General features: G+C 36.4%; 7 protein-coding genes and 2 long non-coding RNA genes across 15 annotated transcripts in view; 1 reads left to right on the forward strand and 8 right to left on the reverse strand.

Moving 5' to 3' along the window:
- Window positions 1-58586: 58586 nt before the first annotated feature.
- On the reverse strand, window positions 58587-184887 carry LOC109098739 (ephrin-A2-like). Its single transcript, XM_042734482.1, has 4 exons — window positions 183957-184887; window positions 70980-71272; window positions 64668-64733; window positions 58587-61609 (listed from the first exon to the last, which is right to left on the reverse strand). Exons 1-4 carry the CDS (start codon window positions 184094-184096, stop codon window positions 61491-61493), a joined length of 618 nt encoding a protein of 205 aa, XP_042590416.1. The 5' UTR covers window positions 184097-184887; the 3' UTR covers window positions 58587-61490.
- On the forward strand, window positions 84774-85766 carry LOC122138934. Its single transcript, XR_006155920.1, has 2 exons — window positions 84774-85296; window positions 85489-85766. It is a non-coding gene; the product is annotated as an uncharacterized LOC122138934 (long non-coding RNA).
- Window positions 184888-198027: 13140 nt separating the features above from the next.
- LOC122138935 lies at window positions 198028-223675 on the reverse strand. Its single transcript, XR_006155921.1, has 3 exons — window positions 222936-223675; window positions 199523-199712; window positions 198028-198291 (listed from the first exon to the last, which is right to left on the reverse strand). It is a non-coding gene; the product is annotated as an uncharacterized LOC122138935 (long non-coding RNA).
- Window positions 223676-227442: 3767 nt separating this feature from the next.
- LOC109085131 (protein FAM174C-like) lies at window positions 227443-231209 on the reverse strand. Of its 2 annotated transcripts, XM_019099781.2 has the most exons (4): window positions 230984-231209; window positions 229905-230285; window positions 228897-229025; window positions 227443-228728 (listed from the first exon to the last, which is right to left on the reverse strand). In XM_019099781.2, the coding sequence occupies exons 2-4, from the start codon at window positions 230174-230176 to the stop codon at window positions 228725-228727; spliced, it is 405 nt and encodes a 134-aa protein (XP_018955326.1). In that variant the 5' UTR covers window positions 230177-230285; window positions 230984-231209; the 3' UTR covers window positions 227443-228724. The 2 variants fall into 2 exon arrangements, with proteins under 2 accessions (XP_018955326.1, XP_042590419.1); XM_042734485.1 differs by lacking the exon at window positions 227443-228728 and having other exon boundaries at window positions 228893-229025.
- Window positions 231210-231348: 139 nt separating this feature from the next.
- Window positions 231349-251034, reverse strand: LOC109103685 (polypyrimidine tract-binding protein 1-like). Of its 2 annotated transcripts, XM_042734483.1 has the most exons (16): window positions 250926-251034; window positions 250366-250416; window positions 249024-249054; window positions 242868-242928; window positions 242602-242774; window positions 241390-241536; window positions 240687-240842; window positions 239792-239902; window positions 238998-239175; window positions 238819-238899; window positions 238574-238719; window positions 236000-236033; window positions 235140-235232; window positions 234189-234405; window positions 234028-234105; window positions 231349-233328 (listed from the first exon to the last, which is right to left on the reverse strand). In XM_042734483.1, the coding sequence occupies exons 1-16, from the start codon at window positions 250931-250933 to the stop codon at window positions 233196-233198; spliced, it is 1698 nt and encodes a 565-aa protein (XP_042590417.1). In that variant the 5' UTR covers window positions 250934-251034; the 3' UTR covers window positions 231349-233195. The 2 variants fall into 2 exon arrangements, with proteins under 2 accessions (XP_042590417.1, XP_042590418.1); XM_042734484.1 differs by lacking the exon at window positions 250366-250416 and having other exon boundaries at window positions 250926-250948.
- A 1365-nt stretch (window positions 251035-252399) lies between these two features.
- On the reverse strand, window positions 252400-256090 carry LOC109103116. Its single transcript, XM_019116456.2, has 3 exons — window positions 255374-256090; window positions 254135-254261; window positions 252400-253966 (listed from the first exon to the last, which is right to left on the reverse strand). The coding sequence occupies exons 1-3, from the start codon at window positions 255931-255933 to the stop codon at window positions 253226-253228; spliced, it is 1428 nt and encodes a 475-aa protein (XP_018972001.1). The 5' UTR covers window positions 255934-256090; the 3' UTR covers window positions 252400-253225.
- Window positions 256091-257192: 1102 nt separating this feature from the next.
- On the reverse strand, window positions 257193-261896 carry LOC109103505 (thymic stromal cotransporter homolog). Its single transcript, XM_042734490.1, has 5 exons — window positions 261581-261896; window positions 259422-260413; window positions 258682-258765; window positions 258400-258556; window positions 257193-258303 (listed from the first exon to the last, which is right to left on the reverse strand). Exons 1-5 carry the CDS (start codon window positions 261733-261735, stop codon window positions 258264-258266), a joined length of 1428 nt encoding a protein of 475 aa, XP_042590424.1. The 5' UTR covers window positions 261736-261896; the 3' UTR covers window positions 257193-258263.
- Window positions 261897-262041: 145 nt separating this feature from the next.
- On the reverse strand, window positions 262042-270632 carry LOC109103504 (A-kinase anchor protein 2-like). Of its 3 annotated transcripts, XM_042734486.1 has the most exons (6): window positions 270509-270632; window positions 270157-270290; window positions 264376-266752; window positions 263541-263782; window positions 263245-263283; window positions 262042-263153 (listed from the first exon to the last, which is right to left on the reverse strand). In XM_042734486.1, the coding sequence occupies exons 2-6, from the start codon at window positions 270214-270216 to the stop codon at window positions 263067-263069; spliced, it is 2805 nt and encodes a 934-aa protein (XP_042590420.1). In that variant the 5' UTR covers window positions 270217-270290; window positions 270509-270632; the 3' UTR covers window positions 262042-263066. The 3 variants fall into 3 exon arrangements, with proteins under 3 accessions (XP_042590420.1, XP_042590422.1, XP_042590423.1); XM_042734488.1 differs by lacking the exons at window positions 270157-270290; window positions 270509-270632 and adding an exon at window positions 268595-268752; XM_042734489.1 differs by lacking the exons at window positions 270157-270290; window positions 270509-270632 and adding an exon at window positions 267657-268562.
- Window positions 270633-275702: 5070 nt separating this feature from the next.
- The window catches only part of palm1a (paralemmin 1a), a 29273-nt gene continuing 16617 nt past the window's right edge, over window positions 275703-288358 (reverse strand). Inside the window, exons 4-9 of one of the 3 annotated variants that reach the window (XM_042734491.1) lie at window positions 286070-286197; window positions 284739-284847; window positions 283300-283333; window positions 282933-282998; window positions 280249-280380; window positions 275703-276873 (exon numbers count right to left, since the gene is read on the reverse strand). In XM_042734491.1, the coding sequence (XP_042590425.1) occupies window positions 276308-276873; window positions 280249-280380; window positions 282933-282998; window positions 283300-283333; window positions 284739-284847; window positions 286070-286197 (1035 nt within the window). In that variant the 3' untranslated portion in view covers window positions 275703-276307. The remainder of the gene's footprint in view (window positions 276874-280248; window positions 280381-282932; window positions 282999-283299; window positions 283334-284738; window positions 284848-286069; window positions 286198-288358) is intronic. The other 2 variants (XM_042734492.1, XM_042734493.1) reach the window with 2 other exon arrangements.

Consider the following 288358-nt stretch of genomic DNA (forward strand, 5'->3'; position numbering starts at 1 on the left):
GTTCATTTCAGCACCGCGGACAGTTCCATTTTTCAGTTTCGTCCTAGCTGTATGACGGCTTGCTAGTGTTATAAACCAAATCAGTGGAACGAATTATTGAATTTAACGCAGATGAAAACGAGGCTGTGAGGTATAGACAATAGCACGCACTGTATAAAGGTCCCATATCACGTCATTTTTATCTCACAACTTTTACAACTGTTTTTTTTAGTTTTTTTTTTTTTTTTAAGTCCAAGTTTAAATGTGTTTTTGTTGCCTGTTGTATATATACAGTTGCCAAATATGGTTCACAGGTGCAGTCACCCATAGGATTAAATTAAGCTAAATCCAGAGAAGCCATAGAATGGACAGCATGCACACCACAGAAGGTGCACCAAGAGACACTGTTGTTATGAGAGACAGAAGGCACACTTAATAGCATATCAACATATTTAGATTTACATTTATTCATTTAGCAGATGCTTTTATCCAAAGCGACTTATAAATGAGGAATACAACAAGCGATTCATCATACAGAGACAGATAAACACAAAAAAATGCTTGTAATACAAAGTTTCAGAAATTGTTTAGGTTTGAGATTCAACATTTTTGATAGGGGTGGGAAGATCATTCCACCAGCAAGGAGCAGTGAATGAAAGTGGTTTTGTGCCTCTCTGTGATGGCAACACAAGACATCGCTCACTTACCAATCTTAAGTGAGTGGAGTGAGTGGAGGTAGGAGGGTGCTGCTGAGCCTGTGACTAATCTGTAAGCAAGCATCAACGTCTTGAAGCTGATGTGACCCACAACTGTTAGCTTAGTATAGGGTGATAAAGAGAGGTGTGACGTGGGCCCTTTTGGGCTTGTTGAAGACCAGTCATGCTGCTGCATTCTGAATAATTTGTAGACGTTTGATTGTGCATGATGAGCATTGCATTAATCCAGCCAAAAAATGACAAGAGCCTGGACACGAAGTTATGCAGCATGCTCTGTTAGGAAGGGCCTGATCTTTCTGATATTGTGCAGTGCAAACCTGCATGATCAAGCTGTCTTTGTAATGTGGTCTTTGAAGGTCAGATGGTCATCAAACATTTGGATGGTGATATAGTGAACAGCTGGATGGTGATATTGTGTATATGGAGAAGAGGAGAGGTCCAAGAACTGATCCCTGAGGAACCCCTTTACCAGTTGATGTGCTTTGAATACCTCCCCATATGCAATGTAAACAGCATGAGAGACAGGCCAAGGAAAAGGTGCATATGATTAAATGAGTCTAATTTCACAGCTTTAGTAAAGCAAAACTCACTGCTGCCCTCTAATGTTCATTTAGTGCTCTATTACAGGGATTCCCAGACTGGATTGTCAACATAAGCCTTTGACCTAAAGTATTTAAAAGTACCCTCTAGGATTTGAAGTGATTTTAAGTTTAATATGTCAATAATGTAACAGTACAGGCACATATTCACGGTTCTCTTAGTTCAGGGGTCTCCAACTGCAGTCTATCTATCTATCTATCTATCTATCTATCTATCTATCTATCTATCTATCTATCTATCTATCTATCTATCGTTCGTATATCTCCTGTTTGCTGCTGGAAGGAGTTTTAATTTGGAATTATTAGTCACATGGGATTTGTGATTTGGCTCATAAATAAATACACAAATATCCATGAAGCAAGTGTGCCAACATCCAAGTTGTGTACATCTGGGACTTCATGGCGCATGTGTCAGCCGAGCAACTGCTTTTGAGGAAATGGAAATAGTTACGTATACGGGCATTTGGGTACATTAAAACTCATTTGTTCAGTTGAAACCTGACAGAAACAATAATTATTTTCAAGAAATGAAATATTATTAAAAGCTAATTTTATTTACATTCCTTTTGACTATATCATAGCCCATATGACTACATCACATGGATTTTTACCTTTTTTTTTCTTGTCCTCTCTGCTCTGACCATGTCTAGAATAGTCCAAATATTGTATATAAAATAAATTCATACTGTTTATGTAGACAGAGGTTTGAGACGAATGTCAAAAGAAAGGAAATTAGGAAAGGAAATTAATTGTGTCAGTAAGCAGATCAAATGCTTATCTGAATTATGAATGAAAATGTCATTTATTTATTTATTTGTGTGTGAGTTGAGTTATGTTTGTTGTTTGCTGTTTCTGAAAAAAAAAAACATACAAAAATAAATAAATAATAATAATAAAAATGTAATAAAAATAGAATGACTTCAAGGGATAGTTCACCCAAAATAAAATCATGCAAATAAATTTTGTCAAATTCTATCATTTACTCATCCTCAAATTGAGTTTCTTTATTGTGCAGTCAATGGATACCAGCAAATGTTTGGTTACCAGAAGTCTTCAAAATATATTCTTTTATGTTAAACAGAAGAATGAATTTCATACAGGTTTGGAACAACATGAGGATGAGTAAACGATGATAAAGTTTAAATTTTTGGGTCAACTATCCCTTTCAGTGTTTATTGCCTCCATGTTTCTTTAACCTTATGTGCAATTTATGCTTCAACCACTAGATGGAAGCAAACACCAAGAAACGGAGAATGCTTTTAAGCTCCCCTTCAGGTCCAGCTTCTGGAGAGCTGTGTAAAATGCTCGTGTGTGCTTAAAGCCACATGCAGGGGATTTTATGTGTTTATGAGGCGCCATAAATCATAAAGCAAAAAAGCCACAAGTTACATCATCTCTTGAACTCACCAAACCACTGACCCTCTTACAGCTGAAACCTGAAATGTATACAGCTATGTTTGGTACAGACAGAAGCCTATAAAATCCTCCCATTAAGTGGCAGCTGCTGAGGATCTTGCCGTAAACTGCGTGACTGTTGCACGCGGAGCGGGAAAGAGAACGAAACATGGCCTTAATTATGACACAGACTCCTCCTGTGCTTCCAAATATGCTTTGCTTAACAGGATTGTTGTTTCCTGAAGCCAGACTGGAAATACAAAGACCTTTAAATGACTGCAGTGTGTTATTAAAGACATTACCCACTGTAAGTTCACTGGCTTTAAAGGCCTATCACCCTTGGTGATTCATCTGTTTGGGATTCGGCGAAGTAAATGACCACATTTTCAGACCACTGTAAGTGCCTCAAATTGCGTAGACTAATTTGATGCAGAAAATCCCCCCAGAGGTTTTACAAGCTTTGTAAATGAGTGTGAGGTCCATTAGAGGAGATTCATGTGTGCTTTGAGGAGAGCCGTGGCTGTTTTTGGAGCTTTTAAATTGGGACTGTTTTGATGTCAGCCTGTTTGCCATGATGGAACTGGAATGGCAGAATAAAGTATGATTAAACAAAAAGCACAAAGCACAATAGGATTTTGCTTAAATTAGGGACTATATCCAAGTATACAAAATATTTCACACATTTTAGCAGCACAGACTGTAATGGCTAAAACACTGCCACCTAACTGCTCACATGGAAGGACTCATGGCACCTGTAAATGGGACTAGGTTTTAATGTTTGATAGGTTTTAATGTTTGTTGGTGGTGGAGATTCACAGAGCAGATTAAAGGCAACCGGGACTGTTGCCCAGAATCACTTTTAGATAGCATGTCAAAGAGAGTGACCTGGTTAACAACAGTGATTTAACTGACATCACGATGAGATATTCAAGGCTGAAAGCTTGATCCAAGATAAACATACACAATAGTTCAAATTCACTGCTAATACAAAACGTATCCCCAAAACGCATTTGGACACTTACAAAATACTATAATAATGTAATAGTATGATGTTAATAAATTATAATTATTTATAATATGATGTATTGTTCATTATAATCAACAAATATTTATAAAATAGAATATTTATTTACTATAATAACATTATTGTGCATTATTGCTGTTGTTATTACTGTTATTACTATAACTATATATATATATATATATATATATATATATATATTATATATATATACACACACACACACTTTTTAATAATATATTTATTATTCATAAATATTTATAGTAATATATTATTATTCATATTAATATTGATAATAATACTGTTATATTAATTATTAATGATCTTGCAAAATATATTTGTACATGTAATATTTATACATGTACATATAATATATGTATTATTACGTATTGCTCAATCTAAAAGTAATAATAATATAAACAACACATGCATATTATTAGAGTAAATTAGTAAACAAATAAATAAATAAATATAAAGTAATAACATTATATATATGAATTATATGAATATATATATATATATATATATATATATATATATATATATATATATATATATATATATATATATATATATATATATATATATATATATATATAATTTTGTTCTATAAATTATTTTATATATAAAATGGATTTTAAGTGCATGAAGTGATTAGATACTTTTGGGAGCAATGTATAAAGCCTAGTCAAAACAAAACGTGTCAAAGCAAACTGTGCTCAAATGACCAATGCCAATTTGAATGTATTTGTTTTTATTGTTATCAGTTATGTGCATCTTTCCAGACTTTTGCAGTACCACAGAAATAATTGTAAATTTCAAACAATTAACCTTGATTATGTTCTCTGAGGTCATTGTCTTACATTACACATCACTGTGCCAGTGACGCCACCAAGTTCAGATCAGTCTCCTCTCCTCTCCTCTCCTCTCCTCTCCTCTCCTCTCCTCTCCTCTCCTCTCCTCTCCTCTCCTCTCCTCTCCTCTCCTCTCCTCTCCTCTCCTCTCCTCTCGAATGGTCTGTCACTTTGTACAGGAAGGTAAGTGCAAAGAGAGCTAATTAAACTCCACAAGTGTTTCATGTTTTATTTCAGCACATTTAGACTCATTGGCTGGTGAATAATGAACAGTGCAAAGCAAGGAAATCAATTTTCCAGCTATGGGAGCAGAATAAATAGATACAGAGTGGTAAACTAAATTAAACACTGGCACCTGAGGCTGACTGCAAACAGATGCTGGGGCTGTAATAGAAATGCCTTGCCATTTCCCACCACCAAAGGAGATGCATATGAGGAGATGTATTTCATTGAAAAACAAGTACCAACAGATGCATAAAACATCGACTGAAATATTCAGTCACAATGTGTTTATATTTAGAGCTATATTTACGTTTTATGTTATTTATAGCTCTGTTTATTCCACTTCATTTTAGGAGGCTTTTCTAGCTAATGGTCAAATAAGTTACAGTCTGCCCCCCAGAGGAAGATGTGTGTAACGCCAAGCGTTTTACCAATACTAACAGGATCTTTTTAGCTCTTTTATTTAATAAACAAGTTAATTCATGAAGGGCTTAGACAATTTTCTTGCAGTTTGGACTAATTCTTCAAAGTACAATATAATATTGAAATTTGTTTCTCTACTGAGAACTAAAATATCAGACTTTTCTTGTATTGGAAAAGTAGCTGACTGCCATTTAAAAGTAGAAGGAAATTAAATAATAAAAGAATCAATTTGGTTGTTCAAATTGTTCACGAATCTCAGTGCGACAGTCAGGCAGACTGAAAGGTGATGTTCAGGGAGAGGAAACACCCATCAGGCCCTGCGCCCATTTGCATTTATATAGTTTCAGCATCAAAATCACACAACACATTTTTATTTTCAATTGGACACTAATATGGATGTGCCATCAGTGCATATCTTGAATATGAAAACATTCGCACTCAAATGGCTCCCTAGATTGTGTGTTCAGCGGTGCTCTTGTAACTTTAATGAGCAAAATAGGTTTGCAAAACTTTTCTGTACATCTAAACCATCCTTCTCCATTAGACTTACAGAAACCAGGGCCGGAAATTAACAGGGGATTTAGGCAAAAACATCACCAAAATGAACAAAAAATGCCCCTGCACTATTATCCTCCATCTATTACGGCTGTTTCGATTAAAATGAAATGTGAAATGAATGAAAATGCCGATTGTGGCATTGCATTTACAGCAGATTTGCCCACTTTACAACACACTTCTCACTACTCAAAGTTTGCGGCATTGACCATTACAACCAATCACACACATTTCTGTTGAGCTTAGGAACGCAACTCCAATCAGAGACGTTTTGTTGAGTGATTCACTGACTGAATTCTGAATCTGCATTCGCAAATTCTATCATCATCATAAACAACAAAGTGCAGAAAAGGTGTAAGTAAGAGGTTAATTTTGTAGTTTAGACTGCTTCGGTGATTATAACGGGAGTTTTTGCGAAAGTAACGTTATAACTCACATGAAGACACGGACCGAGTTAAGTGTTCCATTTAGTTTGTCATGCTACCGAAATAACATGTCAAGTCTTGATTTTCTAATCCATAAAAAGCAATAAACACATTATTAAATGGTTTTTACCTTTTTTTCTGTAGTCAGAACTCTGCATACTTTTCCCCCCAAAAAACAAACAAATTTATTTATTTTTAATTATTAAGCAACATTAAAATCATTACTACAATATCAAGAGGAGTAGCCTAATTAACAATAATAATTTGTCATGATATTGCAGCGTCACCTCTAATTTGTGCAATTTTGTGTAAGACAAGAACAGCATTAAACAGTTTGTGTAAAATAAACATAAATGCAGCTTCTGTTCCACCTAAAGGGGACTTTGTTTATGTTTAAAAAAAAATTGATTGGTAACAGTCCAGTATTGTGATTTATTGATTGATGGTTAAATTTAAGCATTTGATATAAAATCAACACGAATACATTTAGAAGTCAGTGATTAGGTGATTTGGTTGATTTAAAAAAAAAAAAATTATGCTGGTTGAAAGTCTCTTTATATATCAATCACTAAGTTAAGTGGTCTAAATGTATTTATATGTATCATCTGTGGAAAGCGTAGGATCATGAAATGTTTGTCCAATCACATCCCTCAGTCCAAAGGTTACCATAGGCTGTCTCACCTCTCCAAAATCACCTACCCTACCTTAAACAGAATTAATAAAAAATGACCCTTACAAAGATTTATAAAAAAGCCCCTGGAAATCAGTTCCAGAGGGCCCCTTAATGGAAAAGTTAATTTCTGTCCCTAACACAAACCATTTGAGTTAAGGAGATTATTTTATTTGTGCATTAATTTATTTAGACTATTCTTCATCTGGAACAATTAGTGTTAATCATGTGGGTCCTGCAACATCTGTTCGCCAATGAACCACAAACCTTCAACAAGTACATTTCAAATAGCCAGGGTGCTTGGCTGCACTTAAAAGCCTTTCATAATTACTGTATCCTAAAATTAGTAACAGTGAGAAACTCCCTGGGAACTGTTTGTATAAATTCCTTCGGTGCTGCGCTCATGTGGAGACCATAGGTCTGTCATACAGCCAGCTGCTGTACAGGTGCTAGACACATTTCCCTGTATATGAATAACAATGTTGTAACAGATTTTATTTGCGTGATATGTCACTTTGGATAAAAGTGCCCATTAAATGATGTGACAGATAAAAAAGAACAACTTCTTATATATTGGAGCTGTTTGACTTTTTACAGAAATCACATCTGAGAAATATTCAGATGTGTATCAAAATAAAGAGCTTTTCCCGAAGGCAAAACAAGTAAGCAGGCACATATAGATGAAACAATAAAAATGTAATCTTACTATATTGAAAAGTTGGCCATCATCATCTGGCTGTGAGAATTTTATCAGCACCCAGGTCTGGAATACTAATTCAGCGAGGACACATAAGTGCATACGCAGCTCTCTTTGAGGGCCTCTTGGTATTTTTTTGACAGCTCCTGTATCTCATTGTCTTGCCCCCAGAGGCCCACCACAGGCCAGAACTGCACTAATAGTTTTGGCAGCACAGAGTCAGGAAAAACAGTTACAGAGGCCTATTTTGATTCAACACCTCTCCGACCACAACTATAAATAATATAAATCATATAAATATGCCAAGTTTTGTCTGAAAGAAATAGTGGATACCTTCTTAGTACAATAAAATTCAACTGTATAGGGCTGCTTAATTTTTATGAAACGGATAGTTCAGATACAGTGTTCCAGTCATGCTAAAATGCACAATATGGTTACAGCTATGATGTGAAACATATGTTCACTATATGAAGGCCAAATGTTAACGTTGCACAAGATGTCAGGGGCTTTATCTTCCAGTGGAAGATTCACACTTGAAATTGATATTAAAATATAAATTTAATGAGAATTTGTGTCCTTTTAATTATAGTGTCCATTTTATAAAAGCAATAAAGCACTTGATGCTGCATTGTGAATGCATCAATGAAATTCTTACAATAAATTGATAGTTTTTTTTATTATTATTTTGTGAAAATTTTTGTCTGGATTTGTTTATTCAAAAACATATTAAAATGCATATATATATATATATATATATATATATATATATATATATTATATATATATATATATATTTATATATATATATATATATATATATATATATATATGATATATATATATATATATATATAGATATACTGTATGTTTATATGTATGTGTGTGTGTGTGTGTGTGGTATATATATATATATATATATATATATATATATATAATGATCTGATACCTCTTTTATGATTAACATTTTCTGAATTAAAATTCTTCTTCTTATTATTATTATTTGTATAATTTCCAAAATATCAGGCAGTTCAAGTGATATCATAATGGAAAAAGGCCATTAAAAAGATGAAATAGTTTGGTATGATGAATTAGTATTATTTTATTATTTAAATAAAAAGAAGTATTTTTTTTTTTTTATTACAAATTATTTAAAATATTTTGACATTTACATATGCATTTAATACACACACACACACACACACACACACACACACACATATAAAAAACACCACATTGCAGAGATTCAGAGTCATTTCATTTAAAGTTTCTCTTCATTAATTGTTATTTATATATATAATACAATATATATATATATATATATATATATATATATATATATATATATATATATATATATATATATATATATATATATATATATATATTATGATATATACAATTTAACAATTTATATAACGTCATGTCTGGTATTTATTTATTTATTTTTTTGTTAGAGGGATACAATAGTAAAGTATAGAAATAATCTTAATTACAGTAATATTCAATATCTGAAAATAATCATCCAAACATAATTCACAGCTTTTATTACACATATGTCCATATATAGGAGATTTGATGAAGTTGCCTATTGACTTTCATTAACTCTATCTGATGGCCGTGGTGATCTGACACTGTCAATAGCACATCAAGCTCTGTTGCAGGTAAAAATGGATTGATTTGAACCCTGTGCCTCTTACAGCACACACATACTCAAGAGCATAAGCAGGATCATGTGTTTCTGACCATCACTGCTCAGGTGATACTAGGAGCTCTGAGTTGTTACTGACCTTTTCGACAGCCATATGAAGCTTTTGACAATTTACCTGCATGTTAATTTATTAGTTCTGTATGCGCCATCTCATCTGCCACTGTGTAATGGGTTCTACTTTCCTTCATGTGTAGACAGTAGCTCAATTAATGAACACTGCAGTCATTGTTCGATGTATATTCCAGATTCTATGTAATTTGTTTCGGGTTAAATGGTCTGCCAAACTTAGATGATACTCAATTTTGACATTCTGCAACCAGGTATCATCACAAATAACAGAAGCTTGGCAAGAACCTCTGCCTTGATGAACGCCCATCATCGGAAGCTGAAGTTATCGAGTCGTTATTCATCCCAGCCAAAAACCACCTTCTCATTTCAATAAACAACTCAAATATCTCACCCACACAGAAAGAACCACAAGAACTTTTGTGTCACGCTGGACAACGACTTGTTGTTTGCGACCTCTGACATATTAACTGCAATCAAGACTTCTTCTGCAAAACCTTTTCTTACCAGAGAAACTACTCAAAATCTGGTGCGAGCTCTGGTCTGCTCTCACTTTAACTACAGCAATTCAGTCCTGGTGTATGCAATCAGACCTCCACGACTCATCCGGAATACTTCTCGAGCTTCCCAAACAAAATCGATTCAACATTTCCAAGTACTCCCACGTCACACCTCTGCTACGCTTCCTCTGCTGTCCTAATGTACAGGGCAGTTCCTGCATCCAGTCCAAGAAACCATCTGCAGCAACTCAAGTTACTTTAAACCAACAGCCAAACAAGATTTCTAAACAATGTCTCTTCTGTCATGAAGTTTAAATAGTGCATGCAAACTTCTCTGACTTTCATCAAGAAATGGTAAACTGAGGCCTTTCACATATAATTGGCGAAGTAACATGACTTTCTTGTTTTCTGGACATGTTTTACAGCAAGTTGACATTTTATATAAATTTAAATCATTTGGATAATTTTTTTTTTTGTAGCAAAAAAAAAAAAAGTAATTAAAAAAAAGTAATAATTTTTTTTCAGCAAGGACGCATTAAATTGATTAAAAGAGACAGTGAAGAAATGCATTATGTTACATAATACATAATACATAATACATTATGTTATAAAAAAGTTGGAAATAGCTGTTTTTACTTAAATTAATTATTCAATATATATATATACATTTTTTTTTTTTTTTGACCAAACAGATTCGGCTTTGGGTGAGCATAAGAGCACTTATATCATAAACATTCAAAATTCGACCCCAAACTTGTGTATATACAGAATAATTTTATTTGTTTAAGAAAGTATTACATTAATATTTACTATTAATTATATCATATAATAATAATAATCATTTAACTTGAACATATACATCATGATATTCAAGATGAAAAATTCACAATACTGTTATTCTAAACAAAAAAATTATTTACAATTACATTTCTTAATTTAGCAGATGTAAAATGAAAAAAATGTTTATTGAAAAAATGTGTGTATAAAATATACTTTCTACTTTACAGCTTTACATTGAGCCATTTATTCCAAACAATTGTTATGGATGAAAAAAAAAAGAAAAAAAAATCCTTTTCAAAGAAATCATGCACATCTTGCCATTGACCCAAATAAAATATCCCCCTGCCTGATTCTCTCCAACTGTTGGCCCAAAAAAAAAAAAAAAAACCACAAGCGATATTCTCAACAGAAAAGGTTGGAGGTCATTTACCTCTCCAGCTGAAGAATTTATGAGGAGCAGTGAGAAGATTGTTTTGGTACACATTAAGTCAGATGTGCTTTTGTAATGCAATCAGCAGACATATAATCATTCCTGCTCAGCATGAGCACTTTTGGGAAAACAGTGAATCAAAGGAAGAGCTCTGGACTATAGAGCAGTTAGGTCACGTTCCTCTTTTCTCTCTCTCTCTCTCTCTCTCTCTCTCTCTCTCTCTCTCTCTCTCTTCATGTATAGCGCTGTATTGATTGCTGCATTTAGCTGAGTTTTAGCATGCCTTTAAAATCACTCCAACTCTCAGGCCCTAGAGATGCTTTGCTCTTCTGAACACGTCACACTTATTCCTACCACATCCGTCTGTATTTACAGGCATACCGATTTTTAAGGAAGACTCATAATGGAAGGAGCATTTTGACTAGAAGGATTCTTTTTCCACTGAATCGATTAACGGGAACTGAAGCGTCTTCTGCGTGTTTGCTAAATGTGAGTGATCTACATTATTTCCTTTTGTTTAAAGGAATATAGTTGATTAAATTGCAGCAAAATGGATTTAGCTTGTTCTCTTTGTAGCCCTGAAGAGGAAGACAGGACGAGACTGTCCGGCTGACATATAAAGCAACCAACCACAGTTCAGGTCATATGAAACACACACTGCATTTACAGCACACTGTACAAAGTATTTTAATTTTGACAGGAAAACTGTAAAAATACTACAGTAAAAACTTTCAGTTACTTTACCATATATGGTGAGAAGCTGTAAATGGTTTAACATTGCTTTATTGTAAAATACTGTCAAATTTGTGTTTCATTTTATGTTATGTTTTTTAGTTAATTATATTTGTTTATTTTTAGTTAACCATATGCAACTATAAGTACTGGACATATTATGGACAGGCCACAAGGAACTCTGATTCATCATGTGTTTTTTATTTATTTATTTATTTTGTATTATACTATTACGGCATTTAAAGTTATAGTTCAGATAGATAGATGTATTATATCACTTAATGAAATATACAATTATAAATTGTATATTGTAAATTGTAAAATATAAGCTATAAAATATAACACTATATTGTAATGCCTGAAATGCCCGAAACATTTTTACATTTTACAGAATTTAACTCATAACATTAGTGTTGCTAGTGCATGCAATACTGTTTAGTCATTTTTAAAGCCAAAAGCAGCCAAAGCCAAGAAGAAGAAAAGCTTAAAAAAAGTAAATTCAACAGTCCTTTTCTGCTGAAGTAGTAAGGCCATGCTGCTACTGAAATCCATTTTGTACCATTATACTGACCCTAAAAAAAATAAATAAAAATAAAAAAAATACAACAACTATTAAAAACACTATTATTAATCGAAATGCCATTAAATGTAAGCAGTCACAGGGAATTCTGGGAATGACAAGTTGTGTTTTTTTTTCACTGCAGATGATATGATGACTTGTTCTTTCCAAAAAATGGTACATTTAACAGTATTTTACAGTAAATTTTTATGTTAGATCTATTACAGTTTTTTACCATATATAGTAAAGAATTTTTTTGTACAGTTCAAATTACATTTTTTTTAAAGTGCAGGAATGCAAACAACATAATGAAATAAAGAGTAAACCCTCAAAAAGGACCCAAAATATTTAATAACTTCAAGGATCTGAGGAAAAGTAAAACTTAACGGTATAGTTCACCCGAAAACAAAATTAAAATTAAACTCTGTCATCATTTACTCACCCTCAAGTTTTTCCAAACCTACAACAACATTAAAAAGAAACCTGTACAGCATTGAAATATTTTGAATGTTAGTAAATGATGACAGAACGTTAATTTTTGGGTGAACTGTCTCTTGAATGAAAATTCCAATTTTTTTGAATTCTGATGCATGTGTACAGATTCCATGTGGGCCTGGCAAAGATGGTGAATATCTAATGATCTCATCACCAATCAGGACGGACGTTCTCTGTTGCTGTTTTTTTTTTTTTTTATTCTTCCCAAAACTTTATTTACAACATCTGTTGTATAGGTGTTTTCTCGGAAAAAACTGTGCATTGTTGCTGGGCAGTGTCTCAGCTAAATTACCTCTAATTACCTGAGCTGGAGCCAGGACATTATCATCACCTTAACAATCAAGACAAATGGTACTAAAAGAGGAGGAGAAAAGAAAAAAAAACTATCTGGCTGTGGCTTCAGCTAATGTGGGAAAATGGCCTCTGGAATGTCTCCAAATAGGCTTGGCAGTAAAATATATTGTAAAAGCACGGCTTCCTCTTAATGCCTTTGAAGGGGTCTTATGCATTCATTAGACAGTCTGCCATCCCGGGATGATCTAAGCCAAGTGAATAAAGGAAAGTGGAACGCGGAATCTGTTATGGCGAGGGTAAGGTGACTTAGAACAAGAGCAGAAAGATGTTCCGGCATCTGCTTTCAGTCATTTGCTGTCACTTGTGCACAGAGGGAATCTGCTGTCAGAGCGAGAGCGCAGCAGGACACTAGGACACGTACTTTGAGGATCAATGAATGCATGGCATGGTGACAACCGATCCTCGGGTTTCTTGAAAACATTCTGAAATGTCAAACAAGTGTCTTTGTGTTACAACAATATCAATGTAAATCATTACACACAGCTAAATGGGCATACTGAACCAGAGGAGGATTTTATTGCTCAGAAAGTGCTCTTTCATTGTACTGGAAATGTTTAGGATCAACCTTGTCTAATATGTTCCCCTAATATAGAGACACTGAAACAAATGAGAACATTTGACATAAACAGTAAGAGTATAGAGCTATGAAACAAATGAAAGTTTTTTTTTTTTTTTTTTTTTTTTTAATTCATATTGATATGACAGTTTTGTACACTGAGAGTTTTGTTTCTTTGCATATATAATTGTAAATTTTTTAATTTATCAATACTGGTCAGGCTTTAAAAACATTAATGATTTAATAATACAGTCAAATGTAATCATTAGAAATTCACAAAATAAATATTCATTTTTCATACTGTACATTATAATATTGTGATGCCTAAATTCACTTGTAGCATTTCAAACATCTGGTTTTAGTTTTTAATGTTTTTTTTCAAAATAGTTTAGTTCAGTGTTATTTCATCATCACTGACATACTATTTTAGTTTTTGTTAATATCTGAAACTGTAGATTTTAATTTTATATTATCTGCTTTCATGTTTATTTTAGCTTAAGTGTTAGTAATTTTTATTAGTTTTAAATGCCTATATAGTTTTTTTTTTCAGATTTATTTTTAGTTATTTTACTTTAACTAAATGAAAATTAAGAAAGTCACCCTTTTTTTGGATTTACCTTTAGTTAACTATAATAACAACTTTAAATATTGGTCATTTATCAGTTATCATCCACAATTTTAATGGTCCCACACTACACACATTACAGCAAGTTGAATTTACTGAATTACAATGAATTGCAACAGAACAATGTCTGCCCACTTTTTCAGTGGCCTTGGTTCTAGAAGTATTTTTCCATTCATTTTCCATATAGGGATTAAAAAATAATTTTTGTTGAAGAGTTATAAGCCATGAACCAACCAAATATGAGCTAATGATATATCACACACACACACACACACACACACACACACACACACACACACACACACACACACACACACACACACACACACACACACAGGAAGTGTTCCCATAAACCATGTTTACGTTGTAGTTACCCCCCCCCCACCACACACACACACAAATATTAAAGTAGTTTGAGAATGTTAACATCGTCATTGCTCAAAGAACAACTACTTTTAAAAGTTTTAAAGTTATCATTAAAAATAAATTCTCTTATGGAGAAAAATAATTGAATTTTAACTTCCAGAACTCGACTTTTGCACACTATTCAAAGAAATTCAAAAGGTAAGGGCATTCTGGGAAATGACGTGTTATTCCACTCTGGTTCAATAATTTGTTAAAAGTTAGAAGAATTCACTGCAAATAAATTAACCACATTTATTATGAGTGAAGTATCAAACATGACATCTCTGCTGTCTGTATGTGGGTTTTAGTGGTGAGAATGTGCATTTCTACACATGGTGAGATGAGGTGAGTGAGTTTTTCCACAGAATTCCAGTCTAAAGCCTGAGCTTACATGAGATACAGTACGTGGCAAAGACGATCGTTAAACAAAGCAGAGGTTTCGATTGCAAGACCATTCCATTAGCTGCTAAAGGGCAGAGTTGCAGATGTGTTGCAGGTTGTGGTTCGACTTTCTCCTCCTGACACCTTGAGGGTTACTGTTTATCCTCATGCTGTTAACCAATGTCTGTAGCGCATGACATTGCAGGCAATCTCTGCATCGGCAAAGCTTTATGGGCTGTATGAGAAAAAATGACTTCTCTCCACACATAATTTCTTTGAACTTTGCTGCCAGGCACCCGACACATTTATGAGGTTCTGCTTTTGTTTGAGTAACTTTTTCACCTCTGTTCTAGCTGCTGCCGTCCATCTGATATCCTCCTCCAATAACAACATGCTGCAGATTAAAAAAGCTTCTCATAAAAATGTGTAAAAGTGCAGATTCTCTTTCAGTTCTTTATGTTCTCAACTTGTTTTTCAGAGCATGGGAGGATGTTAACTGTGAACTAGTGCAGTGGTTCTCAAGTAGTTTTGCTCGAGGACACAATATCAAAACTGTTTAGTAACAAAATGGACAATGGAATTTTTTAATATTGCCATGAACTAATTTTCAACAGGTTTTGAAATGTCTCTTGAGTTTCAATGATTTTATGGTCTCATCGGCCAGTAATTTACCACACAAAACACACTGTAGTCAACTCAACTGGAAAAAGTCAACTGGAAAAATGTTCTTTAGATAATTGAAATGTTCTTCACACTAAGAAATAAATGGTTCTTATAAGAACTGGTCTCTGAAAGGTCATTTGGGGAAAAAAACTGATCTTCTTTGGCATCAAAGCAAAAACACCTTTTTGGAAACTTTTAACTTTTTCAGAAATTTTTAAGAGTGTAAATTTGCTAATAGTTTTCAAAGTTTTGAAATTTAGTAAAATAATAAATTAATAAAAAAAAAATTAAACTGATATTTCATACAATTTCAGAATGTTTGTTAAATTTAATGATATAACTGTTTTTTTTTTTTTTTTTTTAGAAGCAATAATAAAATGCATTTTAAAAAAAGCAAAAAACATACAAACAACAGTTGCTTTTCGCAGTCTATTTGCCAAATGCTTTTCTTTATACTAACATTTCCTTTATAGTATCTTTGCAATTTTCTTATTAATTTGCAACTACCTGCCAACTAACTCTCACGTCTAGTCAACAGAATGTCGTTTTGGGACTGTGAAAATAAAAAGGGTCTACTAATACGTAATGATTGCTAGTTGACATGTGGGTGCAAAGTTATTTACAATTAATCAAACGTCAAAAGTGGAGTCAAAATAAAGCGTTAACAAAAAGGCCATTGGACCGTTCACATGTAGAGAACAATGACCCTTTAACTGGATTTTTCATATCTCGGAGCCTTCTTAGCGTGACATCCAGAGGCCTATGTCACACATGGACTGTATATTTGACATCAACAACTGAAATTGTGCTAAATATTTTCAAATCTGACCATCCTATTTATTTAGCTTATGGTTGGTTAGATTTTATTATTTGCATTGAGTATTGTTTTTCTCTGTTGTTCACAACAGACCTGCAGTTCACCAGTTGAGAGTCTCGGACCCAGAGGTCCTGCTACACAAGAGAGCGACAGATTTAAATGATTGTTCCGCCCGCTCTAGCAAAGTCAGGAGAGCGTTGAATCTGAGAAACAGGATGTCACCTGCTCAGGTATCCTGTCAGAGCTCTGAAGATTCCAGCACTTCAGTTGTTCCACAGGCGTCGGCATTCTCTTCTGCCTCGGTGTCCAGGGATGCTCAGGAAATGCAGGAGCTAAAATTGTATTCCATCGTAATACATTCCATCAACCGAAACGGGACACTCGCTCGCTGGAACATATCGACCAGCAGGGCTTGTTTTTCCCCCGCAGACATCATCTTTTTTATTACATTCCGTCCCTAATGAGAGCATTGCTCTCTGCTGCCGTGTGCCATTCCTGTTCCACAATTCAATATGGCTGTATGCTTGTTCAGGTCTTAGCAGGGAGACAAATGAAGGAACTTTTCTTCATTTTTCTTCAGCTGAAGCTAAAAAAAACTTTCCTCATTTTCATATTCCTCGGGTAACTCATGCTTCGCAAAAAAAAGTGGCATCTTTTCATTTTAGAATGATGATTAATAATGTCTATGGGAGAGATACGATTCCTGGATCATGAATATATCTTTCAATCATTTGAATTTAAAGTTTGAATAGTTTTACTTTAAATGAATTGAAATAAAAAAAACTAAGATGTTTAAATTCAGTGCATTCAGTTTTAGGGTGGTATTATTTTATGAAAAGAATATCAAAGCAGCTTACCGCATTATTTTTATGATATGGTTCTCAAATGTCTTGAGACAAACAATCAGAGGTGTGAAAATTTGAGCCAAGAACTGATTCAATTTGCAGTTCTTTATTTTTCAGTTTGATTCAGAAACAATCTTCAGAACAAGTTCAGTTTTATATTCTGAACAGCTGTTTGATTCAGCAATGTTTCAATATGCAATTATATGAATCTTAATGACTTATTGAAAGCAGAGGTTTGCTTGCAATTACTGATTGGCTTCCACCACTGCTAGTGATAAAGTGGATAATTTTTTTGTTTATGTAATATATATATATATATATATATATATATATATATATATATATATATGCTAAAACTAATAAAAATGGCTAAAACACATCTAGTTAGAAATGAAAATGGAGACGGAAAATATAAATGTGAAAACAAATTCAAAATATTAATTAAATCTAAAGTATCTCAAATATAATAACACTGTTATAGATCACGGATACTTGGAATGAACGTATCAAAATATGACTTCTTTAGTTATTTTTAGATTTCCTTAAGATGACATACGCAAATGATTAGATTTATATATCTCAATATATATTTGGAAATAGTGTTTCTACTTGAAAAGAAAAATGTTTGAACTTTTATCAAGAAAATATTCCAAAATAATTCAGCTACATTGGAAGGACTTCAATGCTTTTAAATGAAAATATAAATCATTATACGCCTATAGAAAAACCTGGAGAAGCTTTGTATTTTATGCATGATCTTTGGACATTTCCTACTCTTAACACGTCTTTCATATGTGCATCTTAGACAACTGTCTTTTGAAAAAGAAAAAAAAAAAACAAGAAAAAGAAAAAAATCAATACATATGACTTAATATAGCTCTGTAAGCATCTTCAATAAATGTATATCTTAAGTTTGAAGTGAAATGCCCTATTGTAAGATAATCTATTGGATATGGAAATCGGACCCTTATGTGTTGTTATTCTGACCTTGGTCATGTCTTTATAAGGTATACATATTTGCTTTCATGATAGGCAATCAAAGCGCTGGCGTCTGCCGGAAGTGAGGGAGGGAGGGAAGGAGGGAAGGGAGATGGTCTCGTTGTCTGTCTGGGTTTGTGTGCATTTAAATGGATAGGGTCAAAGAAAGTTCATAGACAGTTCTGGGTTGGAATTAGTACTGTCTGCATGTGCGTCTGCTCCCTGTGCACTTAACATGAATTAGTGTTTGTATACCACTGGCCTTTCACTTTCCGCTGTTTTCTTACACAATCAGGATCAGAACCCGTGCAGTTTCTGTCATTGCAAATGATGGACAAGAGAATTTTTCAAAATGCATGATTTATAAAAGTCGCTGGAATGCATAACTAGGGAAATCTGAGCATGAACTCAATAACTACATTTTACAAAACACTTTGAATTTATATTTTGAATCTAACCGGCAAAGGCAACTTAGTAATTTTTTTAGTTTTTATTCCTTTTTATTTCAGTTTTAGTTTTAGTTATGTTAATACAAGTTAAACTAAATGAAAATGAGAAATGTTGTCTGGGAAACTAGCTGAAATAAAAGAAGTGTAAGTTTTATTTTAATGTAATTATTTATTTTAAGTAGTTTATTTTTAAACTGTATAGACAAAAATGAATAAAAAGAACAGAAACACAACTATAAATGACTAAACTTTTAACTAAAATTAAAATGACAACTAAATATGTAAAAGTAAAAATTAATTTAAAATATTATTAAAAACTATGGTATCACACAATGATACTAATAAGTTACAGATCACAAAAACAGCAACAGGTTTTTGCATTTTTGGATTTTATGACTATTTTGTTGGTTGTTGATATGTGGTTAAAAGATCCCACCTGCAAATCTCAATAATATTCTGGTTTCTCTTTCAATAGGTCATTTTTTTCCACCCATTTTATCATCTGCTGAGCCAAAAATCCAATCTTTTGGACTTACTTTTTAAAACAAAACAGGGTCTGTTGAAATCCCTAACTTTAAGTATGAGCAACATCAAGCAACACCAATAAAAGCTTGTATGATTTACAGTTTGGATGCATTTTAAAATGTTGAGATTTGCTCAGCAGACTGTATGATACAATAAAGCAGCCAAGGACAACAAACAAAACGATGTGAATGGAACAGAATTGCCTGGTAAATTATTGCTGTCTAGAGAAGCACTATGTCATGTGTTGAAATATTCATTTGTTCAGATTTGGTTCACAAAACCCAAGCTCTTACAGAGGAAAAAAATAAAATAAATAAATAAATAAAAAAAAATTGCACCTATAGAAATGATCTGATGGCCAGAACCGTTCCATATGCTATGCTATATCTAATGGCTGGAGTGTAAAGCTGTACAGTGGGCATAAAACCTCTCTACAGCACAATGAGCTGTACTCACTTTAGTGCTGCAAGTCTTGTCAGGTGAGGCTTCTAAACTGGGATCTAGTGCCCATTTTGGCTGTGCTGAAAACAGCCTGCCTGCCTGCCTCCAAAGCATTGCCCCAGGTCTCCCCAGAACATGTATTTTGCATTATGCATAGTCTACATTGCATCAATAATTCAGAAAGTACATCCAGATTTCCTCAAGCCTTGGGGAGCAGAGCTCCATACCTGTCTGAACATCCAAGGCTGAACTTTGTTCATTCCTTTGCAGTGTGTGTGTGTGTGTGTGTGTGTGTTTTATGAGCTGTCTGTCAACATGTATGTGTCAGCGTGTCACAGTCTGTGACGGTTTGGCTCAAAACATATTGAGAAGGGCCTTTTACAATCTCTGCGTCCGAATATGTGCACCTCCCTCCTAAACAGAACCAATAGCAGTACGTCAAACAAGAAGGCCGTCCGAAAACTCATTGTTCATGATGAACATCATAGGATGACATACTAGCTCTGATCAGAATCTGAAGCGTACAACCAGTGGACACTTTGCTTTTTAATTCATCAATTTATCTAATAGAATATTGAAATGCAATTCATAGATCCACACACTTTAATATATCTCTTCTTTAATCGGCACATTTAAAAAAAAAAAAATCTTTAAAATTCATTTCAACATTTTTGGGGGGCTTAATGTACAAAATGTGTTTAATTATTTACATATTATTATTTATTATTGAAGTATTAGCAGTAGTTGTAGTGGTAGTATATATGGGGGGGCATATATGGGGGGGCATATATTCTAAATAAAGTTATGTGGTGCGACCAACATGTAGAAAAATGACAAATTACACCAAGGTCAATGTCAAGGTCAATTAGGCTCTACAAATATCAGATCCTTTGGAATTTTTTTTGACAAAGCAAAGTTAGTATAGCCTGAAAATGTCAAATAGTTAAGCTTGTAAAATGTCAAATGGTGTGACTCCTAAAAAACTCAATGTTTTTTATGAATTAATAATTTATGATATTTCTGTAAAATACCACACACCTGCATACTAAATTATGTATTTCATAAACAGTTGAAAAGTAAGTATTTCATCATGTTTACTACATTTTATAAGTAAGTACAGGAATCGGAAAGTGTTGTTATTGTATTAGAAAACAAAAACAATTAAAAATAATTAAAAGTAAATAAAGCTGAAAACTTTAAACATAGAAATGTCACCTTGAAAATAAATGAAATTATTTAAAATTTTACATTAAATAGAAAACTGAAAAAAATAAAATGCAAAATCATACGGTGTGAACAACATGGAAGAAAAAAATACAATATGTCAATAAGTCTCTCATTTATTACAATGCAGTTAGTTTAGCATGCAACATATCAAATGGTGTGGTTTCTAAAAAACTTAATGGTATTTATGAATTAATAATTTATGATATTTGTGAAAAATACAGCACTAAATAATGTATTTCAGAAACAGTTTCATAAAGTTCAAAAAAATATAAAAATATTAAAAAACATAAAATTCAGTACATTCTATAAGAAAGTACAGAATCAGAAAGTAAAACTGCATTCTAAATCATAAGCAATTAGAAATCATTATAGCTAACTGAAAAAGCTGAAAAGTACTACAATTACTGAAACTAATAAAAATGACAAAACCAACTAAATAAAACCAAGTTACAAAAATAGTGCAACTTAAATTAAAAAGAAAATAAAAGTAAATTCAAACATTAATAAATACTGTAATAGTAAACACTGCAATCAGACACAGCCAATTAACCACAAAACCTATCAGCCAAAGCTCACGAAATGGATGAGGAATCAAGTGAATGTCATCTTGCGGTTTATCATTCTAAGGTGTCGCACTCGGCTTTGCCTTTCTGTGAGCCATGCATTTTAATAATCAGCAATGCCATAATCAAAGCTCCTATCTGGATACAGGCCTACATAAATCAGATCTTCTCCCAATTAGCGGAACAAAGAAAACAGAAGAAAACGGCTCGGTGCGATGAGATAAAATGCGAGTCCATTATAATGGCGAAGACAAACAAAAACCTTGCTATCCGCAAGAGTGCACAGACTCCAGAATGCTAATGCACTTCTGCAAACAGATAAACCAATTAAACAGAGCAGCAGACATAACGGGCTACAAAACCGATGCTTTTCTGACACCGAGGCAGGTGTAGCAGCGGAGCCATGCGGGTGGGATTAGCCATGCAGGCCCAGATGCTCTGTTCTGTTTGACCTCTGCTCAGGGGACGAGACCTGATTATCAATGAGCATAGTGCTACTCCTCCCCTGCCCTGCAGGCCTGCTCCTATGCTCAGCGCCGCGTGTCAGAGCTTGTTAGGGCAGCCGGAGACCAGAAAGCAGAGCGGGATGGGTCCGAAGAGCAGGGGGGGACGAGCGGGTTTCAATCACAGTCAGTTCCTCGAGTCCCCCCTTCCCCCCACCTCTCCCATGTGTGCGTTTACCAGCGCTGATTTTTGGGCTGCCCTGGAGCTGAGCTCTAATTGACAGGTTAATGGAGGGAGGAAACACTCTGGCAGGAAAAAAAGAGAATCATTAGTAGGTTTGTGCAGTAACTGTGCAATGCGGCAGGCCTTGGCAGTTGGCACCTGGGTTAGTGCAGAGTTAGTCTTAAAAAATACCATGTGGAGGGGGGTCGGGCGGGGGTTGCTGCCTCCGCTGACAGGGTTTATGGGGTATCAGACAACAGCGCCGGCAGGAAAATTCAGGCAGGTTTGGCACATGAGCACTCGGATACACAAAGGGATACACACCGGAGGACAAACACACTTGTGTTAAAACTTTTTGAAAAGTTTTTATCTGTATGGGTGGGAATTGCTAACACTAACAGAAAATAGCAGAGTTTTATAAATGCAGTGTAATAATTCCATAGGGTTCTTTGGGGTACTTTGGAGTTTCATATAAATACTACAGTGCATAGTATATAAGTATTCAATACTATAGTATTAGCCAGCTGACAGGGAACATTCTCAGATTTTTGGCCAATGTTTTGACAAGATTCTCACCCAGTTTATGAAAAAACATTCTTGCGGTAATATTACAGGGATAGCTCACCCAAAAATAAAAATTCTGTCATCATTTACTCACTCACCAAACCTGTACAAGTTTTATTCTTTTGCTAAATACAAAAGAAGATCTTTGAAGAATGTTGGTTACCAAATAGTTGATGGTAAACTTTGGCTTCCATCGTATTTTTTCCATACTATGGAAGTCAATGGCTACTGTCTGCTGTGTGTGTGTGTGTCAATCAACTATTCACAATTTCATCAAGTTTTAAATTGATGTAGTAAAATAATGAAAACTAAAAGTAAATACCCCCCCCCCCCCCAACAAAATTACAAGTCAGACACACACACACACACACACAATTATAGATGCATAAAAATAAATAGAAAATTTTCTCTTTAAACTGAGTTTATAAATCTAAAGTTACTCTAATAGTGGGTTTAAAATAAATATTTCCAAATAATAATTTTAGCCTTTGTTTTCAAGCAACTCTTGCATTTCTGAAAAGGGTCCCTTAAAGGGTCCATTAAAAAGGTTTGGGAAAGTTCCGATTTGTTCCATCTTATAACTTTAAAATTCTAAAAAGGTCAGAGACACTCCATTTGAGTAAGTGTTATTTTAGTATCATTGAGATACTACTATGTTATTTTTTTTTGTTAATATGTTGAATTAGATCTTTTCTGCTTCCATGTTAAAGTAGTCATTTTCAAAAAAATTCTAGTAATTTTGTTGTTTTTGTCATTTTTATTAGTTTTTGTTGTTTTGTGTTTATAAACTTGATTTTAGTTTTAGTTTTAGTCATTTTAGTACATTTACCAAGTTAAACTAAATTAAACTAAATTAAATATTCTATGCCTTGGAAAGTACAAATGTTTTTTTTTTTTTTTTTTTCTCAGTTAACACTTTTACAATTTTAGTTTCCCCTGATTTGAATACAGCTATTTTGAATATGAGCAGCTGCTTACAAATGAAGTAAAAACTAACAAAATTTAAAAGAACAGCTATTTTATTTCCAATTTCATAATTTTGACTTGTCAGTACATGTAGAGAATCTAAGAAAATGGGTGGCAAGACCTTTCACTTTAAGTCAGCTCAGAGTTTAACATGCTGAACACTTGCACAACAGATTTTTTCAAGATTTTCAGACATCCTTCAAGACACCGCCTCAAGCAGTTCAAACTAAACAACAACCAAAAGGAGAAAAAGGCAGCAGAGATGGATAACTAGCAAGGTAAGCATGAGCGAGGCAGGTGGACTTTAGAAACTTCCTTAAGTTTAGTTCTAGCGGCACATTAGTTTCTTTTGGAGAGAGTAATGCTGCAGAGAGAATGGTCGATGGTGTGCTCGGCGAGTGTGAAGACATGAAAAGCAAGAGGAGGAATACTGCATTCCAATAATGACACACACGGCTGCCTCCACCTCATGCGATCAATGGCTGCTGAGCGCTCCGCTGCTCCCTAGAGCCGTCCGAGGGCTTCCATTGTGGAGGAGAGAGTGGAGAGGTGACAGAGGCCATGAGGAGCGCTGGGATCAGACCTCACAGCTGCCCCACAGGCCGCAGATGCTGGGCTGGCCTTTATCGCCTCAGGATCTGCTTTATTTAAACCAAATCTGGACTCTTTGTTAATGCATCCTAATGATAGGTGAGAGTGGGTGTAATTGAAAGCCTCTGGAGTGTCCCGCTGAGGTAAAGTTATCCGTGTGTGTATGATAACAAATTTTCTTACACAATCCAAATGAGTTTCTGAATGAAAAGGGAACTGTGATTGACATGCTCTTGAAGGGAGCAACATTAGCATTACATACATCCAGTTTTAGCCGAATGAGTCGTACAGTAGATACAGAATATGCTGCATTAGCAACTGTTGCTAATTACCGCGGTGCATGTTGAAAAGGTCGCATAAGAGCGAAATGACAGATGCGGCCTGCAACAAGTGTCATGCCTACTTCAGCATTCTCACCTGTGAAAATGACTCAAGTCTAGGGCTCTTTTTTAAAATCTGACTATAACATCCGATCGTCTGCGAGTGATTTGGATAGACAGCACTGTACAAATACATACAGTATGTTACACAGGTATGGATAAACATATTTTTAAAAGGTAATGTTAATAGAACATTCATTCACAGTTATCTGGTCTTTAACAATGTTCTAAAACATTAGCATAAAAACGTTATTTATACATTGTTCATGGAAATTTTTTCTTCTAAAATGTTTTAGTTTGACATTTTTTTCCTAATGTTTTTTTTTGTTTGTTTGTTTTGTTTTGTTTTGTAACTACTTGCTACAGAAAGTCCAGAGGACATTTAAAAGTAATGGCATAATATTTGCAAAATAATAAAATGAAATGTTCCCTTAATATTTGTATAACAACGGAAAAGGAACATAAGTTTTTGTTTTTTTTAAACTGGACATTTTTTCAGAGAACATTCAGAAATAACATTTATATAACTTAATGGAAATATTAGCATAACAACTGGGACACAGTTGATATTTAAGGGATAGTTCACCCCAAACTTCTGTCATTAATTACTCACCCTCACCCATGTCTTTCCAAACCTGTAAGACCTTCATTCATCTTCGGAACACAAATTAAGATATTTTGGATGAAATCCGAGAGCTTTCTGACCCTGCATAGACAGCAAGAGAACTACCAATTAACTGCATTCATTTGTAATTAGGACAGATAAAATAGTCCATGTGACATCAATGGTTCAACCGTAATTTTATGAAGCTACAAGAATACTTTTTGTGCTTGAAAATAAAAAATAACAACTTTATTCAAAAAGTATTCTCGTAGCTTCATAAAATTTCAGTCAATTTCAAAGACATGAGGGTAATTAATGACTAGAATAGAATAGAGCATGATGTTAGCATGTTGCTAGCTTACTGTATGACTATATATTCTAACAAGCATAAAATTACACAGTAAACACAAATATTGGGTAAAATTGTATATTTTGAATACATAAGGGATAAGTGAAGCATGCTGTGTACCTGCTTGTTAAGTCTGACGTCACATGTCAACGTTTCCCTGGTCCAGACAGATGCTAAAAAGCAAACAAGGAACAATGCTTGCAGTGTGTTTGGGAAGTGTCTGGGAAGTTTGTGTTTATGAATTAGGAAATTGTAATTAAAATGTCAGGCGCGTTCAAGTCAGTTGGTTGGAGCAAGATGGTGATGTACCTCTACTAGAAAAAATTATGCAAGATTTTTAAACTCTACTTCTATAAAAAGATGATTAAAGAATGTCCATCAGTGTGTTTTTGCTTTTTTTTATGTTTTTATTCAATTTATGAATTATATATATATATATATATTATCATAATTGTAAAATACTATTAAGAAGAAAACATCTAAACTATACTATGAAGAAAACATAGTAAACACTAATACTACATTGTATCTAAACAAAACTATGAAGAAAACATCTAAACAAATACTTAATAAATCAAGCCAACTAATATGTGATGGATTCAGCATGGAGGCAAAGATAGAAACCAAAAGAGGGGAGTTTAATAAACTCAGCAAATAAATCTAAAAGGGCAGAAATGTTGCTGAGGAAGTAGGCAAGCTATACAGTAACAAGAATTCCATCCAACCAGACAAATTAAGCAAAAACAGTAATCCAACAATCAGTAATCCAACAAGACACAAAAAACAGTCATAACTGGAAGGAAAAGAAACAGGCAATCGAAGAACCACTTAGTAAGGCAAGGCTATTATATATAGGTGAATAAAAGGAAGTAACCATAGAAGAAGCAGTTCATGGTATTTGGCAGAGGGCTCCCTCCCTCTGGTGGTCGGCTGAATGGATACAAGCCTCATTCAATCAAATGCAATGAATAAACAAGTACTAATAGGCTCAAAACATTATAGTAGGCTATCATATCATACAAGAGTGTAAAAAGTGTCAAATGAAATAATTAAAAATTAAAAAATTAAAATTATTGAAATTATGTTTAAGGTGGCAGTGCTGCTGATGTATTAAAATGAGGTGTTTTATTTACATTACATTTATGCATTTAGCAGATACTTTTATCCAAAGTGACTTACAGTGCATTCAGGCTAACAGTTTTTTTTTTACCTAACATGTGTTCCTTGGGAATCAAACCCACAACCTTTTGCACTGCTAACGCAATGTTCTACCACTGAGACACAGGAACATTTCTATTGATATATGTGGGCTGAGGCAGTGTATTTTAGGGAGAAACAGCATTGTGGGTCCATGTTAAGTGTGTGGGCAGGTCACATGTAACATAGCCTCATAAAATGTCTTTGGTCTGAAGGATGCTGGCATACTGCTGGCATATGGCTTTTTATGCATCAGGAAATGCTTCCCTGTCAATCATTTGGAGATTTCTACACTTCCTGTGTGTGTGTGTGTGTCTACAATTGCTGTCCCCAAAGCAACAAACTTTGCATTGGCTCACAAAATCTGAGCTCAAGTCAAACCAAAACTACTTTTTATTAGTTCTCAAAGTTTTAAATAATTCTAAAGTTTTGCATTTACTTCCCTCCTTCTCTCTCAGGAAAAGTATTATTTTTAATTTATTAAAAATAATTCATCTTTTTTTTATTATTTAAAATTTTTATTAATTTGATTGTATTTATACCAAGCAGCTTTTTATGCTACAGTGGCTTTTGAAAATCTAATTTCTGAAATAATTTTATGGAGTAGCTGTTGTTAATCTCTGTGGTCATGAAAGCTGTTGTTATGTTGTAAATGTTTGTGGTTATGAAAGCTGTATTCACATTTTTAACCCACAATATCATGGATTTCACTTTTAAAAGCCTTTGAAAAAGATATTATGAATTGCGTTCATTTTTAATTAAATAAATACATGTATTTGTCATCGGACAGTCTTTCTGTTTTCAGAGAGGACACAAAAATATTGGCACATCCAAATTCCTTGCTGGCTATACAGTGCTGAAAATAAGAAGCCAATACACTGCCTTTGTTTTAACATTAGCATTAACATTAGCACTACACACAAATCCTAGGAGACAGGAAGCGACCTGTGGGGCAAAACAGACAGCTGATTGACAGCTCGAAGCATCTGAGAGCGAAGGGGCCCTACCAGCTGTCAGTCAAATTTGGGGGAGAGACAACAGTGGAGAACTGGCACATTCCACAGCCTGTTTTAATAGGATCACTTCCCAGTGCCTGAGGAACTAATATTCAGCCAGCAGAAGCCAAGCCACTGTTCACTGAACAAGCAGCATCAGTACTGTTTAAAGGACAGCAGCTGAGAGAGAATTCACCAACAGTGAGCAGACTTGTATTTAAAAAGAAAATCACCGCACACATTTATGCGCTCTGCTCTAAGCACTTGTGTTTTTATAAAAACAAACTCCATGCTTAACAAGAGAATCATGTGGATTCGTTGGCAATGTTTAGAACAGCATAGCACCAACAACTCCCAGTATGCATTACATATATTGTGCCCAGTATGCAAATGTACTGTATGCATATAATACCCAGATGACCCAAGGAGCCAAACTTCGCCAAACTAACACATACACCCCTGGAAGTATGCAACCTGCATGCAAAGTTTACCTCATGGGTACTCAGTTTATAATACGGGGAAAAAGGAAGACTGTAAATATTGATAATAATGAAAAAAAAAAAAAAATACAATAAAATAAAACAAATATATAATAAAAATAAAAAATAAAATAAAATGAATGAAAAATACATTTATAAATAGTTTTTTATAGCATACATAACTGCATTTGAACTATCAAAGGAGAAAATGCTTGTTTTCAGTTACCCAGCTTGCAACATACAAACAAACAAACAAACAAACAATTTTTTAGCATACACAGCTGAACTAAACCATCAAAGGAGAAAGCTTGAAAATAAATAAACATGGACAGACAGACAGACAGACAGACAGACAGACAGACAGATAGATAGATAGATAGATAGATAGATAGATAGATAGATAGATAGATGGACAGCTGCCATTATATTTTAGTTTACCAAGGATATAGTACATATATAGGATAATATATATATATATATATATATATATATATATATACATACATAATGCATTTTTTAAATGCTAGCATTTAACATGTTTTAAACAAAGCTTCCAAAACAAAGAATCAATTAAACTACTTGCTTCGCAAAATGATTTACTCATTTGAAGCATTCAAATGCTGGTGATGCCTGCTGGTTAAAACAATGTAAATGCAACTATCAAACACAGCACAAACCTTTTTTTGCAACTGCAACCTTTTAAAATAAAAGTGAAGCTTCTATAACCTACAAATATATAAATACCATTAAATATGAGGGCTCTGTAAAATTTGTGTTGTTTTATTGTGTAGTGCTTGCTTTGTGTGTTATTATGCCTTAACTAGATCAATTAGAATAATTCAATATCATTTTCTAGCTATTATACATGTCTTAGTATTAAAATTTATTTAAAGATTTACCTACTAAACAGAGATCATTAGACACTCGTTTATGGCTAAAGCCTAGAGTGGTAAAGAATCAAATTCTGAAAGGTTTGAAAAAAGTTTGCACCACTGAACCACTGATTCAAAACTATGAACAGATTCATAAATGTTCTGAAGCCATATGTAACATATGATTTTAAAAACATCAGGTTTTAATAACAATTCAGACAATTCAATTTTATAGGTTTTCTAATCAGGCACTAGATAGAGTACCTATTAAAAGTTACTACAAAAAATGACTTCTTAAGTTTTTAATTAGTCTCCTTTTTTACTCATTGCCCCAGTTAAAAACCCTAAAAGTTTTAGGAACAAATGCATTTAGCTATTTCAGAAGCAGCACTAAGATATTAAGCCTTGTTTTTTTAGAGAATGCATCTGCCAGTACAGCAAGACAAAATGCACTGATATTTCAGAGACTATGATCTATGAACCTATTATAGTGTTAATATCTAATGTAGTTTTGCTTCTCAAGTAAATCTGTCTTGTTTCAGAGATTTTTACATGAATTGGAAAACAAAACCAAAATACTTAATTAGTGTAGTAAGGTGTTTATTTTTTTATTAATTTTTTTTTTTGCAGTGCACTTGTTATCGTATTTACACACACACACACACACACACACACACACACACACACACACACACACACACACACACACACACACACACACACACACACACATACACACACACAGTACCATATTTTGTCCCATGTACATCTATGTATTATGAAGGACATTACTGAATATTAAATTACATACATTACAATATATAAATAAAGATATGGTCACACATTTTTCAATATATGAAAAATGGTAATTCTTTATGCATTATGAATATAGTAACAGAATATATTATTCAGTATATTTTCAATACACAGTAATAAAATATATTAATTGCTAATTTATAAAAAATAATATATTTACTTTGCATAGAGTATAACCTGCTGCATTTGTCAAAAACATTAGTAATATACAATACCGTATGTACAACACTTCATTCTTAATGACTAAGTTAAGTCATTTTTACAGAAAATGTGACAAATAAGTAACAGTTTCTAAGATGATAACTGGACACCACTCTATGAATTAACAATGTGCTCAGGCCACGCAAAACATTTATTGCTGCATAATGTGTTCTGTTTTGCATACTATTTTTTAAAAAATCCATTATTCATTAAATTAAGTTCCAAACATAGGGATTATATGCAAGCTTTGCACTTTTAGGTACAACATGACAAAATAACGGATTATTTCTACATTAGGTTGCATATTACGACCCCTGTACACCATATTAACTTCAGTAACCTAAGAAAAATAGTCTACTGAGAAAGAACATTGCTTGCTTCATCTTAAAAGAAAACTTTTGCCAACAAAGTAATCAAACTACTGTTTCAACTACCGGTACTGCTGCTTCATCAAGCCTAACCCAAGAAAAACCAACCTCGCTCCTCTGGATCACTTGATCACTCCCCTTTATCTTCATGGTTTACACCTTCTGTCTTTAATTTTTTCTTTAAACATTAAATATCCTTTTTTCCCACTGTAACACTGAGTTATTACAACACCTCTGGGAGAGCTCTCTGCACGCTTTAATATAAACACTTTCGCAGCTGGAAAGAAGAGAAAGGGGTCAAAGGAAAAAACTTGGATGAAAAGATAACATCCACAGGAGAACGCTGATCCACCCCCTTCCCGAAGCAGAAGGAGAGTCAGGGTGGAACGGTTGAAGTCGGGTCCGGTGGGAGACTCGTGGTGAGAACGGCAGTAAATACAACACGAGGCCCAGCAGAGCTAATGGACGAAACAGGCTGGCAAGAATCGCAGCGGTGGTCCTGACAAGAGTCGTCCCTTCTGAGGGAACCCAACCCGGGTGTTCTTCTCGAGCTTAGCTTTCACCTTCCCTGTAGACCCCTCAATAATTTCCAACAAAAGACCTCTCCTGAGGTATTATAAAAGCAAGAAAGCTCATTCCCAGATTAAAAATGCGGTTAAGGATGATTGAATATGACGTGTTCCAGTGAGTTTGAATTATTTCTTTCCTACTGCTGCTTTCCCTGTGAAACTAATCGTGAAAGGGGTAAGTGAGTCTCTGACTGCTTACCAGGTTGCTTGTTTGAAGAGCTGGGTCAAACGGCGCAACGTTCTAAAGCATCAACTCTGTATTCCAAAGAACGCAACTGACCTTGCTTTCAAAGCCGAGGACAGATGTGTGAAGAAAATTTGGCTTAAAAGCGAGACCGGATGAATTGAAAGACCTTGACTATGATCTTTGGAAACGTGGAGACCTCCAACTCAGAACGTCATATGAAAATGAAATGGCACCCTGTCAGGAGAAATAAGCCACTTAGACGACCACAAGAGTTGGTCTGATTTACTGGTACAGATCCTGCAACACAGATTTAAGAGACATCTTTAATACGAGTCTTTGTACTGAAGACAGAACTCCTTTAGATGGTTTTAAAAGCAATTGCAGTGGATCACACGTGCCAAAAAAGAACTATTCATGGAATAGTATGCTGTTGAATGCAGTTCAAATCATAACTTTTTATGAATACAGATCTGAATCCCACACAAATAGATCATTTCTAATGGGAGCCGCATATGGATCAACCAAGGCAAGATGTCTTCTCCATCTCAGCCCAGCACTTTAATTCAACTATCAATTATTCTCAACAATCCGGCTTGGGACATTTGGACACTCCACATGGAGTCGGGCTTGGATGTTCAGTCTCAACAAAAACGGGGCTGTGTGGGGTAAGAAATTAGTCCCAAGGGAAATGGCTTCACTCAGCACCTGGGCACCACAGGCGCGCCGGCCCACACAGTGTTGGCCGATCAAAGCACAGTCGTCACTGGAGACATAATGAAAATAAATAAATGACGCCCTCAATGAATGGGTGAGGGGGAAGTGTGGAGGTGTTTGGTTAGAGCTGAATTAAGGGGGCTGGGTGGAGTTGGTGTGGGGCGAAAGCACAAGAGAATCTTTTTCCCAGCAGTTTGGAGCTACTTTGATGTGTTGTGGAAGGCAATAGCATGCAGGAATGTGCCACAGAGCCTTGCGGTAAGGGCTCAAGGGTGTAGGAGTGCGGCCCTGGGGACGCTCATGCTCAGATGGCCAGACACAGGGTCAAGGTTGGGTTTCTGACCCAGACATGATGGGGACAGGATGGAGATGTCCAGAGAAACAGAATTTTTCTTATTGAATTTACAAAATTATAAGAAAATTATGTAATACGATGGTATAATGCCCTTTGACTATGAAGTTGCAAAACAATTATGTATATATATATATATATATATATATATATATATATATATATATATATATATATATATGTATATATAATTTTTCTAAATATGTTTAACAGTTTATTATGTTAGTGTTTCAAAATGTTAAAATTAGAAAAAAATATATATGTTAGTGTTTCAAAAGATTAACTTTAGGTGAGTTTTAGATGATAGAAAGGTTAATCTAAATGTAAAAAATAAAGTATATATATACATATATATATATATATATATATATATATATATATATATATATATATATATATATATATATATATATATATATATATATATATATATATATATACACACATATATAAATATATATTTTATACAATTTTAAAGCTTTTAATAATAAAACATGCTTTTGCTTTTAAACCCTAGAATGTCTTGCCTCATAGATTTTCATGTAATTGTGATTTTTGTTTGTCGTTGCAAACTCAGGGATGAATCGAAATTATTTTCTTTAACAGATGCTGTCCATAGAGCTTAACTTGTTTTGAACCCAGAGCATTCCTTTCATATAACTTATTAAATGAGAGTTTTGGGGAGAAATTTGATGATGTTTTAGTTAAAGAAACTGTTGAAAAGTTTATAAGAAATCATTAAAGGATTTCATTATGTTAGATGTGTTCATTTAAGTGTCAAAACATCTGAGAAAGATGGGAAACAAAATGTTTGATGATGCAATTATTTTAATTACTTTCAGAGCAGCAATTTACAGCCAAGTAAGTGACTAGCATATTTTTTTCCTGCCAACAACACTGTTTACAAAGTACACAACAGCCATATTCAAATGAAGTGAAGTCTCAAAGACAGTCTGTGATTAGTGGGCCATGTTCAGTTCACATCAGATTTATGATTGTATACGCTCTGTATTGTGAGATAAAGACATTAAGAATTAATCATTCACAGATGTGTGCCTCATAATTTGCAGAGAAACACTGAAATATTATTCATCAGATGCAGAGGTATGATTCGCTCTGTATTAAAAACTCATTTTCTGTCTTCTGACTCTTCTATTCTAATGCAGTCAGCCACCAAATCAGGAATTCTCATTATAAAGCTATTTAATTATTATTTTTTTAAATGAAAAATATTTCAAATAGTATTAGTATTAGTAAAATAGTACTTATAGTATTAGTAAAATGTATTGCAATTTGAAAATATTTTTCTATTTTAATATATTTTTAAAATGTAATTTATTCCTTTATGACCCTTTAGAAATCACTCTAATATGCTGATTTGCTGATTAAGAAGCATTTATTATTATTATTTTCATCAATGCTGAAAACAGTTGTGCTGCTGAATAATTCTGTGAAAACAATGATACAGGTATTCAAGATTCCTTGATGAATAGAAAATTCAAAAGAAAAGTGTTCAATTGAAACAGAAATTTTCTAAAATTATAAAATGCCTTTACTATCACTTTTGATCAATTTACCATCACAAGATCAATGTCACACATTTAATTAAAGACCTAAGTACTGTAGCACAGAGAAATATTTCATGACACATCATAGTGTTTCTTTGCTTCACATTATTGAAATTCCTATACAGTATAATCTTAAAAATAAAAGTTCCAAAAGGTTTTTTTTTTTTTTTTTTTTTTTTACAGCGATGCCATATATCCATTTTTAGTTCCCTAAAGAACCTTTCAGTGAACAGTTATTAAAAGAACCATTTTTTCTTAGCGTGAAGAACATTAATAATCTAAATATTAAGGGGTACGATAAACTCTTAAACATAAAGGTTTCAAAATAGTGTAAAACCATTAACAGTTCCTCAAATGACCTTTCAGTTGACAACCTTAAAAGAACCATTGTTTTTAGTATATGATAGGTTTTAGTATATGAAGACTTTTCATGGATGGTATTTCTGTACTGTGGTGTTTTTCATGAAAAACAACTCTTTTAATATTCAGTTACATAAGCCACAAACAGCAGCAAACAAAAACAAAATGTGTTTAATATGATATAAACCGCCAACTTTACACACACACACACACACACACACACACACACACACACACACACAGAAAATAGCTTGGAAAATAAAAATATACAAAACCAGACCTTCCTAGCAACCGCTGCAAAGCCAAAATGAAAACCCCCCAAAACAAATGTGCCCATATAAATATTAATCCCCTGTTAAATATTAATTTTGTAGTGAAATTTGCATTTTTCTTTGATCATATTTGTTTGACTTTTCTTTCTGGTATCTGAGCCTCTTGCACTGTGCTGCTAAAGGTAATGAAAAATGTATGTGGCGTGTCTCTCTGCAGCAGCCTGGCCCACTGCCCTTCTTTACTGGAGGATGACAGGGCTTCAGCACAGACCTGGACATCACCGCTGCTTCACCAGCACCGCTGACATGCGGCTAGGGTGGCAGACTCAGCAATTTCTCCTTAAGCCCTGCGTGTGTCTGTAGGTGGGTTGGCGAATTAACTTATATGTGCAGTGAGAGGTGCGGTATAGAGCTGTCTCTGTGAGCTTTTCTGTCCTGTCAGGATTAACTGGAGATCTGCTCAGTGCTGAGCTGTTATGACTGAGACCCAGAAAACTGGAGTAATTTCTCCCTCTGGACTCACGTTCTGTGCCACAAACCTGTCAAACCAGCAAAACCTATTCTCCGGTCATCTGACCATAAAAATGAACAAACCAGCGACTAGGGAATGCTTATTTTGTTCTGGATAATGTGCATGTCTGTCATTCAGTGGAATTTTTTTTCTCTCTCTTTGTTTTTCCTGTGTCAACTCAGATGCTCAATCAAAAAGAAGACTTTACTGATTATTTAAACCAGTTTTGCCATCTTGCTACTCTTTTGAAAAAGCAGTCAGCCACACAAGCGACTTATAAAACCTAAAGTCATGTCAATAGCTCCACAGTGATAAACAGAAAAGAGCAGAAACAATTGTGGAAGCTCAACTATGACACAGTTAAGATTCTGCTGTAAAACAGTTCTAAAGGACAAGATCTGTCATTATTATTTAACTTAAGTCAGTTCAGTGTTAGTTCAGTTCAGATAGGGCTGCACGATAAATCTGATTTTAATCATAATCACAATTTATGATTCTCTCAATTTATTAAGGGTAATCATCTGCGGTATCTGCCTGCTGGTTATTTATGCTTAAAATCATTTTAATTAGGCATTTTCATTATCTTGCATTGATAACAAGCCCCAAAATGCTTTTATGGTTGTGGTTGCCAGATGTCAAGAGTTGAAACCTTTTTAAGAGTTTAGAGCTTTTTTCTCAGAATCTATACATTTTCTGCCTACTGGTTTAATTAATCTCCCCAACCTGGCAACCAAGGTGCATACGTACTCTCTACATTACAGAAAAGGAAAAGAAGAGATGAGATGAAAATGGTGGAAGTGTTGTTTTTTTATGAAGTTCAGCCATCTCATATTCTGGTGAAATAATTGTAAATGTAATACAGCCTGTTTTCTTTCACAAGGCTTCTGTTCCGTGGACACACAAAACGATTCACTCTCATATTTAAATGCTGTTGTCACTCCTGACATTTTACAGCGTGTACGTGACCAATGTTGTCACTGATAAGTGTATAAGATTGAGATTGTTTGCATATGCAGCACTAACCACGCCTAGTAATTTTTGACAACTTGTTGCACTACACCAACTTCATTACAATCGTCCTCACATTCGCTACGCGGCCCTCCTCCTTCTGGACAACATTAAGACTGTGAGTGACAGGCCCGTTTCTCTGTGCTGTAAACCTCAATCACTCTAAGAGTGTTCAAAGACACAAGCTCTCGCTCAGAGAGAGAGGGAGGTGTTTGAATTTGATTTTCTTTGCCACCCCTGAACCCACACTAAAGCTGCACTAGCATTCATCTCTTAGTCAGAGAGGATTACGATGCCCCGCTGCTGCGCTCTCCTCCCAACATAAATTGGATATTTAGCATTTAACGTCAAGGTTAAACGACCTCGTCTTCCGAGACGTGCTGTCTCAGAAGTGGGATACCTCATTGATTTGAGCCCTTTTACTGCATTTCTAAGAACACTTTATCTGTGCACGTTTAGCATCAGATATGATCCATGAGCTCCATTTTAAAGATGTGGAAATCTGTAAAGTCTGCGCTGCTGAAACGATTGACTGCTGATAAGGAGATCACATTTAAAACTGTTAGAGAAAAGAAGCATGCCTGAAACATCGACAAGCAAGAATTATCAGGAAGAAATAAAAAGAAAAAGAAAACACTTTCTTTTTGTAATCTAATCCTGTAATTTGGTATGGTGACCAATTAGTCTGCTCAGGTTTAAATCACTCTTGTACTTGTGATCTTCAATTCAGTCAAGTTTCGGTGGCCAAGTCTTTCTTAGAATAATTTTCTTATTTATACATTTATATTACATTAATTTTTTTCCCCTCATGTACTAAATGAATTCATGGAATATGTGGGCCACTCTCATAAATTGTCACAGTTGTAGAAACGCAATTAAAAATATATATATTTTCAATTTTTTAACACTATTTTATAAAACAAAATATTGTAGCGTTGAACATGATGGATTTTGAATGTGACTGCATTTATAGGCAAATATGACTGTTTATGAGATGACAACAACTATAATGACAAGCCCAGGGCCGGCGCTAGCCATTTGGGTGCCCTAAGCACAAATGCTTGGCGGTGCCCCCCCCCTCCCCTCCCCAACCAACCACCCACCCACCAACCAAAGAAATAACTACCATTCAGAATTTCTTAGTTAGGTTCTCTTTACTTCCAAAATAACTGCTGCAAATGAATAATTGGAACTGAACAATGTAAACACAGAAAGTTAAAAGTGCAAAAAAAGTTTAGTGCAAATAACAGTATAAGTGTATGAATTTTATGAAGTATGAATTTTAAAGTGCACATTTTAAACTGCAAATAACCATGCAATTATACACAGTACACACACATATATCATGTAGACACAAACTTTTATTTTGGATGCGATTAATCGAGATTAATCTTTTCCCCAGCCCTAATAATTTGATAACTCTGTGAATATGAAAATATACAAACACTGAGATTTGTGTTTTTTTTTTCTAATTGCAGTTTTCACCAACAGATGTCGCCCTTGGCCGAACCTCTTGAAAATGACCGCATGCCATAGTACAACAACGAAAAATCTTTATCTAAGCGGTCTAATTTGGCAAAAATCTCATCACGTTCAGTTGCAGGGTTTTTCTAAAGTTCAGACTGAGGCAGATAGACATTGTATTGAAGCGAAGAAATTACAATAGGGAACGTTCTGCACTAATAGCTATATGCACACGTGACACATCTGTAACGTACCGTACGGGGAAAATTTGCTTTATTGTCATTCAAATATGACGATGAGGACCCCAACGATTGGCATTCCTTTCCTTCTCAAAACAAACTGCATCTTTTTTAGCTCAAGTTTCACAATTTCCCCGGACCCCGTTAAAATAAAAGACTCAACATGCAGGGCTAAAAGCCCCGGATCTTTTGCACTACTAGCGACGCGGACGCGCCGACGCCCCTGGACATGCATACTACACGCAAGGGCTACAAAACAAACATTTTTATTTAAAACATTGTCTTACCTGCAAGCGACGCGCGAGCATCATCCCGCTGTCTCTTCTTTTTTCCGCCCCCGACTCTTGGTGCCTTTTCGAGGCCATGTCTGAGGTCGGTGTCTGCCTAATTTGACATTGATTGAGGCATAATCGAACAGACCACTGGGAGGTGGGGAAGGGGGGGCACCAGAGGGAGACTGGCACAGAGATTCACCTTTTTCTCGACTAATTTGGTCTAGGCCTATATTACTTTTGTATTGCTTTTGTATATTAACATGCTTTTAGAAATATTTTATTTGTTATTTATACTAGTAGCCTATTGTGATGATTTTTTTCACGACCCAGATTTTTTGGTGCCCCCCCAAGCACTTCGTGCCCTACGCGCAGTGCGTGATGTGCGTGTGCGGAGCGCCGGCCCTGGACAAGCCATAATTTCCCCTTAAAATCATTATGATTTTTTCCCCCATAACAGAGTTAACCTATTGAACACATACTGTATGTGCAAACATAAAAAAACAATGAGATACATTAAAAATGTAAGAGAACTGTTATAACTCAATATATATTCATTTAAAATGTAGCAATGATAAATGGGGAAATGTACATTAGCTAATAAATTATATATTTTTTAAATATATATTTTTAAATACCGATAATGATACCGATAAATATCAATACCGATAAACCGATAATCATTTCATGTTACACAACTGATAAGTCATAAATGATATTTTTTACAAATATATACTACATTATTATAAATAAATTAAGAAAGAAAGAAAGAAATCACAATAAAACTATTATCACAAGCACAGAACAAATCACTCCAACACTCCCGCTTATAACGGAAAAGCACTCTTCGTGATCAATTTCCTTTAAATTACTGATAACCTAAATCTTAAAACAGGTGGAACCAATTAAATATACAATTTATCAAATAATGTGATGGAGTTGAGTATCAGTAGTAAATCAGAGGACAGAGAACGGCCCATATTTTCAATCTTAAATGATTCTCTCTGCAGTTAAAGAACAATGATCTATTTTTTTCTTCGTACTTAAGCTTCATCAGATATTATCTAGGGTGGCCATATGTGCCATTTATATAGGACACGTCCTGGCCATGATTTTTATATTGCTTTAAACATCCAATGTAGTTTGACCAATGACATGCAGGTATTGTACATAATCAACCAATCGTGGTGCGTCGAGCATGAAAAGGTGAGAACGATCAAAGCGATGCAAATACGCGCACGTGTTTGTTCGTTCATTTGACTTGAAGCTGCGCACCGATCATTGTATGACACCAAAGTACTGCGAGAGTGATTTGAAAGCATAAGGAGCCATCTGCTCTGCTCTCTATAGCTCTCGTAAAATAATGCCATACAATGATCGATTTGCATAGTGCAAAAAGCCAAAACCTGGATATTTTAGGCAATGTAGAAATCCTGGCAAGGGTGCATCCCGTAAAAAATGGCCCATATGGTCACCCTATCTCTCAGATATGCAAGAAAATGATTTATGTGCACATAACAGACAAATTATTTTATTGGTTGTATTGTTGATGCATGCATGGACAAGGACGATTTTACTGAAATGGACCTAATGTCCAGCAATTAAAACAGATGTAGAGTGTATGAAGGTGTGTTCATGGACTGTGTGTGTGTAGAGAAAACCAGACCCGCTCTTTAAAGAACACTATAAAAAGCTGGTTGTTGTTCCTCTGGCACATGCTGATATTTCATTCTGACATTCAAACTCTAAAAGTATTTTTTTCTGTGCATAAAAAATTGAATAATTTCGAATGCTGAATAAAAGCACAAAGAATGCATCTCAAAACTCCCTAGATGGTGTTTAATCACGACTTCAAAGTGTAATTGACCTTTTCATCTTCCCCTGTAGAGCAGGAATAATAACGAGGGAAGACAGGTCTGAAGACTAATTGGTTTTCTTTAAAGTCCTGGTTTGTCCTTGCTTAGAGCAGCTCTGTACAGCTGTGGGTCATTATTGCAGTGCATGGTTCGACTCTAGTATTTAAAACACAGCGTTGCTGTACAGGCAGGATGGCTACCCTTCTTCGTCCTCCGTCTAATGGCGTAAAGCAGGCATTATTATTTTCTTGTTTGGTTTTCTAAAGCTAATGACTTAGATCTTGACATAACAAAAGTAGTTTTTTTCAAGATCTCACTAATGTTCTCTAGATCTTGACATTTAAGGTTTTCACAAGACTTTGATGTAACAAAACTATAATTTTTTTCATAGTCACAGTTTTAAGTACAGCGCTGTCCTGTACAAAAGTAGTTTTGTACTGTAGCATTCCTTCAGCATTATCTTCAAAAATAGCAAAAGGTTCACTAACCTGAAATGTAACATGAACCCAAACATAATACTCGTTTACAAAATTGTTAAGGACACAGAAAGGACACACTTCACTTTTAAGCACTATTAATCATACATAAAAGCCTGAACCGATTCCGGTCAAATCAAAGCATATGATGAACTCATCAGCAGTAACTGTGCTGTGATTGGTTCAGATAACACTCAAGCTCATGTGCTTCTGGACTGAGTTTTGCTGCTAATCCAAAGTCATTTCTGCACCAGGTCCTTTTTTATTCCATAATCCTCCAACCTTACATCTGTTTAAACCTTCTCTCAACATCGCACACTACACACACCCACACAAACAGAAATAGAACACTTTTGGAGGAAAATGTAGCAATGTAGCCGAACCAGTTTCTATATTAGCGAGATTGCCCTTCACAGAGGTTCCCAACGTCTCTTTACATTCAGTTCATCTCTACATCACCCCGAGGCAGCCACGAGCAGGAGGGAGTGTTTATCTCCAGAGCTTTGCGTCCGTCTGTGAAACATGATGGACGTAAATGACTTCCACTGATGACCATCCGCCCCCTTTTGTTTGTGGGACGGGGCTGTTGGGGATTTCAGTTTCGCTCACCCGAACACCTGCGCAGACGGCGTGTGTGAGGGCATCGTCCCTTAACACCCTTTCAGAATTCACAATCAGAGCTGCGAGTTCTTCTTTGCCCCCTTGAAGTGACAGAAGACCCAGTAAGTTTTTGAGGAAAAAAAACTAAAAAACTTAAATACAAATGGTAACACTTTATTTTAAGGACCACTTGTCACTGTAAACTAGTTGCTTATTAGCACGCATATTACTAGCATACTGGCTGTTTATTAGTACTTATTAGGCACATATTAATGCACTCTTAGTTAACAGTGAATATGTGTTCACTAATCTAAAGGGTTACCATAAAAATAAATCAAAGCTTAAATAGAAATAATACAAATAATAATTATAATATTACAAATAATACTAAAAACGACTCACAAAAAGTGAACTGAAATTTAAGTCTTTATCCTAATGTATTTTATGGAAAGAAGCAGACTGGACATTTGACTGTAAATTTTTCCTTTTGTTTTTCATAGAAGGAAGTAACTCATACGTGTTTCAAAAGACAAGTGTATGCATTTAGCATTGTTTTTCCAATCAAAACAGACCTGCGACCCATTTTTAAGGTTGCAACCCACCAGTAGAGCAGCTCTGCTTTAGGTCACAGGAGACAAACGTCAAAACACTTGATATAAAAAGCAACTCTCTCTTGAGCCTGTAATGCATTATTAACTCAACATCCTGCTCTTGGGGGAGTTTGTTGCATTGGGGGAAAGAGAGAAGATGAGGGTAAAGGTCACCGAGTATCACTTTGCGTGTTTCAGCAAAAGACTTACCCCATCAAATTTGACCTCTTGACCCTGTTTGTTATAATAAACACTTAACTCTCACTCTGTGACTCTACTACGCAAACTACACGGAACAATTACAGGAAGAAAAAAAAAAAAACACAGAGCGAGTGCAATTACATCCACAAATTGGATTCTAAAGGGGGAAAATATGGGGCTGGCTAATGGACCATTTCTAGCAGCTGGAGAAAATGCACGGAGAGAGAATATAAGAGAGAGAGAGAAAGAAAGACAGAGAGAGAGAGCCATCAGAGTTCTGCTGAACAAGAGTAAGAATTCAGACATGAGGCAGAACAAAAGCTCATGCATGTTTCATCATTCCACATTAGCAATTAGTGAGATTACAGCGCTGCGGCTCAGGCCGCAGGTCCATTAGTAGACTCGGTTTGTGGTGGACCAGGCCACAGAGTTGCACAGAAAAACATCGCCTTAAAAAGAGCGAGCAAATGCAGCTGCGACCACGAGGATTAAGTTTTAGCCTGGTTCCAGGTGTTAATGAGCCACTAAACGACTGAAGCATTTTCAAATATAGAAATCATGCACAACATATGTATTTTATAAATCTAGTTTATGAGCCTTAGGCAGCCTGTTCATGAGCCTGTCAACTATTTATTAGGACTAAAGGGGTAATTTGGTTCCTTTAATTTTTCCATATATTAGGTGTCTTTTCATCTGATTTTAAAAAAAATAATATATTGAGAAAATACAATACATAGTTAAAAAATAAAAAGTATATAATAAATATTAAATAATATAACATAATGTTATGTTTATTATATATAAAATATTTATAAAATATTGAAATAATTCTATTTATCTATAGTTAGATCGTCACCCTTGGGGTAGTACACAAATTATTATAAATCATTAAAATATATCTTCATTATTCATCATAACCTATATGCCAGTTGAGCTGAATAATTCAATCTGAATTCACTATCAGCTGCTATATTACACAATTAGAAATATAAAAACATATGCCTGTCTATAATTCCTTGAAAAATTCAAATGTAATTAAGACGTATTTCTTTATATGGGAATATTTTATTTAATTTGTAATTTTTAAATTATTCAACCAAATTATTGGACTCCATTAGGAATTATGGACATAAATTTACGTAGAATATTTGATTTAGTGTTTTCCATTATCATTAAAAAAATATATTACCCATTATATTAAACCTTATATAAATTCAAAATTCCCTGCTTTGGAGAAACAATCTATAGATGGACGGATGGATGGGAAAAAAAATCAAGACTGTTGGCGTCTTGCCCTTAACACAACAATTTTTTCCACCTTTCATTTTTTGGGGGGGCAGTGGGTGGGCGAGGTGGGGATTTTCAATTTTGTACATATTTAAAGACAGCTTATATAAATTGGGTAGTTATTAAATTGTTGTCTTATTGGATCTCAGTATGCTGTTCATTGCTGTAAAGCACCATCTAGATGCACATTTAATAAGCAAAAAACACAAACTAAATTAGAGCATCTCCATTACCTTCCACCATCCCACAGTGTTTCCTCCAGTGTTTGTGTAATGGGGAGGTCGCTACAAAAGAACCAAAATATCACTATGCAGATTACTTGCTTTACTCACACGAGTAGACCAGCAGTTTTGGTAAAGAAAACCTAATTATCACAAAATTGGTTTTAGTCCTTTATGTTACAGAGACTGATAAACTTCTGTCAGTGTGTGGTTCTCAGAGGTGACCTTGGTTAATTACAGCTCTTAAGATGTGTGGACGGGGCCTGTGGTTCAGCTTTCAGGGACACAAGTCCTGTCCGAGCCACCCGCAGCCTACAATGGTGACCCAGTGGTATGATATAATTACGTGTCCCATGACTTTGATAGCATGGCCAGCTTGCCCTTTTCAAAAAACATAACATAATACTCTCCAAATATAATCAGATGGAAAAGGTAATTGGATTATTGCAAAAGAGGAACAGGCAATTACGGCATCTCTGGAGGACATTTCAAGTTTTTCGCCCCAGCCTGTGCTTTATGATTGAGGGTCGTGATCTTCAGCGTGTTGTGTTTACGGAACCTTCACCGCCTCCCATGGGTGCACAAAGGATGCTTTATATGCATGCTTTTTTTTTCTGCACGTGCTTTTCAGTTGTCCTTTCCTGAGATATTTTTGTATTACATATAACCATTAACGTGTCACGTAAAAAGAGCTATTCTTCTTTACAAACCCTGAAACCGATATTGGGTTGTTGGGTATTTCCCTGTGGATGGTCATAAATGCTCTTCGTGCATCTCTAAACTGAGCTCATTAACCAGTAAGCCGACGAGAAACCTCCGTGCCTGGAGTTGTGCTCCCTCCGAGAGCGTCCATTAGAATGGAAATCAGCTTATTTCCCGGCCCACTTATATCTGCAGGTTTTTGTGTATTACTGCGGTGACGGTTAGTAGGACTTTGACTTGGGCCTGATTGTTATGCTGATTTTTTTATGCCACATTTGTGGAAATATCTAATCTAAACATGTTTTTACACTGCCATTATGCATTCATCTGCTGCTCAGCATATATATCCCGCTTAAAACAATCAAAGAATGATCTGAAATTTCAAGCAGAAAGACATGATTTCTTTTAGTGACTGTGAAACACTGCACATATTGTAATACTTTTATAGAAGATTTTATTTGGTGCACTTGGTGTACAATAAAATGGACCTGTGAAAGCGTAAAAAGGTTTATATGAGGCTGGTCATTAGATTGAATAGGTTTGCAGGATAGAACTGATTATTCAGACTGTTGGATGTGCTGTTGGAACTGAAAACTCAGTACAGGTTTTTTGCATACAGTATCTCACAGAAGTGAATACACCCCTCACATCTTTGTGAATATTTTATTATATCTTTTCATGTGACAACACTGAAAAAAATGACACTTTGCTACAATGTAAAGTAGTGAGTGTACAGCTTGTATAACAGTGCAAATTTGCTGTCCTCTCAAAATAACTCAACACACAGCCATAAATGTCTAAACGGCTGGCCACAAAAGTGAGTACACCCCTAAGTAAAAATGTCCAAATTGGGCCCAAAGTGTCAATATTTTGTATGGCCACCAGTATTTTCCAGCACTGCCTTCACCCTCAGTCCTCTTCCACTCCTCCATGACAACATCACGGAGCTGGTAGATGTTAGAGACCTTGCGCTCCTCCAACTTCCATTTGAGGATGCCCCACAGATGCTCAATAGGGTTTAGGTCTGGAGACATGCTTGGCCAGTCCATCACCTTTCCCCTTAGCTTCTTTAGCATGGCAGTGGTTATCTTGGAGGTGTGTTTGGGGTCATTATCATGTTGGAATACTGCCCCGTGGCCCAGTCTCCGAAGGGCGGGGATCATGCTCTGCTTCATATGTCACAGTAAATGTTGGCATTCATGGTTCCCTCAATGAACTGTAGCTCCCCAGTGCCGGCAGCACTCATGCAGCCTCAGACCTTGACACTCCCACCACCATGCTTGACTGTAGGCAAGACACACTTGTCTTTGTACTCCTCACCTGGTTGCCGCCACACATGCTTGACACCATCTGAACCAAATAAGTTTATCTTGGTCTCATCAGACCACAGGACATGGTTCCAGTAATCTTCTTGTCTTCAGCAAACTGTTTGCGGGCTTTCTTGTGCATCATCTTTAGAAGAGGCTTCCTTCTGGCACGACAGCCATGCAGACCAATTTGATGCAGTGTGCAGCGTATGGTCTGAGCACTGACAGGCTGACCCACCCACCCCTTCAGCCTCTGCAGCAATGCTGGCAGCACTTATACGTCTATTTCCCAAACACAACCTCTGGATATGACACTGAGCACGTGCACTCAACTTCTTTGGTCAACCATGGTGAGGCCTGTTCTGAGTGGAACCTGTCCTGTTAAACCACTGCATGGTCTTAGCCACCAGGCAGCAACTCAGTTTCAGGGTCTTGGCAATCTTCTTATAGCCTACGCCATCTTTATATACAGCAACAATTCTTTTTTTTCAGATCCTCAGAGAGTTCTTTGCCATGAGGTGCCATGTTGAAATTCCAGTGGCCAGTATGAGAGAGTGAGAGCGATAACACCAAATTTAACACACCTGCTCCCCATTCACACCTGAGACCTTGTAACACTAACGAGTCACATGACACGGGGAGAGAAAATGGCTAATTGGGCCCAATTTGGACATTTTCACTTAGGGGTGTACTCACTTTTGTGGCCAGCGGTTTAGACATTAATGGCTGTGTGTTAAGTTATTTTGAGGGGACAGCAAATTTACACTGTTATACAAGCTGTACACTCACTACTTTACATTGTAGCAAAGTGTCATTTCTTCAGTGTTGTCACATGAAAAGATATAATAAAATATTTTCAAATATGTGAGGGGTGTACTCACTTCTGTGGGATACTGTTTCTCAATTTAAAAGAATCATAGTTAAGCAATAGCAAACAGATTTCTTCTTATTGACTACATGAACCGCTATGGATCTGTTTGGGTCAAACCTGAAGTTGGTTGTCTAATTAAGAGCTTGCCTTGGGTTCATTAACAATGATTAATTCCTCTACCTGCTGTACATTGATTGTATTGGTGAATGACAAATAAATTTATGTTACATCAGCTAACCATTTCCAATTGAAAACCTCAGAGAGAAAGTTGCAGAGCGGCACTAATAAAAAAGCAAATTAAAGAAGAAAAGAGAATTGGGTAACACTATATAATAGCTTAAGCCATTAACATAATGCTTAAGAGATTATAACATTTTTTACATTTAAATATGAATGCACTCAAAATACTAATCAAGTTTCCTAACATTTCTAACCATCTGAATTAGAGCTGTCAAATCGATTAATCACATCCAAAATAAAACACACACACACACACACACACACACACACACACACACACACACACACACACACACACACACACACACACACACACACACACACAAACATATATGAAATATGTAACAAATACTTATATATATTGTGACGAGTGTCCCGGCTCCACATGAGCGTTGCCCTGGAAACTCACGAGGAGCACATGCTCACAAGCACAAAGGGCTGATCGGCCACACCTGGGGCTCGTCAACCCACTGGCAGATAAGCAGCGTGCTAACCAACAAAGGGTGATAAGCAGCGTGCTCACCGATGAAGGGTGAGAAGCCTCCCTATGAGACAGAAAATTATCACTCTCTCTATTGGACATGGCCGAGAGTACCTCAGTGAGCTAGAGCATCATCACCATTCACAAAGTCACCTGCCATTTCATAAAATCACCATCCGGGGCCTTATACTAAGCTCTCCTTGTCACGTGATCCTTCCACCCCGCCACACTGGTGAAGAATGTGTGCAAGTTAGTAGAAGGAACACCAACAAGCAATCTCCTTGCGTCTCACCATTCTGTTTGTTTTTTCCCCTGTCTCCCCTCTGCCAAGTGGTCGCTCCTCCATGACATGGACGAAATCCTCCAGCGGCTTACAGAGGTCAGCATCCGCCAGGAACAAATGATGGAACATCTTGCTGCCCGACAGGGTCAGACTGAGCAGGAGCTCGACGCACGGCCACAGCGCGGTGTGTTCTGTTACCCGACCCCCGTGTACAAGTGACGCAGCTCTGGCTCAGGCTTATGATGATGTTGAAGCTTTTCTACAGATGTTTGAAAACACTGAGACCCAGGAGGGCTGTGAGAGGGAAGACTGGTCATGACTGCTGGCGCCCCTTCTCACGGGTGAGGTGCATCGAGCCTACTTCGCCCTAACATCCTCGATGTCAGACAAATACAGTGAGCTCAAGAAGGAGATCCTGGCCTGCCTGGGGATTTCTTCGGTCTGGGCGGCCCAGTACTTCCACGACTGGGAGTACAAATCCCATCTCTCCACCCGTGCCCAAGCTGCTGAATTATTCCGCCTCGCTCAACATTGGTTGTTGGATGGAGATCCCACAGCGGCCCAGGTAACGGAGCGTGTCGTCATCGACCGGTTCCTCTGGGCTCTTCCGAGGACCCACCACCAGGTGGTTGGGATGTGGAACCCCGTCACCATTGCCGAGCTCGTTGAGGCCGTGGAGCTGGCGGATGTGGCCCAACACCAGGATGCGGGGGGAGTGAGCGCCACCATTTCTCCGGAGGGTGGTCCAGGAGTGACGCGTGCCGGAGGGCACCCCGCGACCAGTAGTCAGGCCGGCGGCTCCCGTGCCGAGGGACAAGCCCATGCCAACAGAGGTACCAATACCTCCTGTACGGATGTGGCTGGCAGGCTGTATTGTGCACCATGACCTGCCCGTGGGGTGCTCCAGAAGCAGAGGTAAAAATCCATTCCCAGCTCTACTGGACTGGGGAAACCAAAGCTTCCCTCCCGATCACTTGTGTGCACGGAGACACGCGATACGTACCGGCCCAGAGAGTGACTATCTCGGCTGGCCCTGGGACTTGGCCAGTGAAAGTGGGGGTGGTGAAGGACTATGCTGTATAACAAGTATTCTGAAGGCAGATGAAGGTTTTGTCTGAGGAAAAGACCAACATTTAAAATCTGCATAAAATCAAAACTGCTATTAACCATTACTATTTGGATTGTCTTCTGTAAAAATCTTCAAATTTGGGGTGAAAAATGTGAGTAAATAATTGGGTGGACTATTGATTTATCATGATGAGTTTAAAGGAAGAAAAAATTTTCTCCTTGTCTTCCTACAGTTTTTAGACTCACCCATGATCTTTATCAGATTCAGGTCAGACCCCAAACTCCTCTGTTGAGCTCTCTTAGCTCCTTCTCAACACTCTCTCCTTTCCTCTTCTCTCCCTCTCCACTTATGTTTCGTCTTTTCCCTCTCTCTTTCTCTCCTTCACTGTGCCTCTGCACAGATGGTCCTCATTAATAAAGCAAGCCAGACTTTCACCCTCTTTTGAGTGTGTGTTTCTGAGAGGAAGAGAGAAAGAGAAGGAATCAATGAGCAGCAGATTGGCTCACTCCTGTTAATTATGCTAAAATATTGTTAAGCGCAGGAAATTAATGTGGCAAACAGGATACGATGTAACAGCTTACTGCTGGGGCTTAAGCCCTGATGGAGAGGAGATAGAAACAGGCCGGTGGAAATGATTTGGAGTTTATGTTCTTTCAAGCATATCTCGTAAAGCCTGAGAAAACAAGAACAATAAAAACTATGAAGGCAAATGGAAAGTAGTTTATTTTCCAATTGCATGAATCCACAGTGCAGTGCAACAAGAACTGGGATGGTTTGCTCCTGTAATGGAGGAGGGAATACAAATCAACTTCCAATTTAGATCGAAGAGCAGATCTCATTTCATCTCTTCACCATTCTAAATTAAAGTGTTGAGGTAATGTATTACAAGTAATGCGTTACATAATCAAATAAGGATTTTTAAATAATAGCTTTACTTGTTAAATTTACTTCATAATATCCACTTGCACTCTGGAGGAAAAGATCTCTGTGAGAAAACCAAAAGTAATTGACCTTTTCATAGAAAGTTACAAAGCAAAACGGAAGTAACTTAAGTTTTCAAAAATATTACTCATGTAATACAAAAGTAATTTAACCTTCATTAAAAAGTAACAGTGTAACACAAAGTAATTTTCAATTAAAAATTCAACAATGTAATAACCTAATTTAAAGGGATAGTTCACCCAAAAATTAAAATTTGATGTTTATCTGCTTACTCCCAGGGCATCCAAGATGTAGGTGACTTTGTTTCTTCAGTAGAACACAAACGAAGATTTTTAACTCAAACCATTGCAGTCTGTCAGTCATATAATGGAAGTGAATGGGAATCATGACTTTGAGAGTCAAAAAAACATACACAAAACCAAATTAAACCCTGTGGCTCGTAACAATACATTGATATGTAAAGACACAAAATGATCAGTCTGTGCAAGAAACTGAACAGTATTTATATTCTTTTTTACCTCTGATTTTCACCACAATGTCTGAACTGTCCTGAGCGCATTCACGTCTTCTTCTTCAGCCTGCGCATGAAGCATCTTCCTCTTCTTCTTGCTTTATGGCAGATCGCAGACTTATAAGTGCATTACCGCCACCTAACTCTCAAATGTACCATTGACATGCTATCTATAATCTCAAGTGGGAGTGTCAATGGTCCATTTGAGAGATAGGTGGCGGTAATGCACTTATAAATCTTCAGACATCTGGAGCCCCTAGGTAAAATTGATGTTGGAGGCTCACCGAATAAATAAAATACACTTGAAACAAAATTATTACTAACCGTTTTATTTGTACAACAACTTAACATTTGTATATTTTACTTGTATATGCATATTCAATCAACTTTATCCGAGGTAAACACTAAACTCTTGCGCCTCTCTCTCTTCATAGGTTAGATGGTTTTCTACACAGTTAAAAAAGTCATGAAATTTTTTCCTTTTATTTTATAATGTTAACTTAACTTTTTGACATTTTCTTTAATTAGAAATTAGTCATGAAGCCACAATGACTAAAATGTAAAGGCAGCAAGATTTTTTTTTTTTTCTTAGCAGTAATTTGTTCAGTAATTTATTTACAGTAACACATCCACCCACTATTTGGGATAACAGCTTTACCTACTCTGTGAAATGAAACAAATAAAAATACAATATTACATTGGCAACAAATAATTACAGATAAACCCTTCCTGGACACCACTTCCGTAAATGTATGAATGATACAAATGCTTTTATCATTTTTTCCTACTGTAGATGGGTATGGACATAATTTTCCCCTCCTCTAACCAATATAGTTATGCATTGCAGTGAAATAGGCTACCTTAAATATAGACTATCTGCTGGTGGAAATGACACTGATCTACTGAGCAGAAAGAACCTTTTTTTTTTTTTTTTTTTTTTTTTTCAATTATTATAAAATTGTTAAATAAATATAACAACAGTATTTATGATTTGAAAACTGAAATGAAGCGTTAAAATGAAGATATACAGGTAGTTAATGTACTTTTTGTGGAAACCTTAAAAATCCTTTGGTGTTTGCTCTTTGCAAACTCTTAATGTTATGCTAGTGAGCACTCAAACAAGTCATGGTAAGCTCTAATTTTGAACTCAGGATAAACCGGCAATGATTAATCCCGAAATTATGCTGACTGACAGAACAGGGCCCGCTTTATTTTTAGAATACACCCCCCCCCCCAAAAAAAAAAAAAAAACAACAACAACAATGTAACACAAAGTAACCCAATTTTCTATTTTAAAAAAGTTTCACACATGAAATTTTGGTAAAATACCATTTAGAGAACATGTGTGAACAGGACATTATTAAAAACACTGGTAAATAAGTTCTGTCCGTTCTTCTGGTTTTTAAACTTGTAACATTACCAGTAAATTCTAAAACTAAATGTGTTAATGGGGCCAATTTGATATAAAAGTAACTCGTTCTATAAAAAAGTAGCCTAACAATGTAAAACAAAAGTATATTAAAGGATTTTGACTCCATTAAAGCATAAACATACCATAATATGTTTGCAGATATTTAAGAAACATGCTAAGTTAACTTTTTTTTTATCTGAAAAACAATGCTATAGTCAGTTATTCTCCTTTGAAAATGTGCGTTCCGTGCCGGAACGTTGGTCTCTGTTTTGGTTTGCGAAACCCGCCCGCTTGCCATGCCAGTTTATTGCACAGCGTATTTCATTTCAGTCATGGAAGCTGGCAAACAAAAGGGGTCAGAGCAGGAAATAGAACTTTCTGCCCATCCTAAAAAGCCTCAACATCCATCCAAAAAACTTTCTGATCAGCAACGGTATAATGAAAGCAGAATAAATATTGGAGATGCATTTGAGAGATGGAGACAGCTTAAAATAGACAAAGGTTTAAAAACTCTAGGCGCTCTAGTTCCTGTTGGTGTCGTCAATCTGGCAACCTATGTGTGCATCAAGTCTGAGGAGGAGGGACCGGGTGAAAAAAAACCCTCTCCAATATTTTGAATTTGGACTAAAATATCTAGTTCAACCACCAAATCCTACATACAGCACCTTTAACATTTCATAAAAAGTATGTAACATAATTAGTTACTTTTTATAATGAGTAGCACATCCAGTAGTAACATATTACGCTGAAAAAAAAGTAGTGTTGTCCAACCATGCTAAATTGCTTTAATAAAATGAAATTCGTCAAATGGTGCTCTCGTGGCCTTTCTTGAATCAGACTTTCTTGAATCAAGAAAATCCGAGCCATTCAAATAAGAGAAAAGAACAAATGGGATGCAGTCCTCTGGGTCCTCCTTGACATTTTTCACATTAGGAATATACTCCAGGATTTCTGAATCTGGATGAAGTGTTCTTTTGTCTCTGCAGGAGTTGTTTTATGGTCATACAGATCCCGCCGGAGGGACTTTAACTAGTTTTGTTTCTTGTGTTATTTGTGCGTTAGGTCCATGCTGGGTGACACGCAGCAGGATAACTGTGTTGGCCATGAGATCGCTGGGCTTGATTTGTTAAGAGTAAGACATCTTAGTTGCCCCTTCTTTATCTTGTTAGGGGGTACCTAGGGTGCAATCTACCACCTCTATCCTGAACCAGGCATTGGCATCTCATACTGAGAGTTTGATAGGACATCGACTGTTGGGCTTTTGATTGCTAAAAGGTCAAGCTGAGCTTTGTTATCGCACAAGAGGACAGTGGAGTGGCGGCACACAGGAACGTGACAGGAACACAGTCACCGTTCACAGCAAATTTACCGGAGATGAGAGACGCTGGTGGACTCCAGAATACCAATCAGTTCATCTTGCTGAAGAGATACAGCACTCAATATGCTAATTAGCAAAGAGTGCTTTCGTTTATTGTTTTCTGGAGACTCCTCACTTTTCTGTCTGTCACACATGAGTTAGCGGGAGGTTTGGGAAATGATAGCAAAGGGCTGCTGTTTGTAATGCTGATTCCTCGTTCTGTCGCTGTGTTCACTTGGATACTTTGACTATTTTTTTAATAGTATGTGAAATGGAAAGCTAATGAACTTTCCATAAATAGTGACAATTTAACATAAACATAACCAAGCAATCCATAAAAAGTAACAATATCATTTGAAAGTAACTTGACTTTCAAAAATAAAGTAACAATGTAATTTAACATTCTCTAAAAATTAACACTGTAACACAAAAATAACCCAACTTCCTATGAAAAAAGTATCTATAGCCCTTGGAAAATCATACATGAATCCTTACTGATATTATTTGTGAACAGGACCTTTTCAAAAATACAGATAAATCAGTTCTGTCAGTTTTCCGGTAAGTTATTATAGTTAGGAAACTAAAGTGCCTCTCTTCATCCATGCATTTTGTTTTACATTTGGATTGATACCAACAATATCAGTGTACTGAAAGCTTCAGAAACCTAAAGTCTTTTATGTATTTGCCTTAGCGATGTACTGTCACGGATGACTGAGTTCTGTACTCACACACAATCCCATAGCGATGTCTTGCTTATCATTTAATGATGGAGAAAAGTTGGCCCAAAAAAAAAAGAGTTACTGGCAAATGTATTCATTAAATCATTTGCACACTTTGTGTGGATAAATTAAATTATTAAAGGAAGATTTGGCCAACTCGTGGAGAAACTAGGCTCAGTTTAAAAAAATATATGGCATGTCTTACCATTTGTATGCGGATGATGCACAGATCTATTTACCTATGAGAGTGGGAGAGAACAATGGTTCTAATTTGTTATTTGCATGTCTAGAGGAGGTTAAGTGCTGGATGACACAAAATCTGCTTCAGCTGAACCAGAGTAAAACAAGATTATGTTTTTTGGCCCTGCCAGAGTATGTTTAGATATGTCCACATATTTGGGTTCAAGGTCCGATTATTGCCATGACCAAATAAGGAATTTAGGTGTGGTGTTTGACCCAGAGCTGAAATTTGACAAGCAGATTAATGCTGTAGTAAAGAGTTATTTTTTCCAGATTAGATCTATTGCTCGACTAAAGCCAATTCTGTCAAGAAAAGACTTAAAGAAGGTTATTAAAAGCCAACTTTACCCAGGAACTAGGGACTTTGGGCTGGTACTCGGTGTGTTTCCACTGCAGGAACCAGGATCTAAATAAAGTTCTGGGTAAAAAAATGCCACTCAGAAATAGTCCCTGTTGGCGAGGTAGTACTTTTCCAAAGGTCCGGAACTTTCTGGGGCGTGACTTGAGTGCTTAGCATGCTGATTGGTTGAGTTTACGCAGCATTGTGATTTCAACCACCATTTATTCGGATCATTTTCAAAATATAACAGTTATTGTGTCATGAAATGCAGTTTTAAAAGTATTTCAGCATTATGTTGTATATTATATATTATTATGTTTAATATATTATTATGTTTAAATGAAAACGAAAGGAGGCAGTGGTATTTGATATTCTATTTCGTCTTATTGTAAATATACAGTGAGGAAAATTGCAGTAGCCGAGGCGAGCTTGACTAATGTTATCAAGTAGCTGCTGTTTGCAGAATTACCAGACTTGCGTAGTCCTGTCGAACTAACAAAGTCTGAACTACCGAGGATGCAAGTCTGAAATTTGCGTACTTTGTATTGAGAAACGCGGGCAGACCTATGTCACCAGACTACTATTTGCCTGATCTTCATGGTACTTTAGATCACAGTGGAAACGCAGAAAGCAACAGGTCTGGGGGGAAAATTGTTCCGGGTAATTTTGGTAGAAACGCGGCAAATGCCTTTGTTTTGTCTCGTCTGGACTATTGCAATGTGTTGTATGTGGAGTCATGCCAGACCACTATTTCACGCTTGCAATTAGTTCAGAAAGCAGCACCTAGGCTGCTAGTGGGTGCTAAGAAAATTCATCATATCTCTCCTATTTTAGCTTCTCTCAAGTGGCTACCAGTGAACTACAGGATAAAATATAAAAAACTCTTGTGTATGTTTTTAAAACAGTGCATGGTTTGGCCCCTGCTTACGTGTCTGAGCTCACTGCTGTTCATCAAGCACCTAGGTCTCTAAGATCCAATAATAAGTTATTGCTTACTGTCCCTTGTACTCATTTAAAGTTAAAAGGGGATCAGGCCTTTGCTGTTGCGGGGCCGAGGCTCTGGAATAGTCTTCTTCGGGAACTTAAAGATGTCACATCTTTAAATGCTTTTAAAATTGAAGTCAAAAACTACTTCTTGTCTTTAGCCTTTGAAAGAGTGGGCTAGTCTTTGTTGTTTAATAGGATGTGTCTTGTTTTAAGTTGTGTGTTTTAATGAAGTGTTTTTTTGATTGTACAGCACTTTGGTCTGCAGGTTCAGTTGTAAAGTGCTCTATAAATAAAGTGAATGAAATTAATGAATGAACGTTGTTTTGGTAATTATGTGATTTGACCTTTAGCTTAACTCTTCAGCATGGATAAATATGGTTTGATGGCACTTGTCTTCCCATGGTTACAGCTGATCATTTTATCACAGCAAATGCCAAAACAATGTCAAATATCATACCCACCATAAACAAGAGACTTTATGAAAATATGAATATATGTATTTTGAGCAGGTCTTTTGACTCATTTGAAAAAAAAAAAAAGGGTTACAGAGGTTTCGGATGATTACTCTGATGGTTGCCTTATTGAAAGATCCATTGTTAATAATATTGCTCATTAGTTATGGCTATAGGTTTTCAGACCTTTTAATGCATCTCCCACCACAGCACACATGTGCTGCAATAGCCAAACCTTATTATCTTTGAGGATGTGATGTAACCATGCAAAGATGAATGATGTCAAACTGACATTTCCCACAAAATCTGACCTGACAGCTTGAATTATAAATCATTATTGTGCATCGGGCCAAGTAGTTTGGAAATGTTTTTTATGCACTTGCAATAATGCAATAAATTATCTTTGTTCATTTTTAGTAAAAAAATAAATAAAAATTCACTATAGTGCAACTTTAAAGCCTAACATGTTTGAAATATAAATGAAACAACTGATTTTACAGTGTAATTTAGAAATCACACAACATACTGGAACTGCTGCAATATCAAAATAAATTTAAAACAAGTTAAAATGTAAAATAATTGTACAGTGAAAAATAGTGAAAATAATTAGCAAGTTAATTTCACAAACAATTATAAATATACAGAAAGTATACACTGAGTTAAAGTTGAAATTTTGAAGTAGAATACAGTATATATATATATATATATATATATATATATATATATATATATATATATATATATATATATAATAATTAAAAACTATTTACTATTTATGGTCTTCAAAAAATTATTTTTACAGTGTATACTTGGTAAACTGTGATAAATAAATGTGATGCTATTTAAAATTTATCTCCTCAAATACACTAAAATCGATTACGATGAATTGAAGGATTTTAAACATGTTATTCATATGTAAAAATATAAGATTTTACATTTGTGTATCTATCCAAACATGAACAAATTCTGTGCAAGAGCCATGCTTTATGTATAAAATCCTATGAATACTAATGAGCTCATGTAGGCGTTTTTTTTAATTCTGAGTGCTGTCCAGTTGCTGATCCTGTAAATAAAAATTTATTCTTTTTTTTTTTATCTTTGCACTCTGATAAAACAAAAAGATAAACTTGTCATAAGACTAAGGTCATGTGGAGTGCATTGCAACGTGGGATACAACATTGCTGCTCTTTTTTTTGTACAAATGTGAACTCATCCAGATATTCCATGCATAGAGAACATTCACATACTGTGCATAGTGTAAACATATGCAATGCGGGGAAGTATGCTGTTTCAAACCAATCTCACGGTGTCTCACACAGGTTTAACCTCTAACCCTTGCAAATGAAGCAGATAATTGAATTAAATAAACCAGAACTTCAGTGACTGTGGTGCGAAATGAAAAATAATTCCTTTCCTTGTAGTTTACAATTAATGTTTAAAAGACTGTGAAAATGCGGTTTCCACTTAAACAAAATAAACGAAATGTGTTCCTCGAGTTTTTCTGTTCATATAATACCAATGTAACTGTCAAATGGTTTTATGTGATGTTATTGACATTTGACTGAAACAAAATGTTTTCCATATGGTGAACTATAAGCCCTTCATATACCATATTTATTCATGTATAAATACTTCACATTTCATAATGCGATGCATTACGGGCAATATTCAAGATGTGTAATTTCCAGGAGGCCCTGGTGTCATAGAAAGAGGTATTTTCTAGAATCTTCCATCATTTCCTGTTTCAGTTGTCTGGTAGGAAACAGATAATACCAAATTGGGGGAAAATTGTCCAAATCTGTGCACAATTACCCTCATCTCTCCTCGGTAAGACTCTCCTGGCACAGTGCTTTCCATCGCTGCATGAGACCAAGCTCAGCACTCAGTCCTATCAGCCTCCATTTTCTGACCCTCTCACAAACATTACTGCAAACTACAGCCGTTCAGATGCATTTACTGCCATCCCTTCCCAAATCATAGACCCTTTGGACGCAAGGTGTCCATGCGTGTCAGTGAGAGACAAATAGAGGAAGAGAATGAGACGTTTAGAAATAGGAAATGTGTTGTCAGTGTGAAAGGAAGTTTTCAGAGTCCTGGAGGGTCACAAGACCAGCAGGGATTAAGTTATTGAATGACACGGCTAAATTGGTGGATAATCTTTCTTTTTTTTTTTTTCTTCTTTTTTTAGAAAAGTTAGAAACATAAAAACCAAAGGAAGAGCTTTCATGTTGTCTGGTCTCTGTGTGATTGATACATTACCTTATCTTTGAAGGTGTCTCTGGAGCTCATTTGGCCTGGTCTGAGATCCTTTGCTTTCATCAAAATACGAGTAACCCTGATGAAAAATGGCTATCATTTAAAAAAAAAAAATGTTGATCAGAAGCTAAGACAGATTAGTCTTGGAGGTTCTGAGATACCTCAAAGTTTTCCAAACCTCGTGAGCTGCCTGCAGAGGGAGCAATTCAAGGCATCATGCACTCCACATGAAAACTTGTATATTATTCACAGAATGCACTGCAACAACATCATACAAGGCACTTACCTTAAACTTGTATATTGTTCAGTTCTGAAAAGTAATAAAAAATTGAGTGCATCATGCTTTGGAACATGCTCAGGTTGTTGCATATGCATTTGATTTTTCTTTTCTTTTAGATTTTAATTTCTATTTAATACCATTCAAAAGGCTTTTTTTAAGGGAGTTTCTTCTCATCATGGCTGCATTTATTTGATCAAAAATACAGTAAAAAACAGTAGTATTTTGAAATATTGCAATTTAAAACAAACAATTTTTTATATTAAAAATGTATATATTAGTAATATATAAAAAAAATAATAATAATTCATGTGATGCAAAGCTAAATTTTCAGTCTTTTTACTCCAATCTGTAAGAGTCTAAATTACTCCAGTCTTCAGTGTAACTTCAGAAATAATTCTAATATGCTGGTTTCCTGCTTAAGAAACATTTCTAATCTTTATCAATGTTGAGAGTTATGATGATTGGTTATGTTGATTTTATTTTTTAAAGATTCTTCGCTGAATAAAAAGTTCAGCAGAACAGCCTTTATTTTGCAATGGAAATTTTTCTTTACTGTCACTTTTGATCATTTTAATGCACCCTAGCATTAAAAAAAATTAAATAAATAATAAATAAATAAAGAATGTCATTCCACTCAGAGTTAAAGCCTACAAACTCACATTTCCTGATGGTTAAAAAAGACTGTAAATTAAACAAAAAAGCTTTATTTCATTTTTTCCTTTTTTTCTTGTAGTTGTCCTTTGCAAGAGCATTTGAACATTTTATATGAACTCAAAATATGTTTATCCACATGATTAACAAATAAAAATAATCTCATAGTAACACTTGGAGAGAGAAAAAAAAATTCAGGACTACATGTACCAGAATGCATCGTGATACAAGCAGGAAACAACAACAACAACAACAGCAACATCTGACTCGTCTAGACTCATGTAACTGCAGAACTGGTACCATCGTTGCTCTAATAATTCAAGGGTCTACATTATAATTTCATATCACATATGAATAATTTCTGCTGCTCTTTTGAAAAGTTAAAAATAACACAGGAATAAGTAAAATATAAAAGTTCCAACAAACATTTAAAAAACATTGCTCGCTCTCTTATACGATCCATGCCGACTTGCCTTGAAATCTTCATGACATATATTTTTACAGTCACAAAACAATTCCAACGCACAAATATTCCCACATCTTTATAGTATCTCCTTTCTGTTCTTTTTTTTTTTTTCATGAAATTGTCTCAAAAGCAGAAGTGCTATGTGGATTTTGAATCCCTCATATGGAGTCTCATGTAGCGTTTCTAGTTGCAGTGCAAGGCCTCGGTCCGTCAGTCTTTACACCAAAGCCTGTGATGTCACAGCGATGTCACAGGGACCGGGCGCTCAGGGTCCTGAGGCCTCTCATTCAGCAGTCCTCCTCAGCACGGATAAAGGGAGCAAGTGCAAGTGTGGGAGATCTTTGCGTGACGGGGCGGCACATAGAACGGACCACATTCAAAAATGACAGCAAGAGAGAAACAGAGAGAGAGAGAGAGAGAGATAGAGAGAGGCAGATACAGAGAGCGACACAGGCTAGGACCAAAGTTAGAAAGCTGACCTGACAACAAACACTTTCTCGACACAGACATCCCCTCTTCCACATGGCACTGTATAGACTGCAGAAATACATTCTCTTAATCTGTATTTTTGTCTTGTGTATGTTTGCGTAAGATATTAAGACCATCATTTTCCAAAAGGGAAAATAAAATGTCACTCAGTGTAAGATTATTATTTGATAATAATTTGATTATTTATTTTTTTTCCAATTTATATCTCTTGAATTATTATTATTATTATTATTATTATTATTATTATTATTATTATTATTATTATTATTATTATTATTATTATTATTTTGGAAAAATAAATATTTTTTCTTATATGTAAACCTCACAAAATTTTGTCAGATTTATGCTTAAACAAACAAGCAAACAAAAAAGATTATTATTTGCTATGGAGCCCCTAAAGTGCCACAAAAAGCATCTACATTGTAAAAAAAAAAAAATGTTTCAAAATTGTAAAAAAAAATTATGAAAAAAAAAAAAGTATTTCATTTTTTCTACTTCAAAATCTGCTTCTCGTTTGTGACTTCTAACAGTTTCTGAGTGAAATTTGTTTCAAAGTAAATCCTACACTATTTTTTTTTCAGTGATACATGCATACAAAAAATACTTTTTCATATACACAATGAAATGAACTGACCAGATTTTTTTTGTTTGTTTTGTTTGCAATGTGCACAAGAAACTTTTGCAGGAGTAACATTTCTATGTGTTTTAAGAAAGTTTTTTGTATGTACAAAAAAATCTTGTAAACACTTATGAATATGTGTAAAACTTCTGCACAAAAACATGAACATTTTCAGTTCACTTGACATATGACTGAGAAAAACTGTTGTTCTATTGTGTGACAAAACAAGAAAATGTTTTATTCATTTTCTTGTCTTTTTTTTATTTATTCTTTTTTAACAAAGGTCACTTCAGGGGCTCCATAATTTTCTAATAGGGTAGATAAAATGTCACTCAATGTTAGACTATTATTTGAAATAATATATCTTACCCCCCCCCCCCCCCAAATAAATGAATCTTGGTTTGCAAAGGTTTTAATATCTTTACTTGAAAACAAGTCAAAAATAATAACTAAGAAAATGATCTTTTTGCAGTTCAGGACAGACAAGCTCATTTCAGATTAAGCACCAGTGAAAAAAGGCCATTTTTAGCTAAGGTTTTTTTTTTTTTTTTATCTATTACACATTCTTGTTTTCTTGTTTCTTTTTGTATGACAAAAAAAAAGATAATAATAGAAAAATCTACGTTGTCTGTCACTCCCCTCCCATGACTCTAAAAGCCTGAAATGTTCCATGGTTGCATGTAATCGCCTACCAATGCCAGTATTTCCCCACTCCTTTTATTAAAAAAGTTTATTGTAGTAGTGTCTTTGGCAGATTCACAGATATAAGTGTCTTCTTCTCTCAATGAAAAATGGAACAAGTTTTTCTAGTAATTTTGTAATTTTGTAATTTTGACTGTGACTGCTCTGTACATTTGTTCATATGCAAACATCGGCATACGCGCACCAACGAGCACAAACACAAGAGCATCAACACGAGCACACGCTCTCACAAACGTGAAAATTGAGCTCAGATGACAGTGAAGGCTCAGGTAGGTGGTTAACGCACACAAACAGAGCGATTCAGATGGCAGTCGGTTGAATCTGTCTCCTGACACGCAGATGATGGTAGGATGTTGGCAGAAAAGTAGAGCGCTCTCAAAAAAGCTGGCCAATTCACTGTCTTTTGTCAGTCAAGCAAGAGAGCTGATGCAGGAATGCCCGAATTTGGGCATTTGGGTGGGGCATAATTGTCATTGCAAATGAGGGCTGGTTAGCGGCTGTCCTGCAGGGTTGCAGGCTGGGTAAAAATCCATATCAACGTCTGTTGGTTGGACTCCAGAGCTGAAGGGGCGTGGCGTGTCAGTGTGATGCATGAAGGGGCGGGGCGGGGCGGGGTGGGGCGAAGCAGGTTGGGTGGGCGTGGTCATGCTCAGAGGGTGATAATGCTATGAGGGACACAGGAGCAGAAGCAGCGGAAGCATGAGCCACAGACTGGGCGTTAATGCCCAACCACCGCTGGAGTCATCTGTCAGGAACGGCTCTGGAGACTCATACAGAGAGTCATCTGACAAAGAAAGAAAAAGAAAAAAAGAAACGATTGTACATTAATAATTATAATCCATCATTTTTGTTACTGTTGCACCTTTGCCTCTTCCTGTCTCCGCCACATTAATTACAGTAAAAAACATCACCTAGAAAATCTAGAAAACAATCACAAAGGATTATGTTTTCTTTTCTGATCATAGGAAATATTAATTGCAGGGACAGATCATATGATTTGGTTTAAAAAAGTTTTTTTTTTTTTTTTTTTTTAATTGTAATTTGGTTATGATTTATGATCAGTAGAAATACAGAGTACTTTTGAAAAATACTTTATGCATTTTGAAAAGTGTGTGTACATATATGCATATAGGCAATATAGTTTTATAGTCTAGATTTAAAATATATTTAATATTTTTTAACATTATATACCTTCTATGTTGCATCTTTCTAATTTAACACACATTATGCTCTTTTGTTGTTTTTGATTGCTTCCATTGTCCTCATTTCGATAAAAGCGTCTGCTAAATGACTAAATGTAATGTAAATGTAAATGTAATTATGCTTCTTTACAAACAACATCTTTTATATATTTTATTATTAGTCAGAGATCTGTCACAAGAATCCCTGTCTCATCACACCTTTAACATTCTATTTTCACTCAGATTTGGACATCTTCATCTTGTCTACATGAAAAATGAGACAGAGCTTCAGTGTAAAGGCTCTGCATTCTTTACTCCCTCATTGCCGCCTCCTCTAGCCCCTGGCCCATCCTATCACTTTTTCCCAGCCTGCCTTTCATTGGGCTTTTGTCTCAGGTCCAACAATTCCCTTCCTTGATCCCTACAGACATTAAAATGGGGTCTGGGGTTTAGATTAACCCTTGTGTCCACAACAAGACTAGGATTCCACCCCGTCAGAGAGCAGGAAAATAAACAAAGACATGGAGGGGTCATGGTGGATGATAAAGCTTTTCTCTGACAGGCATCTGTTGTTCTTTTCGCTACTCTCCATCCTGGATATGCACATATAAATATTTCATGAAAACACCCCAAAGCCCACTCCCCATGAAACGATATTCGGCTTTTGCAACAACTTTCTATACCTCTGAAGCCCGACGGTGGACAAACGTTGAGAACAGTGAATTGGAATTTGAACAATCAACTAAATTTCAGTCAGTTTTTGACTCTCACACTCTCATGAGAACTAATCGCTGTGAAAGGCAGTGTACATTATCTCTGAGAAGCTGGATGGAGTCACGAGTGCTCTTGTAAACAGATAAATGATAGAGTGAGAGGTGAATCGTTATTTCAATTTGCATGTGATTGTCTGAACTGCTCTCTGGAACACTTCTGTTTGCTAACAATTACATCACGCTAATGGGCTGTCATATGAGCTGAGGCTGCTCCTCCAAACTTGCACGACCCCTAAATGATGACTCTGGAAAATAGGGGTGGGAATTGTGAGGAATTTAACAATTATAATTGTGATTAAGATTAAAATTTCTTAATGATTTCATAAACACGATGGAACCTCAAACTGCACATTTTTAGAGTTCTTAGAAATATACTCTTTGCATTTATGTTGGTCTCATATGGTTTTGAAAAAGTTTCGATTTAGAGAGATAGTTCACACAAAGTGAAAATTCTGCCATCATTTTCTTACTCTCATGTTATTCCAAAGCTGTATGACTTTCTTTCTTCTGTTAAACACAAAATAAGACATTTTTAAAAATGTGGTTAATCAAACAGCTTCTGGTGCCCATGGACTTCCACAGTATGGAAAAAAGAAGTCAATTGACCTTTTTCACATTTCCGGGTTTCTCAGCAGTGGAAGTCATCATAGTTGGGTTAACTTGAAGAGCAGTGGATGGAAGAGTACTTCAAATATATTTTTTGCATTCCCATTTGCTCAAACAGCAAAAGATAAACAAACAAACATTCAGATGTGTACACTGATATAAGTTGTAAAGGAAAATGTTACAACGTTTTATTTGGTTAAATCAATTTGAACAAGTTTATCATTTACTCTTCATTTACTTACCTTCATGTTGTTCTAAACCTGTATCAACTTCTGCTGAACATAAAAGAAGATGTTTTGAACATTTTGAAGAACCAAACAGTTGTTGGTCCCTATTGAATTCCACTGAAGGGAAAGAAATACTAAGGAAGTCAATGGGGACTATCAACTGTTTGATTACCAGCATTCTTTAAAATATCTTCTTTTGTTCAACATAGGAAAGAAAATCATACAGGTTTGGAACGACATGAGGATGAGTAAATGATGACAAAATGTCTTTAAGTGAGATTAAGTGATCCCAGTTTAGACATTTTGCTGATTACAAGTAACTTTGTAACTACATGACATCTACCAGTCATTAAGTGTTTAAAAGTGTCTCTCTCCAGCTTTTCACGTCCACCTCATGCAGCATACCCATGTTTTACTTCTGACCATTTTCCAGGGTGAAGTCCTTCTTGATGCTGAACAGGTCTAGATGAGATACATGCAAAGGCTGTATATTAAAGCCTGGCTTAGTGAACGTCGCAGTCACGAAGGAGAAAGATTTAAGCGGTGTTACTCATAGCTGGTACGTCTACCTGTGGTGAGGCCTCTGTTTAACTGCAGGCTATCCTGGTGTCGGTGGCTCGTGTGTGGGAACCCCTGCAGGTCTCTTAGCGTCCGGACCTGCTTAGCTTGATTAGTTGCAGGTCACCGTTCTTGATTGTTATCTGGCCTGTGTGAGATGAATAGCTTCCTACAGTGAGTGCCCCTGAGGGGCAACACTATCGTTCCACCGTTTCTGGTATCATGAATGATCGGCCCCATAAAACCTTCGGCCCCATAAAACAAGCTGTCTTAGTCATCAGTGAAGGTCTAGAGCGATGGGAACGAAGGCTACACAAAGCTAAGCATTTCACCCATCACTGGAGTTAATACAGGTGTCCCTAGAATTCCCAGGGTTGACCTGCTGGGTTAAATCAAGCGGGACACGAGGACTGGGACGTGAGGTTCCTGGTACTGATTTGCAAGAATGACCATAAATAACACAAATGGACAGAGAGCCGACACTGGGATATACTTACTGGTAGGCTTGACGTACACCTTCAGCTTCAAACACGGCTTCCCACCGAGGTTGGGGTGTGGTGAGGCTGTAGAGACACAGAGAAAATGACAATTACTGTTAATATTCCTTAAAGAGCGATAGATCTATGTGATATGACGTGATATATTTAGAAATGGCTTTAAAGTATAATATCCGAATGGCTGACCTAAACCACAGAGCGGCCAACTAAGCCAACCGCACAACACAAGTATTTTTTTCCCATTCATTTTCTCCATAGGGATTAAAAAAAAAAAACTTCAGTAAGGAGCTCTGAGCACAGTGTTATAAACTCTGATGAAAAGAAATTAAAATCAGACAAAAAAATAAATAAATAAATGTGTCTACTTAAATTATTTAAAGAATTATCTACAGTACTCATCACACACTGCAAATGATGTAATTGAATCAAAGAAAGTGCTACTAATTACTAAGTTTATTCTGAAATAAATTTAAATAAAAAAGTTTAGGGTCTGTTTTTTTTTAATTAATGCTTTTATTGCAGCAAGCCAAAGATTCATTAAACTGATCAAAAATGACTTTATAAAAAAAAAAAAAAAAAAAAAAAAGATTTTATATTATGTTACAAAATGTGAATGCTCTTTTGAAATAATGTACCATGGTTTAAAATATTAACTATTTTCTACATTGATAATAATAAGAAATATTTATTCCAAAACACAAATATTCAAATAGAAAACATTTATTTTAAACTGTAACAATATTTTGCAATGTTGCTGTTTTTCTTTTCTTTTTCATCAAATAATGCAGCCTTGGTGAGGATGAGACACTTCTATCAAAAAAAAAAAAAAAAAAGATTCTCATCAATCACAAGCTTTCAGTGTATATATAGGTTATTCAGGTTAGCATGGCCCAGTTAGTCCCTCCTGTTAGAGTTTTACTTTTTACTTCAGAAACCGTACCGTTGTGCTTTATAGCACTGCAAAATAGAAAAAGTCAAGACGAAGGCCATGTGTTGCTTTGATGGTAAACACACGTGAGATTCAGTCTCGTTGGTAAAGCCATGTCTGCTGACACCATGGCAACCAGGAGCAGTTGTACTCTCTGAACCAGACAAAACATCTGCCTGGAGAGCAATGAACAAATTTCCATTACTCTGCCATGTGAGTCACTCACTCGTTCTCTCTCTCATCCTCACACACACACACACACACACACACACACACGCTACACATGGATGAGAGAAAGCACTTTGAGTCAGTTCTCCATTGAAAGTGTAACTTCATTCTGGCGCTCGTTTCCCCTCATCTCCTTCAAAAGCAAACAAATGGATTTTTGGCTAATTTTTTAAGATCGCAAATGGAAAACAAATCATGATTTTTGCCATGAAACATTTTTCTGTCTGCTCTTCAGATACATAAAAATTCCTTTAGCAATTACCACAAATCACTCAGCGGCTCAGCTAATGGAGAGCTGATGTGTTCTGCACAAAAGCTTCTTTTGGGTGAATTCTGCTCTAACAGGTGTTCTTAAGTGTGTGGACGTAAAATTGGCACATGGTGTTCTCATGCTGTTAAAAAAATACCTCAAAATCTAAGCTTACATTTTAGTTTAATGGACAACAGAAATTACTTTGTAATTCAGACAATTCCTTTATACTGCATTTTATATAACAAAAAGAATACTAAACAAAAAAAGTACCAAAAAGTAGCATTGTAATACTTTTTTTTTTTTTTTTTTTTTTTTACATATACAACAGTAATACTATGGTTTTCTTTTAAGTATTTAAGTATTAAGACTACTTGTGTCACCAACTGGAATGAAAAAAAACCTATTCTTTTCAAACAGGCTTCTCAAAGACTCCTACCCCATCTTTTATTGGTCAGAGGAAACTAATAGATCTACCTCAAACTCATGAAATTGGTTGAGCCAAAATGCATTAAATTCATCAAAAATGAGAGTAAAGACATTTCTGATGTTACAAAATGTTTCTATTTGACTGCGAAGTCTGTTCATTGTTCATAACTGTTGCTATGTAGGGTTGGTTGGAATTCTCAAACAAACAGAGAAATGTTCTGAAAGTGCCTCAGAGACACAGTGTTTACACTTTTCAGGGGAACCAACCAACAAACTGTTTACCTTGGCTCACTCTGTGGGATAAAAGAAAATTTTAACATTTAAAAAATGGCACATTTCACCATTTTAGTTAAGAAATTATCAAAAAAAAAAAAAAAAAAAAACCTCATAAAATAAACTTATGCTATGATTAAGCATGTATAAAGAAAAGTGACAAAACAAAAGAGATTTTAGATGTTTTAGATAACGTTTTTTTTTTCTGTGTGTATGAACAGAGGGCTATCAGAGATCTGGCACACTGTGTGTATGTGTGTGTGTGTGTGTTGGGAGTGTCTGAAATTCCCATTTGCTGTATTCAAGCACACAGGCCTGTGAGAATGTCACAGTTGCCATTCACTCAGTCACCCTCTCCGGTGGGTCGAGGCGGGGTCGACCCAAAGGTGATGGACATCCTCTATTGTTGTGGGATAACCAAACTAAGCCTCGGTCACCCCCCCGTAACCCCGTGGCAGAGCCCTTTGCCTCATAACCCCAGGGGCCATGACAGCAACAATATTGATAGTAGCCAAACACTTCTCTGGAGGAGGAGCAGCCTCGTCTGATGAATAGCCAGACTAAGTACTTCTCAGCCCAGGCCGCTGTCTGGAACAAAAGGTGCACAATAGCGGGTCTCGCACCAAGCGATAGGCCGGACTGCATTAAAAACAGCTCAGGACAGGCATAAGAAACACCCGGCCTCGAGTGCAAACTTTGAACCCTGGGTTCTTTCTTTCCTTTCTTTTTTTCTTTGATTGACCCTCTTCTGTGTCTCCGTTTTCCCCTCGCAAAGGGGTGACAACGTCCCATGGATGGAAGGAAGGTCTGGGACGCCCCGCTGGTTTGGCGACAGTTCTGTGACGCCCACCACATTTCCTGGACAGCCATGATATTTGAAGCGATACCCACTCTGTGCCTGCTTTGGGTCAAACGAGCAGCACATTTTCAAATCACACTAAAATGAAAGGAATAGTTTACTCAAGAATGAAAATCTGTCCCTGTTTACTCACCCAAACTCTTTTCATCTTCTTCAGTGAGCTGCTCTTTTCCATTCAGTGAAAGTGTAACTGAAGCTACACTATCAAGCTTTAAAAATGAAAGTACCAAAAGTACCATAAAAGTAGGACATAGGACTTGTTCGCTATATTCAAAGTGTCCTAAAGCCACACAATAGCTTTGTGTAAAGGAAAAGACAAACATTTCTGTCTGCCACAGCTATCAAATCTCATTTTCACTTTCAGCATATTCAAACATTGATGTGATCGGTTGCAAGACATTTAAGACAATGAGGTGTTGATGAGTTAACGTCTTTTTTAGAGTAGTAAAAAAGATAATACTACTCTTTTAAGGACAGAAAGCCCTCAGATTTTCATACTTAACCTTAAAGCCTGCTCTGTATTTCTGGCCTCTAAATCTTAGGCTGTTAGATACAACAGATGGCCACGAACCATTAGAAATGAGTCTTCAGCGATTATTAGGACAAATGTGCTTTTAGCTTTCAAAAGAGCAATTTGTGTGACTATGCTTTCAGGATCAGGTGTCCCGACACACAATGGAAGGTTTATAGCCATGAGGGGAGCTACAGGTTGGGTCCCCCTGAGCCCCAAACCTCTGAACTGCCGAGCTCTGAGGGCACAGGGCCAGTTCTAAGGCAACCCGGGACACGGCAAGCATGGCGAGTGGTAGAAATCATGCTGTTCTACATAATGAGCTGCATTCATTTAAAATAAAAAGCTGCACTCTTTTATCACATGAAAACTTTGCTCTCAAAGTCCCTTCTCCCTTCTGAAAGTTGGAATAAACACACACACACATATACAGAAAAAAGCATGAGTGAGACTAAAAAAGAGGGGGAGAAAAACAAAAAAGAGGAGAAATTGCCTCATTAATGCATCCTGCGTGGTGCCCTGAGCCTTTTCCTTTTGCCTGTGCCCAGCGGGAGCCCTTTTTATCAGGCCAAAGGACACCTTTCACAAGACCATTAGTGAAACAGGGACAGATGCACCCCGGCAAATTCCTCCCTGTCATGCAAGTGAGAGCGAAAGAACAGGATAAATCAGAACCCCACTCGATTTGTCCGGCCGGGCGAAGGTCTGACCTTGAGGCGGTGGGCGGGCTGCCTCAGGAGGACGAGGTGTCAGGACTGTCGTCCAGGCACCATCCCAAGCCAAAAACTCCTCCTCCAGGTTAATGGCTTTTAGCTGTTATCTGAAAAATGGTAATGGCTGGCACCCCAGAAGCTGTGGATGCAATTACCCCCATCAGGATCCTTCTGTTAAATATGATTTGACCAATCAGCATAATTTGGACAGTTACGCATGATGGCCTTGGTAACTGGTTTTGCACTGATCTCACTCAGAGCGGCAAAGTGCATGGCTAATAGTGCACATACCATTCAACAAATTGACATTTTCATCAGGCAGAGACACCAGGACACTGCCAAACTCTGCTCCCAAGTGACTTTACTAGAACTGGACTTTCTGCTTCGACTCCTCTGATTAAAGTCCTAGACATTCAAATCGCTATAATAAACGTCTCCACCTCCAACTGCACCAAACATGACTTCAACAAATGCAATAGAGCGTGGCAGACATTTAAATGACAGTATAGTTGATTTTTAAACCATTTTTATATGTTTAAAGAGGCCAGTACTGGAAAAGAGTAGTCCTCCGGGCACGTTGCACCAAAATGCAACATAAACAACAGTTTTATAGAGACAAAGCTTCCTACTGTGCAGAAATGTGTTAACGTGGACACATGAACAATAGTTTGAGTCAAAAAGACTGGCTAGTTCTTGGTAATGCACAGTGGATTTGATATTTTCAGTGAAAATGTAACATAACTGTATTTGTAAAAATTACAATTCAGTCACTGACCCTGATCTCATTCCAAATCTGTATGACACATTATAACGCAATATTATGACACAATAATTATGGTTCTAATAATTAGTCATTTTCTTAACAGCCCTTTGTCCCCATTCACTTTCATTGTATACAGTATGAACATTCTGTTAAATTTCTCTTCCATTTTCAATTGAAGAAAGTATGTCATACAGGTTTGGAATCACAAGATGGTCATGACGAGTTTAATTTTTTGGGTGAATTATCCCTTTTAACCCTAGTGAAAAATAAATATACTAAAATGTATTTAAAATACATTTATTTAAGACAAAGTATACTACAAATACATTTACATATTTATGTGCTTAATAAAAATACACTGCAATTGTACTTTTATTATACTAAACTGATATACTTAAAGTCTGCTAAATTGGAAAAACTAATTTTGTACTTAATGTACTTTAATTGTGTGGAAGTAGTGCTGAAGTCCAACTAAAGATATACTGAAGTATATTTGATTGTGCTAAAGTGGAACTATTGCAAGTATACTTTAGATACACTTTAAATATCTTGCATTTAAAAGCAGATATTATTCAAAGATCACACAATCCTCATCAACAATGACGTTAAAACACATTTTAGGTTTAATAATAAGAAATGTGCACAAGTAGTACTCCAAATAATGGTTCATTACAACTATTAAATAAATGTATTTTAAATAAATAACTTTTTTTTTATTAGGTGGAGACCCATTCCTTCAATCTTCATCAAATCAAGAAAACAAACAGAAACAAACCCCATGGAAATAACACAAAAATCGAGAGGGAATCAAAAATTGAGTGTTAGTCTTGCAATGTCTAATCAGGGAAACTTCAGGAGATTCGTGTTAATGTTTGTTTACTCTGGTAAAACACAGCTACTGTAGATGAGCCAGCCATTTACAAACAATATCCTGCTCTATATACAAAATTGTGCATAACAGATTTATTCAACAGATGTAAATTCAAGATGTGCAACCTGTAATTTTAAGTTTCAGTTACATTTTGTGTTCGGTTCTCTAAACCATATCATTATAGCATTAACCAAAGATGGACTGGTATGTATTTTATTTGTGCATTCAGCCATAGGTCTCTAGAGACCAAATAACAGGTTTCAGCAGACAGAACTGTGTGGCACGTTATTGATCAGATGTTGTTGTGAAGTCTGGCCATCCTTATCGAGTCTTCCTTTACCCTCTACACCCCAGTTCCTGTAACCCAAGAACCATTCGTTCAATGAATGATTGCACCCTGGGGCCATACTGACACCTGGTCACAGGAAAACGCAGATGAGGGGTTCGAAGTTGAAGAATTAGAGTAAGAAGGGAGGTGGTTACTCACAGATGTAGTAGTATTCATGACCTGGGCGGAACTCGAAGCCCAGAGAGAAGGGTGTGAACAGCTGGAACTTCTCTGAGAACTTAAGGGGCCCATTCGGACTCATTGGGCGGTTGCATTCCCAGCGCTTGAATCCTTTCATGTGGTGGTTGCAGGTGGTGTAGCCGTCATAGTTGACCATGAAAAGGATGTAGCGCTCCATGCGCTCCTGAGGAAGATGGTCCTCATAGTGCGGACAGTAGATGTCCAGGTAGTCGTTGATGGCCACCTCCACTGTGTATTCACCATGCAAGAATCTGAGGAAATAAAGACAAACAACTTAGTTGAGATCGACAAAACTGTAAAAGTTCTCACAATGACAGGCCAAAGATTGAGAACATAACATCTTTTAACACAAAACTCGAAGGAGAAATTGCTAGTAGCCCCTGTCACTCATAGTGCAGATATTTTCCATGTTGTATGTGACAGGATGGGATTGGTCGAGGGGGGCTTGGCGCTAAGGGCCAAACTGACTGGAATGACCAAGTGGAAGTGGATGAGCTGAGATTGACAGGGCTTCAGAGAGAGAAAGCCACTTCATTAAGGGTTTTCACATGGTCTGGCTTCAGCCCAGCTCTTCTGAAATGAGTTTGCTGGCTGGGGCAATTTAGACACAAATTGAGCACCTGCAGGAAGGTACGACTCGAGACGCAGAAACTGCAGCTACTTCGGTGGAACTGTGACTTCATGTGCAGTCTAATGCAGAGGTACTAAAAAGCATTCGGACACTTAAAGGGATAGTTCACCTGAAAATTAAAATTCTGGCTTCATTCACTCACTCACCTCAAGTCAGTTTATTCACCCTTAAGTCACATGTATGACCATGTTTTTTTTCTGATATTGAATATTATGAAGCCTTTTTATTTACTGATACTGATATGAATCCTTGCAGTTCACAAGAAAACAGGATGTATTGTAGACACAGACACAGCAAAACACACACATGAACGTGTGTGAACTTGAGTTCTTCAGATCCTTTTTTTCTGTCCACAGTGTGAAGATTACATGAATAAGATCTAACGGCTCCAGCCGAGAGACTCTAATGGTCTGTCACCAGTGCGGTTGACACACCTGCTCCATCCTCCATCTTCCAAACCATCAAAGCAGCCCCCTTCACTACAGACACTACAGAACATAAGACAGCAAACTCAAATCAAGTGTTCACACTATGAGAAGCCATACCAGGGTGCTTCATCCAATTTAAGAGAATATCAAAGGGAAACAAAGACGAGATGAAATCAAAAGAAACACAGGGTCAACAAAAGCCTACACACAAAAGGTCTGTGCTAAAACCTGCCTACATTCATACTGGAATGGAATCTCATAAACGACAGATTTGAAATTTCCTACATACTGTAGGCAGCAACCCGTGCTTTATAAAAATACAGACGATGCTAGAATGAAACAATATATTAAAAAGTATTTCATGTAGTGTAACCATAAAGGAAAAAGTAATAATATATTTCCCTTACATCTATAGTTTTCCAAAACTGTCAAAAATAAAAATAAATTTCCACGAAAATCATGCATTATTTATTCATAAATATACACATTTTTGGGGCAACTGCACCACATGACATTTTACAACCTGAATTAACCTTGAACTGTCATAAAAAGGTTAAATTATTTCTATTTTAAGAGGCTAATTGATCCTGACACATGGGGATGCAAGGGTCAACTCGGATAGAATTTCCTGTTATATGTTTTTTTTTCCTGCTGTTTCTGTATGTAAATTGCACCGCATTACTTGGATTTTGCAGACAAATACCAGCAAACAGTGAAGCAGTTTTGTTAAAATGATTTTTAAGAGATAATAAAATATTATTCCATTAATCCATAATACTGATGCTGACTTAATAAAAATGTTGTACAAGGAAGGTTTTTGAACCAGTCTCATTTTGATAGGATCTAGTCGTAGCTATTTATACATGTGGTTTTCACCTTACAAGAAAAATTATGCATTGTAGACACATAGTAAAACACACACACACACACACACACACACACACACACACACACACACACACACACACACACACACACACACACACACACACACGTTTATGTGTGAACTTGAGTTAAAACCTTAAAAACCTTTATTTTAAAGCCTTTTTTTCTGTCCAGTGTTAAGGCTCCAGCTGAGAGACTGACACATCTGCTAAATCATTTTTGGTAAAATTATTTTTCTAAGGGATAGTAAAAGATTATACCACGACATTTTTCATTAAATTAATTTTAATTCATAATTTAATTTATACCCATTTCATTCATTTCTCTCATCCACCATTTATTTTACTCACTAAACTCACTTACTTCACAAAAAAAGTGCTGGTTTTTGAATTTGGCTTTAAAGAAGATTAGTTAGCAGGCAGCATAAAACTTCCTAGTTTTTAGAAAAGTCTTTGCATTTGGACCACGTCTATGATCTGGAGGCAGGTTTTTGGAATGAAACCAAAGACTGTGACAAACTATAAAACATCCTCCCACCAAAAATCAAATCACATGATATATAAAGAAAACTCAAAAGCTGTTTCACTTTGCCAACTGTGAGTGTTGTCTACATGAATCAGAACATCACACGACTCTGTTTTCTGGAGGTCTTTGAGGGGAGAAAGGGCAGGGCCGGGGCCAGGAGTGAGGGGGCAGTAGGCGGGGGGTTTGGGGTGAGATTTGGCATCAGATGACAGTTAATCTAGGTCTGGAATTACTGTCAAAGGGCCAAGCCAGGCCAAACACCAGCTGTAGCAGCACAAGCTAAAACTGAAGCTCCTTCAGACATCTCCTCGCCTTATCACCGAGAGCCAGGGAACAACCCCCTTCACAATGCATGACTTTATCCCTCTCTCAAAATTTTTATGTCACTTTCTTCTTTGGCCATCAGCAATACTTTAAACCTCCAAGCTTGTATGAATGATGAGCTGGGCTGCGTTTCCCAAAAGTTGATCATAGCTTCATTGGTTATAATGGGTCTATGATGTACTTAAAGGGATAGTTCACCCAAAAATTATTACATTAATTACTCAACCTTATGTCGTTCCAAACCCTTAAGACCTCTGTTCATCTTCAGAACACAAATTAAGATATTTCTGATTAATTCTGAGGGCTCTCTGACCCTCCCATAGACAGCAATGTAATTACCACAATCAAGGTCCAGAAACGTAGCAAGGACATCTGTAAAATAATCCATATGACATCGGGGGTTCAACCGTTATTTTTCGGTTAAGCTACGAGATAACTTTTTGTATGCAAAGAAAAAAATATATATATATATCTTAATTTGTTTTCTGAAGATGAACGGAGGTCTTACAGGTTTGGAAGACATGAGGGTAAGAATTTTCATTCTTGGGTGAACTATCCCTTTAAGCTTACGATGCTTTTGGGCAAACGCAGCCCTGGACTACATCACAGATGCTGTCTTAGTTCGCCTTGTATCCAACGAACTCAATAAACCATCTTGAAAAAACAACCCATGTTCATCTCATACCGCCTCAGCAAAGAGCACTTCGATATTTCTCTCCCTGGCAGGGGAAAATGCTTCGTTCTCTCCGGAGATGCGTGTACTCTGTCTTATTTTCTTGTTATGCATTTTTGTGTCATCTTGCCTCTAATCACGGCTTTCCAGTAAACGATATCGAGAGCCGAGCAAAGAGTAATGGGAGCAGATCTCCGCCATAGGACCCTCCTGATGTTTACGGAGCTCTAAATTTAATCACCCTGCCATAAAAACATGTGTTAGCGGTCCTTTAATGCAAAGTGCGTTATCATTACTACACATTCCGCGGGTCAGGCATATCTCTTTCAGATTCATACGGTGCATTACGCCTTAACAAATCAATATCAATGCCCTGTCCCCCCTTTCACTCCCAGATGTCATTAAATCTGGAGTCGGCCAAATGATCCGACACACTGAGGCAACACGTCATTCCCTTTGATTCAAAAGTATCTTGGTATAAAAAATGACCTTACAGCCGGTGGCTGGTGGCGGAGGGGGGGAGATGACAGATGGAAATATCAATAAGTGAGCCCAGAATGTTTAGAGAGAGCTAATGCATGCAGTTAGGTGAGCTCGCTTCATCAATCACACTGTAGTCACTGGTCTACTTCCACCTCGAGTCTTCCGAGCACAGGCCTGATCAGACCTCCCTGAACTCTTCCTCCACCGCTACATCAACACCTGATCTCATATCAGCTCTAAATGAGCTGTATAGCCTCCCATTCACAGTGGGATATTTTCATCATGTCTACAATCCAGTTAGAACCCAAAAAGCTTTTACATCCTGATCCCAAAAATAACCTATTTAGGTTTACAAATAACTTTTTTCTTTTATCCTTTTCTCCTAAGCAAGAAAAATCACACAGTAGATATCATAATTGTAGGATAACAATGAAGTTGAATGGAGAACAAAATAGGACTTTTGCTCGTATTCTGCTCCTCAGAACTCTACCCTAAGAATTAGACCCTTAATATCACACTTTTCATAAAAGATTTTTAAAAAAAAAAATCAAACTGGGATCACATTTGTCATGTAATAGTAATGTTATGTCTACAACTGTCCCAGTTGCTTGTTTTATTTTAGGAGAAAATTCTGAGAGAAATTAACTCCTGTAACACAAGTTCATTTGAAAGGAACCCAGAAACAGATCTGAAGAACCTATAATGTTAAAATCAATATTTATTTATTTTTTTGTTACAATTTTAACACATATTTTATACAAAAATATATTTTAACAAAATATTTTTAACTTCTAAAGAACCAAGTAGCCAACTCAAGAACACTAAAAAGCAGCTGATGTAGTAGGAAAATTGTGGAATTATGGTGAAGCAAAGAACCACTGAAGCATGCAGTATATCCATATTATAAACTTCTCTTGATGTACTTTGATTCATTAAATACGTCCTTGAAAGCTTTGTTTCATTTGTTTCATTAAATATGTCCTTGATTGCTTCTAAAATTCCTAATTAAATTTAATTGTGATGTGTGCCTTTGGTGCAAAACCTGTGCTAAGATTCTTTCTCTTCCCATCTGGAGGAATGTATGTGTGCAGAAATCTATCTCTGGAATTTGGGGCTCTTTGGGTCTTTGGTTCAGTCTTCAGCCGCTATCATCCCCACGGGACTTCAATTAATCAGACCAAACCACTCTCGTTTGGCGTGTTTAGACGGAGGGTGACTCTCGGGGTGAACTTTCCTGGCGGTGCGGTCAAAGAAGGGGTTTGAAGTGCCGTGATTTACAGCAGCGTCTGGCCAACAGAGAGCCTCAGATCCAGATTTCAGAACTTCCTTTAGCAAATGTTTGCATGTAGAAGAGTCTGTTTTCCAGGCCCATGGCAGGAAGCATCTTCAATGGAAGAAGTTAAAACCAAGCAAGCAGTTCAGGTAAGACAGAATCCATGATTTATCATGGTATTTAGAGGCTTCTGGCTGGTACAAAGAAAGTCATTTTGACCATCAGAATATTTAATGCGTCTCTCTCATGCAACGTTGCGAATTTCATAATTGGACTAATGAAGTGGAAAAGTGGTTTTGAGTGTTTTATAAATGAAACATCTTATGTATTGTGTTACACCAACCACCGAAAGTTGGGGTTGGGTGGAGGTTTACCTCAGTGCAATTGGACAGTCTAGCTGTCTGGAAGGAGAGAGAAATGAGACAATCTTATTCCTCTTTAAAAAGCCCCTCACTCTAAGCCAAGTGATTCATTATATTTTGCACCGCATTTTGCCACAGAGCAGATGCTAAAGTTTGCCCATCTCTGCCAGGTCAAACATAAATGATGAGTTTGTGAAGGTCTTGTGGAGTTTGGCCCTCGTTTAGAAGTTCTTGTTGTTGTTTTTCTGTCCTGAACTTTTAGTTGAGTTGCAGCCAAAGCAAATATGTGCGTTTATTCTGCAATTAACCAATGACCTGGCCATAATAGTTTAGGGCAAACACAGCCAGTTAATAACCTGGCACAAGACTCACACACTTCAGGGGTAATTCTGCCCCAAACACATCACCACAACGGGCATGCCGCAGGGCTATGTGCTGGGCCCACATGAGTTTTGAGATTATGATGGCAGGTTAGTTCTGGTGTCAGGGGTTTAGCGGCACATTTCATGCCGGTGTTTATACCAAACAGAGGGAGAGGGCAGGCGTTTAGCATGTGTGTGTTTGTGTGCATGTGTGTGAGAATGGTCCTTTGTGCCGACGGCTCTGGGTCTGGAACCCATTTCCAAATGCTCAGCTTGGGCTTGGTCTGTGGACCACTTCTCCCCATGTGGAACATGTTTATTGTTCTTTGTGTCAGGCAGACGCTGAGACCTCCATGGCCCCCTCCTCCCTCCACATCTCCCCGCAATCTCTCCTGTTATTCCAACCCTGCTTGAGCAATTTTTCTATCACAGCATTTATGCAAACGTTATCCCAGCTGACGTTCGGCCAGGGCTAAAAAACGCTGTCAAGGGGGGGTTGGTTGAGAAAAATAAAACAAACAAAAAAGAAGAAGAATAGGACAGAAGACCCAGGGGACAAAACACATGTGCCCTGTGTGAGAGGAAAAGTAATAGTTGTTTTGTGCTCCTTCTTTAACCCTTCTATAACATCAAACTCTAGTTATACGTTCAGGTGAGCAGGTCTGTGTGTCTGTAATTTTCCAGGTGCTGTGTGTTCTCTCGGAAGGTCCATGTTCACATCCACCTTCTCTTCACACAGCGTCCTAATTTACTCTGGACCACTGTTAGATAAAAGTACCCCGTCCTCACTGCGACACTACGCGCCCTTGTTTAATAGCACTTTTAAGCCTCGGCCTGCTTTGTAAGACCTTTCAGTCACTGAAAGTTGGTGGGAGAAAATAGAAGTGACCAGTGCAGTCCAGCAAATGAAAGGACAGCAAGCAAATCTGTGTTTTATCATAAAAAGTGTGTTTAGAGAGCAGCTGCGCTGGGATTCTGTCTGTTATTGTACCACGGCTCTAATGGGCTGCAAATGGAGGATGTTTACACACACGGCAGCTTCACTACAGCTACTCTGCATGTTTACATCCTTGTATGTATGCATATTAATATTTTTAACACAAATTTTCATATTGGCCTTTTTGCCTGTAATCAACCAGAACAGGACAGAAGCAATGGAAAATGATAAAAATTGAACAATAAGCCACGACTCCGACATCAACTCCTGAATGAGAACACAATATTATTCTGAAATAGATTCAGTGTTTTATCATCAGAGACATTCTATTTTATGATTCATATTTATATACAGTGGGGTTTAAAAAAAACTGAGACCACTATAATCATAATGTTTGATACAGATTAGTTTTACTATTTTTACAGTTGTTGAGTCTTTTGAATTATTACATGGCAAACAACTGATAAATGTTATTACAGATATATACTTTTATAATTCGCAACAACAATGTACAGTATAAAAACAGATCTCTATTTAGAAATTTGCTAAATATTACAGCTAATTTTTATTAAATTATCAGTGTTTTTAGAAATGTTAAATCAGAATGTAAAAAATAGTGAAAATTAGCAAGCACAATTACATATCAATAACAAAAATATTGAATGATAATAACAATAAAAATCTAATTTTGTTCAATAATGCATTCACAATATATTTGTAATTTTCAAAAACTAAATTCACAAACAATTATAATGCAAACAATTCATTACACTACATTTCTTTATGTACTTTTCAATCCTAAAACTTTCAGGTTTAATTCAGATTTTGAATCCCAGTGTGATCTCAGACACTTGGAAGCCACTGTATTTACATTTGTTCCTTTTAAATGATATTTTCTCTAAGTTTATGATAAATACTGTTATTAAAAGCTGAGGATGTCTGGCATTTATTTTAAATATGCGCGTTTGGATCTCTTCGTCACCATGTGCTCTAACGGCGAGTGTAATGAGGCTTCTAGGATTTAATGGCTCAGCTAAGAAACTTCTCTCTCATACCTGCAGATGCCTGTTGAGAAGCCACTCTATATCCAGTCTTTATCCCTCACCGCTCCCCCCAAAAAACACACACTGCCTAAACCAATACACACCATATCATCTTCAACAACACACACAATGCTTGAAACAACACAAACCACCCACAACACACAGACTCCCTACAACACACACACACACACACACACACACACACACACACACACACACACACACACACACACACACACACACACACACAATATCTCACCCAAAATACATGCTCCTATGAGTTAAGAAACTATTTATTTCCTCCCAAATCCCATAAAATAACAATCTATCTGGAAGGCTGTGGAAACGAAAAAGTAGCTAACACATTTGTAGGCCTGTGTGTGAGAGAGGAGTAACAGCAGTAGTGGTTATGGCAGACGAGAGAGATTAACAAGGATTTCTCAGGCACACACTCCTAGAAAACAGGAAACTGAAAATGCACCCTCATCACACAACACCTGCACAATTCAACAAAACTTTTTAAAATGATTATTATTACAAACACAATCCCTATGAGATAATATTTACTCATATAAAAGGTTATGTATATACACAAACATATTTTAATGTATACAGTAATTATACACATACCATATACTTATAATTTTAGGATATAAATTAACAATAAAATATAATATATAATGCTATTTATTAATTTATTACACTTTAGTTTTATTCACAGGAATAAATGACATTTTAAAATTGTAATAGTATTTCACACTATTATTGTTTATGTTGTATTTATGGTCAAATTACTGTCCAATCTGTTGAGCAGTAGAGACTTCTTTCTTCATTCAAATAGTATAAATAATATATACTGAAAATATCTGAACCATTGATGCATAGAATATATACAGAGAGGCAACGTTAACCCTTTTTACTTCAGTCATATGTAATCACTTTCAGGTGGTGTGAAGTGTGTATTTCATGGCATGGTACCAGATTACTGCGATTAAAGGGAATGAAATCCACTCTCTGTGCATGTTACGTCCTCTAGGGGGCTGCTGGGATCCGCACTGTGTGATTGTGAGCGCTTTTCTCCACAGTGTGATAACATGCTGTTTTTCTCATCATGGGGTGAGTAAACACCTGTCTTAGAAAATACGCCAGCGCAAACAAACAAACCAGAGTGGAGCGAGACGCTTGTGCGCACTGAAGTGTGTACACATGCATGTAAAACTAAACACATGCATACAAGCCTGTAAACGTCTTTCTCATCTTGCATATACACACACACACACTAATGTCCTCCGCCTAATTGTCACTCCCATAACAAACACACAAAAGAGCTGCTCTCGGGTTTCTGCCGCTGCGTAAAAGGGACTGGGTTTGTCAGAGGGCATCAAACAGAAAATGATGGTAATGCCATGCACTCTAAAGCTAAGTGTATCACACGTCCCACTCTCCCTGACCTGCCCTCTTTGTCTTTTTTAACACCATTAGCAAAGTGCAGTGTAATAGCGTTATAAGCCCGCCCCGGTTCGCAGGAGAAGGATTGGGTGACGGACTCTCATCCACTCGGGCCGCTCTCATCTTGTCCGGCTTCTTTTAAAAGGGCTTGATGTATTCTTTTCTTTCTAGCCATGAGTACCGCCATTTCCTCAGCGTCGTCCCACTCTGTCAAACATCTTGCGCTGGATTCTTCCCCCTAAAAGCACTAACCACTGTTCTCTGTGCTTTTCCTGAGGTTTTTAAAAAAATCCTCAACATGACGCACTAACCCAAAATGAACCTGTGGCTAACTATTTTCAGTGAGAAAAGGCCATCTAGTGTAATCTGCGGCTTCTTTGCTTAAAGGCTTTAAAAATGTCTTATTCCTTTTACAAAAGGGAGTGAGACAATCAGCAGGAAATATGATAAAAGTCTCAGTAAAAAAGGCGAAAAACTGTGACTGAGCTGACACCCCTTTGATTTTAGGTACTAATGTGTACTTTTAAATCACTTATATGTACTTTTAAAGTAAATAATGTCCAAAGAGAGAGTGTAAACATTGTGTTTTTGCAAGTCGTGTATGAGAGAGATGATTGAAAACATCTTATAAAGTAAGAAACGTAGCATATTTGTTCTATGAATGCCACAAGCAATTAGCAGTTTTTCTAACTTCTGCCATTTTGCAAACTTCAACCTGAAACCCCGGCCCCCCAAAAATCTTTCTCCATTTCAAATTAATTGTGCATTCTGACTTAACATTATATCTATTTTGCAAGGCATACATTTTCTCTTCTCTCTGTTGCCTGTGACGTTTCAGCTCAGGATAGTTGTGGGTGATTAGCGTGTTAGCATCATTGTTCAAAACTTTCCTTCAGCTGCTGAGTAGATAGTCATACGGCATTCACTGCTCAGGTGATTAGCCCAAAATACATACAACAGCTGAGTGACAGCCATTGAGATGAATGAAAAAGCTAATGGCTAGCTTTCTTTAGGTATTATAGATCTCCTTGACCCAAACGTGCACAATGATTCACAGGTGGATTTATTAGACTAGTTTTCTGATAACCTAAAAGAGATTTGTCATAGCGATATCTGTCAGGTAAAACAGACAATTTATGCTATTCTACTTTCTCACTCAGAATTTTCCCCCCACAATAGACAATGTGGGTTATCAACTGTTTGATTTGGCTACACCCTTTAATTTTATTTTATTTTTTTTATTAGTGCTGGGCAATGATTAATCGCATCCAAAATAAAAAATGTTGTATACATAATATATGTGTGTGTGCAACTTTCTTTTGCATGTAAAAATGCATAAAATGTACAAAAAAAGTAAAAGTACATTCCCAGAAGTCCCTACATGACACCTCACATTACATCAAGATGACATTTTATAAAATTATTTAGTTTGTACAAATTTTTGTTATCAGTAATATACCTTAAGTTTTTTTTTTTGGTTCCATTTTCTGTTTTATAGTTAATGTTTATTGCATTATTTTAGGTTTAGGTTAGGTTTTGGTAGTTCTGATATATGTATATTAACATTGTCACTTAATGAAATATATAGTTATAAGTTGTATGCCATTCTATAATACCTGAAACATTATTACAGTTTTTTTTTTCTAGCTTTGTAAATTTAACAGAGGGCTTTTAAACATCCACATACACAGAAAAGCTAATGGGCTGGAGAACCCGGATGCGTTCAGCATAGGCATGGCGAGCTGGGAGGTGGAGTGAAATCCACCCAAACGTTCAGGCAACATTCTTTCATAGCAATTACAGAAGGATAATTTCTAAGATAACTATCAGAACTTGCAGAGTCATCAAGACCCATGTGTTTTCCCCCCTTTCTTTAACCTGCGGCAGGTAGGCCACGCCCCCCAAAAACCCAACGGCCGAGCATGTTCGGGAGTGTGCGCAATGGGACGGCTCTCAAGCTCAGGTGGAGGTCCGCCAGCTCCGCCCGCAACCTGAGCCTTGTAATGACAAGGGCCAAGACAAAGCAGGCACTGTAGTCATCATCCAGCTCCCAGGCAAGACTCCCAGATGTGAGATAAAAGATACAAGCACGGAGACAAAGTTATCTGCGGCCTGCATCGGCCAGCGGGGAAACGGGAAACCCAAGCCTATTGAGGCGACTGGATCAGTGTGTCTGAAACGCCCACAGGAGTAGAAGACGATGGCAGTGCGGTGCAGCCCCCTGGGCGGAGAGGCCCAAAACACATGTAACCCAAGCCACGACTACCGCCCATTTCCCAGGATCCCCTTCCTCCGCACCCCCCACCATCATCCCAACAGGGTCTGCTTAGGTTTTCTTTCCCAAACACTCTTCTACAGCGATGAGATGACAGACTTGGCTAGGAGATACGTCTGTTGTCACCAGACTCATCCTCCTCTACTTGCCCTTTCATGTAGTAGTCATGCATTAGCTGTGTTTTTCTTTGTGAAAGGTGACAGAGTGAGAATGGATCCCCGTGGAGTCCCCTCGGTTTCTGTTTCCGTCAGATCACAGGGCACAACCTTTTCATGAAAAGTAATGAAGCGAGATCAGAGGTCTATCACGTCAGAAAAAAAAATGGAAAATGCATAGAAAGGATATGTAAACTATATCTAAAATATCATCCTAATGCTTCAATCTGAGCCAGAGAAAATAGGGCCTCTCTCTTTCAAGGGCTATTTTATATTTCTTACAGAACGCTGAGGCGGCCAACGCTGATGAAAAGGGCGAGTGCTTAGCCGACAGAGGTAATGCATTTTTCATGACCTTGTACATGACACGTCTACATTTACATTTATGTTCTTAGCAGATGCTTTCTTACGAACCTGGCTTACAATAAAGTGCACAAATCATGTTAATGGCTATTCCTGGGATCGGATGAGAACCCCTGCTGCACGCTAAGCTATGCCTTACAGCAAAAATGGAACATAATACAATGTAATAATTTCAAATTACTATGATTACAAACAATATCACATTACAGCTAAAATAATGGCTAAGATATTTTACACATGGGTCAATGGCATATAAGAGTTTCCATGAAAAAAAGGAGGAGGGGGTCTATTTTAAAATACACATGCCAAGTCCTTACGGCCCATTCACATGAGGCGTCGGCTTCAACACCTCTCGTTTACTTTGAATGGAGTGATGTCAAGCATTGGCGAAATTAATTGTGGGTTCGTCGTGTCATGTTGGGTCCGTTGCTTGCGGCAGAAGTTGAAAACTTCTCAACTTTTCAAGCGCCAACGCAGACGTCAGCCAATCAGATCCCCTTATGCAAATACCCTGGTGCAGACGATAGCCAATAGTAATAAAAAGTATTTTTTTAAACGTATTATGAATTAATAATTCAGAGTCACACCACATTACATTTTACCACCTAATTCACCCCTGCCCTGTTATAAAAATGTCAGATTATCTGATAATTTATGAGACATACTGTACTGACCTTGACACAGTCATAAATGTCTTCAGGGGTCCTTTCTAGGATACAAATGCCTTTCCTTTTTCCCTGCATTTCTGCATTTTGCCTATTTTGTAGGGAAAAAGATCATGGGCCAGTTTTACTAAACAGCACAATTCGTGCAAGAGCGCAGTTCCAAAACAGCATCGATGGGTGTGTAAATTTCTGGGGTGATTTACTAACAGTGTGCAAATTAAAGAACACTTATTTATTCATTTTTAAATATTCATTATTCTTCTTGCATTCCAAATAAATTACGTGTGGGGAAAAAACTGTCTGAAAGGGAAACTCCTACAAATGCACATTCAGCAAGGTCAGATGCAAAAATAACTGTCCATGCCTTTTCAGTGCTAATTCGTCACTGCGGTTCTAGTACATCCTGACAGTACTATTTTAACGCCAAAAGATGGTTTGCGCTGGCGCAAGCTGCTAGTAAAACTGGCCCCAAATGTACTCTGCGGACCCGGTACCGGGTCCAAAAATAGCATGCAAAATGTTCGTGTTTCATTTGCAAAGCCTTCCTTATATGGTATCAGCCCATATATGGGTTCATTTTAAAGTTTAGAGTGTTTTCTTTACAAAGAATACCATTAATTGTGGTTTTATGATTCATAAAGTAGTAAAATTAAGCTAAGAAATATATTTCCCCCCCACACAAATTTCCGTCTAACGATTAGGAATATTTTTTCCATAAGAATGTGTATTTAAAATATTTTTTAAAATTAACAGTCAAGTCATACATCACAAGGAAGCTCCCATTCTCAGGAATATCTGCCTATGTAGATTATTTTATTGTGTGACAATCACAGATCAAATAATCTTCAATAGAATCGCAATGTGAAATTTCTCACCTCATTGCAAATTATTATTTATCCATCTTAGCACCGCTTTCAGTCACCCGCAAACAGCCACACATACCTATATACTCGATATAATCTTTTAGATTAGAATCTCTTCTTTCAAACAAGACCATTTTTTTACGTTTCTGCGTGCTTCCATTGGTGAGATATAAAGCGTTATGTCCAGACGCGCTCAAAGAGAAAGACGCAGTTCTTTGAGACAGAAGCGCTCTTCATGTCATAAGATGTGCCTAAGCGGCTTTCTTCTGATATATCGATCGGATCTCTTTTGTGAACCACTATTTGTCCCTTCAGCTGTCAGTCTGAGCTGTGTGCTCCACTCAGAGCTGCTGAATTTGACACCTCTGCGTCAACAGCGGGGGGATGGAGTGGACAGTGATGACCACATCCTCCTCAGCCGGTGAAGCACTGGCTGATGGGATATTGAGTCCTCAAGTGTCCGTAAACAAAGATCACACGCGGAATAACTCGCGTCGCGGTGATTATCAAATGTATAATAATCATACTACAAGTTATGGATGACCACCGTCGCCGTGGAGAGGACAGGACGCGCATCTGGTGAGGCTATACGCGTGTTAGTTACTTTTATATATTTGACTCTTTATTTTGAAGCGTGTATGCTCCGCTAACAGCTGTTTATTGACAGAAAAGTACAGTATATTATGCATCTCAGTGAAAGTACAGTAAATACACATGGATTATTACAGTACTGTGTGGATGAACATATATTCGTTTGTTGACGTTCCGAAGGTCGTGTACAAGCTTCGGGTAGCGGATTATCGCTGATAATGCGTCAAAACAACAGAAGGGACACTGGAATATGAAATATTACAGATGATTGAGACAGGTAAGATCTCCCAATCATTACACCAATGCAGAATGGACATAAATGAAATGATATGAAGCTGGAGATTGTGGATTCTATTTTAGATTGTGATAGACCAGATATATTTAATAATTTAAAGCAGTTTGCTAGTTTGCAGTGTGACTTATCCTCTTTCAAAGTCTGTTCTGAAAACACACACACACAAAAAAAGCACATTGTATTGAGGTGGTTCATCATATGTGAAACAACATAAATAATACTATTTGTCACAAACAGCAGCTTTTTATGTCACTTCAAAGGGTTTTCTGTAAAAGGATATAAAGATATTGCATTTATTCCACTATAATATGGGTATGGCTAGACTTCAAATGTGGGTAGGCGGAAAATGTATACAAAAGGGGTATTATTCCTCCCTTTAGATGGAATAGAATAACTTTTGCATAGATTATGATAGAAACAAATTTCCTTTTTCCTCTATTAGCTGACATGTGCTGGAAACAAATACAATTGTTTGCAGGATGCTGGACCTCTCAGAACCTGAGCTATACAATTTCAAACTTCAGTTTATAAAAAAAAGCTGGTCAAAAAGCGCCATTCTTTTTTTCCATTTTATTATAACACAGACAACATATAAAACCATTTTTATCAATTTCAACAGTGCTTTATGTAATTTCAAAGGATTTCCTGTAAAATGATACCAAACTTTTGTATGTACACCTCTGCATGTGGGTATGGGAAGCTTTTGAATTTGGGTAGGAAAAATGCCAGGCGGAAATCCCCAAAATAGCCCTGTGCTTAAGAGGTTAAAAGATCATCATAGAGGTGGTGTATTAAAATCATTGTGAATGAATGAATTGCATTATTTTATTTATTTAGTCTGAATAATTATACAGATAGGGTGAAAGATTTTTTTCAAATGAAGTACAAAGTACTCTGTGTGAAATCTGTTGTAAATAAATACTGAAGATGTGTCTTCAGGATTCGTTGTAATGTAGCAGTGGAATAAATTTTCCTTTTATCCAGAGTTTGTTCCACCAGTGAGAACCAAGTATGGTGGTTTTGGATCAGCTCAAGGGGGATCTCTTCATGTGGAGGGAAAGAGGGATTAGAAACCTAAAGTGGCTGGGCTGGTGTGGATGGATTTATGAAAGACTGAAAGTACAGTACAGCCAGCCCGGCAACTGGTAATAGTTTTAACCAGGAAGAACGTCTTGAATTCTACCAGATATTGGCAGCCAGTGCAGACACATGAGGAAAGCTGTAGCACAAGAAAACCCTCTGAGATAAAAAACAAACCCCAGCAGCAGCGTTTCAGATGATTCTGGAGTAGCGTTGCAATGCAACAGGGTGCAACTAGTTGATTCCAGGAGAGTATTGTTGATTTTAATAGAAGCAATCTTAGTTAGAGTTTTGTTTTGCATCAGTGAGGATATTATTCCACAACCTACTCGTTGACATTAGTGGTTCCTGGTTCGACACCAGCAGGATTACAGAACCACCAAAAGGGGGAAAAGAGTGCCGGAAAAATTAATTAAAGAGTTAGTTTACTCAGAAATGAAAATTCTATCATCATTTACTTCTCAAGTTTCTTCTGTTGAACACTAAAGAAGATATTTTGAAGAATGTGGGTAACCAAACAGTTTCTGTTCCCTACTGATTTCCAAACTATACTATACTATGGAAGATAATGGGGACCAGAAACTGCTTGGTTACCCACGTTCTTCAATGTAAATGATGACAGAATTTAAATTTTTGGGTAAACTATGTCTTGAAGACCTTTCCTATTAGCAGAAAGCTACTATCAAGCACCTCTACTTGCCTGCTTTGACATCCCTTGTTTGCCAGCCTAATACTGCTCTAGAAAGGCTTTGGAATCAAAGGTGTGCCAGGATCAAAGTAAAACTCTCTAGCCATTGTGAGCAGGCGGTACAGTAAAGTGACACTGACAGAGAAGGTGGGAGTGAATGGAACGTGTTCCCAATTTATAGTCTACACTAAGGATGAGCATTGATAACTTAGTATTATTAATGATTATTCTAATTATTCTAATTAAAGCAATTCATTTCTAACTGATGAAAACATGATGAGGAAAAATAATACTAAAAATGTTTTATTAATAATGTATCAATGTTTTTGTAAAAGTAATATTTATAAGGCTGATGATTATTTCAAACAACCAAATCATAGTCGGTATGACACAATGGAAATGGGTAAACTGAAGCATTTTCTAATGGGTTAAATAGCCCTAACTAAATGCATCCTACGTGTACATGAGATATTTACAACATAAACACAATATTACATATTATATCTGCATAAAAAAAAGAACACAAATGTACAAGTGAACTTGAATGTTGCATGCTAAAATATGGGCAATTTAAGCACAGTTCAAAATGAAGTCATTGTTCATTGATAATTGTTTTCATGACTGATCAACACAGTAATTCCCATCTCTAGTCTACACTCATTCACCACAAACGAAAAGAGATTAACAGATGCAGAGGAAGAGTTCTATTGTGGCCTGAACACTCAGTGTTCTTCCTACAAATTTATACGATATTGAAAGACTTGAATATACCTGTTCTATTATAAGCATGTTTTTAATTTTTTATTAAAATTTATTTTATTAATTGATATTTGTGGCATTAAAATAACGAAATTCTTGAAAAGAAAAAGAAAGTTCAAATTTTTGTTATTTGTTAGAAAACAACTGCTTATTTATATGAAACATTTTTTTTATATTTTTCCCACCAAATCAAACTCAGGTAGTTCCAAACACACACACACAAAGATAATTTGACCTTTAAATAAAAAAAAGAATGTCAAGTGGTGTGGAATACTTAATATTTTGGAAATCTTAATTAATTATCTCTTTAAAAAATGTTTTGCACCAGATTTTTGACAGATTCTTTTTCATGGACACTCATATATGCCATTGACCTATACATCCACTGAGCAACACATTAAGAGCATTCCACATTACATTACCTTTAAGTACATTTCATCTAAAATCAAACCTTTTCACCCTTCTGAACTCCTCAGGGCTCAATATGCGGCAGCTGTCAGCTGTTATTGGTTAAGCTGAGGGTTGGATGTCAGGGAAATAAACACAGCCAGATCAGCTCCAGTGTAACAGACTACAGCTCAATGCCACATGCTACATGAAACCCAACCACCCAACCAAGTCGCATAATGTCTACATCTAGTCCAACCTTTCTGAACTCCTCCTGAACCCTTCTGGGTGGAGCAGCAACATGCTACAACAATGCACTCTATGGCTTGAACATGATACCACATGATACTGATGCCGACACACCTTTGGCATGCTGACAGCAATTGTTTGCGAGAACAAAATTGTGTTTAGCTGATTAAAAATGAGTGTTTAGTAGAAAAAAAAAGAATGGAAGAACAAGAGTTGACAGTGGAAGCCTAAAGCTAAGCAAAGCTGGGGAAGTCACTTGCTAGGGACAAATCTCTCTCTCAGAAGCCCTCGTCCAAGCTGGGGGGACCGTATCCATCAGCGAGCCAGACGGCAACCAGGCTGATGGATCGATGGGGGCCGTGACCTCCAGCTCTGCAGCCTGTGAAACCGGTTGAGAGAGTGACAATCGAGATTTTCCTCATCGATTTGCGCTGACAGAAGTAAGGAGCACATGGAAGAATGAAAGGAAGGAAGCGATACACTGTTAGTCAAGTCTCCTTTGTGAATTTCAGCTTCTGTGTTAATCATAGCAAGGTGATCCCAGTGGTGTTCTCGAGGTCTGGGGTCAGGACGCAGAGGAGCATCATTTCCCTGCTGCGTGCTTATTAGGGAGCAGTTATACTGTAATTCCCAGAGCTCCACCATCTTCCCGCAGCATCAACAACAGACAACAAATTAACGACAAGGGCTGAGGTCCTTCTGATGCTTTACAGCAAGACGTGTAGGGTTGTGCCTGAACTTGTATATATCCCAAAGGGAAGTGCTAATCACAGTCAGATAGAAGTGTCATCCTTCTCAAGCAGAGGGTCACCCCACACTGCAGCATTTAACACCTTCGCCATTCTGCGTGAATAACACGCTGTCAAAAAATGGCAGTTCTTTTTGCATGAAGCTCAGTGATCTCTCAGGCTGGCCCTTGTTTGGCTGGAACCCTGTAATCGTAAAAGGTTGGGACTGGCTGTCCGCAACAGAGAGCTGCAGCGGGACTGAAATGTGCGTTAATTGAGCCAACAGCATCCAAACCCTCCATCTGTCCATTTTCTCATCTCTAAGGAAACGTCATTCTGAGCTCACTGCAAGCTGCTCTTGGCCACAAAATACTCCCTTATAATGGAGGTACAACAGTCCATCAACACAAAGAAAATCAGTGTTGTTCTTGTTGAACACGGCTGACAACTAACTACATGTTTTTTTTTTTTAAATTGCATCCACTAAAAATCATCTTGAAGCACAATTTTTTGAAGAATCTTAGACTCTAAAGATGCTTGGTTGATTTTAGGATATCTGGTGTCCATGATGAATAAAAGAAAAATCTATTTCAAAATCTAATCCTAAATCATGTGACAAGATCTTAGAAATATGCTAGTCATATTTATGTTGTTTTAAATGTAGTTTTGAAAAAAAAAAAAAAAAAACTTTAATACAATTTTCAATAAAAATTTATTGGAAATGTAATATACAGTATGTGAGTGTACGTCTTATATCTTTCTTTTTTTTAAATCAAGGTTTATCAAGGTTTTAGGGGTCACACTAAATTACATAAACCTGAATTAATCTTGCCTTGCCATAAAACAGTCAAACTATCAGATATTTTAAGAGACTTATTGACCTTGACCCACAGTCATGAGAGTCTGTAAGGTTCCTTTTTATGATGTAATTCCCTTTTTAATTCTTGGTTGTCCCACATGACTTTGATTTGGTACCAAAAGTTTTTTTTTTTTTTCAAATATTAATAAACATTTTCAATGTTTTTCCTAAGAAATAATAATAAAACATTATGCCAAACTAGTATTAATATTTTATTTAAATATTTTTATTTTAATTAAAAATGTTGATTACAAACATGTTTACCATAGAGCCGTATTCAAGTTTTTTCTTATTCAAGGTATTTAAGAATATTTAAAATATTAATAGATCCAGAAAAAAACATGAGCATCATGTCATTAACCCATATATATAATATATATATATAATATATATATATATATATATATATATATATATATATATATATATATATATATATATATATACAGCTATGATCCCTTGTGCCTGAACCAGTTCACTCTGAGCAGTGAACTGGAAAGGGAAATCCCAGAGAGCTGGCCGACATTATGCTCTGTCCAGGTTCACACCTCTTTCCAGCATCCTGCAAAACCGTGTCTTTGACTCTCAGCGGTCATTAAGCCAACTGTAGGGCTAATTGAGCATGGTGTTGTGTGTCATCAGTGCATGGAGAGAGCCTGCTGCCCACCGTGTGCTTTCCAAGAATATGTCTCAATCTGCCCACTACAACGAGACAATTTTAGCACCACAACAAATATCAGTGCAGTGAGAAAACATGTCTTTGGAACAGTAGTTCCAGCATAAATTAGCATAAACTTTATTCTTATGATCACTTTTAATGAAATATAGGACTTAGGTCAGAAGCAAGAAGGTACCTCAAATCTGATTTAACAAACTGTCATAACCAATCCAGGCTCATTGGAAAAACATGTCTGTGGCGACATTTCAGCAAGACTATACTGCACTGTCTCTTGCATGTTTCACAACACTTTCAAAGTGAATTATCCAGTGAGTGTTCCATTTTCCCCAAAACAGCGTTTGATTAAACAGTACGTATCACAGCAGTTCAGAAATGAAATGTCCGGTAAGTGGTGTTAAAAGTTTAATGCGCTATTATGCATTTAAAAAAAGAGCATAAAAACTAGACTAAACTCTACCCTAAATCTAATTGAGTGTTAACAAAAGCAAATATGAGATAACACGTTTGCTGAAGTAACGATACCATTTTACCTTGCTTTTACAAGTCTTTTGAGTAATTTTATTGTGACTTTTACCTGAATGTAATAAGTAATAAGAATGTTTGATATCTAAATGTTTGACTTCATTTTTTAATCACATTGGAGTCGAAACTGGGAATCGATAATCAGAATTGTAATTGATAAAATTCGAAAAAACGACATCCATCCCTATATATAGAGCTGGTTATACTGCAAACATCAAAATGTATTAGTTTACAAATCATGCAATATGGGAAAAGTGTTTGGGGTCCTAACAGTAACAAAGAAAGAACCAAACAAAAATAAGTCTTTATTATTTGATAATCTGCCACTGTAATCGTTTGTATAAATAAGATGACATGTACATGACATAACATGTACTACAGTAAAGCGATAAGTAAATGACAAATTTTCATGTTTGGGTGAACTATCCTTTTAAGAATGCAATGGAGATTAAAAAGTGCTATTACTTTCCAGACAACTGTATGAAAGTGTCAGAACTGTTAAACCACTGATAGAGACTAAACATATGGTGTCTAATAGTTCTCTAGACATAAGTTTGCTCTGTGTCTGGCACACACACACACACACACACACACACACACACACACACACACACACACCAGAGAGGCTGTTCTGTTGGGTAGGCAGCAAATAAATATGCCCTCACGCAGAAAGACACTCATTTCTGAAACAAGGACGCCTTTTTTCCTTCCCTGCATGAATCGTGACCCCTCAGAAGGATCTGGAAATAGGTATCTGCTCAGGGGAAACAGCAGAACCCTAATATTATCTCCCACATTATTCCCCACAGTCAGACAATGAGGGAGGAAACGGAAGGAAGGAGACAACGGATAAAACATTATTCGCGGACTCTTTAGCATTGAGAAAATCAGTTTGAGGTGAGGGGAGGTCTGATCACACCAGCGTTGTCTGTGCTATACTACTCAAGGACAAACACCTGCCGCCACAGGGCCCTTTAAACCCCTCTGCCAACGGTTTTATTGGAGCGCACTGAGAGAGGCCACAAGATGAGCATCTAATGACGAATCAGTGCTGTTCTCAAACAGGTACAGCTGGGGGGTTTCTGACCTCAGCAATGTCTTTCAGCAATTCGCTTTTTGTAGATGTGGTGCGCAGGTGCAGGAAATCAGATCATGACGTGACTCCGTTTCAAACTTTCATGACAGGGTTTCTGCTGATCAAATATTTAGCGATAACTAAACAGCATTATTTGCAACATGGGCCATAGTGGACAGCTGGAAAACAGCACAGCTCAATTGCTTAAAGCTTGTGTCTTAATCTTACTATGCCTTTGGTTTTAAAAAAATATAGTTTGAGTTCCCTAAAAATGATTCAGTGTATGAGTGAACTGTCACAAAGAATCAAAATGAATCACGGAAAATTTCAGGGCTTTCTATGAACAATTAGATTAATTAATTCATGAATCTGATATACGCTACTTCTGATTCTAAACAGCTGACAGAAAACACATGAAATGAAATATCATCATGGAAGAGGATAATAAATATTATAAGTATTTCATTAGGGCTCTTGTTAGTGGTTCTTCTTAGTGAATCAGAAACATACAGCACGACTAGAGTAGTCCAATTACAGTACAAATGACTCGGTTCTTTTTAATCAAATGCATACAATACAAAATTGTTCTTTTTAGAGACTTAAACAGAAGTTAAAGAATCAGCATCATTTAAAGAAAATTGGAACTGGAACTGAAAATAGTTTTATTAGAAAATTCTACACTGAAGTTGTTGCATTCATGAGCTCAAGTCAAATACAAAAGTTTTTCATGAATGAGAATTTAATAAGAGGGATCCAGATGTGGTGACAGCATTCAGATGCTGTGTGTGTTTGGCAGGAAAGGTAATGAGGCAGGGAGAGCATGAAAGCAGCAGAGAGACCGATTAGAGATGAGCATTGTATTGATTTTTTATTGACCAAATAAAGTTATGGAGGCGGTGCGGGGCAGGCTGGCCAGATTATGAAATTAGCCCTAGCTGTCAATCACAGTTTTGGATAGGGATGGGAGGATGGATGCGACTGGGGACTGCTTAAGTTCTGGATCTATTTCAAAAAGGTCAAAAGACCTGTGAAAGTGTCATCTCTATTTTATAATAACAAGGCTCTGATGAAGGAGGCAATAACCATTTCTGACCTTTGACCTCCATTCTTATTTAAAAAAAAGTGGGGTGATACAACAGTTTTTTTAGCAAGTGAGTAAAACAAGCCACTCAAGTAGGAGGTAAAGATGAACACACATGGTCACTAGTTTGCTTTGTGAATGAATCTTTCACTTGACATGATTCTTTTAAATAAACAGTTTGAACTGAGACTGAACATATTGTTCTTGTATTAGAATGAATCTTTTGAAGTGGTTAAAATGATAGTTCATCCAAAAATTCTATCATGAATTACTCACCCTCATGTCGTTCCAAACCCATTTATCTTCGGAATACAAGTTAACAGTAGCAGTAGTAGTACTGAGGAAACAATTAATTGTATTTTTTGCTAATTTTTTTTAATTTTTTTTATCATTATTTACTTAAATCCGCTGAAATGTTTTTTTTTTTTTAGTCAATTAAACTGTTCAAAAGAACTGATTCTAAGCACATAGTGTGCTCATAGCAATTGTCCTGTTTGTTTCTTTAGGTCAAATGAAGCAAGCGTCACATGACATCTCATTACGACATCTGTCCTTCTCCTGCCTCCCCATCCACTCTCTCCCATTTCCTGCTGGTTACACATGGCCCTCTCTCTTTCTTTCTCCATCTCTTGAGGATACATCTTTTTTCCAGCACTGCCCTCCTCTATTTGCATCTTCTCCTTCAAAACCCTATCTCTCGTCCTCTCCCTCTCTTTCTCTCTCATCAGTATCCGGAGGGAAAGAGCAGAAGTCTTTGATCTGGTCTTGCTTTTTTCAGAGGTCGAGGAGTCCTGAAATGGGAAGTGCTCTCCAATTAGCTCGGGTTAAATATTTCAGAGGCTACACAGCTATTTTTTTTCGTCTTCCCCCCACCTCCCCCATATATAGTGAGGCTCCTATTAGATGCTACATAGGAAACCTGTATTCAGCCTGGAACACAAACCTCCTCACATTTCTGCTTTAGGCTCCATGAAAAATACACTGCATTTGAGGGGGAAAACATCAGGCTTTGAAACAGGAAAAGGAAACCAGATTTGGTTCTTTAATGTGGCCATTTCAGTCCTGAATGTAGCTTCCAAAGCTGCACGTCTTACTATGTTATGATTGCTAATCTAGTTTCGTAGCATAAAAACCATTCAAAAAGCAAACAGAACTATAAAAACATGACATGGACATCCTGAGTTATTCAAAGAGACAACAGCCTGGCTGGATACATTATATTCGTGTCCAACAGCGAGTGTTCTGACGAGGAACTTCGAGACATGAAACGTAAACATATCCACATTTGATGCTCAGCTCATGAGCCGCAGCTGGAGCGAAACGCCTTTGACCTTCCTGTCAGTTATGGACAAAAACCTGATGAGACGAAGGTCAGAGGGGTCAGAGCGGACTAGCCTCTCCACACAGTTCAGCTCCTGCCACCCATCTGACCGGGATTTACAATGACAAAGTGCCAATCACGTATTGAAGATCTGTCCTGCCTATTTTATCTCTCTTTAAAATACAAGAAATCTATTCAAACATGCAGCCAGCATTAAATAAGATATTCTAAATGTTGTAAATGGCCACAAGCCCATAAGCAGAATGTAATGAAACTCCATCTGTGGTTTTCCGCATCTACAATAAAGGCTCTTGGCGCTCAGGTCCCCGATGAGCTGTGCGTTAATACCATGCCATTCACACATTCTCTCCGCTCACCTCCCGCTCGATGCATTACATGCTGAACCATCACAGCGTTCCAGTGCAAAACTACCACGCATTAAAATACAATATGCATGAAGCCAAATAAAAGAGTGATTTTCTTCTTAGGTGCCTCTACACTTCCTAATGAAATCCTGGGGAATTACGGATAAGCAACTGAATTATTAAATTTTCACAAACTGTTGCTCACTTATTAATTTCTTTTTAATAATTCCATTTGAAGTGTGTTAATGAGGTTGGTGAGCCTTGGCTGTTTTTTTTTTTTTTTTTTTTCCAGACGGAATAGAAAAGGAAGGTGAAAATAATGCAATACCAAATTAGCCAATAAATGGAGAAGAGAGAATGTGACTACAGGGAGTTTGGCCTATGTTTAAATTCAGAGTGCAAAAATACTTTTTTTAAATGGTTTGGTTTGTCGTAATTCATGATGCATTTCAAATACACATTCTGCCACAAAGAGCACTAATGGGCATTAGCCCTAGCCTAATATAAAAACTCATGTTAAGTATGTCTGCAAAGCAAAAATGTTTAGCATATAATTAATTTTGTAATTGTGTACTACGTTTCTGGGCTAATTATATGTATTATATTTTTGTAATTATATATATTTTTTTAACATATAATATAGTGGCTTATTTTGGGGTCAGTAAGATTTTTTTAATAATACTTTTACTCCGCAAGGATGCATTACATTTAAAAAATACAATAAAAACATTTATAATGTTAGAAATGATTTCTATTTTAAATAAATGCTGTTCTTTTGAATGTTCTACTCAACAAATCAAGTTAATTAAAAAATATATATATTATTGAGCAGCACAACTGATTTCAACATTGATAATAATAAGAAATGTTTTTTGAGCAGCAAATCAGCATGTTAGAATGATTTCTGAAGGATCATGTGAATCTGATTTCTGGATTGATGATGATGATAATTGTTTTTTGAGATAGCAGGAATAAATTACAATAGTATTAAATGTAATACTATTATACACTGTTACTGTTTTTACTGTATTTTTGAACGTTTATTTCCTAAAAAAATATCTTACCAAGCCCAAACTTTTGAATTGTAGTGTTCAAGGTGTACATTTTTATACTGCATGTACAATGGCTATAACAATAATTATTATTTACAGCTATAATTTAAAATTTCAACTTTGCTGGACACTTAGGCTAGGCACAATTATCATGATCATAAAGCCATTTTCAGCAAAGAGGTCCAAGAATGAGAGAGAGGGAGTGTGTGCTACCAATCTTTCAGTAATAAACAGATCAGAAAATGAAGTAAAGTGATTTATCAATATGAGAGAGTGGGAGAGGAATTTCTAAAGGAGTGAAGCAGGGGGCGGCCGCAGAGTGCAGCAATGCTGACCAATTGAGCAGGTTTGATCCTGCTCAAGTGCTGCTCTTGGTTAATGGCTGTATTGATTGGTCTCAGCGCTGCTCTAATGAGTTGCTGTTTCTGAGGGAGCCGTTGGCCGTTGGCCTGAATTGAGTAGCCACTCCATTTATCTGATGTAAAGCTCCACCCAGACCTTGTATTCACATCAGAAGCCAGTGTAAATGACTGGCACACCTACACACACTCTTAAGTGAAAAAAGCAGTATTAATACAAAGCACAGTATCCATGGTGCACACAAACTTTGGGTAAAAAAAGTTTGCTTTTTTCTTTAATTTTTATTATTCATTTGGATTTTTATTTTATGAATACGTTTATGTCTTGAATAAATTATATTAATATATTTAAGTAGCATACGTAAGCATAAATATACACAATGCATACAATCAGTTAAAAGGTCAGTTTTTAATAATGATACATTTTTGCATTCATTTTTATTCATTTAATATATTATTATTTCATCTGTACTTGAATAATAAATACTAAGTATTCACATAAATATACATAGCACACAAATTTTGAGTTAAATAGTTTTTAATAATGATCAATTATTGTGTTATTACTCATTTATTTCATTATCATTTTAGCAATACTTTTACATCTTGAATTAATTATATGAGTATATTTAAGTAGCAAAAGCATAAATACACAACACATACACTGGGTTAAATAGTCAGTATTTAATAATGATCAATTATTGAATTCATTATTATTCATTTTAATTCATTATTATTATTATTATTATTATTATTATTATTATTATTATTATTATTATTATTTTAGCAAATAAATTGAGTATTTTAACCAACAGTTTTTAATTTCATTTTAATTCATTATTATTTCATCAATACTTCTTCATCTTGAATAATAAATTGTGAATATATTTAACCAGCATACGCATAAATACACATGGCAAACAAATTTTGTTTTTTTAAATAATTATTAATTGGTGCATTTTTTTTTTCTTTTTTCGGTGTTGAATGAATTAAATGTATATTTATAATTAACATTTCTCTTGCTTTCTCTAAATCTTGGATTTATTTTTGTCTGGAAAAGAGCTCACTAAGTTTGCGAACAGAACATATGTTGTTGCATGTGTACAAACATATAAAAACCACATTAAATATGTAATATTCATTTTGAATAAGATTTAACGATTTTCACATAAGCGACAGAACCCTTTATGCAAATTCGCAGTGACTCGATGTGGCAGCTAGATTTAGACCATGTTTCTCCGAAAGCCGTCCATCCAGTCGAGTATGAATGCCTACTACCAACAGTACAGTGACTTGACCACCTCCAGTGATCTAACTGATGTCAGTGTGAGCACCCTTTAACGTCTCTATTCCAAAAACAGGAATTTTATTATGCAAATTCCTGCCAAAAAATCCTCAGCACAACCCGCCTAAAAAACCCAGGCATGTGCAATCAGAAAATCTCAAAAGCGAAACAAGAATCTTTCCGAATGATATCAAACATGGCAACGGCGATGGGCTCCCCTGACAAATAAACAGCTCTGTGGCTCTGGAGCAGGGCAGCATTCTGGTCTAAATTCTCCCAAAGCTACTAATACGTTCCAGCTCTGCCTGTTTATTGTTAGTTAGAATGAAGACTTTTTAATGACATGCCACATCAGCAATTGCAAGCAAACGGTCTGCTCTCCTAGAGGTTCCTGGAGGGCCGGAGCGGGCAGAGATCAGAGGATCCGGCCTGTGGTGTGGCACACGGCAGTAACGCTTGGGAGGAGCTATTACAACTGGACTGAAAATAAACACAAGCATATGTATAGTTTAACAGCCTTAATTAGAAAAGGAGGTAACTAATGCTGCAAATCCTCAAACACCCCCCTTTAATTACGTGGTAGACCAAGTGATCTGCTCCTAATAATCACTGCTGTCTTTTTAAGCCAAATACACATTTAAACACTCAAGAATCTCCCTTTAAGCAATAAGCAGGAGACTGGGTATTGCTGTTACACAGGCTGGGTTGTAATACCTAGAGTTTAACCAATTACAAATGAATAAATTAAATAGGGTAAAATATTACACAAGACCACCACCCAAGTAGATGACTTGTATAGAATATAGTAACAGAATCTTATATAATTTTAAAATAATGAATTATAAAGAATTCTACAAAACAAAATATTTTCATTTAAAACACATATGCAAAGTTGTTGTTTTAGAAAAACTCACTGTATTCATGTGGGTTTCATGATGATTTGAAAAGAAAAGCTTTGATTTAAGCTTTGTCACTAAAATGCCACAAAAAATGTAACCATCAAACAAAAAGTAATAAGATATTTTCATTATACCTTAATGATTAAAACATCAAAAACTTTTATATATATATATATATATATATATATATAGATATATATATATATATATATACTTTTATATTTATATATATACTATATATATATATATACAGATATTAGTATTCATAAATATACTACTGATCAATTATACATTTCAATTTACAACCTTGCTCTGACCTTTGCCTTGTCATAAAAAAGTTAAATGGTGAACCAATGGTTACTAGACCATATGACTTTTAGTATATATATAGATATATATATATATATATATATATATATATACTATATTATATATATATATATATATATTAAATAGCAGTTCTCTGCTTATTTTTTCATTTATTTTTGAATAAATTAACAAATTCTGACCTATTTTTATTTGATTTATTATAATAAATTAATGAAAATGTATCAGACCAATATGTGTATAAGTTTGAGATGTGTAGCTGCAGGATTTACTAATAGTAAATTTAACAAATAACTGTAAGCAACACATTAAAATGTAACATTTTGAAGTAGACAGAGTAAAATAGTATTTTCTTGTAAAACTACTTTAATAATCTTTGCTTTATTTAAACCATAAAAATATTTTTTATAGAGTAGATGAAATAACATGTTACAACACTCCTGTTGCCACTATGTCGTCACAGACATTACCCTAGTAAAACAATTATACATTTAAAATACATTTATTTCATACTAAGTATAGTTCAAATGTATTATAATATTTACTGACATATTGCTCGAGACTTTCTGATATAAAAACTGTAATTAAACTTTATTTGGAGTACTACTTGTGCACAATGCACATTTCTTTATATTAAGCCTTAAATGTGTTTTAATGTAACAATTGATAACGATTACATGATCTTTGAATAATATCGGTCTTTAAAAGCAAGATATTTAAAGTGTATCTAAAGTATACTTGCAATAGTTCCACTTTAGCACAATCAAATATACTTCAGTATATCTTTAGTTGGACTTCAGCACAATCCCAGTGCTTTTAAGCACAAAATTAATTGTTCCCATTTAGCAGACTTTAAGTACACAAATATGTAAATGTATTAGTAATATACTTGGCATTAAATAAATGTGCTTCAACTATATTTTACTATACAGGTGCTTCTCAAAAAATTAGAATATCATGAAAAAAAGTTCATTTTTTTGTAACTTATTTCAAAAAGTGAAACTTTCATATATCCCAGATTCATTACATGTAAAGTAAATCATTTTAAAAGTTTTTTTGTTTGTTTGTTTTAATATTGATGATTAGAGCTTACAGCTCATGAAAGTGAAAAACCCAGTATCTCAGAATATTTACATTTAAGTTTCATTAAATGATCATCCCTATAGTACAAATGAAACCATAATAATGGGGAGGACAATGGTCCAGAAGACAATCATTGACACCCTCCACAAAGAGGGTAAATAACAGAAGGTTATTATTGAAAGGGTGGCTGTTCACAGAGTGCTGTATCAAAGCATATTAAATGCAAAGTTGACTGGAAGGAAGAAAAGGTGGTAGGAAAAGGTGCCCAAGCAACAGGGATGACCGCAAGCTTGAGAATACTGTCAAGCAAAGCCAATTCAAACACTTGGAAGAGCTTCACAAGGAGTGGACTGAAGCTGGAGTCAGTGCATCAAGAGTCACCTTGCTCAGACGTCTTCAGGAAAAAGGCTACCAAGCCACTTCTGAAAGAGAAACAACATCAGAAGCATCTTACCTGGGCTAAGGAGAAAAAGAACTGGACTGTTGCTCAGTGCTCCAAAGTCCTCTTTTCAGATAAAAGTACATTTTGCATTTCATTTGGAAATCAAGGTCTGGAGTCTGGAGAAAGACTGGAGAGGCACAGAATCCAACCTGCTTGAAGTCCAGTGTAAAGTTTCCAAATTTAGTGATGATTTCTGTTCCGTGACATCTGCTAGTGTTGGTCCATTGTGTTTTATTAAGTCCAAAGTCAATGCAGCGTCCTACCATTAGATTTTGGAGCAATATTCTAATATTTTAAGTTACTGGGTTTTTGACTTTCATGAGCTGTAAGCTCTAATCATCAAAATAAAAATAAAAAATAAACTTTTGAAATGTTTTACTTTACATGTAATGAATCTAGAATAAGTGGAAGTTTATGAAATGTTAAAAAAAAAAACTTTTTCACAAAATTCTAATTTTCTGAGATGCACCTGTATTTATTTTTCTCTAGGGTAGTCTTCTTTAAAGAGATAAACATGACTTACTGAGTGGGTAAGTGAGTAAACTAAGTGACCTGAAGTGCTTGAGTCACTCTGTCAATCCTTATTTCAGTCTGACAGGCTAACATTCGGCTAGCCGGCACTGACAGCTGGCCGATAAAATGAAATGTACATCGGGAGATGGGCGAGCGACTCGGGGGTCAATCTTCTCAGAGGCACAGCGGATGGAGAAGTGCCGGGGCTAATTTCTTTATCAGCTCTGAGAGGCTTTACATGCGTTTGGGCGGTGAAAAGTAATGCAGGTGTGAGGCTGTGAGTGAAGGGGTCCATTACATCCCGGTTTGTCCATCAGCAGCAGCTCGTTTCCACACGCACGCGGCCGAGCGTTCGCCTAATAGCATCTCCTGCGGAATTAGTGTGGATCAATGAGCCCCGCGTGTCCGGTTTCACTCGGAAGATGCTCTCTTGTGGCAGATGGTCAGCAGTTTATCACTTCAATTAGCTTTCGCGCACAGAAGCACTCGCTCGACTCGGGGTTGGGCCTCGCCAAGTCCAGCGCCACCGCAAGGCCCGCTAAATTGTTTCTCTCCCACCTGCGGCACAGAGCCACATCTCGAATCGCATTTCCGCCACCTACCAGCTGAATTAAAGCATTAGGCTTTCACTATTGCTTCAAATCAAGAGATTAAAAATGGCCAGGAATTTGAGAAATTGCCAGCAGGACGGACTTTAATGGTTCTGGATGATGGATTGGTTCCGCTAGCAGCCGAGGGATCTCCGTTTCACGTAAACAGATTATTTCATTAAGGCCTTTAATTGTTAATAGATTGTGTTGATCAAAGCTTTTGTGTTTCGGCCAGAGTGGCCGACGACTTTCCTGCTTACCTCATTGGCTGGGGCTGTCAGGATGACACAGTGAGAAGCTTTTGACCTGCATCAGATGATTGGTTCAGCTTTCACATCTCATTTGACTAATGCGACACACCAGCCTGTCAGGCACTGTGCACTCTCACTCTTCTGGAGAGCTGCCAAGCATTTCCTCCACATTTGCAATTCAAGACTGTCACGAAATTAAATTCGTCCTGTTCCTCGGCGTGAAGAGGGATGTGGGAGTATTCAGTGCCATCATCGCTTTGCAAGGGTTTTTCCAGATTTCATTTCACTTGTCTGTAAGTGAAAGACTTTGAGAATGTCGCATGTGGGCATTTTCTGTGGTAAACGCTTCAACATGGAAGGAGTAACTTTGTTAAAACGTTAGATACGATAAAAGACATTGGATTGTCTGAAGATAATATACTTTTGGGTGATTTCCAGGGAACAGATATCTGCTTACATTTTTTGGACGCCAAGCAGTTACACAAGTCAAAAGAGCCCATGTGCTCTCCATGACATCATTTCCTGTTTTTTCTTTCTTTCTTTCTGCAAGTTTGTTGGACCACATGACTTGGTTTTCCAGGCAAAGCAAAAAAAAAACAAAAAAAAAAATCAGATATCAATAAGCAGGGAAGCATATTTGTTAAAAAAAACTAAATAAATAAATACACATTTTTGTATTATAGTAAGTTTTTGATAAATATTTTATTTAGTAAGGATGCATTCAACTAACCAAAAGTGCTCTTTTGAACTTTAAACTCATCCAAGAATCTATCACAGTTTTCACAAAAAATATTAGGCAGCACAACTCTTTTCATAGATTATGATAATACGAAAGTTTTCTTGAGCAGCAAATCAGCATATTAGAATGATTTCTGAAGGATCAGGTGACACTGAAGACTGGAGTAATGTATCACCGGAATAGATTGTATTTTTAATTTTTTTGAAAATGAAGAATGTATTAATTAGAATTTTGTAATAATTTCTGTGACACTAAAATGTAAGAGACTTCTTTCAGAATTAAAAAAAAAAAAATTGTCTCCAAACTTCTAACAGCATTAATATATATATATATATATATATATATATATATATATATATATATATTATATCAAACTACTACAGTTTCCTTTTCAAGAACTTCATGAAAAATATGCCTCAAGAATGAATTTTAATTCATAGAACATGTGCATTCAAGTTACTGTATATATAGTATAAATTGCATTTTAATGCACTTTCGAATAAAAAGATCCATCATCATGCCATTTTTCCCATTAGCTATAGATACTAGTCATAGCAAGCTGTACTAAAAGTAAAATTATATGTTAGGAAAACTAGAAAATGTTAAACACAGTCAAGATCATTGTACAAAGCAAATGAATTAATCAAGAATATGATCTAAGCGCATTGTTGGTAAGACGTCTATCTGTATGAAAGACAAGCTTTCAAGGTTGCATCCTTTCATTCTCCTCCCTTCTCTCTTTCTATAAGTGATCATGTATTCCTGGGCAGGATCTCCTCTAGTGTCTAAGTGCCAGTGGGTAAATGTGGATCAAACACAGACATCTATCGAGGTCTCTACCTGCAGCACCCGCCAACTGCCACTGTCACAGGCCACCGAGAACACCCGCTAAACCTCGTCAAGAAATTTAAAAATAAATCCATTCATTTCCACATCAAAGCCGACACTGTCGTCTGTCCTCACTAGCAGAGCTTGGCAGGTTGAACTTGCCTCTTGGCAAGGTGCTCGAGGTTCATTTTTCCAGTAGGACTTCACTCAAGGAATTGTAAACTCTGCTCTTGTTTGTGTAAAAGATTATTTTGGCTTAAAGTTTTTAGACGTATGATGGGACAACTTTGTAAATAGAGTTTCCTGACCTTTCAATCTTTCCTGATTATATCGTTGGTGTCGCAGTTTAATTAGGAGTGTTTGCTAAGGCAATTATCACTAATAATATTGCATATAATTATGGTTAGGGATATGAACAAACTCGTAACCCCAAATATTAAGCTTTGCATTGCAACTCATCCCATGCTATTAGTGCTTCAGACAATTTTCTTCAACTCGAAGAGCACTTCTTGTTGTGGAAAAGCATTTATATTTGTGTAAGGGACAACAAAATTGAAGAATCAATCAATCAATCAATCAATCAATCAATCAATCAATCTATCTATCTATCTATCTATCTATCTTATTCAATCCAAAATTTATTCAAACACCGTCAACATTTCTCACATTATCACAATTTATTCGCTATAGTTTTTAGAAAATGGTAATAAAATATTCAGAACAAATTCATCATGATAATGTCAGATAACTTTGATAGAAAGGTATATTGGATAGCTGTCAGCTATTAAATTGACATACACAATTAGATAATACCAGTTTAGGTCAACCAATTACCAAGCAATACTTAATTTTGTTCAGTCTGTGGTGTAAAAAGGTTGCATTAGCCATTAAAGAAAAAACACTTAAGCAAAACATGGTCAGGTCAAAGTGTAGTTAAATATGATTTGTCAAGTCAGTTCTGTGAATTTCCTTGAATTTCAGTGAATTTAGTCCATGTCCTTACATTTAAATTTAAACTGCAACTCGACATCCTGTGTGATACCTCAACTCAAATTCTAAAATCAAATTCTGAATGGATCACAACCCTGACACCCAGATAACCACCAGCAGCACTGAAGTATCATAGCACCTTTTGCGCACGCAAGCACCATCCACATTTTCAGAAAACATTGCAATTCCATTCTCTGAACGTTCGTTCCTCATTGTTAACATCGGTACTGACAGCCTGCTGTGCTGAAAACCCAAATCTGGACAGCAGTGATCATGTATTAATTCCCAAGGCCTCCTGGGTTGTTGATCCCTGAGGCACTAGACTGCCACGATCCATCAGTATCAAACTCACTGACGGCCTGCTCCGACCCATAGCACCCAACAGCAAAAGGCTAAAGGTTAGCATGTAGCTAAAATACACAAACACACATCTGTCACGCAGCAGACAAAACATTTATCCGGACTGCACGAAAAATAGTAGCAAGGCTCGTGTAAACAGTTGCTGCAGACTTGCCGAGGTTGAGAGTGTGTATGTGGAAGTGTGTCCCACAAAGTGTTAAAACGTGGGCCCTCCCGCCATGCGGCAGCAGGGGCTGTGCTTAGCCATGTGCAGAGAGGCGCTGATGGCAGAATGGGGAGGTGCATCCGTGACGGACGCGCCTTCTGCGTGTGACTGACTGTCAGCGGGAAGGTGGGTTGGTCGGTGGCAGGACGGACCCCGCCAGTTGAGACTGACTGATGTGATGGGGGTGACGAAGCGTTGGTGGCTGCCAGCTCTGGTGGGTATCCAAGAGTGGCACACCTATCAAGGAAGGTAGGAGGGTGGCCACATCCGACAGTGCTGAGGTTCAACTGCCTATCAAGGCGAAGCAGGTGTACATGTCACAATGGCTGACTGAGATTGGCCAACGATCCCAGCGTGTGTATGTGGGAAGGGAAGGAAGTCTGTCAGAACGCAGCGTGGCTCACTCACCCTCTCTTCAGCTGTCACCTCAAATCTGGATCTGTCATACCTGTTTACACACTTGACACCTTATTACTGGGCAGCAATCGAAGCCCAAGGGTCCAGCTCCGTTGGTTTAAAATCATTCATCCTCATTCATCTCTGATTTATCGACTAAACATTCACAATGATACTCTGCTACATCCGCTCAAACGTCTGGCTGCGGTGTCGAAAAAAGGCACAAGATGCTTCCTTCTTTTTGTTTGCATATATATATATATATATATATATAATATATATATATATATATATATATATATATATATATATATATATATATATATATATATATATATATGTATGTAAAGTTTCTTTCTTTTTTTCACTTTGTTTTTTTTTTTTTTTTTTTTGTTTTTTTTTGTGTGTTTTTTTTTGCTTTCTTTTTTTCACAGAGAACCAAACAATTAGAGAACCAAACAATAGTATTTCCACTATACCGTCTTAAAAATGAAGATTCTAAAAGTGGGTTTTTGCAGTGATGCCTTCTGTTTCCCAAAGAACCTTTCGGTAATCAGTTCTTAAATGAAGCATATTTTCTTAGTGTGAAGAACATTTTAATTATCTAAGGAACCTTTTTTCACTCTAAAGAACCTTAAATGACCCATTAACCAATTTTAATAGACTGCTGTCACTTTAAAATAACAGTTCACCAAAAAATGAAAATTCTGTCTTTATATACTCACCCTCATGTTGTTTCAAACCTGAATGACTTTCTTTATTTTTTTGTAAGTCTTAGTGATTTTTTTTTTTTTTTTTTTTTGGTTCATACAATGGAAGGCAATGGTAACCAGAACTGTTTTGTTACCAACATTCTACAAAATATCTTATTGTATGTTCCACAGAAGTACTGTAGGAAATTCGTACAGGTTTGAAATAATAAGAAGGTTAGTAAATGAATTCATTTTTGGGTGAACTATCCCTTTAAGAGTAAATGCACAGATCCAATGTATTAATACACATTGACTGAAGATATTAGAGATGATAATCCAAAATCTCCATGTTCCATGTTGCTAAGTTAACAACACGACATTCTCACTGCAATAAATAAATAAATATTCTTAATACAAATTTTTGCATTATTGTCTGTGTAAGATTTAAAAACTTCTGCACTAATATGAAGAATTCCTTCTCGTTTAAAGTATAAACAAATTAGAAACAAGTGGAAAAAAATCTGCCAGTGCAGCAAGACAAAATACAAAAGCACACAAAAGTGGATAAAACAGCTAATTTTTAATTAGTGTGAACTACTTTTGAGAATATATTTCTTTGAACTAATGAAAATATATTTATTCTCTCAGCTCATCCACCATCTTGAATTAGATTTTTTTTTTTTTTTGGACAGTGCTCATCACAGTGCATTCTGGGATTTCCCTCTCCACAATACATGCATGTGATGCTGCCAAAACAAGTTATCTCGGAAGGTAGCATTTGCGCCGAGCGCACATCTACGATGCTGTCTAAGTAGACAGCAAGGCATTGTAATGGAACTAATGTGCATAATGGCAACGTCATTATCATTAGATTTAAATATTTATGAGCAGATGTGGCGTACAACATCAAGCTTTACACTTCTGATTTAGTTTTTAATCTAATATGCTACTAAAGCCTGCAGGTGAGTGTGTCGAGACATTCAGGGAGAGAAAGCGTTGATCACTCTGGAGTGTTTGTGGACAAAACATGTGAGCCCATGACAGGAAGCACCTTGCGGGCAGATTTGATTGACAGTACAGGTCACCCTACGTCTTTAAAATTAACATTTTGCCACACCTACTAATGGCGGGTGGAAGAATTTCATTTTTTTTGTTTATTTTTTTACTGGAAATGACTAGTATTTTTATTAAAATAAATTCTTGTCCTTATATAAGAGAGAGATTATTTTAGTTGTTTTTTCCCCTGCATATTAATGTCGAACTGTGAGGCGATTGTGCAACTTTCAGCATCATTTTCAGCTAGTCTCTGTCTCTCGGTGAAACTGCACCTGTCACAAAAAAGTAAAGAAGACCTGTCGTGATTTAGCTCTTTGTTTATTTGTTTTAGCGGCTAAATGTGAGGAATATTTCACATATGTGTCACCACAAGGAGTTCTGGAGAAAACAACGTCAGGCAGCTTACACTGAGGTACGAGTTAGAAGACGTGCAAGCTGGGTCACATGGTTTGTGCGTCATCAATTTGAATTGCTCATCTATTCAGCGAGGGTCAGACTATCATGCTTACAATTTAGGCCCCATGTTATGTTGAAGTTCTCTGTAAAGTTACCTATTTACCAATTTTTACTTGTATTTGGCACTAACAGCATGATTTTAGTATTATTGTATTTAGTATTATTGTTTTTTTTATTTTATTTTATTTATTTATAGTTATTTTAGGATTTTAACAAATTTATGAGAAAACGAGAAATGTTGCCAACTAGCTGAAGTTTGATCTTTTACATTGTATTTATTTTATTTAAAATAATGCTTATTTTATGTCAAGTACCAAAATATTATGTATTTATTTATTCTTTATGATAATAATCTTGGTAAGTTTTACTTTGGTACTGCAGCCACATGTAATTTAACATTATCAGGTCATTTTTATTATCATCATCATCATTATTATTATTAATAAAATTTTTACACTCAGGTTTTAGTCTTAGCCTAAATGTAATCTTTTAATGCATTGAAAAAAAGTTAAATAAATAAAAAAATTACAAGCAAATAAATAATCATGTAAATGAATGCATGCATGAATAAATGAATGAATGCATGAATGAATGAATGAATCAATTAAAAACAAATAAATAATCATATGGATGGATCAATTATTTTAAAAGCAAATAAAAAATCATGTAAATAAATGATAGACAGACAGACAGACAGACAGACAGACAGATAGATAGATAGATAGATAGACAGATAGATAGATAGATAGATAGATAGATAACCTAGCATGTTTTAGCATGCTACAATGTATGCTAACCACAATTTATACTACTAAAATAATGAATAATGAATGGTTGATTTAAACTTGATAGCATGATGCTGTTTCTGGTCTCTGGCTTACAGTGCAACACTGTGTGTGACCATACAATACTCCTTTTTCTCTGTGTGAGGACAGAAACACAACAAAGCCAAGACAGGGCATCAAAAGAGGCACATCTTTAACAATCCTTGAGACGCTGTCAGCCTTAAGCACATCTAAAGAGACTCTGCCTTCAAAAGCCAATCACGTGAATCCACTGATTCAACGGGGAGCATAGTGATAACCAGTATGAATATTAAAATATCCAAACAAACCAGTACATGAAACACACAGGGCCTTGACTGCTTTCCTGGAAAGGGCTGAAAGACATGGAGGGCGAGCGATAAAACAACGAAATCCAAAACCCTGCGAGGGATGTCCTCACTCTGACACATTTTGGACAAGATCAGGGACAAGGAGGGGGGTCTCTCCTGCATTTCTTGTTCATCAATTTCCATTTCATTAAAAAGGCTTATGAAAATATGCTCTAATCTTCCAATAGCACACAAAAAGCTCTGAGGTTCACAGCCCCATTTTTGTCTTTAAGCAGATGGGGAGGGGAGGGAAGCTTTTTGTCAAGTTTCTAAAGAGCCCCGAAGCCCTCGTGCACAGTAATGGATGCTGTTCCACAGGTAAAGAGTTTCCATTAAGCATCGAAAATAATTTAATAAAATCCTACCGATGGCTTTCACGCAAAGCCTGTTTTGGGTAATAAGACAGGATGCATTCTACTTTAATATCAGCTCGTCTCTGATGCCTCAGAGCCCTGCCGACAGACTCACACCGCTCACCCGTGGCCAATTAGTGGAACATCAGGTGTCCACGGAGGCCCCGTCCCCGTCTGGGTTCGGTTTCCTCTGGAGTCGTACGTGAGGTCTCAACATGGCACAGGCCGGCTGTTCAAACATCTCCGCTCACTCCCACAATGCACCGCAGGACCATCACCCTGTACGCTAGAGATGTTACCCAGGGGTCTCATAAAGAGAGATGTTTGAGAAAGAAAAGATCCCAGTAGGAAACAACATTCTGCCACCTCTTTGAAAGTCACAGTGACAATAACACAAAGGGATACATTACGATAATTAGAGACGTCTCATCTCTATTGTCTCTGGGGGCGACGCGAGTGTGCGTTTGCTGTAGGATGTTGTTGTGCGTAGAGGGGCGTGGGTGTATTTAAATCAAACTACAAAAACCAAATCAAATCAATGTGCATGGTTCATGAGATATATACAAAAATAACATGCACTCAAATTAAAGTCAATATCAAATGGCCGTAATGGAGGGTAATTTCGGTTGGAGACAGAATGCAAGAGGCCCAGAATAATGAACCAAACGTAAACAGCTAAAATTACCTGAGCAACAATTTGGCCACCCAGCCTCAAAACGCTGCTCTCTGATGACTCGTGCTGATTCACTGCGGTGGAAAATAAATAGTAAATTTTCCCATTATTGTAATATGTTTACATGGAGTAAACATTAGGAAATAGCGCTGAGTACAATGTTAATCACCGCTGGTCATGATGTAATGAAAAGATGCGCTGGCCAAAAATCTGCTGTCCTTGGTGTACTTCTAAAACAAAAGAAAATTATCAAACAGATTCCTGTTTGTGTCATGGACTACATAATATAAACTGTGCTTTCAAACATCCCAAATGGACAGAGAATTTTAATTTAACAAAACTTACACATTTTCATAAATAAAATGCATGTCTATAGCGACAATAAGGCATTTTTACTCAATATGTATTAATCACAGCAGAAATAAACACGACCATACTCAGTGAATTTGGTTAATAAGACTGCATGTTCTGCGTCTCTGTGTGAATGAGTGGCATAATTACACTCACTTTTGTTTTAAAATAAATGTTATATTTTCAGTTGATTACAATTTGAAAAGCTCAATTAAATTGTAAATCATGTATTATTTTAACTTTTATTAAATTATAAAACACAGAATAAACAAAAAATATAATGGATATCATAGTGTCCTAAATTAACTATGTGGAGTTAAGTTCTAAAGTCTAGCATACTTGTAAAATAAACAAAATAAAGCATTACTGAATTGTCTTTTTTGGGTGAACTGTGCCTTTACGTAATGGAAATTATTCCTGAAGCCCACCTATGCCAGGCCTGGGTGCGTCTGGTTCTGTGAGCTCAAACAGCATTTGATTATCAGGCTGAGAGTCTGCAGACGTCTTTCACACAACAGAACGGCAACCGTCCTGTAATCTGTGCTGTGTCCCAGTGCCACCTGTATCTGCACACACATCATCCTTCCTTTGTTGGAACTCATTCCAACAGGACACACATGGGATGTAGGACACTGGCACTCAGACAGCAATATGCCGCCCTGTTCTCCATCCATCCAGTCTGTTGATATATTAGTCACAATAAATCCTTCTCTGTTCTATTCCATTAGATTCTGCTCTGCTTTATTGTAACATGATCTGTAACGTTCAGTTTGGTTCAATTCAAGACTGGTCTTTTATATTACATTTGTCATATTTTCTTCCTGCCTTATCTATTCAATTGCATTCTGTTCTTTACATTTCACTATTAATGTTTCAATCTTTTATATTCAGTTCTGTTCTACTCATAAATTCTATTTTGTTTTAGACTATTGTCTTCTGTTAAACTATTCTGTTTGTTATATTTTTCAACCATGACCTATTTTATTCTGGACTAATCTTCTTTATTCTATTTCATTAATTTCTGTTTTAGACCCAACTATTATCTTCTATTCATTTCCAGACTGAATTATCTAGTTCATCCTGCTGTAATATAATTTTTCTGTTTTGTCGTTTATGACCTGCTTGACTGTAAAATGAACTATAATATTCTGCTTTCTATTTTTACTTCTAATCTATTTGTTCTATTTTCTTCTAGCCATATCTATTCCATTATATTCCATCCTGGGCTGACCGGTTCTGTTCTATTAAGTTCTGCTAGAATAAATCGGTATTCTGATCTATTCTATTGTATTCTATTCTATTCTACTGCAAAATTATCCATTACAATTTTTACAGTTCAGTTCTCATCTGTTTTGTTCTAGACTAATATATTCTATTCTGTTCCATTCAGTTCTACTCTATACTAATCTATTCTATTCATTTCACATTTTTTAATTTATTCTGTCATACTGCTAAATGTTTATATATTTTATTGTTCTTTTGAGTTCTTTTAATCTGTTTCATTCTATTCAATTAAATTCTGCGCTGCTCTACTAATAAATTCTTATTCTGTTCTAGACTATTCTTTTATATTCTATTTGTTCTATTTTTCACTCCTGGTCTATTTTATTTCTATTTTACTCTGGACTTATCTATTATACTTCATTCCATTCAGTTCTGTTTTACTGAACTGTTATATTCTTTTCCATTCTATACTAATACATTCTATCTATTCTATTCTACTGTAATAAAACTACGCTAAAAAGTGTAGTACTCTATATTCTATTTTTCATCTTCTTGACTGATCAATTCTACGGAGTTCTGATCGATTTTCACCTATTCAGTTAACTCAGCTTCTATTCTATTCTACTCTAAATTTTGTTTTATAAATAAATAATGTACCAGCTTCTCATCACTGGCAAAATCTATATCAGAGAGATAAATTCTAAATTTGAATGTACGTTCACATCACCGTCACACACTGTTCGTCCTAAATAATTGGTAAGACCTACTGGGGTAGTGAATATTTATGCTATTCAAATCCCCATTCACAGAAAGCTCACGTCTACATGTGTAGTTGCATTGCATCTATAATTGGATCGTACAAAGGACGCTTATAGCGTTTATTTACTCTTTATCTTGTGTTGACCTTTGTGATGAATTACACTAACAGAGCTCCGTAAACCAGCACGTATCTCATCTACAGGACATGGTTAGAATTCCACACAGGAAGTTCTCCTGCAGTTGGAGTGGTACCCTGAGACAAAATTAGGCCAATGTGTTTGCCTGATCCACGTTCTCCTCTGTACAAGAGGACAGAGACGAAAACATGAAGAAAAAAAAGCCTGGAGCCCAGGGTAATCATGGAAGAGTAAAACACATACAGCCGTCCCATACACACACACACACACACACACACACACACACACACACACACACACACACACACACACACACACACACACACACACTTCATGAGGATGACAGGCTCTTTTGCTCAATTCTGTTTGTGAGTTCTCTCTCGCCGCATTTCTCCACGAGCAGCAGATGAAAGAGCAGGATGCTCCAGTGTGAGCCTCCCACGGGCCCCTGAAAACGTCAATACACTCTCCTGCAACACATCTGATGCAAGATACACACACATACACGCTTACACACACAAACAACGGGGAGAGATCTCCACAACCACATACCACAAACATGAGACATTTTCATATGCTTTTTTGTATCAATAAACAACTGATCCTGACAAGTATGAAATTCCGGGTGGGGAGTGTGGTGGTGGGGGGGGGGGGGGGTTGCATTCTAGTACAGATTCTTGGTTAATTCGCTTCAGGATCTTTTTTGAGCATGTGTGCCAAAAGAATCAAAACAGCCATCTGTTAACACAGGGTGACTGTAACAACACAAATCCAGGGAAATGAAGGGTTAACAGTCAAAATAAACGCCTTTGTACATACTCACTTTTACTGTCTTTTAGAGTTGCACAGTGTTCCAGAGACTAAATAAAGCAGTACCAAACATTTAAAGAGATGCAATATTATCATTTGGTACAAATATGGAGTGTCCTACATGTAGGGTGTAAATACTAATACTAATACTAATAATACTACTAATAATAGTAATAGTTGTTAATTCATTAATTAATTTTGAGTGATATTTCTTAATATTATATAAATGTCATTATATACATCAATTGTAGAATAATAATAATACTTATTATTATTTATTTGTTTTTATTTTTAACAATTATTTTAAGTATTCAATAATTATATTGATATTTTATATTATTTTAAATATAATAATATTTAATAGTTTTTCTCTGTTCTGCATTTAAAAGGAAACTAAACATTTGATTATTTTGAGCCACAAGGACTAGAGCCAAGACCTAACAAAGATTTTGTTCTTCTTCTTCTTTTTGTAATTATTTGCTGTCTAAAGTATCTACAGTGAGGTATCAAAGGCAATTATTGTACCAAAGCCAAAATGTTGGTCTTGCTCCAATCCAACTGTCTATTGGCTCTAGATTTAATGGTTGAGTCTCAGTCTGCGTTGACGTTTAGACTCTGAAGCTCAGGGTTGCTAATGCAGAGCATGGCAGATCTAGTGATCTGGTACTACTGGGGTAATGAGCTTGGCTAATGAGATGACGCTGTCTGCTTGGCCCTCTCTGAAGAGAACTCCCATCTGCCCACTGGAGACTCGGGCTCCCACAGCCCTTGTATCTGGCGTTTCCTCAAGTGGATGGTGACACATTGCCTCCTGCCATCTGCCCTGTGTGCCATGATCTCCCTTCTCCACACCTTCACACCAGTGTGTGTGTGTGTCTGTGCGCATGGTTTCTTCATGTGTATGTTATTAAAGCCAAGTGCATGCCACAAGACAAAAGCTTGTAATCCTCCTTACATTTAAAAACTTGCAGAGCAAAACACTTCACATTATTCATTACATGCAGTCCAGTTAACCAGGAGCAGTCTACACTGGTACAGCACAGGGCTTAATGCTTATATATATACTGAATATAATTAATAATATATTAAATAATGTTCTCACGTCCAAATACCAATATCAACCAGGAAAAAACAATAACAACAAAAATATGCATGTTGCAGGACTTCTAACTATAAACAAACCCAAAACACAAAGACTCTTATCTTGAAATGTATAGGCTTACTATCTCTGGCTGCTCATTCAAACAGATAAAGAAGATAAAATGTGCACTCTTACAACGTATTACAATAAACACTGTCAACAGTCAACTATAAGCAATCACACTGCATAAATATGCAGTGTTCAATGATTACGAACTGCTCTGAAACCGCTAATCTACAGAACACAAAACAGCGCAGCGTTTTGACTTTGAACCATGCATCGTTAATATTCTATTTAATGATATAATTGCTTTTTGAAGTTTCATAATAGCATTAGGGTGTTTCGCGATTCCTGTTTTTTTATCCCCAAATTTAAGACCTCTCAAAATGATATGATGTTTGCTATACAATTTACGATATCCCAAATTTAAGAAAGCTTATTCACATAAATACAAAATACATTTTACAATTCATACAGATCTATATTTAATCGCAAATGTGAGTGAAATGTTTGCACAGTGAGTATTTAAATTACTTAAAGTGGGGGGGTTGGGGGGTTAATGCTATTTCATGCATGTTGAGTTATTTACACTGTTAAAGAGTTGGATTCTCGTGTTAAACATGGCCAAAGTTGGAAAAAACTATTTGGAGTATTTTTGTGCCAAAATACTCCTTCCGGGTTTGTACAAGTTTCGGAAAGTTTTTTCCGAGCATGGCTCTTCATGACGTCATAAAGGGTGGAACTCTTTGTATGGGCACTTTTCAATCAACAGCCAATCACATTAGTTCTATGTTGCTGCATGAACATGATTTACTAGCTTCTGCACCAGGGTATTTGCATAATTGGCTGACGATTGCATTGGTGCTGGAAAAGGTGAAAAGTTTTCAATTTCTGCCACAAGAAATGGATCCAATGCGACGTGACGGACCCACAGTTCAGTTTGGCAATGCTTGACGTCACTCCATTAAAATTAAACGAGAGGCGTTGACGCTGATGCCCCGTGTGAATGTAAGCATCAACACCGACGTCCCGTGTGAATGTACTGTTAGGGATGGGCGATATCTTATCATTTGCGATATATCAGTAAAAATTCTCCTCACGATAATAATTAGTCTTCTCGCAATAATAAAGTCTAGTTGTTGACATAATTCTGTGTGAAACTGAGGAGGAGTATATTGCTAAAGGATGATAAAGGCTACTTCTACAATCTGAAACTGGTTTGGTCAGGGCTGTACAATGCGACAAAAATTGGTCTGAGCCTTGAATAAATGTACTTCTGTAGCACGTGTGCGGTATGAGCCTGTTTACAAACCTGTTGTCCAAAAACGATATCAGTTATTGACATGCTTTTACTCCAAATGAACTTAATAAGATAGTCAAGTGTTTGAAACTTCTTTTTGTGATCAAACATGGTTTGATATCACAGAATGAGGCAGAAATCTTACTATTTAATAGTATTATATGCAGTGATAATGGCTGTGTTTTATTCAGCTACAGCAATAACTGGATATCTTGTCCATATTAGGGATTTCATGGAGCATCGTCAGTAATATTACTTCTGCTATGCATATGTGCTATGCATTGTTTTATAAACAAGGCCCAGTTCGATGCTGGATTTGCACATCATTTGATACTGAAAGATGGAGCGGACCCATCTATATAAGATCCCGGTCATGAATTGGAACTGTAGACGGTAAGTGAAACAGCATCAAATGTCTGTGTTTTGTTGGCAATCGGCGCTCAAGTGCTCATCACTCTCTAGCTCCGCCCACAGCGTGCCTCCAGAAGCTCGGCTGTTTTCGGAGAGAGTCGTAAAGCTGTATATTTCTTTTCTAAATATGATAAAACTAAAGACTAGGAGATATAAAAGATGCAATACTACTTTATAGGTACTAAATATTAACATGAGATTGGGTGGGAACTGAGTGTGTTATGTCCCCTTTACCATTTCCATTGTGGGCATTGCATTTTTTGCATTTATTTATTGCAGTTACCTCATTTGCATAATTCCTTTATTGAATTGGTTACTAAAACAATTTAGAAAATAAAAATAAACAACACTAATTATAGACTGCATGTAGATCATGTAGCTACTTCCTAAAATTTGGTTCATACAAATTCACACAATGACAAAGAGTGTTCATGATAAAGAAAGAAAAAAAAAAACGTAGAAAAATAGTTCAAATTAATAAATCTAGTTACGACAAGGTCATAACCACCACTGATTTGATTTGAAAACATAGGCTATAATTTACACAATTCATAACTGAAGTGACGGGTCAAGAAACATTTTCAACATATTTAGTATATAATTTAGAATGAATGTGTGCGTGTTTTAAAACATTATTGGCAAATAGTCCAAACTGATCACAATAAATTATAATAAACTCATAAATATAATTAAGTCTTTGGGATTCGCACCACATGACACTTTTTAAGCTGAACTAATCTTGCTTTACCATGAAAAGATCAAACTTTTTTTGTACTAAATTTCTGGATGTTGGTTGCACCAAATGACTTCTAAAAATCTAAAATAAATGATAAGACAATCTGACAGCTGTTTTTTGGACCCCATTTCTCCAAAGGGAGACCCCCATTTGCAGGTTTTGGCCATGCTTAGACCCAAGGCTGCATGTGTAATTACGTTTATCTAGAAGATTCTATCCACAGCACCCAGGTTCTCGCTCAAGGCCACTGTGACATTCAGGTCTTTCATTGTAAAAACAAGTGGATCTTATCTGATTTTGAGGGACTCAAGTCTCAAGCAAGAGAATATATAAAATATATTACCTGCTGCTGAAAGAGGCTTTTCTTCACATGAATCAAGCTTTAGTGTTGCACTGGAGACCGTTTAAGGAAAGGACCGCCGGGCTGACCCTAGCAGCCTCTGTGATTTACAAGCTTCCAGTGGACAAGAGCTCCTTAAGGGGTCCCGAAAGGGCCAGGACCTGCCTTTTGTGTGCCTGACAATTAATTATCCGTCTGCTAATAATGCTCTCTCACCTGCTGGGAAAGGGCCCAGGGTGCGAAGCGGGGCCTGAAAGAGCTCAGCAACATTTCAGACACCAAACAGGTGTCATAGCAACTTCCTTAAATCCTAAATTTTAAAAGAGAAAAATCCCTGCCACGTCTAAGCTAGAACCTGGTTCGAAACAAGCTACAAATTGCACTTGCATTACGGAAACTGACACTTGCATATGTTAACCCCTCAGCATGCTGTTTCTTTTGTCATCCAAGGGGATGGTGTGGCCAAAAATATTATCATGATATTTATTTCCATATCAAACTGTACAATGTTGATATTTACAGCATTCATTCAACAATAATGGGGAATTAAATGCTCACTACATGCGCACTTAGACCTTGAGAATGAATGTCCAGGTAATTTGTTTGTTCACAGTAACTTCACAGAACAGTTCATTTAGTATATGGTTTATTTTCCTTTTTAATATATACTTATTTGATATAAATTTATCATTAAAATGGTATCTAATGAAATAATAAATGAAGCTTTAACAATTTAATCAATCTTTTAAAATGTAATCACATAACATTGCATTTTTATTTTGGTCATATAAGAGGCTGCACAACAGAACTGTATAAATAAAAACATGGATGAAAATCTTGGTTGTCTGATATTCCTTAATGATAAAAAGATTATTACTATCACTTTTCTTCAAGTTAAACCAAACTTTTAATTTGATGTGATGTGACATACAGCCAAGTATGGTGACCCATACTTAGAATTCGTGCTCTTCATTTAACCCATCCAAAGTGCACAATCACAGCAGTGAACACACACACACCGTGAACACACACCCGGAGCAGTGGGCAGCCATTGATGTTGCGGCGCCCGGGGAGCAGTTGGGGGTTCAGTGCCTTGCTCAAGGACACTTCAGTTGTGGTATTGCCGGCCCGAGACTCGAACCCTCAACCTCAGGGTTAGGAGTCAAACTCTCTAACCATTAGGCCACGACTTCCCTTTGGAGGTTTGTCTTGATAGTTTTTTTTCTCAAATGAAACAGTGTAAAGCAGATGAAGTGACTGTCAGAGCTGCTCTGCTCTGAAATAAAGTTTATGTGTTCATGTCTCATATAGAGACAGAAGCTGAAAAGACTAAGTATCACATGTCTTTGAGTTTGTGTAGTAGATGAAACTATGCCACTCATTCACACAGAGACATGCAGATTTATTACATGTACTTACTGGCTGTCAAAAAAAAAATTCAGCTGGACTGTTAGATAAAATGTCCAGAGCTGATCACCGATATTAACATAGATTTTATCATATGATATAATTTATCTCCCAGCTCTATATCCAAGTTTAATTTTTGCCTTTTGTAACTTAATTTATTGTTAGTTTGTCCGATTTTACACTTAGGATCCAAACCTGAGAAAATACTGTTTTGCGCCAAGTCTAGATAAAAAAATAAAAGTTTAACTGGTTTAACTGGCTGGCTAACTCTAGCGTGAGGCTGTGGGTTAAATTTAAACCCTTTGCATTTTTTGTACCCAGACACTCTCTCACCAAAGCTTCAGGTTTCATAAAGCAAGCACTCTGCACAGCACATACCACAATTGCTGGAAATTACATGGCTGTTTGATTTGGATGATTTGGAAGCTCTGAGGGGGCCAGTGGAGATGGTGGGTGCGGGCGAGGAGGTGCTGTCGAGGGGGGAACTGGAGCCATTAACCACAGCCAGATTTTCCCAATTACAAGTCTCCATCAAAGACGTTGTTGTGTGCCAGCATAGCATGAGCTAAATGGATGATTTACACTTTTCCCTGTCACTTTACATCGGTTGACAATAACGCCTTGTCTGAGTTATACAAAAGCACACGTCAATTCGAACCCACTTTTATTCTGTTTTTTTGTTTTTTTAAACACACCAAAACAGGCCCTTTAGAGCTGCTGAAAAGGCTCCAGCCTTAAACAGAAGTTTTATGATGGACTGACAGCAAGTTTTTTCCACGAATGCTAATAAGTGTTGGAGCTCTCAGCTTCCTTGGATGGAAATAAGAGAAGCTATGGCCAGAGTAACTACAGTAGATGATGTTTTCTGACCTGTAGTGCAATGAGAAAACAAACATGTTCCCAACAAAAGAGGTACATTGAATCATTGCAAGTTTCTTCAATTTGCCTATTGTAAATTTAAAAGAGAATCCAATAAACATTCACCTTCAGCACCAAGAGCCTCCAGTTTCAAGAAGACCAGCACAGCTTGGACTCATGCAGTCTACTTCTGCTGAAAGTGTGAATTAATTTAAATGAATATATTCTTGCACCATTTACTGCATGAATTTTACCACAACAAAATTCAGTAAAGTCAGTAAAGAACTTGATATGAAATATGGCATATGATGTAATGTAATGTGTGAGGGAACATAGAAAAATCAGGATATGTATCAATTTTGACCTGAATATTTTTTCCAGTAATTATGTAATTTTGTCAAATAATGGGAAAAAAATGTGAAAACATTGTGTAATTGCGTGTATTTAGGACACATCAAATGCATGCGGTGAAATTAGACTTAGCAAGCTGGCTATATCATTCCAAAAATGTAATTTCAACCACTAAAAATACATTTTGAGGTAATCTGAGACGCAAATGATTTTGTGGTGGTAATGTAGTGGAAAAGTGCCCATAGTTGAAGAAATGTGTATATTTGATGGGAATAGCATAACACAGACAAAGTATATGCTCAAAATTCAATAGGAGCGCAGTGATCCGTATTTATTCGCTTTTTGGAAGCTTTCCCAAAAAGAGTAAATGGCAAATGTTTGGACAGCATCACGGATTTCTTGTCAAGCAGTTTGACAATTGCAAAAGCGGAGAAGATTTTAATTAGACAAAAACAAAAATAAGCGGAACTGCCTAAGAAAACACAGTCAAAGGAACTCGACAGGGGTCTGACATCTTTATTTTAGACTGGAGCCGCTCCTGCGTACGCAACCTGGGGTGTGATAAAATAACTGTGCTTATTTCACTTTGCAAGCAACAAAGCCTGAAGTGAACATGAACCCCTTCCAGCCCTCTGTCCCTAATAACACCTGACACAGCCACAAAAACTTGGTCTCTCATTAAGTAGTGCAGCATTTCTGCGAAGTCGAATTAGTGGCCCTGCACCTCTGCTGTCAGTATTTGTTTAATGATGTTTTGTGTTCATGTTACACACAGACGGTGGGAGATATGCAAGGAAGCGAGCAACTCAATTAGCGCAGTCAGAGAGCACGGCCCAGTAATCACAACCCGGGAGAACCCATGACCCTAACTCGGCTCTGAGCCAATCCGCGGTCCCACAAGGCTTCTACCCCTCAAAAATTAGTCTAAGCTATGCCGCCGCTAACCTATCGCAGCCATGCATCTGTGCCTTAGCAGCCACCTCCATTTCCAAGATTCCCAGACATCTGCCAAGGGGGAGAAGGGCACCGCGAGAGCCCCACAAGCTGTTTAACCCGCCCTACAGCCATGACCAATCGATTGCGTGAAGCAGGCCGGGACGCCTCCTCCTCTTCCACGTGTGGGCGGGGTTAAGAAAGGGGGAGGGCAAATGCCTTTTGAGGATCCCAGCATGCAGTTAGGTCGGCCCGGTCTCAAACCCCCTCATTTTGGCTACGTCGCTGCGGTTCACTTCTGGACAGCTTTCTTTTCCATTCCCCCACCAGTCCCGCCCACCTTTCCCAATCCATTTGTTTGCGTAAATAAATGAACGGCCAACAAGCGGGACAATCCGGTTCACATTCTCTCCTATTTTTTATGTGAGCTGGTGAATGTGAGGCAGGTCTGAATGGGGCAGCAGCCCATGAAAAAAAAAAAAAAAAGTTCGAGTCTAGAGGTTTTGACTCCTTAGAGAGGTGCTCTCCCATTGAGTTCTTCAAAAACGGCCCACATCATCTCAGCATCTGTCAATTCCAAAGCGGGGATAATCGATCCAAGCAACAGAAAGGAGCAGGTTAAGAAAATGTCGCTTGGTTCTGATTTAGGGGCAGACGCAAACACATCTTTTTCTTGCAAATACCTCTTTTTTTTTCGTGGGAAAGAATTTGTGGAGCTTGGCCATAAAATGGCTTGAGAAATTCATCTCCCATTATTGGTCATGACATTTAATTACTTAAAAAGGTTCCACATGGGCCCTCTTCACTGTTGAATGTGATGGGCCATCAACACATGTTCACAGCCTGAATGTTTCACCAACCGTCATACACAAGTCTCAAATGTCGTACTTATAAAAAAGAGTCGCAACTGTGAGATCTGACGTCAGAATTATAATAATGTCAGAATTTTAAAATATATATAAAAAGTCGCAATATGAGAAATAAAGTTGGAATTGTGAAATCAAATTTTACAGTGCAAGATATGAAGTCACAATTGCTGGATATAACGTCGCAATTATGAAAAAGTCGCAAATGTGAGATATGAAGTCACAACTGCTAAATAAGAAGTCACAGCTGCAATAAAATCACAATTCCGAGAAGCAAAGTTGCAATTGTGAGAAAAATTCCAATAAAGCTGCACTGTCAAATATAAGGTTACACAAAATATCATAAATGGTAGTGACAATAAAGTCGCAATGGAAGATATTAGATTAAATTCACAATTACAAGGAAGTCTCAACTGTGTGACTAAGTTGGAACTGGAAGATCTGACAACACAATTACAATAAATAATGTCAGAATAGTAAAATATAAAGTCATAGCTGGGAGATATGAAGTAATAATTACATTAAAGCGGTAGCAGGAGAATTAATGTTGGGATTGTGAAAAACAAATTAACATTGCAAGATATAAAGTCGCAATAAACTCAAAACTATAAGAACATTGCAGCTGTAAAATATTAAGAAGCTACAAATTGAATTACAAATATAAATTACATTTCTAAGTTTTAATTCACAAAGGAGAGATACTGAATTAATTCATTACAAGTACATCGCAAGTGAGAGATCTGAAGTCACAATTATGATAAACAAAAGCGCAACTGTAAGATTTAAAATCACAATTACCTTTTACATTTTTTTCCACTCTGAGCCAGAAACAGGCTTCCATGCAAACACCATCTTCAAATGTTTCACCATGTTTTTTCAGTACTGTTACTGTAGAAAGCTGAGAAAACTGAGCTGCTGAGGGTCATGACTTTTAGAATTGTTTTACACGTTTGAAAACTTCTTTTACATGTGAAAAGGAGCAACCGGAAAGAAATAAATACGTCAGTCTTTATACCAAATACTTCTGCAACTGGGAAAAAAACAACAGTAAAACTAAACAACTTAAGCTATACAAAGGGAGAAATGGGTGGAAACCTCACAGAACAGGCTGAAGAAAGACGGGAGCGGGTGGAGAGACTAATGCCCTGCCAACGCCTGATCAAACGAGACACTCAGTAAAGACTTGTCTATCAGTTCTGCTCAGCAGGTAATAAAAGTCACAGGTCAATGCCATTGATTTGTAGCCCTTCAGACACTGAAATTCAATGCCTATAACACCTCTGTAGTGAATGACATACAGGAGTGTATTTACCAGACACCCACACACAGAAGACAAGGCTCTTGTTTTAGTCTATTCACAGAAGTAAAAAGACACTTAATGACGCACAATTTGTGCTAAAAGTAGGGTGACCAGACGAACCCTTTTTTTCCCTTTGCTGTTTTTGCTGGTATTTCCCTGTCTGGAGCTGGTCCTGCTTTCTTATATATATCTAAAGTTGCATGAGTTAAAGCAATGTAAAAACATAAGTTGCCATGACTTACTGACCTTATCATATTTTAAAGAGTATACAAATTACAATATATAATTAATTCTTACAATATATAATTAATTAATAACTAATTTTTGGTTTAGATCCATGCAACAATTAAAATGATCTCAAAATAAAAAATAATAACAATAATAATAAATATAAAAGAATATTACAGTAAATAATAAAAATCAACATTTCAATGAACTAGAAATACCCCTTGTATTAATTTCAGAAAGCTGACACATAAGACACATTGTAGTTTTGCAATAATCCCCAGAGAAACACTTGGCCACAAATCAAAAATCTTTAAGATAAAGATGATATCTGAGATTTTTTTTTTTTTACAAATACGGTTTAGATTTCTGTGATGTAGCTTTTAAAAGCCCTGGATAACAGCCTAATCTGAAAATAGGCCTCGATCATTTTGCCAATGGACTGGAGGATTTTCCAGGCTCAGTGAACTCCATCAGCACTCAGTATTTGCTCTCTCTCTCGGTCACTCATTTGGAATGCATGAATATTATATCCTGAAACATACACCGCAGAACAAAAGCTCTTAATGTTCTAAATAGCACGTTCTCTCTGCCACGAGCAGCTAGATTAGCTGATCTATATGTTCGTTCTCAGGCAAAACTCTTTAAAAATCAACAAACTACAATGTGCCGCCCAAGAAATTCATCTGTACTCCATGTGACCCCTTTTATATAGACCCCCACTGTTCAAATGAAACCTTTCCCATGTCACAAGTTCATCGTCTGCAGGATGCTGCCGATAGCGTGACGCAACATGCTCAGGTTAACCTGTCTGTTCTTAGTCTTTATTGGGGAACTTCACAGTAGGGATCCATTATAACAGGAAAAAACCTAAAAGAGCGGAAAAAGTTGCATATTTGTGCCAGATTTCCATGGGTAATTCAATATCATCTGGGTTTTAGAAGCAGAAACGTGAGGAACAGAGAGAAATGCACTTACAGATTCACAGCGCTGAACACATGCCGTGAACTTTATTACATTTCAGGCTCTGGGATGGAACTATTTAACAGCATTGGGTCTGGAAATAACATGGTTATGTTTTATTTTTCTATCTGTAGGTCATCCTGGCTCTTATAACCTGGAAGAACATTTTTTAATACTTGGGTTCTGCTGAGTAGACACTATTTCTGTAGCCACTTTGCTATTTAGTTCAGTGATGAGCTCGGCCTCAAAACTGTAGAAAATTCAAATAAAGGGTCCATGTTCAGTGCGAGTGCCATTGTGTAATGCCATCCCCCTTCTTTCCTTTTTTTATGTACTTTTTTCCAGCATATTGTGAATGTGTGTAGTGGTCAGGTTACTTCTGAAGTGTCCTGAGGTATAGTACTATGAGGGGGCAGAGGGAGGGAAGATTTGTTCTGCTTGGGTGCATGTCTGCTGTATTCACACAACCCCTGAGGTGGCTGCCTGTCAGTCCTGGATATGGAAGGAAAATCAAAGAGGCTGGACAACAATACACCTTCTCTGAGATTCCTTATTGTGAAAAGGGCAAGGATTTTCCCCAAGTAGCATTTGCATACACCTGGAGTTGTGAGAAATGCTTTGAAAGTAGCTTTTTAAGAGTGACTAAAAGTCTAAATTGCTAAATGATTTTTCCTCATTTTCTTTGAAATCTAAAGTATTATTTCTCTTATCTTATCTTATATAGCCCTAAAATAGGGTTAAAAACAATATATATATATTTAGAATATATAAATATTTAAATATATTTACATAAGTACTGCATTACTTTTGCATTTAACAGACGCCTCTATCCAAAGTAACTTAAAAAAGAGGGACAAACACAATTACTGTATTTGCCATATTTAAATATAATCCTATTTCAGTACTATTTTTACATACACATACATAAATATAATAAATATACACATATGTATATTTCAGTACATTATATTACTATTTCAATATATTAAATATTATAAGAAAATGTGTTTTCTTTTTTAATTTATATTATTTTTATATTTATATAAACAGTTACAGTTACAATTTATATAATAAACAATTTATATAATAAATATATATATATATATATATTAGCAATGCAGTGAATGGTTCATTTTTTGCTTTAAAAGCCTTTGGTGATTAACAGTGAATGCTTTTCACTTCTCATTTATCTGTGATCTCAAAGTGGGTCAATTAGCTGAATTTTATAATTCTAAGAAGCTCGATAAAACGGATGAAGCCCTGATATAAAGAAAAACAAATGTGGATTTTCTTTTCCATTCTTTTACTTTGTTCTTTTCCCTTTCTTCTCCTCCAATCAGAAGGAAAATTAACTTCTTCTTTTTACATATGACTCAGATAGTGAATGGCACTCCACCACTGAACCACTCTAGTGATTTTCAAATGGTTTCTAGTGAGCCAATGAAAAAGCTGCAAACTCTAAGCATGGCCAATCAGAGAAGGATTTGTGCATCCTTGTATCTGGGCGTATGCGCTGCTGCTCTTGGCGGTTCAGGGTTTTTGCTCACACTGGGCCAGTACGTGCCCTTATCGCTAGCCTGCCACGGCAGGGATTACATGCTACAGGCTGCTGGGAGCACAGCCCTAGCCATTTTAATCCAATCACTCATTAAAATTTCATGCAAATCCCACAGACAAACAGTGTCATGGCCAGTGATTGGGACGATTAACCCACCTACGGAGAGAGTGGCTGAAGGATGCCCTGAAGAGGAGATGAAAGGTGATCTGTGATGAGCCAATGACGGATCACGCTGTTCCACGGTCAGCGCTTCGCCGATTTTTAAGACATTCACAAGCACCCAGAGACCCACGGCGGGACTCAGGTGATCAGCACTTCACTGCGTTCTCACTATCCACACATCCAGTGATCCACATGGACACACTCACGCTCTATTCCAAACCCAGTGAGCTTCCTCTGCAGACAGCATTTATGGGCATCAAAGGCTGTTCCAAAAGGTAGATTTTGCCTGATTTTGCCAGACATCATTCCATGAATCCTCTCAGTGAGGGCAATCCCAGAATGCACTGCCCAGTGAAACTCAGTGAAAAAAGAGAACGTTGATAATATAATTTATATTACTCCAGTCTTTAATCATTCTAATATGCTGATTTGCTGGTCAAAGAAACATTTCTTATTTTCATCAATGATATAAACAGTTGTGCTGCTTTTTTTGTGTGTGTAAACCACAAAAATTCTTTCAGTATGTTTTAATTAATAGTAAGTTTAAAAGAACAGCATTTATTTATTTATTTATTAGAAATACTTTTCTTTACGGTCAGTTAAGATCAATATTATACACCCTTGCAAAATAAAAATATTATTAATTTAAAAATAAAACTTCTGTACATTATTGTATATCCACAAATTATGATTTAAATTTAAACTGAAAAAAAGAAAGAAATTTACTGCTCTGATTTTAGCGAATGTAACCTATACCCACACAAACATATTTGTTTTTACGATGATGCCGCTGACTTCTACTGAAATTAAGTTAATGACATTTTCTATCTCCGACTAATCCAACCACTTAAAGTCAACATTTCGAAGATTTTCATTAAAATAATATTTTGTAACACATGTTCCCTGGTAAATCCCGGCTCCCTGACATACACATAGCATTCAGGTCTCATATTATGTTCAAAACCTTGAAACTGAAGAGCTATCTCAGGTGTCCTCTGCTTTGTAGTTGTCAACAGTCTATTTCAGTAAGTGGATTTACCACACAACTTCTCAAAAAGGGGCCCACATCAGCTGATGAATCTGGTTTAACAATTAACTAAGCCCAGACTGAGCTCTAAACAGAAGTGAGAGAATGTGAGTTCCCTACTACCTCTCCAACAGCTGGGTGCCACTTAAAAACAGCTATGAATGGCCTTCAGCAGACCGCTGCTGTGTATGTGTGTGTCTGAACAGAGGAAACCATGGTATCAGCAAAGGCATCTGGTGATGGCTGCTGGTTCCAGATGAGTGGCCACAAAGCTTAACCTTTGACCCCTGAGATGACAGAGGGGCAGCTGCTAGAGAGGGTCTTCACGTCCACATCCCAAGACAGTAGGGTAGGGAGACAGCTATGTCTCCTAAACAGGGACTTGCCCCTTTAACCTCACTGGCCAAAATCTCTTTTCTTTGCTCTATGTAAATAAATGAATAAATACATATTTAAAACTACATAGTAAATGTAGATATTTCGAATAAAATTTAGACTTTTTGTCAATTTCTAAAGCAAATAATAATTTCTAAAACATTCAAATTTTCTAAACAATATCCAAACAGAGTGCTTGTAAGGTCATGCATGTTTCTGATGACATGTTAATTATGTGAAAAGAATGGTTGGAAAGTATCATTCTAAAGAATAAACAAAGTGAATTGGATCAAATCTTACTTTCCACTAGATAAAAAGTGCAAACTAATCATGAACATGTGAATGTTGTGAACACAACTTTTAACTGTCTTGAGAAGGAGTAAAAAAAATAAATGCAAATGCAACTGTCTTGGTATCTGGGAATGTTCCAAATTCAAAAGTTATGCTAAGTCAGCAGTGTTTGCTGATTAATTCTGATAATCACAGAAAATAACTCATTCTATAGTTATTCACAGATATAAATTACAAATATAAGCTAAATTATAAATGTAGATATTCAAATAAACATTTTGATAACTTTTGAATAATACATGTAAACACATATGTTAATATTTAAAATAAAATAAAATAAAAAATAAAGCCAGGCAAAAAAATTAAAATAAAAATAAATAAAAAACAACACACAACACAACAAAACAAAAAACAAGATACAAGTGATTACTAATTTTTCTCCAAAAGACTCTAATATAATACATACTGGTTTATAAGGTTGCCCACTGTCCATCAAAAGATGTCTGAATGCATCTGCTCATACAGCCAAGAAGAGCCACCAGTTCAGACAGCAGACGTTTGTAAGAACAGTCATAAAGCTCTCTCAAAGCTCGGAGCAGGCATATCTGCAGAGAAAAGTCTCGTAAGCAGCTCTCCTCTGTCAAAAAGACAAACTGAGGACTTTGGCTTGAAGAAATCCAATCCTCCGGCAGGAGAGTAACCTGTTCAGAGGCGGCGAAGGAAGCGTGTGGACCACCTCAGAGGGGCCTTCAGTCTGCTTCTCTGTACTAACCAAAAAGCATTTCCTTATATGAAAAGATTCAAAATCTCCAGACTCTCAGTGAGATGAGTTTAGTCATCCATTCTTCTAAAAAGAGTAAAAACAGTTCTTCATAGGGATGTGCAATACTATGTTTTTACAATCAACTAGATGGTGTATAGACCGAATGACTAGTCTACTAATCAGAATCAAAGCCCTGTTTCGGCTCATGGAGATGTTTTCTGGTGTACAAGACAAGTTCTGCATTCACAAATAGCAAAACAGAAAAAAATCCTTGAGACTTCCTTTAAAAACTTAGACTACTTCTAACTTCACATATCACTTCAAATGTTCAAAAAAATGATGCAAAATGCAACAGTCAAGGACCATTTAGGGGCTCAAAAAGACTTGAATGACTTAAAATAAAGACAAAAAAATCATAAAAGTTACTTAAATAAATATATATATATATATTTATTTTAATTCACCTCCCTCTACAATTTTTCTTTTTGTTTAAATAATTATAAAATGTCATTTCTTAACATAAAAGAGTTGTACAATTTGATATGATTATTTTGTTATTATACGTTTTTATTGTTATATATTTTTTCTAGTTATGCCAAGCTCTAAAATATTTTATAAGGTAGAAATTTCAAGTAAAAATATTTATACTTAATTCTTAGCCAGTAAAGCACAAACAACTGAAAAATTCATGTTGTGGACAATGGAGGGCCCTTGGAATCAAAAAGTTTACAAAGCTGGTCTTCATACAGTATGCATGGCAGCATTTTAAGTGTTAAAATTAAAAAAAGACGGCAAAAACAACACACCTTTAGCATGCTAATTTAATCACCACTGCCAAAAACGTCAATAAATTAATGTGAGTCAAAACTCACTAATGGACTAGATAGCTGTTGAACGACTTTTCTGTAGCTATCAATCGCATTATAACACTCAAATAAGCTATGTTGCTCACAAAAAGGAAGGACTGCAAGACAGAAAATAAGAGTCTTGCCCTTCGGCAACTGGTCTCCTATTTTGTTGATAAAACCATTTGAGACACTCTTGCATTTTCTGCGTTATGGGTAGCTACACAGAAACAATACAATGTCTTTGCACATACTCATATTACGTCAACGAGAGCAGCGACTACATTCTTGTCCAAATTGTGTTTGTACATGTGACGTGACTCCAAACAGCTTTGCAATGTCAACAGTGACTTAGCATCACTCGAAGCAGAACAGCTCTGCTCTCGATTTATGAGGAGTGAAGCGAAAACCATATTCCCAGACAGAATAAACTGAATCAATTTTAATTGAATCATGGAATATCGCTGTCGAGAGCCTCTTACTAAACTTATATTAACAGGAGAACCTACTCGCTTCCCAGCCAGGGACGGCAATTATTTAACAAGACTGACAAAGCGAATGCTAAATGAGAAGTGCTGGCGGAGCTAGAAAATTCCAGCGCTGACCCCTGCAATGATTTCTTCTCTCATGACACGAGGCCATTAGAGATTGTTTTACGCTGGATGCTTTAAGAGAAATTCGTCATTAGGCCAATAAAGAGCCATTAGATTGGAAAAGATCTTATGCTGTCAAATCCGCTAGAAAATATCTCCTAGACATCATTTGGGCCCTTTTTTTTCCCGTTCTTGAGCGATTCTGAGCAGAACTGTACATGACAAGAGCAAAGCTGCCCAAACAAGGGAGCAACGAGAGAGCGAGGAAAGCCATTCATCTTCATTTAGCGCTCAGGAGAGAAATTTTAGGCCAAAAATTACTCTTAAATCACGAGTTCGCTGTTATTTGCAGGACCACAAAGATTTCAATAGCCCGTCGTGTTCTCATGCTTCTAATTTAATGCATATACGAAAACTCACGTACAAGCCGTGGACAGTTAAATGCACACTATAGACTTCTCATGGGAAAGAGAAAACATGATTTCATTGTGCACTGTTGATAAATAAACAGCGCATTTCAGGCTCCATCCCTCAGTATGTACACACACACACACACACACACACAAATTCACTCATCTGCATGACTGCACATACTCAAACATTCATATTCAGCTCAGCAACTTGGCTTATCCACTAACCCGCAAACCCCAGGTCCATGTTACAGACCTCATGAGTGATCTTCAAAAGGACGAGCAAGCTGGAAACGTGGGGTTTCCGCTCCGGGTTAACTACACCAGCTGAAGATCTGTGGTGTGGTTTAAAAAGCACACTGCCTCTGCTTCTAATTGGTGTATTGATGCGACACTAAAACAGTTCACGTTCAGCAGTTCTGTGCATTGTCTCAGTCCATTGAGGTCTAAAAAGCACACTACTACTCATTGCTGAGGGAAACAGGAACCTGTCCTGCATTTTACATAATGTAGTTTCTGAGGAAAAAGCACTGAAGTCTGGAGCACCACATCCGTTGCGGATTCACCGACTCTTTGCCGGGAAGATCTTACCCTCAAAAGCTCTGGCTTTAGGGTGGATTTCAGGTTTTTTCCCAAAGTACTATACTGAATACAGAAAAAAAGCATATATATATATATATATATATATATATATATATATATGTATGTACTGTATGTATGTATATGTATATGCTTTTTTATATTTAACATTGAACATCAGCAGAACCATACTGCCAAAAAATATACGTATGAAAAATGATAAGTCATGATAGTTAATGATAAGTCATCGTCAAACCATTATAGACCATATGCATTAAAATATGTTAAAATTAAATAATGAAAAATAAAGTAAATGTATTTTTTTCCATCAAAATTTCTATTACAAATTTAACATAAAAAAATAAATAAATAAATAAATTCCTAGCTAATTATATTTCAATTTCATTGAATATTTGGTAAAACTTTAATATAGGGACAAATTCTCACTATTAATTAGTTGCTTATTAGAATGTCTATTATTAACATTGGCTGTTTATTAGTACTTATAAGGCACATATTCTGCATGACCATATTCTACATCCCTAATCCTACCCAATACCTAAACTTGACCACTACCTTACTAACTATTAATAAGCAGCAAATTAGGACTTTATTGAGGCGTAGGTAATGGTGAGAATTGGACCCTAAATAAAGTGAGAGCAAATATTTTATTTCAGTTGGAAATGTGAGCATTTGTGTCTGGTGACAAAATGGATTAACAATAAATAAATAAATAAACAAAAATAAAAAAGTAATAGAAGAATTTACTTGTTAGACATTCAAAAAAAACACAAGAATATCTCTTGGAGCACATATGAGTACAAATATCTTACCTTTTCCATGACAGCAGCAATCCAAGTTGAGGCAAACCAGAAAAAGAGAGAGAGAGAGAGAGAGAGAGAGAGAGAGAGAGAGAGAGAGGGAAAAAAAATGGAATTAGAAACATTTCAAGGACGTCTGACATAAATTTAGTTTTGAGTTAAATGTTTTCTTTTAAGTCACTTGAAATGCTCATAAAAACAAACAGTTCATTTTCTAAAGCAAACAATAATAGTTGGTGGTTCCAAACATTTGGATGTTCTGAACAATAACCAAACTGGTCAGAGTGTTTGTAAGGTCACATACGAGCATGTTTCTAATGACGAGCTAATCATGTGACAAGAGTGACTGGAAAGTATTATTTCTGAAGAAGAAAACTGGATCAGATTTCACTTTCCACTGCGACTGGATAAAAAGTACAAACTAATCATGAACATGTGAAGGTTGTTATGAGAGCTTTTCTTTTTTAGTTGTTTTGTTGAGAAGCTGTTTGCAAATGCAACTGTCTTGGTGCCTTGGTGTCAAAAGTTATGCTCAATCAACAGTGTTTGTTGATTAATGTTAATTACCGCAGAAAATAATTGTGACTCATTCCACAGTTATTCAAAATCACAATTTGAGAAAATCTGGAAGTAACCGGCGCCAGCATTTGAAGGTTTAAAAGCCAAACTGTAAAGCTTATCATTTTGTCAAATCTTCTGTTTTTTTTATGAAAGTGTATCTGAGCTTTTAAACATTGTCTAAATAGTCATTTTAGAGGTTAAACTACTGTTGTAGGTTAACTACATCAACAGAGCCATTACCTGACACTAAATAAATAAACTGCCTTGAAAACTTTTTGAAAAATATTAAGATATATACAGCACAATCAAATTTATTCAAAATATGAATTCTATTTTACTTGATGGTCACACCACATGACTTTTCAAAGTCATGTGAGCCAAAAAACTCAACTAACGGACAAGCTGTAATTATTTTCTGAGGTCATCGGCATTACGCCACAGATGCCGTCGATACAGCTTAACTCGTATTGAACCCTAGACATTCCTTGCTGGAGGATGCTGCCTGACTAGACCACCTACTCCTTTCCTGGGTTTCTCTTTCTCTAAAAAACAACACGCTCGCTGTTCTTCTAATGAGGTTTGGACACACAGTGTATCTTTCCTCAATGGCAAAGAAGAGGCCACAGGGAGGGAAGAACTGAATATTCAGTCACACACTTCTCAGGAGGACACATACAACAGAGCCTCTTGCTCTCCGCTAACCAATAAAACACTAGTTGGTCACAGAACCCGTCTCCGTCCAGACAAAGAAGCAGGACCCCCCCCACCCCCCACATACACCCCCAGATTGAAAGGGTTTAGTTCTCATAGAGTCTCCATTCTTCCTCGCAGGAAGCCCCGTAACTTCAAGAGCAGCTCGGCAGGGGTGCGATGCTTCACAAGAATCAAGAGTTTGTTTTAGAGATGCGAAGGGGGAATGTAGGTCTAGGGTTAACGATGACATGGAGCTCCACTTATTTAAGTGTTTTCTGCTTTTGTCAAGAACAAGTGCAGGTGCTCTCTCTGTAAAACATTTGATCCTGAAGGAGTTATTGAGGGGAGAACAGCACAGCAATATTGGATCCTTCATCTTTCGGGAATTCTTCTTTTCCTGTTCCTTAAAGAATGCTTTAGAGTACTCCAACTGAGCAGATGAAAGCATTTAAGGCTTCTTTTTGGATCCGACCGAATGTGTGATATATTATACAGAGATGATTTTAAGAGAAGTATCGTGCGCAGATGAAATGGCCTTCAACTTTTTTGCATTGTGAGTGACAAGGAACCCTATGTACGTTGGGCTCATTTTTCATACGAATTGCTCAGGATCTGGGAAACGGCACATTTACTGGCTTCCCATCAGAGATTTTATACTTCCAATTACTCGAACATACACTTGCATTTTGCTATAAATTACAGTCATTTTAATAGCAACACATCAGCCAATGTGTACAAAGTAATGACAATAACTACTTCCATTAAACATTGGAACGGCAAATCAAGGAGGATATTAAACACAGATGTGGATACGGGTTTGAAAAAGTCAGCAAATGAAACAACAGAACTGGAAAGCAAAAAAATGACCAGTTACACATGCAGTCTAGATTAGATATCATTACAAGGAATCACGGAAAGTTTGTGTGTCTGAAACGCAGCGATGAAAAATTACTTTGCAACCAAGCTCCTATGTGCTGCAGACACAGCTGTCTCGTATCTTTTATCTTTCATGCGTGCAAAATTTCACTCATCTATATTCTCTCTCGGTCTGTCTTTCCCTCCTTTACGTCTGTTTAAGCATCAGTGTCAACGTACACCATGTGACCCTGGTGTTTTCCTGTGAGAACAAAAGGCTCAGAGCTTCCTGCCCGCTCATTTTTCCACAGTCGGAGAGACTGTAGGCCAAATGCCCGTGTCATGAATTTACTGTAGCGTGGGTGCTGAGCCCAGTTTAGCACTGTGGAAACAGGGAATGGGCCCCTCTTGCTGGATAAAGCATGTTTAATGCAGGAGTACCACACACTTGCAAAGGAACCCTAGATCAAATTTTAGAATGACCTGAAGGGATTGTTCATTTAAAAATTTTTAATTCTGTCATAATTTACTCACTCTCATCTTTCATTTTTAAGAAAGACAAAAGGAGATATTCTGTTTAATGTGCTGGTTGCTCTTTTCCATGCTGTTACAATGAAAGTGGAATGGGGCTATCAAACTAGAACTAAAGAAAACACATAAAAGCGACGTGCGCATTATGATTCAAAAGGTCTGAAGTCATACAGTAAGTTTGGGTGATGGACAGAGGTTTTTTTTTTTTTTTACGTTTTCCCTCTCTAGTGCACTGACAGCTGGATCAAGTTGGTGAGATAAACTCGAGAACCGAATTAATCGGAATTTTAAACAAATCTTTTAGACTAGTTTTGAGAACTGATTCATTGAAAATATCTGACTACTAAGATCAGTTCATTCAAGAATCATGGACATTTGTAAACAATATCTTTTTGTGAGTTAGATCTTCTTCAGTCAGTCAACTAAATGAGAGCCAGGCTGATGTTAGGGTGGACTTAAATTTTGGTCTGTTCCTCACAAAAACTAATCATATGGCTTAAAAAATAAGTGCTTACAAAATGCTTTGTATCAGCCACTTTTCGAATGCTTTTATGATGCTTTAAAACTTTTACCATTTGCTGTATTGCAAGGGGGGAAAACAAGAACCAGAACATAATTAATTATTAAATTCTCATTTTAGTAATATGGTAATGTGAATATATAGTAATATGAATATTATTTCTGTTAATAAAATATGCTGTTTTTTCAATTCAAGGTCCATCTGTAAAACCTAAAATGTTGCTACAATATGCTACACAGCTGCCAAGTTTTACTGTACCTTTTACTGACACACACACACACACACACACACACACACACACACACACATGTATCCCTTCATTACCTGCAAACCAAAACACAGGCAATCAGTGCTGCAAGCTTCTCTGGACCACAGCTCTTAAGAGCCTAATTTGCTGTGAAATACTGAATCTTTCTATAGCAGGTGAACAAAAGCTGAAGGATGAGAGATCTAACCCCTCTCACCCCCCTCTTGCGTCCCTCTCTCCCTTTTTGCCTAAACACATCTCAAAGGCTAATCAGATTTGGAAAAAAAAATGAAAAGGTTTCCAAAAGACAAGCCCCATAATCCTGAACCCCACCTGCCCCCCCCCTCCCCTTATCTTTGCAACAAAAAAAAAAGCGGCAGGAGTTGTGTTGCACTCCTTCCAACCTCCAATGACCTCACCACGGCTGGCTTTGTGAGGTTACCACAGGCAACGTTGGCCTTACTCTTGAGTAGCAGTTGGCTGCGTGGAGAGGCAACCCTTATTTTGATGGGAACATGCACCACAGACCCCCTTCAGAATCCCTATAAATACCACCCCACAGGGCTGGGGCAATCACTCAGGGTCCCTAGCAGTACAGTTCTGAACTCTGAGATGTCTGAGAATTTATTATTATTCAGAAACCAAATGGTTCAATAAAGTAGTTGAGCTTTCAGTGTTTATAGGGCCTAATGATTCAGCACCCAGTGATACTTAGTTTCTGTACATTCCCTCTTACTTCATTAATACAGGTATGTTCCAGCAGGTGAACTGACAGTGGGTTCCTACAGTAATCACATTAAACGTGGACAGTATGCTCGGAGTCCACAGTATCATTGCAACAACATCGCAGTGACAACAGCATCAGTGAAACAGCCACCTACAGTTAATGCTTCTTACAACATGTAAATGTTGCAGGAGTTTTTAGTTCATCAGTGCTTTTTCCGTAATGCAGAGAGTGTGTGCATATGTTTGTCAGGTTGGGAACATTAAGCAAACCACTGGGCAGAAAATGTATCGATTTAAGAGAAATGCTCTGATTGGGGTATTTAAACACTTGACATCTGGCAACTACAAAATGAAAGCTTGTGGAGGCTTGCTACCGATGCAATATAACGCAAATGCCAAATTAAAATGAAACTGAAGATAAACAACCAGAAATATTGCAGATGATTATACTTTAGAAATCGTGATTAAAATTAACATGATTTATTGTGCAGCCCTTATTCTTTTCTTTCCTCTGAAACACACACACACACAAATCATGCAAGTTTAAAATGACATTAAGGTGAGTAAATCATAATTTTCCATCTCTGAAAGGTAAACAATGTCATTTTTCAATACTTTCTCCTACCTCAGTTTAAAATGCGGTCAAAAAAATAAAATAAAATAAACCATCTGTAGGCTGACTAAACCCACTGAAGTGTTTTCAAAACATTGTTCGGTTTGTTTGAGGATCCCGACCAGCAACACTGACTCAACCAATGGCGTGACATTAGGGCGGGGTTAACGGTTGACCCAGCCAATGGAAATCATTTGAAAATGTCTGAAAACACTCAGCACTTTCACTATTCCAGTTGGTGATAATAGTGACAGAAAAATTACACACTTCAGCTTTAAGACAGAGTCTGCCTGAAAAAGGCACAGGAAGAAATTAAAAGGAAGAAAGACTGAGGTTAGTTGTTCTTGGAAATCTCTGTAAGCTTTTGTTGCAATCCAGTCATTTGGCGAAAGAGGATCAATCACGAGAAGTATTAATCAACAGGGGTGCCTGCACTTTGTGAATAAGAAATGAAACAAAAAATCTGTGTCAGCAGTTTCATCTTTGAAACCTGAGGTGAATTTTTCTGGCTTTCCACTATCTTTTCGAGAACATGTCATAACTTACCTCATCTGTTCTCAAGATTAATGACCAATGCATTGAAAGAGCATTAAAATACTGTATGTGCGTGTCTGTGATGATCATGGTGATAGAATAAGATTTATCTACGCATCTGACATGGCCCCAAATGGAAATTTGGAAAAATCTGCTTTTGCAATATCTCTGCATAATAATAAAACAATTAAAAACATAAAAATATAGTATACTGCAACCAATATAGCCTTAAAGATATATTTCAACCCGTAAAATGTCATTATTTACTCATCCTCATGTTGTTCCAAACCCATGCTTTTAATAATCTCTTGAAATGTCCTTGTTCCTCACCAAAGCTATTGTATTTCTTCAAAAGACTTAAGTAACAGCATACGGGTTTGAAACAAAATGAGGGTGAGTAAATGATGACAGAATTTTCATGTTTGTTTCAACTATCCCTACCATCTTGACCCAAACTCAGTCTTCCGAATCATTAATTTAACAACCACTGTCTGTTCTCGATCCAAATGGAATGAGACTTCCAGCCGAGTTGGGAGAGAGAACCCATCCTGACTTCAACCATCCCAGTTGTCAATACTCGCAAATAAAGTCTTTTTTGGCCTATTGACTGCAGATTGCCGATGCGGGGTGCGTTGTGTGATTGCAGCTTGCTAATGCGGGGAAAGAGGCACTGTGTAACTGCAGATTGCCGATGTGGGGAACACTGCATTCTGTGACCGTGCCTCCACTGAGACAAACAAAGCAGGTGAGTGAGAGGCGGAAAAGGATGTTGCGGAGGGGAATTCGGCATCCCACTTCATCAGAGAGTTCTTATCCTCGTTAAAGGATTATTGATTGGAGAAGCTCATTAAAGCCTCTTTTCTGACACATCTCTGAGAATCGGCAGCAGTAACACGGCTTAATAATTTGTTACTCGCTGGCCTTTCTCTTCGGTGCTGCTCCAGTGAGATTTATCAAGCCAGAGATCAGTCAAAAGGCAGGCAGGATCGCTCAACGGTGTTCACACCGATCGCAAAATGGCACATTTGTTTTCATGCGAAAACTAGTTTTTGTCAAGCAGCAGATTAAAGGATTTGTCCAAATATGAACAATTCATGTTACAATGTTTAAAACCCTGTTTGACTCATTCATGAGGCGTCCAGAAGAGATGTAGCAATATGTGTTTTGTAAATGAATCACTCTTTTGATTCAGATCTTTACAATGAATCTGAACCTGTGACTGACTTTGGCTATGTTCTCACTGCAGGCAAATGTGGCCCAAATCTGATTTTTTTGCTCACGTGACTCAGATCTGTTTTTGTCATGACAGTGTGAAAAGCACAAACCGCATGGAATCTGATCTTTTAAATTCTGGTTTGTGCCACTTCCATATGTGGTACTAAATCAGATCCATGTCAGATGTTTTGGAGTGCAACCACAGTGTGAATGGTCATGTAGGATTTCATGCGGCTTTTACATGACTCTAGATCGACATTCTTCATAATTCCGCGCTGACGGGAGACACTTCAAAGATTTTACCTAACCAAAGTTATCAAGACAGTAGCGAAACGTAATCAGTGGAAGTATGATGCGTCAGAACTCATGTGTATTACAGTGACAATTCTACAAGCAAAACACGAGGACTCGATCATAAAAGTTTCAAAACTTTCTTTTGTCACATCCTTGTCTTTATTTTTTTCATATTGCCTGTGCATAATTTCGCTGGTTTCTGCAGCAGATCACACTATAAATAAACGCATAATTGCGTACTTTATATCCACATTTTCCCCGTGGAATTGTTCCCCTGTTGTTGCGGGGTGTTTTTTTACTTTGGGGGTTGACGTGACCCCCAAATGTGATGTTTGTCTCCCTGAACATGATTGGACTAGTTTTGGACTAGTTTTGAGAAAGGACTGGGCGGATTTTGTTGTGAAATTTTGTTGTGTTCGTATCGTTCTTTTGTGCATGCGGGTCAGTTCAGAACCATGATCTGTTCACACTGGAAATCTGATATTGGCCACATTTAAAACAACAATGTAAACAGCAACAAAAAAAATCGGATCTGCGAAAAAATGGGTATTGAGCACTAAGGCTTGCAGTGTGAATGTAGCCTTTGATCTTTACAAAAAGCTTCTGTAGGACTCATGAAGACTTAGAACAAAGCATACACAGGCCACTTTTATGATACCTAAAAGCTACAGTAGTAATTTTCCCAGGGTTTTAATATATATATATAATATATATATATATATATATATATATATATATATATATATATGTAAAGTTACTAAACCTACTTTAGTAAAAATCATATTTTCATTATTTTACCTTGATGTACTTAAATAACTAAAACTGAAATAAAAATGAATAAAATCTGTACACAGACATTTTTTCAAAAATGGCAAAAACATGCAACTAAATTACTAAAACTTTAACTAAATAAAAAAAATGAAAACAGAAAATATAAAAATAAAATCTTATTCTGAATACCAATAAAACTATAACAGCCTTAACAATACTAAAATAATGCTAATTCAGCTTGTTCTTCACAATTTGTGACCAGTATAATTCTTCAAAATTTGGCTTTCCACGGGAGTAAGAAATTCATGGATAGTTGGAATGACTTGAGGCTGTGTAAAAAAAGAAGTTCTCTTACATTCTTTTGCCTCGTCAGATTTTATTGAAAAGAAATTCTGCATTATTTTCACTGGACAAGGACTTTCAACATGTTGTCCTGATGCATAGATTGAAAGAGCTTCAAGAGGAAACACAAAAAACATTTTTGACAACCTAAGAAACTTGTACATAAAAGTTGTCTGAATTCAATTTTAACCTGTGAGTTTATTAATGGAACAACAAGCAAGCAGCTTTTTAAAAAACATAATGGAGTTTGAAAGTGCGGTTATAACAAGGCCACTGACAGCTAGTCATCTATATCTGCAAGCGGCCATAAACTACGCTCAGGCTTCGCTTGAGACTGAAGGGGCCCCTTTTATTGGAGCACTTTAGCAGGCCTGGAAAATCTGCCCAGGGTTAAAGAACACCATTTTTCTTGCCATTTTCTTCCTGAGGGGAAAAAAAATCAGCAGCCAAAGTTAATCTAAAGAGACACCCACAGGAACAGCACAGAATCCAAGAACAACCCTTCAGTTTTGTCTCTAGAGCAACTGCAGCCAGCACTGAGGAGAAACAGCCGTGTGAAGAGATGACTATGACGACCCTTGAAAAGGTCTTGAGGCGACGGAGAGTCTGTAACTTTAGAGTGCATGTGCCCATGCTTTGGTCTAACACTGCTATGGGTTTACATTTATTGTGGGAGTATAATGTTACAGTAAAGCAGAAGAGCACGACTGTAATTTGAAATTCCTTTAAATGCTGATAAATAAAAATATGCAATTGAATCCTGAATTTTGGATTTATATCAATTAATTATAAATAGCTACCAAAAAGGCTTTCAGTATGTCATATCAAGTTATTTAGAATTTATATCATACCTAAAAAAAACTGTCATAAGAACCACTTTTTTCTCAGTAGCTGTACAATTACTATTCCATACAAATGTGTACAGTATATAGCATTGAATTTATTTATTTATTTTTTTTTTTTTAAATAAATTCTTCAAAATCTTCAATTTTATACATTTTTGCTTTTGTAGTCTACTCTAACCACATTGCTCCTTTGCATATTATATATAAGAGCAAATAAATTTAACCCCTAACATAACCCCTTTGCTTCATCTCTATTTTATTTCTTTGTCCGTTTACCTTATTTATTTTGCAGATAGCCATGTAATAGCAGGATTACTTACAGTCGGCCCGAAAAGATAAAAAGAAAAGGAATCAACATGGAAAACGCAAGTGGAATCTGAATCAACGTGGGAAAAAAACTGTCGGAATGCAGTCATAAAAATGGAAAACATGGACAGAATAAATTGATAAAAATGGAAAACACAGACAGAATGGAGTCATAAAATGGAAAATATGGACAGAATGAATTGCTAAAAATGAAAAACACGGACAGAATGCAGTCATAAAAATGGAATCAACATGGGAAAAAAACAGGTGGACTCCATTTATAAAAATGGTATTGACATTGGAAAACAAGGTCGGAATCCAGCAATAAAAATGGAATCGATGTGGAAAATGTGGAAAATCCAAAAAAAAAAAAAAAAAAAAACATATGCAGTCAATGAAGAAAACACAGGTCATAAAAATGTAATCATTATGGAAAAAATCTGTCGGAATCCAGTCATAAAAATGGTCATTATGACCGAATAACCCCCTTCAAGCATGACAAGTCCTGATTCAGCCTGTTGGGATTTATTCGTAATGACCATCTGATTGTACATTATGCCTGAGGCCTGTTGAAGTTTCTATGGCGACTATATGTTTCTGTTAACATCTAAACATGGATCAGCTGTGACAGAAGCTCAAGGGCCTGAATCTGACAAACTCGTCTACTTGCGCACTTTTGTATGACATGTAAATACGCTCGGCAGGTAGCGCATAAGAACGTGGGCCAAAACGCTGTCCCTATTGAGCTGAAGGATACAATTTTTTGAGGCGTGTGGCCATGTTTCTCTTGTCCAGATTAAATCCTCAGGCTCCAGAACTGAGAGCCACACGGAAACAGTCCAGTGCTGGCTAATCCGCCGTGGGCTGTCAGCCTCTCACATCCACCCGTGAGTTGACGGAGACGGTTTGAGCTCGGTAACAGACATGAGTTCATTAATCACCCACCGATTCTCCCACCGTCACATCTGACAGACCGTGCAAGTGTGTTTGCCAGAGAGACTGACGTCCAACTCATGCAACTTAACACAGCAGGTTGGGGAAAGAAAAGCAATAATGAAAGAGAAGAGGGGGGGCTGGGGTGGGGGGTCTCACTTTGGCGACGCAGATCCGTGCTCTTGAATTCATCAGAACCTGAACATGTGCTTGGTTATTAATAAGGAGCTCATCAAGGACACTGGAAGGGAGCCCACCGCTTCGTAATTGAGACTCTGAATTCAGGATCTTTCTGAAGCTCCGCCCACACCTACCTACGTTTCACTGTTGGGATTTTTGGGAACCGTGAAACGGGTCTTATCCAGAACCAGTTTTCTGCATAAGACCAGAAGTGTGTGAAATTCATAACTTTTGGTTCTGCAAGCAGTTCTGGTGTGAAGTGGGTGAAGCACTGAGAGCGGATCCTTTTATAGAAGGGCATTTTGTGGAAAACACAGATGAAATCCATTCATAAAAAAGGAATCGACATGGGAAAAAACAGGCAGAATCCAACCATAAAAGTTGAATCGAGGTGGAAAATGGGTGAAATCCAATTAACAGAAAAAAGAAAAGAAAAAAAAAAGAAATGGAATGGAATCAACATGGAAAACGCAGGTAGAATCTGATTCAACATGGGAAAAAAACTGTCGGAATGCAGTCATAAAACAGAATTAATTGATAAAAATGGAAAACATGGACAGAATGCAGTCTAAAATGGAAAATATGGACAGAATGAATTGATAAAAATGAAAAACACGGACAGAATGCAGTCACAAAAATGGAATCAACATGGGAAAAAACTCCATTTATAAAAATGGTATTGACGTTGGAAAACAAGGACAGAATCCAGCAATAAAAATGGAATCGATGTGGAAAATGTGGAAAATCCAACAAAAAAATGCAGTCAATGAGAAAAACACAGGTAGAATCCATTCATAAAAAATTAATCATTATGGAAAAAATCTGTCGGAATCCAGTCATAAAAATGGAACAGATATGGAAAACACAGAAAGCATCCAGTGATAAAAATGGAAAACACGGACAGAATGAATTCATAAAAATGGAAAACAGGTATGTGTCATGACACGATAAAGAGAAGGGAATCGACGTGGTGAAAACAAAAACAAAAAAACACGGACAGAATGAATTCATAAAAATGGAAAACAGGTATGAGAAAGGGAATCAGAATCATTAGGCAGAAGTGGAACCAGAAAACTTCTTAAGATTCCCAACCATAGATGTGGTGTCACAATCAATACATCCAATGTGAGGTCACACAGTCCTGTAAATCATATATGTTGTGTTGGAATCAAAACATTTAATTTGTGGTCACACAGTCCTGAAAGGAAAAAAGGAGGGAAGGGAGAAAGAAAAAAACGGGGAAAAAAGCGAAAAGCAAAAAACTGCCCTTTGCCTTGGTCACACAGTCCTGTAAGCGATGCCCTTTCTTTTCCATTTTCCCCTCCAGCAGAGAAAAAGGTGCTAATGTCATTAGTGAATTCACTTTAGGGGATAGATCAGCGCACAACATCATATTTCAGCTTTTCTATAGGATTAGCACTATGCAGCGCTCTTCCCTGTGTAGTCAGATGTGGCAAACACCTTTGACAGGGAACTGAGTCATGGGCTTTTTGAAGGGTGGATAAAACTGCCAGGAGCATGAATCATTGTGTGCTAACAAATATCGGAAAAGACATTTATCAGGTCTGAGATGCCTCGCCCTGTCCTGTATGTCCCATCGAGTAAAGAAAAACTACCAATGAGCTTTAATGACTCAGTAAATGGCAGTCAGATTAAAAAGAGATTAAATTGAGACAATTAAATTGTCATTGTCTAGGACAATGAAAAAAGAAAACAAAAATCAAGCTCTTACTTTTAATGTTGGTGTCATATATATTTCATAACCTCGGTGTCACATTACATGGCTAATTACATTCTGAACTTGTCTTGCTTTGTCATAAAAAGGTCAAATTATCCAATATCTTAAGAAACTCTCTGACCTTGACACACAGTCATTAGGGTCTGTGAGGGGCCTCTTTTGTTCCCTATGTTTCAGCATGTTGGTTGGACCATATGACTCTGATTTGGCAGACGAAAGTTGTTCAAATATTAATAAGCTGTGAATAATTAATAAGCTATCTCACATGTGTCACCACTAGATCTCAACAACATCTCGAACAGTGCTCACAGTTCCAAAGACATCTGCAATCAGTAATCAGAGATGTCAAAACAAACTCAAACCTCTCATCCAATTCTTCTAAGAATGAATTATAAGCACTATGCTAGTTAAAGGGATAGATCACCACCCCCCCCCACCACCACCCCCCCAAAAAAAAAAAAAAAATCTGTCATTATTTACTCACCCTCAAGTTGTTCCAGACCTGTATGAGTTTCTGGTCATCGCTGTTCAGTTGCTGGTCCCCACTAACTTTCATAGTATAGAAAAGCATACTATGGAAGTCAATATGGACCAGCAACTGTTTGGTTACCAGCATTCTTCAAAATATCTTCTATTGTGTTCAACAACAACCACAAAAAAAAAAAGAAACTCATACAGATTTAGAACAACTTGAGGGTGAGTAAATAATGACAGAATTTTAATTTCTGGTCTCTCTCTTGTGTCCAGGAATATTGGGCTACTTTAATTTGCTGACTTTAGTATTTTCTGTGCAATGCAATACTCAATACTTCCTTCAGATATGATCATATTGACAATGATGACAGACTGATGTTGTTTTGTTTGATCGACTAAAACAAACTTGCCACACTATGGAAAGTAGGAAAAAAAAATGACAAATTGGACTTGACCACTGCTGTCTTGTTAGCGACAGCCTGAACTGTCAATCATTTTTCTACTGACTGTTACAATGTCAATGCTGAAACTTACACAGAAGGTAAGAAAAAAAATCCTGTTATAGGATAATCGTGTAGAAATACATGGAAAGCTCTCGTTTGGGACACGTGAACACATTCTGACAAGTTTGCTTGTAAGAAGCACATTTACAAATGAACAGGAACAGGCGATTCAGAAATAAGCAATAATTATGTGCCTCTCACATCCACAGCGGCTTGTGCTGCTCTCTGGGCTCACGGGGACGAGTCATTAGTGTCATCCGCGGTGAAAGAACGCAAAACATCGAGAGCTCCGTCCACACAAATTAATCCAGACGTAAAAATGAATTACAGCTCCATACACACACAAACAGAAAAAAACAGCCTTCTGAAGAGCATGTGAGAAAACAAACAGCACTCTGTGAAAATACAAATGACTATATAACACTGCTAATCAAGCGGTCATCAAAACCATTACTTAAACACGGTGTTTAATGAAGGAGAAAGAGTAGAAAGGTTGATTATAATGGTGATGATGCTAATTAAAGCATGTTCCCAGAAAAGAAAAATGCACTGAATTCATCATGTTTGAACAGTAGCTGAATTATTTGTGGTGTATTCAGTTTGTAATGCATTTGTCTGACTAGCCATATTACAAAAAAATAAAAACTTTGATATTAACTCACCATTTGGGATCTGTCATGTCAGAGACTGCATATGGTGATTATAAGAATGAAAGAGGTCATAACGCTCTAGTATCGAAGTATAGTTAAAAGAACTAATCACATTGTGTAATGTCCTTACTAAGATCAATACTGCTTGGAATGGAAGTGCCATATTAAACTATTAGTTTACATGCAAGTGCATAAAAAAAAAAAAAAAAAAAAAAAAAAACTAATGATGAACAATTTTAGTCTGATGGTTTATGGTTTAAAATTTTAGAAATAATTTTAGCTGGAGACAATGTGCAAAATTTAAATGATATGATATGATATGATATGATATGGTGTTTATATTTATCATTTAACATTGTTCTTGCACTGAAAAGTAATTACTTTGCAGCGATTTTCAGAAATACGGTAGCATATAAACTGTACAGATAATTACAAATAAATGACAAGCATTCAATTCAATTAAACATGATTTTTAAAGTAGAAAGTATGAAAAAGAATAAAACTTCATTTAATTAATAACTTTCAGAAAATACTTTTGTTTTAAATTTACGCTAACACTTAGTGCATTGTTAAAATCTTGCACGATTTTTTGCAACAAAAAAAAAAAAAAAAACGGCATCATTTCATAGACCACCACCACTGTGCTAATAATACTAAAGAGTAAAACAGTAAGTAGGAAATCAGTAATTCAGATCTTTTTATTCAGTTTCCTGCATGCCTGCCTGTGTGAATGAACAGATAAGTCTTGTAAAGGCAAAGGAAAGGGATACAAATTTAAGGAAAATGTAAAAAATTTGAGAATAGGCAGCGCACAGACGTCCACCCAATTTCAGCTAGATCCACTCACTCGGATATTTCTGGCCTCGCCAGTGGCGTGTATGTCCAGTTAGCTGGTGGGCAGGGAAAAGCATGACTGACCGCTTATATCCACAATTACCGAGACAGACTGCGCTTGGACGAGTGTGCCAAGGCATAAACGCCTCTGAACTTCCCAACCAAAGCACCAGAAAGCAAATTCACACCATCCACGAGTCCACTCCCACTCACGACCTCAGCCAGGGAGAGAGCAAGAGAAACCAAACCGAATTTATCAAATAGGAGTGCGTTCGTTCTTTTTCACAGCGGCCTTCCAGTCACAGCTGTGAGTCATTGTGCGCAACGCTGCAAAAGAGAAATGGCTTTTTTTCTTTGAGCATTTTCTTGGCTCTAACAGCTAGACTCTGTAATTGCAGTAAGTTAGGCTCATTTCTCTGTAACAACACTCAGTCACTGTGTTTAGAGCAGGACATGGCCAGCGCTGGGTACATTTAAATGACTGTAATTAATAATTCTCCAGAGAGTGAGCGAATTCACTTCTAATCACTAAGTTTCTCTGCCAGCCGCTGCCCAGCATCCCACCAAAAATGAGCTTTACCAAAGCGTCAGCTTCAATCTCACTCTCCATTTTGTAACTCAAGTCCAACTCTATAGTGACACACTGCCTAAAATGGCATTTTTAGAGAGGCCCATACTGACTATCGGCAAACTCTTTATTTAAGAAAGTCAGCTCCCTCGTTGCGTATTGATCACCCACATAGCACCTGCTGGTAGATGCCATAACTACATCATAATGTGGCAAAAAACAGTTCTCTATTGATGGGAGTAGAAATGTATTTATTTATTGTCAAGCATCATGAAGTATTATGTTGTAGATATTTTTTTATAGTAATTATTTTGAAGGGCTCTTAAAAGCATCAAATGAATAATTTTTTTTCCATATCTGCTATCTTTGACGTCACCTCTCAGGTTAGTCGTGAGTAAAGGAATTGGAAGTATACATGAGGGGGAAAAAAAAGAGTTTTTTGGGGGGGGAAAGAAAGACAAGAGAAGACACATATTGTCTTAGCAACCTTGTAGCATCAAAAAAGTAAACAAATAATTTGTGCAATTTTATGTAATGTTATGAAAACTTATGTAAATAAATCTGCATTAATGGAAATTAATTAAAATTGTTAAAGAAAGATATATATTTTCATTTACTCTTAATATTAATATATAGCAATATAACTAAATAAATATTTTTATTTAAGGTCTGTTAGATTATTTATTTATTTATTTTAATTTATTTATTTTGTTAAGATGTTTTAATATCTACCTTAATATATTAATATCTGTCTCTATCTATCTCTGTTACTCTTTCTCTCCAAGTAAACACATAAATATTAAATTTAAAACAAAATAATAAAATTTATAAAATGTAACTAATAAACAGATACATATATATTTGAGGTGCACAATAAATGTCGGCCGATAATTAATGCGCATCTCGTCAGTAAAGCCGGTTCTCTAATAAGCGGTAAATTATCGGCGGATATTTATCGTGCACCCCTAATATATATTTTAAATGTATAGCTAATATATTAACACATCTTAAATAATTAAAATTTTTATATTTTTTTATTTAAAGTATGTTAAAGTTATATATATCAGTCTCTAATGCTCTTTCTCTCTAAGTAAACATAAAAATATTTAATCAAATTGAAAAAATAAATAATTAAATGTAATTATTAGATATATTTATTTTCTAATAAGAAATAATTTAACTATTTTTAAAAACCTATTTAAGGTATGATAAATTATTGAATGTATATAAAAAAGTATTTTAATATCTATCTATCATCTATCTATCTATCTATCTATCTAGCACATGTTAAAGTCAGCAGAGTGCTGTAGTACTGCTATTCTTTGATACTGCATCTCTGCAGAAAAAAAGAGCGTTAAAAAATTCATAAATGATTCAGCATTTTTTTTCTGAAGCATAACCCTGCTGTGTGAGTGTATCCATACCACAGTTCGGAGAATTTAGGGCTCTTCAGCCTATCTATGAATATGTATAAACCTAAATCTAGACAGACAGACAAAACAATTTTGGATCCCTAAACTAACTGCACAAAAACAGGAAACGTCTCTAAAATGGAGAAGAATTCCTCATCCATGAATATCAATAATAATCACTGTGTGGACACATATACTATGAATATTAATAAAGATAAAAGAAGAGAGAACCACTAAAAATGCACTAATCAAATCCAGATCCGCACCGTAAACTAGTCAACCTCGTCTTTCCATTTTGTTTCAGAGCAAGGAAGCCCTAGTGAGGCGTAAAATTAAACCAAAGTCAAAACCTTCCTCCCCATGATCTCTTACTCTTGCTAGCAGAGGCCTGGCAATTGCTAAAATGATATAGTTATTTTGGCGAAGGAACCAGTCCCTTAGCTATAAATGTACACACAAAGGGAGAGGGAGCAAAAGAGTTACCCAGTCCTCTGAAGGTGTATGCTAAACAGGAAGCTCACTAAGGCCCCAGCATTCGTTAGCTTTGCCTTTGTGGCCCATCTTTCCCCACACCCCAAACACACACAAGCACTCACACACATCAGTAATACTCCAGCACCATATGCAGAAAGAAAGCTGGCGAAGGAAGCATGAATAATTTATAGAGGCCTGTCTTTAAGAATTAAAGCATGCGAGCTGAAAGCCCCAAATTGTACCACCATAAACAGAGACGAGACACAGGGCGAGGGGTAAAGCCGGCCCACAAGGAGAGCTGGTTTTGGGGGGAGGGGGCGGAGCGTCTCTCTCCGGAGGGTCTCGAGCACCAGGGCTGTCTGGAGTGTGACAGCACACAGACTGAACAGGACCTCCGAAACTAGGATGACTTCCTTTTTTTAGTGTGTCCTCATCCAAACCCACTGTCCTTCGCTCTCTCGTTCCGTATCTGGCAGCTTCAGGAGAGCGCATTTGTGTGGCTTCTCTGCGGGCCGTGTTCATCCTATCTTTTCTACTTCATTTGGGAGCTACGAAAAGTCCATAAAAACAACAAAACAACTGACCTAAATCACAGCAGTATCCCGCACGCTCAGCTCCCCAGATTATATCAGAGCATCCCTCTTTAAAAAAATGTATGCATGGGGGATAGAGGCAAAAAAAAAAAAAAAAAAAAAAAGAAAATTCACCGAACTTTAAAGTCGAACTTCGAAAGGAAATTTTGCCAGTCAAAATTTAAGGCAAGACACACCAGGTGAATAGAGCACAAAATTATTTCCCAAGCTGATTTTTTTGTATTACAAGTTTTCTGTGATGTTATATTTAAATATGCAAATTAGGTATTGTCTAATTAGACATGCGCTCATTTGCATACATTTCCAGAACAAAAATCTGAACACATGATTATACCAGGTTGAAGATTCTTGTTTCATTTCAGAGTTATATATATTGACATAAGAGTTGTTTTTTTTTTTTTTTGTTGTTTTTTTAACAGAGGGGATTTTTTATCAAATCTGAAAATACAGCCAGAAAAATAAATCAATAAATACAACGGGGAGGAATAAAATGTTTATAAAATCAGGTGAATTATATATGAGCAAATCCCTCTGTAAATACCTTCAGAATGTGGATAAGAATAAAACTTTGGCGTAAGTGCTGCTGAAGTAGAAATTTCGTTCAACTACAGTTTGAAACAACACATTATGAAATTCCAAATAGCCCAAAATCTCAAAACTGGTCAATGTTTTTGCCTAAAATGTCTTACCTTAAGGTTCTATTACACAATCTAAAGTTGAGCCAGTGATTCGATCCACAAGAGATGAAAAAATCTCTACCACAAATCATCATGATGGATGTGTCCAAAACCAGGAAAATGTCAAAGCTGGTGTCCGAATTGAACATGGTTTCTCATGATTTTGAAAACTTTTTATATAATATTCAAGAAGTTTCAATTTAAACTGTCTATTTTGTCTCTAGAGTATATAATATTGATTGTATTATGAACAATTCATCTCATGCATCCATTTCACCTTTTGCCTAATAATTCTCAATCAAAATATAAAGTCTTGGTGAAATGAAAGACTTTTCTCTGGTGATGTGAACTCACAAGCCACTTTCTCAGAAGCTTGCATTCAGATCTGCCTCCATCCAATCAACAACCAATGGATAAAACCAAGCTTGTCCCACTCAAAAACCACTACTTCAGTTTTATTATGACCTTAATGAAAGAAAAATGTGAGTGTACACGTCAGTCATTATTTAAAAAGTTTTCAAATTAGTAACAAAGCAGTTGATGACCCCCATTCACTTCCACAGAAAAAAATACTGTTTGTTTCCACACATTCTTCAAAATATCTTCCATTGTGTTCAACAGAAGAAAGAAACTCTGAACAACATGGGAGTGAACATTTTTGGATGAAACTTCCCTATAAGGCTGCCATCAGTTTCGAACTAATCCATCGTCTTCCTTGGAGGAAACAAAGCAGAGCATTCTGGGTATACACAAAGCGTATTGGGAAACTGGTATATTTATATTTTTGAGTAGGTTATTATTATTATTAAGCTTTGTTGTTTTTTCTCCTGATAACCCCGAAAAGAACTTAAATTACACTTTCAGTTTTGAGCGTACAGATAAGAGCAATACATCAATCGAATCTGTAAAGGGTCTACTTTTTTTTTGTATACAGACATAATAACAACAAAACTTTGTGAACTTATAAAATAAAGATAACAAACAAGGAGTGCTGTCTGCAGCCTTTGTCTGCGCTGATCTTCAGTTACAAATGCGTCATTAAAATGAACTGTAACTCCGTGAATACTCAACGGAGAGACAGAGAGAGAGATATCTATAGAAAGCCTGACATGTCTACTTTTAAAACTAAACAAGTGCTGCTGAAAACAAATATTCTGTGATAAAGTAATCCATATGAAAACAACGCGATGTCCGTTTTTCACGTCTCCCTTCATTATCTTCTAATGCGACCACGCCTCCGCGCCGAGCGCGCCTTTGAGATTCAAATGTTTCACTGAAGCGCGCGGCTTTTGAATACGCCCACACAACAGAAGACAACGCAGCGAGATTGTTCTTCAAGTTTTTTTTATTTTACTGTTTGCTTCGCGATGAGAGGAGTAAGACATAATTCACCCCAAAAAGATGTGATGTGGTTGAGGATTTGAGATTTGGATTTCCTCAGAAAAAAGAATGAAGCACTTTATTCAGCAGAGATCATAAACATGAGTAAGTCTCTTATTTATTTATATACTTGTACTAGTTTTCACATAACCTGTAAACATTTTACTAGTTGGACTTTTTCCAAAGACTTTTTCCAAACTATAATTCCTGACTAAATGTATAATCAATTGAAATATTATGAAGTTTTCAATAACAATATACACTACTATACCATTCAAAAGCTTGATGTAAATAATATAAATGTAACAATAAATGTAACTGTAACAAATGTAACAATCATTGCTGTTCTTTCAATTTATCCCCCCTAAAAAACCTTAAAAAAATATTCTCAGCTCTTTTCAACATTAATAATAATAATAATAATAATGATGATGATAATAATAACAATAATTGTTTTTTTGTAGAAAATAAGATTGTTTAAAAAGGATTTCTGAAGGATTGTGTGACTGGAGTAATGATGCAAAAAATTCAGTTTGAAAGTCAGCTTTGATGTTTCCTAATAAACTGTTTAACTGCACTCACAAGTGAATATTAAATTATGTTGTTGGATAATTAGATATATTCTAAATAAACTACAAACATAAAATTATATACATTTATTTTGTCCTCACATTCTTTCTTGTAACTCATCCCTCTCAGTGACACAGTTGACTGAATGGCTCATTATGCAGCTCATTATGTGGGCCTTTGTCTTCTCAGGTGTGAATTCATGATAGTTGACGCCTACTCGCATATGACTTTTACCAACAAAAAGTGTTTTAGAAAATTTAAATCAATATATTGTTTTCTGTAAGTGAGTAAACAAGATGATTTTCACATCATTTTGAAAAAAAAAATTCTAGGCTACAAGCTTCAGTTCTCTCAAAATTCCTGGGAAACCAATTTTCTATATGTGTTTTATTGCCTTATTCAAGTGATTTAACATTTTTAGTTTTTTCACTAACCACGCATAACATTTTTTTTCTCAAAAAAACACAATCATGTACATACATGCTGCTCACATATTATTATAGCCCAGTTTGTGCTGATTACAGTGAGATTAGACTTTAGCCATTTAGATATTTATAAGAAACTGAAAAAAGCACAAATGTCAGGGCATGACAAAACTTCTCCAAGCCCCAAAAATACCCTTAGACTCCAGAGGGTTAATAAAAGCAGAGGCCAACCAGCGCCGCTGCCTGTGAAGTCTTTACATGTGTCTGTGTGTTTGTGTGAGCACACATGATATATGTGGCGTCCCCAAATGTGTGTGATCAAGCAGCTGGGGTACAGACAGAGAGAGAACAAAAAGTACAGCTCTGTGTGTGCGTGTTTCCAGCCGCGTATTGTGTTAGTGTGAGTGTATAATGTGCGTCGGCCTCGGAGCAGAACCACTCGTCAGTAATGTGTGTGTACGGGAGAGAGAAAGGTGAACACTCAGATAGGGGGCCTGATTATGTATGCATTGAATAAAAACTATTTCTCTGGCCAGCAGGCCTTCCAACTCCGCCCAAATACTACGGAGGAGACAAGAGGAGCCATTTGAAATGGCCCTCAGGATACGCATCATCCTGCGCCGTGAATGACAGAGGAGGCCACTCCGACCGCTTCCCCGATCGCTATCCCTAAAAAAACACTTTTCTGCACAGTAAGACATTCCGGCCTGCCCTCGGGGGCGAATGGAGACACACAGGTTTGACAGCGCTTCGGCAGAGGGCAGGACATCTCAGCTGTACATTAATGTTTCTTAGAAAGAGACATTTCTTGTAGCAGACAGTGTGAAAGATAAAAACAAGGGGAGAGATGAAGAGAAATTGATTAAAATATCTCCGCTTTTGACAGCGATCAAACTGACACAAATCCACAAGAGCAAATTCATTCCAGTTCATCAACTCCGATATGCCACTTCCTCGAGTTCAGCTCTAGAAATGCTAAACACGATGGTCTAATGCGTTACGATCCTATCAGGTCTACTGACGGCTTTGTCGGTCGTGAAGAGGCCGCATGTTTGGACACACTGGCTTTTTAAAGCTGTAGCTGGATAGTGGTTATATAAAATGTATGTCGCCTTACGTTTTTCTTTAAGACCTGACATAACTTTTTTTAACTTTTTTTCAACTTTTTTTCCATACAAAAGTGGAAACACTTTTTCGAAGTCATCATTGGATTGGTTGAATTCTACAGGATTTCTGCGAGACGTGTGTGTTGTGTTCTTTAACGTTCTGCCTGGAAACAAAGATAGCGTGATGCCAAACCCCCCTCACGAAACAAGAAAGCTGCCGTGTTTACAACTGTGATGACGAGCGCTTATCGGGATCAACTAAATGCTGGATTCACAAAAGTATGTGAAATATTTAAAGTTCGCAGCATATAATCTTTAAAATACGTCCAAGAGTTTTACACACCGATCTGATATTGTGGCGACATTTCCACGCCCCGAAACATGACGCTGAAACGAAATGAACTGTGACTGGTTGTTTGACATGTCAGTCAACGGCTTCATGGGCGGGCCTTGGCCAATGAAAGCTGCCATGGATTCCACTGACGGCAGAAGGTCTGGCTACACAAGACTTACATAACATCATCACCACATTAGCAACTACAATGCTGACTAGCTAATGTTAAAAACTGACAAATTCCGTGCCAAATTAGTACATGGGTTACTGTCAGTCAGCTGGTTCCATTTACCAATTTTTACTTGGTAAACTGCAAACTGCAATGAATGAGCAATTAATAAGGACAATAATAAAAGTCAAAATTGGTTAAAACACATATGAAATCTACAATTATTCGAAAAATTCCAGAAAAATCACAAATTAAATGATAGGATTAGATGGCCAAAGTCACAAACACACACACACACACACAAAGAAAAATGAAATTATACAATAATTTTAAAAATACAATAATAAACACATAAATGTATTCTTCAATCATCAAATAAATTAGTTTTATTTATTAGAAGTCAGAATTCTGTTAATGAAACACTTGTAGTACTGTAGTTTGTTGTCAAGCTACTTGTCACTTTAAAACACCAGGGGAAATTGTTATTTATTAATTTATTTATTTAAATAAACAAACCTATCTATCTACGCTACTGTTCAAAAGATTATGGTCAGTGAGATTTTTTTATGTGTGTTTTATGGGGTTTTTTATTTATTCTTTTATGTGTTAATTATTCTCACCAAGGCTGTATATATTTGGCCAAGAATACAGTAAAAAACTGTAATTTTGTGAAATACTGTATAGGTTATTATATATATTTTTTTTGTTTTAATATACTGCAAAATGTAATTGATTCCATTTTTCAATTTTCAGCATCATTACTCCAGTCTTCAGTCTCACATGATCCTTCAGCTACAGTAACATTTCTTATTATTATTAAAGTTGAAAATGGTTCAGTGCTGTTTAATATTTTTGTGGAATTCATGGTTATTTTGTTCAGAATTCTTTGATGAATAAGAATAGAGACATTTATTTGAAACAGTAATATTTTTTTGTAACATTATAAAGGCTTTTGATCAATTTAATGCATCCTTGCTGAATATAAATATTAATTTCCTTTAGAGAAAAAAAAAACTGACCCCAAACAAACAGTTTTGTATGTTCACCTGACGGTGCTTTTTTGGACACACTTCAATTCAAGCACTGAGACTATGATATAAAGAAACTATAATCAGGGTTAAATCTCTCTTTCTCCCTGAGTTTTCACACTGCGCAGATAACTTATTTTGACTTTACTTTGTGGTTTGGGCTAAGAAAGGTTACAGAACATGCTGTAGATGTTCAAATTCCTTCTCCAAGAAAGTAAGCACATCCTCTAGTCTGAGTGGACTGAGGATGAGCGCTTTAAAGGGAACTACAGTATATGGAGAAGGGAGTGTAATCCCGTAATCCTGACCTGTGTAGATACATTAACATTTGCCCCAGGAAGACGTCTGAATGCTAAACCCCTATGAGAGAAGACTCTATATCCTTTTATACCATATCTATCTCATCTCAGACTCAGGAAGGACACAGTGACTTCTGCAAGGAAAACAAGGGAAGATGTTCTTGTCCTGCAGTGTGCTGCTAGCTGATTACCAACTTACTGGTGTGACATTTAGGCTAGTCTGAAACAGAAAATCAACCTGAAAAGATTAACTACAGTTACCATGACCACCCCAGCATGAAGGACCAGCATTAATGGTTACCAGCATGGTGTTCCACTAAGCTTTTTGACTTTTTTAAAATTTTAACCAGCTAGACTCCACTGGTCATCCAGCTTTCACAAAAACAAACAAACAAACAAAAAAATACCCAGCATGCACCTGTCTAGACCAGAAAGTACATCAACTTTACTTCATCAACATATTTTTTTGTATACACTCATATTGCACACTCATATTTCCCATTGACCCATGAATGCTGGTCTTGGTCTAAGCAGGAACAATAAAAGCCTGAGTGAAGAAAGTTCATCCAAGCAGACGAAAATTACAGTTAAATGCAGAAAGACATCATCTTTAACAGCATCGAGCTCAAGTGATCCTCAATTTCCTGAAGAATGAGCTCAAATGATGTGTCGAATAGCTTGAGCATTTATGTAAGACACATTTATGTCTAATAAATTTATGATGGATGAACATTTCAACTGAGATGAAAACAAAGCTCATGCGGCATCACTCAATTTGCATCCGCGGGCATTGCCGCGTAACCGGAGACTTCCGTGAGTGAGCACTTCAGGCCAAATTGAAGGTGTTTTATGCGCAATTCAATTTGGTTGAGCGACGCAACTTCGCAGATGGACGCAAATCGCTGATTTATAGCCGTGCTCTAAGAGGTGAGGTTTAGCTTTGAGCGCATAAAAAACAGAGAGAGGAAATGGGAGAGGGCAAAAGAAATGCTTCAGCTGTCTACAGCAAACCTGCTCCCCGTTCCACCCCGATCCCGTCTTCAAGGCAGCCATGGGGAAATCGCCATGGCAACTCCCACCTGGGAGCACTTGTTAACATGAAAGTTGGAAAGGAGAGGAGAAGGAGAGGCTGCTGTTTAAATGGAACGGCTGCAGGCTCTGTGTGTCTCAACAGGTTGAAGGGAAGAGACAGACGCCAAACAGGAAAGGACTGGAGTGTCCATCCACCACCCAAGTGCTCATGCGGCTCCCACTCTCAAAGGAAATCGGCCCCGAGGACGAGGCGCGCAGGAAGCCTGCGGGATTGGGAATGCTTTTGCATCCATCATTGCAAAACAAGAGCTGTCCAAGTCAAAGCCTGAATACAAATGGCCCAGATCTCTGTTGAAAATCATCTAAGGCACATCATTTAAAAAAAGCCTGATGGTTCGGGACGAAACCGAATGGTTTAAGTGATGACGAAGATGAGAGAGATTTTCAATTTCGGTCGGTAATGTGGAGGTCATTATTTTTCTTTGATGATACCATAATAGAGTTGGCCAGGATATATATTCAGAGCGTTCTGGAATAGAACCACATTAGCACTAAGACACCTTTCCATCTCTCAAATCTTACTCATTTGTCCAAACCACAGTCCGGGAGGGGCCACGGACCCCACGTCCCAGAGGGCGATTCATCCATCTCATCACTCGATATCAATTTCAGGGAATGAAAGTTAAGTAACGGGACTAGGAGCGAAGCTCTCTGATGTGGACCCCTGATTGGTATTTCCAAGACAAAGCTTTCCAGAGGAGCCCGAGGAGCTGACGGAGAGCCGGGCGTGAGGGGTTATCTGAAAGGAGGCTCACGTCTTTCAACTACGGCAATTTATGCTGGAAAAGACAGACAGGAGAGACAGTTAACATTGACGTTTGGTTATTCTATATGCTTTATTTTTTAATGCTATCAATCTGGTGCCACGAGTGAAGGAAAGGCGTAGGTATCGGCACTGAGGCCCTCTCGGATTCCGTCCGAACTGCAGGCTCCGGGACTGGAAGAATGGGTTTTATGTACCGAGAACTTCACAAAGTCAATTTGATTCGCTCTTCCTGCTTTTAAACCAGTGGTGACTTTGAAGTGCTGCTGACAGAATAACATGTCTGGGGCTGTTTTAAATTTTCAACACAGCTCCTCTTTGAGCCAGAACCGCCGGGCCTGCTGCCCCTGATTCAGATTCTCCTCCAGCTTTGAGTGTTAATTCTGTGAGCGTGGCACAGGAGGACGTGGACAGGCCCGGGGTGGACGGGCCGTGAGGCTGGATGACAGGTTACTGTTATTCTAAAAGCACAGGCTGTTTCTTACACTACTACACATCAAAGGTGATGTAACAGGTTCGAAATTTATGACAGGCATTGGCGTTAAAAAAAAAGAAAATGAGAAAATGAATAGGTCAATGACAACTAGGAGTATCCATGACAAAGAAAAGGAAACCTCTTTATAATCATGTTGGTTTCTTAAAAAACTGTTATATTTTTATTTTGTAACCAAGTAAAAGTAATTCTTGATGTCCCTCACACTTTGAAAAAAAGGTTTAAAATATTATTTTGGGTAATAGAAAATCCAGAATTATTACTATTATTATTATTATTATTATTATTATTATTATTATTATTATATATCTGAGATATAAAAAGATAATAAAAAAGAAATTAATTAATATTTATCTATAATATATGAAATTATAGATAAATTCATATTTATTTATTTAGAATTATAAATTATGAAATTATATATATATATATATATATATATATATATATATATATATATATATATATATATATACACACACACACACACACACACACACACACACACACTGCATGTGTGTGTATGTGTGTGTGTGGTAAAAATAATATGGTAAAAAAAAAACGCAAAACCAGCAGTTATGAAAAATAAAGATATTGTGAATACTCAATTTTCAAACACTTTATAAACAGACATTAATACAAATAATAATAATATTATCATTAATAATATTATATTCTAAAATTATGAATTTGAGATGTACATTTTAAAATTTTACAGCCTTAACAAAGATATTTTAAGAGATCATTAAAAAAAAATATATTTTATCCATAATATATATGAAATTATAGATAAAGTAATATTTATTTTGTAAATGATATAAATTATGAAATAAAAGTATAAATTATCTATACAAAGAAAAACAAAGAAATTGCGAATACTCCATTTTGCAACTTTCAAACACTTTATAAACAGACATTAATAGGAAAGAAACAATATTACAGGCATGAAAATGAATGAAGAATCAAAAAAGGGCCATTTGTATTTTTGTGAAAAAAAAAATGTATGCAATGTATTTACAACGAATGCTCATGTGAACAATAATCATTCATCAAAACAAATCTTCCTCTTCAGCATCGCACTGCACCGCAGCAGAAAGTGTTTAAATAATGCATCCTCTTAAATAATGAACAGATTTCAGCCGGTCTAGTAGTAAAGATACATGCACTACCCTCTAATGAGCTTTCTTCTACATTAAACGCAGGGTTTCCAAACATCTGAACCTGTGTGGTGCCAAATCACTGCTCGGAAAGTTTACAATATACATGCACTCCTAAACACCAATGTAAACTTTAATTATGGAACCAGCAGTGCAGTAACACATATTAAAATGCTTGATAGTTTTCCAAGGGTATATGGCGTTCTGCCTCCTGCTAACAATGACAGAAATGGCAGACATACGATGCAAGTATATATAGTAAGAGAGTAATTACTATGTTTCGATGGGTGCCAATTTGTATATAACAGACATAGAGGACAGTCGTGACTGCTTGTGACTTCACAAAACGGCTTAGCTCATGAATATTAATTAATTTATTTGTATCATTCTGAATTCGTTTAAGCATGTATTAATCAACAGATCAGATCTGTACTAGAGTGTTTGCTAATTTTCAAGCCAAAACTAAAATGTAAACATTGAGTTGCGTTGCTAATATATTTGCTAACTTTCATTGAGTGCTGGGGACAAAATCTGGCCACGAACAATTTATTCCACAAACAAACAAAAGCTAGGCCGCTAAAGGAGCTAATACAAATTAAATTCTGCAATAAAGAAGCGTTAGCACTCACTGCCGTTAATAAAATATGAAGAGGGAAATTCACCTCTACTAATATACAGTTACTGCATGAGATATATCTACATAGCTTGTGTAAATTGAACATGGAAATTAATTTCCAGCTAAATGAGGAGTTAGCCCAGCTAGCAGTTTGAAATGTGTTCCACATTTCTGTGAAACTGAATTTATCAAACAGCCCAATGTATAATCGTTCCAACACAAAACAGCAAAAGTAAAAGTGTCCATTCTAATAGTCTCAGCCTTTGCGGTTTATTGAAGTGTCTTGTGGCAATTAAATCCTGAGCTCAAACAGCCGAGCCATGCAATGTGTGGGAGCCCCTTTAATTAACGGCAGGGAAAATTAGTCTCAAATGTGCTGCATGTTCAATTGCTTCTGCTCGCTTAGTTCAATGAGCAATGGACCGAGATCAGGTGGGTTTATTTGCTCTCAGGGCCGAGGCTCTGTAGAAAATACACGCAAACACTTGAGTCAGCTTTTCCAACAGTAAAATATGTTAGCCAAAGGGGTGCTTACTTTGGAAGCCATTTTTGTTTAAAAAAACCACAGAGGGACAACTTTAACTAACAAGGCCAAATCCTGCGTATCTGTGTGGGAAATAAAACATTCAGGGAGTTTTCACAATTACTTTATTAAGTAATACATTTATGTGGTATATGCATGGGCTATGTTTACACATTTATCACTGTCCATTCACAAAGTTCCCATGTGAAACTGATCCAGAATTGAAAAACAATGTAAAGAAGGGTAGTCTGTTAATCTGAATTGATTAAAACTTAAATTAAAACTTGAATTGAATTGAAGTGAATTGAATCTAAAGTAAATGCACGTCATTTTCAATATGCCTTTCGTCATTTTACATGCAGATCGCCCCAAACACTCAGTATGACTTCTCATGGCATTTGATAAACTGATGAAAATAATATGACTGAAGTGTGCCAACAAGAAAATACTACACAATGCAAAAAAAAAAAAAAAAGGATAGTTTTTCTGTAATTCTGGGGGTGCTAATTCTGATTGTACTATTTAATTTCAAGTAGCTTATATGTATTAAAAATGTTTTGATTAAAAATGTAGGTTAGGTCCATTTTAGAACCTCTATTAATTCATTACTTTTTTATTTTTTTTTTGCAAGGATTAGAACATTCTAGAGGTTTCTATAACATTCTGCAATATTCTGTAATATTCTAGTGTTTTCTGGAACATTCCAGAACATTGTGGGACTAGTCATAAAAGACAAAAATCATCCAACGTACACTTCTTAATTTTGGACGACTCACTTTTGGTAGATGTTTATGTTAAACTGTTGTTAACAGTATTATGCATGTACCATACCTTTAATAAGCTATAGTTTTAGTTTTCATGAGCAACATTAATGATACACAAAATTAATGTGATTTTGTATTCAGCATGTCAAACTGTTACATGCCGTTTCTTTGTATTTTTTTTTTTTGTGAAAATTACAAAACATTTCTGAGTAGTTCCATCAAAGCAAATCCTACAGCTTTTTTTTCTTTTCTTTTTTTTTTGAAGCTCTAATCTGATCTGCTGTTTTTACGAAAGTTTGAGGTCCAGGTTAGTGCACTTTGCAGCAAACTATCTAGATGAACAGAACTGTAAATACCTTATTTTAATGATTTTTTTTTTCAGACAGGTCTATTATTATAAGCTATTTCACAGAAACCTGCCTCCGTTATATAAAACTGCAGATTGTCACTGTAAATGACAGTCTCTTCTTGACTAAATGAGCAGTTCTTGGGCAGGATGAGCTGCGTTGTGGACCAGATTTAATGCCATTAGTTAAACATCTGGCTGGACATGACTAAATAGGGTAGAACACCTCTCTAAAGTCTCAGTTATAAACCCTCCATACAGGATTTTTTTTTCCTGGACATGACTAAAGATCCAAGCACAAATTCTACATCCAGTTTCACAGAAGGGTATCCAACATCATCTGCACTTTCGTGATTGATTCCAAGTTCAAAACCGCAATTTCCCCAGCATGAAGCACACTTCTTGGGGAGAATGGTCTATGAGTCCGCTTCCAAACTTTCATGAGTTTTTAACATTAACATTAAATCAGAGAGCAAACTGAACCTCTGCCCCAAACCGCAAAAAGAGCATAATAACCTTCGAGCCGAGCAAATATCTCGCTCTCTCCACTCCATCTCCTCCTCCTCCTGGTCGGATCATCCCTCAGTCCATCCTGCCTTCTCCTCCCACAATGCTGACAGGCAGGCCCATTGGATTTATTTATTTATTTGTGTCCCCTCCTCACCAAACCTCCTCCGAAAACCTTTCCACTGCCTTTCATTTCCACTCCAAACGCTCAAGCCAGTGAACCATTTCCATAATCTCCATTAAACACTTCAAATGGGCCCTTTAAGAGTGCTCTCATTTGCATAATCCCATTAACTCTCCTGTTATTGCTCTGCCTTTACCATCGTCCTCTGCCCCGCTCGTACGGCCGCCCCAAAAAAATGGAGAAAAGAAAGGAAGAACTAGGTGGGTTTAAGCCAAGGTAAAAAGAAATCAAAGGAGATGGACTCTTGCGGAGGAAATCGTTTCGTAAACAGAGGATTGTGGTAGTATTAAGCAGTGATTATGCATTTTCTGTGTACTGATAGGCCAGTCAAGATGGGCTTTCTAGTTAATGACTTACAACAAACAGCAAAGACTCTTATTCTGTACAGTGTTCAACAAAGCAGAAGGTTGAAATTAAACTTGATGCTAAAACCAATTTTTCATGAGCAAACTAAATGGGAATCAATCAGTTTACTGGCTATTAAGGCACACAAATTTTGTGCGTTAAAAAATTGGGAATTTTTAACATATTAAAATGTCATATTAGATTAATGCGCTTGTTAAAGTGGTCATATGATGCGATTTAAATTTTTCCTTTCTCTTTGGAGTGTTACAAGCTCTTGGTGCATAATGAATATCTGTAAAGTTGCAAAGACTAAAGTCTTAAATCCAAAGAGATATTCTTTATAAAAGTTAAGAGTCAACCACACCCCCCTAAAACAGCTCATTCTAACATGCCCCCACATGTCTACGTCACGATGTGGGAAGATTTGAATAACGCCGCCCAAATGTTCACGCAAAGAAAGAAGGTGTGACTTTTATTCTCTCTGATGCCGCTGCTGCCATGTTATGGAGACGCTGTGTGTTTCGTTGTGAAAGCGAAACTTTTTTTGTTTAGCCTTCCAAAAGAGGACACAACTAGAAATCAGTGGTTAAGTTGTATTTCAACACTGTTCCAGAACAGCCCAACCCAAATATTCAGATGTGTGCTGCGCATTTTATGGAGGATGAGGACTGTTTCCTGAACCAGTATCCTGTAATGCATCTGTGGCACAACGGCTGTTTCTATAAAGTTGGGCAGTTCAAACTTCGCAAGGACAGTCTGGCGCTTCTGTCTCACAGCCTGTAAGTAAATTTTTTATATTAAATAATTTGCCAATGATGATTCAAACGCAAGTTTTGAGCAGTAGAGTAGGCTTGTTGTTTCTCAGATCACAAATGCAGACATGGTTTTATGTTTACGCAGTGCGATACGCAATGCAACGGGTAAAAAGAGAGTATAAGTCATTATAATCAGTAATTATGTCTGGATTGGTTTGATGTGTGTGGTTGTTTTTGTTTTTTTTGTCTCGTCTAGTGATGTCTGGATCACAAACGAATCTTTCTTTTTAACCGGATCTTCTTAGTGATCAGGTCGATCCAATTCACCAAATCGAACTGAATTGTTTGAAATGGTTCGCATCTCCAGTACACACAAATCCATAAATTACTTAAGTTATTCGGTTTATAAATGTGCCTTACACTCCCTCTGACGGGAAATAAACCAATATCCAGAGTTATTCAGTTACTCCTAACAGTATATTGACTGAACTGCTAAAAGAGAACCGATGATGGGATGTGCACGAGCAGAGCAGCCAGACTGAGTCTCGTGCTGCTGGTCTGGGAGACGCCATAGTATGTTAAGGGGTGTAACATTTCCGTCACACGCTTGAGGCATTCGGCCAATCACAACACACTGGATAGCTGGCCAATCAGAGCACACCTTGCTTTTCAGAACAATGAGCTTTGTAAAAAACAACGTGTTTCAGACAGGCGGGGCATAGAGGAGAAACAATAATGTACATTATATGGAAAATTATGTGTTTTTGGAACCTTAAACCGCATAAAAACATTGCATTACACCAAATACACAAAATAATGTTATTTTTAGCAGCATCATATGACCCCTTTAAATCACATTTAAACCACAAGTGCTTTGAAAGACCTTAAAAAATGTTAAGCATTTGTAGTAACTAACAAGCTATTAAAAAAAATTATAATCTTACCATTTTAGAACTTGATTCACTAAAACTTCAATATCAGAAAACTGACTGAAATATCAGACAGCAAGAGTGTCTTTAAATAACTCTCGAAAAACACACACGTTACACATTCTTACACATGCACACACATTCAGTCCCACACACAGCTGCTTCTCTGCCAGGATATGGGCTATCAGAGATGGGTACCACAGTAAAGTAAGAGGCCAAAAGTGGTATATGGGAGTTTTGACCTAGTGCAGGAGAAAGGGGCAGAATTTTTTTTGGTTTGCTTTTATTTTTAACCCCCATTTGGCCTCAATAAGCAATCTGTTCTTTTTTTGTAATGAAGACTCCCTCCAAGTGCTACTGTGAGCAACAAAGAAACCCCCAAAAGAGAGGAAACTTGGTCCTGGGCTGATGTCTACCTGTGTAATGCATGTCGACGAATTCAGTGCTAGCCTTGGGTTACAGTGGTGGGAATTCACAGACCAAAGTCCTGAATGATTTCTGGCCAAGGGTAAGCACAGAGTGACGGAAAGCTCTGAGCTGTAATATCATGTTTCAGATTCCCAACACCCTCCTCTACTGAAAAGAGCTTGAAGGATGCGGGCCCCGTTTAAATGATACATTGTACATACACGTATTTACTGTAAGCAACACTTATCAATCACTGGCATGTGGTTCCGTATCTTACAGTGTAATGGTTTTAATGTACCAGGAGGCCGGAGGCTGTGTCGAACCGGCTCTTTTTGATCAGGGAAGCATGTCTTTAAAAGTGCCATTACATAAATGCACAGCAAAATTCATTCCATTTCTTTCTTCTTGGATCCAAATAGCTCGAACCCGTGTGTAACTAGGTCTCATTTCCTGCGGGTAGGGAAAGATATGAACAACAGTTATTCTTTGGATTTAAATGATTTATGAAAAAGCTACATGCAGCGATCTGAAGTCATCCATAATGAACAGTCTTCGTGTACTAAAAATGCTTCCATTTCATGAGTACATGCTATATTACTCGACAGAAATTAAACAATGTATATCAAATCACAGGCCGGCAAAAGACAATAAAGAGAGCGTTGTTTGTTTTTCATTAGAGAGGAGTCTTTTTCTGGAGTGCGGTAATATTATAACATGGAGTTTGCAGAAGGGTCACTGTGTTCCCAGATATGAGCTTTTGTCTAAGGCTACATTTACACGACAACGATGTAGTCAAAAACTGAAAAGTTTTTCCCTTTTGTTTTTAAAAAGTTTCAAGTATACACGACAACATTTTTCAAAACAATTCGCATTTACACATATTCGTGAAAACAGCCCAAAACGCTGTATTACATATGCCAGGCCAGTAGATGGCGCTGTCACCTTGTTAGTAAACAGTAACTGTAAGGAAGTGACAATCATATGTTGTTTATGATGCGTCTCCGCTGTTGGTTGTAATATTGGTGAAGTAAATCCACACTTAGCAAACTCTTGAGCAGCAACAACAGTACCATGTACTCCGCAACTGTTGTGTATGTTTGTTTGCTCTTGCCTTTAAAAACGACACGTACTGCGCATGTCTACATACCTAACATGTACTATGCATGTGCATGATGTCATCGTTTTCAAAGATTTCCGTATTGGGTGTTTACATGTAAACGATAACTGTGGCGTTTTCAAAAACTTGCACTTTGAAACCCGTTTTCAAAATATGCATTTTCAGCCCCCAAACACCATTGTCGTGTAAACGAACAAGCAAAACGCATAAAAAGTTTCCCGTTTTTGGCTGAAAACGTTGTCGTGTAAACGGCCCCTTAGTAACCAATAATCAAAGCATTCGTTTTGTGTGTTCAGGTCCAAACTGCAGTCAAAAGTTCACAACATACAAAAAGTGTCCCTTGCACAGATGGCTCAAGGGGATTTTTGTCCACCAATCCGAACAAAAATCTGTATAATTTCTGATAACTGCTGATTTTAGATGATGAAGTCTAAAATTCCTGCAAAATTCCTGCAAAAACTTCTAGTCTGCTTTTAGTGGAGAAAAACTATGCAAAACGTTAAACAAAGCTAAGGATACTGAATTTTCACCTGCCACCAGTGTTGGGAAGGTTACTTTGGAAATGTAATAGATTACAGGTTACAAGTTACCCTATTTAAAATGTAATAAGAAGAGTAACTATTTCAATGACCTTAATAAAGTCATGTAATTGATTACATCCGATTACTTTTCTAAATTTCTTATGTTTTTAACTGCTAAACATTTTCAAACATTTAAACCAGGCAGGGTTAACCTTACAGTAGTACTCAACACTTGAATTAAGATTCTTATCATTTAATTTTAAAGCACAGCCACCACAAAATCAGACATTAGCGCCTCTTTTTACTGAAGCTTAATACAGATTTAAAATCATTAACAAGGACAATGACAGGAAACACTGGCATCTAACAAAGAAAAAGCGAATCTTAAAGGGGTCATATGATGTTGCTAAAAAGAACATTATTTTGTGTATTTGGTATAATGAAATGTGTTCATAAGAACAGTCAATGAAATTTATGAAAGAAATCAATTAAATCTCTATGTGGGTGGGTGGGTGAAAAAAACAGATGTAACCCCCTTCGTAATCGTTTACATTTTCATAAGTAACTGTAATTTAATTACACATTTTCTCATTAACTGTTATAATTACATTTATTTTGTAATTAAATTACTTAATTCTGTTACATGTAACTAGTTACTTCCCAATACTGCTGGCCACATAATCAAGCCAAAAATATTTAATAAATAAACATCCAAGGGACGGGACACAAATAGACAGGCATTCAATTTGTTCTGCGAAGCTTTTGTTCCAAATTCGTTCTGGAGGCACAACAAGGCCATCAGTCACCCTGCTCTCCAGGTCTCTGCATCAGTCATTAAAAACTCTGCCAACCACAAAGTAAAAAACTCAAGAGTGTTTTCTAACTCTCACGAGTGTCTCGAGTTTTCTGTCAGATATCAGACAAGCAAAAGCCGGTGTTTAACAGTTGTGCCATAACTCAGTGTGGCGATGTGATTGTGACCAGAATGATACCCTGAGGCCATTCCACAGTGAAAGTGTCGCCCACTGTCCAGGGCTCTTGAGCGGAGGAGAGAGTGGGTGTTGGGTAAAGGGCCCCCTGAGAGGCAGGGATTAAGGGCAGCATTAATAAGCCTGGTGCTCTGTGCCACCGCGACCCAAGCTGGTACTGCAGAGGCCAGCATTCTGCATAGTGCAAACACCGGCAAAGGCAGGAATGAGTTTCAGAGTGGCTAAAGAGGCAATATATCGTAATACAAAACTAGTCACTTGTAAAAGAGCAATAATCCCTCTGCTATGTTCCCCTGAGTGCCTCCGGATTTAATAAAGTTTGTCTAATGGATAAAATATGTCTCTTTTCGTTTCCAACACAGTAAACATATTGAAAAACAGCCTGTAGTACAGCAATACCTCTGTCCTGAACCGATCAGTAAATAGGTATTAGCCTTTTTCAGGTGCCGTGATGTCTTAAAGCACAGTTGCCTTTTTCAAGGCAAACAGACTCTATTCAAGTATCATTTAAATAACAATTGAAAGTCTAGTCTTCTATATCGGTCAGCTTAGATGCAGTCCGGTTTGAGACACTGGCTTTTGAAGTTATCCGAGTAGTACTAAATGCATTTTATTGATGCCACCCCCTTCTCCAGCACACAAAGCCCATCTCTAGTCCATAGTCTGTTGAAGCTGATCAGTCATGCAGACTGGTTCAAATAACACGGCTTGATTTCCTCCGAAAAGGCCTCGAACAAAGCGCTTTTAGCCCCACATCATCTCCCCGGTCCTAAGAGTTTAATTATAGCTCCGATGGGCGTAGTGCAGGAGACGCAGGGGCCCTCGTACCGGCCAGCCCCACGGACGCACCTTCTATGGGAACTCCGGTTAATTGCGGCGGCCAAACTCTGACGGAGGAAGGAGCAAAGGAGGAGGCTGCTGTTCCTAGACCTTAGAAATCCCTTTTGTAAAAGCTAATGTGGCAGAAAAGACCCTTGCAGCGGAGTCTCTCTCTGCCGATTTAATCCCTGTGTGTGGAGTGAGCTCCTCAATAAAGGGCTCAGTGGCCCGGTGCTTCCGAGGATTTCCTAATTGCCCATTCTGCAGACAGATTAAAACGGCCTTGGCCAGCACCTACTAGCACTTAGAAAGGGAGACTCGAAGGGATCAAACCAGGATGAGCCTGACACTCTTCCGAAGGCATCAAACGCATTCACTCTCTGGGCGCAAACCCTCGGGTCTTGAGGCTGAAGTTTCGGATCTCCAGATGTCACCGAGAGGTTACCAAAAGATCAACTCTCTCACCTTTCCAGTCCTCTGGATGTTTAGATCACTCAGCGCACCGTGAGTCACCGCTCGACTCTTGGTCTCCCTCCAAGCAGGCAGTTCAGTGCCCTGAAATTTCCCCCCACATCCAGGCGAGGCCCCAAATGCTCTTTCTTTTTAGACCATCAAATGCAGGCCCACCGAGATCACATCTTGAAAAGTCCTTAGCATTAGGCGTGGTTATGAACCATGTTAATGACCCATGAAATTCCCTCTTTCCTCGACCCAAGCAGAAGCAGCAGTGTAAGGCAGTGGCTTTTCAAAAGCACTAAGTACTCTGCTGCGTAGTGAGCAAATGGTTACTTTGACCACTGGCTTCAGGTTTTGAAAAAAAAAAAGAGTCCTGTGACTGTTACATGAGGTAAAAAGACATTTTCGCAGAGCGCTTGGTAATGGAGTGTATTATACTATGTGTGTTTTTGTTTTCATGCTAGCTGTCGTGAATTTATCTGGATAGCATACGGGAATGGCAAATGTCATATTCTTATTCGTCCGAATGGGAGGCTCTCTAATGGAGAGGAACCAGTTAATCCTGCTGACCGTGATGCGTTGACATGCAGAGCCACTGAAGACCAACAGCCAGACATGTGGAACAGATGAAGGACAAAGAGATGAGCTAATGATGCAGTAAGGAAGCAGAAAACAGAGCAGGAGAAATGCCATCAACGCACACTGCTCTTCCAAAATCTAGTTAGCATTTTAAGGCGTCCCAAGCTGCCTCTTTTTTGACGGGCTCTCAGACAGAATTGCATGTACTGTATTCTTCACCAGAATGCATTGCCATGAGCTCAGTGAAATTAATCTATGATTTCTTCTTTAGCTGGATAAATTCTAATATTCAATCATTCAATATCGAAAAGAAACAAAAAAACTTTTAAATAGTACCTGCTCTATTTAAAACATACTGTATACACTGCCATTTAAAAGTTTGGGTTAGTACAAATTAGTTTTTTGGAAAGAAATTAATACTTTTATTCAGCAAGTATGCATTAAATTGGTAGAAATTGACAGTAAAATCTTTCACATTTTTACAAAAGGAGGCACTGAATTGTTCAAAGGTGACAATCAAGTTTTTTATTATTTTATGAATGGAGGCACTGAATTGTTTTATGGTGGTTTTCAAGATAATTTTAAGTAGCACAATTGTTTTCAACAATGATATCAATAAGAAATGTTTCTTGAGCAGCAAATCAGCATATTAGAATGATGTCTGAAGGATCATATGATCAATGAGGATTGGAGTAATGATGCTGAAAATTCAGCTTTGAAACAAAGGAATAATTTACATTGTAAAATAACTCTATTTTAATATATTTTATATTGTTATTTCACAAAATTAAAGGGATAGTTCACCCAAAAATGAAAATCATTAATTACTCACATATCATTCCAAACCCGTAAGACTTTCATTCATTTTAGGAACATAAATTCCACAAGACGTGTGATTATATTACGGGATGCTTGATATTGAACGGGAGAATGCACGTTTTAAACAGCTTTTTGTACAGGTAAGTTAATTGTCGTTCTAATCTAATGCACTGCTCCACTGTAACACACACATAGACCACAGACAGTAGCTTGTACATCACGTGCTGATCGCGCCCACACAGAATCATTCAGTGCGGAAATGTATTATTAACACCATTCTGTGATTTCTCAATAAAATTGCATAGAAACTGAAAAGTTCAAGCATATATTTCTTAATAACTAAATCCCACAGCTTCACTACAAGTAGAGAGAGACGCTGCCAGGTAGAATTAGTTCACACACGCAATCAATTGCTCTCACTAATGCATTCATATGAATGTAATCTTTACTGTGCTACTTTATCTGTATCTGATTTTGAACGAGCAGAAATCTGTGAGAAATATAACAACCCAAAGACAAAAGAACTGATAAAAATGAGCTGTTATAGGAGCTATAGCCATGTGGGGAGCGCTGTGTCATATGCCATAGCTATGCACAAGGTGTTTGTCACCGCTCCAGACTTATTTGTTCATTAATGACATCATCAGCGATTAGTCGACTTCGACTCGACTTTCATCACATAAAAGTTGACTTGAAAAAAATCAGAAGTCGTTCAACCCCTAGTTACTACCAAGATCAAGGTCCAGAAATGTAGCAAGGACGTCGGTACACATTTTGGGCACATTTTCTTTGTGCACAAAAAGTATTCTCGTAGCTTCATAAAATTACAGTTGAAGCCCTGATGTCACATGGACTATTTTACCTATGTCCTTGTTACGTTTTTGGACCTTGATCTTGGAAGTAGCCTTTCTGTCTATGCAGGGTCTGAGAGATCTTGGATTTTATCAAAAATATCTTAATTTGTGTTCCAAAGATGAACAGAGGTCTTACAGGTTTGGAATGACATGAGGGTGAGTAATTAATGACAGAATTTTCATTTTTGGGTGAACTTTCCCTTTAATCTTTTACTGTATTTTTTATCAAATAAATGCAGCCTTACTGAGCATGAGAGATTTCTTTAAAAAAAAAAAAAAAACATTAAAAAAAAAGTTTTATCAACCTCAAACTTTTGAATGGCAGTGTTAGTTTTCAGCCAACATTAGAGATTTTTTTTAATTTATCAGTATCAGTTGATATTGGATATATATCAATCAATACTGGATATTTAATTCTGCATGCTCAATTTAAAATGTATATTACATCTGCCCTCATCTAACACTCATTAATGTTATGTTTTAAAAACAAATAATAATTTGATAAATTAGGTATGTTTCCATCCACTTTATTTGAAAAAAAAAAAAAAAAAATATATATATATATATATATTTGACATAATAGCAGAGAATTTTAATATCCACCATTCACATGATTATTCTATCGTCACGATTTTTAATAATGTTGCATGTGTTTTTTAAACAAGAAGACCATTTAATTCAATGCGCTGTGTATACTTATTCTTTTTAGAGAATCGTTCTTCTTGCATCTCCTATTTATCCATGTGGAAGGACATTCCAAATCAGCCACGCAAGAGGTCACACATTTTTCCTTACGATGGAGTTACTTATGTAGCCCGTATGCAGCAAGGCAGCTCACTAGGTTTAGAAATAGAGCTATCAGTGTTGAGAATATTCTTTCACACACACACACACACACACACACACACAATGAAACAGCACATCTGCGTGACCCAAAAATAAGACATTAGGAACTGACAGGAATATAGACAGATTATGTGTCTCACTGATGTGTTTGGTTAAGTTTTTTTCTTCCACCGGAGGGTTAATGGTGATGGAATAAGAGGTTAATGACACTGAATCTCCTGTGATTGTTGCCATTGTCACTGCACTCCAAACATCTGGAAGAAAAAGGATAGAAATGGATCGTTCATTTGACCTTGTGACTGCCCTCAGCGTTGAGGAGAATTCTCCATCATAATTAACTATCTGGGTCAAACTACAGATGAGGAAAGGTTACGTTCAGAAGTTTCATACATTTCCCTGCAAGTTTAATGAAGAAGTGAATAAACCAACCCCAATGTATTCCTGTATCACTAATTACATGAAATGATACATTTGCAAGGTACAAACAATAAAATAAAATAAAATAATAAATGTAATATAATACATATATAAATCAATACACCAATATTTTGCACTCTATTCAGGCAGTGTGATGTTAAGTGTGAAAGCAGAGTTAATGCTTAAGAGTGGGAAAAAAAAACATAAATGCATGATTTGAAAATGCAATCATTGATTACAGAATTTAAAAATGATTCATCATTACTAATAATGCGACTCAATATTTTATAGAAGCATCTCAGTTTACACAAGCATTTAGATACCGAGGAAAAAACCTGAGAAAAAAAATGACACACTAAAAATAAATTAATTAAATGCTCAATAACAGTATAATATTTAAATTTTCTGGAAATTTTGGAGATTTATTCGAAAATTTAAATGCATTTCATTCATTTTATTAATAAATAATTGCTTTTCCCGTTATTCTTATCGAGCTTGAAATCAATTAAATTTCATATATGTGAATTCATTATTTTAGTAATATCTCCACTGACATAAAATGCAAATCTACAACACATAATCTACCTACTGTCTTTTTTGCATTGGGTTATACATTTAATATTGCTATTGCGGAAACGGGCTGGCACTGTACCAAAATCAAAAATTTAGTATCAACCCAGTACTACTACACAATGACAATTATGCATCCATAAAATCAATATCAACACAGTAATTAAGCATCCAGGCTTGATATTCAAAATGGCTGGAAAATTCACAAAAAGAATTGAGGTACGGCCCATCATAAAACCGGCCGCTTTGATGAACTCCAGCTTGCCCTGTTAAGAGCCCTTTACCTGTCAGACAAATGATTTAGAGATGCGGACTGCAAGATCAGGGATGTTTTAGTACTAAAACGTGACCAGTTCCCACGTGGCATTTGGAAAAATATAATCTAAAAAAAAATTGTTACACAGCGCTTTAGTTAAACTCTTCAAAAAGCATGTAGCCAAAGAGAGAAGCCGGAAAAAAAAATTATCACAAATCTATCAAATGCTACATAATTATTAGCACAGTGATGAAAAAATTGCAACCACATTTCATAATTACATAAGATTTGTGACAATGCTAAAAAAAATTATGCAATATTTATCCAATGCTTTGATTAGTTTTTGGCTTATGCTACATGTTTCATGAACGCGTTTCATTCGAGACTTCAATAAAATTACGCAATAATTAATTTCCAACAATAATCTTTCTTTATCAGCAGACATGCAGTTTCTTTCCTCCCCCTTGAGATGTGGCTGAGGAGCCAAGGAATTCTGTAGGAACCTCAAAGCCCTCTGGAGGAGTTTGGCTTTTCAAGGCAAAATCCTTGGATTAAAAACACATCCCTCTTGGGATTTTCTCTCTGTTTGGCCTTGAACAGACCAAAGTCCTGCGAGCCGTCATCAAGCCTTGTCACACAGAACATGATGCATGTGATAGTCATAACCAGAACATCTTGTGCACAGAAAACGGTGCTGAGAATCCATCTCATTCACTAAGAGGCATCCAAACACACCAATGACGGTAAACATTCACATGATCAAAGTACACACTGGGTTAAATTAAAAACTAGTATAATGTCGTTCAGGTTGTGTTAAAGCCAAAGCATGAAATCATCACCAAACACAATTTATTTCCAGAAAATAACAACTGTTTTCAAACAAGTTACCCATGTTTCTGATTGGTCAAAATAACAGACAGCCCCACCCCTGAGCTCACGCCATTGGTTGAGCTGCTGTTGCTATGGCAGGCTGGTCGAAACTCGCAATCAAACAGAGTTTGTTTTGATAGCGCCTCAGAGACACAGTGTTTCAGGAGAATCAACTCGTGAATGTCTAACTTGTAGCTAGCATATTAAAATGGGATGCTACAAAGTATTTGATCTTCAAAAAGCAAACACTGAACGTTGTGGCCAAATGTTTGTCGACAACAATAATGTGCGCGGTGTTAAATGCACCTTTGTTTTGGACCACAATTGGAGGCTGGAATGGCGCAGTTAAAGGGAGTCTATTGGCCTAATCCTGTTAGCATAGCACCTGAGTTGAAACGGCTAATCCTGTTTAAACTCACAACACAGCCCAGGTAATCTTCCTGTGTCCTGATCAGCAGCTGGCTCGTTCGCAGCGCTAAAGGTGAGACGCCAATCCGTGATCACACCTGCGCCAGGATTAGCCATCTCACGGTGAAATAGCATACTGTATATGGCGTGGAAATGTGCAAGGTAAGTACTTCTCTAGCTTTTGTAGGAGGTTGTCAATGGGTTTTTATGTGACGCTTATTTTCAGCACAAATCTGAACTGAACATACTGACCCACTGAAGCCGAATCCACTATTTAGTTCCAGTGGTGTATAAAAAAATTCTATGACCAAAACGCAACTGTCCTCACACCACCCACGTCCCTGTGTATGAAAGAACACAGCATTTGAAACCTTTGATACAATTGCACTTTAGCAATATAAGTATTAATAATAGTATTTAGTAATATCAATCAGCAAATTTCCAGAAAGAAAGTCTTAAAAAAATAAAAAAATTGTTTCAAGAGTTCCTATATACATTAAAACACAAGGGCCAAAGGTACTACAGCTTCACCGCAGGCTTGCAAGAACTCAATTTTTGCTCTGCCTGTCACAGTAACCTACATTTGGAGGCAGCCGAGGCATTTTTGAGGCCGTTTCGGGCATACGCGATGCCGCCCGCACACAGCTCAATCATCATATCCATCATGGACCATGAACAGCCCTTACCGCACACACACTCTCTCTCTCTCTCTCTCTCTGTTTTTCTGTGTCTCTTTGCCTTTCACAAACAAGCGGAGAAAACTAACTGATCCTCACTGTAACAAACATACAGGTGTAACAAAAATCAGGGATTTTTTTCACTTTGGGAGGGAAAGTTTATTTTATTTTTATAGCATAGCGTATAGTATGTGATGGATGTCGAGTGGGGCATAAAAAGGGGTTGCTTCTGAGGAACATGTCGCATTTTCTAAATTTGGATCTGTAGATGTTGCAAGTCAAATAATATTTTGTGCACCGTGCTTTTTTCAAGCTGTGCAAAAAAAAGAAAAAAATTTCACACATGATCAATTTTACTACAGCTATTTTTACTACAAGGTTCATTTTAACCTAAAAGATTTTAAGGTGTACGCCCATACAAAAAAGAACTTTAAAAACTAAGACCACTATTATAACTTGTAAACATCTGGTTGCCAAATAAGTTTGTGCAGCAACGTTAAATTTTTTTCATAGTTTTGGCGTGAAAGATTGAAAGTCTCCCTCGTAGAACCTTGTCATCAGAGGACTTCTAAAATGCCACTGTTTTTTCAGTCGGAGGCATGATTGGGTTTGTTCTCGGGCGAAAAAGGGGCTCAGAAACCGACCTGCTTGTCCACTCCCGCTCCTGACCCTGACTAAGAAAACAACAGTTTGTCACTAAAAGCACATTTTGAAATGATTCTGCTTCTCCAGTAGCAAGAACTACCGTACCTTCTCTGTTCAAACGCACTATGCAACATTTTGAAAGCATCTAATAATATACAAGCTGCCAGTTTACGTTGTTCTTTGAGCGGCATTTCTGTACAAATGCATGACCATTATAAAAAATACCATCATAAACTGAAATAATATAATCTGCATAGGAATGTCTCAATCCTGAATTGCTCCTATAATGAAATCCATCGATCATAAATTGTCCTAACAAACAGGATTAAACCTGATTTGGATTCAGTAATATCTCCATAAATCTATATGTACTTACTCGACAACACATACAATTATTGAACATCAGTGTGGACAGCCGGCTATATTTGACATTAAACAATATGCAGTGTTAATGTATGTCTAATTATAATATCAGTGTTAACTGTAGGAAAAAAATCTGATATTTTTTCCTTCTATTTCCTGGAATTCATAAGTTTGCTCTGAAAAAAAAAAAATCATTACATAAAAACATAAAACACAACAGACACAAAAACAATAAAAAATAAATAAAAAGCTTTGTTTGGTAAATAAATATCGGATTTTACAACGTATATCTTATTTTATAGCTTAAATATAACTGCAAAGTAGCACAAAATAATGCCAAATTTAGCTTTACTGTAAATAAATGCTGGGCTGGATCTGTCTGAGCAAAGTATAGCTACAGCGCGTCTAAGACAGCAGATGCCGGCTGTGTTTGCATTGCAGCATGCATGAGGTGATACAGACAAGCATTTAAAAACTGTCCCACTAACCCTGGACGTGGGCATGCAGCAGGCATTCAGGGTAAGGGTCGGCCTTTTTCCCTTATGGATTGTTCCCAAACCCAAGTCCCTGCTCTGCCAACACCTCCCGCATAATGGGGATTTTCTCTGGTTCTTCAAGAATGACAGGTTTGACGTATCTGCAGTTCAAGAGAGAAAACTCCCAGATGACTGAGGAGGCAATGTTCCACTTCTCACATGCTCTCCTATTCTTTTCCTTTAGAAATGTCGAGTTATTTGAAGGTCAAGGCCTACTGAGATGTGTGAGCAGCTCCTCCCTCTCGCTTGAAGACAGAACCATGTGTTCAGTGGCTTTACACCCACGTTGGTGAAAAGAGACATTTGCAAAGTGAAAACAGGTGAATCAATAGAACACATCAGCACTAATTCGGCTACAGGGAGATGGCGTCACATGCAAAACAATCTAAATAAAATGTATTTCAAATCAAATAAAAGTCACACAGGTGACTGCAGGATCAGCAATCACATTCTCCTATAAACTTCATTTAATTACTTATGCTAATTTTTTATTTAGTTGAGACACAGCCGGGTTATGCCAAAATCCATGTGGTAATACAATTTACAGCTTATTATATTTATCATTTAGTAAAAGATTTTAGCAATCTTTTTTCCCCGCAGAGAAAAAATAAACAATCAAATAACTATATATATGTGACCCTGGAACATAAGGGTCAGTTTCTCGAAATTGAGATTTATACATCATCTGAAAGCTGAATAAATAAGCTTTCATTTGATGTATTTGTTAGGATAGGACAATATTTGGCCGAGATACAACTATTTGAATATCAAAAAATCTAAATACTGAGAAAATCAACTTTATAGTTGTCCAAATGAAGTTCTTAACTATGCATATTACTAATCAAAAATTATGTTTTGATATATTTACGGTAAGAAATTTACAAAATATCTTCATGGAACATGATTTTTACTTAATATCCTAATGATTTTTTGCATAGAAGAAAAATCTATAATTTTGACCCATACAGTTTTTTTTTTTTTTTTTTTTTTTAGCTATTGCTGAAAATATACCCCAGCGACTTAAGTTTTGTGTTCCAGGGTCACATATTTAAGAATTACATTGCAAGCGGACATATCTTTCACTTGATATATTTAACTGTATATAAAACATAACTATGTAAAATATGTAAAATAACTTTATAAACAATTAAATGGCTCTTTATAAATGTGAATATTTTCATTGGTAGAGATCAGCATTGTTTTTAAGTAAAACACACATGCGCCCCACACAAACTAAAACAATATTTTATATATATCTATTAATTTTGCTTACAACATTTATGTTTATATAGCATATGTATTTCAAAAAAACTTATGTTTCTGTCATTTGGCAATGATTACTGCCGTAATTTTATTTATTAGTACGTAAAAAAAAAAATTAGAATTATTTTTATTAAACATTTAAATTAGAAAATACATTTGAAAAACAAATAAAAAACTATTCTGACGCACAGAATAGTACAAAGGTCTTCTCACCGGCACTGCTCTATCCAGACTGCGTACATCTGACACCTTATGCCCTCAAAAACAGTTCAAAACTTCAAATGATCTCATCTCTCAGAGCGATTAAGAAATACGATCTCATGAGCATGTTGATTTAAAGTGTATTTTGAACTTGGAAATCTATTAGAAACTCAATAGAAAACAGCAGCATACTAAATATATAAAGCTTTCAAATGGTACACTGAATAGTCCACATAATGACACAACATTCAGTTTTGTTGGATTATATTAAGGGCCAATAAAATCTTATAAGTAAAACGAATTGTTTAAAAATTCCAATTTGGCACTTTTTACACAGAGAGTGCATGGTACTGTTAAATATTGCCCATAATTCTCTTTCTGCTACTCTATAATGTTTATAGCACATGACTTTCATTTTCAGTTATAGTACCGATGATTAAAGTCGGGCTTTTTAAGCATTATAAAATATAAACCTCTTGTACAAATGGGCTTTGTAGAAACCATTTCACAAATTAGGATTGAGGCATAAAATGACCCTCCATTTCTTAACAGAGAGCTGAGTGTATTTCCAAATAAAACTCACTCGAGGAGAGAAATGGGGAGTTTGAGGATGGACATAATGAGCCAACTTTATGTGGGTCAACAGAACTAAACTACAGTTCCAGACGAATTAAAATAGAGCATTTGGTTAATGAGCAAATTAAACAATGCGATGTCTGGTGTCTTAAATATAACTTTGAGAAATGTGATTACAAAATAATCAAAAAATAATTCATGCAGTAATCACTAAGTGATTATAACATTTTTTAAAAATTTTAAAAAGTAAAATAAAGCTAATTCGGTCCACATATACGTAAAGAGAAAGTGGTTTGGTGATAAAGAGAGTATCTCACATCACTTAAAAACACACAATCCCATTTGAGGGAGGGCTTCCTGGCACTCTGTGCCTCATAAATACTGTAGACTAGGCCTTGGTCCTGAGAGAGAGGAGCGTCCCGAGCTAACTTGACCGAGAACTCAATGGCACCTGGATGAAAGCAAAGCAGGAAGACTTTACACAAACACCCAATCCTCAGATTTGATATTTAAACCAAAGCCAGTGTGCAACACTGCTTTAAAATCGTCTGTTTTATCTTTCATCAGGGGAAAGATCCACCCGTGGAAAAGCACCTACCTCAAACCAAGTTTGAGCTCCCTGGATGCACGTGACTGCCGATGTGCTACGTGAATGTGGGTCAGGCATTAAAATTTATGAGTAATACAGAAGGCAGGGTGGCGTTGTGATTGGGGCTGTTGCTGGGTATAAAAACAGATGAAAATAAACTGTCACACAAAGAGGTGAGGACGCAGGGGTGATAAGGTGCCCTGTAAGGTCCTGGGAATGAATTCTGGTTTGTGTCCGTGGCAAGAAAGCGTGAAAACTAACCGTCATGACGCCTGTGCCGAAAGCCTTTCGGCTCCTGCTTAGTATAAGAGAGTTAGTACTGATTCGAAACTTTCTGAAAGCAGACAAAAAAACTAAAACATATATAAAAACAAAAGAACGAAAGCTAAATAAATCACGGTTTAAAAAACAACCTGGCGTAAACAAGTAAACTACTCAAACGACTCTAGATAACTTCAAATATTTAGCTTTAAGACACAAACAAACATGCATTAATAAACATCAACCTTGAACTTAGTTTTATGTTGTCTGTTTGTGCACAAAAAGTGTTTGGATAGCATGTAACATCTGTGCAAATGTTCACGTGTAAGCCGTCATTTTGTTGCAGGGTGGGGGGTAGGACAGTGCAGATAATGGCGGAGAGGGTTATGTTACTCCTGCAATACAAATTTAGAGAAGCACAACCGTTTCCCACCATTCAGTGACTGAAGCAGCGGGATGTTTTATTTTAGCCTGCAGTAATGTAACTTTGATTACGGTGAAAACTGAATATGCCGATGAAGCTCATTCTGGGACATTTTATTTAGCGCAACTTTGAACCTAGATTACTGATTACAAAATTTCTTTCATACGGCCGTGACTTTAAACTTTAATGACATGTTAGAGCCTTTTGATGCAATATGGCGTTAGACCATTTGCATTATTCACTGCCGGCGAGGGCTCCGTTCCCTTTTCGGCCCATGTATTTAGGGGGGAAAAAAAAGGTTTCATGAAACATTCTGTCATTGATAATCATTAGCAGATGAATCTGAAGTCCAGCTGTAAACAGAATGGAAGCATTATAACTATAACAACCGCTGACCTATAGTCCTCAGTAACTGAATTTCTCCCTACAGTTCCACAACTGAAGTAGCCCATAATCTCATAGAAACGAAGCACCAGTGACCGAGGCTGCGTGACTGCATGCAACCATCTTAAAAGACGCACTGTTGTTTTAGCAAGTGGACACAGCTGACCGTCATTCCCACTGTAATCTGATTTCCAAACTAACGAATTCACTGCTCCCGGAGCGCTGTCAGTTTAAGTGCTTTCCCTCACTGTAGCAACTGCGTAATAATGGACGAGGGTCATTGGGGAAAAAAAACAATGATTATATTTATACACTTTAATGGATGAGTTAATTTGATTAAACGGCTGAACAAAACGGCGATCTCATGCTAAAGTTGCAATAAGTCACGGGATGGATGGCGAATCGGTGGTTGGAATGGGTTTTCTCTCAGAGTGTTTTTCTACAAAGAGGCAAAATTGTTCCCTCGACCCTCAGGACGGCAGGTCACAGTCCTAGCAGAAGAAACACTCTGTCATGCATTGTGAAATTTGAGGTATTTCTGTCTGGATGAAAGCAGACTGTAAATTGCCACCCTGCAGCTGCCTGAAATGAATTATAAACACACATACGGAAGGAACGCACAAACAAAGAAGTGGAAGCTGACTGAACTCTAAGTGCTGCTTAAAACAGAAAAATCAATTAATGTCAGGCACAATAAAATGGGTACACCTGTATATGACTTGCCATAGAGAGATCAAATAGAGAAATAAAACAGATTAAAAAATAATTCAGCACACTTTTTGATGCAAAACTATTATTTGAGCAAGCAACTTCAGTGTCCGAAAAACCGGCTTTATCATAATGATAATTTGTCGCTAAAATAAAATATCTAACTACATTTAGCACTTAGATTTTTCTACACTAAACTAGATCATTATTACAACGGTAACGAAATTATTTTATAAAAGTTTCAAAATGCTGCCTCGGGTGATAAACCAACAAATTAAGTTGAAATAAAACAAAACAATAAAGAAAAAAAACTATCCCTGGTAAGTTGTCATAGTATGACTGCATTAACCCATACTCCATTTTTTGTCTCCAGCTTGCACCATATTCCAGAGGCAAGTGTGAGGGTTCACAAAATGGCGGACAAATCCGTAAACTGGGGCAGAACATGGTGCGATGCCACCTACAGGAGCTGAAGTTTGACACGAGCAGCCAAGGTCAAGCTTGAAGTCATTAATTTCAGGCATTCTAATCACAATAGAGGTTAATGACCCTAAGAGAATAAAATCCATGTGGATCCATACAGGCATATCTGTGTCTTGCCCTCATACAGGAGTCCTCTGACACCAGCCATCCCTCATAACCTTGAGGACCCAATTACACTGTGACAAAAAGCCAGCAAAATAAAACCATACAAAGAAGACAGTTTCCCTTTAAGAAGCTTGAAGTTTCCCTTCAAGTACAATTGTTTCTTATTATAGTGGATTTAAAAAAAAACATATCATATGGATATCATAACAGGATGTTAAAAGAAAGCCATTTAAAAACCTTTAATTGTCATAAATAATAATAATACATTGCACATTTTTTACTTGCACAGAAAAAAAAAAGAAATCCAATAAAATATTTTCCTTAATTAATTAATTAAAATAAAAAAATAAGTAAATAGAATAATTAAATTAAAATAATGATAACATTAATAAACAAAAAAAAACAAAAAAAAAAACTATAAAACACTTTTGCAATGTTTAGCAAAACATCCATAAAAGAGCATGCCATGTGGTTCTGCTTTTTAATAATGAAATTAAAGTCGCTACAGATAAGAACGTCCACTAAATGGCTTAAACTAATGTAATGCAAGGATTCATGAAAATGATCACTCTTTAGACCTGAATAGCTCCGTTCTGAAACTGTCCGAAAGTGCTGCACGGGCAATCTGCATGATGGCGTACCCTACTAAAAACTCACTTCTCACCTTAACTGCTTCTTCTAAGCTGCCAGCCTCCTCATAAGACCTCACCGTAAAGCCACAAGGGTTAAATCGACACCTCTGGGCTCAACTCGTACCGAGCAGAAATGTATTTCAGTGTATTTATTTATGCTCTGATTGGGGTCATTTAGCACGAGTCTTTTCAGTCTCACACTCCTAATTGAGCCACGTAACAGACTCAAACCATCGAGGCCTGATTCAAACCACACCAGACAGAACCGCTGGCTTTTATGGTGGCATGCTGGAAAACCACAGATCACAATGAAGCCAGCGAACTCTAATTTCAGTTTCGCAAGGGCTGCAAACAACCAAGTCCAATCCACAGAGCTACAATGCACATCTGCTCTGGGTTTCTGAAAATCCAAACTTGGAAGATCTAATACGTATATCTCTTAGATCTACAGGCTGACCGGTAAAATCGATAGCATGGGTTAAAACACTCTACAGCCTAATAATAGAGATGCCTTTTCCCTGAGCTCTCTCTCTCTCACACATACATATACAGAGGGAAGTTTAGCTGAACAAACATTTCACTGCCCTGACATAACACAGCAGACACAAACTTACAGGTGGAAAAATAGAGAAAAAAAATTATCCAGACATGCCATAATCACCATTTAAATTTTTTTGAATGTATTGATGCATGGAATGCAGAAACAGAAACCTTTTTTTCCACTTTATTCTTTTAAATTTGTGAATGAATTTAGCTTTTTTAAAGGGTGGAGGGTCTTATATATTTTAAAAAAATATATGTAATTTTTTTTAAATTAGACCCCTCCACCCTTTAAAAAATACATTCATATTTATTATTGTATATATATGTATTATTGTAAATTATTCTATATAATGCATAAGCCATTTTTTTAAATCAAGCCCATACACATTATAAAGACTAAAACTATGTTCAATCTCTTTCTTACAAAAAAAAAACCTTTATATACTCAGTAACAGAAAATCTGTTTTTTTTTTCCTATGAAGATAAACTAGAAAAATGGTACGCAAGTAAAAATGCATTCCTAACTTCCAATCTATTGTTTTTCTCAAAACCCGTTCCATGCAAACATACAAAATGCAACAATCCCCAGCACAAAGTACAAATCTAAAGCTCTGATGTGAACAAACATCTGTGGACTTCTCAATAATTACTCATACTGGTTAAAACTCTGGCATGTAATGTATTAGTTTGACTGTGTGGTTACACAAAGCTCCGTCCTCTGCCAGAAACGTCCTCTGAGAGCGCTCTGATGAGGGGTGCTGGGGTGTTCGGAAAGGGGCGCTTCATCTTAGACTATTTAAACCATATGGTGATATGAAAAGAAAGGTCTAGAGTACTGGTCCCACCTCAGGAACATCCATGATGAAAGAATGGAAAACAAAATAACAGTGTCTTTAAAAGCTGACAAGATATAAAAGTATGCATTCATTAGCATAATTTTGGTGATTATCAACCCCGCGGACCAACGGCACACAATGTAACGCAGCATAGAGCCTTCGGTAACTCATAACCGTGTCAAACAGTAAGTGTGCAATAAATGAGGCCATAAAGTTACAATGTGCTCATAGAGAGGCTGATTTTGTGAGAAGCCCTATAAGTACTTTCAAATGGAACACACAAGTTGTTAAAACAGTGCCCAGTTGAGGCCTTTTTGTGTGTGTTTTGAAATCTTCATTGTTTCTTGTGTGAAATCACACATGAAAACTCAAAGGGAGGACTATGCATGTTTCGGACTGAGTTAAGTGACTTTACGTAACGTACCAGATCTGATCATATTAAAATAAAATTAAATAAAATGTATGGTGATTTTTCAAATGGATGCATTTGACTAACTTCAAACTCTCATTATGTTTATCTATAATAAAAAATGTACTACAATAAAAATCTGAGCATGGCCTGATAAGCTTTCAAGTGGATTGCAGTATAATAAATAATGTGTGATGGTATTGATATTTCTAAATTTGTGGAGAAAAATCACAAAATACACTGCCATTAATTTAGTTTTTAAAATGTATGAAAAATAACATAAAAAAATATTGGACTTTTTTTATGTGCATGGTACCTAGTAAGAAACTTTTTTTTAGAGGAAACTAATTTGTTCAACGAGATGGTAATGACAGTATTGGGATGTTGAATCTTTGACGTGAATACAGCAAAACTGAATTTTTATGATTCTTGAAAAGTAAAGTGAAAAGTAAAAATTTAAATGTCTAGGTAGAGGACGTGCCTAATGTAGAAAAAGTGTTGCAGATGCAACATTTAAAAGATTTTAAATTATTTAAAATTAGGAAAAAGTCACTAAAGAAGCACAATAAAAACTATAAAAAAAAAAAAAAAAAAAAACTTTTTATTTTAATCTGTTAAAACTGTGATAAAAAAAAAGCCCTTTTTCCACTAGAGGCTCACAAGTTTACCTAATTAAAGAATCACCTGTATATTTATATAAATATATTTTGTTTTTAATTTAAATATAGGTATAATAAAAGTATATAATTAAATAAAAAGGTCAACCTAAAAAAAAGAGCACAGCTCTGCCCTGATTGTAGTTTCAAAGAACTCCTGCCAGTCATGACTCTGCAGTAGCAGGTAACGCTGAATGCACTCCCCTGATGCGCTGAGCTGTTTCTTACCTGGGATTCGTGCTGTTCCAGTACACAGCATACCGGTCTGAAATGATCTTACTGTCATCCGCACACACGGTCACCCAAAACAGGACGACGACCATGAAAAGCGTCAACTCCATCTGATGCGCAATAGAGTTCTTGTCCATAATGTCAACACAAACGGGGAGAAAATACAAGCTCAGTTAATAATAACAGGTGCGCTTAAGAAGAACGATCACGTGTGGGTGAGTCTTATTCACACGCATCACATTCTTCTGCGAAGGAATAAAAGTAAAGTCAAAGCTCAGCGAATGAACTTCTCACGGAGGATCCATCCAGCATCTCGACCTCCACAGCTTGAGATGTTTCCATGACGATCGCGCTGCGTGTCAAACTACAATACCGCTCGCTTTTCGCATCCATTCTTCCTTCCAGCGGTTTTCAGAAACTTTTCTCAGACTCGTAAAAAGTGGCCATATCGTTAGCATCCATTCAGGTGAACGTGCGCGCTCTAAAATCCTGCCGGTACTCCACACTCGCGCGCGCGGTCCGTGCGTCTCCTCTCTCTGAAGCCACCTGAAGCGAGTCGGTCTTCTTTATCAGCAGTCAGTGAGAGGAAAAAGTAGCCTAGACTTCCGTGACGAACTACCGTGTGAAAGTTATCTCGGTTGCGGTCTCGCGGCGCTCTCACAGTCGCGATGCCGAACCCGCACGCGCCGCATCACGCGCAAAGTTGATGCAGTGTCGCTTTAAATGTCGCTTCTGCGCGTCAACAACTTGCTGTTCCTCACGGACCGACGACGCTCTCACAAGTGCGAAATGACATTTTCTGTCTTTCCTTCCTATAGTCGAGCGGTCCTGCCTCCACAGCGCGCTGTCTCTCTCTCAGCACATGTCTCCGTCTCCTCGCTGTCTGTCCTCGACTGCGGGGCGGAGCTGCTCGGCGAGAGGGACCGCCTGGACCTGCACACTCAAACTTTGGAGATATTGCCCATTAGGAAGACCATTAAATGAAATGAAACTTAACTACAGTTCGCATTAGATAAAGAATGATAATTGCAGAGATGTGTGGGTGTGTGACACGCTTAAATGTTGTGGTTTCTAAAATGAGCACTCCAATGTAAAACTGTTTGTAAATTTACGGTAAAAACAAAATGCCAGCTATTACCAGAACTTTTCTCTAAAAATTAAGGGGTAATATTACAATCATTACGGTAAGGTGTCTGTATTTTACGATATTACGTCATTCAGTTATAACGAAGAGTTTGTAATTTCGTTTAATTTAAAATAAAGGCTATACTGACCAATATGGCTATTAAAATCTAAACAGTTCATGCTGGGAATTCTGGGAAAATGCCGATTCATACTTTTTTACATTTTTCCTTAGATATAAAAATTATGCATAAATAAAAAATTTTGACAGTAAAATGTGTTGCACTTTTAAATGCACATTTTTAGCGTTATTTACATTCATTTTCTGTTAAAACTTTTTATAGTGTAACTTCCACTCAAAAAAAAAAAAAAAAAAAAAAAAAAAATATATATATATATATACAAACATTTATTATTTATAATGGTATGTTAGAATTAATTTCTGATTTTTTACTTTAAAGTTACCTGCACACGTTTTTATTTTTGTCCACGTGTAACATATTTTGAAAAGTAAAGCAAATATATATATATATATATATATATATATATATATATATATATATATATATATATATATATATATTACTTTGAAGCAATTTTCACTCTGAAATGTATAATAATTACAAATAAATAGCAAATAACACATTGAATTAAATGTGAAATCGAATGATTAATACAGTATTTTCTTATACAACATACTCCAAATACTCTTTTATTTACAACTTCGGGGGTGAAATTACAGTGTTTCATGATGTGAGTTTCTTTATAGTGACCAAGTAGGACAAATTCTTTTTCACAACATTCCTAGCCAAAAACATAGTCTTTATCCTAAATCTATAATAACTATACCTCACGTCGGAGGAAACTTGTAGATTGATAACAGTCCAACCTGAGTCTTTAGCCTAAAACTAACCTCTAAATCAAACCTTAAAAACTAGATTGGTTGATAGGAATGCAGGTCGAGGAAAATCAAGGGCAGTGATCACGCATGGTAAAATCACGGCAAGCACTCCAAACACAACCAGGCTAAATCATCAAATGAGAGAAGAGGGGGATGGTGCTTGTTGCTGTGTTTAGTGTAAAACTGCTAGAGATGGATGTGCACATAGAGAGAGAGAGAGAGAGAGAGAGAGAGAGAGAGAGAGAGAGAGAGAGGGAGAGTCACTCTACAATGTGTGATTCAGCACTGATTAATTTTTAAGCGGTAGAGTAGGCTGCGGGCTCAACGCACACATAGCAAAGAAAAATACAAATGAAAGTTTAATTCTGCTTTTAAAGATGCTACAGAGATTAATGGTGCTCATGTATTAAAGATTCAGGGAGTTTTATGCATATATGTATGGAGCACGGAGTGCTTAATGACTTGTGGAGGGGATTGTGAAATGATTATACCTCAAACAGGATACAGATAGAAGGAGACACAACAGGGAAGGTACACAATCATGCATGTCACAAAATATATAAATATTAACAGAAAAAGTTGTGCTTGTTTATTATAAAATACAACAGTATTAAAATAGATTGATGTCTCAACTTCGCTGATATTAAAAACAACATGTGCCTTTCTGAATAAGAGGAGAAGTCTCTTTAGTTTATTGTATTTGATTTATTTATTTATTTATTATTATTATTATTATTATTATTATTATTATTATTTTGCAGTAAAAGACATGTTATGATGAAAATGAATGAGTAAAAATTCAGGGATAATATTACAAGCATTACAGTACAGCGTTTATCTCACCATAGGACTTTAATGGTCATTAATTAATATTTTAATGACAAATTTGAAAAAGACAAAATGCTCATTGTTTGCAATGGGATAGATAGATAGATAGATAGATAGATAGATAGATAGATAGATAGATAGATAGATAGATAGATAGATAGATAGATAGATAGATAGATAGATAGATAGATAGATAGATAGATAGAAAGATAGATAGATAGATAGACCTCAAGTGTTCAAAGCAAAACATAATTTATAACTGTTACGAAAAAGCTAAATTTTCAGCATCCATTAATCCAATTTACAGTCTCACATGATCCTTCAGAAATCAAGTTGATTTGGTGCTCAAGAAACATGTTTTAATATTATCAGCGTTGAAAAGTGGTTGCGATGCTTAAACTTGTGTGAAAAAATATTTTGTTACATTATGCATGTTTTTACTGTCACTTTTGAGCAATTTAAAGCATCATTGCTTAATAAAAGTATTAATGTCTTTGTTAGGATAGGACAATATTTGAGCTGAGATACAATTATTTGAAAATCTGGAATCTGAGGGTGCAAAAAAATCTAAATATTAAGAAAATCCACTTTAAAGTTGTCCAAATGAAGTTCTTGGCAATGCATATTACTAATAAAAAATGTTTTGATATATTTATGGTAGGAAATTTACAAAATATCTTAATGGAACATGATCCTTACTTAATATCCTAAAGATTTTTGTCATAAAAGAAAAATCAACAATTTAGACCCATACAGTCTATTGTTGGCTATTGCTACAAATATACCAGTGCTACTTATGACTGGGTCACATATATAGACAGAATAGATGTGATTCACACTACTTTTACTCGTATTGGCCTGACATGAAGTGTTTGCCAGCAGAGGGCAGCGTGACTCACTGGAGTTTGACCCTATGGCTGGATTCTCTCACTTGGCTTTGTTTCATTCTGAAATTCTCTTATCTACGTCCTTCACTGCTGCATGAGATCCATCAGCAGTCATATTCATAAACTGAAAGCCCTAATACACGCTCAGAGAGGAAATGTTTCCGCTGCTGCTAATAAACTGTTCACAAACAAATTATTCTCCCTCGTGGAAATCTTTTGACAAGTCCGGACAATGTTTGAAAAATATATCTGTCAGCGTAATAGGTCACTTTCTTAAAAGCAGTCAGTTGGAAATGTATATTGGCCTGAAGAGAGATGTGGCTAACAGAGACAAGAGGCCACATCTGTTTTTTCTTTCCTGAAAGATCTGCTGCACACGCCAGCAACCGCTCTGTGTGTGTGTGTGTGTGTGTGTGTGTGTGTGTGTGTGTGTGTGTGTGTGTGTGTGAAACTACACTTGAGGGAACAAGCATACCTTTCCAATAAAGCTTCAAACGGAACTGTACGTTTGCAGGACGGCAGCTAAAGCTTTACATGAGCATTTTGTAAGCTGAGAAAACGCAAATATACAAACACTTTCTCACAGGAGTTTAGCTTCAGGTTAGGTGTTACTCCTCACTTAGTCTAGCAATAATTTTTTATATATTTTTAAAAAATTGGTAATCATTCCTGCAACACAATGTCTTATGACTACAAATAAATATGTTTGCTTTGTGATTGTTTGGAAATATTGAAAAAGTTCATCACAGGATCACAGGAATATATTACATTATATTAAATATTAACTAGGCTAATTAACTGTTTTTGAATATTAAAATAAATTTAAATAGAAAATGGTTATTTTTATTTGAATGAATACTGTTTTACTCTATTTTTTATCAAATAAATGCAGACTTAGTGAGCATAAGAGACTTCATTAAAAACATTTAAAATCATAATACTTCTGTACTGTGTGTGTGTGTGTGTGTGTGTGTGTGTGTGTGTGTGTGTGTGTGTGTGTGTGTGTGTGTGTGTGTGTGTGTGTGTGTGTGTGTGTGTGTGTGTGTGATTGAAAAAATAAATAAATTGAAAAATGCACAATGCACAGTAGTAATGATCCACTTAATTTTTTTTTAATGTATAGATGAGTGAACTCTCCCACTATATTATTAATAACTGCAGGCACTGCATTTTATCTTTCAACACCCTCAACCTAAAACAACATCTTGCACCAGTTTTTAAGACCTGCACATTTCAAAGATCCATGTAACCACAGAAACCGTGAGCCCCTTACTCCTTGTAAGAGTAAATGTCCCCGACACAGAACATGGCTGAATTTGAAATGTCTCTGCAGCTGCAGTCAGGCCTCCTCTGATGCAGCTTGTGAAGGTCATCAAGTCCCATATGAAGCCCTGCTGTAAACTTTAAATGCCTGCTGGCACAAAAGTGCTGCAGATATGGATTCCATGACTGGCCAGTACACTGAAATTAATATCCTAGGGTTATCTCACTTTAGCCCTTTTAAAAGCTGAGACCTTCGCAAAAAGATCATTTTAAAAACACGTGAAGTCATTGAGACTAATTGGCGAATGAAACACACATGAAAGTGTTATGTACTCAGTTAAAGGCAGTGTCTTTAGAAAAGACTGTGCATCGACAGATGTGCTATAAAATTACTGAACACACCCACACACAAAGGCTCCGATGATGCAGACAAATATCATAACATTAAGACCATCTCCAGTGGATTATGAGCAATCTATAACAGCTGAGGTCATTTCAGTTCCTCACTTTAACATGCGGAGTAAACATGCAGTGTACCCTGTGACTTCTTCGCCACGTAAAAAAAAAAAGTTAGAAATCGATCCCATCTGTTCGACTTCCATTTAGCATAATGAAAGGATTCACGGCATCTTTTAAGGTTTCATTAATTATCTGATCATGGGTAAATTGTGAACCTGAATCTAACTCAGCCTCCAGTGAGTAGCCTATCTCTGCTGATGTTGTGCGCCCCCTTTTGAATTTTTGCAGTACTGCATGAGCACAACATAAGCCAAGCAGATTCTAGAATGCCTGGAGAAAGCTATCCTATAGCAATCCCATTCATCTCAAAGCTGCTCGACGAATACAAGACTCCCACTGGCAAAACATCTACTATAATGTAAATGAAATTTGTGATTTATAATATGTCACTTGCAAAAAAAAAAAAAAAAAAAGCCTCCTGCAGGTGTCACCAAGGGAACATATAAGGTCTGAATTATCTCTTTTCAAACTGGCTGTGTCTGAAAAATGTTGCCTTACCTTCTTATGTAGCAGTAGGAAGGCATCAAGGTATATCTGAATCTAGTGTTAGCAATACCCTGTCATGTAATAGAAGACCTACAACTTGTTTACTGCAAAAACAGTAAATTAATACATTTTATTATTTAGAAAACTCTGTTCCCTCCAATTTTATAATTTAATTTATACTCTTAAATAAATAAATAAATCCATCCATCCATCCATGAAATTTACAGTAAAAAAAATATAAACAAACAACAACAACAACAAAAAAAAAAACACCTGGGTGCAAGCATAAGGTTTTACTGATTAAACTAAAATTTACAGCGAAAACTTATTGAATTACCATAAGCAGTTTTGAACTTTTATAAAACACTGACAACCAGCATAGAAACACAGGTGGTAAAGAGAATGCTAGCTAAACAAGCAAATCATTTTCCCATAAGTTTAAATACTAATATAGAAGGTGCGCAGTGTCATAAAAATACAAAACACCATCAAGGTAACACACGACACACTTAAAAAAATGCAATAAACATTCATTTAATAGCATGTAACATTAAAATCCTAATTTACATAACTGATTTTTTAATAATTAAAAAAGAGAGAAGCTATTTCAATGAAAAAGCATTAGATGTGAAGTGTCACGCAGGCACAGAATTCTGGTAATGTCAATTTAGTTTTTTTTTTATTTTTTATCTAAAATTATAAATCCCCTTATATTGTTAACCATCGAACAATTTTTTTACTTTTAGAATTACTATCAAATAAGTCAATGTTATATTAGTTAGGCCTATATTTAAAGCTCAGTTAAAGGGATTCTCTGTGAGAGAATTTAAGCTTTTTGACCAACAAAAGTTTTTGATTCTTACACATGAAAACATTTTGGAACAACATTTATGAATTTTGATTCCTAGCTAAATACAATCAACAAAATTAAAAAGCAAAACGTAAGCTATTAATGAACTACAACACTGTCACACGACTTTAACGTCACCACTATGGCACAATTCCTTCAGTTTTAATTTAAAAAACATTTTCTGTGAAGGTATGAGTTAGAATAGTTTGCAAGCGTGTGTTTGTCAACACAACCAGGCTGTAAAAGTGGACTAACGAGTATCCGTTTGATGTGATGACGTTTAATGTTCCTGATAATCTTCATAGTCCAATTTTGTTCATTAAACCCTTAAAAATATATATTTTATGTCATAGAATAAAAGAAGAAAATATCTTGCGCTTATGTTAACCACAAACTATATTTAAAGCATTTAACCAAAAGCCCATTCAAAAACACCATGGACTTCTGGATTATGGAACTGGGAGCGCTAAAATGCTACATCGTTTCCGGGTTTTGGCCAACCAAATTATGTCATCCCTTCAGCACTGTACAGGTTCTCTGATGGGTGGTCTTGTCCCATTTCTTAAGTGTACTGGGATGGAATCACAAAAGCCACACCTCACTTTCACAGCAGCACATTTTTCAGTTCCACTGCTCAAGTTAAGAAAGCTCAATAGCAAACCGAGAGTTAATTTGACACATTCCTGTGCAGCAGAGATTCAAGGAAAAGATGAGTCAGTCCTCCACATACACATCATGAACAGACAGATCTAATTACCGGCTGATTCTAGCGGCTTCAACAGATTACATTAGCCCTCCTCCTCATATGAGCGTGAGCGGAGGGTAAGCGTGGGCCGCCCGTCACTGCCCCGCTATTAGATTACGCAGCACTGTGTGGCAGTATGGCACTCTGTCACCATCAGCCAGGAGAAGAGCTACCGGCAAATCATTTGAAGGTCATCAGAAGGCCTTAAGCCATCACAGCTGGGGTCCCGAAGGGTCAGAGTGCTTATTTTGATCCCTCAAAATAACCAAGAGATGGCTATGGTCATACAGGATGTTTCATGTGGACTTCAGTCATTAAGGAAGATCCGTGCTGTGGAATTATATGAAAGAGGCAGATGTGCTGATGGACATATACTGGAAAAATGAGATATTAAACACACTGCCAAACACAGCATCACCTGCACATGTGTGTCCTAATGGTGTGTTGATGATTTGGGATGGATGGAAAAAACACTCTGAATCTGACACACTGCTCTTTTTGAAAAAACTGGAATTGTGTAAATGCATTTTCAGGAGCAGAAGTTCACTCAAAGATCTCTGCTGGGATCTTTTTGGGTGTCTGCAAATGGCTGATGAATATACAGTTATTATTTAATTGTTGAGAAAGTTAATAATCACGGCATCAGGATCAGGGAGGAAATTAACAGCCGCCACGTAATTTATAGCCAAGTATTCAGGATTTAAGGACAAAATTTAGCTTTAAAAACCCAAATTGCTTCACCAGTGACTCAATAGACTGACTGCCAGTCAAATTTGGGTTTTTGTTCGCTATGGTGGAAAGTTTTGAAACTGGTGCAGTTTTTAACATTTTCGCTTTGAATTTTTTTCAAAATATGCGAAAACACACCTGAATGGGCAAAAGCAAATTTGATCATTCCAAAAAATCTTCAGTTTAGCCTAAAATCTTGTTGGTACGAGCTTTATTGTTCAGCAAATGATCATCTAGCAAATGTTTATTTTTAAAATCATGACTTTTATTTATTAAGAACTGCAGAATCTTTTCAAGAGAACATCTGGCAAAGCAAATCGTATATGCAATAATTTATATAAAAGCATATGGACCTAAACACACAAACAGTGACAATCGACAAACACCATTAAGTAAAAAGATGACACACCAACAAATAACAAACAACAACAACAACATCATAAACAAAGCATGCAAACAACAAAACAGTCTATAACAGCAGCCAATTCATTTCTTCGTGTGGCAATCAGATGTGTGTTAGGACTGTGTAATTTTGCTTTAGTTTTATTATTTGTATAATTTTAATGTGAATTTTATTTTGAGGTGTATAATATATATATTTTTGTGTAAACTGAATAAATTGTAAAAAGTGAAATAATTTCCTAGTAAAATATTTTATGAAAAATAAAAAAATACTAGGAATATTGATAGTGTAGCATGTTTTTATGTGGATTCTAATTTCTAATACTAATTTCTTAGTATATGTGATTCCAAAAAACCTTTTATGTTGGATAAAATGTAATTCCCTTTTTCTAAAGTTCAGGTTGTTTGCATAAACACCAAAATAACACAACTAAAAAATTAAGCAAAGTTGTTTTCTAAAACCCTCGCAAACACAGCGAGTGATCCAGGATCCGTCATTCTAAGCTACAGGCCAAACTGAGCAGGCTTTTATCCAGCAAAATGGGACCATTAATGTAAATGGAGACCCATCAAGGTCTGTAACAGAAACCCAGAACAGAACTGCATCTTTCTGTGCTATTTGAGCAATAATAGCGTGAGATACAAATGTAGCATAATGGAAATAGCCGCTCCGCTCCAGGAGAGATCCATTTGGGACAGTCTATAAGAGATGCACTGCTGAGTTCTGACTGGCATAATCATACCATAAATAGAGCACTTGATAATACACATGTACGGACACAGATTAAGTCTATCAGTGGACTAAAGACCACTGACAATGTTATTCAGCCCAGCGATTTGAGTTTTAATCTGTGCCCTGGATACATGCAAAATATGCCAGTTGTAAATGTGCACATGCCTGGCAACAAAGGAAGCTTGTCAGGCCATGATGTTTTGGTGGAAAAAAACAAACAAATACATATTGAGGCATACAGTAACCACTAAAAGTATTGAGACAAATGAAGGAATAAATGAAAACTTGCTGAAAATTTACTCACACTCAGGCCATCCAAGATGTAAATGAGTTTGTTTCTTCATCGGAACAGATTTGGAGAAATGTACCCTCACCAGTGGATCCTCTGCAGTGAATGGGTGCCGTCAGAATGAGAGCTAATAAAAACACCACAAGTAATCCACACCACTCTAATCCATCAGTTAACATCTTGTGAAGTGAAAAGTGAAAGTGAAGATGACGTGACATACAGCCAAGTATGGTGACCCATACTCAGAATTCGTGCTCCGCATTTAACCCATCCCAAGTGCACACACACAGCAGTGAACACACACACACCATGAACACACACCTGGAGCAGAGGGCAGCCATTTAAGCTGCGGCGCCTGGGGAAAAAGCTGTGTGTTTGTAAGAAACAAATTAATTATTAAGGCATTTTAACTTTAATACATCACTTCTGGCCAAAATACAAGTCCATAATCCATAAAAGTCAAGTTTAACTTCAAACATGTTTTTTGTTTTGGACTTTTTTCACTTGTAAACACAGCTTGATCTATGCATATTTCTCTCCTGATTCAGATGAGACTTTTTCACTGGAGAAGGTGATATTACGGAAAGAGAACTCCTGTTTTTGCCACAGTTTAAAGTCTTGATGAATTTGTTTTTTAAAAACATGCAGCTTTTTCCACTGTTAACTGATGAACTGGAGTGGTGTGGATTATTGTGGTGTTTTTATCAGCTGATTGGACTCCTATTTTGACGCCACCAATTCACTGCAGGGGATCCATTGGTGAACAAGTGATTTAATGCTAAATTCATTTAAAAAAGAAAAAAAAAAACTTTTTTTACATAACAAAATATCAAATAAATAACAATTAAAAAAAAAAAAAAATCTACATAAGCAAAATGTTTTCCAGAAGACATTTTATAGGTTCAATCCATGTGGATTGCCACTTCACAATCTATTTTACTTCCATAATGTGACATAATTCCAAGTGAAATAGGGGATTTGAATGTAAATTGGATCACTTCTGATTTCACACTGCTGCCACTGACAACACGAATGAGGGTCATGAAACTTCAAAATGACACAGGGAATCTAGTCTTCTATGGAAAGGTTATTTTTAGATTTGAGAACAAGCAATAAAGAAAGAGGAAGAGGCTGACTGTAGGCATAAAACTTGATAAAAGTCAAATCTGAACCAATGAAGAAAACTGAACCTTCAGTAATGCCCTAGGACAACACAATGACTTCTGCACAACACAAGCAGCTTAGTATGACCAGAGACACTGCAAAGAGAAGGAGATGGACCTATAAGAACTTTAGAAAAATGGAAAATAAACAGTAACCTTCAGTATGGTGCAGTAGGAATGGAATCGCCATTCACATTTTTCTCTATGGACATTTTCTTTGCCTATCACATGTAGGCAAACTGGCCTTTCATTTTTCAAAATATCAGTTTTTCAAAATACCATCTCTTATCGTGTCGCTGGTTAACCTCTGGTCTGTCTGCACATTCATGTGTTTTGGAGGAGGCGTTGCTATGGATGGAAGGTGGGATCTTATGCTTTCAAAGCTAACTTGATGTTGCTAGCCTCTCTGAAATCACCTACCCTACTTTTGAGCAGTTAAGGAGGTAGAAATGCACCTTTTAATGATGTTTTGCCAACCACCATTAAAATAGCAGAAGAAAAAGAAAGCAGCATTTCTGCCACCTACTGGGCTGGCAGACGAAGCGCCACATGGACCACAGGAAAGCATGGTCAGCATAATTTTTTAACTACATCCAATTATAAGACTTTTTGCTAACACTCTTGGGTGCTTTATTTATACATAACATTTTTGGTTCTAGATGAACTTATCTCATCCCTGGGGATCAATACAGGTATTGGCCGGTTCTTTGGTCCGTTGGATCAAATTGCATTCTCACCAAAATTGAACCATTCCAGAGTTCAACTTGAAATTGAACCAAGACCATATCCTAAAGGTGTTTTGGTGTGAATCCAAGAGTGATGTTCATGTAAGCCTACACAAGCTAAACTACAGGAGAAATCACACCAGGTTTTTAGACAAATATTAAATAGGTTTATAAATGCCCTAAATGCACATTCAAACTTAAATGAGTTTTTAGCATTATTTAAGCTATTTATATTCACATTATTGTTCATTAAACTGATCAAAAGTGTTTCTAATACAAACGATATCTACAAGTTTTTATAAATAAACACTGTTCTTTTGAACTTTCATTCATCAAAGAATCCTGAAAAAAATTATCCCAGATGAACGATTGTGTACGATACCTTTGTCTGCCATTTTTTTATATATATATTTGTGACGCTTTTAAGATGTATTCCCCATTCAAATATATTTGAGCTGTTCAGTTCACAGAAAATAGCTGCTTAGAGGAGTTACAAAGACGGCTGTAAATTGAACTTAAAAGTATATGACTTTGATATGAGTGCCATTATCTCAAGAACAGCACATAACCAAACACGTCTATTCTTTGCATTTTGTTAATTAATACATTTTCTGTTATTATAGTCATTATACTTGATGTGGCATATTTCATTAAACATAATTCATCATTTATTCGGCCCTGCTCTTTATTAAAACGATTGTCCGCGGCTTGTCTGCTACCGCTGTGGCAATCCAAATATAATGTTATTTGTCATGCCAATAAAGCTCAGTGAATTGAAACTGAAACCGAGAGAAAGGAACAAAGAGAAAGAGAGAGAAGAAAGAGAGCGAGGGAGAGAGCTGACCATGTTTTATTCATTGTAGCACCAAGTGAAATTTGGACTCCAGGTGCACCTATTTTAGTCGTCTCTAGACACCTCACTTCCCAGGGCTCTGAGTGTTTCCATTTGTTCAGCTTGAGCAGTTCAGTTCATCAGGACTTACACTCGTTTTTCCCCCCCCCGCGATTTCAAGATTCGCCTTTCACTGCCTGCAATAAATAGTTTTATACTTGGAAGTTGTAAACTTGCGCTTGAGTGTTTTTTGGCAGCTATCTGCAGTGTGGTCAGCCTTCATAGTTTTGAAGAAGGCCATATCATTTATCAACATTTCAGACTGTAATTTATTAATTTAAACTGCTATTTTAAGCTGAACTGTCATTTATGCGAAGCAAGACATTTTCAGTAGTTCCTCATTACAGTAAAACAAACCTTATAGCCTCACGGCTCAGAATAACAGAGAAGAAAATAAATGAACTTTATTTAAGGTTCTTTTGTTGTAATTAGCATTATAATTAGCCTGTTAACATCTCTGACTGAGACCAGATCTGTCTATCCAGCAGTCCAGTCGTTCCAGGCCTCCAATTAGTATATGCATTAGTACAGGAGCAATAAGATCAGTATGAGGCTATTATGTGACTCATTTAATAAACACTTTTGTTAATTATGCTAATAGCCTAGAAATGCCCAGCAGGAATAATGGATAGATAAATGTTTAGAACCACCAGTTTATGGCATAATAGAGGACCCAACCAGTTATACACATCAGTGTGTTTGAGTTGGCCAGGTGTAAAGGCAGCTGAACACCTGCAGATTGACTTCTGAACCTTCGATGTGTAGAGTTTAAAGAAACAGTTCACCCAAAATGGAAATTTACTGACCCTCAGACCATTCGATGTAAAAACAGATTTGGAGAAATGTAGCATTATATCACTCACTCACCAATGGATCCTCTGCAGTGAATGGGTGCCGTCAGAATGAGAGTTCAAACAGCTGATAAAAACATCACAATAACCCACAATCCATATGACTCCCGTCCATCAATTAACATCTTGTGAAGTGAAAAGCTGTGTGTTTGTAAGAAACAAATTCATTATTAAGGTGTTTTTAACTTTAAAACTATCACTTCTGGCTGAAATGAAAGTCCATTGTCCATAATAACGCTTCTTTCATTAATAAAAAATGTCCATCTTCTGTTGTCGCTCGCATCAAAATCCACCAAACATATTAGTTTAGAATTGTTTAGGACTGTTTTCACTTGTAAAAGGTGCTTGATCTGTTCATTATTTCTCTCCTGATTTAAGACAAGGCAACTTTTTCTCTAGAGAAATGAATATTATGGATAGAGGACTCTTAAAAACATCTTAATAAGGAATTTGTTTCGTACAACACACAGCTTTTCAAGACGTTCAGTGATTAACTGGATTACTTGTGGATTATTGTGATGTTTTTATCAGTTGTTTGGACTCTCATTCTGATGGCACCCATTCACTGCAGAGGATCCATTGATGAGCAAATGATTTAACGTTAAATGTCTCCAAATCTGTTCCGATGAAGAAACAAACTCATCTACATCTTGGATGACAAATTTAAATTTTTGGGTTAATTATTATTTTTTAATTAATCCAGTAGCTGTATCAAAGTTTTGAGAAGCGTGTGGATTGTGTTGTTAAAGTCAGTTATATCAGCCTATGAATCTCAGTAAGATCTTGATGGTTTTTATTAATCGCTATAGAAATCGGACTGTATTCTTCCTGAGGTATCTTGCCTGAATGTGAGGACTGGGTCACATGCTGTTCCTCCTGGTGCTCTGATGTCTGTGTGTCTTCTGTTCTTCTGCCCTCACCCGTCTGATAATGACTCACAAACACGCCTACAAACAAAACCCAAGATACAGTCATGTTTTTCAGCAGGAGAGCACATGAAAATATGTTTCCTTGACTGATGTAGAAAGACAGAGAGGAAAAAGAATAAACAAAATGGACAAATATGTCAAAAAGTGATGTTACGGTGCGAGAAAACTATGCCAGTATATAGTTAGAAGATATCAGTCTTCGAGCTCAGCCTCCCACCTCAGCTTGCACTTAAAAAAAAAAAAAAAAAAGTTTGAGATATGTATATCAGTGGTGTACATCGGTGGTGTATATGGTTGCATCTAATTTTGTGATATCACTACAATGGATAGTTTTCAGGTGAGATGGAGTACTTTTAAAAGAGAGTACACATATATATATATATATATATATATATATAATAACTCATTTTATTTTAGCTGGATTCCGAGGCAACATTAATCTTTTTCATTTAGTTTAACTTGGTGTAAAATAACTAAAACTGGAATACAGCAGCAACAACAACAAAATAAATAAATAAATATCATACCATACCATACCATACAGGCATGATTAAAATGCAACCAGAAAAACAAAAATATATATAATGTAGCTTAAAATATGAACAAAAAATATTTTCTGAATAATACAACAAATAACACTGCAATAGTAATAATAATAATAATTTAGAACCAGATTATGTTGTTACAGCAATTATCATGCCAGCATGAATCATATTTTTAATATCACAAAAATATATATCTGACATACTTATATGATACGTGTATATATAAACCATGTACACTTATTCCAGTAATTTCAGTAGCCTAATAAAAGCTGTTTATTTTCAACACCGTCACATGAAAGTTTTGTGAAAGAAAAAAAAAAACATAACTAGTAATTAATTTTGAACACACATATATATGGCTCATTTTTCTAAATGTCAAAATAAACAGCCATCATGGTAGTTTTGAAAAATATGCTAAATATAAAAGACATACTTGCAAAATCATGTACACACACATGAGATTCCAATCATTTCAGTAGCCTAATAAAAACAGTTTAAGGTCACCTCAAGGGAGCAACCAAGTTGGATCACACGACCAGCTGAATATTAACCAAAACCAATTTATTTATTGTCTACCTACACTTCTGAAATTAATTATTTTGGATTTGAAAAAAAAAAAAAATCCATATTTTACTTGTGGTCTCAGACTTGAGAGTGGAATTTTTGTTGGAAAAGAAACAGTCCTGGGCTGCTTTTTGACTCACCTGGGAAAAAGAGGTAAAAGAAGGGTGATGACATCACCAGTTTGGTGGTGCAGACATTAAAGTGCTGGTAGGAAGGGGTTAAACCACAGCCCGATTAGTCCCAGATGCAGAGCTGACCAAAGACCACCTGATTAGAACCAGCGACCCGCTGGCATACACAATAAGAGCTAATCAGAGGAGTTTAAGGAACCTAAAAGGGAACACATGAGCACATATGCAGGTCAGGAGCAGTGTGTGAGCTGTACAACATCACTGTAGACTGAGAAAGACGGTGATAAAATCCTGACCCCTGAGTCACTGATCACTGGGCGGCTTCTGAATATGAGTCACAACGGGACCTCTAATCAAAATTCAAGGTTAGGTGAAATTCAAAGATGAAGAATTTCAGTAGATTTGTCATAATTTGAATTGGTTGCACCCACAGAATACTGACCTGGAATTTAAATCAGAATGACATGAAAGAATTATTTAAAAGAAATTCACCACAGTCAATATTTTGAGACAAAATATAAATAGTCATTAATTTTCTATTAATTCTCTGGTGTGTAGAATACATTTTTTAATTAATTAGACATGGCATATTTTTCTAAATGTCAAAACAATTAACACAAATATATATAAAAATTATATTTAGAATTATATTAATAGAATTAAATTATATATAGAAATTATATTTTGCACCAAAGCAACAGTACTTTTCCCCAATATCTTTTAAAACACACACATACAGCTGTGTGCAGCTGTGGCCTAATGGTTAGAGATTGGACTTGTAACCAGAAGGTCGCAGGTTCGAGTCTTGGTGCTGGCAGGAGTTGTAGGTGGGTGGGGAGTGAATGAACTGCGCTCTCTTCCACCCTCAATACCCATGGCTGAAGCAAGGCACTGAACCCCCAGTTGCTCCCCGGGCACTGGATATAGCTGCCCACTGCTCCTGGGGGTCTTCACTTCTCATTGCTGTGTGTGTGTGCGCGTGCACTTGGGTGGGTTAAATGCAGAGCACCAATTCCGAGTATGGGTTACCATACTTGGCAAATGTCACGACTTTCACTTTTTTACATAGATGGATGGATGTTAATATTACTGTCTAAATTTAAATTCTGTAATTGAACTGAAATGTAAAAAGGTATTAACATTTAAATTTTGAACGGCACACAGTGCTGTCATAATGGCATTGCAACATGGGCAACTTAAAGTTAATAAAGAAATGTACAATATGTTTTTGTTTTGTTTTTTTAGATGCTCCATAGCCTTTCAACTGCAGAATACAAACATCTGTTTTGTGTGGTGACCAGTCTGTGTGTTGGTGCGTGTGATGTGTCTGTTTTTCAGAGACTGTAGGTGATGTGTTCATGATTTGTGTTTCTGATGCATGTTTATGAGAGTGTGTTAAAGGTTGGGTTATGACACTGGCCAGCCATCAGAGCTGAGTGCAGGTATGTGTACTTCAACAGAAGCCAGAACAGTCAACTGCTAGAAAGAAAAAGGGAAAAAAATGTTCTAACCACCATCTTTCTTTCAGAGAAGGAAAGAGTTAGTCATTTTAAATGTAAAATGTACATATGTATATAGATGATTTATTCAAGACACATACTAGGATGAAAGTAAATATTTTTCAATCGTCAAATTCTTATTTTGAGAAAAAACTATTTTTATGGTTTTAAATATTATATATATATATATATATATATATATATATATACACACAACACACACACACACACACACACACACACACATTATTATTTATTTTCACACACACATTTTTTTTTTTAAATGATCATTTTAAATATTTATTAACCAGACTTAGTCAGCTGAATCTGAATGGAGTCTTGAACAAAGTAAAAAGAGCCTGCAGTTGAGACAGCACATTCACTACAAAAGACAGTTTCCCTGAAAGAGTAGGTGGAGATTTACTTGAGATCCTCACTGGTTACATCACAGCTTGTCTCTCGGGTGCCCGGTAAAACACTCTACGTGACAGAGATAGCTGGCTTGAGGAATCAGACACATTTATCAAACCTAAGAAGACAGCAGCTCTGTAGCCGATGGGAGAGGCGGCCTGCTCCCGGCCACAGCGGTAGCTGCCGTTGACAATTTTGTCACCTTCTGGAAGATGAATAGGTGAAAGGCTTTGAGGGATGAGGGGAGAAGAGACTGGGAACGTGTGAGTCCCAGTGGAGTTCTTGACAGTCCGTAATCTGGCCGTCACCCTTCATCGTCTCAGATGGCGACTCCTGCCAAACTTGTGTGAGAGCCTCGTCATCTCTGTCGCTCTTTCCTTCCCCCGGCCCTCTTTTCCTTCATCAACACACGACTTTCAGAATGAAACGTAACATGAGAAACTTTGAGAAAGATGTAACACTCCAACAAGAGGCTCATGCTGTGGTCAAGTCCTCCTGGGAAGTCATCATTTCATGACTCACTCCCGAACTTGCCCCCCCGTCCCCTTTCTGCCTCAGGCACCACTGAACTATGACCCCCCCCCCCCCCCAGGTCCCACATCCCCAGGTCCTTCCACCACCCCCCCCCCCCTCTAACATACTATGTCATGCACCAGTCACTTTGTGCAGCAGTGGTCTGCTCACTACCTCATTCACCATGGAACTGACGTCATTCTACCACCTCATCAGTCAGTTTAATAAAATAACTGCTCTTGAGCCCTTTGTCACTTTGTCACTTTTAATCAGACTGAATAAGCTATTTTTTTATGCACTAAAAATCTTTTTATCTGCACTGTTTGTTCACTGGTTTGCACTCTATCTGCCACGTGCCTTGCGCTGCTTTTATTTAACCTTATTTTTATTTTATTTTTTTTCTATTATGTCTTTTTTACATTTCTTATTGTATAGTTTTATCTTATATTTTATATTTGATCTGTATTTTTAGGCTCTACTGTTAGTGTTATCTGTATGCACCGGGGGTCTGAGAGTAACGCAATTTCGATTCTCTGTATGTATGTACTGTACATGTGGAAGAATTGACAATAAAGCAGACTTGACTTGACTTGATTTCAACATGATGTGTGTGTAAGTGATATTGGACAAAATAAAATGGGTTCGCTGGGCAATTTCATGCTTTTTTTCTTTTCAAGACAAAGACAGGATTTTAGCACCAATGAGCTAATAGAACTAATGCTTCAATTAGCTCATTAGCACTAATTGATTTATTGCAAACTTCAAGTGGAGTCTGAAAGTAAAGTTGTACTCCACTCATATTTCTCAATAAATTCCTCAATAAATCTTGGGTCGGTGAAGGAGGCGTGTTTACGTGAAAGATGGTGGAAAGCAACTCTACAGCAAATGATTTTGTGACGTTTTAAGTCCTGTATTTAAATAATATTATTTCATAGATACCACACATTAATTAATCATATAAGTTTTGTAAAACTAATGAAGGTTTATTTATGCTAATCCACTACCAGGATTCCCTATTTTTTTTTTTTTTTTTTTTTTTTTCAGTATTTTTCATTTGACATAAAATATTTACTTGAAACACCCTCTAAGATTTAGACGTAATTTTCAATAACTTAAAAACATTCACAGTTCCACAGTTGTTATAATAATAATAATAATAAAAAAAAACATTTTAAACTTAAATTCAAGCCATTTAAAATTAAAGCCATTCTTTACTTGAATTAAAATAAATATTAACTAAAATAAAAAAAATCTAATTTTTGTAGAATCTATCTCATTTTGTTTTATTTGAAATTGATGTAATAAAATAAATAATAAAACAAATAAAAAAATTCAACTAATTATTAAAAAATAATACAAATGACAAAATCATTTCTAAAACTTTAACTAAAATTAAAATTAAAATAGAAAAAATTAAAACTGATTTGAAATATTAATAAAAACTATAAAAGTGTCTCAATCATACTACATTACAGTGCACAGTTTTCTGATGCTGGTTAATGGTTACATTGCATGCAGGTAAACTCATAAATAATCTTTTCTTTAGTTATTTTTATTTCACAATTATTTAATATTATAATTATTTTACTTTATTATTTTTTTATACTACCAAAAAAAAAAAAATCATTTTGTAAATGTAATGTGTTTTCGATTTTTTAATATGTTGTTTCTGACTTGGATTTAGGATCTCCCCAGGTAGACTTGAACGCTTTCTTGTGCTGCCACTAAGAATCATGGGAACTGTAGTTTGGTCACACAAGCCTCCTCAGCTTCAACTAAGTAAGTGGCATTTTCATTCAAGCTTCGCCATCATTCATCAACAACACGCAGAATGCATACAAACTAAATCAACATTCAAAACTCCAACTAAATTCTCACCCGGGAACCTCTAAAGCGGGGGTGTCAAACTCAATTCCTGAAGGGCTAGAGCCCTGCAGAGTTTAGATTCAACCCTAATTAAACACACCTGATCAAACTAATCAAGTCCTTCAGGCTTATTTGAAAACTACATGGTACGTGTGCTGGAGCAGGGTTTGAACAAAACTCTACAGGGCTCCGGCCCTCCAGGAATTGAGTTTGACACCCCTGCTCTAAAGCAAACGAAGATGACAGACAAAAACACAGTTGCTCAAAGAAAGCCGTCCATCACAGGAAACACAATAACCAGTTAGAGATCGCTTGAGGACCCATCAGGCATTAATTGGGCTGTACTTTATTGTGTTTTTGCAGGAAAAGACCCTTCCGTCCAATCAAAGTGTTGAAATGGTCCTTCAGGATTTGAGTGTGATGGGACTGGCAGAGGCTCTCCAGAGGTCTAAGCAGGATGATGAGCGGAAAAACGCTGTCCTTTCTGCCCACTGTACACCTCACAAGTGCAACCAATTAGAGTAATTGAAAAAGGGAGACATGTCCAATTAATAGTTTGTTCAGAGGAAGCAGAAATGGTGTAGAGTGGTTTGAGGCAGGTCGAAAGCAGGAAGAAAATGGGCAATTATTTACGTCTCACATGCCAGCACCATTATCTGGCCATTCACTCTCAACAGGGTTTCCTGTAAATAAAAAATGGAATGGGCAAAAAGCAAGGGATGGTGGGTGGGCGGTGGAGGGCAAAACGGGACCGCTAAGAGAAAAGGCTAGGCGTTGAACCAGAACTTTGCATAATACCCCTTTAGGCAAAAGTGGCGAGCTGACAGAGGCATCTGAACTGTGGACATGCCTTACTAGCCAATGGAGCCATTAGGAAGGCCTGGTGCAGAGTTTTGCCTTCACGCATCAAATCATGCATGCTCACTCATCTTTTCCTCACCATACAACACATCAAAACCTTTCCCGTTCCATTCTCTCGCCGCCGTGCATGGCAATTTATATTGATCACTCTGACAGTGTGATCATTCGACGGTATGCCAAGATTTGGGCGGCACTTACCGCTTCCAGGGTATGGCAGGAGATGTGCCATAAGTAGTTTGCGCGGTGGGGGGAGAGCATCTCCACTACATTTGGCCATTTTTTAGCTGCGTGTTTTTGTGTGTATTATGGGGATAGAAGGAATTAGCATATAAACTATTCACTCACTTGGTGATTTCTGCTTTGGTGCAGTCAGCCAGAGCATTCTGACCTTTAAAAACCTTACAAAGTCGATCTGAAATTGTCTAGAGTTAACTTTTTCATTTGGGCGAGTTAATTCTTGCAGGCCCAATGCATACATAAACATGGCAGCCATTAGCAAAAGTTGATCTTGCGCTATTATACTCCCATTTTCAGACAACTGGGAGTCTGGACCCTGCTCTATTGTACAGATACAAACTGCAGCGTTATATGCACACGGTCCACTTAATGAAGACCTTAGGCACCACACTAAACAAGTAAAGGGCAGAGTGATGGGGAAAAAGCAAGCTGCAGAGTTTAGAATGCAGATATATGTGCCTCATGAGAGTTCGATATAAAATAGGCACGGATTCAGATCATAAATGCCATGTGACTCAAATGAAGTCACCGGAAAATGACGTCTTGATAGGCCTGGTGATTGACTGATGGCACCACAACAACCACTCAAGCCTCATATTAATGACTATCCTGAGCTGTGACATGGAATGGACCAAACAGTGAAAAATATGTCTAAAAAACAGTCACCGGTCAAACATCTACTGTAACATAATAAAACTTTTGCTACTTTGCTTTTTTTTTATCAACATAGATGTTATAGCAACTGCTTTGATTAGTTTGTCAACATTTTTTTTATAGTGATTCAGCTACAAAATATCTTTCTGCATAACAATTTGAATTGTTAGAATATTGCTCTGAACATTTAATTTTTAATTTTCTTATAAAAAATGCTGCTTACATCCCATTTCTTTTACATGGAGAGGGCAGGGTTTATGACCTGTACTACATGTTTTGGCACTTTTCAGGATGTGTGTGGCACACTTGATAAAGACATTCTTCATTTCTGAATGAATCACAAGTTTGAACAAATTTGTTGAATGAATGACTCATTAAGACTGTAACCTGCTGCCACCTATCAGTGGTTTTAGTTTCATATTTAGCATATAATTTCCATTTTTTAACCATTTAATATTTCAGCATTCCTTGCAAAAAACATCAAAACCCTTTTATTATCAACATTTATGCAACAAAATTTTCTTTCTAAAGCTACTTTTTGTAGTGTCTATTCAAAACTTTTCTCATGTAACACAATAATGACTTTAAGTGATTTTTGGGGGGCTAATTACTGAAATTGAAATTCAAATGTGATTCATTAGATTACAATTTTGAATCGCTTGACAGCCCTAGTATTATTATTTTGATTATAATTTCTGTAAACGAACTCTGTTCAGTGTCTGAAAGCATATTTAAGAGTATGTTTCAGTTGAGTGGATTCCATGTTCGAAAAGATTCTCCTGATAGTTTTACTAACTCTTTAGTTAGCTCTCCCAAGCGCACAAACATTTTCTGTCAGACTACCGAGTGCTAAGTGTTACCCGTGAATGACTTTGGTTTGACCTCAGCATTGTGGAGGTGGCAATTACTCAACACCTAATTCTGTGACAAATGTTTTAAAGATCTGGATTGAGATGAGATTTTGAGCGATCAGTTTGTTCTTATCTTTAGCAGCTAATGACATTCTAAAGATCATCATCATTTCCTCTGCGAAGCCTCGGTCTTCCCGAGAGGCAGGGTTAAATGAACCTCGCTCAGGCCAAATCAGCTTAACTTCCTCTCAGCATGATAACGATACCGTCTCTTGCCCCCGGGACGATTCTCTCGGTGGGTGAGTGATGACAAACGCCCCCGTCTCCATCACCCACCGCATCAGTCCCAATCTTCCAGATAAACGAGGGTAACTAGAACGACGACTTACATATCTCCATAAAAATAACAGTTGATGAGGAAGTCATTTTCTTCATTCGGCTCCAGTGGTGGAGACGCTTTGAAACAATAGCATGCCAAGCTAAAAGCTGCTCATAATTTAAAGTGTTTAAAACTGCAGTTAAACTAGTCTTTTGTAAAAGTAGTTAGCCCAAGGTGGTCTACAGTACCTCAAGAGCACAAAAACTAAAGCTACTTAAGAGGAACATTTCAGTATTAACCTTGAACATTATATCCTAAATACAGCTTAAAAACTAGAATACCAAATTTTCGGGGGAAAAAACAATCTAAAATGCCTTGCATTTACAAGAATTGGTGAAGTGAATGGATTACATAAACCAATTCACACGAACCACTTCACTACAATTTCCCATACAGCAAAAAAGAAAATGTACATTTTGAAATAAATAACACACACACACACACACACTTATGTATATATATTTTGAAATATAGTTCGGTACATGAAAGTTGAAACTAAATTTTAAAAATATATTTCATTGAGCTTGACTACATTTAACATATATTTTGGCCACACAAAAATGTTTTTTTTTTTTTTTTTTTGCTTTTTGCTTTTTGCTGTATGGGTTAGGATGAACAATGTACTAGAATGAATACAATTTTCCAAACTGACATATGAGAAAGATGATCGCTTTGGACAAATTGATTCAGAATTGAACTTTCCAAACCTACGTAGGCTTATTTAAAATGACTGTTTTGAACAAACTGAATCACTAAAATGAATCAGACTTTCCAACACTAATATGAGAAAGAGCTACAAGCACAAACATTGTGACATTAAAAAAAGCAGTGCGGTGCTCTTGGTGAAAAGTAGGTTGTTAAAAGCAGCTGAACTACTATCATGCTACTGAAAAATGTAGTGTCGCTGCTTTTAGTTAGCTTCTCCCAGCTCACTTCTGTTTACTCTTTTTCTTTTTCCATCTCCCACTTTCTCTCTCCCTCTCTTTCTCTCTCTCTCTGATTGATGGGATGTGAGCTGTGGTATGAGTTCGGACAAGCTTAAAGATGTCAGCACCAGCAACATTGTGGAAAAGCCATGAACACCTTCTCACTGCCTCTTCTGACAGGGTCAGCGAGAAGACGGACTGATGAGAAATGAGACCAGGAAGATGGATGCGTGGGCAAGGAGAGCAGAACGATGGATGAATCGGAAAGGTACGAAGAAAGATGGATAGATGTCTCAACTGTCAAACATGTTACCAGTCATGTGTGAGGGGCATCAGTCTTAACTGAGTCCAAAACTCAAAATTAAATCAATCGCAGCAGAGCGTTAAGTATCAGTGCCTAATCTTTCAAAACTGCTTTGTTTTTTTAACTGTAAGTTTAAGTTAAAGGGACAGTTCACCCGCCCAAGAAAAAAAAAATAAATAAATAAATATATATATATATGCATATATATATATGCATATATATATATATATATATATATATATATATATATATATATATATATATACACAAGAATTTCACTTGGTGCCTGTATTAAAACGAGAATAAGAATTTAATTTAAGTCAGTGGGGATTAGAAACTCTTTGGCTTTTCCTGCTAAATAAATATGAATAAATAAACACTAATCTCACGTCTTCTCTAGAGTTTCAAAAAGAGATCTTACCCCCGGTTTCACAGACAAGGCTTAAACCTAATCCTAGGCTAAAATATAAGTCTGAGCTGGTTCAGATAAAAGAAACTTGCACTGACTGATCTTAAATTATATTAGTGCCTTTGTTTTGTCTCAAGATGCACACCAGTAATGTTTTTTCCAAGTACGTTTATAAAAATTATTTAAATGTGCTATTTGAACTATGGCCTAATCCTGACTTAGTCTAAGCCCTGTCTGTGAAACCGGACCTTAATGTGTCAGAAAAGTCTGCAACCAAAATTCACAGATTTCAGTGTTCGCACCTGTGATATTTTAGTATTATTTATATACAAAACTTTCATTTTCATTCATTTTTATATTTTCATTTTAATTTAAGTTTTAGTGCTTTTACTATGTGCTTTTGAAATTTTTAAATATGTTAATACAGCTTTAATACAGTTGTACTAGTTTAAGTACTTGAACTTAAAGGCAACATTTCTCTCTTTTTTTGTTTTTCATCAAACATTCATATTTTGTATCACTTTCATTTTTATTGCCAAAAGCAATTTTTAATAGTTATTAGATTTTATAACAATAACACTGATTCAAACATTCCTCTTCAACTTTGTCCACAATCAAATGATCAGAGCTTCGGTCCACATTTATTTTACAGCTCTAGATGCCAAATGGAATCTTTGGAAAAATAAAGTTGACTATTAAATAAAATATGAGTGAGAACTCTGTGATATAGCAACCTATGAGCAATAATTTTTTGATGTGCCATTGTAGAGACTAAGTCTATCCCTCACAGCCTTGTTCTAATTTGCGTTAAATTACGACATATGAAGCATGATGTAGCGCAACAGTGTATGAAGATTTTTCACACCAAGCAGCCTCCTCTTGGTCAGTGCAACAAATCCATGTAAGCAACTTCAAAATCAGTGCAGGGAATCTTTTGCCCTCACACGAATTTCCAAATCACATGGATTCCCATTGAAAAGACTGGATTGCACCTGTGAAAATTTGGTGAACAATGGTAAATGTGAACGCACCTAAAGCCCTTGCACTCTTCTGTTGAGATCTTTGGTAAGTGACATGCTTGTTTAAACATATTTAAAATGTAATTCATACAATGATGTGTTTTAATTTCTAAATTTGTAATTCATTGTTACATATATATATATATATATATATATATATATATAGATGGTGGGAGGTCAATAAATAACAGATCATTTGAACTTTGAATATTCTGAATACAATTTTCTTTATCTTGTGCACTCTTGATCTACTTTATTCCATTCAGACTGCTTTTATGAACCCAAATATGAAGATGAAATCCAACTGACTCTTTGAAACATTTTCCATGTGAGCTTCACGCATGACTGGCACACCTCTCGAATGTTCATCTGTCCCACGAGCCTCACAGTTCAACCTTTAGTCCTCATATTCTGTGGGCTGGTCCTGCTTCGGTCTGGGTCATGGGGTCAGTGCTCGTCCAGACCTTGAGGAAAGAGCGACAGTACAGCCAAAGGCAAATTCCAATAGTTTTCCAGCAGGGGCTTTGTATCCCCACTGAGAGTGTTGATGGCTCCGGAGCACAGCGAGGACAGGGGTAGGTATTGACGCAATCACTCATTGAAAACATATGGAGAACCAACAGGAGAACAGAGCCTGATAAACACCCTATCTGTGCACAAACCAATTAGAAGAGGGTGTCTAAATGTTCGGCACTGGGGTGCGATCAAACACACACGCTCAAATACGCCCCACAAAGGCATTACAAGAAAAAATAGACGCATCTCTATCGCTTTATTACATTTTCAAAATGCAGACGGCAACAGTAGGCATAGCGCAGGGCCTCCACCGGCTTATATGAATAACTTACAGACCACCGACGGCTGCTCCTGATAGCTGGAAAACTCATGATGGCTTTTGAGTGAGAACTCCAGGGCGGGAAGTGATCGCTGCATGCATCTTTGAACTGTTGTCTAACTGCTAGTGGCAGCACAGAGCTGATGCAGGGCCGACGGCGAGTGGGACAGAATTGCCTCAGCCTGGTGCCACCATCAGATGCAGAGGAAGATGGAGATGTGCAGTTAAGAGCCTCAATTAGGGAGGACGCAGATGCTCCACCTGCCTCCCATTGTGAATATATGTGTGTGTGTGTGTGTGTGTGTGTGTGTGTGTGTGTGTGTGTGTGTGTGTGTGTGTGTGTGTGTGTGTGTGTGTGTGTGTGATGTATGAGAGACACAGAAGTGGAGCAGATTTTCATTTTGGGAAGCCACAAGTGATTTCGCACTTTAGGTTGTAACTAACTAAAAGTAGTGGTGCTACTAACTGCATTTTGTCAGTTTTTTGTCAGCAGGCAATGTCTAAGCCTACAGAGGACAAGTGGATGGATGGATGGTCTTCTATCTTAGGCAGCATTTTCCAAAAGCATTGTAGGCCCAAGAATGTCATAGAAACCAATGGCACCAATGGTCTCTAATGATCTACAGGATCTCATTGATTAATTCTAGTGAATCAGTTTGTTTCAGTGGTTCATTTGCATTGATTAAATAATTCTTATACCTGCAATTAAAAAAAGAAAAAAAAAAGAAAGAAACAATATAAAAACATCTATCTATCTATCTATCTATCTATCTATCTATCTATCTATCTATCTATCTACAAACAATCTTCAAATAAATTTTGGTAAGAGCAAAGTTTATTTATCAAAATATATTTTATGCAATATATAACTATACCTTAAAAGTTGCAATATATTGAAAATTATACATGTGTATATAAATTTAACCTTAAATTAAAAAATATTGTTACTTAATATTTAAACTATCTAAAAACTTATATATGTATGAGTATGTATCTGTATGTTTCAAATATTATATTAAATATCTACTGTGTGTACATACAGTACAGACCAAAAGTTTGGAAACATTACTATTTTTAATGTTTTTGAAAGAAGTTTCTTCTGCTCATCAAGCCTGCATTTATTTGATCAAAAATACAGAAAAAAAAAATGTAATATTGTGATATATTATTAAAATTTAAAATAATTGTTTTTAAATTTATTTTACTTTAAATTATCATTTATTTCTGTGATGCAAAGCTGAATTTTTAGGATCATTATCACATGATCCTTTAGAAATCATTCTAATATGATGATTCATTATCAAAGTTGGAAACAGTTCTGCTGCTTAATATTTTTTCAGAACATGTGATACTTTTTTAGGATACTTTGATGAATAAAAAGTAAAAAAAAAAAGAAGCTATGTTTTTAAAATATAAAGATTTTGTAATAACAATATACACTACTGGTCAGTAATTTGGGGTCAGTATTTTTTTTTCTTTCTTTTTTTAAAATAAAATCAATACTTTTATTCAGCAAGGATGTGTTAAATTGATAAAAAGTGATAGTAAAGAAAATATATTCTTTTTTTTATTTTGAATAAATGCAGTTCTTTTTAACCTTTTATTCATCAAATATATTAGACAGCAGAGCTGTTTCCAACACTCATAATAAATCAGAATATTAGAATGATTTCTAAATGATCATGTGATAGACTGGATGTTACATGTGACACTGAAGGCTGGAGTAATGATGCTGAAAATTCAGCTTTGCATCACAGGAATAAATTATTTTTTAAAGTATATTCAAATAGAAAACTATTATTTTAAGTTGTAATAATATTTCACAATGTGTGTGTGTCTGTGTGTGTGTGTGTAATGTGTATTAATTATTTTTTAAAGTATATTCAAATAGAAACACATTCATGTATATATTTAAGAAAAATATGTAATGTTTATATATGATATTTATTTATAATCTAAATTATATTAATATAAATATATACATGTATATATTTTCAAAATGTATACTTATGAGGGGCCATACAAGCCATAATTCATTCTGGCGCTCTCACACACTTACATTCTCCTTTCACATACATACATTTCTATTCTCAAACTTACATTTTCTTTTCGCATACATATACTTTAACTCTCACACGCATACAATCTTGTTTCACATGCATGTTTCTGCTTACATATATACAGTATGCACTTTTACTTTTCAAAACATACATGTATTCTTACTTTCACGCACATATATTTACACTTCCACACATATGTATTTTTTATTTTTACATGCCTACATTCTAACGTTCATATACATATATTGTCACTTTCACATACAGTATGTATATGTTTCTCACTTGTATGCATGCATGTCTGATCTTTTTTTATCCATTACATCCTATTTAAGCAGGAACTCTCTTTCAAACCAGGAAATACATATGCAAGACTTGCTCAGGTCATCCTAACACAACTATACAATAATGCTATTCAAAGTCATCCTGTTTTATTTTAAGTACAATTTTAATTTTAAAATATCATTATGTAACCCACTTGTTCTACGGGACTTAAATATGCACTAATCAGGAATTTTCATAACCGATTCCAATTGCAGATTTTTTACAATAAAATGGGCTGGTTTTCTTACTGGTTGCCAATTTATTTATTTATTTTATATATATATATATATATATATATATATATATATATATATATATATATATATATATATATATATATATATATATATATATATATATTTTTTTTTTTTTTTTTTTTTTTTTTTTTTTATTTATTGTTTATTTTGCTCTGTTACTGGTCAAACTAACAAAAATGTATAGAACAGCAATATCAATATGTGTGTATATGTGTGTGTAGCGTACCGTGGGGTTTCAGTCAGGGCCTTCAGTAAGCAACTGTACGTTATATTTTTTTTTACATTTCTGTGACTATTCTCTGTAACAGCTAACGCAGCCATATGCATATCATTTGCATAGTATGCCGCACACAGGCTCTCAACGACAATGACAGCTGACCAACAATTCCAACAGGGGTTGGGTTAAATTCAGAGTAAATTTCCCTACATGGATCAGTAAAAGTAATCCACCAATAGATGGGTCACTATGAACATTCAGGTCACTCTAAAATGACGACGCGCCCACAGCGGCAAAACTGTACAAATGCTGGACATTCACACACCACGCCACAGTATTTTCAAACAACACGTACACCTCCATAACAATGTGCATGAATTAATACTCGTCAAATCATAAAGCACTCACCTGTCACTTGTAAATAAAGTCCCTTTACTCGTATTAAAAAAATAAACATGGCCAAATAACTTGTTGTGCTCGGTGCTAGCTGTTAGCCACTCATAGGTGCAATTGCTGAAATGCCGCACAAAACCATTGTTAGCGAATTCAGTTTAAATAGTTTATCCTTCAGTTATTCCTCTTTTATCTGCAAAAGAGCGCCTTGAAAAGGCAGATCGGCAACAAGATCTGATGTAGAGGCGCCGGCGACAGCAGCTTGAAAATTCCCAACTAAACGCAGTGTTGCCAAATTGGGCTACTTTAACAATGTTGCCGCGGGTTGTTTTTCATGTCTGCTGGTTGAAGCGACCTCAGTAACGTGATATTTATCCCCTGGAATGTGATTTTTACCAGGAGAACCCCGCCAAAAACGTGTATTTAATTCCTGGAACGTGATTTTTAACGGGGGACACCTCGAAACACAATTGGGTGGGTTTAGTCGAGAAAACCTGGCAACCCTAGCTGGGGGAAGCACTGGGCACGTAGCTGGACCCAGAGGGCGTACTGTCATGGAACGTCAAAATTTGATTGGCTGATGATTCTGTCGCTAATGCTCGTTACGAATCAGATTTGACGTCTTTGAACGAAAGAGAATCACTATCTGTATTGCTGGCCCTGTTTTTATACAGTCTATGTGCTGGCCACAGACTCTTTTTGTATGTAGGATATTCCAGTTCAACCTCAACGAAACTAATCATAGGCAATTTTGTGGACATTACACAAATGAAAATGATACCTAAATAATAATAAAAACATTTTTTACACAATTTTATTTTTTATAGGGCAAGCAGAGAAGGTCCTGCTGACCCCGACGGCCCACCACTGTAAAGTGTTTCCATTGCTGTACACAGTGCTGCACTTACCAGCACTCCTTTAATAATACTGTATGTATTTTACAGAAGAGGAAAAGAAAATGCCATGAAAGTTTTTCTGAAGACAGTTCTTAATAACCCCCACCCCAATTCAGTATTTATGGTTTTCTTCCAGTATTTCAAGCATCTCAAACAATTAATTTGTTCTGTCTGGTTCAGTATTTTCTATGCTTGCGTGACTATTCTCTCCACTTCAGTGCATCTTTCTTACAGATAATATCATGATGATCACTATAAGTTTGTGTTACCGAATGGTATCCTGTCAGGAACAACCTTCCTGCGCTGTTTATGGGTCGTTTTTTATTACTGTCACACAGTGTCTACACCGGACCGCAACAGTCTAGTCCAGTGGTTCTCAATTCCAGTCCTGGGGACCCCTGCTCTGCACATTTTGCATGTCTCCCTTATTTAGTCTTAGGTCTAGACTACACCGGACGTGACAAAGCAACCATTACAAATCATTTTAACTTTGTGTCAGTAAGTCATAAAAAAATTATGCATCAGTTTACTGTCGGGGAATTGTTGTGTGGCATCACATCCAGTGTAGAGAGCATCACTGATTATAATGTGCTGTATAGTATTTTATCTCGCATCCAGTATAGACATGTGCAGTGTTGCCAACTAATCATGAGACTTTTTGCCGAGATTGCGCAAGAGGTAAAGGAAAACTATCCAATGTAAGTTAAATATTAATATAATAAATAGATTTACATATAATTTGGTAGAAAAACAAAGTGTTGCACGTTTTATGGGTGTAAATATGAGTAGTGGTGATATTTATTTTGTAAACATTTGCAACTGCTTTTTATCACTTACTTAGAAGCACCACACATTAAATTGTGTCATGTTCTAGGGACTACTGAACAGACATTTAGAAGTTGATTTTAAAATGCAAAGTATATAAAATTAAAATTAAAATAAAGCTATGTAAACACTTGCATTTTTACAACACTATAAGTGTGTCCCATCAGGTAACAAAAAGTTCAACACACACTTGTGGTCTTCATCCTCACTTGACCACTAGGGCTGAATACAGGAAATACATTATAGAAGTAGTCAAGTGTAAAGACCACAAGTTTGGGTATTTGGACAATGCAATATATATATATATATGTATATTAGGGCTGTCAGCGTTAACGTGTTATTAATTTTACAATCCTTAACGTGTTAAAATAATTTAACTCAATTAACGTAAAATTACTGAAGCACAATTTCTATTCTAACCCTTTAACACAATTTTGCTTCTCTGCTTGCGATCAGATCATTTTAAGCAGCTAAACTTCGGGAAAGTTTTCAGTCTAATGATACAGTAAGCGAATGCATTCAAACAATCCGTCCAAAACAGCACTCATATAAAGGAAACCAGGCTGATTACATCAGAGATTGCAGAGAGAACAGAGACTCGCATTGCATTTTCAGTGAATTGTTCATTCCAGTGTGTTTCGCTTTAAAACACAAGCTCTGTCATATTCTGTGATTGTCTCTGAAGAGCGAGAGCCCTCATACGCCGCGCTGTGTGTGAAGTACAGACTGAACAGATTGTCAACACATCCCAGTACTGTACAGCCAGATGAGACGCAAACTACGGCTTCTCGACTTGATAACCAGTCTCGCTAGTAAAGTTTTGATGGATAAAGACTGCAATCAAGGTAAAGACAATTGCAGTGGCGTTCAGGAGTCGTACAGTAAGCACGCGTGAGTCTGTTATTATAATGCATGTATGAGTGCTCTTGACTCACTGATCGCACATTGTATTTATGCACAGGCACAGACATTTCTGTACATTCACGTTGTTTCCACAAACATTCACGGTAATGTTTTGATTTGTCATATGTATGTTGCTGTTTAGTTATTTTGAATGGATCCGTGTACTAGATATATGCAGTCAGCCATTGGTTGGTTTAGGTTTTTTTTTTTGCCATCACCATGTGGTCATGTTCGGTATCGCAACTACTTTGTTAATAGAAAAGTTTAACTGTGTTAAATTTTGAGTAGCTTGTATCTTAACATACTACATTTTCACAGTCTATTCATCAGTAGCTTGTGAATTGATTGTACCGTTTATCTTGTTTTAAGTCTTACTTAAGTTGAACAGATTAGACTGAGCTAAATCGAATTGTTCTGAACAGAATGAAGTTGATAAACAGACAAAAGAAGACAACAAGTGCTTACACTCCCAGCCGACTGATAATGAGCAACTACCTGAGTCGACTGGTGCCGTCATTAGGAGCCTGCCGGGGGAGCTGCCTCTGGACGTCTAATTACACACACAGGATTGCGGTGTCACTCCTAAACTCTGCTGTCATCGGACACAGATGGGGTTTGATACCTTTAATTAGTGTGCGCTGCTCCCTACACAGCTCTCGGGTGCTAATCAGAGACAACAGCGTGCAGTACATCAACATATGACCCCACTGCGGTCACACTGCACCCCCGCCGGGCCTCGTATGGCAGTGGAGACGCAGGGGAATAATCTATTAAATACTCGACAGGAAATCTAAAGAGATGAGAGGAGAGATGATGGCTTGAACTGTGACCAGAAGAGCATGAAGGGAAAATGAAGGCCCACAGCTCTCTCTCTCTAGAATGAAGAGATTAGAGATCTTAAAAAGCAGTAGGAGATGTGTGAGATGTTGGAATTGGTGAGAAGTGCGAGGCATCACTCACAAGTGTGTGTGTGTGTGAGTATGCGTGAGTGTGAGTGTGAGGGCACACAGACGAAAGGCCACACTGCAGGTGTGACCAGCAGAAATACTCAACATTTCATTGGCACCGCTGTGCATGTTGGAATGAGGAAAAAGGCAGTGTGTGTTTAATAATGAGAGGATATTAAAGGGATAGTTCATCCCAAAATGAAAATTCTGTCATTTATTCACCCTCATGTTGTTAAAAACCTGTATGAGTTTCTTTTATGGAACAGAAAGAGTCACTTTTTGATAAATGAAACTCATGTTGTCTGTTCAGGAAAAATCAAAAACAACTTCAAGGAATGCATTTTTTTTAATATCTTCTTTTGTGTTCCAAGAAAAAGAAAAAATCATACAGGCTTGGAACAACATTAGGGTGCAAATGATGACAGAATTTTCATAAAAACTATGGCAACCAACAAAAGATTATTAATACTCTTAATTCAACTGAGCCTCTTAATACAAAGAGACTAAGACTTAAATGAAAACAAGAAACAAACGGGCTTGACTGAGGTTTGTGTCTTTTTGTCTTTGATTATGGCATTTCAGAATAATCCAAAATATAATTAAATTTGGTGATTAAAGCTTTTCAGTCATCTGATTTTCTCTCATTTTAAAAAGCATTGCATCTCCTAATAATGCAGACCCATAAGGTGCCAGAGGACTGAGTCTGAAAATTCAGAAATAAGTTGCCATTTCTGAACTTTCTATTCCATCGTCTTGAAGTCAATGTGTTTTTGAATGGGTTTTAGGTTAAATGCTTCAGATAAGGTCAGTGGTTAACACAAGCTCAAGATATTTTCATGTAAAATTTTGCTGTGACCAGCAAAGTTTATGATTATTACATGGTTTCACAAGTGAAGAAATAAAATGCTAAATGTAGGTATTGCGCCATATAAACTTTAAAACTAATTCAAAGCCGCAGCAGGCTAAGACATGTGGGTCTACACTGAAGACGTGTCACGCTGAACCATTGCACATGATGGGACGTCTTTATTGTTCCATTTCACAAGCTTAGCAAGAACCAACACTTACTTGTATTGATGCATTTCATAAGGCGTGCAAAGATACCTCAGACAGTGCAATAACAGAAGATGATGATGATGATGGCGACGGTCAACAGAAAGTTTCTCCACACGCTCACCCTGCAGCCATAATCCAAACACCCGCCACCAAACAGGTGAGCACACACCTATTTATACAGACACCACACCCCCGGTGACACCCACAGTAACCAATGACATCACAATGCGCGTGCACATACACAACAGTATAGAAAAAAGGAGAAAATATCATAAAAGACTAATCAAACCCAAATGTATGGCTCCTACAGTAGGCTATGCATGTACTACACTATGGTCTCATGACTTTAATGTCACCACAATTAAAGGGATAGTTCTCCCAGAAATGAAAATTCTGTCATTAGTTACTCACTCTCATGTCGTTCCAAACCTGTAAGACCTTCATTCTTCTTCGGAAAACAAATTAAGATATTTATATTTTTGATGAAATCCAAGAGCTTTCTGACTGCATCAGACATCAGTGCTTCAACCGTAATTTTATGAAGCTACAGGGATCATTTTTTGTGCACACATGAAATTAAAAATACTAACTTTTTCAACAATTTCTTCTCTTTTGTGTCAGTCTCCACAACAGTGCATGTTCACAAGAGCACAAAAAGTATTCTAGTAGCTTCTTAAAATTAAGGTTGAGCCACTGATGTCACATGGACCCTTTTGACTATGTCCTACTACCTTTCTGGGCCTTGAATATGTCAGTTGCAATGTTGTCTATTCAGGTTCAGAAAGCTCCCAGATTTCATCAAAAATATCTTATTTATGTTGCAAAGATGAATGAAGGTCTTACGGGTTTGGAACAACATTATAATTTTTGGGCGAACTAAGCTTTAAGCTTCCTAAAACTAGGTTTTATTTAAAAATCTTTCACAGAAAGTTTGAGTTAAAATAGGTTGCAGGAGCATGATTATAAACACAATGAGGCTGTGAAAGTGGTTTTAAACACAATGAGGCTGTGAAATTGACAAATTCAAAAAAGACATTATTTATTTTGTTTGTTCACCCAAAAATGAAAATTCTGTCATTAATTACCCACCCTCATGTCGTTTCAAACCCGTAAGACCTTTGTTCATCTACAGAACACAAATTAAGATATTTTTGTTGGAATCTGAGAGCTGTCTGACCCTGCATAGACAGCAACGCAACTTAAAAGTCCAGAAACGTAGTAAGGAGATCGGTAAAATAATCCATGTGATATCAGTGGTTCATCCGCAATTATACGATGCTACGAGAATACTTTTTGTGTACAAAAATAAATAATGACTTTATTCAACAATTCGTCTCCTCAGCATCACCCTGTAAACAATGTATGCTGTTCTGTGTCAGCTGCGTCACGCCGGATACGCTGTTTCCTACGTTGTTGTGATTTGATCTGAACGGAAACAGCGTTTCTGACGTGACGCCAGATTCTCGTAGCTTCGTATAATTTCGGATGAACCACTGATGTCACATGGATTATTTTACAGATCTCCTTACGTTTCTGGATTTGGGAACATTTCAGTTGTGTTGCTGTCTATGGGAGGGTCAGACAGCTCTCAGATTCCAACAAAAATATCTTAATTTGTGTTCTGAAGATGAACGATGATCTTACGGGGTTTAAAAGACATGAGGGTGAGTTATTAATGACAATTTTCATTTTTGGGTGAACTAACCCTTTAAGGCTTTTAACCAAAAACCCATTCGATATTAAAAACCACCCACTTGGGGACGATCGAAATGCTAAAGTGCTAACTAATTTTCATCACTCCAACACTATTAAAGGTTTTTATTTTTTTTTATTTTTTTTATGTTTTCCTGGTTGTCTTGGACTTACACTGACACCTAGTGGTATGGATGTAGCTAAATCATTTGAAAAAATTTTCAAAACTACTTATTTAAAAGCGCAAAAAGTTTACTGATTGGAAAAATGACCTTTAGAGATCACAGGAGTCCTGTGACACCCTGACATATTCCCCAGCAACTTTTAAATTGGCCTCTCAAAGTTGCCTCACCTCTTTGACATGAAAGTTTACGTTTTTATTGTAAACTCTGCATAAAAAGTGCAGCATGCAATAATCTCTCAGCAAATAAGACTCAGTGGCCTATTTATACCTGTTATGACTCTGAAAAGATCTGCAAAAAAACAGCGGCAGATTTTCACACTGCCTTCTCCGAGCCCAAATGACTTTTTCATGAGCCTAATAGGAAATTATGGGTTATTATATTCTGCCGCTTGACACCCTGATTATAAAACAGCAAACACAAAGAACTGCAGGAGTGTGGGAGAGAAAAAAATGAGCCGGCGAAGAATGTACCACTTTATTTTGAAAAGAACCACATTCTCTAATTCATTACTCTCCCAAGAAGCAATATACACCTCATTACACTAAAATGAACGAAAAAAAAAATTATTTTCCCGCCTTACATTTGCTCATGACTGCGACCTAATCCTCAGGGCCTCGGGGTAACCTACTCTACTCCCCCTACATCCACCCCCAAAAAATCTCATCAGCCCTCATTTGCCTCTAATTCAGCTATCTGTTCAACTTTAACCATCCATCTGCCCCTCTCAGCCGACAGTGGATGAGACTATAGCGAAATGTATACCATGTTTTACGAGATTTACAGCAACTACATTCATCACCAAGGAAGAAGTCCCGAGAGTTTCTTGAGTGTTCAGTCGTTAAGATAAAGACTGGAAACTAGAAAACAATTCTACACAGGCCAGCTCTTAACAGCCTAAATTCTCTCTTTTTAAAACATCGCAAAAGTGCTTTTGCCCCATAAACCATGAAGTAAAAACAGTCTCTGAATTCCTGCAGGCCTTGTTGGAACAAATCAGTAAGTTAACACGTTAAAACACAAGATATATGGCCATGTTGCTCCAAAAGAAGACTTTTTGGAACAGTTTCTTGGCACAGTCGTGAAATTCTCCACATTTACTAACGGTCCAGTGAGAGATGACAAATTCATTGAGTCTCTGATGACTGATGGAGCACTTCTTTTAATATAAGTGTTTTTGTTCTTTAGTTACCAAGGCTTTCAGATTTTAAAATTTGTGTTTTAGGATTCTTCTGGCACTGTTCTCAACCTCAAAGAAAGGATGTGGGAGATAAGTTGATTCTGTCAAAGCAATCTGTCACAAACAGAATGAATAATATTTGTCTTTTTATTTTCAAAACCTTTTTTTATTATTTCAGCCAATTAAATAGATTTTTTTATGGGCATTTGATAAGCATGGCTTTTATTTTTTGCTTTAGTTATTACTGTTTTAATTATTATTTTGGTTAATAAAGTTGAATCCGGTTGTGGGGAAAAAGCACTGAAATTCTGCTTTGAAATATTGTTCAGCTGGAATCTCAAACTTGGTTGTCATCTTTTTGAGCTTGTCTGGATTAGTTATTGCAAAGATCATAAATCCAAGAGTAAAAAAAAATGAATTACAGCACCTTATTACAAACTGTATATTTGACCACAAACATGGTAATTTAATGTCTCTACTATTGCCAAAGTCCTTTATAAGGAGAGACTGTTCACTTTGCAGCCATATTTGCAAAACCTCTGGACATCTCAGGCATCTATTCCTGTCAGTGTGAATGAGGAAATCCTGAAATCTCAAAAACTGCCTGCCAAATTCACAATTTTTTTCTTATTCATTTTAAATTCACAAAACAGCAATAAACTCTGACATGAACTGTCTCGTAAATGTTTCTTATGCTTGTATAGGCCTATATGTATGTGTGTGTGTGTGTCTATATTCAGGTAGCTCCAGTTATTGTGTATAAACTAAGGGAACCAGAGCCTCTAATGGCATTTGAAGTGACTTTTCTATGTGGTCATTGACACTTTTATTTTGAAGGCGGGACATATTCTTCTATATTGCACACTGCTGTTTCTCTTAGAATAACTCATTTGCGGCATCTTGAGACTAGTAAAAAATGGTCCCTAAAGACTGCAGTATTAATTTTACGGTCATGGAACATTAACATGATAGGTAAAAATTGATAGCCTGAATGCACTGTAAGTCGCTTTGGATAAAAGCGTCTGCTAAATGCATAAATTTAATTTAATTTAATTTTAATTTAATTTTATGATACATAAAACCTTAGACAACCTAAGACAGTTGACTTGAATTTCTGAAGTCCTAATTTGCATACGTATGCATAGTTAGATGATCTTTTTTAGTAAAGATCAGTATAAAAAATTCAACAAGAGGTAATGTACTTTTAATACCCTAACTAAAAAACATAGTGTGAAATGTTGGACACTTCATGCATCGCCGCAGCCTTTTTTATGTAAAATAACATTCTAAAATGTACAAACATATAGTGCATCTGAAATCACGTACCATCCAAGTTGAATTTGAACTTACTACATGACCATTAAAAAAGTATGTTCGTACTATCTACCATGTTGTTGCTATCATGTGATGTCACAAAGTAACAACATGGTGTCTGTTGTCACTTCACTGCCATTCATAAATCCTCTCCCGAGGCCTCATGGGATATTAAAACGTCCATCGAATTCACACTTTGAAATCATGGCGGAGGTAGTTCATCATCTGGGTACATTCCGCCTACTGTTTTTCGAATACTATACATTCGGACGTAGGGAAGTATGCTATTTCAGATGCAGTGATAGTGTATAGTACATAGAGTAAGTATCAATATAATATCTCATTAATGAATAATATAAGACAAAAAGACAAAGGTAACAAACTTTACAGTCTGTTTCCCACTTTACTGTCTCACCTTTGCGGGTACATGAGACCAAACACTTCACAGCTTTTGTTCCAGCATCCATGAGAAACAGCAGCAGTTCAATAGAGCCACAGAATAAAAGCAAATCTTCCATCACCTACTTGAATTGTACTGTTGAGTGTAGTTCTGCTTTCTCTGAAGTGTCCGTCAACCTTATATTGAACATGGTCCAATAGATGTGTGTGCAGAGTGAAAGAGTGTGTGTGTGTGTGTGTGTGCGCATGCACGTTTGAGGGGTGTTTAGTGAAGGATTATGCAAATGAAATTTGGGAGAAAAAAAATTCCTGTCCAAAAATGACTCGGGCGTAACGCTTGCTCAGGCGGGGTGCTTGACTAGCGTGTGTGACCGAGCCGCCATTGCCCACGCTTTCCCACAATCCAGCTTTGTTCACTGGGACGTCACCATGAGGGTCTGTGGAGAGAAGGAAGAGCTCAAAAGAAAAGAGGAACAAAGCAAAGTAGATAACTATAGAAAGATACTGGTCCATCTTTCCATCTCATTTCTATCAGATTTACTAGCGCATAAAATATACACCCTTTGGGAAAACGGAGCTCAATCGCTCAACTCAAACCTATACGATAGAGAACAGTGTCATGATTTCCTTTCCATTAACTTTCTAAAGTCTCTGGTGAAGCTACAATCCAACAATTACAGGCAATTATTAAAGGTCAGCTGGTCAACTTACTAACTGCTCAGGGGGGAAATGAGTAGTTCCCCACAGCCCAGAACGCAGTCTGATTACATTCAGAGTAGCATACTAACATACTATTTGTATTATTTCTGTATATACTGTAAATAATGATTTTGACTATTTGTAATACATAGCATTAGATCATTTTTTTTGCATATAAGTCATGTGGATTGGGTTATGTTGTAGTATACATGCTGTGCACAGTATGCACATTTTCTGTATGTATACAATACTGCAAAACCTATTACATTTTCAGAATGTGCAGCATACAGAAGTGCACACTACACTGAGTACTGTGCATCCCACAATGCAATGCAAATGACCTTCCATATCAATAAGATTAATGAAACAAAAGTCAATAGTAGTGATTTGTATTCTCTTTTCATTTGATTTATGAAATAAATGTAATTTAGCCTTATTTTTAAGATGATAACTGGACACATACAACATGGCAAAATCAACAATATCAGTACTACTGTTTTACATTTTTACTGTGGAAAAATGCTTACTTTTTATTGAGAATAGTAAGAAGCTTGGAATTTATAATGCTAAACTACTAAAGGTTTATTATCAACATTACATTTAGTCATTTAGCAGACGCTTTTATCCAAAGTGACCTTACAAAAGAGGACAATGGAAGCAATCAAAATCAAACTATTTAGAAAATATTTATAAAAATATTAAAAAAATTACATGATATAAAATTTGCGTATGCATGTGTGTGTGTGTATATATCAAAACAAACTTTTTATCTTTTTTAACACAAAATTAATATTCATTAATAATTTTAATCATTATATATTTTGGGAAATTGGGCAAAAATAAAAAAAACATTTACCTTACATGGAGCTTTTGCATCAGTTTTTGTCATGCAGTAAAGTACATGAGATTGAAATTGTCCTTTGTGAAATTGTTGGTATTCATTATAGATTTAAGCAGATGCTGTTCCAAAGCTGAGAAAGGACACAAAATAGCAGGAAGAGAGATGAGAAGAAGTTTCATTCCACACCTTTGAACTCCCCGGGTCAGGCCTCTTTGGTCAACAGGGAAAATCACCATGAACGCACCAAACCCACCAGCAGAAACATCCTCAGCATCTCTCTGACCCATAGGTGAGATGGACGGACGCCGATGCACTTTTTAACTGATGTCAGTCAGCAGAAGAGCACAATACAAAAGCTACAGCTTTAGCTGAAAATTGCGTGAAACTTCCAGGAGGAATATTTTATGCTTGCTGTGCAGACAATGGACAAATGGCCAAGGAAATCCAGAGCGACTCAGTGGGGAACCAGGAAAATCTCCACACCAGCCTCCGGATTTCAGACAAAGAGGCACAAAAGGTAATTTTTTATCTGCCGAGCAGCATCTAAACGGTATCAGGAAGGAGCTGCTTTTCACGGCTGAGAGCGCAGATGGAGTGCTGAATCAAGCTGGGATGATCATCAACAACACACCACTGCTCTTCTGCCTTTCAAACAGTCCGAACATAGCTTTTCACTAAGTTGGATTTTCTTTTCTTTTTCTTTCTTTTTTTTTTTTGCCTGAATTAATCTCTTTTCTAGCATGCTTCTTAAAAGCAGGATTCTGTACAGAGCTTAGCCATTGCATTTCTAGTATTTCTTCCTTTTTTCTGCATTTTTCCAAATTCCTGCTGTGGCGATCAATAGCGTTTGTCATTTGTTCTCCTTGTTGGCTTGTCTTGCCACATTTTCAGGAGGTCGGAAAATTGGTCTTGACTAGAGTCAACCGGAATCATCAAAAGCGAATCCCATCAGAGGACAATGAATTGTTCCAGCAAGAAAAATCTTTTGCTGCTAAATATTGAAAAACATTTCAAGAAAGGCAAATAAAGCATGGATGTTACAAATGGAATATACTTACCCCCCCCCCCCCCCCACACCACCCTTCAACATTTTTGTGTTGAAAAAGGAATCCTAGACAGATTATATCAAATGGTTAATCTCTTTAAAATAATATTAATAATGCTATTTAAAAATGTGGCAGCATCGAACTTGCTAGTTGGTTGCTTGTGGGATTAGGAGGTGGGACATTCTCCTTCAGGGAGCATTTGATTGGTCTGTGTAATGCAGGATGAGGCAACACGAACAAGCACAACTGACAACGGAAGGCGACGAACCTTACACTGTAAAATGATGAGTTGATTTATCTGCTTTTTAATATGCCTGTAGTCATAGAGCTTTTTAGATGGATGTCGAGGCTTTTTAGGTCGGGTAGACTCTGCAGTCTTTGACCCACTTCGTTTGCTCGCTTTCATGACTGCAGTATGCTGTGTTTTCAATCTGGCAACCCAGGCTGTCTAAAATATTACCGGGTAAACTGTAAGTGGGCGGAATCACACAGACCAAAACAAAAACAGACATTCCGACACAGAACTCACATTTTCAAAGTAGATTAACTGGCTGTAACACTGTTTTTCAGAGAAACAAGTATGTGAACTTATGTTTCCTGAATATCTGCAAATTATGGTGTTTTAAGGCTTTACTGCAGTCAAAAAATGACAAACGGTACCTTTAAATGCTTATCTGCTAAAAGTGGATTTTGTAAACTTTTTTTTAACTACACTATTGCAAAGCTAATAACATAAGATTATGTCTGGGTTTTCAACATTTTAAATTATTAAAAATGCTTAATTTTAGTATGCTCTTTTAAATGTGTTTAATTTGGTTGCACAGGTAAGGTGATGCTATCAAATATAAATAATACAATGTATAAAGAACACCAAGGTAGGCTATTTCAAAACCAATCTCATGGTAATGACCAAGTAAATGCCAATAAATTTGCGATATTGATATGTTATAATATGTTATTCTTGCTTTCGTTGTTTGATAATGAACATTGGATCATTCTGAGAATCAAATTAGTGGTTTTCATTCATCTTTCAACTCAACAGAATTATAGTTTCTATTCAAACTCAGATTTAATTGATATTCTGAAATATGGTGTTTCTGAAAGACTGTTGGTCATTAAGCAGTGGTGATGTGAGCAGAAAATGACAAAACTCATTATGGTGTTAATGTAATATAATGATTATGTGTGTTTTGACCACTTTTGACCCTGAATTTGAAGAGCGCTATTTCTGTGCTGATGTGTCAGATGTGGCTAAATTTGGAGAATATCAGCCATTCTGTTGTTCAAGCATAATGATGTTTATAGACTTAATTCTTCATGTTATTTAGCAGTTTTAATGGCCCACAAGGCAGGAAGGAGGCCAAACTCAACTGGGCAACAGTGTGAGTGTGTGTATGCGTTTATGCATACAGTGTGCTCTGCTATTAGACAGACAGATGACGCCATCTAGTGACTGAAAATCACATAAAAGAAATCATTTTAAAAAATCTAATTGAAAACCACACAATAAGAATGAGAAAAACGCTGAAGTACAGAAACAACTATATGGTTAGTATAAAACAATAAGGAAGCCCCTTGACAAGCTAAAGAAATGCTATGTTTTTGCAAAAAAAAAAAAAAAAAAAAAAAAAAAAAAAAAAAACTCACTAAAGACTAGCACTTATTAATTATAATAATGCAATATTAGCAGTGTAAATGTGAAGGTTCTAACAACAAAAAAAGACATGTAAAGATTAAGTGCAGCATAGATTATATTTAGAGTAGGCCTATTTAAACTATTACTCAACAGAGGCTAGTAACTTAACTAATTGTTGATTTGTAGTTATTTACAAACATTTAGTAAAAATTATAATATTCTTTGATTAAAAGGAGTTAACCTACTTGTCATGGTAAAAGTATGACAATGGCATAAGTGAAAAAGTAAAAAATAACAAGGGTGAAAACAGAGAAGAGAATTTAATTTCAAAAGAGCTCTAATCACATCTGATCAAATGCAATTACAAAAAGTGAATAAATGAAAGGCACACTTCAGGAATCATTGAAATTATGTACATTAAATATTGATACAGTGATACTGATACGTCATGCATTTAAGTTTGACAGTATTTGACAGCATCAATAACCAGTGAATATATTTCAAAGAATACCATGTCATCAGCGCTGTCAAAACACACCCCTTAAATGTTCAAGTTGGAAATCTGAGAATGCTGATATTGGATTCATATACCTCAAGATGGCTTGCTGTTTTCACAGCACATTAAACTGTTACCATTACACAATGCAGAATCACACCCATTGTAATAAAAAAAAATGCAGTTTGAGACTCAAGACAAAACCATGCTGAGTAACACTAAACGCAGAAGCACATCTACATTTGGAACCAATATTGTGTGGGAATGTGGGAAGTCTCTAAAAATGTAATTCCTTTTATTTATGCAAAAAGTCTTGAAATGGTACAATGATGAGTGGTTAGGAGTGTCACCATGTCATAAAATACCATGTTTTGCTTTTGTAGCTTCCAAACCCTAAAAAACAAAGTGCATCTCTTACATATGCTGGTATTTGGCAGAATCATACACACGGAATCCGTGAATTTATCACACTTACTCCATAATTCACATCTGAAATCAATACCCAGTACAGTCCCAGTATAGGAATGAAAGAAAGACACAAAGAAAAGAAAAAAACAAAAACAAGGATATTTGAAATAAAACATTAAAAAAGCATAATATCTACCATAATTTGACAGTACACCTTAAAAATGACAAATTCAGATAGTCCAAACAATATAATAGTCGCATAAATTAGCAAACAGCTTTCAGGCTTTTCAGTGTTGGTCGATTGGAAATGAGGGGCAATCTTTTACAATATTAATTATTAACACACGTCAACTCAGACAAGAGTTTCCAACCCCTAAAAATTATGCATAAGTAACTTTGGCACAAAACACAGTTTTGACCTTCCGCCACAACAAAATGTATGACCTTCCAAGAAATGTCCAAGAAGATCCATTTGGCCATATCAGTCCAAAAATATTATCTGGTTTAAACCTACACATTCCACTTTAATCTTGGAAAAAAGCATCCAAGCATAGTGACTAGATCCTCTCATGGTTGAAGAAAATGACAACAGCATCATTCAACAACCATTTTGGTGGAAATAATGGGATTGTCTTCATCATATTAGATTTCAGGCAAGTATGAAACACCCCCCAGACATTCATCTGTTGAAAGGAGCAGAAAAGAAAAGCTGTTAAAAAGCAGGTCAGACAAGATACTATCTGAAGTATAGATTTCCAACATCACAGTCCAAAGTCTGAAGCTGAGCAGAGACCGAGCTTTATTTATGTCAATATTTGAAGATCTGGTAGGATAATCTAGTGTTTGACTACCTTCTCAAAGATTTGGCTTCATAAACAGTGGTGTCGTCCTCGTCGCTTTCTAAGTGGGACATTTCCATTGTGTCATCATAGTTTGACAGGAGCCCGTATTTCTTCCTCTGAACACCCGTTTTCTTCAGACTGGAATGAGAGCACAAATCAGAGACAATATACAGTTGAAGAAACAAACTTAAAATACAATTAATCTATTCACCTTCTTATTTCTATATTTATCAGCAAATTATGACTTAAACGTCAGCCCCTGAAGTAGTTGTTAGTAATAGTTAGGATGACCACATGTCTTTTCCTTTTAATTGTTTATGTTTCGGTTTTGATTTTAGTTTGATTTAAATGTTTTGCCTTTGTTTTCCTATTGTTTACACACTTGCTGAAGGTAATTACTGAAAAGTAGTTTGACCAATAATGTGCAGGCATTGTATACTTTTGAGAAGGCAAGATCGATATTGAACGGTCAAAGCAATAAAAATAAGCATACATAGAATGTATGAGGACCACAAACACTACATCAATAGGAAACCAAAGACAAAACCTGGACAAGTACTGTAAAAAGAGAAGATGTTGACACCCTAGTATTAGTCGAGTAACTAGATTGTTGACTATGCTGGTCATGTGATCTCCACGTAAAATTAAAACTTGACTAATTAAAAAGTTTTACACACATGAATATCTAGCGCACCTTAAAAACAAGGATGTTTAAAGGTCCACCGTGCAGCTCTTTGGGAATTCTAGCTTATCTTGTCCCACTACTACTAAAACTAAACTTTAAAAACAAAATAAAACTTTATTTAGCCCAGACAGTCTTGCTCTAGGTAAAAAAATAAAATAAAATAAAAAAATATAAAAACAGATTATATGACTTCATCCTCAAAGTTTCTTACCATGACAACGTTGCATTTTGCATCACTGTCTAAGTATAAGCATCATAAACAATGAACATACTGTAAAGGTAGCAGCACTTTTAATGCAAAACCTGACTTGACATGATTCCAGGTGACTTACCGGACAGCCCTCACTAAGAAATACAGAACTCCGATGGAAGTGATCCCGATCAGAACATACAGAGCCCTGTTTATCATCGCGCCGTCCAGACCGAAGCCCATGTTTGAGTTGGTGGTGGAGGCATTTTTCTGAGGCTCTCCTGTAACGTTACTGATGCTGGGAGTGTTCTTGAGTGCGGGGGATTTAGTGGCGGTGGTCTTACTGCTCGTGTCATCGGCGAAAGAAACGGCCCACAGAGTCAAAACCAGAGGGAACAGTCTTAAATGTGTCATGGTAGCTTGCGTTCGTGATTTTTAAAGACAAGAGAAGTCCCACACACAACTATGAAGTTGTCTTTGACGACAGAATCCAGTTCCTCTTCCTGATTGAAGACGTCACGACCATAGACAGTAAAAGAAATGGACACAGCGACCCCATTGGAACTCAATTGAGACAAGTGAAGCCCATTTTTAGCGATTTTTAGCACTTCCGTTTCTGACGCGCAGACTCCACAACTAAGCTTGATGACGTCAGCAACCTGTCTGACAGATGTAATTCTTCTAGTAGCTGTGCGTGCAAACTGCCATCGTTAATCTTGCAGAGATGGCGAGCTTGAGCGGGGAGTTCTTTGGCCTGAGTGAGCAGGAGTAAGTATTCTGATTAATTATTTTGTATAAGTATTTTAAAATGTAACATTTTCCAGTACGCCATATCTCTTGACGTCTCCCCCGATTTTTTTTTTTTTTTTTTTTGCCTGCGAGCTTCTCCTCCTGTCTGTACGGTAATTTCTCTACTGTGCGACAGAGAGTCGAGTGGTTATGACGCAATCGTTAGCCTATTTTTACAAAAACTGTTTCTACGGGGCCATAATGTAACATAGAAGGTAATGGAGCCCTTTATACATTGTCGTGTATCTTTAGAAATAAATAATGGACAAATGGAGTCTTTAAACGCCTCAGATGTAAAGTTATTCGCTGTCAAAGTGACGCAAAAATGAATGGGAGTCAATGGGATGCTAACGCAAGTGAAGTTCTGCTACAAGATGGCGGCACGCGGCCGACTTCAACTTCCGGTCGACTTCCTTGCCCCCTGGTCACGACAGCACAAGTAGTGTTACGGTGAATTGTGTCCTGAGGGGAATCAACAACGAGATCGGGTTCCCCTTTGAGGGAATGGACGCGTTTAACGTTAACTCTTCTTTTCCATTGTGGTGTTTTGAAAATATGGCTATTATGATCATTTTACTGCTCGAATCATATTCTAAGCAACACCTTCGCAGAGCAGAGCCGTTGAAAACATAACCTTTGGTCGATGCACAACGCGACGCTAGCGTTCCCACAACTTTTTGTCCAAATGACGTTCGCGTATTTGTGTTTGCGTAATGTTTACATGATTTCTGTAATAATCCTGCGGTTTCAGCTGTTCTTCATTTATTGACACAAGAATAAACGTCATGGACTCAGACTTGAGTAAACATATTTATTGAAGGCAAAAAGTACAACTAGGAATGTCATGAAGAACAAGATAAAGACTGAAAACAGTGGAATCCTGATTTTAACCATTTTATACTGAACTATATTTTTGCATGCTGATGGTCCATAGCTGTAATCAAAATATACATGTTTAAAACGGATATAAACCCGTGACTTTTAACATTGTGATACAAAAATAGTATTTACACCTCATCTGTCCACTATAAGAAAAAGCACTTTATAATCGAAGGCATGGATCAATATATCAATGTTGTATATTGAGGGTTTTTAATGTTGTGCAAGGATGCATAATCAGGTTTTATCCAGCCACTGTAAAGAATCAACAATATGATAAAAACTTTTTTTTTCTACATCCCAGGGAGCATTTGGATTTCTTTAAAGCGCCACCTTTTTTTTTTTTTTTTTTTTTTTGATTGGTCCCATACAAACAGTAAAACATGTAACAAAGGGGGGGAAAACACCATACACAGAACCTAATGTAAAATTAAAAATAGTAAAATAACTCAATCCACTATGAAACATTGCTGAGAATATGATATATAAAAAAAAAAAAAAAAAAAAAAAAAAAAAAAAAAGATTTTCAGTATATCATCTGGTCCGAATGTCAAACTTAGGCCATCCTTCCTAAGGCCTTTATAAAACTCTTCTGAAAGCTAATGCAGCGGAATGTCACAAGGATGGACTGCTCTCAGTCAACAAAGACATTATTTTAAAAAGGCACTTGTCAGATTTCAGTTTTGGAGAATAAAGGCCCAGCTCTTTTTACAGAGATCACTAAAGGCCATCTGTTAAGACTGGCATTATGTGACGTGCACAATTCAGCAGGTGTGCTGATTATCAGTCATATCTGGTGGCCATCCCAGTTCACCTGAACTGTTTCCATCACACCGTTCTCCACAGAGAGGCGGACGTAAGCCCATCTGAGAGGACCTGTTTGTACACGCCGTTTGTCGTGAAGCTAAAAGGTGTCAGGATGTCCCTTACGAAGGTACACGGAGGAAAGGCTTTGGTATCAAGCTGTAGTGTACACACAGGTGCCTGAATACATAAAATACATGGGGCATTTAAGTAGAATATCTTAAATAATCTACTATATCACACAACAACACGAAGCCCGACGCTAAACATCTATGCATAATATAGGACAAACAATAAACGGACAGCGGTTAATGATGCCAACATGCAATGGCCCACAGTATAAAAACAATACAAATCTAGACAACACTATTGGATTTATACACAAACAATTGCATAAATTTAAAGGAGGGAATGCCTGTAAACATTCTATGTCTAAAGATACAGTATAAATGCTAAAGCTAGAGGATATGAGGAGTACAACCCTACCGGGAGATACGTAGTTTTAGGCCTGTACCATCAGCCTGATGAAATAACCCATGTGTGTATGAATGTTTGGCCCTGAGGGCACGAAAAGGACTGTAAACTGCAGATTTGCAAACATTAGTTGCAGATGTTTGACTAAGGTTCTGGAGATCTGAAGCAGTAAGGCACAAATGGTACGAATGGAATCAAAGGCCTGTAGTGGTTCATCTCTGCTTCTACAGAAATCATTTTCTGAAGCCTGAAATAGGCTGAAAGTGACAGATGGAGTAATGCATACAGTTATAATGATGTTTTCGGGCCCGACTAATAATACAGCCGTTCTAAAACCTTGAGAAAAAAAATATACGTAAATATCCACTAAAAATGCCTCTTAAATAAAACAATGGAATGATGGAATGATGGAAGTGAGCTTTGTGATTAAGACTCATTAAGGTTTAAAATGACTGGCCACTCCAGCCCTTTCTAGGCTGTGTTTGTCTCAAATGATGGACTTGGAGAAAGAAACCCTTAGATGGTGGTTTTCTCCGAGATCATGGTTGTGGAACTGGATGAGGGACTCGATCGCTTCCTCCACTGAACCCATCTGAATCAGAGCCATCTTGCGATCCTTCCTGGAAGTTGATGAATTTGTTAGTATTTCTTGTGGATACACTGATATAAAATTTATGTGCTGACAAATTCAGTAATCAACAGACTGTTGGGGCCGATTTTAACTCCAAATGACCAGGTAACAAAAGTAAAAACCATTTACTAAATACTTAAAACCATTCACTAAATTAAAAAATAAATTAACTAATAATAAAAAGTAAACTAACTAAATATCACATAAATGATCTGACTTTTTTAAATGGCTCACAAATTATGTTCCTTTTAATCATTTATTAAAATTATTACAATAATCAAAAATGACATTAGGAAATGACACAACCGCGTAAGATGATTGAAATAAATAATTAAAAAATTCTGATGTAGAGATGAATCTGCCTATAATAAAATATTAAATACCAATAAAAATTATTCAGATACATTTTCTGTAAAATTCTGTAAAATAAAAGTTCTGTATTGAATTTTATACACACACACTAATACAGAAATTAATAAACAATTAAAACACTAAAAATAGTAAAAAAGAAAAAAAAATTTGAATGCTATAAGCGAAATGTGCACAAAAGTTTTAAACACACACATACACACACACACACACACACATTATCAGTTGCTGGCTGTGATTACCAGCATAAATAATTTTAAATTATGTTATACTACATAAAGGTCACAGTATGATAATGCCACAAACTGCACACACTTACTGAAAGAACTTGAAGTTCTTGACAAGAGCACCATTGCTAGCAAAGAGCATCTTGAGATCATCTTCAACAACCAAGGGTCTAAAACAGAGACCAAGTTATATGTGAGATATTTGGGTTTTTAAATTAATAGAAAAACAAGACACTGATGTGTTTAAACTCACGGGATATTTGACAGGTGCAGGGTAGATGAGGGAGGAAAGATGTTGGAGTAGTTTTTGGAGCCTGGCTTCTTGAAGCGATGGAGAGGAGAGTTGCTGTAGTCTTTGGTGAGACCCTGGTCCTCATGTCCCTCTCGTGGCATCTGGACAGTCGTGTGTTTGGACAGCGTGATGCGCAGGGGCCTGCCGTACAACTTCTGCCCATTTAGATGGCTCATTGCTGAAATATGAATGTATACATATAGAAATAAACAAATACTGAACTACAAGTGTATCAGTGTGCATCATTCTACGCCCTAGTTTCCCGTAACATCCATCAGTATAACACAATAAAGCACAGCATGACTGATAGCCCTCTGGTCTGGTTTCCTTTGTTAGTTCATCGTGAATCATTGTTGTAGTGGTTTTAAAAAAATAAAAAATAAATAAATAAAAGAGTACAATCTGATCATGAAATATGCACTCATCCATTTCTGATGAGAGACTGAAGAGACTGTTACAACACTTCCAATAAGCGAATATAGTGAGTAGCCAGTTATTGCAGTGTCAACTGGCATCAATGACATTTTGTGAAAGAAATAAATGCTTTTATTCAGCAAGGATGCGGTTTTTTTACATCGTTACAAAAAAAAAGAAAATAAATGTTGCTCTTTTGAACTTTCTATTCAATAATCCTGAAAAAAATTTAGACAGCACAATTTTCACCATTGTTTATAAATAAATGTTAATAACTATTATGTAATGATAATAATATATATAGCAACACTGAATACTTTTAAAATAAATTTTAATATTGTAGTAATATTTAATAATATTGCTGTTTTACTACACTTTTAATCAAATAAATACAGACTTGGTAAAAATAAGAGGCTTATTTTAAAAACATTGTAAAAATTCAAACTGGCACAAACTCTCAATTGCAAGCATATTGTAATAATTTTTAAGGCTGTTTACCAAGCTGAGCCTGTGTCCCATCAGACATCTGTATGAGAGCGTTCTCCTTCTTATTGAACATGATTTTAACTCTCAATACATCCCCATATACACCTACAAAGAGAAACGGTATGATGTCAGATACAAATATATGCAGTACATTATGATAAGACACACCTCATCAAAACCAGCCTGAGCTATAAAACAACTTCAGTTCACAATCAAGATACTCCATTATATCACACCATCACATGCTCTTCAAGGTACAAAAAATATATGTATTTATATAAAATTATTACTAGTGTCTAACTAGGGTTTATTCAAGCGAAAAGGAACTTGCTTTAAAGAAAAGACTGAAAAAAATCTTAGTTTAGAAAAAAAAAAATGTTCAGAGGAGAGTTCAAAAAGTTTAGAAAACTTCAACATGTGTTTAGTTTGTTTTTCGATCTCCTGAGGAACAGATTCAACGGATTGACTGAAATAAGAATCGAAAGATAAAAAGTTGAGGGGATGAAAATGTTTTTAACCCAAAAAAGAATGAACTAATAAAACAGCAGGAGTCTTGACTATTAACCAAGTATTTTAAACTCCACAGACATGCAATAAAAAAGGTAAAAGAGGAACAGTTTTCAAAAGCATGCAACATTTTATGAGGCGCCAATTTGCTTTGTTCCGTCATTAAAAAGCTGCAGCCTTCCATCTGTGCTCAAAGGAAAGCTGCAGCTTTTCATGACGCGTCTCATCTCACCACACCAAATACTGCAGAAAACAAGCGAGGCACTCAAAGAATCGGGCCTCACAGATGCCTTGTGAGGAAATCAAATCAAATTAAAAGAACAGAACAAACGAGTGACAAAAAAAGATGCTAAAGGATGACATACCGAAGAGAATAAAGAGGCAGTGGGGCGTAACTCTCTTTAAAGGACAGCAGAGGGGGGCAGCGGAGGAGGAAGAGACAGGTAAAGATCGGAGGCAGAGTGGAGGTTCAACATATCCGAGGCAGCGAGGCAGTTCCACGGGAAATGGCGAAAAACGATGGTTGGATCATGAAGATGGTTAATGGATTGAGAGCGGAGAGAGAGGGGAGGGAGTGGGGGGGGGATAGAAGAGAGAGAGATTTGTGTTTGTGTGTTTGTGGGTGTGTGTTGGGGTGTGTGTGTGATTGTGGGATGATGTTGAATCGTGTAATTGTTCGTACAGATCAGATGAATAGAGGGAGACATATGGTGCGTGCAGCCAGATGGCAAAGGAGAACGAGGTTTCCAAAACAAAAAAAGAGCAATGGGATGAGGGGAATGGGGAGGGAGAGAAATAGGAGAAAAAAAGGGAGGTAAAAAACAAGGTCAGTATACATAAAGAAATACAAAATATAGTGCTAAAGTTAACAAAGAAACTTAACACCAGCATTACAAGCTAATTTTTAGCAATTAGTTACTGTAGTAAACAATGCGCTCATGTCAATGTGTAAACGCACTTTCCGATGGTCTGTTACAAATAAATACAAATAAAAGAACAGATCTTCTGAACAGACCAACAGAAAATGCAATTTGGTCTTTTGGAGGAGATGAGTGGAATGTGAAGTAAAGCAGCAACATATTCAAATGGAAGCAACAAGAAGAATGAAGCTCAACTGAATGGGATCATTTTATGCGAAACCTGAGGATGTTAGAGGAAGAAATGACACAACGCACTGTAGAAGGGTTGAGGACACTTGAGCGAATAAAGAGGCACAGCTTCGGTTATTGGACACTAAGCAACAGGCTTTTTGTCCTGAGTACTGCAATTACTGAGGGACAATAGATCATATATGCACTAAATTTAAAGGAACATTGAGCAGTATTGCAGAAGTAACAACATCAGTCTATAATATTCATTGTACTGTTAATTTGACTCAGTTAAACTGGCTACATGCCATTGCTTTAATTATTTTTACATTTTAATATATAATGTACTTTTTCTTAGAAAATAATGTTTGTTCACTTAGTTTTTGCTGTGGTGCTACTGCTTTAATTTAAATAAACGATTAAAGTGCCCCATTACGCCATTTCCGATATTGCCTTTCATGCAGTGAACAGATGAAAGGCGTCACACTAGTAATTCGAATCCCACTTCCGTGACGGCTACATGTCATGGGGTAACGCATTTGCATAATGCACGCCTATGTTCTACATTGGCCGGCCGCGAACAACTTGACCCTGTCCACAAACACATCATTCTACTGACGACTGCTTCTCTAATCTCTCAGTTCAACGCAGGATTCACAAAACACTTGCTGTTGAGAGATGGATCAGTATGCTGTTTATTTGGACCAGCTGCTCCACTGAATCATAACCTGTAAGTATGATAAATAATAGATGTTTATATTTTTTATTGAGCGTTCAAAATACAGAACTATTGAAACAGACGTATCATTTCCGACACACGCTGTACGGCCGTGGTTTAATCGTAGTAGACCAGTCACAACAGACCAGGCCCGCTTTACACGGTAGAGGAAAGGAGGGGTTTAGAGAGACTGAATCTTTGAACTGCTTCGAACGAATCGTTTGAGAATCGCTGGAAAATGAGGTGATATTAAATGCATATTTTGAGAAAACGAAAGCGTTTTTTTTTTTTTCTTGCATGCATGTAATCCTATTGTAGGAGACTCCCAAAACAATATTTGGAACCGTAAAAATTGCATAATAGGGGCACTTTAATATTACATTAAGTATTAATAGTCATACCAATTGTTTTTTAAAATACAATATAAATTATAATTTTTATATTTTTTAATTAGATTCTTTTTCTGACATTGCCATTACTTCAATTAAAATTTTTAATATTAATGCTACTAGTGTTCCACCAGTATTTATTTTGTGGTGCCATTGTCATTTTGAAATTGGAAATATTTTTATCAACATTTTTACATTATAAACTAAGAAAAAAAGTCATTTTGTAAATTTTAGTTGTGGTGCCATTGCTTCAATTTAAATTACCTGTTAATTTATAAATGTAAAAAATAACTTGTTTAAAAAAAAAATGTTTAATGTGGTTTAATTAAAAATATTTATACCAATATTTGTTGTGGCGCCATTCCTAATGTATTAATTTAAATTAAATACAAAAAAATTACACTTTGTTTCAATAAAAGCGTTCCATTTAGTTTTGCTGTGATACCATTGCTTTCATTTCAATAATTACTATTTAAACCAAAAATTTTTTGAAACGTAAAATATAAAACAAGTGTGGTCAACTACTGAAATTTTGCCATTGTGACTCTACATTTGATACAAGTGATGCATTTCTCATTCATTAAAAAAAATTAAACATAAGAGGAATAAAATTTAAGGATTATTAAGAACATAATGGCACAATAGTAACATCAGACATCCAACAACAACAAAAAATCCTCAAAGACCTAATATTTCAAAATCTTGAGCACTTTCTAGGTCTGTCAGAGACTGAGAACTGCTAACCTCAGGGTTCAGGTTGCTGACCAGCATGACGCAGTGGGTGCCGGGGAAGACGGGGAAGCCCAGTCTGCTTGCAGCTGCAGCGGCCGCCGCTGCCCCGGGAATGGCCAGTGAGGCGAAGGTTCCGGGAACCCCAGGTATTGTCAACCCTGTTCAAGATGGATTTAATTTTATGCTATACAACACACAAGAATTCAGACAAATATGAAATACAGAAGGCATTAGAGTCGAGCTGTGTGCCCTCGTACCTGCAGCCTGCTGGATAGCAAAAGCTGGAGGGAAGGCGTGCGCTCCTGCGTATGGTGAGGCAGAGATGATCCCGGGAGTAGCTGCAAAATACCAGGATGTTTAGACTTTCTAAGACAGGCAGAATGGGAATGTGGTTAAGAATAGAGTCTGCTGGATGTAATTTAACAGGCTTTTGTACCAAAAGCAGCAGCCAAAGCGTGATGTTCAATAGTGGGTTGGCTGTCCCCAGTTGGCAGGTCCGGGCGAGTGTAGTCACGGCTCTTGTCGTTATTATATTTGACATTTAAACTAGTAAGTTTGGAAAAGCTGATACGCAAGGTACAGCAGCCATTGTAGATGTTCTGTCCATCTAGAGCCTGAGGAAAGAGAGATTTTTTAAATGTAGACTTTCACATTCTTTCACAGTTTGTGAATTACTAAGTCATAAGTCGAGTCACCTATTTCTATACCGCTTTATACAATACCGATTATGTCAAATCAGCTTCACCAATAAACAGCAGAATCAATTATGTAAACTCAACTATGGAGACAGTTCAGATTCTGCTGTAATATGGCTCTAAAAGACAATAAGTGCCATTATTATTCAACTCAAGTCAGTGCTGGTTCTATTCAGGCTGCATGATGAATCGCATTTTAATCATGGTCACGATTTCTGTTTCTCTTGATTTATAAAGCATAATCATCTGCAATATTTGCCCGCTGATTATTTATCCCAAAAGCATATTTTAATTTGGCATTTGCATTATCTTGCATTGGTAACAAGCCTCAACAAGCTTTTATGATTGCGGTTACCAGATTTCATGAGTTTAAATCCCCCAATCAGAGCTTTTGATACATCCCCAATCGATACATTTTCTGCTCAGTGGTTAACGAAATCTTCTCAACCTAGCAACCATGCACAGGCACTCTCTGATGAAAAACAGATTCAATACTTGTTATTAGAGATTGTGACTGATAGATGGCGCTACTCACCAGCTTGGCATGTTGTGCCGTCAGGCCATCAACAAACTGGAGGAGAGCTTGAAACTGGTTGTTTTTTGTGAAAGTGATCACTTTCAGCACAGTGCCAAACTTAGAGAAGATCTGTTGAGGAACCAAACATATTTTAGTATTGAACAACCATAACTGCCAACAGTTAAGGGCATAGTTCACATAAAAATAAAATTTCTGTCACCATTTACTTAGCTATGTCATTCCAAATCTTCGAAAAACAAATTAAGATATTTAAGGAGACCTGAGAGGTTTCTGTCCTTCCATTGAAAGTCCAGATAACCAAACTGCTTATGAAGGCATTGTTTGAGCTTATGCACTTATATGCTCATTGTATGCGTGTCTATTAATTGTTTAGATGCAAATAAAAACCGAAATTAAATCCATTCATCATATATAGCGATCGCATTTCTTTGATTAAACCACTTATTTATTCCTTTCACAACAACTTTATGAACTTTTTGCATCTTTTAAGGACAGAAATGTCTCAGGTCTCAATGAAAATGTTGTTAACACTTTACTTACAGCCTTTTATATAATGCATTGTAGAATTAGTTTTAATGCATTAACTATGCCTTTTAATGCACTTTATAATGCACTGTATTATCTCATGAATAATTGTAACCACAGTTATAATTAAAACACGACAAAGAACCTTCAAATATTATAATGCATTTTTAATGGTTATTATTACTGAAAATACAAAATGCATTACAACGTACATTACAAATACCTGTATAATGCATTATACATAAAGACTTCAAAGTGTTACCAAAATTAGCCAAAGCCTTATGGCTGAGAGTAAGCAAATGATGACAATTTTCATTTTTCGGTGAACTATCTCTTTAGTAAGAAAGGAACTAGAGCAAGTGTATACCTGGTGCAGGACATCTAGGGTCACAGGGTAGAAGAGGTTTTCAACGATGACCCTCAGGACAGGGCTGGGGCCAGTCAAACCAGATGGGTCAACGGCACCTAGAGTCATGCTACCTGTCTGGACAGCATTCACCGCCTGCAGTGCTGCCTGTGCCCTCTGTAGACACCAAAAATCATGCATATTATATTTAAATGACCATTTTTTTATTGCATTTTATTGATTTTACACCTATGCATCCATATGCACATTTTTATGTCTGAAAATGCATGAGTGAAATTAGTAGACATCTTATTTTGAACAAAATGGAGTAAACACTGCAAGCTATGTTTCTGTGTTTACGTAAACAGAACGAAGCAAAGTAAATTAAGCCTTCCTCCAAATGAGCGCTGATGGGCTACAGCTGTGGAATTCACAGCAAAAGGCCCTTTAGTGGGATATAAACTGTGTTTAGAGAGGAAAACGGGCAGTGTGGAAAACGCGGCAACTAAAAACAAGATGCACAGAAGAGAGCAAATCAGACCCTCCACTTGTATCAATCATCCAGTGCACAGCTGCTGCAAATAACTCATCGTTATAAAATTCGGCTGTCTTTATTTATGTGAAAACATTTACAAATGAATCAATATGTCAGAAATGTGTGTTGAAGCCACATGGAGCCCTGTACTTGGTGCATGTGCTGGCTGAGAGAATTTAAAACACATACCACTTGGTTCGGTGAGTTGTCTGTTTTTAGCTCTTTGTGGTTTGAGTACTGCATGAAGATGGGATGATTTCTGATGACGGGCGTTACGGAGGAGTAGTAAGTAACCATCGTCTGAGCTGCTTCTTCAGTATTCATTTCCAAAAAAGCCTGCACAAAAATGCAGATCATGCAATTTGCCTTAAGCCCAGAAAATGCATATGAACACAAACACTTCTAGCTAAACAAACTACATGTCACAGAAATATTCTATAATGTTTTTTAAGTCTTTTTTTTTTGTTCACCAAGATGGCATTTATTTGGCCAAAAAAACTAGAAAAAGAAAAATAATAGTAATATTGTGAAATATTATTAAAATTTAAATGAGTGGATTTTCTATTTTAATATATTTTAAAATGTAATTTACCCCTGTAGTGCAAACCTGATTTTTCATCATTACTCAAGCCTTCAGCATTACATGATCCTTCAGAAATGATTTTAATATGCTGATTTGCTGATCAAGAAACAGTTCTAATTATCAACTTTGAAAACAGTTGTGATGCTTAATATATTTGTGGAAAATTTGTGGTTATATAGATTTATATAAATATAAACACTTTTTTTCCCCAAGTTTTCCAAAAGGACAATTTATTATATATACATTTTTTTTTTTTTTTTACTAAAATTATAAATGTCTTAAAGTATTCATTTTTCAAAAATTCTAATTTTGTTAGGCTCGACATATAGCTTTTATTAATAGTATGATTCATTTGTTTTATTTAATTTTTGTCATTTTATTCATTTTTATGTCTATATAGTTTTCAATATTTTTCAGGTTTTTTTTGGTTTTAGATGAAAATGAAAATTAGAAACATTTCCATGGGAACTAGCTGCAAAAGTTTTATTTTAGTTGCTATTTATTTTATATCAAATAATACTTTTTTTTTTTTTTTTTTTTTTAATGGTTTTAGCAACACAATAAAAAACTATGTCTAGCAAAAGAAATACTACAATCTGATGTTAACATATTGCTAAGGTAAACACATTTTACTCAATACAAAAACAATATCTAAGCACACAAATATTGGGGACAGCAGTAATATTTTCCGGTTTAAGTACAGCATTTACTACATATATGAAAAATCAAAACATTTTTGGTAGACAGCTAGGTTAAGTCAACTTGTCTCCTTTCACAAGCAAATTCTAAGAGTGTGATAAATGGAGAGGGAATGATACCTGGTTCTTTCCCTTCAGCATGAGCAGATTGGTGACTTTGCCAAAGGGAAGGCCGAGGGAGATGACCTCTGCTTCGTTGATGTCATTGGGCAGCTTGCGGACATGTATAACTCTGGAAGGGGCGCAAGGACTTCTGATGTCACCTTTGAACTTCTTGCTGTCGTTGCCGTTGGCTGTGTGGAAAGCAGATGATCAGGGCGGGTTGCTGGGACAAAACGAAACCCATTTAACAAGGAAATAATGAGTCAAGAGCAAACAGATCCTACCTGCTGAGCTCATGATATAGGGCCCACTGGAAACACAGGAGAACAGCTCGTCAGATCCTCTCTGAAAAAAAAAAAAAAAAGAAATAATAAAGTTAAAAGCTCCAGGTCAAACAGGTTTCAGTCATTTTTATGAAGTTTAGACAGTCAGTTCCGAGGTTTACAAACAGAACACTTGAAGTAAAGAGGAAAAAAAGCTATGGTAGACTAATCCAACCTTTCACCGGAATGCCAACAACAACCAGTAAAGGAAAGAATGATAGTGGGATGTCCAAATAAGGACAAGTTTACATCAGAAAACTCCGAACGCAGGAAATAGACAATGTTGCCTTCAGTTTTCCTGTGCAAACAGCATAGCCTTACGGGTGGGTGGGGTCAGAGATCGACCACAAGACATCCCCCACCAGAAACCTATGAAGCAAGATCTCAGAAGACCATGGGGAGAGGGGCAGTTTTACATTTCCGGGTCGTCAACCAGGAGGAATGAGTGTCCAGAATGAATCTTGAATTTGCTCTTTCACACTTTCCTTTGATTTAAAGTAGGACGGAACATGTCTATGTGAAAGACCAGGAAATTTATACAACTAAACCTCTGCTCTGTGCATGGTATCAAACACCACATTTCAACCTAGCTTAAAGGATGAGATCACCCAAAAAAATGGAAACTCATCATTTACTCAACAAAACCTGTACAATTTTCTTTCTTCTGTTGAACATAAAAGCAGATATTTTGAAGAACGTGGGTAACCAGACAGTTAAGACTTGGTGTCAGCAAGGACCAGCAAATGTTTGGTTATCCATATGCTTAAAAACATCAAAATATCTGCTTCTGTGTTCAGCGGAAGAAATTCATAGAGGTTTGGAAAAAATATCCCATTAAACCAAGATTACATGTGACTAACAAAAGTAATAAACCACAGTTCTGCAAATAACATGCGTCTTTGTCCCAACAATTGAGACAAACAAAGCAACAAAAGATGGCTGGATTAAGATGTGTGTATGACTAAAGCAAGAGTGAATTAAGTGTATTCAGCAGAAACTCCATGCAACCACACAGGCCTGCCCACCACATATTAAAATTCCAGAGTCAAACGACTCAATGAAAACCAGATGTAGACCAGAGGGGGGTGGCTACACAACAAGCATCTGGTACAGCAAACTAAGCTAAGAAACGATCGTTCAAAGGGTTACTGCAAAACAAGCTAAACTGGGAACTTAAAGCTTTATACAGAAACCTTGTTTACAGCTCTGCTCAGTTGCCTGTTACCATATACTGCCAATGAATTGACAACAAGCCTGCGATGTTTATAGCAATAATGCGATAACAATAATGCTAAATTATCATTTTAGCAGCTGGACTACTATTCTAGTCAAATGAATTTCAGGTTTTGTGTTACCCACAGAATTAGTTAGAGAAGTTTGCTTTGTTCAATGTAACCAGTACTATGCAGACAGGTACATATTGTTATGTGTGTTATTTCCTCTATTTTTATTTTCAGATTACCTTCTAACATTCAGTTAAATCTTGAGAAAATCTCAATACAAGTATCCTTATTTCATATTGTACATTATAGTGCCTAAATTACCTTGAAGCATTTAAAACACTGAAAAATGCCATGAATTAAGTTTGGTTTTAGTTCAATTGTGGTTAACGTTTTAACCATATGAAAACAATGGAACAAATTACTACAATGTGGTCACAATTTCACTACATTGAAACTACGGAATAAATTTACACAACTTTACAATTTGACTGAAATGAGGGAATTAATGAATAAAATGTGAAATGGTGTGAACAAGTTCTTAATTTGAGGCCACAATATCCATTTGTGTGCCTCGTATTTTTAATTTATTTAATATCAGCCATAGCATTAAATAATTATCAGCTAATCTGTTTCCCGGTGCACAAAGTAGTGCATCACAACAAAAACACAATTTTACATGTTTTAACCAATTGAAACTATTTTCTATGGTTAACCGAACAGCATGCTACATACGCCGCTGATAGAATTTACCACTGAACCTGTTATGTTAACTTTTTCTTGGGTGTGGCATGATACTTGGTTAAACCAATTAAAAGGTGTGAAAGACAGGGGGAGGGCCGAAGACTGCAACAATTCACAACAAACCATAAAAAAAATGGGGTTGTTAACACAGCAGCTCAGATTGTAATGCACTCACCATGGAGACCTTGTGCCTGCGCTGCAGGTAACTGAAACCCAACCCAGAACTGAATACACAAGACCCATTATCTCCATACGCCCAGGTGTGCCTTTCACCCACAATTACTGTTCAAACTTGAGCCATTTACCACACTAACCATACAGGTTATGAGCACTGATCCAGACTTCAGTTTTACGTTATAGGGCAATTCCATGCAAAGGTCATCCTTACCATGAAAAAAAAGCTGGCCACACACAAACAGACCTGTTCTTAAAATGTTCACGTAGGTCTATATTTTATTGTATGTAACCACTCACCAAAATTTTAAAGATATTTGCTGTTTTATTACATCATATACAAGGTGTGTGCTAATACAAGCTGCATTTTTAAAAAGCCTGTGTTATAATATTTTCAAGAAAGTGAACCGATAGACTCAATGTTTCAATAAAATGTTAGTAGGCAATTTCCTGATTAATAAGGGAATGATAATCCATTATGTACACATAGCTTACTTTAACAGCAAACCTCTATAAATTTACAAGCCTCTTGTTAAATGCGTCTTTGAATTCCAGGGCCAGGTAACGTGCATAACGTTTATGCTACACACAGTGTTAATGCAAAAATATTCATAGTTTCTGTGCAATGTTAACTCATATAAAAGGTATCATGTGATGAATACTTCACGCACTTTTGTTACTTGTAAACACTTTAATTTTGCGTTATGGACGTGACGTTACGGATGTTACATTAAAAGAAAAAATTGAAAAATTAAACACACGTGACATGTTCCTTCTGCGTGCGGCATGGCAATGATAAAAACATAACTCCTCTGTGACTGTCCTGTGTGTTTATATAGTATTCACTTTCTAGTAGGCATCCTGAAAGTGCACAAGGAACCTAATTCGTTTAGGCTCGAAACAAGCGCACTCTAATTCGCTCGTGTTACCTGTGATTCTATCTCAGGTTTTGACAGCTCAAAGACTATTTTACACAACAGATTAAATAGATTTTAGAACAATATATTTTGCCTGTCAGTTCTCCAGATTGGCTGCTCTGAGAATATGCATTGCCAATTTAAATACTGTAAGAAGTTTATTTTAGCTGTCATTATGAGTTCAAATGTCACATCCATAACGCTGGAATTGCCCTATAATAGCAATAGTAATTGTCCATGACTCTAAACAGACTTTAACATATAAACATCTGGACACTACAAACTAGCATTGTTCTGCATTAAGTATCATCTTCAGATCTGAATAAAACAGGATATCTGATGAGATTTTCTTCTTGGGAACTGACTGAATTGTGAAACAGACAAGAACTGAGCTTGACTGAATGCAAGTTTGCTAAAACAAAATCTTCTAAATGGCTGTTTGTCTATTGGTTAACATTATTGTGGCCTAGATGATGTCATCAGATAAGGAAAGTCATTTTAGTGGATGTTGCATTTACATTTACATCAAAGATAGTGAATAGTAGAATAACATGCACCAATCATTCACAAAAAACCGAACAGAGAAGAGGCAAAAATGTCATGAGTTCATGTTAAAAAGCTTCAGAATCTCATATATTGGGCTAATTTAAACTCCATCTAACAAGATGACAATCCACAATAGTTCCAGTTAAAACAAGCTGGGACTATTGCGAATCATCGGCTTGCTGTAACCCACAAGCTATCGACCTGCATTCTTCATGAGATAAAGAGAACAAGAAAGAGAGACTGATAGCATCAAGCGAACCCACATGTGACCCATTAGCACCTCCCCCCGCCATCTTCCCTCTGATCAGCACTGCTGAACAAACACAAGAGCTACATGTGTGTGCTGAGTGATGAGGCAAACATATTTGCATTTGATGAATAGACTGCATTCATCTCGTCATATCAACAGCCAAAACCAATCTCTAAGGAATGTCTCTGAAACAGGATCAATCATTAGGCTGAGGTAGAAAGTGCGCCGAAACAATAAAATGCTTGTCACCTGAAGATCATCTAACAGTCAGAACATCTGATGACCAATTTTAAGACATTAAATTACAACAGAACATCTACTTTTATTAATTAATACCTTTAATGCCTTAAATAAAGAAAAGGCATTTTGTGTGGATAACAAAGGCAGTGTGCAGCTATAGAAAAATACAATTAAACAATAATATAGCCCATTGCTCAAGATCAATAGGAATTGTATAAACCATGTTTGGTTTCACTCAAACATGTGGAACATTATTATATTGCGAATTTGCAGTTTAAATTAGCCAAATACATGAGGATGCTAAGCTTCCTGTGTTACCAATTAACATGAAATTTGTTCATTTTTGTGAATGACTGCTGCATGTTATTCCGCTCTTTTATTTTCATTAAAATGCAAATGCTCTAAAATGACTTTACTTTGCGAATGACATCACTTAGGCCACAGTAATTTTAACCAATAGCTAGTTAGGAGGTTTTTTGTTTTAGCAAACCTTTATTCAATCAAGCTCAATAGTTGTTGCTCTGCTCCGGGTGGGTGGGTGTGTGTGTGTGTGTGTGTGTGTGTGTGTGTGTGTGTTCACTACTGTGTGTGTGCACTTGGATGGGTAAAATGCAGAGCACAAAGTCTGAGTATGTGACACGTCACTTCACTTCACTTTCACAAACCAATCAATTCAGTGTATGAAATCAAGCCCTAGCCAACACCTTAAATCTCCTATTTCATGTTACAAAAGTAAAATTAGTTCTGAATGAAGTTTCATGTTGTCTTTATGTTCATGTTGTACGTAATACAAAAAATGTCCCTTACAGATATTTCAAAACCAAAACTAGGAAACCTCTCAAAATCAAAATTTTCAATAAGCATTCAAAAAAAACAGTGAAACAGTGCCCATCTCTGTACTGTGGTAATCCTCCGACAAATGCAGTGACTGTAGGTTTCGTGCTGTATAAGTTACTGCATGACCTAAAGCATGTAAGTAACTAACCTAAATGAACCTCATGAATCAAGCTTTTGTTCTACATCCTGTGGGTCCCTCCTCACTAGCCACATACCACAGGAAATAATCTTTAATGAGGGAATGAGTGGGAGTGTTCATGTTGTGGCCTCGTGAAGGCTGATCCAGGCAGCGAGTTAAGGATTTTTTAACTATGGGTTTCACAACAGCCAAATATTATGAACCAGAATCTGTTCTGGAAATTACTAACTTTGAGTTAATAAAAAGTTGAGGAAGCACAATGTGGCATGGTATGATGCCATAGTGCTCGTTTAAACAAATCTCAGATTTACTTTGAAATGATTCACCCCATTATTGCCAGGATGAATCATGTCTGGAAGGAGTGATAGCATGAGGTGTGGAAGTCACAAATGGCACTTTTCCCCTGCATGGTACGGCACGGTACAGTACGGTTCACTTTTTTTGGGGGGGTTTCCACTGGGTACAGTACCCGGTACTTTTTTTTCAGTACTACCTCGGTTGAGGTTCCAAGTGAACCGTACCATTAACAAAAAGTGACGTGTACACTCTGTTGATCACTGATTGGCCGAAGAGAATTGTCACTATCTGCGTCACTGAACTTGCGACACGAGCCACAGCAGATCAAATCAGCACAAAAGATCGAACGCAACTGTTTTGGATGAGTGCACCTTTTTTTAACAACCAAAAAATGGCTGTTTCGTGGTCTGGTGAGGAAGTACAGACGGTTCTCTCGTTGATACTTGAGGAGCAGATCCAGCGAGCGCTTGATGGAGTGACACAGAATGAAAAAGCAACTACAATGACATGTGAATAATCCTGCCCACTCTAAATTGATACTATCCTGCAGTAAAAACACAAACCAAACAGAGCTGTGCCGAGCCGAAGCACGCAGTGGAAAAGCGCCAAAAGGCCATACGAATTCTCAATACAGAGAGTCCCGGCACACAAACAGTTAAAGAAAGATAAGCAAAACAATCTGCTCTCATTAAACCAACCCAAGCTGTCCAGCACATGTCCTAGTGACCGAAGGACTTAAAATAAGATTCTTACCTTTGTACCAACTGCAATATCGTGAACGACGCTGCAAAAGAAAACAGAAATGGCAGACAAAAATAAAGATCAGAGCAGGAAACCATAAACAAAATGCATGAATTTTAAAAAACAAAAACCATTCTGACCCCATGCACTTGTCTAAAACAGTCCCAATGAAACAAAAGGCAAAGAAAAACATTACATGCAAAGATGTCTCAAATGTAATTTAAGAATCCAGCCCATTTCGTGAAATTAATATCCTCATCCTAGCCTAAATATTAACCGTAATTCATATTAAAGTGGGGCTAATGAGTTCAATATTTCATTTGGCTCATGTTGGTTAGATGTTTTTCCCATTAAAGGAATAAGCAGATTGCAGCTAGACTGCGTAATCTAGTTCCTTCCCACAGATCTCCCTTAGAGCGAGAAATATGAGTGGTATTTTGGGTCAGTCTATGGTTGAAGATTAACCCCCACATCCTGTTTCACATGAACTCTCGGTAAACGCAATACCAGAATCTCTCCCCTGGCTCGGTCTTTGAAAAGCCCTCATATCAACACGGCGCAGCATGAAGGCTTTTATGTTTGAAACAATGGAAAGGAAAAAAACGAGTGTACCAAAACAAAGTCCTGATACATCTACCCCAAGAGGGAAAAAACCTTCATGCAAATAGGTGTGAGAGCTGAAACGAGAGGACCCTATGGACTGGGGTCATTTTTTTAAAATACCTTGGGTGTGGTTTTAGTTTCTGTGTATTATCTTATATGGTGCATGTCCAGTGCGTCTCTCTGGTTCATTCAACCATTAATGGTTACCACTATGTGGTATTAGCCACCACTAGATGACTATATTTAGCAAATAGCGACTAAAGACTAAAAAAAAATGTAAATATTTGTTTAGTTTAGGATATGCATTTGAGAAAATTATGTGTCAAACTCAGAAAGTTGAATTCCCTATAAAGCTGTTTTATTTTCCATGTATTTTTTTTATTTAGGGCTATATTTGGTTTGCCATTTTGTAACCCAAAATTACCAAGTCTACCTTAAAACCCATATTTTTGCAATGCTCTAGCAATAAACCCTAACTGAACACGTTTAAAAAGGACTTGTGCTTCGAACAATTAAAAAAAAAAGAGTCAAGGTACACCAATATGAATAATATTCAGGAGATTAAAATCGCTAAAGTAACTACTGTGTTTACGTGGAAACTATGGCAACCATTGCGATTTCTGTAAGCGATGCACCTTAGCATGCTAATATTTTACTAATATATCAACTAAATAAATGTAATCTGTGGGCGGGTTGTAAAGAAAATAAAATAAAAAACAAATCTGAGCTGTAAAATTTCAGATGGACTTACTCTAATTCTGCGTAACTTGATCCCAAAGGATACAGTTCAGTCTCTAGGCGGCTGCAAAGGGAAAAAGATGTCAATGCCATCACACAACAGAAGCATCACTTTACTATTAGTTTTCTGGTCGGAAAGAATAACATAACTTTTGGGATTTGTTTCTATATATTTGTGAATTTTAAACAAATGTTGTTCTTTACTCTTTCTACTTAAACTTGTATCACTGCATATACGCAACAAGTCCTCTCGATGCGATGGAAGTCTCTTTAGTTTTGCTGAAAAACTGCCTAATTTAGGCTGCAAAACTCGAACTATGATTTACGTCGTACTAATAAAACAGGCAAACTTGGAAAAAACAAACAAAATGTGTTTAACAAAGACAGAAAGCCGATTCACGGTTAAACTACGGGTTTGCTTCACCGCAGCTAGTGTTGAGAGCTCTCGCGCTGTCCAATCAAACAAAAACAAAAATGCATTACAGTTGATAACGGTATGGTTTTGTTCTTTCAAGGCTTATCGCCCGGCTAGCTCAATTTATTTTCCATTCATAGTAACGTAGCATCACTTACCCGTCCATTGCACTCCGAGGAACAGCAGCTCTGATCCGCAACTTTGTTGCTTGGCTGAGTTTTCTTAAAGCGATACAAAATGGCGGAGTGCGTTGAGCGGAGCCTCAGCGATGAGCTCGCTGATTGGTCAAGCCTGGTCAACAGTGGGAGTGCGAGACACGAGGAGGATTGTGATTGGATAAGACGAGTTGAAAGCAAAGGGCGGTTACAGTTGAGGAGGGAGAAACTGCGTGTCGCGCATCCCAGTATTGTTCTGCGTCTCTGAAAAACGGGTCACTTTGCAAACCGGTTTATTTTTTGTTCAATCAAAGCATTAACGTGTTACATTGTCAGTAAAACATTAACTTTACTTAATGAAATAAATGTATGATATCTAATATCTATTTATTATTATATCTAATAGAATACACTTTTTTATATAGTTCATAGTTTCTTAAAGAAGTCCTCAATACCTTTCAGACACAACAACAACAAACTGAAAGCTAATATAACCAGCTCCATTAATATTTCAGGTTGCAGTGGTAGCAGAGATCTATTATTTCTGACTAGTGACTTGATTGCTGTTTCCACAACATACAAAAATAATAGTGCTTGTGTAAATGAAATGCATGAAAGTTTCAGCATCACTGATACTGGCCAAAGTAAACCAATGATGAAGGACAAACTTCATCTAGTGCATTTCAGACAAAATAACCTATGGCCCTTTTTGTTGTTACACATTGTAGACACAGTCTTGTGATCAGACCCTTATTTAGTTGGATTGCTGTCAGTTAGATTTAAGTGCCTCTGGCATCAAAGGCCCCGTGATCTCCTTGATGTCTCTGGAGTGAGACGGAGTCTCTTGTGACCACCTGGCTGAGGAGAGTTTTTACTGTCATTTCACTCTGTTCATAGACAAAATAGTTTTGGTTTTGTGAAACCATCTTGTATCCAAGAAAATGCATACTATGAAAAAAAGGTTTCTTTTATAGAAATCAAGTTGATATAGCATATGTGACATGAACTAAACTAAACTAAACTGGTTTCTATGTAAATGTTTTAAATGTCTTGTCCAGAAGGAGTATGGGACATGGAGATCTTTGGAATCAGGTAACTTCATCATCAATAATTACCTGTTCGTCACACTCAGGAAATTACTTTTCCCCTGTGCCGCACCTGCTTAAATCTAAATAATAGATGGGGGGCCACAACAGAAACTGAGACTCATTGTCTCCAAGGTAGCCAACTGAAGGCATCACATGACCTGGGCAGGTAAATAATAGGGGGTTGAGGCCGAGCAATCAGTTAGGCCTTAACTGAGAAGCTTTCAGAGTTAAAGAATACAATCATTGTTTGTATTGTTTTCAATATATAATGTTTTGTAAAAATAACGAATTGGAAATAATTGATTATGAAGGTACAGTAGGGTACATGTGTCTGTCATTTATCAGGATTAGACTGGTTTGATTTATTTTTTTTTTCTTTGGCTGACTATTTCTTGCAATGTAAAAAAAAAAAGTAGTTTAACACTGCACAGTTCTTTTATTAATTATTACTTACATAAAATACAGATATTTGATTCATATCAAAGTTATGTGTATGTTAACATTACAGTGGCATACAGGAAAATAACTGCATAAATAACTTTGATACTGTTTCCGTACATTATTTACATTTGCATGTTTCCATTACAGTGGTGTAAGAAAAAAAAAACACACTCTAAAGTTTTTGTTTGTTTTACATAAACCCTATCAAAGTTATTTATATTTACATGTTTACAGAAACATTGTATAAAAGTTACATAGGTACATTTATATATTTCATCCAGTGTTTCTGTAAAAATGTAAACAGCTTTATAAAACGTTTCCACTGTAAACATATAGAAACACAGTATCAAAGTTATTTATATTTACATGTTTACAGACACATCGTATAAAAGTTACATAGGCAAATTTATCTTTTTGATCCAGTGTTTCTGTAAAAATATAAACAACTTTATAAAACTTTTCCACTGTAAACATAAATAACTAGCTATAGAAACACAGTATCAAAGTTTTTTATAATTACGTTTACATAACAGTGGCATACAAGAAAAGGTTTATAAAATCTTTTGTTTACACAAACACTATGAAAGTTATTTATATTTACATGCATGCAGAAACTTAGTATCAAAGTTATTTATATTTACATGCATGCAGAAACATAGTATCAAAGTTATTTATATTTGCATGTTTATTTTTATCTATACATTTACATTACAGTCCTTTAATCTATCCTCCAACAGCAGTGTTTTGTCTGGTGTTTAATCATTTGCTCAGTCTTTAATCATTTGCCCATGCTTTTAACAGGGGGCCATTCTGATAGTTTATAAGGAGGCAAGCAACAGTGTATAGCTGGTTGATGGTCCTGGTGTCGCAGAGAGGAATGACCGTATCCAGCAGCTTGTGTTGCTTCACCCTGCCAATAAGACGCTCAATGTGGACCCTGAGCTGAGCAATGGACTGAGTTTCCCTCACTTCCTCAGCTGGCATCTTTTCCTGCTTTAGCAGACAGGAAGGTCGGTAAACTTTGCACGGTACATAGTTGTCTATAAAAAAACCTTTTTTGACCATAATGGCCATTTCAGGTTTCAGGAATGACACAATCCCAGACTGCTTCAGAAGCTCCTTGTCACTGACAGATCCTGCACACACGGATGACACAAAAGTGACTGCACCATGCGGTGCCATGCCAATTAAACCCTTGTAGGTGCAGTGGGACCCTTCACCTTGAAGCAGAAGAGAGGTTGGTGTTTTGCAACGCAGCTCTATGCAGTCTATCACAACATGTGTGTCTGGATAGTTCTGAAACTCCTTTGGCATGTGAGCCTTGACCGCCTCCTCAGACATCCAGATGCGCACAGATCCAAGAATGGCGTAGAGAAAACTGGCCCAACTTGTAATGATTGGACTCACGGCGGACTGATAGATATTGAATCTGTGGGCTAGATCTCTCTCTGTTAGACCAACTGAGAGATGGACCATGAAGAGGAAAAACTCATCTATGGGCTGCATGGATTGACGCTGTTAACAAAATTGTGAAAGTTTTCTATTAAACATATAATGTATGTTTATGTAAAGAAAGTAATATTGGTAGCATTAACATATCTGTCTCTCTTCCCCCCCACAAACAAATCTGTATGTAACAACATCATAAATTAATATTAGATGACATATAAATGAATTATTTACAGATGTACTGCCTGATGCTCCAGCTTCGCTCACTGTAGCTGTCCTGACTCTGGTCACACGAAACATGTTGTGGGACACGGGCTCAATGAGTCTCCAGAACGCCATCAAGTGGTTGTAAGTTGCAAATCTATAAGAAATGTGGGGCATTTGAGATAATATACACTACAACAAATGTGATGATCAACAACCAAGTTATAGCTTATTTTTTTATTAACAGCGTACTAAAATATAAGTCTTGTAAACCCTTGTTAAAAAAAGTACAATTTATCATACTTAAACTTAAATAATACGCTTAGTAAGTACTTGTTAAAGAAATAATAAATTTTCAAAGAATATACTTACGTGCAAACTGAATGTAAGGATTTCTGGACACTTAATTGTATGTTATTTATGATTAAATGAAAAACCAGTTTAATTTATTTTAAATGCAATAAGATGAACTTAAGAGTGCTTTTCTGATCCACTAAAGTAGGACTTAAGTACACATTTGTATGTAATTTCATAAATTATGTAAACAAATTGTTGTTAAAATATGGTTAAAATGTACTGACAAGCATTTATGGTAAACTAAACATACCTTATACACTAATTTCTATTGACATTCTATTGTATGTCATGTATTTGATTCATTAATTATTATTTTATATATTTTATAATATAATTTAGCACCATGCTAGTTAACACAGCTATATTCCAGGCAAGACTGGAGTGAAAAATATAAAACATAAATAAACAAATAAACCATATTTTAAAATAATAACAACAACAACAACAACAACAACAACAATATTATTATTAGAAAAGGTTTTTAAGATTTGTCTATAAAAAAAGATCCAAATGAAATCTGGTCTTCATTAAAAACTTTTCATAAGAATCAAAGTTAGTCAACAAATCAAAATAAGCATAGACCTACTTCCTTAAACCATTACAAAAAAAAAAAAAAATTAAAAGAACAATGATTTAAAGCGTAAAAAAGGCGATATGAAGTGAACTTCCTAACTATGTTAAGAAACAGTAATTTAAATGTGCTCTTAGTACACTTGTGGCATTTTATTTTCTTAATATTATCTGCAAGTACAGGTTTGTTTTTTGTTGCTGTAGTTATTTGAAGTATACCACTAGTGCACATTCAATACAATCACTTGAGTGCTACTTAAATTAACATGTTTTATTTAAAGCATGAAAAAGTTATGGAAACATGTATGAAACTTGAAAAGTTGTTTTGGTTTTAAATCTTACCTAGTGTAAAACCGTATGTCATCGTCAGATGCAGCAAATCGCCCCAAACAAAACCTCTGAAGGACAGACAACGCAACCTGCCTCTTCAGGCGCTCGAACTCCTTTCGGAGAACTTCGGTCTCATCCACTTCCAGATGATCCTGGACGAGAGATGAGCAATAATCATGCTCCTGATGCTGGAAGCCCGTGGGCACAGGATCTTGTTTTAAAGGAGGCGGGATGCGTCTTCTCCTCCATAACCCGGTGCGCACTGGTGAGCTGCTCCTCGTGAACAGCGTGGGCACGGCGCCCTTCTTCAGCAGGCGGCGCGATGTGGGAGTCGATTGCTCAATAAAATCATCAGTCCTGAAATGTCGACTGCATACTCTTATATTAGGACTGACCTCACAGTCCTCACGCTGGATATTCTGAAGCCACTTTTTGCGTGTTTCTTTGTTCAAAGGGAAACTGTGGAAACTAATCACAGAATTAAATCTTGAGGACATTTTACAGGACGGGACACAGCAATATTGAGACAATGCACCTTCACGACGAAGATATTTAAAGGTTTTTGAACTCATTACTAAAACGTTATATTTTAATAATATAATGCACTAAATGGTATAGCACTGTAGTTGATATAGATATAATGTAATAATATATAAATTTGATTGTGATCAATAGTTAATCGAAATATTTCAGAAAGAGTTAACTACTAACACAGCTTCCTATCGGTGAATACTGTACCGGAAGCTTGTGTAGACACCGAGAATTTAGGGGAAATACGTAGGCAGCAGGCATATGGCAAGCCGGCAAGCCATTTAATGCCTCTGGCTTTAATAGCCTTGATTTAGTTTTGACTAGTTAAAAATCCAGATGTCTGTTCTGCAATTTTGACTCCTTGACTAGTCATAATATATTTAAGCTATAAACAACATTTTCGGATATAGTTTTGACGATTAGAAATTGTAACTATAATTTGCACTTTGAATTCTCAATAGTGAAACATATAATTTGAGATATTTCTAAGATTTGACTAGACAAGAATTGGAATTCTTTATAATCAAATCTCATTTAAAGTCATCATGAAATGGAAATTGTGATCTTTTCCCCCGTTCTGAAATATCTGAGTGAAACGGCTTCTCAAAAGAAAAGAAAAAAGTATTTGACAGGACTTCGTTTTGTCCATTAGGAATTGATTGGATTGTTTGATTAAATTAGAATTGCATATGTATTAAATTACCATTCTGACTAGTCAAATTATGTTTGCAACTTACTGAAATACAATTGTAATTATCTAAAATATTAGTTAAATCAATTTTGTTTTTACAGTAACACGCTTGCCATAGTAGGTCGTGCACTGACGATAAGATGACACCATGTGGCAGCTGTTGGACATTAATCTTTATAAATTTTGTTGGTGTAAAACATCATGATGGTTGTGCACATCAACACGATTGTGTTTTTTTGTTTTTTTTTTTTTGTTTTTGTGTTTTTTTGATATATGGAATGAAAGAAGTATCTCTACTCTGAACCAAACTGAAGAAAAGCTGTAAAAAGTGAAATGTAGAACCTTTTGCCCATGCAGCTACAAAATCTAGCCCACTAGAGAATAGAATAAATGAATAAATAACCAATCTTTTTTTAAAGGAGGTTTATTGAGAATAACACATACAAGAAACACATATTATTTAATGTAACAATACAAAACCTTATGCAATGCTGATCTCCAACATAAAAAAAAAAATATATTTTACATGATAGACACTTCATGTGTCAGTCTTAAAATGCTAATAGTAAGACCTAAAACTATTTCCACCATAAACAATACTTATCTTACCAAACTATGTGTCCTGCTGCAAAAAAAGCTGGACAGACTTTTGTATCATACTTATTTTAATTCTCCAATTCTTTGGCATTATATTATGTATTGTACTTTGTACTATTGCAATCAAATTTTATTTTATACATTAGTGGAAATCAGACATTAGATATGATGTTATGTGATTATATCTGAGAGAAATGTACAGAGCCCTTACAGGGACATTAGTCATTGGAGGAAAAAAAAAATTCCATGCTTTTACATTACCCTGAGAAACTGTGCTTTTGTTTGTAAAATCTCTGTGTTCTTTTGCTAAAGTTCCAGATTCAGTTGCAAAAGTTTTCTATTTGCTTGCAAAATTTTTGTGCGCAAATGCAAAACTAGTAATGGAAATAGCATAAGGTGGGAGAAAAAAAAAATGTAGCTTTCAGTGAAGGGAAAAACTTTCAGTGAACTCAAAGATTCACTGAGAATATAATTCTTTTTTTCTAAGACAATGCAAAAATTTTGTGCATGAACAAATCTTTTGTAAGAGGATCTGAAACTTTGGTGAAATAAAACAAACATTTTGTAAACAAAAGCAAAGTTTTCAGGGTACACAAAAGATTTGCAAGCAAATGCAAAAGAATTGAAATTTTCTGTGAACATGCAATATTTTTGTGAGAGTACAGAAAGGTCTTGTGAGCAAATGCAAAGTTTCTTGGGTAATGCAAAACGTTGTTGAGAGAATGCAAAAGTTTTGTGTGCAAACACAGAGTTACTTTTGCGTGAGAACAGAAAGATTTTGTGAGCAAAAGCAAAGTTTATCAGGGAATGCAATGTTTTTGGGAGAGAATGCATTAGTTTTGTGAACAAACAATTTTTTTAGGAATTGCAATAGTTTTATGAAAGAACACAAAGGTTTTGTGAGTGAATGCAAATGTTCTCAGGCAATGCAAAAGTTTTGCGAGCAAAGCAAACACAAAAGCATTGAAATATAATTTTTATCCGATTGTCATCACATTAGGGGTTTTGTCTGAATCAAAATAAGAAAAGAATTAAACATTTAAATTATTTTGTTAAACAATTTTCATGTAAGTGTTCAACATCTCAAATGGATCCAAGTCTCAAGTCTCTGCCACTTCGATAACTGGAAAACAAAATGAACAACTGTTACTCTGCATGATCTGAAAAGAAACCACCAAAAGAACTGTTGCCATTGTCTTTTAACAACAGATTTACATACATGATCGGGACAGCACTGGTGTAACTAATAGCACAGGAGAGGAGGAAGCAGAAGCCACTGAACCAGCCGAGAGTTAGTGGGTAAATGGAGGTGAAAAAGACGTTGGACAAGAGATCAGTCACAGCTAGAACAAGCTGGAGCAGCCCAAAGACTCGCCCTGTCAAGAAACACAGCAGAGGACTTTCATGAAGTATCGTATACCGTGCAGTATGACCTCAGAAAAAGCTTATACTTAGATGAAGCACATTTTAAGTTTTTGTTTCTATGGAGTTGTAACTTTACCATATTGCCGAGGATGCAGGTTCTTGGACAGCATGGCTCGCAGTGTTGGCATGGGAACGCAGGCAAACATCATGATCCCTCTAGCTGTTTAAAACAACACATCTCAACCTTTCACTGGAGAAAGCAATATTATGGATAGAGAACTCTGTTTTACCCAGAAGTAACTGTTTAAAGTTGCCTTAATTATGAATTTGTTTATTGCAAACACGCAACTTCTAGCTTCACAAGATGTTAATTGATGTAACGGAGTCGTGGATGCTTGTGGATTATTGTGATGTTTTTATCAGCTTTTTTTAATCTGATTCTGATGGTACCCATTCACTGTTTGCAGCAACTAAATATGTGAACAAATCATGCAAGATGATTTGTGCTCTTGTGAAAGTGCAATAATAATCAGTGTTGCCAAGTCTGCGGTTTTGAATTGAGTTACTTTAATACTGTTCTAGCGGGTTCTTATTTTTTAGTCCGTGGCTTGAAAGAAAATCCATGCAAGGAGGATTTGACCCCCTGGAATGCAATTTTGGAGCTATTTTGATATAATGTGATTGGGCTATTTTTGAGTACCAATTTGGCTGGTTTTGTTATGCAGACCTGGCAACCCTGATAATAATAGTCACTGGTTGAGAACCACTGCTCTATGGCTATTACTGGAGACCTATTTCGGGGATATCTGTCAGATGGAGACTTTATGTGCATCATTCCACGATAAATCACCTTTAATCACCTTAAAACAAACTTACCCAGGAAGTACACCCAGCTTTCTACAGCGAATGCCATGATTGCCATCCCAGTACAGTTGGACACAATACCCAGTAGAGTGAGGGGTGTGTCTCCCAACACTCTGAACAGACCCAGGACCCCTATGAAACTACTCAGGTACATGGCGCTGGTGGCGGCTCTGCCATATCCGGCCCAAACTGAGTCCCAGCTCAGGGGGGGCTTCAGCACATACAGCTGGAGCACATTTTCTGCCCCAACCATGCCTAGAATGAACAACACCATGGCTGTGATCAGCATGCCTACAGAGACTCGATCCATCGTTTTCCCATTTTCGGATTCAGCCAGCAATGGCTCACTCTCGGATAGTGAACGTCTCGAGTCAGTGAGGGCAAACACAGAGTACAGTAATGCCACAACACTGACTAGAATTGCTGTCAGGAGGAGAATTGATGGTCCCATCTGGTACAGATATCCAGACAGGAGATCTCCCACGACCCCTGCGACCCCAAAACAGAAGTCCACGATGTTGAGTTTAAGAGTGCGTTTGCCCTGCTCTGAGCTCAGAGACGCCAAAGCCGCCACCCCGGCCCAGAACATCGGCCCGCCTCCACTCAAACCATGCAGCAAAGAACCCAAGTACAGAATCTCCAGAGGAACTTCACAGTACATGAAGATGACAAGCGTAAACATGCCCAAAACCGAACCCATTTGAGAGGACACCAGGAAGACTTTAGGTCCATGACGGTCTGCCATGCGTCTCAGTGGTATAATGGACACCATGGCCGCCACAGAGGACAACACACTCTGAATAAGAAGAAAGCGTGAGGATAACGCCTGCGCCTGATCGCTGTCTCCTGCTGTTGCCTTCAGTGACTGGTTGTACACGGTCTGTGTAAGTGCCATCTCAAAGAACGATGTCCCCAGTTTATTGATGACAACCACCGGCTCCACTAAAGTCAGAATGGCCCCCATTAGATTGGCAGACTGGGAGCTTGAAGCTGAAATTTGTAACCTTTAATACAAAAAAAAAAAGAAAAGAAAAAGCAGTATTGATAATGAATGTGTGTATTTGGAATAATTAAGATTTTTTTTTTTATGTTTTGAGAGAAGTCTCTTATGCTCACCAAGGCTGCATTCCTTTGATCAAAAATACTGTAAAAACTATAATATTGTGAAATATTATTTCAATTCAAAAGAACATTTTTATAGTTGAATAGATTTGAAAATAAAGTTTATTCCTGTGTCGCAAAGCTGAATTTTCATCAGCCATTACTCTGGTTTATTTCCAATTATTTATAATGGTTGTTATTATTATCAATGATGAAAACTTTTTGCTGCTTCATATTTTTATGAAATCCATGATACATTTTTTTCAGGATTCTTTGATGAATAAAAATCTCAAAATAACAGCCTTTATTTGAAATAGAAATCTTTTGTAACATTATAAATGTCACTTTTGATCACTTGAATGTGTCCTTGTTGATTTTTTTTAAAAAATCATACCTACTCTGAAAACTGATAATAGTAAGAAATGTTTCTTGAGCAGCAAATCAGAATTTAGAATGATTTCTGAAGGATCATGCAACACTGAAGACTGGAGTAATGATGCTGAAAATTCAGCTTTGCATCACAGCAATAAATTACATGTAAAATATATTAATATAAAAAAACAGTAATGTTAAATTGAATAAATAGTTCACAATATTACTCTGTGTTGCTGTATATTTGATCAAATAATTATAGCCTTGGTGAGTATAGGAGACTTCTTTTGAAAAACATTAAAAATAACAGGTTCCTACTGTGACAACTTGCCCCACTGTAGAGTGTCAGTGTGTATTAAATTAGCTACTTTTTTGCTTGGGCAATGAAAAAGTCAAATTGCTTTTTGTAGCCAAGAGTTTAAGGTATATGTCTATACAGAAACTTACAAAAATAAACCCACCATGCAAAATATTTACTAGAGTAAAATGTGTGACAACTAGCCCCAGTCGCTCCTACATATTGAGAGTAATGTTGCATGCAAATAAACATTGTCAGATCCAAATTATAACAGAGAATAAAATGTTTTCCCACTTATTATACAAACAATAACACATGCATACACTAATGCATTTAAATGCTACTGCAGGTTAATATGAATATTTGTTTATAAATACAGGAAAAAATGCACTCCACTTACTCAAAAGGTTTTATCCGCTGGGAATGGATTTTAATTGAAGTGAAAGAGTGGAAAGCCCCGATTGGCATTGATTTGCAGTTTAAAGCAGAATGGAAGCTGTGTGATTGAAGTGAAAGTGATTTTAAAAGGTAACTTGTTCCTGCTTGTAAAAGCATCTACCATGAGATTCCCTTAAAATCACCTCTGGGAGCATAAAACAAAGTGTGGTACTTATACAAATGGGTTCAGAGGAGGATTTTGAGTCTTGTCTAGCATCCGTGGCACTGTTGTTGTGTAGACATTTTTAATGACTTGCATGATGAACAAACAATTAAGCAAACTGCATTGCATGCATTTAGAAAATCATGTATTAATGGAGTTTATCCTCTAGAGGGCGCTGCTGTGCCGTAGCCATACATGCTAGTATTCAAAAAAGAAAGAAAGAAGAAGAAGAAGAAGAACAAGAAAAAACACATCAAGTGTTTAGCTTAATAAATTAGTTTATCTGAAGTATTGCACAGGGGTTTTCATTAAAGGGAAACCACGTGAAGGAAGAATGTTCAGCAAGTATGCCATTATTATGAGGGTTTTTAATTAGTGAGATTACAATATTGCTGGCACTTTAACATACAAGAAGTTAGAAAACACAACAAGACTGATATTGCACGTATTTTTTGCTGCTTATGAAGGTATACGTTAAAGGTACTGGACTAGTGCTCACTAGACATAATTTACAATGTCTAATCTGTAATGTAGATTGTACATAAAAAACAATTATCATATTGCATTTACAATACATCAACAATCTCCAGTGCAACTTTATGAATCTTCAATATTCAATACAAAAAGAATCTTCTATTGATATTTTAACAATATTCAATACAAAATAAAATTTTCTATTGATATTTTATATTTTTTTCAGTGGAAAGCAAGAGTCAACATTATTTCAAAATAAAGACCACTTTGTTAGATCAACAGGCTTGTGTATAAATGAATTCTCACAGTCCCTCCTCTCTATGCAGGAACCCAGCTCTGTGATTCTACTTTGCTTGGTTTTATTCCTTGTATAAAAAGCAAGCTGGTCTATCCATTTAAGTGCTGGGGATTTTAAGGTTAGTGACATGAATAATCTGGAACACAGTCTAATGTGTTATTTTCAGATGACAGATTTGTATAAATGTGTATATTTTATAAGTATTAATGATGGTTAGTACTGGGCGGAGAAATAAAGAAAATTTCCATGATCCAGTTTGCTAGAGCTTACAAATCACCCCATGCAAGCAGGTAAGATGCTCTCCACACTTACACCTATTTCCACCACACCAGTCAATTCAGAACAGCCGGCTAAACTGAGTGAGATGGAAGCAATGTCCATGTTTCATGTTCATTGAGTTTATATGGTGAGATGACACGAGAAATGTGCTTGTAAGTGTAATGTGGAATTAAAACCAGTCCTTCTCATCTGAAGATGATTTCTGGTGTGTCCTGTTATGTCGGTGCTGATTCATTAGCTCTCCTGGTTGGCGTACATGCCTGCCTCCCACTGCAGGGCTCGTTGGTTTTTATGCCTTATTACACGGGTGGCCACTACAACCTACCGAGAAATCAGAGTTACACAACATGATCACACTGGATCTGTTCCAAAATCCAGCAGAGCGCACTAGACATCGAAAACCTGAGCTCACCTCATTGTTTATGGCATCAATAGGTTGGATCCCAGCATACTGAGGAAAGAAAAAGTTATAAAGTGAAAAAAAATCCTGTCTATACAGCTCTACATTGCATTGCATTGTGACATTAGTCAACCTAAAAATTATATTCTTTACTTATGCATGTCATTTCAAACATGTATGACTTTGTTTTTTCCATGGATTTGCGATTTGGAATGACATGAAGATGAAGGCAATTAGACAGTTTTCATTTTTGGTTGAACAATCTTTTTAAGGGGTTTGTTGCTCGAGAGGTTTGTGACTTCACTCACTGCACTTTCTTCTAGCTTCAGTTTGACCCGTCTGTCCTCAAAGTCCTTTAGCAGTGTCTCAGTCAGACCTTTCTGGGAAGAAGGCGAGGACAGGTCAGCAATCGCACTCAAGGGCTTGATGGGGGTTGTCCGGGAAACAGTTGGGGACATGGGTTTTAGGCTGCCCCATGGCTGGGGTGTCATAATTGACACAGAGGGAAGTCTAAAAGTGGGTCGTGGTGAGGACAACTGTGAACTTTTATCTGGAGAGATAAACAAAGAAAAACAAAAGATTATGTTAACTATTCATTCACCTACTTACACAAGTCATTTGTTTCCCCATACATTTTCAATTACTTACTAATGAATTTTCTAAGAGCAAATACTTCTGAAACAAATACATCTTAACATACTACATGCCTGTTGAAATGTAGTCTTAATTCCATTGTGGATACAGATTCTGAAATGATAATTGATCTTGGCCTGTCATGAATCCACCAGCACAAATTATATTGGAAAACAAGACATAGCATGTAGGCATTTGATTGTGTGAAAAGCAATCTTTAACTTCAAATGTGCATTTACATCCATAAAGTAAATGATTTATCATTCTTCAATGAAGCAGAATGTCATGGTTTGTCCAAAGTTCAGAAACTACGTTGGCAATTCCTTTTCATTCCTTGGTGCTGCTGACATCCATAAACATTAAACACTTTAATCAGTTAGCTACTGTATAAACCAGAAAGTTATGAAATGCACATGCCACAAACATTGTACAGAATAATAAGACAGTACCCATCCTTACCCATTTGTCATGTTAAGTATGTTTGAGTGCAGTGAGACTGAAGAGTTATACCTGTCATGGATGATCGAGAAGTGTCCAGACTCCCAGAATATGGTTTACTGTAATTAGTTTTCTTTTCTGAAAATACTGAATCCACTTCTGCCATGTTCCCATGTGGAGTTTGTAGTGAAAATTCAGTTTCCTTGCTGGATAGAGGAGACCTGGATTCAGAGTAACTTAGCACTGGATTGACGGATGCTAGGTTGGGTACTGAGAAAGACTGACTACTGGACTCTCTCAGCTCTTGGAGCTCTTGTTCTCGTCTGAGGTCTTCTTCAATTTCCTGACGGATGCTGTTTGGGGCATTCTGCATTTTGGGGCTCCAGTCGGTGTACTCGAGGTGAGATTTCCAGGTAGGAGTGTAACGACTACTTTTTGCAGGTTCCAGTGGGGACGGAGAATTTTGAGAATAAAGCCTGTTCCTTCCTGACATGCTGTTGTCATTTTCCACAATCCAGGATGACTCTTTCTTTGTTTTGAGGGTATTGGTTTGGCACTCTACACCATTTTCTTTATGAATGTTTGCTTTAAAATGGTCCTCAGGATATGCACTTACTTGTACTTGGTTTCCAAAAGTGCTGCTGTCAAAGTTTCTCTGAAGGATAGATTCATCAGGATGTCGATGAGGACAGCAAGGTGAAAGAACTTCCCTTGAGTCCCAAAGGTCACCTTCCTCTACTAGTGCAGGTTTCTCTGTAATAAGCTTGTCATCTGCAGAGACTGTGCTTTGCTCTAAATCAGTTGTGGGACTTTCTCTTAGACATGCCCCCAAAGATGGGACTAGAATTTCATCCGGTTGTGACTCAAATGACTTCTTATTCTCCTGTACTTGGTTCTCTTGGGTATCATGGCTTGAAACACTGTTTGTGATCTGTCGCTGTTTCTCAAGCTCACGCACTCTCTGAATATGGAAACTTACTCTGTTGGGTTCTTTGGGTTTCGCAGCTTTCACCTGTGGAGATGATAGGGACAGAATTGGCTTTATCCTGATCTCCACCATCTCTGAATTGTCTTTGTGCAAGATACCCCTAGATCGACGTAGACTCTCTTCCCGTTGTTGGGAAATTCTGATTTCCCTTTGAATGGGAGTCTCCTCTGCACTTGACATTGTCAAGCTGCTCTCCATTTCTGAAATGGAAGGATCATTCGAAATGCTACCATCACTGGCGTATCCTCCACTTCGGTCACCAAGACCAAAATCAACATCATCTAAGGCACCTCCATTTTTTGAATTCTGAGTCACAGTTTCAGTCTTTTTTTCTATTTCTTGTTGTGTTGCTTGTGGGACCCCATTCTCCTCTAGGCTGTTCTCTTTGCTTACTTGTCTTAGAGTGAAGATGCTGGCTGTTGAGGATAGAGTTCTTCCCCGCAGTTTGGGGAAATAAGGGAGCCGCTCAGGACTCTGTAGGAAGGGGTTCTGTTTTGATTGTTCCATCATTAGAAACTGCTTTCGTGCTGCATTTAAGTCAATTTGCTCACTGTCTATGGTGCCAGGCTCCACCCTGGCTTCTTCAGTCTTCTCACTCACTGGTTTGTAGCTTAGACTAAACCCATGCAGGAGGCTTTGTGGTGGGTTACTTAAGTCCAGACTTTCTAAGGAACTCCACTGCTTTTTAAGAGCAGGGCTTTTCTTGGGTGCCTGATTCCGGATGATCTCCATTCGGTCTGAATTTTCCTCCTCTTCATTCACTATGGAGGCATCCTTGATTCGGTAATGGTCATCTCCATTAGTTTCTTCGAAAAGCCTTCCAGGTATCTTGTCCTCTGTGTATGTTTGTAGCTTAAAGGTGCTCTTCTCCTTCAGGGTATTCAGCTTGGCCTGCCTTTGTGGAGAAACCATGTAGACCTCATTCATCTCTGCTTCTGGACTTCCTGGGTCATCTACAAAGGAATAGAATCCAACATGTGAGCCTGTACTGCTGGCTGTTTCAGGGCTGCTGGGGTTGCTTGGAGTACTGGGCCTAAAGTCTTCACCGTCACTTCCATCCTCAGACACAGCCACTTGCTTAGCCTGGACCACCACATCTGGAGGACTATTGCCATACCCAGAGGACACTATCACAGTGGGCTGCATGTCTGTTACTGTTATGCTTTCAAAGCTGAACTTGAAAGAGTCACCATCGTTACTCCATGTGTTCTCTAGTGACTGTGGTTGGCCTGTAGGACTCAAAATGGAGCGCAAATCTGACTGCTCTAGCTTAGGGGAGAAGGGCTTCATCACCCAGCGCTTTGGGTTGCTGGTTATGGGAACTCTGGGTGGTGGATGGTTCTGGGCAACCCTGGGAATTGAAGGTCTCAGAGAAGAATGGGAATGGATCACAGCCTGCTCCTCTACTGAGGAGTGAGTGCATGCATCATATGGGTTGACCATCACAGTTGATGCCTGTCTCTGGGTAACAACAAAAAAAAGAAAGACAACAGATTTACTTCTGGACCGTGCAGACTATCAGATGATTAACACACTGTGTGTAGAGAGTAAGTAAATGTATTTCCAGATATGTAACATACGTGGTTTACAAGGTACAAGGTTTAACAAGTTGTGTCTAATAAGAGAAGAACATGTAAAAAGTACATTTAGAACATTTATCTAACATTTAACATTACATTAACAAAAACGAAGCAGTGTTAAAAAATATAACACTAGAAAAAGACAGTGCTTTCACTCCTGACATTTAAAACTGTCCTTTGTCAAATTTAACCATATTTCTTGTAACCGAGTAAGCGTATTTTAAGTGGCATTTTGTTCAGTTTTGTTTAATTTCCATATGTTAATACTAGAAACTACTGTATGATTGCAACTTTAATTAAACTTTATTAATTTACAAAATCTGACATAATTGTAATATAATGCATTCCCTTGATAAATCCTTTAGAATGAACATCAAAACATTTTCTTACTATAGTAAAATCATGGTAAATCATCGTAATTTCATCAGTTTACCTATTCAGCTGAAAATCATGTTTCTGTTTGGCTTTTTTACTATAGTATACATGAACCTTATGCTTAGTACTAAAACACCTGTCTATCTCAGTTGTAAGAATTTACATATTATATTACAATTGCACTCGATGGGTTATTCAAAATATATTTTTAAATATTTTATGATTTTTTAAGCTTTACATTTTTAATAAACATAAGAGTGAGAGAATTAAATATTTTATGATTATATTTTAGATTTATTTTTTAAATGTCATTTCTGTTGAATAACCTTTCTGATGAATAAACTTTTAAGTATTAAAAGGTTTTCAGATGGTGATTATATATATTTAAAAAAATAAAAACTGGCACTCACCTCACGTTATGGAAGAAATATTTACTAATACGTTATTTAAGAATATTTTATCATTGTTGGACAAATTCTCTGGTCTGCGTACTGCATCAAAAACAATAGATAAGAGTGTCTACCACTTTGAACAAGCTTACGTAGTTGTAAGAGAGTTTTGCTCACTGCCACTGGTGTTCGTGTGTGACATTGTGAACTGTGAACCGCTGATAAAATGACAGCAGGCCAGTTTCCTGGAAACCACTGCTCTGCCTTTGCTGATTGGCTCAGACTGTTTGAGGGGTGTCCCAAAAGTGTAGAAAATATACTGTAGCTTTACAGAAGCACGATGACCAAAACAAAGATTCAGGGAACAGTGCTACAGCGAGTCTTTACCCCATAAAACATTTTTAAAAATATTCCCACTGAATGACAGCTTCATATCCAGATTCAAATGCATTTTTCATGATATTGAAACAACTGCTGATAACAGAACAGCTATGTTTTGATAGATGCTCAGTGTAATGTGGACTGTACTAAGAAAAAAAAAAACAAGTTTGTAAAATCTCACACTTTCACTTTCTTCCAGACAAATCGGAGTGCTTCATAAAAAAATTATCGAAAGATACATAACCATTTTCAACCTGATCAACCTTTAGCCTGCAGTGACAATAAAATGGCTGAAAGAGGAAACATACTGCCATAAAATGCATTTAAGAATTGTAATATTATATAATACTGAGAACAATCTTTTAGTCCTTTAGAAAAATGGAATATTAAGTTACAAGTTTTACTGTTTTAATTGATAATTACGTTACATGTCACTTTATTCTCCTCTGAATTAGGCATCTTATACAGTACATACAAATGATCTCACACATTTCAAATGAGCAAATAATATGAACTATCTAGTTGAACTATTTATTCTCACAAAACCTTTCAGCCATAGAAAAGTGAGCAACACTCACCCTCAGACATCAGTAGCGGTGTGAGAGCCCGTAGTGTCACATGCATCAGAAGACACTTCTGTCTTTACTGCACTGTCTTGACAAAGTTCAGCTTATATCACATATGCATGCATAGACACACCCAGCACCCAGACTGAAGGAATGCAGAAGACTGATAGATTGTGGATGGGGTATTGAGGAAGAATGGACACCTGGTATATTAATATAAAAATCTTGTTACGCAACCATCTGTATGCAGAATTAACATAAGAGATGTTAAATGGGCCTGAATAAACATACTTTTTAACTATATTTACATGTATCTGTAGTGAGGATAACAACAACTGTGCAATTAAAATTAAAGCTGAAGCTGTCATTTGAGCCGTGCAGTGAGCTGAGGAAAACTCCCTCGGGATGAGTGAAAGTACAGCACATGACACTCATATTACATTCCAGAGTTTATGTCCAAGTAAATTTATTTTTCTAAGATCATCACTAGTAATTGTTTAACTGGTCAGGTAGAAAAGCGCCTATGATTGGACTTTTCGTACAAACGTTTAGTAGGTTTAATAATACACATCTAAACTAGAGGTTTTAAAGCAACTGCATGTAATCTTTTTTACCTTTATATATAATTTTGGAAGTTTCAAAATCATTCTGACGGTTCACTGACATACAATAGGGGCGAATGGCTTGTTTCTTCCCAAAAATTTGTTCTGGGTGTTTGTAAATTTGGTGAGCAGGTACAACATTTCACAAAATTGGCGGATTGCTTTACAGCAGCGACAAATCGTGTGTACAGCTATCCACTGTAATTACAACACTGGTACAGTAACAGCAGTGAATTCCACTCACATAACTATATTGGGCTTCATAGCCGCAAAAATACACAAAACTTCATACTATTTCTTGCAGTACTGCAGGAGTTGGCCAATTATTTTATCTTAAGCTAATAAAAAAATGATGGTATGTGTACACGATATCTACAGAAGAAGAAACCAAAGTTCAGGTAAATGTTTATTTTCCCTAACCACAATAAAATGTATTCAGTAAAAACAATGCACAAATATTTGACTTCGTACATTACATATAGTAAGTATTTTATTGAATATAAGCATCATAATAAAGTAAGACCACTAGTATTGTACTATACACATTATTTTATTTATATGGAATTTCAATTACTGGTTCCACTGTATGTTATAAAGCTTATTTTATAAAGCTGATTAAGTGAGACTAATTTGACAATTTGTAATAGAATAAAATAATATTTTTTAAAGCCCTAAAAATAAAGGTTCCAAATGGGGGTTTTCATAGTGATGCAACAGAAGAACCATTTTTGGTTCCCCAAATAACCTTTCAGTGACCAGTTCTTCAAGGAACCATGTTTTTCTTAGTATGAAGACCATTTAAGTAATATAAACAACACCTTTCATTACGAATAACCTTTTGTGGAATTGAAAGTTTCCATGGATGTTGAAGGTTCTTCTTGGAACCATCAATGCCAATAAAGAACCCTTATTTTTAAGAGTGTAAAATTGTAACCATTTCTTCAAAAAACATATGTTTTTGTACAGCCCTACCTTAAAAGAATGATCCAGGCTGTTACACAGCACCTGCCACGGAGGAGTGTACCTGAACATGGTGTTTGCTGCAGTACTAGAGTTTGACAGGAAAACGCTAGCATGCAGTTAACTTAAATCAATCTTAATGAGTCCTGGAGAGTGAACAGAAGAGAAAAATTATTTTTATGTATCATAACCTAACAAGAATCACCATACACTAGTATGTGTCAGATATTACAAAATAATGTATTATAAAAAAATACTTTTAAGTGTAAAAGCAATCAAAGTAAATATATATATATATGTAATGTAATATGTGATACAATTTGTTTGATTTTACTCTCATTCTTCCTCATTCAGAATGACTCACCTCATCTTTTGCAGGCTAATGGATCCAGCGAGACCATTGTGTGTAATGGCACTGAAACATTCAGTGAAAGCAGGGCCACCCTACCCCATCAGTACTGCTGCAGGTGTCAGTCTAGTATTTAGTCAGTCTTCATCCACTACCCAAAAAACTTGTTTTGGCTCAGTTGCTCTGGTAAAGCTCCTCCTCCAATATGGCTCCAATATGGTCAAAACAAGAGGTATCACCTTAAGCCAAAATTCCCAAAATGTGTGTGGGGTGACCTGGCCCATGGTCAAAGATTCAGTGCATGCATGCGTGTGTGTGTGTGTCTGTGTGCTGATGACTGTGATACCAGTCTGGAATGCTGCTACAATCAGCAACCTTAGGACAAAAGCTGAGAATACCCCCTACCATCCCATAATGCACCTCATAGTTGCTCTGAAGCCTGGTCATTTAATCATTGACAATGGCATTGACAGTACCGCAGTGGCTCTTAGATTAGTTCTGAATGGCAGCAGTGGTGTCCCTCAGGTCTCACTACTAGGCCCGCAACCAGTTTGTATTATTATTATTATTTCTTTTTTTTTTTTTATTAAATCAAGAAAATTATTTTCTTACTTTTCAACCTTATTTCTCTGCTTTGTACTCTACTAGTTTGTGTCAGATGTTGATTTGGTAACCACTTTGATCACTTAGATTTTTTTTTTGTTTAATATTCATTAAAAGAATAGACTGATAAGATCAGTTTGTTCAGAAATCAAACTACACTGCTTGTGCTGCATGCTTTCATTTCACTAAAACGAACAAACTCATAAGTGTTTGTGAATCACACTGTACATTTCTGATTCACTTAAAAGAACTGGCTCATAAGAGTCATTAGTTAGTGAATCAGACTACACTGGTTGTGCTGTACGTTTCTAATTCAGTTAAAAGATCTGGATCATAAGAATCTTTTGTTAGTCAGACTACACTGGTTGTGCTGTATGTTGTTTTTACATTTATCTTTTAGCAGATGCTTTTATCCAAGGTGATTTACGAATGAGAAACATTACAAGCAGTTTGTCAGAGAGCCAACAATATTTACAGTATACAATGCCAGGTTTAGTATAAAGCTAGTTTTTGCATGCAGCCTGCGAGGACAATTCTGTAGAAAGCCGTTATTTCACTGTGCATGATATTTTTATCGCATCTCATTCAATACAGACTCTAAACTAGCAGTGACAAAAATGAATCTATTGTTGTGGTGTTGAAGATAGCAGGAAGTACTGTTACATAAAGAGTTGTGCATACTGAAGATCATAAGCAGCACATTTACTGGTATAAAAAAAAAGACAGACGCAGTGATTTCTGTAACGCATATCACATTTTAATGTTTCCTTCCAACTCCTTCTACAGCTCCGTCAGGTTGATAAGAAAGCAGACCTTCACAATGCACAGACGACAGTGGCAGTAAGAGCACACACACTCATTATCAGGAGAACCAATAAGAGAGGACCCTGGTTATATGTCCCTACATTGTCCTCTATACTCAGCTTGTCATCAAGGGTTAGGGGGTTCAAGCACAGGGACATTATCTAACATGGAAATGGATATGTATATGTAGATATGTGTGATGTATGTACCTATAAAAGCATGCAACTATACAAAAGAGATACGCCAGGCCTGTGGCCAGACAACAAGGCATTCAGGGGTGAGGAACACGTCGAAACTGGAATGTTAGTACTGACGGACAGTAAGGTGAGTGGCAAACCATGAAACTCACAGTGATGCAAAGACTTTAAAGGAAGTTGCCCAGATGAGCATTGGGAGGAAAGTAAACTGGTTCTTGAACCATGAATTATAACCTCATTTGCTGCTTTACATCCAAAAAGTGTGTACATGGATAAGTGAATGTGTTTAAACACCATAGAACATAATAAACGGAAAGGTTTTTTTTTTTTTTTTGCATTCATGTTGACCTCATTTGACTCCTGGGCTTCTGAACAACACACATTGATTTCCATAGAGTTCATCCCAGCAATTCGGGCAGTAATATAACTAAAATATGAGAGATAAAACACGGCATATTAACTGAAATATATCATGAATACGACCACATAGACTCAAAACGCTCGCACATTATTCTTTAGCACACCTCTACCAGCTACCCATGCCACATAAATTCATTCTCCTAAAAATTAGTTATTAATTTGCCATCAAATGAAATTGATAAATTAAATCATTTTTTAAGGTACAGGTTTAACATTCATTAAAAAAACCTTCCAATGTAACGTAAAGGTGCATTTAGTAGTTTGGTGCTAATTTAAAAAAGTTTATACATGGAGAAATAAATTGTGTTTTTGTAAAGACTATAGAAAAAGATTTCTATAAAATGTGTTTCAGTTATGTTTGGTGTGGATCGATCGAAATGTATTTTGGCATGTTGAAATGGCAGGAGCTGCAGTGTTTCACTAAGTTTCATAGCCGCTAATAGCGTAGTGTTGTTTGGGGATGCAAAGAATGAAAATTATACAAACATCGTGCCTTTCCAGCAGAGACAATGGGAGAATCAGTACCTGTATATAGTGATTAGAGAGAAAATGCTTTAATTAATTGATTCGCAAAATTATTAAATTTCAAAAATCTCAAAACAGCACACCACCTGTTGATCAATGTAGTGTAAATGCAATGTGATCTTAAAGGACACCTTTTACAAACCAATTACAATTATTTTTAATAAAGTATAATGTACTGAATGTAATTTACATATCACTAAATACCATATAATATGAAGTGCCTAAATTTTCTTTTATAATTTTGTATGCTTGTTTCAGGCAGGACTTGGCTATTCAGTCTGATTAGAAACAATTAATAATCATTCTACTTTTCACTATATATGCATGCTTATTAAGATTCTTAAAATTCATTAAAAATGAACCTACATTATAATTGGTTAATGTGTTCACCAGATCAGAATTTAGAACGTTTCGATGGAAAGTTTTGATGTAATGAAGCCAGTTTCATACACGCTCCCAACTAAAAAAAAATTCTCAAAGGTTTCAAAGCTGAATGCTCCCATCACTACACATACGACCAAAGAGGGAGAAATGGTCTGAAGCCAATAGACGTCCATAAACATGAATTATTGTGTAAACGTCTCTCTGAAACACAATGGTATCAGTGTAATTTACACAAAACTGGACATCGATTGTGAAACCAGACTACAAAATGCACCTTTAATGTTACTAACATTTATTTCTGTTATGGAAAAGATGAAAATAACTTTAAATAAGCACCAGTCCATCACCCATCTCTTCCACAAACACACAGGCTACAAAAACGATATGCTTTTTGTTTTTACTGAAGCATTTGGCATCATAGCTACTTTAAGGGCTAACATTTTTTTTAATATCTAAAAAAAAAAAAAGGAAAAAAGCTTTAATAGGCCTACTTGGTATAATAACCTATTAAACGTTTCTTGTCCCCTCGCCACACTTTCTTGAAACAGCTAAGGAAGGGCAGATATTGTTCTTCCTGTCTTTCCATTCTTGTCTCGGGAACTGTTATGATTGCTGTGGAAGTGAGAGAGCTTTGCTTATTCTGACACTTGTTTACACGCATGAGGGCTCTTGCATAGGATTGGCTGCAGCAGTTTGTTGATGTCACTTGTTAGGAATGAGCTGTCACTGACCCTTCCTGAGGGCTGATGGCAGTGCGGACTGGCATACAATTAAAAACACACAGCCAGCCTGACACATACACACCTCTGAACGTCAGAACAAGGCCAAATGCACATGAGCTATGCAGATGAAAGATGAGAAGGCTACAATCCGATGCAAGTTTACATCATGCAGCAGTTTGAAAGTAACCGAGAGAACAACTGACTCTCTACTCTTGATCTCTATTTCCAACAAATAGAGCATTTCAAGTGGGGATTATATATATTTTAGTTAGAAACACAAAGGAACAATTACAAAAACATGCGCAAGCTCGTTGCTGCAACAGTTTAACTGAGAACGACCACCGAACAGCCTAACAGCAAAGCATCAAAGCTTACTGAGATATCCTCAGCTCACCTGTCCTACATTTCAATATGAAAGAGCGCAATCTACTGGACTCACGGGAGAACAAAGATAAGGAAAACGGTGCTGTATTACTGTGTGTTTGAGAAATAGCAAGGGAAAAGGAGAAGGGATGCTCTGATAGAAGAAAACACTCATTGACCAATTATTATTATTATTATTATTTTCATTTAAAGCAAATAGCCTCAAATAAGTTGCACATGCATTTGCAGGAATGTTGGTTCAATAGAGAGGACAAGCTGTCACATGCTTTCATTTACTGTAAAATTATTATAACTCATCCCCAAGTTTGTAAAAAGCAAATAAAAATCATGTTGATTATGCAATATGTATATATATATTTTTAAGAAATAAGTACTTTTAATCAGCAAGGATGCATTTAATTTATATTCAATAGTGACAGTAAAGTCTTTTATAAAAGATTTAAATAAACATTGTTCTTTTTTGATTTTTCTGTTCGTCAAAGAATCCTGAAACAATATTGCAAGGCGTCCACAAAAATATCAAGCAGCATGACTGTTTTAACAATGATAATAAAAAGAAAAGTTTCTTGAGCATCATATTAGAATGATTTCTGAGGATCATGTGACACTGAAGACATTTCAAAATATATTCAAATAGAAAAGAGTTATTTTTATTTATAATAATATTTCACTTATTACTGTTTGATCAAATAAATATACTGTATGTAAAGCTACTTTTAAATGGCCATCAGTAGAGACATTTTTAAAGTTTTTAAAACCAGATGTAGTTACAGGCAAAATCCTTGGTTTGTATCTAAGCTTTAATAAATGAATAATACTATGTAATATTCTATGGTAATATTTCACAATATTACTGTTTTAACTGTATTTTTGATCTAATAAATGCATCCTTGGTAAGCATAAGAAATGTCTTTCAAAAGCATTTAAAAATACAGACTCCAAACTTTACAGCTCTAGAAACACATTTTTTTTTTTGTAAGGAACAATTCATATGTTCATAAAAAAAACAAAAACATAAACATTTGTATTTTCATTACAAACTGGGGGATGAGTCAAAACTATTTTCTGTATTACTCAAGAGCTCAGCTTGTATCGAACCCAGAACATTCCTTTAAAACTCTTGTATGATGGTTTAAAACAATCTTGTCATTTCTAAGCAAATGCAGAGTGTCAATCCCACAGGTTTTATTCCTAATTTGAAAAACAAAACAAAATAAAAAATAATTGCAATATTTCTCACAGCTTCATCAGTAATAAATACAGTGCAGTGCACAATGCTGAGGTCAATAATTTTCTTCAATCTTTTCTTTTGATGTGAAAGTGAAAATACTTTTTAGTGCACAAAACACATGCTCTGCAAAAAGGGAACTCAACACAAACAGGCTTTAAAAAAAACTATATATATTATACAATTATGGGAAATATTTGAATCTTCTATGTGGAAAGGTAAGAATTTTTTTTTTTTTAAGGAAATGCTGATTAAAGGGGTTTGATCAGTTCATTTCAGTTTAAGGGTCAAATCTTCATACTTCTCTCACAGCAGTGCATATGACACGATTCATTTCAGCCACAAAAAAAAAAGAACAAAACATTAAATTTAAATGAGGTTAGAGAGGATCAAGGGGGAAAAAGTAATATAGAAAATATAAACAGATAAAAATCAATTAAAGAAACAACAGCTTCTATCAAAAGATACTGAACGTTTATTCCTCTCAGCCTTGCTGTTGTTCTCTCTGTATGTTGTTGCATTTCATCAGTAAAGTCTGTGTTTGGGCTCACATGATGGTGCAGCACTTGCAGGGTTGTTTCTCCTTGCTCTTGACCTCCGCAGTGCCCCCTTCTGGCTGCCCCGACTCGCCTGCCGCCTCTTCAGCCTTTGGTGGCTCTGCTGAGCTGCCATTAGGGGGCGCCTGTTCCTGCTTGGCATCACTGGCGGCAGCCTTGTTATTTCCATCCTCGATGAGCACCACTTCAGCCTTCACAGTCGTGCTCTCCATCCCCAAAACCTTCTTTGTTTCATCCTCGTCCTCGACGCTCTGGTAGCCCATGAAAACCATTGTGACTGGGTTCTCCGCACTGGCTCCGCCCACTTCTGTCTGAGGGGCTGCAGGTTTGGCTTCTACACCCGTGATCTCCTTTATGGGGGCTGTGACTGGGACTATGTCTTTCTCTACCTTCTCCACCTTCTCAGCCTGCCCTCGCTCCAGTCGTGGCGTAGTCTTGCTGCTCTCGCTCATGGTCACCTCATCAGCCTTGTGGAGGAGCTCTTCCACCTCTGAAGAGCTGAGCTGGTGAACACCATTGGTTATTGCACCATCCACACTGCGCACTTCATGCACCACTGCATAGAGAAAAACAAGACGGACTTAGTCAGGAAAGACTTTTCCCTGACTGACTGCTCTTCATCTTAAAGCGATAGTTCAGTTTCTGGTCCCTATTAACCTACATAGTGTTTTTTTTCCCCATACTATCGAAGTCAATGGGGACAAGCAACTGAAGTTGAACTGTAGCTTTAAGACTGAAAAGCCCAGAGTATACTTTATTTTTGTACGCCTACACTAGCGCCGAACGCGTAGCCTGTCAAAGTATACTTAATGCGCGATTTCAGGCGTTCGACACAAGAGCAATAGAAAGCTTTATCCATGTTCAGTGTCTGCTCTATTTTTCCCTGTAAGTTATGACCGATAACAAATATTTTTGAACTCTTAAACCAAAGCTGAAAATGTATTTTTAAACAAAACAAAAAAACATCTTGCCATTTTATAGATTATAATAAACATACAATGACCGTACATCCATTTTTACATCCTTTTTTTATTTATTTCTGAATTGCCTAAAATGTCCAAGTTTTGACATTGTTTTCCTATTGACCATTTCTCTACAGTCCTCAGACATTATACGTACATGTATTTGCAATGTTTTGGCTGTTCTCTGTAATTCCCGCATTCTTGCAAGCTACGATTGGTTGAATGTGTACAATGCCTGCATACTATTGGTCACTTCACTTTTCAGTCATTACCTTCAACAAGTATGAAAAACAATAGGAAAACAAAGCCAAACCCTGGACATTTTAAGCAATTTATAAATCCAGGCCAGGACATCCCTGCTGAAAAAATCAGCATATGCTGGTTAGGTATGTTTTGACGCTGGGATGCTGGTTTATGCTGGTCCTTTGCCAGCACATGACCAGCGTAAACCAGCAAAGGACCAGCATAAACCAGCAAAAGGACCAGCATAAACCAGCAAAGGATAAGCATGAAAAGGAAAAGGGTAAAGCATAAAAAGGAAAATGATAAGCATAAACCAGCAAGGGACCAGCATAAACCAACATCCCAGCGTCAAGACATACCTAACCAGCATATGCTGTTTTTTTCAACAAGGATGTCTGGGAAAAAAAGGAATATGGTTACCCTAAATAAACAGCACTGACACCATATTTGAAAATGCCTATATAAATCATTTTTATAGTGTCGAAAGCAAACTTCTAGCCAACACTGCAGCACATTTGGCACATATTTACTGCAGGTTTGCTGTAGTCAAGAATTTATAAGAATTTATAATGAAGACTGCTAGAAAAACACTACTCATTCTAGCCACTGAGGAAACGCATGGAAAGCACTACTGTTAGCATTGTCTTTTAAAGTTGTGCGCCAAGTGCACTTCACTTGCTAGAAGTGCTCACTTGACTGAGGGATCAAACACAGGAAAAGTGTGGCAAGCGGAGTAAACAGAGCAGGAAGAAAGCAGCGCCACTGGTGTTAGCATTAGCAGCTAGCAGCATTAGCAGTACAACCAGATGCAGTGTCAGGGAAACAAGTATTTTAATCATCTGTAAACCTTTGGAGAATATATTTAATGTATGTTAAATTTATAGATTCATTGTGTAACACCACTGGGAAGAGTGAGAAGTCAGGCTGGAGGCTCATGGCTAAGCTTGGCAGCAACATGCCCAAAACTAGCAGTCAAGTTGCAGGGTGACCAACTGAGAGTTTAATGCACAACATGGTCTTTCATCCTCTGACAGAAAATAACAATAAAAGTCAACAAAAATCAGGGATTTGTGGTTACCCTGCATCTTAAGCCATGCTCAATTAACCTCTTCCTTTACGAGAAGTGACCAGCAGTTGATGAAACATCAAGTAAAACTGACAAATATAAGACTCTGATCTCATCCTCATGTCATTCCAAACCCATCAGCCTGAAGGAGATGTTTAGATGAATGCCCGAGCTACTCTTTTCCATACAATAAAATGTATGCATACATTGGCCATCAAGCTTCAAAAAGAACAAAAAAGTACCATGACTCAAGCTCATCTTTTAAAACTACTCAAGCTTTGTGCGATTAACAGACTTAAATTTTCAATCAAGGCTCACTGGAAAAATTTGCCTGTGGTAGCCTTTCTGCAAAACGATACTATGTTGCTTCCTGCATGTTTTGGGATACTTTCCAGATGAAATGTCCAGTGATTGGAACTAAAAGTTTTCAGATTTATGGGAAAAAGAAACTGCCAGTGGTTTGTTACATTGGTTGTCGTACGACATGTATTGTGTATGATGAGTGGCCCTAAAAGTTTAATGATCCATTGCATGAACTTAATCTTTAAAAATAACATACCATCTAACCCTAAGTGATAATAAGCAAACATGAGATAAAAATCCATTTACTGATGCATCCATGCCATTTTAGCTTGTTTCTGTGAGCACTCAACATCGTAACTGCAATGCTGTACTAAATAAACTACCAAGAAAGTTTAATATTTTAGAAAAGCAATACATGCCAATGTAGCTGATCATGTGATGTAAATGTTTTAGTTCACAAATAATGCATGCATTATTATGTAAGTTAAAAGTGCACTTTGGTAAAAGAGATTTGAGATCACAACATATAGGGCACTATGAAATCTTTTATTTTATTTTATTTTTTTTAGATATTTTTCCCAAATTCTGCTTTTTAATACTTTAATTATTATTTTATTTTATTATTATTTTTTGCATTCCATAATATTGGTAAAATAAAATAAAAATTATGAAACATATTTTTCCCAAATGGACTATATTTTCTGGTTTAATTACATTTTAATAATCAAAAAGCATGTCTATTCAACTGAATTTAAAAACATTTTAATAACTTAATAGTTTATTAAAATTTTTACAACACCTATGAATTGATTTTTTTTTTTATAAATTCAGTGTCTGTTTTAATTTTTCAGGATTTATGATTTGATATAAATCTATTATCAAAAACAGTGGTAATAAAATGAAGGCATTAAACACTAATTAATCTTTTTAAATATAATACAAAAAAAAATATTTTTGACATGTTCTCAAATATGGAGATTATATTAATCGATAATCTGCCTATAATCATAATTTGTGGGAAAAGGACTAAAGGTGTGTTAGTGTTTTACTGCCATAAGTGTTTATTTTAACTGGAAACTACGGGTAGAGGCATGTTATTTTCAATAAGCCTATGTTGTACATTTTGTCTACGGAAGAAAATCATACAGGTTTGGAAAAACATGAATGGTGACATTTTTGGTTAAACTGTTCTGGAATATACCAAAATGACATAAACATCTAGTTTGGTCAAATAAGGCAACTGCGGCTGATGTTCTGAACATTTTTCCTCATTAATGTGTTTTACATAAAAATGTACACTTCTCGTAAAGCAGGCACATCTAGCAAAGCAACGTGCGTCTGCTCTATCGCCAGCCACCTTTTTGTTCATCCTCATAGACCTTGACACCCTGCTGCAAGAGGTCTTTGGGGAGCAGTGTGTTAGTGGACAGGACTTTAGTCTCGCCAGTCACCAGGTCCTTCTCAACTGTGATCTCTACGGAGTACATCGCTGCAGTGCCAACGAAAGAACACATTATCATCCTGCAATGACGCACGGTCACACTCACATAAAGTCACTGAACACACACATACACACACTGTTCAGGCCAGTTGATTTCTATATTCAAAAAGCCAGTGAAGTGTGATTTTAAGAGACTGTCTGGTGAGCTCTATGACAATAATAATGCAGAGTGAGGTGTAGAATAGACAGATAGTATGACTGATGACTACTTGATGTGGTTTTTTTTTCTGTTCTAATGTAATGTATGATAAATGATCTAAATTAGGGTTTAGAAATAATTGTAACTTCAGATAAAACAAAAATCTAAAAGTAAAAAATCAGAACTTAGTAATTCATTATATATTATATATTTAAAAAAGCATAATATAATATGTACCTTTATATATATATATATATATATATATATATATATATATATATATATATATATATATATATTGCTTTGTGTTAATTCTATCACAGAAGAGTGAATCAAAGCTGTGATATGGTTTCTGAGGCAATGCTGCCATGGTAACCTGATCCTTTAGTAGTACGGCTTCTAAAAATAGCTGTTTTTATTTAATAGATGTTTTTCTGCCTTTCAACTTTATATGTGAGTGAGAGATGATGTGGTGTGTATGCCAAACACACGAAGACACACACACATGCAAACATACATCAGCTGAAAGAACAGAGAATTAGAAGACAAGATTAGATGAAACAAGTACAGGATTAGTAAGTTTAAAACACTGATATAGGACTATATATAAAACCCACAAGTGTTTATTTATAAAATGTTAATAAAAAAAATATACCCTCCCAAGCAACCAGAAAGAACAGATACCAAACAGACACTCACCCACCCAGGAACAACTGTCAATGAATCCACTTTACATTTATCTGACTACAGAGGGGTGGGCGATATGACCAAAATCTTCACAATATGAGTCATTTTATTTCATGGTAACGATGTATATTACATTATAATTGTTTTTGCTTTAAATAAGGTATTTATGATATCATGGAAATATCATAATTCTTATCACCAGTGTCAATATCACAAAAAACTAACACTAGCCTAAAAAAAAAAAAAACTCAAGCTCACTGAAGACAAGTAAGCAATTAAATATGAATAAGAAACTAATAACAAGCAATAGGACATTATAAGGACATTATAGGACAATAAGAAATGCTATATATTGTATAAAGTAATCAAATGTATAAAAACACTGGATATTCTTCAGTGTGTAAATTTAATATGTTTCTTCTTATTAAATTTACAAAAGTGATTTAGTCAAGAGCACTGAGAGATTTTCTCTCTTTTGTTGTATGATTAACATGAATGACAGACAGCAGGTTTATTAGACTGCTGTCACTTTAAGAGCTGCCTGGATCCAATGTACTGTTACACAGGCTTTCTCTCTCAGCTGTTTCACTTTCACTTGAGACCTCCTGTGTTTACAAAGATACTTGCAAAGACGCGCATTTTGACACATAAAAGTGTGTGTATTTAACCATTCAAGCAGCAAAAGTACTGAATGGAGTTCAGTACTCCCGCGCTCTATGAACACCGTCTTCACGCCTCTCTGACAGTGCACACATATAGCAAAATGAGTTCTCTTTCGCTGCTAATTGCATTTCGACAGCTTAAAATCCCGTTTTTTTAAACCACAACGCTTAAAAACACATGCAAACGATACACTTTTGTGACCACATAGCACAGCAACATCACGTGAACGTGTAACTGCGATAGAGACGATAGTCTAAAATTGCTACCCACTGACAATTTTCTACGGGTATATTGCCCACCCCTACTAAAGACCAGAATTTAAATCTTAATACTTTTAAAAAGCTTATTCTGATGGCCTTTAAAAGGGTCAGTTCACCCCAAAATGAAAATTCTGTCATTAATTACTCCCTCATGTCGTTCCAAACCCGTAAGACCTTCGTTCATCTTCGGAACACAAATTAAGATATTTTTGATGAAACAAAAATAACAACTTCATTCAAAAATTCTTCTCCCCTGAGTTAACGTCTTCCGCCATTTTGGAGAGAACCATGTCGCTTGTGCGCACTTTCTCCTGTACGTAAAAAACGTTCTTTGCACACAAAAAGTATTCTCATAACTTCACAAAACTGAAGTTGAGCCAATGACGTCACATGTGTCCTTGCAACGTTTCTGGACCTGGGAACATTTCAGTTATGCTGCTGTCTATGCAGGGCCAGAGAGCGCTCAGATTTCATCAAAAATATCTGGTGGTCTTACGGGTTTGGAACGACATGAGGGTGATTTATTATGACAGAATTTTCATTTTTGGGTGAACTAAACCTTTAGGTTTTTTCAGAAGTTCTAAAAAAGAACCTTTCTGCTTTTGGCCTGTATTTCACTCAGAAAAACCAGATTCACCACAAAGTTCTGAACGTGATATCGATAATAAGAAAACACAGAGCAGTTTAAGTGCTTCATTTTCCATCTTTATCTCAGAATTAAAGAGCTAAAGGGTAAAACGGCAGGAAGAGTGTGTGATCTCTGCGTGAGCTACAGTTGGATCAACACTCACCTGCTCTCATCATGTCAGAGACACCTCCGGATTTCTCCAGACGAGGGCTGACGTGAACCTTGACCTCTAATAGGGTCATGAACGAGGACACAGAAGGACAGAGAATGATAAAAAGGTATAAGAAGCAAGAGTGTAGATTAGGGGAGAGAGAGGGATGATGGGAAGGAGGAAGTACTACAGCAGACACAAGACTGACTGCAATGTCCTTCACCGCATTCAATACGTCAAGGATAACTGCAGAAACTGTTCTTTTGGCTGTGTAACTTTTTAATTGCTGCTCTTGAGGTTTAATTTTGAATTCTGATCATGTTGCTCATGAAAAGGCTATTTTAAGAGGTGTTTCTGGTGTCAGAGATGATGACGTTACCTGTTACAGAGTCTGTCATAGAGTCCATCACAATCTGCAAAAATAAAACAGAGAGAGAGAGAGAGAGAGAGAGAAATCTTATTTGACTGATCCAAATTACACATGTTTGTATTAAATATGAATTATACAATTATACTGTCATCTGTCAAATTTTAGTTTGTTATTATGAACACAAGAGTACTATATCATATGAGAAATGCAGTTTCGGATTGTTATTTTATGTTTCTCGGGGGTTAGATTATTAACTGTGCAATTTTTGCACCAAAAGAACATTTTCACTTAAAAAAAAAAGGTAAAGGGTACCACCCCAGTGACAACTTTTGTTCCTTTTTTACAAATACACATAACATGCTAGCTATGAAATTAGCCTTAAAGACATAAGAGTCAGTCAAGTAGTTCAAAACAATTTTTAAAATGTAATTTCCACCACCATCACTTCTATCACAGACTGTTATTTAACAATGCTATTTAATAATGGTTCTTATTTTTTAACAAAATAAATTATATTATCAAATCAAACAGTTTTATTATTTTATATTATTTTGTTAAAATTACTTTTCTGCTTAATATTTTGTAGACACATGATACATTTCTTTTTATGTATAGAATGTTCAAAAGAACAGCATTTATTTAAAAAACTGTTTTTTTTTTAACATTACAAGTCACTATTGATCAATTTGATGCATTCTTTCTAAATAAAAGTATTAATATATTTTTTATTACTTTTACATTTTAGAATATATTATGTATAGTTAATATGTTTTAATTAATAAATATTACTATATACATAATTAATGTAAGTAATAAAATAAACAGATTTTTTTATAATTAAAGGATTATGCATATGTTCTCATTTGTATTCATTGTTTACATTACTATTATTTACATATTTTTAGTTTACTGGAACACAATTCATCCTTTGAGATACGATGTAAATAAGGTAAAAGTGAGGTAAATAAACTAGGGTGAAAAGTGTTTAGGAATCTATCCACAGTTGAAGACTCTTCTGTGGAAATCCTTTCAAATAAAAAATACTTTGAACAACAGTCCTGATGACAAAACACATAAACGGTGAGATCAGCAGGCGCTAGACAGTGATATATGATGTACTTTAGAGGATACTGACCACCAAAGAAAAGGCTAATCAGAGAAAATAATTTGTGTTGTAGCAGCTTCGCCGCTCTGAATGCAGCACCAGTGAGGGCAAGTCTGTCAGTCCTGCATGTTTAGTACTCACTGCTTGAGTGAGACTGATTCCTGCACTGTTAGCAGTGAGATCCATCGCTTCCATTAATCAAGACGGCCTTTGTGTATCCGGACATGAGACGGTTCCCCATTGTGTGTCATGCACTAAAGCTTTGAATAGAAGCCTCTGGATCCCCTGCTGCCCACCCTGGTGTGAAGTTTATGGGCTAGAAAGAGCTGCCGGTTAAACGCACCGTTTTTTCGACTGTCTTGATGTTGACTTCCTGTACTGCATCTGACAGGTTCTCTTTGGTGGATGTTGCAGACACACCTGTCTCTAGCTCCTCCAGCTCTCTCTCCAGTCTGTGCTCAAAGAAAAGAAGATGGACATTCAGTTTATAAAGCACATTTTAGGTTACCTATACTAGGTAATTTTTACATCTGAATGGGTTTATCTTTAGGAAAAAAGCATTTGTTTCAGTTTTGAGTGTGTGTGTTTATATATATATATATATATATATATATATATATATATATACACACACACATACACACACAGTGTCCTGTGGTTCTTTTTGGTGCTCAATTATTAATAATAGTTATTATTATTATTATTAAAATAATATTATAAAATAAAATATTTTATATTATTACGTAATCATATTAAATATTGTTTTATAATATTATTTTAATAATATTAATGTAAAATAGTGAATGTAAAATAATGTAATAATGCTGCTTAAAATGGGAATCTTTTGTAACATTATAAACATCTTTACTGTCACCTTTGATTAATTTAATGCATACTTGAATGAAATTATAAATGTAATTACAATTCTAATAAAGTAATCTTTTTTTTTACAAATAAAAATATATTATGTATAATTAATACATGAATTAATTAATAAATAGGCTATTGTTATGTAAAATATTCAATATAATATATAATATAATAAATATATAAGTTATTTTAAACACATTATTAAAGGATGTGCACTTGTTATCATTTATTTTTATTATTTACACAATTATCTGTAGGTTAGGGAAAAATAATTGTAATATGATTATAATAAAAAATAAATACATAAAAATAATAAATTAATGGATCTGCACCAATTAAAATCATATATACATCATATATACATAAATGCACTAATATATATATAAATACATATATAATGATCTGCACCATATTTTTATATTTTTCACGACCCCTTTCTGAGTGTGTTTTCCACACCTGGCCTTATTGGCATTGGCTGTTCACTGGAATAACTCATTGGTTGGCATACCAGTCCTGTGCCAGAGGCCCTTACAGCCAGAGCAGAGATTTAATCAGGCAATGGAGATCCAGACTGACCGCTCTGCCAGCAGAAAGACCCATGGCACTTTTTGCCCATTAGGAATAAACTGAGACAAATCAGATAAGAAAGAAAACCTTGGCCACTAGATCTATATTACACAGTCCAGGCTGATGGATTCCACATTAGAGACTTTCTAACCACAGCTGGACTTCTGTTTTCTCCTCCTTCTCCTTATATAAAATATGTGAATACAGCTCTTCATCACACTGGTGTGGCTGGTTAACCTGAAAATGGTCTCCTCAAGATCTCTGGTTTTGGCCTCATCTTCCCGCAGCTGTTTTGTGGTCTCGTCTTCATCCGGTCCTGCAGAGGGCGCACCTTCCAGCAGCCATCTTTCCCTCAGTGCCTTTGACTGCAAAAAATTCAAAATTTATGTAAGCAAGGATATACTCTAATATATGCAGAATATAATCTGCAGCTTGTGTATGGCGCAGAGCAGACACTTTCAGTTTAGAATTGTATTATATAGTATTTACTTCTATTAAAAGAAGCATAACAACAGTGGCAAGTAGTGTAATGTGCCCCAATGCAGCCCTCTACACCAAATAAAACATTTTCTCACAATTAGGTTAAAATTTAGGCATGAAATCATTTGTTTCTGAGCTGCAACTGACCAATCAGAAACAAGTATTCCAGACAGATATACAATAATGTATGTATTATTTTAAGTATCTTATGCTCACCAAGGCTACATTTTTGATCAAAAGTTAAAATATTCTTTCAATTTAAAATACCTGTTTTGCATTATTATATATTTCTAAAATGTAATTTATTCCTGTGATGCAAAGCTAAATTTTCAGCATCATTACTCCAGACTTTAGTGTCACATGATCCTCCAAAAATCATTTTAACATGCTGATTCCCTGATTATCAGTTATCATTGATTTATTATTATCAATGTTAAAAGCTGTTTTTGCTGCTTAATATTTCTGAGATACATTTTTAAAGAAAGTTCAAAAGAACAGCATTTATTTGGAGCAGAAATCTTTTGTAACATTATAAATGTCTTTACTATAGCTTTTGATCAATTTAGTGTGTCCCTGCTGAATAAAAGTATTCATTTCTTTTTAAAACTAAATATTACTTATCCCCAAACCTTTGAATGGTAGTTTCAAATCACAGTTTCTACAAAAATGTAATGCAGGAAAATCTGTTTTGAATAATCGTAAAGGTGTCTTGAGCAGTGAATCAGAATATTAGATTTCTGAAGGATCATGTGACACTGAAGACTGGAGTAATGATGCTGAAAATTCAACTTTGCATCAAAGGAATAAATTACATTTAAAATATTTTAAGATATATATAAAATACAACCTTCAAACTATAATAATATTTCTTTTACTGCTTTTTAAACTGTATTTTTGATCAAATAAATGCAGCCTTGGTGAGCATAAGAGACATCTTTCAAAAACATTAAAAAGCCTTAATTATTCCAAGTTTTTGACTGGTATAATTAATGCAATGCGACGGACTGAAAACAGCTTCAGTGTACACAAGTCTTGACTCATTTAGAGAAGAAAGAAAAATCACACTTTGGGAAAACTAAAAGTATAAGTGACTTAAATTTAGAAAGTGATGAAAATTATGTAAATTTCCATCCCAAACAACAACAAAAACAACAACAACAAAAAAACTGAAGATAAAAGTGATTTGTGCATCAGTTGAACAATGATGCTAGAAAGTTTCAATTCTGTTATCGCCTGCCTTTGAAGATCTCCTATGAGAGAAGAGATCTTTACTAACCAAATAGTGCACAGCTCTTGCTCTCAGAGCCTGAATTATTCAGCTAATTGACACTAAAATCTAAGTGTCGAGCTGGCACTAAGCTGCCTTGGCACCAAAACAGGCACTGCTCTGATTTACTCTCTGAAACTGATCTTACCCTCTTCCTCTGACTCTCAGAGCTTGATGTTTGCTTACTGGTAGCATTAAACTACATGGCAATTTGTTTGCCATTCACAAACCACATAAGATATGTGCATATGCATAGGCTGCCCTGTCCAGCCCTTTACCAGCAGCCATTAAAAGTGCACAGCTGAGCACAATCACTCTAAAACTTCAGGATGGATGAATATAATCTGGGCGGGGCAATAATGGTGCTGTGCAAACCTTTTACAGTAACCCATTCAAAAACCAATCTAAGAACACTTCAGTTTAGCTTTTTGCTGATTTTAGTATTTTGCAGCACTTCATGTTGATTATTTAATCTCAATATATGGACGTATGAGAGGCAGACAAGTAAAAAAAATTAAATAAATACACACACATTGACCATAGAGAATTTTTCTGCGCACACTTAAAGACTGAGCATTATGGATGGCGGCTGTCCAGATCCTAAAGGCTCTTGGCATTTACTGGACAAAGCACTGCAGGCCTCGGACATTCCTGCCTCTCCCAGCTGTTCCTGATCAAACCTCTGAAGATGGCTGTCAAATAACATTCTTTATGTGCTAATATAACATTATATATTTTGATTCATACATGCCAGTTCATGAATGCCAGCTCTGTTTTCT

The sequence above is a fragment of the Cyprinus carpio genome, chromosome B11, assembly GCF_018340385.1.
Source record: "Cyprinus carpio isolate SPL01 chromosome B11, ASM1834038v1, whole genome shotgun sequence".
Classification (NCBI taxonomy): Eukaryota; Metazoa; Chordata; class Actinopteri; order Cypriniformes; family Cyprinidae; genus Cyprinus; species Cyprinus carpio.

What these genes read in the sequence shown, in the direction of transcription:
- LOC109098739 (XM_042734482.1), bottom strand. Translation starts at nt 184,096, where the DNA reads ATGGACAAGAACTCTATTGCGCATCAGATGGAGTTGACGCTTTTCATG. An exon ending in TGGAACAGCACGAATCCCAG is followed by an intron (nt 71,273 to 183,956) that starts GTAAGAAACAGC and finishes TTATTTCCTCAG; the next exon opens with ATTCTTGCATGGTGAATACA. An exon ending in GGTGTACGTCAAGCCTACCA is followed by an intron (nt 61,610 to 64,667) that starts GTAAGTATATCC and finishes TTTCTTTGTCAG; the next exon opens with ATGACTCTCTGTATGAGTCT.
- LOC109085131 (XM_019099781.2), bottom strand. Translation starts at nt 230,176, where the DNA reads ATGACACATTTAAGACTGTTCCCTCTGGTTTTGACTCTGTGGGCCGTT. An exon ending in TTCTTAGTGAGGGCTGTCCG is followed by an intron (nt 229,026 to 229,904) that starts GTAAGTCACCTG and finishes CTCTCATTCCAG; the next exon opens with TCTGAAGAAAACGGGTGTTC.
- LOC109103685 (XM_042734483.1), bottom strand. An exon ending in TCAAGTTACGCAGAATTAGA is followed by an intron (nt 249,055 to 250,365) that starts GTAAGTCCATCT and finishes TTTCTTTTGCAG; the next exon opens with CGTCGTTCACGATATTGCAG. An exon ending in ACAACTCACCGAACCAAGTG is followed by an intron (nt 240,843 to 241,389) that starts GTATGTGTTTTA and finishes TGGTGTCTACAG; the next exon opens with AGGGCACAGGCAGCACTGCA.
- LOC109103116 (XM_019116456.2), bottom strand. Translation starts at nt 255,933, where the DNA reads ATGAGTTCAAAAACCTTTAAATATCTTCGTCGTGAAGGTGCATTGTCT. An exon ending in GACATACGGTTTTACACTAG is followed by an intron (nt 254,262 to 255,373) that starts GTAAGATTTAAA and finishes CATTTCTTATAG; the next exon opens with ATTTGCAACTTACAACCACT. An exon ending in GAGCATCAGGCAGTACATCT is followed by an intron (nt 253,967 to 254,134) that starts GTAAATAATTCA and finishes TTTTGTTAACAG; the next exon opens with CGTCAATCCATGCAGCCCAT.
- LOC109103505 (XM_042734490.1), bottom strand. Translation starts at nt 261,735, where the DNA reads ATGCTTTTACAAGCAGGAACAAGTTACCTTTTAAAATCACTTTCACTT. An exon ending in AAGCTGGGTGTACTTCCTGG is followed by an intron (nt 258,766 to 259,421) that starts GTAAGTTTGTTT and finishes TGTTTTAAACAG; the next exon opens with CTAGAGGGATCATGATGTTT. An exon ending in CCTGCATCCTCGGCAATATG is followed by an intron (nt 258,557 to 258,681) that starts GTAAAGTTACAA and finishes GTTTCTTGACAG; the next exon opens with GGCGAGTCTTTGGGCTGCTC.
- LOC109103504 (XM_042734486.1), bottom strand. Translation starts at nt 270,216, where the DNA reads ATGTTCAGGTACACTCCTCCGTGGCAGGTGCTGTGTAACAGCCTGGAT. An exon ending in GCCTGGATCATTCTTTTAAG is followed by an intron (nt 266,753 to 270,156) that starts GTAGGGCTGTAC and finishes GTTGTTACCCAG; the next exon opens with AGACAGGCATCAACTGTGAT. An exon ending in TTGATGCCATAAACAATGAG is followed by an intron (nt 263,154 to 263,244) that starts GTGAGCTCAGGT and finishes ATTTCTCGGTAG; the next exon opens with GTTGTAGTGGCCACCCGTGT.